General features: G+C 40.7%; 1 protein-coding gene and 1 non-coding gene across 12 annotated transcripts; one reads left to right on the top strand and one right to left on the bottom strand.

Moving 5' to 3' along the window:
* Window positions 1-25904: 25904 nt before the first annotated feature.
* Window positions 25905-253887, top strand: SCAF8 (SR-related CTD associated factor 8). Of its 11 annotated transcripts, XR_007724859.1 has the most exons (25): window positions 25935-26030; window positions 26377-26460; window positions 35121-35183; window positions 64016-64099; window positions 68280-68324; window positions 78088-78249; window positions 82814-82967; window positions 84820-84950; window positions 94347-94523; window positions 95902-95981; window positions 97728-97845; window positions 100453-100584; window positions 101063-101175; window positions 102396-102589; window positions 108111-108211; window positions 110897-111010; window positions 112633-112789; window positions 114717-114850; window positions 116704-116848; window positions 119611-119679; window positions 122534-122752; window positions 123541-125011; window positions 235002-235092; window positions 244552-244682; window positions 252210-253887. XR_007724859.1 is itself a non-coding variant. In XM_050786783.1 (23 exons), exons 1-22 carry the CDS (start codon window positions 25950-25952, stop codon window positions 124995-124997), a joined length of 4014 nt encoding a protein of 1337 aa, XP_050642740.1. In that variant the 5' UTR covers window positions 25935-25949; the 3' UTR covers window positions 124998-125011; window positions 199293-215193. The 11 variants fall into 11 exon arrangements, 6 of the variants coding, with proteins under 6 accessions (XP_050642742.1, XP_050642744.1, XP_050642740.1 ...); XR_007724857.1 differs by lacking the exon at window positions 244552-244682; XR_007724858.1 differs by lacking the exons at window positions 235002-235092; window positions 244552-244682; window positions 252210-253887 and adding exons at window positions 152118-152378; window positions 199293-215193.
* On the bottom strand, window positions 117638-117741 carry LOC126954008 (U6 spliceosomal RNA). The gene has a single exon (XR_007725472.1). It is a non-coding gene; the product is annotated as a U6 spliceosomal RNA (small nuclear RNA).
* Window positions 253888-254171: the final 284 nt, after the last annotated feature.

Here is a 254171-nt window from a genome sequence, read left to right as displayed (position 1 = left end):
TCCTCAGTTTAACAAGATCAAGACCCCCAGGATTCTTATACACATTAAAGTCTAAGAGGTACTACGGATTTTTTTCAACTTCACTTTCCAGTTCTATTGAAATCTTGTTGTGGCATTCATATTTTTAGTTTCTAGTAGCCCATTCTTGTACTGTTTCTTTTTCAGAAAATTTTATTTCTTCATGTACTGTATTTTTTTAGACTAATTAGTTTTATTTTAAGCTCGCTTCTGTTTCTTGAATTCTTCTTTTCCCCCTCTGGATTATTCTTGTGTGTTTGTATCTTGGTCTAGCTCTCTCATGTTCCTTCTTTTTTTCTTATACATCTGCTGGTCCTTGATAGTATCTTTATTTTAAAAAATTTATATGTCATTGTACATATGTTGGGGGCACGTGTGATATTTTGACACATGTATACAATGTGTAATGATCAAGTCAGGGTAATTAGGATATCCATCACCTCAAACATTTATCTTTGTGTTGGGAACATTACAATTCTTTTCTTCTAGCTATTTTGAAACATACAAGAAATTATTGTTAACTGTAATTTCTCTACTGTGCACCTTCATTTTTGAAAATAACAGACCTGATGGATGGGATGGGTTTCTCCTTCTACTACAGAAGCACACTTGCCCCCAGAGGAGCCTCTTTTCCTAAATGGGAAGTCTTTACATGTGGGAGGAACAGTAATCGGCATGGTGAGCATCATTGTTAGAAGCGAGGAGTCAAACCCAGTATTCACCTTGGAGAACATGTCTTCAAACTCTTTAATTTCTTTCAAAATTAGGCTTTTTTATTTGTGCTTTTTTGTGATGCAGTTAGGCAGGTAGGAAGGTTGGGAGGAGACTAGCACAACTATCCTGAATTCTCAGCCACTTTGCACTCCCGCTGCCTTTGATTTGTAAACTCGGCTGGTCTCCTGACCACGCTGCTACCCCATTGTATCACTGCGGTTTGAGCTCCATTTCAGCCATCAGCACACTTCTGTCCTACTTTGTCTTCTAGTTTGTTTGTTTCTTACCTGCTGGTGGTCTTCCCTCTGTGTATGTCTGTGTCCTAATCTCCTTTTCTTTTCTTTCCTTTTTTTTTTTTTTTTTTTTTTTTTTAAGAGAGAGAGTCTTGCTCTGCTTCCCAGGCTGGAATGCAATGGTGTGATCTTGGTTCACTGCAACCTCTACCTCCTGGGTTCAAGCGATTCTCCTACCTCAGCCTCCCGAGTAGTGGGGATTACAGGCACCCACCACCATGCCTCGCTAATTTTTGTATTTTTGGTAGAGACGGGGTTTCACCATGTTGGTCAGGGTGGTCTCAAACTCCTGGCCTCAGGTGATCCGTCCGCTTCAGCCTCCCAAAGTGCTAGGATTACAGGCGTGAGCCACTGAGCCTGGCCTCCTAATCTCCTTTTCTTAAAAGACATCAATGTGTTCAGTAGGGATCTACCCCAATTACCTCACTTAACCTTAATTACCTCTTTAGAGGCCCTTTCTCAAAATACAGTCCCAGTCTGAGGTCCCAGGGGTTAGGTATGAATTTGCAGGGGACACTATTCAGCTTATAAAACCAAGTTCATCCAACTCCCTACCTTCTCTGTGCCTCTCCCCACGTGACTGAATCGGATGAGAGAAAAGCACACAGCATGCTGACTGTTCTCACTTTGAATTCCCAGGCACTCATCTTGAATAGACCCTTAATACTGCCTACTTTAAATACCACAGTGCCCTAGCACATCCATTCTCGTATTCTCATTGAAATCAATGCATGGCTTTTCTTCTTAACACTCCCTGCCAGATCCTTGCTCGGCTTCCTGTGGCACTGAGAAAGTAGGGGACCATTTACACTGATTATCTTCATATCTCCCCATCGACCTGCATCTCTGCCATCCACTCTGCCTATTCTCCTGCTATGTGGATGAACTCTTTGTGCTCCTAGCAAAGGCCCACCCTTGAGGGCCTTTGTCCTTGCCATTCCTTCTTTGTGGACTTAAGGTTTTTGAGCTTTATGAAGGTGAAAAAGTGATACACAATCAGTTGCTCCTCAAGCTACAATAGTCTTATCTGGACATAACTCCATCTATGTCTACAGATATTTCTGGTGGTCGGCAAGTGGATTCCGAAGTTTCATATGAAAAAAAAATCAAGAAAATAATAGCCAGGAAATCTCTGAAATAGAAGAGCAATATGGTGGAACCAACCATACCATATAATAAAATATTTTAAAATCCTCAGTCGTGGCTGGGTGTAGTGGCTCATACCTGTAATCTCAGTACTTGGGAGGCCAAGGTGGGATGACTGCTGGAGCCCAGGAGTTTGAGATCAGCCTGGGCAACATGGTGAGACCCTGTCTCCACAAAAAATTATTTTAAATTAGCTGGGCATAGTGGTGGACACCTGTGGTCTCAGCCACTCGGGAGGCTGACTGAGGTGAAAAGATCTCTTGAGCCCAGAGGTTTGAGGCTGCAGTGAGCCATGCTCACACCACTGCACTCCAGCCCGGGCAACAGAGCAAGACCCTGTCTCAAAAAAAAAAAAAAAAAAAAAAAAACACCCAATCATTAAAATAGTATTATTATATGGGAATATTAGTAGACAAATCAGTGGAACAGAATAGAACAACATATGGGAATTTTGCATGTGAGAAAGTTATATCTCAAATCTTTGGGGGAAAAAATGTAAACTTTTCAATACATGATTCAGAGACAATTCAGTAGCCATCTGGAAAAAAAGTAGAGTCAATTCCAAGGCAATATGTACATTTACGACAATTCCAATGAAAATCCCAAAGGACAATTTCATTGGATTTGAGCTATCCAGTATGCTCCTAAATTCCAGATAGAAAATTAGATGAGTTAGAATTGCCAAGAAATTTCGAAAAATATACTAAGAAAGAAGAAACTAATACTATCAGATATTAAAACTTACTGTAAATCTATGGTAATCAAAAACTGTAGACTTAACATGTGAACAGGCAAATTTATCTACGTTCATGTTCATCCCTCCCTAGAACATAATGGGTTCCCTATACATGTTTGTTGAAGATAGAATATTATCTTCAATTCAATAAAGCATAATATTTATATTCTGACTTAGAACTTAATTGTTGAATATTTTACTGATGGAATTCAGATCCTTTTCACTTACATAAATAATACTTCATTGAGTAAATTTTAAGTAATACTTTTCTGAGTTAAAGATTATATCCTATTTTTAATATATAAATACACATACTATATATACATGCATACCTGAATGCACAGGTATCAACATGGATTAACCTGTAAGCATTTTGTTAATTATTTCAGTGATGTGATTAAAAACATTGCAAAACCAAACATAAATTGAATAGGCATACATACAGTATACATGTGTGAAAATATGTGTATGTGTGTAATAAGTCTGTAGAAAAAAGCAAGAGAATAATAAGTATGCATTTAATATTGTGATTCCTTGGGAGATACAAGGGAGGTGTTTGGGATGGAGGGTGATAGGATTTGGGAGGGACAGAAATGTTAACAAGGGTAGCAGAACAAATTAACAGAAGGCCTGAGACTGCTATCCTTAGAAAGCCTTGCTCTCAAGGTTGGATCTTGGCTGGTGCCTGGGAAATTAAATTTTGGGAGGATTTCCACCATTGCCTAATAAGAGTGACTCACTATGCCTGATGTACAGGCACTGTGGCTGATGCTGAATATCTGTCCTGAGAGTCTTAAATTTTTATGTACAAGGCAGTGGGTGCTATGTGACCAGCCCCATCTAAAAACCATGGACACTGAATTCCTAATGAGCTTCCCTGATAGGCAACATTTCACACGTGTTTTCAAAACTCGGTATTGGGGGAATTAGGTGCATTCCCTGTAACTCCGCTGGGTCAGGAATTTTGGAAGTGTGTGCCTGGATTCCTCCAAACTTTGCCCGTGTGCCTTTTCCCTTGCTGATTTTGCTCTGTATCCTTTCACTGTTATCAATCCGAGCTGTGAATACAGCCATGTGCTCAGTTGCTGAGTCCTGTGAGTCCTCCTAGTGAAGACTGTATTGAACCTAAGGGGTGGGTTTTAGGGATCCCCTTCAAGTGGGTTATATAGGTGTTCTTTCAAAAATGTTTGCTAGGCATGGTGGCTCACACCTGTAATCCCAGCCCTTTGGGAGGCCAAGGTGGGTGGATCACCTGAGGTCAGGAGTTTGAGATCAGCCTGGCCAACACAGTGAAACCCTGTCTCCACTAAAAATACAAAAATTAGCCGGGCATAGTGGTAGGCTCCTATAATCCCAGCTACTTGTGAGGCCAAGGCAGGAAAATCACTTGAACCCGGGAGGCAGAGGTTGCAGTAAGCCGAGATCACAGCACTGGACTCCAGCTTCAGTGACAGAATGAGACCCCATCTCAAAAAAAAAAAAAAAAAAAAAGGAAAGAAAAAAATTATACCTATTTTATATATCTGGTAAATTCTTTATTGTATGTATTTACCAGTTAACCAAAAGGAAGGCAAAAGGAAAAATGAATAGGAGGTATCCAAATAAAGACAGGACATAGTTGTGTAGAAATGTAGTCCAGTAGAATGTGGACATAGCAACGGCTGCTAAAGGCAGATCTGTTGCCTTCACCACCATCTGCACCACCAGCATCTGCACATCCCTACAATGGCTAAAACAGCAAGAGGGGAAAGAAAATAAGGACATGATCTGCATGATATGGTGGAATTCTCATTAAACACAGCAGGGGCTCTAACGGGAATGAAGAGTAAGATGAAGTCTAACCTACAAAGCAAACTAAAGAAGCTGTCCATCTTATCAGTGATCCGCTTTTATTTCTATTTTTTTAAGAGACAGGGTCTTGCTCTGTTGCCCAAGCTGGAATGCAGTGGCATGATCATAGCTCACTGCAGCATCTAACTCCTTGGCTCAAATAATCCTTCTGCTTCAGCCTCTTGAGTAGCTAGGATGACAGACGTGTGCCACCAGGTCTAGCTAATTTTTAAAAAATGTTTTGTAGAGACAGGGTCTCACTATGTGGCCCAGGCTGGTTGCAAACTCTTGGCCTGAAGTGATCCTCCCACCTCAGCCGCTCAATGTACTAGAATTACAGGTGTGAGCCACCAGGTCTGGCCCCGCTCTTGCTTTTACCTGGAATCTTGCAACATCAACATCTATACTTAAGATGAAATGAAAGTGAAGCAAATCAGGCCAGGCACGGTGGCTCATGCCTGTAATCCCAGCACTTTGGGAGGCCGAGGTGGGCAGATCACTTGAGATCAGGAGTTCAAGACCAGCCTGGCCAACATGATGAAACCCCCATCTCTACTAAAAATACAAAAATTAGCCAAGTGTGTTGGCATACACCTGTAATTCCAGCTACTTGGGAGGCACAGGCAGGAGCGTTGCTTGAACCTGGGAGGCAGAGGTTGCAGTGAGCCGAGATCAGACTACTGCACTCCAGCCTGGGTGACAGAGCGAGACTCCATCTAAAAAAGAAAAGAAAAGAAAAGAAAAGAAAAGAAAGAAAGTGAAGCAAATCAACAAACATGCCTTTCGCCAGGCTTTTAAGCTGATTTTAAGGCCACCATCTCCATTCTGGGAAGCCCCTTGAACTTTAGCTTGTGCTAAGGAGAAAGACCTGTCCCTAAAGGAGATTCAGAGGAAACTGGAGGCTGCAGAGGAAAGAAGGCAGTCTGAGGAGGTCCAGGTGCTGAAACCATTGCCAGAGAGGAGGGAACACAAGCAAGAAGTCTTTGAGAAGGCACTGGAAAACGATACTTTCATCAGGATGGTGGAGGAAAAGCTGATCGTGAAAGTGGAAAAAATTAAGGAAAATGAGGCGGCTAATCTAGCTGCTACTATGTCTGAAGGAAAAGGAAGCATGCCGCAGCGGTGCGCAGGAACAAGGACGTGCAGGTTCAACAGTCTGGCTGAAGTGGAGGAGGGTACGGCATGCTGCATCGTCAGTAAACCCCACTGCCTATATTATAATGAGTCACACAATATCGGTATGGGAAATGTATGACATAGTTTCAAACGGACTCATTAAAATTCAAAAAAATAATAATGCAGGGCCAGATGCAGTGGCTCACAACCTGTAATCCTAGCACTTTGTGAGGCCGAGGTAGGCGGGTCATTTGAGGTCAGGAGTTTGAGACCAGCCGGGGCAACATGGTGAAAACCCATATCTACTATAAATACAAAAATTAGCCAGTCATAGTGGTGCACACCTGTAATCCTAGCTACCCAGGAGGCTGAGGCACGAGAATCACTTGAACCCAGAAGGCAGAATATCAGTGAGCAGAGATCATGCCACTGCACTCCAACCTCAGCAACAGAGCAAGACTATCTTAAAGAAAAAAAAAAAAAGGCTGGGCGCTATGGCTCACACCTGTAATCCCAGCACTTTGGGAGGCTGAGGCGGGCGAATCACAAGGTTAAGAGATCGAGGCCATCCTGGCCAACATGTGAAACCCCGTCTCTTCTAAAAATACAAAAATTAGCTGGGCATGGTGGCACACACCTGTAGTCCCAGCTACTTGGGAGTCTGAGGCAGGAGAATCGCTTGAACTCGGGAAGTGGAGATTGCAGTGAGCCAAGATCGTGCCACTGCATTAAAGCCCAGGGGATAAGAGCAAAACTCTATCTCAAAAAAAAAAAAAAAAAACCAGAAAAACCACCAGCCATATACTTCTCCTGGATTGTGTGCAACCATTGTGCTTTGGCTTTAGAAAGGAAAGGACAGAAAGACTGATCTTAGATCAGTCTGGGTAGAAGCAAAGAGTTGAACCTTTAAAGTGCTGAACACAAATGAAATCTCAATGTTTCAAGCATCTGTGAAATCTCTTTATCAACTGGGCTTCATTCTCTTGTCTACATTCTTCTGATGGAATGAATTACTTATGGTGTCAGGTAGCTTATTTGTGGATTCCATGATTGATGATGTTCATTTTAAGTCCTTACCAATAGTACAAGTACATGATACGACTGAATATTTTCCCACTTGGAAACTGAGCTGGTGGTTGCATTAAATACACACACAAACAAGATAAAAAAACACTGCAGACTTTTACTCAGGCTGGTCTTTCTTCCCCAGTGTGAAGTAGTCCTGCCTTTTAACCCTTTTCCCGTTTAGAGAAAAAAGTGCAGCTCGCTGCCAGTCGTCATTTAATTTTACATAAACATGCTCTTTGAGGCTGGAGCAAATCTAACTGATGTTCAATGTAAAAATAAAATATAAAAACTGTTCTTGGAGTTATTTCTAAGCAGAACTAACATTAGAATTGTCTGAATCATCAAAATCATCTATTTCAGAAAAATTGGATTCACTAAATGAATCTTTGTCCAACAACTGTTGCAGAGATGTGAACCTCACTCGTAGGAATGCTATGTTTTCTAGGATTTGACATTTTCAGTGATGGCGAATTATTATGTTTTGTAAATGGAAATACTACTACTAAAAACAGAATGCTATAAATAGAATGATGGCTTTTGTTTCCAAAGGATGATGTGAAAAAAATAAAAATGAGACATTTCCTGGCAAAGTTATCTCAGGATAAATGTTGGAGCACCAAGCGCTGCCAGTGAGTATTCTCGGAGCATACAGGAAAAGTGTTTAAAAAAATTATCTGTGAGGGCCTAGCAGTTAAGGGGCTAGGCAGGACAAGTTACCCACTAAAAGTACCCAACTCCCAACTCCTGAAGGTAGCCCCCTGCGTATTGACTCTTTGTTAGTGCAATTTTCCTGTATGTTCTTGTGAGCAAGCTGTGATTAATAGAGAATTGAAGTTCTGTGAACAACAACCGCAAAAAGAAATAGTATAGCAATGTCTAGAGTCAAGCCAAAGAAAATCACATTAAAAGAACTGAAAATGAACAGGGGAATGAGAAGGAATGGTGAAACCAGAGAAGTACAGTAGTCCCCTGTTACTCACAGGGGATACTTTCCAAGACCCCCAGTGGATGCCTGAAACTTCAGATAGTACCTATATATGCTATGTTTTCTCCCTATACATACATACCTATGATAAATTATAATTTATAGGCCAGGTGCGGTGGCTCATGCCTGTAATCCCAACACTCTGGGAGGCCGAGGCGGGTGGATCCACCTGAGGTCTGTAGTTCGAGACCAGTCTGATCAACATAGAGAAACCCCATCTCTACTAAAAATACAAAAAACTAGCCAGGCATGGTGGTGCATGCCTGTAACCCCAGCTACTTGGGAGGCTGAAGCAGGAAAATTGCTCGAACCCAGGAGTTGAAGGTCATGGTGAGCAAGATTGTGCCATTGTGCTCCAGCTTGGGTAACAGGAGCAAAACTCTGTTTCAAAAAAAAAAATTATAAATTAGGCACAGTAAGAGATTAACAACAATAATAAAATAGAACAATTATAGCAATATGCCAGAATCACTACTCTTGTGCTTTGGGTCTATAATTAAGTCAAATAAGGGTTCCTTGGCCGGGTGTGGTGGCTTAACACCTATAATCTCAGCACTTTGGGAGGCTGAGGCAGGCAGATCACCTGAGGTGAGGAGTTTGAGACCAGCCTGACCAATATGGAGAAACCCTGTCTCTACTAAAAAAAAAAACCCAAAAAAACAAAAATTAGCCTGGCGTAGTGGTGCATGCCTGTAACCCCAGCTACTCGGGAGACTGAGGCAGGAGAATTGCTTGAACCCGGCAGGCAGAGGTGGTGGTGAGCCAAGATTGTGCCACTACACTCCTAGCCTGGGCAACAAGAGCGAAACTTCATCTCAAAAAAAAAAAAAACAAAATAAAACAAAACAAAATGAAACAAAAGGTTTCCTTGAACACAAGCACTGCAATACCTTGACAGTCAATCTGTTAACCGAGACAGCTACCTAAGTTAACTGACAGGCAGGTAGCGTATACAGTGTGGATAGCTGGACAAAGGGATGATTCACTGTGGTGGGGTTGGCAGAGCAGAGTTGGAGGGGCATGAAATTTCATTATACTACAACAGAGTAACGCGCAATTTAAAACTTGTTAATTATTTTGGTATTTTCCATTTAGTGTTTTCTGACTCCACTTGATGGCAGGTAAGAGAAACTGCAGATAAGGGGCAACTACTGTAGTCAGAAGTGGCAATGGTTGTGGTCTCCATGAGATGGTCTTTTAGGTTCCTAGTAGCCCCATCTCTACTAAAAATACAAATGTTAGCTGGGTATGGTGGTGCATGCCTGTAGTCCCAGCTACTCAGGAGGCTGAGACAGGAGAATCACTTGAACCTGGGAGGCAGAAGTTTCAGTGAGCCGAGATCGCGCCACTGCACTCTAGCCTAGGTGACAGAGTGAGACTCCATCTCAAAAAAAAAAAAAGAGGAAGCAAGACTTGAGCTGATATACATACTCTTGCTTTCTCCCCATATGATGTTCTCTGCCGTGTTCTGACACAGCAAGAAGGCCCTCATCAGATGCCAGTGCCATGTTCTTGGACTTCCCAGCCTCTAGAATCATGAGCCAAATAAACTTCTTTTCTTTATAAATTACCTAGCTTATGGTCTGTTGTAGCAACAGAAAATAGATTAAAACCGAGGGCAAATACAGGTATTCTGTCATGGCGGGAAGTATAACATCCTCTACTGTTTTGGTTGCTATTTCACATGATATTTTCCAAAATTAATTACATTTTCAAATATAACTTCCATATGTGGGCATATGGAAATGTAATTGTCTGAAATTCTTATTAATTCTATAATTTATCTGTAGGCATTTTGTAAGTTTTCTATACAGACATTTGTGTCAAAAATATTTTTTTCTTTTTGGCTTTGGAATTTTAATTTTTTTTCTTGCTGTATTGACTTGGGTTTCCACAAGAATGTAGAATAGAAGTGGTAATAGTGTATATTCTTTCTTATTCCTGCTTTTTAAAGGAATGTTTTAGTAGAGAAGGCACAGGGGAGCCTCATGTGCAGAGATCACATGGTGAGAGAGGAAACAAGAGAGCAAGTTGGGGCTGGGCATGGTGGCTCATGCCTGTAATCCCAGCACTTTGGGAGGCCAAGGCAGGTGGATCACCTGAGGTCAGGAGTTTGAGACCAGCCTGGCCAACATGGTAAAACCCTGTCTCTACTAAAAATACAAAAAAATTAGCCAGGCGTAGTGACAGGCGCCTGTAATCCCAGCTGCTGGGAAGGCTGAGGCAAGAGAATCACTTGAATCCAGGAGTTGGAGGTTGCAGTAAGCCAAGACTGTGACACTGTACTTCAGCCTGGGCCACAGAGTGAGACTCTGTCTCAATTAAAAAAAATAAATAAAAGAGCAAGGCGGGAGGTGCCAGGCTCTTTTTAACAACCGGCTCCTATGGGAACTAGTAGAGTGAGAACTCACTCACTTCCTCCCCTCCCCTTCAGGGAGGACATTAACCTATTCATGAAGGATGGGTCCCCATGACCGAACACCTCCCACTAGGCCCCACCTCCAACATTAGAGATCAAATTTCAACATGAGGTTTGGAAAGTCACGTATTCAAACTACAGCATTGTTGGCCAGATGCAGTGGCTCAAGTCTGTAATCTTACCATTTTGGGAGGCTGAGGTGGCAGATCACCTGAGGTCAGGCATTCAAGATCAGCCTGGCCAACATGGAAAAACCCTGTCTTTACTAAAAATACAAAAATTAGCCAGGTGTGGTGCCATGTGCCTGTAATCCTGGCTACTCGGGAGGCTGAGGCAGAAGAATCACTTGAACCCAGGAGGCAGAGATTGCAGTGAGCCAAGATCATGCCACTGCACTCCAGCCTGGGTGACAGAGCGAGACTCTGTCTCACAAACAAAACAAAACAAAAACCCTATAATATTGCTTTATGTGGTAAAAGATATGACTAAGTTAAGGGTTTTCAGAGGAAGAGTTTATCCTGGATTATTTGGGTGGGCCCTAAATATGGTCACACAAATTATTTTCTTTTCTTTTTTTTTTTTTTGAGATGGAGTCTCACTCTATTGCCCAGGCTGGAGTGCAGTGCCTGATCTCGGCTCACCAAAACCTCAGTTTCCTGGGTTCAAGCATTTCTTGTGCCTCAGCCTCCCGAGTAGCTGGAATTACAGGCATGCACCACCAAGCCCAGTTAATTTTTATATTTTTAGTAGAGGTAGGGTTTCACCATGTTGGCCAGGCTGGTCTCAAACTCCTGGCCTCAAGTGATGCACCTGCCTTGGCCTCCCAAAGTGCTGAAATTACAGATGTGAGCCCAGCCACAAATTCTTTTAAGAGACAGGCAGAGCAAGATTTTACACAGACAAATATAGAGGAGAAGGCCATGTGAAGACAGAGTTAGAGATTGGAGTGATGCAGCCACAAGTCAAGGAATGCTCCAGAAGCTGAGAAAGGCAAGGAACAGATTCTCCCATAGAGCTTCTGAAGGGAAGCTGACCCTGCCAACACCTTGATTTTGGACTTCTAGCCTTCAGAACTTTGAGAAAATAAATTCTGTCTAATTGCCAAATTTGTAGTAATTTTTAATAGCAGCCACTGACAACTAATATTTTGATTTAATAAATGATGCTTAATCACATCTGATATGATTTGGCTCTGTATCTCCACCCAAATATCACCTTAAATTGTAGTCCTGTAATCCCTGTGTGTCATGGGAGGGACACAGCAGGAGGTAATTTAATCACGGGAGTGGTTACTCTCATGCTGTTCTCTTCATAGTGACTGAGTTCTCCCAAGATCTGACAGTTTTATCAGGGGCTTTTTCCCTCTTTTGCTCAGCAATTCTCCTTCCTGCTGCCATGTGAAGAAGGACATGTTTGCTTCTCCTTCTGCAATGATTGTAAGTTTCCTGAGGCCTCCCCAAACGTGCAGAACTGTAAGTCAATTAAACCTTTTATAAATTACCCAGTCTTGGTGTGTCTTTTTTTTTTTTTTTTTTTTTTTGAGACGGAGTTTCGCTCATTGCCCAGGCTGGAGTGCAGTGGTGCGATCTCAGCTCACCGCAACCTCCGCCTTCCGGGTTCAAGCGATTCTCCTGCCTCAGCCTTCCCAAGTAGCTGGAATTACAGGCATGCGCCACCATGCCCGGCTAATTTTGTATTTTTAGTAGAGATGGGGTTTCTCCATGTTGGTCAGGCTGGTCTCGAACTCCCGATCTCAGGTGATCCGCCCACCTTGGCCTCCCAAAGTGCTGGGATTACAGGCATAAGCCGCCGCGCCCAGCCAAACAGGAAAGGTATATCTTTATTAGCAGTGTGAGAATGGACTGATACAACATCAGATGCATTTTTTGCATCTACTGACATAATATGATTTTTCTCTTTTAATTTCTTAATGTGAATTACATCAATGGATTTTTCTAATGTCAAAGCAATTCTACATTCCTACATTAAGTCCAACTGGCTCATGATCTATATGTGTATGTATGTATGTTTCATCTGTCTTTTATGCTGATTTTCATTCATGGTACATGGCTTCCTCATCAGCTTAATTATTTTTTACTACGTAATATGTAATACTCATTTTGGTAGGCAGAATAATGCCCTCCCTAAAGACGTCCACATCCTAATCTGCATGAATGGCAAAAGAGAATTTGCAGATGTAATTAAACTCAGGGTCCTGAGTTGCAGAGATTATCCTGGATTACCTGTGTGAACTCAGTGTAATCACATAAATAAGTCCTTATAAATGAAAGCGGGAGGCAGGAGATGTGAGAGAAAGAAGTGTGACTAGGGAAGTTATGGCAGAGAGACTTGATGTGAGAAGGACTTGAGCCATCCTGACTGGCTTTAAATATTCAGTAAGGGACCACTAGCCAAGGAAAGCAAGCGGCTCTTAGAAACTGGAAAAGGGCAAGGTAGTGGATTCTGCCCTAGAAGCTCCTGTCAGAAGAAAAGCAGCCCTGATGACATCTGGATTTTAGTCCAATAAGACAAGTATGGACTCATGACTTCAAGAGCTGTAAGATAATAGGCCAGGTGCAGCAGCTCACGCCTGTAATTCCAGTACTTTGGGAGGCCAAGGCAGGTGGATTGCCTTAGGTCAGAAGTTTGAGACCAGCCTGGCCAACGTGGTGAAACCCTGTCTCCACTAAAAATACAAAAAAAATTAGCTGGGCGTGGTGATGGGCACCTGTAATCCCAGCTAATCGGGAGGCTGAGGCAGGAGAATCACCTGCACCCGGGAAGCGGAGGTTGCAGTGAGCCAAGATCATGCCATTGCACTCCAGCCTGGGTGACAAGAGTGAAACTCTGTTTCAAAAAAAAAAAAGAGCTGTAAGATAATAAATGTGTGTTATTTTAAGTCACCAAGTTTATGGTAAGTTGTTACAGCAACAATGGGAAATTAATACACTCATTATCCTTGAGAATTTATTTGCAGGATTTCCTTATAGCCTTAGATGAAGGTGCAGTCCTGCAGAGAGGCCTTGTATTGACTTATCCTAGGTGTCTATGGGCACTATTCTGGGAACACTTTAAACTACATTTAGGGCTTAAGGTAATGTACTTTTTTTTTTTTTTTTTTGAGACAGGGTCTTGCTCTGCACCCAAGCTGAGTGCAGTGGTGCAATCTCAGCTCACTGCCACTTCCACCCGCTGGTCTCAAGCTATCCTTCCACCTCAGCCTGCCCAGCAGCTGGGACCACAGATGGGGGCCACCAGGCCCGGCTATTTTCTGTATTTTTTGTGGAGACGAGGTCCCCCTCTATTGCCCAGGCTAATCTTGAACTCTTGGGCTCAAGTGATTCTCCTGTTTGGCCTCCCAAAGTACTGGGATTACATACATGAGCCACCACACCTGGCTAGGTAATATGCTTTTGAGCTACACACCCACGCAGAGGCTAGGTTGTGTTACACTTCTCAGCACTGTCCCCTCTTTGCTCTCTTTAGACAAAGGAATTTTTCTCAGAGTCCCCTGGGGTAGAGAAAGGAATGAATTTACTTCTGTTTTGCCCTAATCCTGGGTTGTAGCCCTTTGAGGGCCCAGCTTGATGGGAGGAGACTCCCAGATTAGCCTTCCCAACATGCATGGTCCCTAGGCTTTGACTCCTGCCTCCTTTACCCCAGGAGACTATCAAACACAAAGTTCAAGTTTGTCTAAAATGGAAACTGCTCTCAAGGAAAAATCAGTTTCAGGGTTCTACTTGCCTGAGTTGTTACTTTTAGGATTTGTCCTGCTTTTAGTGATTTCAAAGCTTTTAAGACCTTTCTTCCTTCTTTCCTCCTTCCCTCCCTGTCTCTCTCTCTCTTTCTTCCGAGTTTCCCTCTTGTTACCCAGGCTGGAGTGCAGTGACGTGATCTCAGCTCACTGCAACCTCTGCCTCCTGGGTTTAAGCGATTCTCCTGCCTCAGCCTCCCAAGTAGCTGGGATTACAGGCGTGAGCCACTACTCCTGGCTAATTTTTATATTTTTAGCAGGGATGGGTTTCACCATGTTGGTCAGGCTGGTCATGAACTCCTGACCTCAGGTGATCCACCCACCTCATCCTCCCAAAGTACTGGTATTACAGGCATGAGCCACTGCATCTGGCCTTTTTTCTTTCTTTCTGTTTTTGTTTTAGAGATAGACTCTTGCTCTGTCACCCATGCTGGAGTGCAGTGATGTGATCAGTGCTCACGGTGCCTCAGACTCCTGGGCTTCAGTGATCCTCCTGCCTGGGACTCCCAGAGCACTGGGATTATATGTGTGAGCCACCCTGCCTGGCCAGATTTGTTTCTTTTAGCCCGCATTTGTTGGTTTTTTTTTTTCAGTAATGGGGCTGGTCTGAATAACCTAGTCCATCATATTCCAGAAAATCTATTGAAAATTTTATATTCTGAATCTGTCAGTTCCACCAGCTAAACTTTCTGGTCTGATTTTGCTGTCTTTTGCTTCTGTTGGTTTTTACTCATGATGCTTTGTTTTCTTGTTAAATGGTTAATTGTGATCTTATTTGCTTTCCTTCTTTTTTTCTTTTGAGACAGAGTCTTACTCTGTCGCCCAGACTGAAGTCCAGTGGCGTGATCCCAGCTCACTGCAACTTCTGTCTCCCAGGTTCAAGCGATTCTCTTGCCTCAGCCTCCCAAGTAGCTGGGATTACAGACGTGCATCACCATGCCCAGCTAATTTTTGTATTTTTAGTAGAGACGGGGTTTCGCCATGTTGGTCAGGCTGGTCTCGAACTCCTGACCTCAGATGATCTGCCCTCCTTGGCCTCCCAAAGCGCTGGGATTATAGGCGTGAGCTACTGCACCCCACCTAAAGGTGCTTTCCTCTAAAAGAATTTGCAGTTCCTCTGTCAATTGCCTAGAGGCACGTCAAACCAGTACCAACTTAGCATAATTTCTTTGCTTGAGGTTTTTCACTTCACCCAAGAATTATGAATTGGACCACAAACTTCCATGGGGTCTGACTTGTGGTTCAGAGGAATTTTTTCCCTCTCTCTTCATTAGTTCCAATGTTGAGAAAGGTACATTTCTTTGCTGCTCCCCACCCACACCTACAGACAAGCTTTGACCTCCAAAACTGACCGCCATAACTTGGTCATCTCATGTCCTGTATACTTGTCTTGGATGGCTATCAAAATCGAAGCTTGGTGACATCAGGGACTGGTAGATGTTCACAGTATTCTGCTGTTTCAGGTCTTCCTTATTTCTCTGGATTCCTGCTTCCACTTGCTTGGCCTTTGAGGATTCTTTTTCATTTCTATCAAATGAAAGATGAATTTAAAAAGAAAATTTGACCAGGTATGGTGGTGACGTCTGTAATCCCAGCACTTCCAGAGGTCAAGGGAAAGGATTGCTTGAGCCTAGGAGTCTGGGGCTGCAGTGAGGTATGATCATGCTACTACGTTCTAGCCTGTTTGAGAGTCAGACCATGTCTCTAACAAAAGAAAATTTGGCCAAGCGCAGTGGCTCATGCCTGTAATCTCAGCACTTTGGGAGGCCAAACAGGGAGAATTGCTTGAGCCCAGGAGTTCAGGACCAGCCTGAGCAACATAGTGAGACCTTGTCTCTACAAAAAATACTACTACTACTACTAATAAATTAGCCAGGTATAGTGGCACAAACCTGTAGTCCCAGCTACTCAGGAGGCCGAGGCAGGAGGATCACTTGATCCCAGGAGGTTAAGGCTGCGGTAAGCCATGATTGCACCACTGCACTCCAACGGGATGACAGGGCAAGACCCTGTCTCAAAGCAAAATAAAACTCAATGAGATGCCTTTTTTCATCCACTAGGATGGACATGAAAATGAAAAAAACAAAACAAAACAAAAGCCAAACAAACAAGAAAAAGTACAAAAAAAGGTAACTTTTAATTAGTATTGATAGTTATACAACACAAGTATTTAGGAACTCTGGTCTGCCATTCTTCCAGAAATCTGTCATTTTACGGTGTCAACTGTCCCTGCGAGTTAAGAGGGCCATGACTGTAGATCCTAAAGACTATGCGGGGTGTCCTGACCCTGCAGATAAGATTAGGTCCCATTTCACCATCATTTTGTGCTTCAAATCCTAATTCTTTCAAAGTCCACACTCAATTCTCTTTTATAACTCTTGGTGATTACTAATCCATTCTTATCCACAAATCTTTTAAAATAAATCAAAACAAAAATGGCAAGGTGGTAAGGTATATGTTTCTTTTTGACATGGAGTCTCGCTCTTGTTGCCCAGGCTGGAATGGAGTGCAATGGCACCATCTCGTCTCACTGCAACCTCCACCTCCTGGGTTCAAGTGATTCTCCTGCCTCAGCCTCCTGAGTACCTGGGATTACAGGCACCCGCCACCCTGCCCAGCTACTTTTTGAACGTTTAGTAGAGACAAGGTTTTACCATGTTGGCCAGGTTGGTCTCGAACTCCTGACCTCAGGTGATCTGCCCACCTCGGCCTCCCAAAGTGCTGGGTTATAGGTGTGAGCCACCACCCCGGCCGGTATATGCTTTTTTAAAAAACAGTGTCTCAGTTGTCGGCTGGGCTGGATTGCAGTGGCGTGATCACAGCTCACTGCAGCCTCAAACTCCTGGGCTCAAGTAATCCTCCTGCCTCAGCTTCCTGAGTAGCTAGGACTATAGGTGTGTGCCACCATGCTTGTCTAATTTCTGTATTTTTTGTAGAGACGGGGTTTCACTGTGTTGCCCAGGCTGGTCTCAAACTCTGGAACTCAAACAATTCTCTTGCCTCATCCTCCCCAAGTGCTGGGACTACAGGTGTGAGCACCATGTCGGCCCTGTCTGTGTTTTTTAACAGCTGCTTTTAAAAACTTTATGTAGCTCTGTAGTGTCTTCATATTAAAAGCAGAAAAAAAAAAAAAAAAAAAAAAACCGAATAATACAAAATCTTAACCCAGAGGTTCTCAAACTTTCTGGGTAACAGTGCCCTTAGTATCTCAGTTTTTGCCATGGCTGGTGTCAATACTTAATAGTTCTGTTATCAAATTATTAGGTCCAGACTTTTTTTTTTTTTTGAGATGGAGTCTCGCTCTGTTGCCCAGGCTGGAGTAAAGAGGCGCAACCCTGGCTCACTGCAACCTCCACCTACCAGGTTCAAGTGATTCTCCTGCCTCAGCCTCCCGAGTAGCTGGGATTACAGGCACGTGTCACCATGCCCGGCAAATTTTTGAATTTTTAGTAGAGATGGGGTTTCGTCATGTTGGCCAGCCTGGTGTTGAACTCCTGACCTCAGGTGATCCACCTGCCTTGGCCTTCCAACGTGTTGGGATTACAGGCATGAGCCACTGCACCTGGCCAGTCCAAACCATTTTTTTTTTTTTTTTTTTTTTGAGACAGAGTTTCACACTATTGCCCGGGCTGGAGTGCAAGGGCACGATCTCAGGTCACTGCAGCCTACGCCTCCTGGGTTCAAGCAATTCTCCTGCCTCAGACTCCTATATAGTTGGGATTCCAGGTGCCCGCCACCATACCTGGCTTATTTTTTGTATTTTTTAGTAGAGATGGGGTTTCACTATGTTGGCCAGGCTGGTGTCGAACTCCTGACCTTGTGATCTGGGCACCTCAGCCTCCCAAAGTGCTGGGATTATAGACATGAGCCACTGCGGCTGGTCCCAAACCATTTTTTTTCATGATGCCTGCCAAGATCCAAACAATTTAACAAGTTCTTATGTCCTAGCAACTTAGTAACCACTTGAAAAAAGTAATACACATAAATAGAATAAAATTTTTTTTTTGACACGGAGTCTTGCTCTGTCACCTGGGCTGGAGTGGAGTGGCGCCATCTCAGCTCACTGCAGCTTCCATCTCCTGGGTTCCAGCAATTCTTCTGCCTCAGCCTCTCCAGTAGCTGGGACTATAGGCACGCACCACCATGCCTGGCTAATTTTTGTGTGTGTGTGTTTTTTTTTTTTTTTTTTTTTTGTAGAGATGGGGTTTCACCATATTGGCCAGCCTGGTCTTGAACTCCTGACCTCGTGATCTGCCTGCCTCAGCCTCCCAAAGTGCTGGGATTACAGGCATTACACTACATCCGGCCTATTTTTTCATTTTTAAATAAGCACAATGACATAACAATGGAATGTGTATGCTTGTCCAGCACTTCACAACTCTCAAAGCCTTGAAATCAGATTGGACAAATTCCACTCTTTTCCGCACACATCAATTTTCACTCAATATTTCCCTTTTATCCCAACAAGTGTCAGAAACCCAACTGCACGAAGACAAGACCTCACTGAAGGGAATGTAGTACAATCTGATATTGAAATTGTGAATTCCCTTGAGTAGTTCCTGTGGTGACTGAAGCACTGGTACGTTTCCATGGACATCTTCTCTGCTCCTTCTATGGTTCATTCCTTTGAATTTGTTGCTGTGCCTCAGGACACACTGGAGCATAGTTTAGCAACCATGCTCTTAACCCTTTAGCCCTTTTAACTACTATTTTCTCTTTCTCTTCTCTACAACTTTTTAAAAAAATCTCCTCTCTACAACTCTTGAAAAAACTTTAAATCACTCTCATCCCAAAGCAATTTGATTCCCCTATTATTACGCTGATGCTGTTATCACTAAAGTCACCAATGAAGGCCCTTTACTAAATCTAATGCAAACTCCTAAACCTTCAACCGTAGCAACTATCATGGCTCACTGTAGCTTCAAATTCCTGGGCTCAAGCGATCCTCTTGCCTCAGCCTCCTGAGTAGCTACTACCACAGGTGTGTACCACCACGACCAGCTGATTTTAAATTTTTATATATAGATGGGAGTCTCACTATGTTACCAAGGCTGGTCTTGAACTCTTGGCCTCAAGTGACCCACTTGGACCTCCCAAAACAATGCAATTACAGGTGTTGAGCCACTGTGCATGCCCAGCCCCTAAATTTTTATACTAAGCATAATTTGTTACCTCACAAAAGCAGCATGAGACTTTAACGTATGCAAAATATCACCTTCTCACAAGCGACTTCTAGTAGCGTGATTTGGAAAGCCCGGGAAGAAATCGTGTTTGTAGAGTGGGTCAGGAACACATGTGTTAGAAGTAAGAAAAGATTCATTGGTGGGTGCAGTGGCTGAGGCCTGCAATCCTAGCACTTTGGGAGGCTGAGGTGGGCAGGTCACTTGAGCTCTAGAGTTCAAGACCAGCCTGGCCAACATGGCAAAATCCCGTCTCTACCAAAAAAAGAAAAATACAAAAAGTAGCTGGGCATGGTGGCACACGCCTGTGGTCCCTGCTACATGGGAGGCTGAGGTGGTAGGATCACTTGAACCCGGGAGGCGGAGGTTGTAGTGAGCTGAGATCATACCACCGCACTCCAGCCTGGGTGACAGTGAGACCCTGTCTCAAAAAAAAAAAAAAAAAAGATTCATCATAAAGAGAAAGTCAGGAATCTGCTAGTGTACTCCTTGGGGAACAAATGTTAAACCTAAATCAGTATTTAATATAAAATCACTATTTAAATTTAACATTAAATCAGTACTTAAACTATAAAGCCTATAAATTTAAATTTTCTTGATCTCTCTCTGACTACTACTACTAGTGATGTGTGCTGTTTTACCTCTGGCCATTTGAAGAACTACCTCTTTTTTTTTTTTTGAGTCAGAGTCTTGCTCCGTCACTCAGACTGGTGTGTAGTGGTGCAATCTCGGCTCACCGTAACCTCCACCTACCAGGCTCAAGTGATTCTCCTGTCTCAGCCTCCTGAGTAGCTGGGATTACAGGTGCATGCCACTACCACTCGGCTAATTTTGTATTTTTAGTAGAGATGGGGTTTCACCATGTTGGCCAGGCTGGTCTCAAACTCCTGACCTCAAATGATCCATCCACCTCGGCCTCCCAAAGTGCTGGGATTACAGGCGTGAGCCACCACACCCAGCAAGAACTCCCTCTTTTATCAGGCAACAAAAGACTTATCAAACCCCAAATTCCTACTTACTTTAAATGAAGTTGGTAAAAGTGAAATGTTTACTTTTAATATCTTATGCTTCTCTCAGGATGCCTGGTTTCACTATCAAGTTTGGTGACTTTGTGAATTATATGGTGCCCATTAAAAAAATGAGATAGAAAATTACTGAATTATTAGAAAGGGACAAAATATTTTTAAAAATCTCATAATCCCAGTATATTAATACAATTTTTATTTTTCATATAATTTTCAGGCCTTACATACATACTTTTAGAGCTAAATACATTGTTTTCTACGCCATTGTATTTAGTCTTATCATATACATTTCTCTTATATTTCTAGTCCTATTCTAACCATTTGTTTAAATTTGAAAAATTGTGATTAAATACACATAAAACTTATTTTTAACCGTTTTTAAGTGTACAGCCCTATGGCATTAAGTACATTCACACTGTCGTTCAACCATTACCACCAGCCACCTCCAGAAATTTTCATTTTCCCAACCTGAAGTTCTGTACTTATTAAATAACAACTCCTGGTTTCTCTCTCCCCCATTCCCTGGCAACTACCATTCTGCTTTCTGTCTCTCTGAGTTTGACTATTCTAGGTACCTGATATAAGTGGAATCATACAGTACTTGTTCTTTTATAACTGGCTTTTTTTCTCTTAGCACAATGTCTTCAAGGTTAAACTGTGTTATAGCATGTATCAGAATTTCCTTCTTTTTTTTTGAGAAGGAGTTTTGCTCTTGTTGCCCAGGCCAGAGTGCAATGGCATGATCTCGACTCGCTGCAACCTCCGCCTCCCAGGTTCAAGCGATTCTCCTGCCTCAGCCTCCTGAGTAGCTGGGATTACAGGAGCGCACCATCACGTCTGGCTAATTTTTGTATTTTTAGTAGAGATGGGGTTTCACCATGTTGGCTAGCCTGGTCTCGAACTCCTGACCTCAAGTGATCTGCCTGTCTTGGCCTCCCAAAGTGTTGGGATAACAGGCGTGAGCCACTGTGCTGGGCCTTGAATTTCCTTCATTTTTAAGGCTGAATATTCCATTGTACCACATTTTGTTTATCCATTCATCCATCAATGGACACTTGGGTTGCTGCCACCTTTTAACAACGGTGAGTAACACTGTTCTGAACATGCATGTCTAAGTCTCTGCTTTCAGTTCTTTTGGCTACATACACATACGTGAACTTGCTAGATCATACGGCAATTCTATGCTTAAGTTTTTGAGGAACGGCCAAATAGTTTCCCACAATCTTGTAAAAATCATTTTGTTGGTAGTATAATAATTCATTTGTCTCTATACCCGAATTTACTAAGCATTCTGGAATGTTTGCTTCCTAAGTTTTCTTTTTTCCAATTGGATGGGAATTAGTTTTAATTTAGACAATGCTCCAGGTTTTTGCCCCATTTTAAAAGTACCTCATAAACATATATTATTCCTTCTAACAGCTAATAATTCACAGGTTTTTTTTGTTTGTTTGTTTGTTTAGTGCTACCTCACAATTATCCCTTATCTAAAAAGTGCCCTATCCATGGGAGTGAGTACCCTCTAGCTAGACCTATGCCTTCCAATATGGTAGCCACTAGCCACATACTTAAACATGAGTCAATTAAAGTAAAATTAAATTGGAAATTACCTTCCTCAGCTGCCCTAGCCATATTTCAAGTGCACAATAGCCACACAAGGCTAGTGCTACTGAATTGGGCAGCACAGATTCAGAACATTTCCATGACCCCAGAAAGTTTCTTTTTTTTTTTTTTTTTTTTTTGAGACGGAGTCTCGCTCTGTCGCCCAGGCTGGAGTGCAGTGGCGCGATCTCGGCTCACTGCAAGCTCCGCCTCCCGGGTTCACGCCATTCTCCTGCCTCAGCCTCCAGAGTAGCTGGGACTACAGGCGCCCACAACCGCGCCCGGCTAATTTTTTGTATTTTTAGTAGAGACGGGGTTTCACCGTGGTCTCGATCTCCTGACCTTGTGATCCGCCCGCCTCGGCCTCCCAAAGTGCTGGGATTACAGGCTTGAGCCACCGCGCCCGGCTGAACATTTCCATGACCCCAGAAAGTTCTATGGTGACTACTGCTCTAGACTATTTTTGACTCGGACCTCTTGGCCATGGCTGAATTAATTTCTATAAGCTACTACCAAAAACTATTTAGTCCTTGGGGACAGTCTGATGATAACAACATTTACAGGAGAACACCAGAAACTTTAGATTATGAAATATCTCTTCCAATGATTGGAGTACTCCTGACCACGATTTCATATCAGTCTTTTCAGAACCAAATTAGTGGTCTTCAGTTTCTTGGTGATGGTCACCTAATCCAAGTGGGGTCAATGAAATTCCTTATTTCTTCCCTTGGGAATTTGGACCTGGCAAGGAAGAGGTCTTCATTCAGGTCCTCTAGTTGTCTAGAACTATAAAACCAAAAGTAATAGATTCCACTAGATAAAACGGAGAATTGGGTAAAGCAATAGAAAAATTAAACAGATAAGCAGAGATTACATTGCCTCTTAGGTTTTCTATTTTGGTTCAAGTCCCTCCCTTGGACTCAGCTACATATCTGACTTTTGAACCACATGAGAAAAACCTGTATTGTAATAATGAATTATTCTTTTATACTTAAACTAGCTCAAATTGGCTGGTTATACTGGCATTCAGAATCCTAACATACATACATACACACATACACAGACACACACACATCGGTATTGTTTTCACACTCTGTAAATATGTAGTTGTGTATAAATTTTGTATATAATCATTGCACTGGATCCCTGGGCTCCCCTCTAACCCTTATCTTGCTTTATCGCCTTCTCATATTAAGACTGTGTTTAGGCTGGGTGAGGTGGCTTACACCTGTAATCCCAGCACTTTGGGAGGCCGAGGAGGGTGAATCACCGGAGGTCAGGAGTTTCAGATCAGCCTGGCCAACATGGTGAAACCCTGTCTCTACTAAAAATACAAAAATTAGCCAGGCCTGATGTCAGTTGCCTGTAGTCCTAGCTACGCCGGAGGCTAAGGCAGGAGAATCGCTTGAACCCGGAAGACGGAGGTTACAGTGAGCCGAGATCGTGTAATTGCACTCCAGCCTGGGTGACAAGAGCAAAACTCTGTCTCAAAAAACCAAAACGACAACAAAAAACAAAACCAAAAAAAAAACGCTGGGCACGGCTGTAATCCCAGCACTTTGGGAGGCCAAAGCAGGGGGATCACAAGGTCAGGAGATCAAGACCATCCTGGCCAACATGGTGAAACCCTGTCTCTACTAAAAATACAAAAATTAGCTGGGTGTGGTGGCACAAGCCTGTAATCCCAGCTACTTGGGAGGCTGAGGCATGAGAATCGCTTGAACCCAGAAGGCGGAGGTTGCAGTGAGCCAAGATCGCGCCGCTGCACTCCAGCCTGGAGACAGAGAGAGACTCCGTCTCAAAAAAAAAAAAAAAAAAACCATTGTGTTTAGGTTGCTCTCTGGATCTTACCCCCCTGCTTCCCCTGATCAAACTATGCCCTCTGTTACCATCCTGAATGTGGAAGCTTTATTAAATCAAATTGTGAAGTATGTTAACCACTGATTTTATCCTTTAGCTTGTATTGCATTTTAATTTCTCAGGCCTAAGTAATTCCATCAACATTCATTTCATGTATGACCGAATAAATAATCCCTCGCAGGCCAAAGCAGCGCCTTTTTTTTTTCTTTCTTTTCTTTTTGTTTCTCTTTTTGAGACAGCTTCACTCTTGTTGCCCAGGCTGGAGTGCAGTCGCGCGATCTCGGCAGGCTGCAACCTCTGCCTCCCAGGTTCAAGCGAATCTCCTGCCTCAGCCTCCTGAGCTGAGACTACAGGCGCGTGCCACCACGCCTGGCTTTTTTTTTTTTTTTTTTGTATTTTTAGTACAGACGGGGTTTCACTGTTTTCCAGGCTGGTCTTGAACTCCTAACCTCGGGTGATCCACCCGCCTTGGCCTCCCAAAGTACTGGGATTACAGGCGAGAGCCACCACACCCGGCTTCAAAGCAGTGACTTTTGATAGTGAGAATCTGGCACGCACAGAACTGAGTGCAGTACTTTCTCAAGCCACAGAAAATGCTCCTTTAGGCGGAGTGATGAGGAGACCTCTTTCAGGAAGACTGAAGGAGGAGGAGTCAACTATGGAAAGGACAAAAGCAACAGCACCCTGTGGGAAGAGACACAATCGTCCTACCTAGGAAAACACTGCTTGTTGTCAAGTAACAGAAAGGCCAGTGTGGCAGGAGGAGAGCCAGGGAGCAAGGGAAGGAGGTGTGAGCTGCGGCAGGCTGGGCTGGGCCTTCAGGCCATGGTGAGAAGTTATGAGGATATCAGATGGGCAAAGGGACTTAAGTAAGGGAGTGACCTGATCTGATTTATCTAAGAAAAACATCCCTCGGCTACTGTCTAGAAATGTCAGGAAGACAAGCAAGGGACCAGTTAGGAGGCTACTGCAAGTGTCGGTAAAAGATCATGGCTAGGCCTGAAGATGGGAGGCGGTGGAGAAATCTGTGACAGAATTTGACATTTTGAAAGTAAAAATAAAAGCACTTAGTGAGTTATCCCTGTTAAATTCTCAGTAGCCAGCCCCTATACTAAAGCTGCCAATGAAGTAGAGTGAAGGCTCTGAAACCTCAAGAAGGGCCTTACTTTCTCAGTTTCACGGAGTTCTGGGCATAGCTCTTAGGAACTACCTGGATTCCTAAACTCTCCAAAAGTACGATTCTGCCCTCATGTTCCTCTCTCCGAGTGAATTTGGGAGTGATTGTTGAAAAATGACTTTCAACAAGAGGACAGCAGTGTTCAGGGTTCCACGATACATCCATGTCTTTTAACATCAATAAATATTTTTAAATTGGTACCTTATTTTGCGCTGCACGAGAGAGAAGGCTTTTGACTAGCAGCATCTCCTAGTCCATCTAAGAAATACTGTATTTACCGTTACTCCAAGTATCCTAGGGCAAAATTCCTTTAGAACAATTCATCTTCCGAAACAGACGGGTTCCCTTTTCACCTATTCAAGTGTTCTGCATTCTAGGGTCCCCTTCCCGCCTTGCAGACAAATGCACTCATTGTGCCACTCCAGTCCCTGGATCCTATGCAGCCAGCATTTCCTGCAAGGAGCGCCGCCTGCCCCAACCCGGATCCAACATTTTGGTTTCTAATGTTCCCTCCCTGTGCAATTAAAACGCTTGAGTTCAGTCACCAAATACGTGACCAGGAACTTTTTCTTGGCGGGGGCTGCGGATATTTAGGGCGACTGTCCAGTAAAGTTCTGAAAAGCAACGAAACCCTGCCGCTTGTGCAAAAGGACCAATCCACCGGGAAACAAGGGAAATGCGCACATTTCCTAAACTTGCCGCTTCTTGGGCACGTTTAGGTTCTTAGAGCCGCGCTTTGGAGCTGCCTCCTCCCGCGGTACAAACCCGCCGCGGTGTTGCCCGAGATGCCGCAGCGCTCGCTCCCGCGTCCGCTGGGCGCGGGGAGGGGGCGAGGCGCGGGCGGCCCAGGGGGGCAAGGCGAACGCAGCGGAGCCTAGCCGCGCCTCCGGGCGGCGACGCTCTGGCCCCAGCCCGCTCGATGGTTTCCGCGCGGCCGCCGGGGCTCGCACGGTCCAGTCGCCAGGGGGCGCGCTGGCCGGCGTCGCGGATCCCCGAGCTGCGCGGCCCGACTCGAGTCCGCCATATTGGATGCCGCAGCCGCTGCTGCCAGCGCTTCCTCCTCTGTCTTCGCCGAACGGGGCTGGTTCCTGCGGCCCGAGCGGCAGGGAGGTGAAACAGGAGCCCGTCGGAGGAAGGGGAAAAAGGGGGTGGAGAGTGTAGGGGACGGGGCTAGAGGGAGGGGGACCGAGACGGAGCGCGGCGGAGAAGAGAAGGCGCCGCGGCCCAGCCCCTCCCCCCCGTCCGCCGCCGACCCGCCCCGGCAGCGCCTCTGTTCCCTAGAACGGCGCTCCCCCCCGCCCTAGCGGCCATGCCGGGGCCGCGCTGCCGCTGAGGGAGCCCTTCCCCGCCAGCGCGTGCCCTTCCACTCCGCCCCGAGGTCGCAGCGGCCCGCTCTCCCGCCAGCGCCCCCTCCTCGCGGCCACGCAGCAGCCCGCGTCTCGCTCTCCCCACCCAGTGCAGTGGCCGCCGCCTCTTCCGCCGCCGGGCTCGGGGCCTCCGCAGCGACAACATGGAGGCCGTGAAGACCTTCAATAGCGAGGTTGGTATGGCAGCCCGGCTCCCCTGCTCCTGCCCGCACCGCCCCCACCCCGTGTCGAGGCCGGGGCCCGGAGGGTGGGCGCGGGCCTGCGGGTTTTTTAAGGGTGGGGTGAGCGGTGGCCTAGCAGTGCCCGTGGGGGAGGGGTGTTTCTCCTCTGGGTGCCCCTCCCCCGGGTCCGGGAGGAGGGTTGGGGGAGGGCCGCCCTGGGACGGAGGGAGGTTCTGGCGTCTCCGGCGCCCTATGGAATGGCTGCGGGCTTGGAGGGAAAGACCCGGTTGGGCCCTCCCCCGGAGACTCCCGACAGGTCCCTCGAGGTCAGTTCCTCCGAGGCCTGGCCCGCCCACCTCCTTCCTGGGCCTTTGAGGATTTAAGTGGACGCTGGACATCACTCTCCAGACCTTCCCGGGTCCTCATTGAGGCTGACACCGATTGGGGGCGGTGGGGGAAATGAACCTACGGGGTGTTGATCTGTGGTCACGTTACACGTAGTGTTTATAATTGAGACATTGTTGACTAGGTAACCTGCCAGCTAGGGACTTGAGCTAATTGGATGATTTGTAGACAGGCAAAGGTTATTCTGCGGTATCTTCTATTTTTACTCCCTCCTCTTCTAATCCATCACGACATAAAGACAAATGGTAGGGAGAGATCTGTGCATCGAGAGATGGAAGATTCTGGGGGAAACATTTCTCGCTGGCTCATTCACGTGTCAAACGAGATTTTAAAAAGCATATTCCAGTTTTCACAGTGTAGTTGAGTTTACTAGTCTGGAAGAAGACAGGTTTTGGTAAGATGTATTCAGTTTCTTTTTAAACTCTGACTTCAATATGCCTTAATGTAAACATTAAACATAGCAAGTACACATCTGCACAGTCAGCATTAGTACCCCTACCCGTAAGCCTTAGAAAGTGTAATTATGGCCGGGAACAGTGGCTCACGGCTGTAATCCCAGCACTTTGGGAGGCCGAGGCAGGCCAGTCACAAGGTCAGGAGTTCAAGACCAGCCTGGCTAACATGGTGAAACCCTGTCTCTACTAAAAACAAAAAATTAGCTGGGCGTAGTGGCGGGCGCCTGTAATCCCAGTTACTTAGGAGGCTGAGGCAGGAGAATCGCTTGAACCTGGGAGGCGGAGGTTGCAGTGAGCCCAGATCGGCGCCACTGCAATCCAGCCCGGTGACAGAGTGAGACTCTGTCTACAAAGCAAAAAAAAAAAAAAGAAAAGAAAAAATGTAATTATGCTGCTAACTAAATTAGCATAAATTTTACGAACTCTTGAAATGTTAATACTTTATTAAATACTATGATTGTTAAAGAGTATCTGTAATATTTACGTCTTAAAATACTAGGCTTTTTGTTGTGGCGGCCCATATAGGACAGTACTTTTAAATGTCGTTGCATAATTTTATGTTGTTTCAATTTCTTTAAAAAGAAAAACAGTATTTGGAAATCTTAGCAGAGAGGCTAAACGGTAGATAATATTTGGGCTATTTTAGAAAACGGTGATATATAACTTTTTTTAGAAAGCATTTTCTTTTTTAATACTACATTTTTTATTTTTAATATTGATAAATTAGAGCAATACACTTGGGAATCTTCTTTTTTTTTTTTTTTTGAGGTGGAGTCTCGCTCTTGTTACCCACGCTAGAGTGGCACCATCTCAGCTCACTGTAGCCTCCACCTCCCAGTTTCAAGCGATTCTCCTGCCTCAGCCTCCCGAGTAGCTGCGATTACAGGCGTGCATCACCACGCTCGACTAATTTTTGTATTTTTGGTAGAGACAGGGTTTCACCATATTGGCCAGGCTGTCCTCAAATTCCTGACCTCAAGTGATCGGCCCGCCTCGTCCTCCCCAAGTGCTGGGATTATGGGCGTGAGCCACCGTGCCTGGAGTTTCAGTTTTTTCATAGCTATCTTTCTTTTTTTGAGAAGGAGTCTCATTCTGTCACCCAGGCTGGAGTGCACTGGTGTGATCTTGGCTCACCGCAGCATTTGCCTCCCGGGCCCAAGGGGTCCTCCTCTCACCTCAGCCCCCCAAGTAGCTGAGATTACAGGCCAGAGCCACCACGCCCACCGATTTTATTTTTTATAGAGAGGAGGACTTGTTATGTTGCCCAGGATGGTCTTGAACTCCTGGGCCCAAGCGATCCTTTCACCTTGGCTTCCCAAAGTGCTGGGATGACAGATGTGAGCCACCACGCCTGGGGTGTTACTATTTTATTTTTTTGTTGCCATCATTGGATTTAATTCCTCCCGCCACCCCCCTCCCCCAAACACTTTGATGGGTGTCTGTCTTTGCGGGGGTTCCTAATAATGTGGTCCTCCCCTTCAAAGGGCCATCCAAGACATTTTTTTTTTTGAGACGGAGTTTTGCTCTTGTTGCCCAGGCTAGAGTGCAATGGTGAGATCTTGGCCCCTGAAGCCTCCACCTCCTGGGTTCAAGCGATTCTCCTGCTTCAGCCTCCGGAGTAGCTGGGATTACAGGCGCCCGCCGCCATGCCCAGCCAATTTTTTGTGTTTTTAGTAGAGATGAGGTTTCATCTTGTTGGCCAGGCCGGTCTTGAACTCCTGACCTCAGGTCATGTACCCGCCTCGGCCTCCCAAAGTGCTGGGATTACAGGCATGAGCCACAGTGCCCGGCCCATCCATGACGTTTTAAACAGTAGCTCCCAAATATTAGATGTGAACAAGTGTTTAGTGCACTGTGGTTGGTCACAGTAGGGAAGAAATGTTAATGCCAGTTTTTTGTTTTAATATTAATTAAGGATAAGAAGGCCTAACATTTACATGTTTAGATAGGTGTTTCACCTGTTTTCTCATTTTACAGGAACTTGAGGTTTGTGGTAGTCCCGTTTTAGTGTATGTAGCACTCTCCCCTTTCCCTTTATGGATTTCAAAGAACTTAAGTCTTGTAACTTCCTTATTTATTTATATGGTCTAGTTTCACCATGTTTCAAAGTGGGGTTAGCTTAAAAATAGCAGTACGGAGTCAGAGAGTTGAGGAAGGGAAATATATTTGAAGAAGATTCAGAAAAATACTTTTTTTTTTTTTGTTTAAACACAAACACAATACATAATACTGTTTTTTATTTTGAATGCAGTTTCTGTGAATGTTGTAATATTTGCTAATGTGTAGTAAACATTTTGTTATTGCAAATAAGCATATGCTGAGAAGTAGTTCAATAATGATTGTTTTCCATTAAATTATGTGTTACAAATTACAAAAATTAAAAAGGAATTCTAGTTAACAGGATTAGGAGAAAAGGATGTTTTCGATGCTTATAGTCAATTTGGCTTTTAAAGGTGTTTATCTTTGGGCTTAATCCACCACAACTTTCTCTGCTAAATTTAAAGGTATCTTTGAAACATTGAATTATTCCATTTGCTTTGTAAGGAATCAAAATTTAGCTCTTAAGAATAATCAGGAATGTTTGTCAATAAGATATTTTGATAGTTCACCTTAAAATATTTAAAATAGGCTGGGCTCCATGGGTCATGCCTGTAATCCCAGCACTTTGGGAGGCCAAGGCGGGCAGATGACTTGAGCTCAGGAGTTCCACACTAGCCTGGCCAGCATGGCGAAACCCCTATCTCTACAAAACAACAACAACACAAATTAGCTGGTCATGGTGGCACATGCCTGTAGTCCCAACTTGGGTGAAGGGGTGTAAAGGAGGGGGCAGGTGCTGAGGTGGGAGGATCTCATGAGCCAGGAACGTGGAGGCTGCACTGAGCTACACCACCACACTACACTCTGGCCCAGGCAACAGTGCAACCCTGAATCAAAAATACTGAGACAGGTACTTGCTGTCGGCAGGTCACCACGCCGGGCTAATTGTTTGTTTTGTTTTGTTTTGTTTTGTTTGTAGAGACAGGATTTCGCCATGTTGCCCCGGCTGGTCTTGAACTCCTGAGCTCAGGTGGTCTGCCCACCTCCCCTCCCAAAGTGCTGGGATTACAGGCCTAAGCCATGGTGCTTGCCCCAAATTAAATGTTTAAAATATGAAATACTTACCTTTTATGGCTTGCTAAGGCTCAGGTTTTTCCAGACTGAATTTTATCACCCCCATGTTTTAATTTTGTGGAGATCATTGGTTTGAAAACAGGAAGATGCCAGAGACTTTAGGAATATAGATTTTTGTGAGTTGTGGGTGTGTGTCTGTAGTCCTAGCTACTTGGAAGGCTGAGGTGGGAGGATCTGTTGAGCTCAGGAGTTCGAGGCTGCAGAGTGCAATTACTGCACCTGTGAATAGCCACTGCACTCTAGCCTGGGCAACAGTGTGAGACTTTGCTCCAAAAAAAAAAAAAAAGAAAAAGAAAACCCTGATAATATAGATTTTTAATCTGCAAACTGTGGATGAGTTTCAGCTATGAAAATCCCAGACTTTATGCAAGGCATGTATGAGTTGTTTTTGTCATGTCTACCCACCCTACCATAATTTCTCAAAGAAATTGACCTTTCACTTCTGTGTTAAAAATTAGTGTGTCAGAAGATCCTTTAATTGTGCAGGAATTATATGGTAAATTTCTTTTTTTTTTTTTTTTTTTTTTTTTGAGACGGAGTCTCACTCTGTCCCCCTTGCTGGAGTGCAGTGGCCGGATCTCAGCTCACTGCAAGCTCCGCCTCCCGGGTTCAGGCCATTCTCCTGCCTCAGCCTCCCGAGTAGCTGGGACTACAGGCGCCCGCCACCTCGCCCGGCTAGTTTTTTTGTATTTTTTTAGTAGAGACGGGGTTTCACTGTGTTAGACAGGATGGTCTCGATCTCTTGACCTTGTGATCCACCCGTCTCGGCCTCCCAAAGTGCTGGGATTACAGGCTTGAGCCACCGCGCCCGGCCAAGGTAAATTTCTCTTATCACAAGTTAAATGATATTTAGGCTCAAGAATTTATTTTTTTTAAGTGCCCCCTGTGCTAATTTTGTGGGAAAAAAATAATTTCTATTTAAACATCATCCCTGTGATGAAAGTTTAATCCCATGACCACTACTTTCAATTCTTTTTTTTTTTTTGAGACAGAGTCTTGCTCTGTCGCCCAGGCTGGAGCGCAGTGGCCAGATCTCGGCTCACTGCAAGCTCCGCCTCCCGGGTTTACGCCATTCTCCTGCCTCAGCCTCCCGAGTAGCTGGGACTACAGGCGCCCGCCACCTCGCCCGGCTAGTTTTTTGTATTTTTTAGTAGAGACGGGGTTTCACTGTGTTAGCCAGGATGGTCTCGATCTCCTGACCTCGTGATCTGCCCGTCTCGGCCTCCCAAAGTGCTGGGATTACAGGCTTGAGCCACCGCGCCCGGCCTACTTTCAATTCTGAAATGATGAAAGACTGAAGTTCAGGTTAGAATACAGGCTTTCCTCAGAGTCAGTGGGTGAGCAGTTAACCGTAAGAGAATTACCAGAGCAAGCTATTGCAGTTGCTGCTGCTCTAAGATGGTGGCACTTGTAATGATTTAGCATTTCTTCCTAGTGAAAAGGGTCGCAGATTGAACTGCCTAAATCTGTGGATTACTTTGGGACTGCATTGATTGCTGGAATGCAGCAGTTTTATGTGAGCTGCATTATCTATACTCAGTATTTAAGAATGATCACTGTTTGGAGGTCATTCTGGTAGGATCTTGTTCTATTTTTTTGTTTCCTTTTTTGTTTCTTTGAAAAGGGGTCGTGAGACAGTGGCAAGTGCACGACCCATTCTTTACTTTAGTTCGAGAGGGCATTTTAAAACATAGCAGATTGTTGTTGTTGTTTAAGACTGAGTCTCTCTTGCCCAGGCTAGAGAGTGCAAGGACAGGATCATAGCTTACTGTAACCTTGAACTCCTGGGCTCAAGTGATCTTCCTGCTTCAGCCTCCTAAGTAACCAGGACTACAGGCATGCGCCACTATGCACACCTAATTTTTAAATTTTTTGTAGGGATGGGTGGGGGGTGTCAATATGTTGTCCAGGCTGTTCTTGAACTCCCGGCCTTTAATGATCCTGCTGCGTTGACCTCCCAAAGTACTGGGATTACAGGGGTGGGCCACTGTCCTGGCCAGATTCTTTTAAATTTTAAGTACTTCAAACAAACAAACACAGTCCCTTTACCATTAATCACACCTCAAAAAAGTTAACAGTTAATGTTTAACATAATGAAATACCAGTCAGTGATCTTTTTTTTTTAGGTCCTTTGTATTGCTAGTGTATTACAATGTAGCCTTTCCCCCATGATCTATTTCTCTTGCTGCTCTGAATAGGCTAAGTGGGAAGATGTAGGACCAGATATGTAGGTTTGAGATATGTCAGAAGAGTAATTTCAGTTTAATTTCTGGATTTACCTTAGTTCATAAATTTAGAGGATTCTGTTACCTTTAATTGTCTTTAGGATACCTAAATTCTTAGTATTTTTTGTCTTTGGGATCCTTTCGGATAGATTAATCTTTAAACTATTCCAGGATGCAGGCTTTCCAGAATCAATTTAATATCCACTACATTTTTCTGTTCTATAAAGTGAACTTCCATCTCCGTTTTATTTTACTTCCAATTTTGTATTCAGTGTGGGTATTTTGTCTAACTACAGGACTTCTTGTAATTTCACCAACATCTGGTAGTAGACATGGGTTAGAAGAGAAAAGTAGAAAAGGTAGAGGGCATAATACAAACGTGAAATTTGTTTTTAGTTTGTATATTTTTCCTTTGTCGACAGTTCGGGATAGGGAATTTATGGGAAGCAGCTATAAAACACTGCGTTTGTCTTTTATTTTCATCTACCAGGGAATCTGTCTCTGCTTTTCCTTTCCTATTATCATTTTCTAGTGGGAGTTCTGGTTAATTCTGTCAGTCAGGCTGTATTTTTTTCTTTTTACCTTGTGAAAGTCCTTTAAAGATGTAGCATACTTAGTGTTATAAAGGAAGGAAATCTTTCACTAACCCCTTTCTGCTCATATGAGAACCCAAGATCTAAATATCTTGGGAACTATTGATATTTTGGGCTGGATAATTGTTTGCTTGGGGAGCAGTCTTATGCATTCCAGGATGTTTACAGCATCCCTGGCTTCTATGCATTGGATACCACTAGCACCCTCCACAATTACGACAGCCAAAAATGTTTCCAGACGTTGCTAAATGTTTCTTGCGGGGCATGGTTACCCTGGTTCAGAATGACTGATTTAGGTCTCCTGTTAAACTGTCTTAAAACACTGTGCTTTTTCTTCCAGTGATCATAGCAATTTTAAGTAATTTTAGTAGTCTTTACCACTAGACGATAAGCTCTATGAGGACAGTGACTGTATTTCCTTTGTTTCATGTCCTTGGTTCATAGCACGGTATCCTAATACACAGTATATATGTAAAGTAAAGATTTTTTTTTTTTGAGACTGGGCCTTGCTCTGTCATCCAGTTTCGAGAGCAGTGGTGCCATCAGGGCTCACTGCAACCTCTGCCTCTCTGCCTCAAGCATTTCTCCCACCTCAGCCTCCTGAGTAGCTGGGACCACAGGCATTCACCTCCATGCCTGGGTAATTTTTGTGTTTTGAATAGAGATGGGGTCTTGCCATGTTGCCCAGGCTGGTAGGCGGGTATAGAACTGGTCTCAAGAGATCCACCCACCTTGACCTCTCAAAGTGCTGGAATTACAGGTGTGTGCCACCGTGCCCGGCCGCTAAGTAAAGATTTCTTGAATGAATGGATGCAATCCTAGGTAGCTAAATGACCTTGGCTACGGTAGTTAACATTTCTGAACATCTGGTTATTACTTTGGGGAGGAGAATTGGGGAGGGGAGTAGTCCATTGAAGATTCCAGTTAGTTTAGATCCATTGTGAGTTTTATGTTGTCTAGTAATTATGTTATTTTCATGTCTGATTTTGCTCTGTTTTTCTGTTTGAAATGACATATAGAAGTTTGTTTCTTACATTAAAAATAGAATACAAGGATAATTGAAACTGATAACGGTTTTGAGAGACGGCATGATTTGAGAGTGTTAAATACACATCATTAAATATAAAAAAATTTTGGGCACGATGGAAATGCATGTTTCATGGAGTTCAGTTATTTCATTCTAGACTAGCATGGAGTTTGTTACAGTAATTTTGATTAACATTTAGGGGACTTTATAGCCCCAGTGTCCTAAAGAGTCATATTCTGTGATCATTTGCTTGCTGTTTTTTTGAGACGGAGTCTCGCTTCTTCGCCCAGGCTGGAGTGCAGAGGCGTAATCTCGGTTCACTGCAACCTCCGCCTCCTGGGTTCAAGCAATTCTCCTGCCTTAGCCTCCCCACTAGCTGGAATTACAGGCATGTGCCACCACACCCGGCTAATTTTTGTATTTTTAGTAGAGCCGGGGTTTCACCATGTTGACCAGGCTGATCTCGAACTCCTGACCTCAAGTGATCCACCCGCCTCGGCGAACCAAAGTGCTGGGATTACAGGTGTGAGCCACCGCGCCTGGCCCGTTTGCTTCTTTTTCAGAAGGGGTATAGGTGGCTTAGAATTAGTGATAATATTACTACTTGTATGTACAATTTCAGATACCTGTTTCTAAGGCCAGTTATGCTGTTTTGGACAACTTCTAACTCATATGGTGTGAAAGAATGTAATCAACCTTGACCTTGAACACTGGCTGAGCTCCTGAACTTTTAAGTGAGCTCATTTTGTCTGGTTTTGTTTTCTCAACATCTTTCTCTACTCCTCTCTCTCAGGATTGTGCCTCTACTCCTGCTTGTACAGACTGCTTTTCCAGCAGCATGGACACAAGAAGCATAGTAAGATGATGATAACCCACATAAGGCAGGCCCTTTGGAATATGTTAGGTTTCAATTGGTAGTGGAATAGTATATTTGATTATATGGTTAGTACTTGGGAAGCAGAATGAAGTTTGTCACTTAGAATAGATTGGTAGTCTTAAAAGAGAGCGTCTAGGGAATAAGTTGAATTGCTTCACAAAAAATAGGTTAATTGGAGAAAAAAGTTTTATGCTCAATAGTGAGCATAAGTCATGTGTAAACTTTTGTTGTGTTTACTTGTATTCTGCTCCATGTGATTTTACAAAAGAAATAGAACTATTTGAGTGAATTGCAGACCTCTTAATTTAGTAATGTACCTCTTAAAGAATTTCTTTGAACTATAAAATGACAGATTATTGACGTATATGCTATAGGAATAAACAAAGACTAAATCGAAATTTTGATTTTCTAATTATAGAGGCAGCAGATTGTGGTAGAGGTACTATTGGTTATGAGAAATAAATGCTGATGAGAACTGTTTTTATAGCTTGTGATTTCTTACCTAAATGGATTCTGTCTCATATTTGATGGTAAACATGATGCATTTGCTGCTTCTGATTTTGATTATATGCATTTGTTTCGTCTTTCTAATTTTGTTTTATAAGAGTTTCTGATACAGCCATCCTTTAAACTTAAGGAATGCTATGTAAATGTATTAAAATACCTACTATAGGTCAGGAAAAATCTCAGGAACTTTGACATTTATTTATTTAGTCAGAATGGGGACTAGGTTGCTCATGTTCTCTAAAGACAGTTTTGACTATTAAGTTGATGTATGCCAAATTTGTTTTTAAAATAATTCTGCAACTTAATGTAATTTATATTGATTGACTTGAAAGACCTAGGATTTCATTCTTTAATTTGTTTATGCATGTAACTAATATTTAATGAACATGTATTGTGGCCTAGGGATTTTTTTTCCATCTCCTGGGTTATAGTGGCAAACCAGACAAGCAGAAATCATGCCCTTTTGGAGCCTGTGTTGTTGTGATCCTTTTCCTTTTGTCTTGTTACCAGTTTGTGTATTGAACTTGCTGCAGAGCTGGAGAGGCTGTGCAGGCACTACTGACTCCAGCATTGCTTCTTTGCTAAGGACTATGTTGGTTGCAGCCTGATCTGTTCTTAGCATTTTCCTCTTAGAGTCCAGATTGCCTGTCCACTGCTCAGAATAGAGACTGAGCAGGTAGACTTAGTTAAATGATTTTTCAAACAATGGGAAAATATGACTAGTTACATTAAGTTTTATACAAAATTGTCTGTTATATATGTTTTAAAATCTCCATTTGATATTTTGGAATCTTAACTATTTCTTATACAGATTTAAGGATGTTTTGTCAGCGAGAATCATTAGTCTCCACATGCATATGATTTTAAAAAGCAACTATTGTTAAGTGGAGACCAAAGCCTTATGAATTTAGAAGAACAAACTAATAAGTATTTTCATTTTTAAAGCAAACGTTTAAGTATCTGAGAAAATTGATATCCCTTTTATAAATATTTTCTGAATTTGATGTGATTCCTCAGGGTTCATTTGAGTAGCTTATCAAAGAAAGAATACTTTGCCATGTACTTTAGTGTGTAGAACTTGGGAAATAATATAACGATTTCTATACAGTGATCACTGTCTCAGAGGTTGACCAAGTCCTAGTTAATGGCTTTCTTTGATGTAGCAATGTTTTTGATACCATAAAGTTTTATGGTCAAGAAAAAATAAGCATAAGTGTTTGAATTTGTTGAAATATTTTAAATATATGAGTAAAATCCTCTGGAGTAAAAAAAAAAAAAAATTTTAATCTTTTTTGCCCTTTGAGTTTTGAATAAGTAATTTTGTTTTTTACAAATCAAAACATGATGTAGCAAATGTCTAGTTTCTGTAACAACTGCTCACTATGATGACAAAAATCTGTCTTACATATTTATGAAGTACTTTTAATTTGCCAAACATTTGTTAGAAGTTACCACTTTGCTGGGCACAGTGGCTCATGCCTGTAATCCCAGCAGTTTGGGAGGCCAAGGTGGGTAGATTACGAGGTCAGGAGTTTGAGACCAGCCTGGCCAACATGTTGAAACCCCGTCTCTACTAAAAATGTAAAAATTAGCCAGGTGTGGTGGTGTGCACCTGTAATCCCAGCTAGTCAGGAGGCTGAGGCAGGAGAATTTCTTGAACCAGGGAGGGAGAGGTTGCAGTGAGCTGAGATCACGTCACTGCACTCCAGCCTGGGCGACAGAGCAAGACTCTGGCTGGGTGGGGGCTGGGGGAGGGAAGTAAACCACTTTTTCAAAACATCTCATGTACACAAGTATGTGTGCCTACTGTATACTTACAAAAATTAAAAAGAAAAAAAGGTAGATATTAGAAAAAAGTGATCCACTTTATAATATGCAGTGTTTTATACTCTGCGCTCTTTTATGCAGCCATTATCATGTTTCCGTGGATCTTTAGTTTAACTCTGTGATAATGGTTAGATAGGGGTTATCCCATTTTACAGATAAGGAAACTGAGGCCGAACAGTTGTGATTTTTCCAAGGAAATGCAATTCTGTAAGCATTAGAGCAGGGATTAGAAGGACCTAGTTCTCAATCCTTGGTGCTAGATGTAAAGGAGAACCATCATTCAATTTTTCATAGGTTTTTTTGGTTGGTGGTTTTGTTTTTACTGGTGTAATGTCCAAATACAAATTTATTTTCTCATTTTTAATTTTTATGACTTCACATTCATAGAAAAATAGTAAGAATGATGAAGAAGTTTTGTGTATACTTCATCCAGATTTCTCTACCTCCTGTAGCCATATTTGCTTTTTCTCTCTCTTCACATGCAAATGAAAATATTTCTTTTCTGAACATTTTGAGAGTAAATTCCAATTCATGGTACCCCTTACCTCTAAATAACTCTGTGTATATTTTAAAAACAAGCACATTTTATTTAACTGTAGTACAATGATCAAAATCAAGAAATTAACTTTGATACAGTACTGTTGTCTGTAGATCATATTCAGGTTTCAGTAATCATACCAGTAATGTCCTTACTGGAGTAAATTCTACATCACACCTTAACGTTCTCTTGTCTTAGTCTCCCTTAATGTGAATTGATTGGTTACTCCTCTTTTCTTGTATGACCTTTGAGATGATATTTGATAAAAATAGGCCAGTATTTTTAGAATTGCTTTAATATTGATTTGCTGCTGCTTCATGATTAGGTTTGGGTTCTATATTTTTGGCAGGAACACTCCAGGAGTAATATTGTATTCCTCTCAGTGTACGATATCAGGAATCATGTTATCCATGTATTCCATTAATAGGGATGTTGAGCTTTTGTTTATTATTATTTTTTAAAGAGACAGGGATCTTGCTCTCTTGGTCAGGTTTGAGTGCAGTGCTGTGATCATGGCTCACTGCAGCCTTGAACTTTTGGGCTTAAGCAGTCCTTTGACCTCAGCCTTCTGAGTAGCTGGGACTACAGGTGCACACCAACATGCCTGCCTAATTTTTTAGATTTTTAGTAGAGAGGAGGTCTGGCTATGTTGCTCAGGCTGGGGTGCTAATTTTTATCTGTAGGTTTCCCTACTGTATAGTTACTGTTTCCTTTGTAACTATTAATAGTATCTTCTGGGGAGATACTTAGATGCAAATATCTTGCTACTGGTCAAATTTTTACCATTTGTTTTAGCATCTTCTCTGTTCTTAAATGAATCAGAACTAATGGTGATTGCCCAGTGGTGGTTTTCTGAGTCTATCATTTTTGTATTTATTAGTTTGCATTCTCTACAAGCTTTCCTATTTATATATGTAGGTGTATATTATATTAGTATGAACTCATGTTTTTTTTTTTTTTTTTTACGACAGAGTCTCACTCTGTCACCTGGGCTAGAGTGCAGTGGCATGATCTCAGCTCAGTGCAGCCTCCACGTCCCAGGTTCAAGCGATTCTTGTGCCTCAGCCTCCTGACTAGCTGGGGCTACAGGCACACAACACCATGCCTGGCTAATTTTTGTATTTTTAGTAGAGTCCAGGTTTTGCCATGTTGACCAGACTGATCTTGAACTCCTGGCCTCAAGTGATCTGCCTCGGCCTCCCAAAGTGCTGGGATTACAGGCGTGAGCCACCGCACCCAGCTAAACTCATGCATTTTTTTATTATTAGTTGAGTTATCTTTATACTTTGATTGTCTCAGTTTTGACTAGGCAAGCTGGCTCCTTTGTCCTTTAGACAAGTACTCGTTATTTTTTGAGTTGTCTTATTCTCTAGTGTAATAAAATACTCCCGCCCCAGCCTGGGAATCAGCCATTTCTCTAGTTTCTTTTAGTTTATGTATATCTATCACTAGATAGAACTGTAAATTTTATATATATGTACATACATTCTTTCTCATCTGTTTTGTATCTGTTTATCTAAAAAGCCATGAATTCATCATCATATCTTCAATTCCAGTCAAATAACAGTAGGGTTCATTCTAGCTTTCCTTCTTTCCAAATCTGTAATTTCTCTCTTTGACAGCAAGAAACCTGGCTTTTGTTATCTACAATATATTTACTTATTATTTGTTCATTCCTGAAATACATAGAAAGTAGTTTCAGAATTGCTAAAGCCTATATCTGAAAACAAACCTATTAATTAGAGTTTAATATTTGTTTGTAATTCATTTTTTGTTTTTGCCTAAGGTTATGTAGTTAAAATACTATGTACAAACATTACTTGGTTAGTTTTTTCCCCCACTTAAAGTGGTTTTGCTATTAATTTGAAATACAGTTAGGTTCAAGTTTTTCTGTTTGTATTCCATTTTGACGTTTTTCCTCTTTTCATCCTTGTCCTTGTTTGCTATTTTTTTTAGTATGTGAAACATTAAAGATAAATTAACTTTAATCATTTACTTTTTCCTAGCTTCAATGTCATAACTTACGCTCTGATAAAAAACCAAAACAGCAAAGCATTTATTTAACGTTCTTAAGATAACATTCTGAATTTCAGGGGCTTAGATCTGGAGAAGGATTTAGGTAAGAGATCCAATAGTGCAGATTCTACTGATGGGTGGAAGAAAGTATATATTTAGAGAAAATTTATTCTTTTATGAGTGGAATCTCCAGTCCAGGGGGCAGCAAAATTTGTCTGTAGAGCATTAGTAAATATCTTAGGTGTTGTGGGCCTCTTTGTATATTCTTTGTCTTTTACAAAGCTTAAAATAGAGAACCGTCGGCTGAGTGTGGTGGTTTAGGCCTGTAATCCTACCACTTTGGGAGGCTGAGGCAGTCTGATCGCTTGAGCTTGAGCTTAGGAGTTCCAGACCAGCCTGGGCAATATTGTGAAACAGTATGTCTCTACAAAAAATATTAATACAAAAACATTAGCTAGGCATGGTAATCCATGTCTGTAGTCCTAGCTACTTGGGAGGATTACTTAATCCAGGGAGGTGGAGGTTGCAGTGAGTTGAGATTGTGCCAGTTTACTCCAGCGTGGGTGACAGAGCAAGACCCTGTCTCAAAACAAAAAAAAAAACCCATATATATATATATATATATATATATATATATATGCCATCCTTAGTTTGAGGGCCTACCAAAACAGGCCAAAGGCTGTACTTTGCTGGGCCCAGCAGTAAACTTAGAAACTTGAGAACTTGGTTAATAACATGCTACTTGTAAACGAGAATTATAATTGAGCATAACAGTATAGCTCATAAAGGCCTTATAGTGCTTATCTTAAATCAAAAACAGAGCAAAACCACTTGAAAAGCTGCCTGATGGAAATATTCAACACTTTTTTTTTGCATTGACCACGTGCAGATACTATTTTAGGCACTAGGATTCAACAGTGTACAAAACAGACCAAATGAAAAACCAAAACAAGCCTCTGCCTTCGTGGAGTTTACATTCATTTGTGTCTGTGTGTCTGTGTGTCTGTGTACGTGTACTAGAAATGTATGTTTCTTGTTTTTCCTCATTTAGTGCCATTTTATTTACTGAAAGTTGTTTACATTTTAATTGCAGAGAGGATTCTTGTTGCGAAAGTTGATTTAAAAAATTCAGCAAAGGGGGCAACATTTTAAAAGGTTAGCTCATTGCTTTCCATCCTTCCTTTTTTGTGAAGTGTAATATTTATTTGAAACTGATTCTTAGTCATTATGATTTCAACGTGTTACTGCGCTAACTCACTAAAGGAAGACAATAAAATAAAACTGCACTAATTGGCACAAACAACCCATACCTAATTTAGTGATAAGTACATGTGCATTATAGACCTTTTAAAAAATATTACATACATAAAAAGGCTTTAATTAACAAATAATAACGAGAATGATTACTATCCAACATTGAGAGCCGCTGTGGATATAGTTGCTTATGTTATTTTCTTAAAATAGGGACAAAGTTTACTAATAGGACTAGTATTTATTTACTAAATGTTAATAAAAGCTCAAGAACTGTTTACAGATTATCCATCTTGCCTCTGGCTGAATATCAGCACCTTTGAATAAAAATTGTCAAGATGAATTTTTACCATGTTACTTTTTTTTTTTTCTGAAATGATTTCTATGAGTGGTTTTTAAATTAGCCTTTGTAAGGATAATTAATATCTTTTTTTTTTTTTAACATCAAGAAATAAGGTTTCAATTTTTGTAGTAATTTTTGTTGAACAAGAAATTCCAAATTCTTATTCTCATTTTATGAGACAACTCAGAAGTTTTTAGAAGCCTGTCTCTGTTTTGATGGTAATTTCAAGAATGAAAGTTGTGAGCAACTTAGCCAAAGAGTAGTAAAATCCTAAAGGAGTTGGTTAGAGGCTGCAGCATCATTGTGCAAAATTCCCTAATCAGTACTTTGATTTATTTGCAAAAGCAAAGAATTAGATGTCTCAGTCCCCTTAGAGCTGTAACAGTTTATTAATTCCAAATAATCCTATGGGTGAAGGCCTATGAATAAAATCTCTTTTTTTTGAGACAGAGTTTAGCTCTGTTGCCCAGGCTGGAGTGCAATGGCTCCATCTTGGCTCACTGCAACCTCTGCCTCCTGGGTTCAAGCGATTCTCCTGCCTCAGCCTCCTGAGTAGCTGGGATTACAGGCATGTGCCACCGTGCCTGGCTAATTTTGTATTTTTAATAGAGATGAGGTTTCTTCTGGTTGATCAGGCTGGCCTCGAACTCCTGACCTCAGCAATCTGCCCGCCTCAGCCTCCCGAAGTGCTGGGATTACAGGCATGAGCCACTGCACCCAGCCTAAAAGCTCTTGTTTTAGTAGTCCTATAGAAGTGTTGATGTTTTCATTTTAATTACAAAACAGTTTTCAAATTGCTGTAATACAATAAGAGCCTACAAAGGTTTTAATAGTAGTAGCATCTGGTGGTTGGAAAGAGTGCATGGAAAGTTGCTGGTGGTTTGAGCTTTGTTACTTACTTGCCATCTGTCAGCCAATTCCCAAGGTAGTCCGCAACATTGTATACCTACACACCCTTTTCCTCAGAAAGCTCTTTCTGATGGGATGGGACTGGGAATATGATGAAAAGTAATGTGATGAGCATTGTGATATGAAGAGTAATGGTGTCACCTATGTATATGTTGTGTACGTTCTACTGTGTACACTGATGTATACAGTAGAAAGGGTGCAGGCATTGTGTGCAAAACATAGAAGCTCATATTCAAGGAAATTGCAACTTTGGGTAGGGCATAGGGTAGGGAGAAGTGATTGGAGAATTAAGCCTGGGTTTTCTGATAAAGGGCCTTTATATAGCATGCATAGGATCACCTTCTAAATCAAAAGGGAATTGAGAGTCTGACGGGCTTTAAATGAAAGCACAAGTTTTAAATTTGTTTTAGAAAAATTATTAGCATCTTTGTGGAGCAGGGAGGGGCAATGGCGGGATGAGTTTGGGATAGGAAGGTTAAATTAGTCTAGAGAAGATGAGGGGCTCAACTAAAGTAATACTAATAGGGAGAAGAAGAAGGGATGACTGCAGTAGAGTTTAGTAATAACAGGAAGATGGATATGAGGAAGATGGGTGTTGCCAAGGCTTTTGTTTAAGTGACTAGGTTGATTTAAGGGTATGATACCAGTCACTAAGATGGCCAAATCAGGGAGAGAAAGAAGATTGAGGAGAAAGATAATTTGGGGGGGATAGGGTAGATGGGAGATTTTTCTTTTTTTTAATATCCCACCAAGAATAAAAGAAAGTTCCTCACTATGGAAAGAAGCTTAAAATCACCTTTATCTCAACCACCCAAAGACTATTATGGTTACTGTTTTGTTAGGTACAGTAGTTTGTGCATCTTGAATATTTGTTGTCTGTGGAACATCAAGGTGGAGATACCTAGCTAGATATATGGGTTGGGCACCTGGAGAGAACAGGCTAGAAATGAAAATTGAGGGGACAGTATAGTTGTTCAGGGTGATAATATAGGAAAAGAAGAAAATCTAGCCTAGAGGAAAAATCTTGTAGAATCTTTTCATCCTCAGGTTTGTCCTCCCTGCCTCCCTTTCCCCCATCCCTATTATGGTTGGGTTTGTGAGTATAAGACATTTAAAAGCAACTCTGCGTGAAGTATGCTCAATTTTAAATTCTGCCTGTACAACCAGTTGTTCTTGTATGTAATTAAAACTTAAGTAGTAAATTGAATGGCCTGTGAATGAAATTAAGGATTCAAATTTTGTTTAATGAGATTTTATTAGAATTTCTTAACATTAAGGTCACTCGTATTGTGCAGCGTTTTATTTACTCTTAGTTACATAATTCTTTGCTTTACATCTCCTGTAAGCAATTGTGCACATGGAATTGTGCGTTTAAAGACTGTATCATTAGATATAGAACCTATGTTTATTTGGGAAATTCCAGCTAATACAATTTTGGTATTTTTTTGCAAAAAGCTTTATAAATGAATTATTCTTTTTCTTGTCCTCATTTTGGCCATTTCATTGTTAATAGTACTAAATTAAAAGGAGGTGAAACTTAGTTTTCATTTTGATGTTTACAAAAGACATGGGAATGAATTGAAATTAAAGGAAGGTGGACTGTGTGGATCCCAGGAAAATTAAAATGAAATCATTTTCATATATACACCAGTGTGTTTTTGTGTTTTATTTTCTCCCATGGAGAATTGTTTCTGTTTTCTTTGATTTTAGAATAGGGTGGCTAAAGGCCATCACAAACATGTTATGCATTTGTAGCTATAGGAATAGTTGGTTACGGTTCTATAATTGGGTTCCCTGTTAACTTTCTTGCTTAAACCTGATATCTAAAAACCACCATTTTTTTTTTTTTGGAGACGGAGTTTCGCTCTTGTTGCCCAGGCTGGAGTACAATGGCGTCATCTCCGCTCACTGCGACCTCCACCTCCCGAGTTCAAGCAATTCTCCTGCCTCAGACTCCCGAGTAGCTGGGATTTCACAGGCATTCGTCACTGTGGCTGGCTAATTTTGTATTTTTTTTTGTAGAGACAGGTTTCTCCATGTTGGTCAGGCTGGTCTCGAACTCCCGACCTCAGGTGATCCACCCACCTTGGCCTGCCAAAATGCTGAGATTACAGGCATGAGCCACTGCGTCCGGCCAAAACTACAAATTTTAGACCTGAAAGACATATCAGAAAGACTCTTTTTACAGATGAGGAATCAAGATTCAGAAATGATTAAACTTGTTCAGTCATACCTTTACTAGGTGCATATAGTTAGTGGCCTAATTAGAACACATTTATATCCTCTTTGTTTACTGCTGTTTTATTTTCACTGTGGATTTTTTGAGTGTGATCTTGGTAGTATTTATGTTTGGTGGAGGGAGGAGTGGGAATTGGTGATTCTTAATAGATTATTAATATTTCTTGTTAACTCTGGGACAGAATACTGTGCTGCTCCTCTCCTGCTCATAGAATAGGATTCCAGAGAAAATATGCTTTCCTTGGCAAGGAAGTATTTTACAGTAACACCCACTTGGCCAGCAGTTCTCCAGCAACTCACTCTGCAGAAAACTAAAAAGCCTTTGAGTCCAAAGCTCATGTATTTTGTACCTCCTTTTAAAGAGAGGAGTGTGGTTATTCTTTAAGTCTATATCTTTAATGTATCTGTAGTATATTTCTAATTTTCACATTTTAACAATGATGGCTACTTTGTGACAACTTCATTTAGATTTTTGCAAACTACTGTTTAGAAGGTTCCTAGTAGAGGCCTTTTAAAGCCTGAAGAGGCTTCAAAATTAATATGGTTGCTGTAAAGTAACATGTGACAGATGACAGTTGGTTGCCAGGAAGGAGATGGTGGTTTTATCATTTATAAAATGAGATTAGATAAGATGACCTTTAGGATCCCTTATGTACTAATCCTGATAAGCAAGTTTTCTAATTAATCTTTTCTTAGCCTCATTTAAAAATAGAAATAATGGTATATTTCCTGACTACCTGTCAGTTGGTTTGAATATTTAAAAATCTAATAATTTTATGAAGTCTTTGGAAAGCTAAACATCTTTTATTCTATTAGGGAATACTAGGAATTTTAATTTTTTTTTTTTTTTAAGAGGCTGCAACTGGGGAACATGTAGTGTCATTGTGGATATCTCAGTTGCCCTGGAAAGTATCTTCATATTATAACGTAATTTAATAGTGGGTAAAAGTTATAGAGACTATGAGTTGTAAAGAATGTGCTAGATTATGTTCAGCATATGTTTCAAGTTGGGGAAATAGTTGAACGAGACTTTTGAACAGCAGACAGTTACAAAATACAGACTGTAATGTGTTTTGCTTGTTTGTGTTTTTGAGATGGAGTCTCACTCTGTTGCCCAGGCTAGCATGCAGTGGCGCAATCGTGGCTTGCTGCATCCTCCACCTCCTAGGTTCAAGCGATTCTCCTGCCTCAGCATCCAGAGTAGCTGGGATTACAGGCACTTGCCACCGTGCCTGGCCAGTATTTTAGACTAATATTATTACTGGTCATCAGTTAAAAGAATTTCATTGTTTTATTAATAAACCCAGCAAGGCTTTGAAGAACATCAGTTTTAAGCAGTAAAAAGGAGTACAGTTTTTTTTTTTTTTTTTTTAAACCAGAAAGTATAAAGTGGGCCGGGCACGGTGGCTCACTCCTATAATCCTAGCACTTTGGGAGGCTGAAGTGGGCGGATCATTGAGGTCAGGAGTTCGAGACCAGGCTGGCCAACATGGTGAAATCCGGTCTCCACTAAAAATACAAAAATTAAGGCCTGGTGCGGTGGCTCATGCTTGTAATCCCAGCACTTTGGGAGGCCGAAGCATGTGAATCACCTGAGGTTGGGAGTTTGGGACCAGCCTGGCCAATACGGTAAAACCCCGTCTCTACTAAAAAATACACAAATTAGCCAAGTGTGGTGGCGCATGCCTGTAATCCCAGTTACTCGGGAGGCTGAGGCAGGAGAATTGCTTGAACCTGGGAAGCGGAGGTTGCAGTGAGCCAAGATCGTGCCATTGCACTCCAGCCTGGGCAACAGAGCAAAACTTCGTCTCAAAAATAAATTTAAAAAAATTAGCTGACTGGGCGCGGTGGCTCACGCCTGTAATCGCAGCACTTTGGGAGGCCGAGGCGGGCGGATTACAAGGTCAGGAGATTGAGACCACAGTGAAACCCCGTCTCTACTAAAAATACAAAAAATTAGCCGGGCGCGGTGGCGGGCGCCTGTAGTCCCAGCTACAGGAGGCTGAGGCAGGAGAATGGCGTGAACCCGGGAGGCGGAGCTTGCAGTGAGCCGAGATCGTGCCACTGCACTCCAACCTGGGGGACAGAGAGAGACTCCATCTCAAAAAAAAAAAAAAAAAAAAAAAAAAAAATTAGCTGGACATAGTGGCGGGCGCCTGTAATTCCAGCTACTCGGGAGGCTGGGGCAGGAGAATCACTTGAACCTGTGCGGCAGAGGTTGCAGTGAGCCAAGATTGCAACTCTGCTTCAAAAATAAATAAATAAATAAATGTATGAAGTGTCTATTTTGCATATATACGTGTATACAATGTACATACTTGTAATATTTATACATATTTATAAAGAAAGATGCATATAGACAACTCTGAAAGGTGGCCTACCAGCCATTTAACAGCGGTTATTTCTGAAGAAAGCAGTAGGTGGATAGGGTGCAGTGAATGAGACCTTTGAATAGTTTAATTTTTTTCACAGTGAGCATTTATTACCTTATTATTATTATTAATTCGAGTTGAACTCTCACTCTGTCACACAGGCTGGAGTGCAGTGGCATGATCATAGCTCACCGTAGCCTTGAGCTCCTGGGCTCAAGTGATCTTCCCCCCTCAGCCTTCCAAAGTGTTGGAATTATAGGTGTGAGCCACTGTGCCTGGTCTCCATATTGTTTTTGTAATATTTTCTCCAAACCCAAACAGTACGTGTCTTAGCCATTAGGAGAAAGGTGGAGTGAGTCTATTTTAATACTGCTTGAATTAAATCACTTAGAGAAAGGTAGCTTTCACGTTAAGAGTTTGAAGATCCTTAAGCCCTGTTGAGGTCTGCTTCAAATTCATGTTTAAATGCAGTTTATTTAGCTGTTATTTGATCAGAAGACTCAAAAACTTTATAATCTTTTGTTTTTAAAGTCTTCTTGGTTTTTAGGTTGGTGCTATTAAATGGTGTGTCACCACAGTCATCCATCATCTGATTCGGTGACGTTGCTAGCTAGTGGACTTTTTGTGTTGTTTTGGAAACTAGACTACATCTGAGTGCCTAGGTAGTTAGAAGAACTGGGTTTGAGACACAGTTCCATAACTTACAACCTCGTTGATTTTAGTTAAGTCACTTAACCTAATTTTATACATTTATAAAACGAGAATAGTAAATAATCTTATCAGGCCATTCTGAAAGCAAAAAGAGTTGGGATAGTGTTTAATAATTGACAGTGGACCTCACAGATGAAAAGTATATTACTGTCTTTATCATTTTTCTCATGCAGCTCTCTCTTTCAAATTTTTGTGTTGGCTAGTCTCATTTCTGAAATGGTTTTACCCTTAGGCCTTGTAGGCTTTTCTTCTACTTATTCTCCCTTTGTTATTTAGTTTTCAGCATTTATTCCTTATCTTTTCAACTATTCTCTTCAGAAATTACTTGTATTTTTAAATTTTCTCTTTTGGGATTCAGTTTCATATCTTCAAGGTATTTTGTTTACATGTGCATTTGAAATCATTGTTGTCACCTCATGTCTAAACTTGCCTTTCCTCCACAAATTTCTTACTTTTAGACTTTTGTTTTTATCATTAGTAAAATCATGTTCATAAATACTCAAGAGTTGAAAACTTGGAATTATTTTAAATGCCACTCTTTCATCCATATCTTTGTCAGTCATGAAATCTAATGAATTATTTTTTTTTAAATGTATATTTTGCATCCTTCTCATTGTTTTTATTCTCAGTGTTAACACTTTAGCTCTTATCCTCATCACTTCTCCTTTGGTTTGTTGCAGTCAGTTTTTAATTGGCTCCTAATTTACTATACTCTTTTTCTCTAGTTCCTATAGAACTAGATATTTTAGATTATTAGATTATTATTATTGTTGTTATTTTTTTGAGACAGAGTCTCGCTGTGTCGCCCAGACTGAAATGCAGTGATGTAATCTTGGCTCACTGCAACCTCCACCTCCTGGGTTCAAGCGATTCTCGTGCCTCAGCCTCCCGAGTAGCAGGGATTACAGATGTACACCTCCATGCCCGGCTAATTTTTTAATTTTTAGTAGAGATGGGTTTTTGTCATGTCCAGTCTGGTCTCGAACTCCTGACCTCAAGTGGTACTCCCGCCTTGGCCTCCCAAAGTGCTGAGATGCCTGGCCCAGATTATTAGATTAATTTTATTATTAATTTTAATAGTGATTTTGCTTGAATCACTTTGTATTTCTAAAAACCTTTCAGTTTCTCCTTGCCTTCAACTGTACAGGTTCCTGAGCTATGGATTTGAGACTTTATATAAGATTATTTTATAAGACTGTAAATAGGAATATGCTTATTATATACAGTGCTTATAAATGATGCTGCGAAACAGGAAGATTTACTGTATGCAAAGCTGTGCATTATATATTCCCACTTGTGTATCTTGTTGGTGTAGGAACTCAGTGATTTTGTAGTAGGAAAGCACAGAGTTCTGTTGAGATTCTAATACATTTCCATTAGGAAATAGCCACCTCTTAACTTTTTTGTAAATCACTGTAAAGAAAGATTTATTGATGAGTATGTTATAAATGTAAATAGTGTGGAAGCGGAATAATAGCTGTAACTGGAATGCTGTTTTCCCAGTCAGTCTATTTCACTTACATTTTCTTGTTAAACTTTGTGCTTGTGGTTTCTAACTGGATGTTTATTTCACTTATATATCCCTCCCCCGTTATTTTTATTTTGACATTAAATTATGTCATGAGATCTTGTGTTAATGAGGAAAATGTTTGAGGTCCTAAATACCACTTGTGTATACAGTATTATTTCTCTGTTAAATGCATATGGGAGTGTGAGGAGAGAATAACAAAGATGCTGTGTCACTAATAGTTAAGTTTAATACATGTATTTTGAATTAGTGTCTCTGCAGAATTACTTGTGATTACATTTTAGAGATCTTTGAAATCATTATTGAATTGTCAAAAATCTCGAAAGGCTGAGAACTCACTATATTATAATAATGACATGTATATCACTCTCCCCCTCTACCTCAGTAGATTGTTAGATAAATGGAGGTGAGGGTCTTCATGTTATTTTTTGTTTTCTAAAGGGCAGAATATAGTGCTGTTGTTCAGTAGTTAGATGAATGTTGGCTTGGCCTGTTAATCAGCTGAATTTGGTTTTGTATTCCCCAATTGTTGTTTTTAGTTGATTATACCTTGATAATAAAACTATTTGAGTAAGAACGTGGATGATTAACTCTCAAATTTATACGTTGTATACAAGGTTGATTATTTTATACTATAACAAATGATATTGGGGATTATTTCAGAGTGAAACATTCTGTTGCATTGAAATATGTTCTTTAGGCTGGATGCTGTGGCTCACGCCTGTAATCCCAGCATTTTGGGAAGCGGAGGAGGGCAGATCGCTTGAGCCTCAGGAGTTTAAGACCAGCCTGGGCAACATAGCGAAACCCATCTCTACAAGAAATACAAAAAAGCTGAACATGTTGGTGCATTCCTATTGTCCCAGCTACTCGGGAGGCTGTGGTGGATCGCTTGAGCCTGGAAGACGGAGGTTGCAGTGAGCTGAGGTTGCACCACAGCACTCCAGCCTGGGTGACAGAGTGAGGCCCTGTCTCAATAAATAAATAAGTTCTGTTTTTTTTTTTTTTTGAGACGGAGTCTCTGTCTGTTGCCCAGGCTGAAGTGCAGTGATGCAACCGCTGTCTTCTGGGTTCAAGCAGTCCTCCTGAGCAGCTAGGACTACAGTTGCACGCCACTACGCGCAGCTAATTTTTATTTTTACTAGAGATGGGGTTTTGCCATGTTTGCCAGTCTGGTCTCAAACTCCTGGCCTCAAGTGATCTGCTTGCCTTGGCCTCCCAAAGTGCTGGAATTTTAGGCATGAGCCACCGTGCCCGGCCAAGAAGTATATTTTTTATACCTATGAATATTGGCATAGGATTATAAGTACAGGATTGCAAAACTTGTCAAAAAGTTCTGAGGGAAAAATTAAGATAAATTTTTATCATCAGCCATGGCTTTGGCATTCTACTTTTTTGAGTAAAATTGATCTGCTCTGTTCAAGTGAACCTAAGTGTAAGAAAGCTGGATAAATTTCTTTTGCTAGCTCGTATTTGGTTGCCTGATTACCTTTGAAACTTTTTATTAAACTACTGTATCAAAGTCAAATCATCACATACTTGAATACCTAATATGTAACACATTGTGGAAGATACTTAAAAAAACTTTTATTGGCTGCTACTTATTGAGGTTTATCAGTTAAAGTCAAAGTTTTCCAAAATGGGTGGATTGATGGAAAGATAGGATGGATAGATGGAAAGATAGGTAGATCTGTGTATCTGCATATGTGTGCACACACAGACATACACATGTATATATGCCACTGGATGATTATAACTGCTTTAAAATGTTTGATAACTCCATCATCTGTGTCATCTTGGGATTGGCATTTGTTGATTGTTTTTTCCCTCCAGCAGTGGACAGATTCCCTGGTTTATGTGAAGTAATTTTCACTTTTTTTTTTTTTTTTTTTTGAGATGGAGTCTTACTCTGTCACCCAGGCTGGAGTACATGTAGTGGCATAGTCTTGGCTCACTGCAACCTCTGCCTTCCAGGCTCAAGTGATTCTCCCACCTCAGCCTCCTCAGTAGCTAGGACCACAGGTGTGTGCCACCACTCCCAGCTAAGTTTTCGTATTTTTGGTAAAGACAGGATTTCACCATGTTACCCAGGCTGGTCTTGTAATCGTGGTCTCAAGCAATCCGCCTGCCTTGGCCTCCCAAAGTGCCGTGCATACAGGTGTGAGCCACTGTGCCCTGCCAAGTTTCATTTATATGCTGGCGACATTTTTAATATTATGTTGTAAGATTTCATCAGAATCCTCTGAAGGATGTTGATTTTAGTTTATCAGGCAGTCAGTTTGGTTAACTTCAGGATGCGAGTTCTGTCTTGCCATTTTGTGGTGGTTCCAGTGTCAGTTCAGTTCTCAAAGCATTTCTTCTCTTCAGGTGTGCACAGCATACTTTCCACTCCAGTTAGTTTAGGAATTGGGCAGTGGTTTCTGTGGATTGTAGTTCAAAGAGCTGTGCTTCTTTGGGTCTGTTTCATGCAGGCATAATTCTAAGATGAGGCCAGAACGTAGTTCATACACAAAATTAGGGGATCCTCTTCTCTGTCTCTTTCTAGGATTCCCATCCGTTCTCCAGATGCCAGTGTTCTTTTTTCCCTGTTTCTCTGGCCAAAAAGTCATGTTTCTTTCCAAGCTCAGCCTTCAGAGTGAAGTAGTGAAAAAGAAAAATAGGAACTCTCACCCTTCTTTGGATAATAGAGACCTGTTTCCTCTTCCGTTAGCTACAGATGGATCTTCTCGAGATTTTAGGTGCTAGTGTGGTAACAGAGTCTGCCCTCAAACCCTTGGCAAGGCCAGAAGTAAAAAGGAAGAAGGGGAAACATTTTTGTTTCTTCCTTCCCTCCTCCTCCTCTACAGCATGGAGGAGTCGTTTTTCCTAGTGTTCTGGCTGAATGGGGTTTCTCCTAGGTTTTTCCCACTAGTGTTGGCTGCACTTTTCTGTGTTCTAGCACTGAGATTAAAGCTGGGAGATCATAGATCATACCAAACACTATGAAATTACCTCAGCTCCCACACACAGCCACCCACCCCGCCACCTTAGCTTTCACTGGTCATTTTTTAGGTTTGACTCTGGTTTCCAGTTTGCCTGCTGTTTTGCTTCCAGATTACTCAGGTAGTTGCTTTTTGTCTTGAGGTGGGCATTTTGAGTTGTCATCAGTGAGAAAGCAAGGCCTTGTAGTTTGGTTTACTCTGTCTTGGCTGGCACTGTAAAGCCTATATACCTTTTTTAGAGGATTTTTTAGTTCCCTCTATTCCAAGGGTTTAGAAAGGACATGCCCATTTGTGTGTTGAATTAAAGGACTTACTCAGATGAGTTTTTGGTTTTGGGGAGAGTTGATTACAATTTTTCTTTGTTTCAAAGTAGTTTTAAACTAACTTAGTTTCAAAAATAGATCTCTTCTTTTTTAACAGTATTCAAAACTGTAATGTTAATCCTAGACAGTTGCCATGCTTGAAAAATGGCATATCCTGCTTAATAATACAAATGTTAATTATTTATGTGAAAACAGTTGTAGCCCATAAAGATAATTTGAAAAGCATATGAGCATTTGGATTTGTCATCATAATCTTTTAAAAAGTATTTTTATTCATACTAATATGACATCTGGATATTAAAATCTCCAGATGTCATAATTTTTTTTTTTTTTTTTTTTTTTTTTTTTTGAGACAGAGTCTTCGCTCTGTTGCACAGGCTAGAGTGAAGTGGCGTGATCTTGGCTCACTGCAGGCTCCGTCTCCCAGGTTCACGCCATTCTCCTGCCTCAGCCTCCCGAGTAGCTGGAACTACAGACGCCCGCCACCACGCCTGGCTAATTTTTTTGAGTTTTTTAGTAGAGATGGGGTTTCACCATGTTAGCCAGAATGGTCTTGATCTCCTGAACTTGTGATCTGCTCTCCTCAGCCTCCCAGAATGTTGAGATTACAGGCGCGAGCCACCACGCCTGGCCATCATAATAAATTTATAAGCACTTCAGAAAATCAGATTCTGGGCTGGGCATAGTGGCTCACGCCTGTAATCCCAGTACTTTGGGAGGCTGATGTGGGCAGATCACTTCAAGTCAGGAGTTCAACCTGGCCAACATGGCGAAAAACCAGTCTTTACCAAAAATTTAAAAAACTAGCCATATGTGTTGGTGCATGCCTGTAATCCCAGCTACTTGGGAGGCTGAGGTGAGAAAATCACTTTAACCCGGCTGGTGGAGACTGCAGTGAGCCAAGATGGTGCCACCACACTCCAACCTGGGCAACAGAGCAAGACTCTGTCTCTAAATAAATAAAATAAAATTCTGGCTCATTTTCTTTTCTTTTCTTTTTTTTATTAATTAGCTAGAGGATTTCTTTTTTCTCCTTTACAAAGATTAGATAGATTTAATCTTGCTAGACAGATGTTTGCGTATTTCAGGCTTACAATTTTAGGAAAATAAACATCACTTCCCTTTGTAATGTCTTATACTTTTTTTTTTTTTTAAAGTTCTGGATTTGAAATTCTGAGAAATACATACGGTATCTCACACTCTTCACCACATTATCTTTATTGTATACTTAACTACACTCTGCTGTGTCTATTAGTTTATTAGAATATTGTCTATCTCTAAAAGCAGACTAAGTTTCATGACAGAGGCCTAGTGCTCATGAACGTATTTTGAATGAGTAATGAATTGTGGGATTATAGATGGTTTACATGTTTTCTTCATTTTTTTTGTATTTTCCAATTTTTTCATATTAAAATATTTTATACCACAAAAAAGTTCTAAGAATTTATTTATTAAAAATTTTTTTAGAGACCGTCTTGCTCTGTCACCCAGGCTGGAGTGCAGTGGCGTGATAAAGCCTCACTGCATCCTTGGACTCTTGGGCTCTAATGATCCTCCTGCCTTAGCCTCCCAGGTAGCTGGGACTACAGGCATGCACCCACATGTCCCATTGATTTTTTTTTTTTTAATATTTATAGAGACAGAGTCTTACTGTGCTGTGCAGGCTGGTCTTGAACTCCTGGCCTCAAGCGATCCTCTCACCTTTGCCTCCCAGAGTGGTTTTGGAATTTATAGGTGTGAGCCATTGTGCTTGGCTCTAAGCATTTTTCTTAAAAGATTATTTCTTACATTTGATAGTGGGTTATTAGTTGTAACATTTCAGATTTTATGTGCTTTGTTTGCAGTTATGTGTGTTCTGTTTTTTCCAAAGATGCTTTTGAAACACTTTGTTGGGAGGCTGAGGGAGGCAGATCACCTGAGGTTGGGAGTTTGAGACCGCCTGGGCAACATGGTGAAACCCCATCTCTACTAAAAATACAAAAATTTGCTGGGCATGGTGGTGGGCACCCGTAATCCCAGCTGCTCGGGAGGCTGAGGCAGGAGAATTGCTTGAACCCTGGAGGTGGAGGTTACAGGTTACAGGGAGTTGAGATTGCGCCAGTGCACTCCATACTCCAGCCTGGGCAATAGAGAAAAACTGCTTCTACAAACAAACAAACAACCACTTTGGAAGTTTTCAGACTGGCCCTTTTTTTAGAATAAAAGGGAGGAGCTTTGCCTTTATCAAAAACCTGATCTGGGAGGATTCCCTCAGTATGTCTGTAACATCTCCTTTTGGCCTTTGCTCTTTATCTTTAAAAATTCTGATCACTCAGGAATATTGCTATATCAAAAGTTAACCAAAGCTTATATTTAAAGTTTTATATTCAATATTTTTTATAAATAAATTTGAAAACCTTAGGAAGAAAAAGTTTGGAAAGGAGTTTTTATTTTAAGGGACTATAAAAGTCACTATTTGTCATATTGTTTTAGAACATGCTTTTGTTAATATGGAATTTGCTGCTGTTATTTCTACAGTTTCCATTCTTTGGTCCCATTTTATCAGCGAAATCAGTTTATTAGTGAAACAAATCTGTTATTTACTTTTTACTCCTATATGCAAAATACTGAATTTTTATTTTCACTTGTAAACTTAGGAAAAACCCGAGAAATATTGTTTTAAAATTTAATTTCTACTATGAATTATTAATAAAAAGTTTCACAAAAATATGAAAACTTTCAAGTTTATACACATATTAGAAAATTTTTAAAAAGCATTCACATATTTTTTCTACTGTATTAGTTTTCTATTGCTGTGTAACAAATTGTCGCAAACTTAGCTTGTGGCTAGAAACAGCATATATTTGTTTCATAATTTCCACAGGTTAGGATCTAGGCATTGATTAGCCAGGTCTTTTGCTAATGATCTCACTTGGATGATGGACGTGTTATCCAGGGCTGGGCTCCCATTTGAAACTTCGGGCCTTCTTCCAAATTCATTCAGGCTTTTGGCTAAATTGAAGTCCTTATGGTTGTAGGACTGAGGTCTCTTTTTTTGTTTTACTGGTTGTGGGCTAGGGGTTACTCTCAGTTTCTAGGGGCTACCCTCATGTCCTAGTAGCCATTGGTCCCATCTGTGGTCTACTACAATAGTTACCATAGGAGTGACTGTCCGGTCGTGTTCATAGGTCCCACCCACACTGAAGGATGGTCATTATATAGAGGGGATTATATAGGGCGTGTACAGGGTAGAAGTCTTGGGGGCCATCTTAGAATTCTGCCTACCAAAGTTATTCTAACAAAACCAATTATCATTTTGTAGTATTTCCTTTTAAGATTTTTTGTGAGCTACATTTTTATTTATAATACAAATATTTCACCTTGAGGCTTTGGAAGTTACGTTACTGTCACTTACAAATATAGCCATATTATTTCTGATTATAAAATAAGGGATTTTATTTGACAGTTTATCTGTAGTGTAGTTTTAATTCTTAACATTTTAGTTCTGGTGGTTACCTTCATATCACAAAATAATAATTTTATAATGCTGTTTCTGGGGTGGTCAGTTTTAGACATTATTTATTGATTTTGTGCAGCAGCAGATGATGTACTAGTTCGCTTGTGTCATTCCTGCCCTCTAATACCTTGATTTGGAGTGGTGAGACTTTGGAATTCTCCATGACAAAGTATTTTCCTCCTTGGTTATATTTTCTTATGTGTATTATAGCTTATGGTTTCCTTCTTATGTCATCATTTACCAATCTTTTTATCACATTTCCATTTTCTGGAAGTTTGTGACATCTCTGCTGATTGTTCTCCCCTCCTCATTCTGCTTTTCATTGTGAATTTTTATACCTTTTTCTTTCTTGAGTTCTTTATTATCCTCCCAATAAGAGGAAGAAAAGGGAAATATCTGGTTCACATGCTGTCTTGAATTCAAAGTATCAAGATTGTCTTGGCTGCAGAAACTTTTATGAAGTTTCTGATTTCTTTGGAGATTTGGGGGATTCTCATCAGTACTCTCAAGGGCTTAAAGGACCATTGTTAAGAAAGATGGACTGGATTGATTACATTTAGTTATTTTAGGTTCACTCTTAAGGTTAATTCCTTTGACCATAGAACCAGCAACTTTGTACATGAGCAAATTGTTGATGGTTCTCTGGGATATAACTGATAATAAGCTGTTAGTTGGGCCCTTTAAGGTCATGGTAGAATTCATTTAATATTGCTAAAATTGGGAAAGGCACAAAAATTTTTGAAGTGAAGACATTTACTTAAAATAACAAGCATGAAGGTACAGCATTTTGTTAAATTTTGGGTTTTGGGTAATGAGTTTCATTTAATGCATAGAGGAGGGGAGGACATAGATATATTCTCCGGGGGTGTGAGATTGCAGTGTTTATCAGAAAAGGAAAAAAAAAAAAAAAAACAAAAAAAAAAACCACATCTGTAGGATGGAGAATGCTCCCCGAATCCAGGGGTTGGCCTGGTTTTGTAAGTTCTGTTGGAACACACTGTGCTGATTCATATATAAATTGTTTATGGCTGTTTTCCTGTTACAAAGGGCCGAGCCGAGGAATTGTAATAGAGACAGTATGACCTGCAGAGGCTAAAGTGGTTACTATCTGGCCCTTTGCAGAAAAAGTTTGCTGATGCTGGACCTAATTGATGAGTGCTTTTAAGATCTTGATTAGAGATAAGTTTTGTGATGGAGTAGCTGTCTCAGTTTAGGTAAAAGATTCCTCAAACCTTGAGGAATTAGAAGTTGATTTGACTTATATAAGTCTTCAGATTAAAAATACGCATTTACTGTGGTGCCTACAAGTGGTAGTATAGAAACTTAAAATTTTACAAGTTTAAGGAACGTTCTTTAATGTACATGTTGGGAGTTGAAACATAAATAATGAATTAGACTGAAAACCAAAGCTCTTCTTTAGTGTGTTTTCTTTTCCTTTTTTTTTGAGACAGAGCCTCGCTCTGTTGTTTAGTATATTTTCATTGAAATGATAAGTCTTGAGTGGCCAAAGGAAGGGACAGGTGAAGACTGGTAAGTTATTTCAATCCCTGAGGTCAGATGAGCATAGAGAATTTGCACAAGTAGAGGGTTTGGTCATTTGACATTAGATAATATTAGAACATGGCATAGGTGGGGAATAAACTTGTCGTTTAGGAAGCAGAGTTCAGAGAGAGTAATAGCACAGCAGGCACCAGTGGCCCTAGAAAAGGTATAATTTGATGGAACAAACTAACAGGGATCAGCAGCCACTTAAGACTTTGAAAAACATGGGAGCAGGGAGCCAGATCCCAAGAAGTAGACTGGTAAGATGGAAACCTATAGAGAACACTGGGTAGCTGGAGAGCACAAGCCTACAGAGCATGTAGCCATGGTCTTCTCACCCAAGCATAGAGGTGGAATCAGCAGGCAAAGGAAAAGAAAGGTCCCAGAATCAGCTTTCATTCTTTTTCAGCATTTTTCAGTGTAAAACCATGATTTTCTATCCTGGATCAGATTTTGAGAATATGAAGAGAATAACATTCCCAATTCTTGGAGGCAGGTTAACATTATCTGATTAGAATGAGAATTGGAATGAAGCTTTGTAGTTCCTAATAGCAGTGTGTTATAGCAATATTAATAAATTATCAGTTGGATAATGAAGGTTTATTATTGAATGCTTGCTGTGTACCAGGCAGTCATGTCTTGTAGATGTAAGGAAGTTAAATTAAATATAGTCTCTTTATGTACATTATTTAAGGACATTTATGAAAAGCTTCTAATGGGCCAGCATCATCATCATATTCTTTTTCTAAAGTACTGATTGTTACAGTGTCATTCATAAAATTCTCAACAAATGGTCTTTGATGGAGGTCCTTGGAAGGCAGCTGTGCTTACCACTATACCACCAGCACTGTCAGATGGAGGTCTTTTTGAGGATTAAATTTGTTGCTTGGGATTGAGCAGTAGTGAACTGTATAGAACACCTAAATTTTGGACATATTTACTTGGAAACTATGTGATGGCAGAGTGCTTCTGAAGTCATGTTGCTGGATTCACATTAGTTCAGTAAATGTTGAGTAAACTTATACTCCAACCGATTTATAAAGAACCGTGAAACAACTTAGTTAACAAAATTAAACACAATAGAAAACAGTTTATTTTTGTATCCAACGGAACTAGTTAAATACAGCAGAGAAATAGATGTCAGTAGACATTTGAAATGTGTGTTCAGATGGTAGAATAAACATATCGGCAAGATCCCTAGAAGCCAAGGAAAGAAGCAGGAAACTTGTTAAATCACACATCTTTGATAAAAAGTAAGCACCAAGCTAACTGAATCACTCTCTAATTTCTGAATTTAAGTAGGTTAATTATTTAATAGGATCAGTAAAAGACACTGTTCTATTAGAAATTTTTACCAACCTTTAAAGTTGAGAACTTAATATTAAATTTTAGTAAAGGCATTCAGTGAAGAATTAGATGAAATGATGTTTTCTGATGATCAGATTTAACAAATTAGATTTTAGAGACTCTGGAGAAATAGTTAGTTGGAAGCGTATGTACAGTTGACCCTTGAACAATGGGAGGTTTAGGGGCACCAACCCCCTGTGTAGCTGAAAATCATGTAACTTTTGACTCTTCCCCAAGTAATAATAGCATACTGTTGACCAGAAACCTCACCAATAACATAAAGAGTTAACACATATTTTTATATGTTATATATGTTATATACTGTATTCTTAAAGTAAGAGAAAAGAAAATGTTACTAAGAAAATTATCAGGAAGAGGAAGTATGTTTACTATTCATTAAGTAGAAGTAGATCATCATAAAAATCTTTACGCTTGTTGTCTTCATGTTGAGGAAGGGAAAGAGGAGTGATTGGTCTTGCTGTCTCACGGGTGGCAGAGGCAGAAGATGTGGAGGAGATGGAAGGGTAGGCAGGAGAGGCAGATACACTCAGTGTAACTTTACAGAAATCATAATTTCTGTCCAACTTTTTTGCTTTTTCATTTCTCTAAAAATGTTTCTAAGCATGGCACCAATTCTTCTTCCACTGTTGGCTTTAATTTTAGTGCCTGTGTCATAGGGTTTGTGTTCTAAAAATAAATCAAAAGCAGTCTTGAATAATTGTAACCCTTCTGCCAGATTGTCTAAAGTAGATTTGTTTTCTGGCACTGCTTCTTCTGCTTCTTCCTGACCGTCTGGCACTGGTTTGGAAGCACTCTTCTTCATCAAGTTGTCTTCTGTTAATTCCTCTGATGTGGTGTCCATTAGCTCTTGAATTTCTCCAAGATTCGTATCCTGAAACCCTTCACCTCCCTCCAGCGCCCCCCCTTTTTTTTTTTTGCTATATCCACAATTTTATGATTCCTTCATTGGTTCTGTTATAAATCCTATGAAGTCACGTGCAACATCTGGACACAGTTTTGCCCAGCAGGAATTTATTGTTTTGTGCTTCACGGCTTTCACAGCTTTTTTTGTGGTGGTGGTGGCATTTTCAGTGGTGTAATACTTCCAGACTTCTATGATGGTCTGTTGGGGTTCTGTTCCACAGCATTGATGATCCCTTTTGTAGACTACAGTGTATAATGAGCCTTTGGTCCTTATGACCCCCTCATCTAGAGGCTGAATTAGAGACGTCTCGTTTGGGGACACGTAGACTACTTTGACGCCTTCATGGAGTTCTGGGTGGCCAGGGGCATTGTCCAGTATGAGAAGAATTTTAAAAGGCAGTCCCTTACTGGCAGGGTACTTCCTGACTTCAGGGACAAAGCATTGATGGAACCAGTCCAGAAAAAGTGTTCTTCTTGCCCAGGCCTTCCTTCTGTATAACCAAAAGACTGGTAGCCAGCCAATGTCTTCTATCTTTTCCTATCAAGGCTCAGGTTAGCAGCTTTATAGAAAGGGCAGTCCTGATTATAAGCCTGACTGCATTTGCACAAAATAGTAGAGTTAGCCTATACTTTCCTGCTTTAAATCCTGGTGTTTGCCTTTCTTCCTTACCAATAATTGTTCTTTGTGTGTGTGTGTGTGTTTTTTTTTTCCAGAATAAATTACTTTCATCTGCAAAAACCTGTTCAGGAAGATACTCATTCTCCTCAATGATATTCTTAAATTCTTAATGATATCTGGGAAATCATGTGTTGCCTCTTGTTTGGCAGAAGCTGCTTCTTCTGTTATCTCTCTTTTTTTTTTTTTTTTTTTTTTTGAGATGGGAGTCTCACTGTGTCACCCAGGCTGGAGTGCGGTGGCACAGATATAGCTCACTGCAACCTCTGCCTCCTGGGCTCAACTGATCCTCACACCTCAGCCGATAGTTGGGACTATAGGCGCAGGCCACCACACCTGTCTAATTTTTTTTGGTATGTTTTAGAGAAACGGGGTCTTGCCATGTTGCCCAGGCTGGTCCTGAACTCCTGGAATTAAGTGAGCTGCCGGCCTTGGCCTCCCAAAGTGCTGGGATTATAGGCATGAGCCACCATGCTTGACCTTCTGGTATCTTGACATTTTTAAAGCCATACCTCTTTCTAAAATGATCAGACGATGCTTTGCTGGCATTAAATTCTCCAGCTTTAGATCTGTCACCTCCCTTTTGCTTTAAGGTATCATATAATGACTTAGCTTTTCTTTAATCATATTAGAGTCTGTAGGTATGCCTTTCTTATAACAATTTACCCACACAGAGGCTGCATTTTCAATACAAAATAAAAAGGTATTTCACAAAATGTTCGAGGTTTTTGGCCTTTTGGGATAGCTGCAGTGACGCTTCACGAATTTCCTTTTCTTTTTTGACAATGGTCCTCATATGCCAGATTCATTTATCTTGAAAAGGTGGGCAACTGCAGCTGAAGACCTCAACCTACTGTACATATCAAGCAAGTCAGCGCTTTTCTTTTAATGTCATAACTTTGCTTCTTGAGAACGCCTTCAGCATCACTAGTGCCACTTCCCATGGGTCTGTGCTGGTATTCAAGGTTTATGTTATTGCACGAAACACAATGAAAAATCTTCAAGAACTGCAAGATACAATTTTTTACTATGATAGCAACTTATTAGAGAGATGAACTGCTCATGCAGAAATGGTTAACATCACATGGCATTTTAAGTGGATACTCACACTTGAGCTCACTGCAATAGCAACAGAAGGTGGCTGTGAAATTATTATACTAGAGGTTTTTGCGGTTATGATTAATATTACATCTTTAACATTGTTTATGTTTCTCTCTCCTGTGAATGATGCTATGTATGTTATGGTAGTAAATGTTAAACTAAAATAAACTAGTATCTGCATATATTTTATGCATTCATGACATGCCTTTTTTGTTTTTTCAATATTGCTAGGCTACACAGTTCCTCTGCATGTATTTTTAAATTGTCAAAAATCTCTCAAAAATTTTCTAATGTTTATTGGAAAAATCCACATATAAGTAAGCCAGGCGCAGTGGCTCACGCCTGTAATCCCAGCACTTTGGGAAACCAAGGCAGGCGGATCACTTGAGCCCAGGAGTTTGAGACCAGCCTAGCCAACATGGCCAAAGTTTAGTTTCCAAACTTCTAATTAATATCTTACAGTATTATACTTAAAAATCAGCATCTATGCATACAATAGAAGTTTTAATCAGTATTCATTTAAGCTTAGTTGTCTGTTGCCTAATTTCCTCACTCTGAGTAGGATTCTTTCCCTTTGCTTATATGAGAAATTTCAAAACAAAGATTTGGAGGTAGCCCAGGCACTGTGGCTCATGCTTGTAACCTCACCACTTTGAGAGGCCGAAGTAGGCAGATTGCTTGAGCCCAGGAGTTCAAGACCAGCCCAGACGACATGGTGAAACCCCACGTCTACAAAACATACAAAAATTAGCCCGTGTGGTGGCACGCACTTATAGTCCCAGCTACTTGGGAGGCTGAGGTGGGAGTATAGTTTGAACCCAGGAGGTAGAGGCTGCAGTGAGCCGTGATCATGCCCTTGAACTCCAGCCTGGGTGGCACAGTGAGACCCTGTCTCAATCAATCAATCAATCAATTGGCAGATGGGGTGTGATTATTGTTAAACATTAGAGCCCTTTTTTTGTTTTTTCTTTTTGAGATGGAGTCTCTCTCTGGAGGCTCCCAGGCTGAAGTGCGGTGGCGCAATCTTTGCTCACTACAGCCTCCGCCTCTTGGGTTCAAGCAGTTTTCTCCTGCCTCAGCCTCCCGAGTAGCTGGAATTACAGGTGCCTGCCACCACGTCAAGCTAAGTTTTGTATTTTTAGTAGCGACAGAGTTTCACCATGTTGTCCAGGCTGGTCTTGAACTCCTGATCTCAGGTGATCTACCTGCCTAGGCCTCCCAAAGTGCTGGAATTACAGGCATGAGCCACCTTGCCCAGCCGGAGCCCTTGATTTTTAAAAAGTTTTATTGAGGTGCATACCATAAAATCAGTCAACTTAAAGTATACAATTCAGTGATTCTGTGCAACCATCGTCACATTCCATTTTAAACCATTTTTATCATCCCAACAAGAAACACTCATCAGCAGTGATTCCTCATTTATCTCCAACTCTTTCAGCCCTAGACAACCACCAATAGATTTGCCCTTTCTGGATATTACGTATAAATGGAATTATATACATGTTGCCTTTTTCACCTGGCTTCTTCAGTTTAGCATAATGTTTTCAAGGTTTATTCAGGTTGTAACATGTATCAGTACTTTTTTTTTCTTTTTATGGCTCATATTTCTTTGAATAGATACATTTGTTTACTCATTAACTGACAGATACTTGGATGTCTGCTTTTTAATGAATTTTAAATGAATTTTATATGAATAAGGCTACAATGACCACATGTGTACAGGTTTTTTTTTTCTTTCTTTCTCAACCCTCAGATGGTAAAAAGTATCATGTACAAGTTCTTTGTGAATACATGTTCTCAGTTCTCTTGGGTACATACCTAGAAGTGGAATTGGCTGGGTTATATGTTGACTGTGTTTAATCTTTTGAGGAACTATCAAGCTGTTTTCCAAAGCTGCTGCAACATTTTATATTCCCACCAGTATTGTATGAGGGTTCCAGTTTCTCCACATCCTTGCTTACACTTGTTACTGTCTTTTTGATTATAAGCAAGTAAGTGTGAAGTGGTAGCTCATTATAGTTTTGATTTGCATTTGCCTGATGGGTAATGATGTTGAGCTTGATTTGTAAAAGAAAAGCAGTAAGTTGGTTTCATTGAGAATATAAAAATGAACATGTTTGGTAGTTTCATGTAATTGCTTGGAGAGTTTTGCTGTATGTAAATTTGTTCTTTTTTCATCAGCTGTATTCCCTGAATGACTATAAACCACCCATTTCGAAAGCAAAAATGACCCAAATTACTAAGGCCGCCATCAAAGCTATTAAGGTGAGTAATAAATTTGACTCTTCTATTTTCAAAAGAAAAAACTATATTAATAGTTTGATGGGGGATAATTTTTATGGATTGTATGTTCTCTTTCACTTTACAGAGTTAACACGTGTTAATTGTGGAAAAACACAGAAAATCTGTCACCTGTAGACTTTCCCACCTAGAGATAAACATTTAATGTTTATTATTACGCTTTTTAAGAGACAGTGTCTTATTCTGTCACCCAGGCTGGACTGCAGTGCCACGATCATAGCTCACTGTGGCCTTGACCTCCTGGACTGAAGTGATCCTGTTGCCTCAGCCTCCCGAACATTTAACATTTCGATAAATGTTCTTCCTTAAGCATTCTTCCATAAATTTTTTGAAGCAGTCATTTTTCCTCACCTTTCTTAGACAGATAATATTTTGCATATATCCACATTATGGAGAATGTGTTTAACAGTGTCTTTTGCCACACTGACTTGACAGAACCTTGAAATTTGAGTGGTAAAAGGTTTCTATATATTGATATATTCATTTTTTCTTGTTGATTCTATTAATATTATAGATTTGAAGTTAGGCCATTAAGGAAAACAATTGTGACTCTTTGTATCAGGGATTTGAACTGTGGGAAATGGCCATAGACATTTAACCTTTGCTCTCATAAAGTAGGTTTTGAACCTATGTTAACTCATGAATACTTCTGAAAATCTTAGGAAAAGGTTGGATCCTCTCTAGAGAAATACACGTATGCACACAATTTTATAGGAACTTTTTGGCAGAAGGGTCTTTTCAAGCTCAGCCATAGATTTTTCCCCAAGAAGTTCTTGTGCCCGGGGCTGAGATTCCCTGAATTAGTAGGCCTCTTAAAATTGAGAATAAATGAGTACTTATTTCTAATTAAGTAGATACTAACCTATGAATATTCAGTGGTATGTTTTCCTGCCCTGAATTAAAATATTAACTGTAACCAAAAGCACCAACTATTTAAATTATCTTTTAAATAACAACAATGTGTTAGATTTAACAAATTTCCATTTACTAGTAATTACTAGTGGGAGAAAATTCAGATCATTAGTTGATTTTGCGGTTTTCTAGTGGCTAAAGCTTAGTTTTCAGACTTGTTAGTATCTTACATCTATAGTTAAAATCCATGTACTTACGTGACAGGAAATGAGAGAGAATGACAGTAGCTATAAGCACGTTGAAGCCAGAAAATCTTTCAAAGACATGATTTTTTAGAGTATTTGATAGGCTTACTATGGATTAATGTTATTGTCTTATACTTTATTCTACATTGTCTGATTTTTATGGTCATGATCATTTGAAACTATGCAAACGTGTATTTTTTTCTGTGACAATTAGTAATTGATGCACTTTTCATAGCTTGTTGAGCAGAGTACTTTCTTAATAGAGTTAATGAGGCATAGGTGCAAACAGTGTTTTCTATTTTCAGATGTCAGACGGGTCTGAGAGAAATTAAGTAATTTGCAGTAGTAGGAGTAACTATAGCTAGAATTTTAATCCAGAATTCTGTCAGTCAAGAGTCTAACTCTGGACACAGTGGCACACATTGTTAGTCCTAGCTACTGGGTAGGCTGAGGCAGGATGATCGCTTGAACCCAGGAATTTGAGGCCAGCCTGGGCAACATAGTGAGATCTTGGCTCTTAGTTTTTTTTTTTTTTTTAAAGAAGTAATGTTTTTTAAAGAGTCTAATCTTTATTATTATGATATATTTTACTGTTTTGACTTATTGTTTTTAATGTTTTGAATTTTGAAAAAATTTAAACGTAAGTTGCAAATTACTATGGTGAGCAGGACATATTCTTCCCTTTGATTTGCTGATTGTTAACATTTTGCTACACGTGGAAGTTAGTTTCAAACTTCATTCGTAATAACAATCCTTGATACATACTTGACTTTGAAACTCCTGAGAATAAAGACATTTTGCTAGGGAACCATAATACACCAATCACATGCAAAAAATTTCACTTTGATATAATTATCTAATATACAGTTCATCGTTACATTTTAATGTTGTTGCATTGTTGACTAGTAGCTGTTCCCATCAACCTTGCTCTTTCAGAATCCAGTCAAGATCACACATTATACTTATTTGTCCTGTCACCCAGCCGTTTTTTTTGTGACTTGACATTTTTGAAGAGTCTAGACCAGCTGTTTTTCACTACTTTCTTTAAATTGCATTTTGTGTGTGTGTGTATATATATATAGAAAACACTGCATTTTATTAATCAGATTTAAATGATACTGTGTTTCATATTGAAGTAAGTCATTGTTTTTTATATAGAAATGATTAATGAGTGATGGTTAACATTGCACTGTCTACAAAACCTCCCAGAAAACCTACTGTGGAAGAAGGCCTATGAGAATTAATAAACTTTCAGTTAAGATTTAGGAAGCAATTTTCTAATTGTGTATAGTAACTAGAAGCAAAGAACACTGTCAAGATGTCTTCCGGAAGAATTGTTCCTTCAATGTGTAGTTATTTAATATTTTGCATATTGATTTTTAAATGTTCAGGGGCCTGTAAAGAGCCTAATAACTTTAAGTAGTTGTTTTAGCTTTTTTACTTAAGTAACTTAAACCATTGAGTAAACTTACTTGATTGTAAGTAACTTTAGCCAAACTTAAACTTGTAGGTTTTGATTTGGTGAATATGAGTTCATGATGTTTTCCTTTATTTTTGTTATAAATACTGGATTTAGTGCTGAGGTTTAGTTGAATGTTCATATTTCTTCAGTCTAAGGGAATGTCCTTAAAATCCATAATTCATGAGAAGAAAAGTATAAAGACGGCCGGGCACAGCGGCTCACTCCTGTACTCCCAGCACTTTGGGAGGCCGAGGTGGGCGGATCACTTGAGGTCAAGAGTTGGAGACCAGCCTGGCCAACATGGCGAAACCTCATCTCTACTAAAAATACAAAAATTAGGCATAGTGGCTTGCTTCTGTAGTCCCAGCTACTTGGGAGGCTGAGGTGGTAGAATTGCTTGAACCCACGAGGTGGGGGTTGCAGTGAGCCGAGATTGTGCCACTGCACACCAGCAGGACAGAGTGAGACTATGTCTCCAAAACAAACAAAAAAAAGTATAAAGAGAAGCACAATTCAGATTCTTTAAACAGAAATAATACGCCAATATGGTATTGTTATTGTGGCATTAAAATTTATTAGGCACAAATTTTTTTTTTTTTTTTTTTTTTTGAGACGGAGTCTCGCTCTGTCGCCCAGGCTGGAGTGCAGTGGCCGGATCTCAGCTCACTGCAAGCTCTGCCTCCCAGATTTATGCCATTCTCCTGCCTCAGCCTCCTGAGTAGCTGGGACTACAGGCGCCCGCCACCTCGCCCGGCTAGTTTTTTGTATTTTTTAGTAGAGACGGGGTTTCACCGTGTTAGTCAGGATGGTCTTGATCTCCTAACCTCGTGATGCGCCCGTCTCGGCCTCCCAAAGTGCTGGGACTACAGGCTTGAGCCACCGCGCCCGGCCTACGCACAATTCTTTATGCTAATTTTATAATTTATTTCAAGTTTATTCATAGTGCTATATTTTATGAAACTTAAATCTTCTAAGTTTTCTTAAAAGTGATAGTGGCCCATTACTAATTTTTAATCTACATGTTCACTTCTGCTGATTCATTTTGTCTGATGCATTAGGATATTATACATTTCTATGTTTTATTTTGTATTCTTGTAGTTCATTTTCCAGGAGAAGCAGGAGATAAATGAAGTTGAAAACAACTACCTTACATACATTTATTAATGTTACTTGTAGTTATTTGATTTTTTGAATTTCCCTTGATTTAACTGATAATATTATATGAAATCTGTACTTTTCCTTTCGTGAATGTAAGAACATACACGCACCAGTATTTATGGCAAGTATTTTGCTGTCAACACAACTGTTTGTTAAAGTGTACTTTCAGAAGGTCTTCAATAGCATTATTTCATATCTATGGTAAGGTAATGCACTTTGGACATACTGATCATACATCTACTTCAGAGAAGCCTTTTACTAATTATATAGCACAGCTAGTTGCATATAAAGGTGAGTGACAAGAATGTCTCAGAATTCTTGGTTAATTGTTTTGATAGACCTTTGGAACATGTAAAACCTGTGGTTAGGAAATTTCAGTCTCCTCAAACTGATTTTAAAACCATACTTCATTTTTTTCCTCTTTTAGTTCTATAAACATGTGGTACAGAGTGTTGAGAAGTTTATTCAGAAAGTAAGTATATAATTTTCCATACATGTGCTATAATTATAGATTAATGCCTGTACTCTTCTCCTTTAGATCAAATACCCAAGTTTAAGTTGTTTTGATGGACTGTTAAAAAGTGATTCCAGTTATTTTATTTGCTAATTAAGAAATAAAATGAAAGTGCCTTTCATATAATTTTACTTAGGTTTGTATTCTGCCTATGTTCATGTGCCTAAATGTAAGCAGAGCCAGTTTGAGAATCAGTGTCATGTGGCATTAAGGATTCAGCAAGGTTGCAGTTTGTTTATGTTCTTCACCTGGGAGAAAGTGCGGGACTTGAAGTGAGATTTCAGTCATTCAACTGGCTAGGTAACTTTGAATAAGTCAGTTAGCCGTTATGTGATTCAGTTCCTTTTTCTTTTTTAAAATTCTTGTTTTCTCAATATTTAAAATATGGTATTGATAGGCTGTGCACAATGGCCCGCACCTGTAATCCCAGCACTTTGGGAGGCCAAGGTGGGTGGATCACTTGAGGCCAGGAGTTCAAGACCAGCCTGACCAAGATGACAAAACCCTGTCTTTACTAAAAGTACAAAAATTAGCTGACATGGTGGTGCATGCCTGTAATCCCAGCTACTTGGGGAGGCTGAGGCACAAGAATTGCTTGAACCCAGGAGGCAGAGGTTGTAGTGAGCTGGGATCACACCACTACACTCCAGCCTGGGGAACAGAGTGAGACCCTGTCTCAAAAAATGTGTTTGTGTATGTAGTATCGATAAAACATATTTGGGGATTAAGTGGTTTAGGTAACTTGAAGCTAAGATAAAGGGTTGAATAACAAGTATGCTGTTTGTTTCACTTAAAGTTGAAAAATGTTAGTGATTGGAACATTTTATTTGGTCTTACGCTTTTAAAAGCATTTCTCAGAGATTGTTGTTCTGATAAAAGATCTTTCTTTAAAAGTTTTAATGTCTGGTTTGTTTTTGGTTTTGTTTTGTTGTTGATTTTGTTTTGTTTGTTTTGTTTTGTTTTTTGGACGGAGTCTCACTCTGTCATCCAGGCTGAAGTGCAGTAGCATGATCTCGGCTCACTGCAACCTCTGTCTTCCGAGTTCGAGCTATTCTCTTGCCTCAGCCTCCCCTGTAGCTGGGATTACAGACATGCGCCACCATGCCCAGCTAATTTTTTTTGTATTTTTGATAGAGATGGGGTTTCACCATGTTGGCCAGGCTGGTCTTGAACTCCTGACCTCAAATGATCCATCCCTCTTGGCCTCTCAGAAGTGCTGGGATTACAGGCGTGAACCACAGTGCCCAGCCGAAAAGTTTTAATGTCTTACACTGTGCCTCATAAACTTTATAAGTAGGAATTTACCTAGGAATCTTGTTAAAAATGCCTGAGATTCTGCATTTGTAGCAGCTCCTAGATGATGTTTCTTCACAAGCCACAATTTGAGTTGTAAAGGTTTAAAAGGTAAAAGTGAATTTATGGATAAATGCTTGTTGACTGATTTCATTTGGGGTAGGGTACTTTGAATAAAACGTGTTAGAATCTTAGGAAGACCTGGAATGAGCAAAGTTATTCCATCGTGAGATAATTACAGTCATTCTGAAGAAGCCAGTCAGTCTATGGGGAAAAACTTAAATGCTTTGCTACTACCCTGTTTAAATCAGAGATCCAGCAACAGATTTGTGTAATGGTTAAAATAAGGTGTGTGTGTGTGTGTATATATATAAAAAAATATATATATATAAATATTTAAACTTTTACTTCTGAACTAATTATAGATTCACATGTCATTAAATCATAAGGAATAAATCATGTAGAGATCCCATGTGCCCCTCGCTCAGTTTCCCACTGTGGTGACGTTCTGTAGAATTGTAAAATACTGCAATCAGGACATGATACAGTCACCTATTGACACTAACCTTACTCAGATTTTAATTGTCTTACCTGCACTCATTTGTATATGTATGCATTTAATCATATATATAGATTCATACAAACATCACCATAGTCAAGATACAGAACAGTTTCTTCACCACTAGGATGCCTTGTGTTTCCCTTTTATATACTCTATAGTCACACTGGACTCACCTCCTCCTCCCCCCCATCCCTAATCCCTAAGGCCTGGCAGTCATTAACCTCTTCTCTTTCTCTATTTTGCATTTCAAAATGTTATATAAATGGAATCATACAAAATGTAACCTTTTGAGATTGCCTGGTTTTGCCCACGTAATTCTTTTGAAATCTATTGTTGCATGTATCAAATAGTTCCTTCCTTTTTTATTTAAAAATTTTACTTTAAGTTCTGGTATACAAGTGCAAAACATGTAGGTTTGTTACATAGGTATGCCTGTGCCATGGTGGTTTGCTGTACCTATTAACTCATCATCTAGGTTTTAATCCCCACATACATTAGCTGTTTGTCCTAATGCTGTCCCCCCACCTCGCCCCCCACCCCCAGGTGGCCCTGGTGTGCTTTGTTCCCCTCCCTGTGTCCACGCGTTCTCATGGTTCAACTCCCACTTACGAGTGAGAACATGGGATCTTTGGTTTTCTGTTCTGTGTTAGTTGGCTGAGGATGATGGCTTCCAGCTTCATCCATGTCCCTGCGAAGTACATGATCTCATTCCTTTTTATGTCTGCATAGTATTCCATGGTGTATATGTACCACATTTTCTTTATCCAGTCTATCATTGATGGGCATTTGGGTTGATTCCATGTCTTTGCTACTGTGGATAGTGCTGTGGTAAACATACGTGTGCATGCGTCTTCATGGTAGAATAATTTCTATTCCTTTGGGTATATACCAAGTAATGGGATTGCTGGGTCAAATGGTATTTCTGGTTCTAGATTCTTGAGGAATTGCCACACTGTCTTCCACAATGGTTGAACTAATTTGCATTCCCACCAAGAGTATAGAAGTGTTCTGTTTCTCCACAGCCTCACCAGCATTGGTTGTTCCTTGACTTTTAAGTAATCACCATTCTGACTGGCATGAGACTATATCTCATTGTGGTTTTGCCCCCGAAACTCCTTAAACTGATAAGCAACCTCAGCAGAGTCTCAGGATGCAAAAATCACAAGTATTCCTATACATCAACAATATGCACCAAGCAGAGAGTCAAATTATGAATGAACTCCCATTCACAGTTGCTACAAAGAGAATAAAATACCTAGGAATATAGCTAACAAGGAGTGTGAAGGACCTCTTCAAGGAGATCTACAAACCACTGCCCAAGGAAATCAGAGAGGACACAAATGGAAAAACATTCTGTCCTCATGGATGGGAAGAATCAATACCGTGAACATGACCATACTGCCCAAAGTAATTTATAGATTAAATGCTATTCCCACAAACTACCATTGACATTTTTCACAGAATTAGAAAAAACTACTTTATGGAATAGGAAAAGGGCCTATATAGTCAAGACAATCCTAAGCAAAAAGAACAAAGCTGGAGGCATCATGCTACCTGAGTTCAAACTAGACTACAAGGCTACAGTAACCAGAAAAGACATATAGTTCCTTCCTTTTTATTTCTGAGTAGTATTTCAGGGTGTGAATTTACCACAGTTTAATCATTCACTTATTGGGGTTCATCTGGATTGTTTCTAGTTTTTGGTTATTATGAATAAAGCTGCTAGGAACACTTGTATACCCAGAGTTTTTTTGTGTGTGAGTGTAAGTTTCATTTCTTTGGGATAGTAAGTACATGTCTCCATTTTATAAGAAACTAACAAACTGTTTTCCAAGATGGCCGTACCATTTTATATTCTCTTCATATAGCATAAATTGTATAAAGGAGAAGTGTGGCTGCAGTTTGGTCATATATTATCCATGAACCCATGTTTTAGTCATGAAAGATTTATGCAGTAATAGATGACGGTAAATGAAAAATTAACAGTAAATATGATTTCCTTTAGGCCAAGAAAACTACTCTAAAGAATACTCTGGCCTCTGGCCTTGTCCTAATTGATTTTGCCAAAAATCAGTTCATATGCTGATTGTGTCTTAGCTTTATAAGACAGAAACACCTGGGCACTCTGGCTCATGCCTGCAATCTAGCAGTTTGGGAGAGGCCAAGGCTGGTGGATTGCTTGAGCTCAGGCGTTTGAGACCAGCCTGGGCAAACACGGCAAAACCCTGTCCCAGCCTAAAAACTACAAAAAGTAATTGGGCAAAGTGGCAAGTGCCCGTGTTCCTAGCTGCTTATGTGGGTGGGGTGGAAGGATTGCTTGAGGCTTGAGTTCAGGAGGAGGTTGAGGCTGTAGTGAACCATCATTGTGCCACTGCACTCTAGCCTGGGCAACAAAGCAAAAGCTTGTCCAAAAAAAAAAAAAAAAAAAAAAAAAAACAAGAAACAAAAAAAACAAAACGAGGACGACAGCAGCAGCAAAGGCTGGAGTTACAAACAGATAAGGAAACTTTAGAAGACACGTTTTAGAACTTCTGTTTTCATGCTGTGTTCTCTAGAGGGACAGAACTAATAGGATATGTGTATATATACACACGTATACAGGGTACGTATAGATATAACTAATAGGATATATGTGTGCGTGTATGTATATATGCGTATACACACAGGGAAGTTTAAGTATTAAGTATTAACTTACACGATCACAAGGTCCCACAGCAGGCTGTCTGTAAGCTTGAGGAGCAAGGACAGTCTGAATCTCAAAACTGAAGAACTTGGAGTCCAGTGTTCGAGGGCAGGAAGCGTCCAGCACGAGAGAAAGATGTAGGCTCGGAGGCTAGGCCATTCTCTCCTTTTCATATTTTTCTGCCTGCTCTATACTTGATGGCAGCTGATTAGATGGTGCCCATCCAGATTAAAGGTGGGTTTGCCTTCCCCAGCTCACTGGGAACATTTAACTCAAATGTTATTCTCCTTTGGCAGCACCCTCACAGACACACCCAGGATCAATACTTTGTATCCTTCAGTCCAGTCAAGTTGACACTCAGTGTTAACCATCATAGATCCCTATATTTGCATTATAAATAACTAACTTACCTTAGTTGTCTTGAATCCTAAAGGCAATAAATTTTTTTTTGAGCCAGAGCCCTCATGATTTGGTGACTTTTCTACCATCCATAGCTAACCATTCTGTTCTCATTTGCTAGTTTGAAATGTGAAAATGAAATCCTCAGCTCTGTTCCAAAAATATGTAGAGTTTACCCAACTCTTTTTGTCTGTATGAAATCCCCTGCCTTTTTTGCGTGAATACGACAAACAAATCTGTCCACTAGATTCAGAATAAGTTTGAATATTATCATTCAGAACTATTTATTCTGAAAAAATCTAGATGCTTTGTTATAGTGAAATACATTCTATGGTACTGTGGCTACTCTTAGATACGGTGAAGTCGAAAATAAATTTCATCTTTCTGGCTCTGAAAATGGTCTGTAGATGAGTTACTGTTGCCTTAATCTGTAAGTTTTTGGCTATCATTACCTTCTTCACATTTCCTGTGCTGCATACTTAGTAAGAGCAAGAAATGTGGCTTATTTGTGGTGATTTTCAGGTTACATTTACTTTGTAAATAATAAATGAAAAGATGGTGCTAAACTGTCTAAAGATTATCATCATGAAAGTTTTTTGTTTTCTAGAAACTTGATCTGGTAACTTTATGTACATGGTTGTTATGGTGGTTGATATTTTGCAGTGGATATGTATTTTTCAGTGAAGCCAAACATTTATGCTTCTGGTCTTTGATATTTTTCCAGAGGAAGGATTGAGTCCACATTGAAAGATGGCTGAGCTAGGCGTGGTGGCTCACGCCTATAATCCCAGCACTTTGGGAGGTCAAGGTGGGCAGATCACCTGAGAGGCCAGGAGTTTGAGACCAACCTGGCCAAAATGGTGAAATCCCGTCTCTACTAATACAAAAAGTTGGCAGGCGTGGTAGTACACGCCTGTAATCCTATCTTCTCAGGAGGCTGAGGCAGGAGAATTGCTTGAACCCACGAAGCAGAGGTTGCAGTGAGCTGAGATCGTGCCACTGCACTCCAGCCTGGGTGACAGAGTGAGACTCCGTCTCAAAAAAATAAAAGAAAAAGAAAGATGGCTGTTATATTTACTTACCTCTGGTGTCTTGAGATATATATATATCTTTTTTCATGTAGGGTGCAGTATTCTGTAACTGGACTTTTATCATAAGTGTACCTTTACCCTTGGAGGTAGGATACAAAAAGATTTTTGTACATGGGCACAAACAGTTTGAAAGGAGTATATTTCCAGATTCTCACTTTTTCATATGTACTTTTATTAAAGCTCCTTTTCCCTAGGATATTTTAGATCAACGTAAGTTCCACACTTCTTAAATTTACGTTTCAAATATATCTTAAGCTTATCATTCTTAGTCATTATGATTAGAGAAACTTTTGCTTCTTGCTTTATTTAAGAAACCAGGGATGTTTATATAATTACAGTCACTCGTCCGTATCTGTGGGTTCCAACTCATGGGCTCAGCCTATTGGGATCAAAATTTGGGGAAAAAATAGTCCACGAAATTCCAGAAAGCAAAGCTTGAATTTCCTGTACGCTGAGTACAATGTGAATGAAGCGATGTGTAGGCGTTGTATTAGGTATTCAAAGTAATCTAGAGTTGATTTAAAAGTATATGGGATGATGTCCGTAGGTTATATGCAAATACTGCCCATTTTATATAAGGGACTTGAGCATCCTTGGATTTTGATATCTGCAGGGGTCTTGGAACCAGTCCCCCAAGGCTACTGAGGGACAACTGTATTTCTTTTTATTGTGAAATTTCTATGTACATCTGTAGAAAAGTACAGAAAACAATATATACAGCCAAATTTTTATAAAGAGAAGACCTATGTAACTCTCACTTATTTCAAGAAGTAGAACTTTGAAGCCCACAAGCCCCAAGTACGTCTTCCTAATCATGTCTTGCACACCCCCTACCCAGGTAACCACAGTTTGACTTTTGTGTCACATCCTTGCTTGACATTATAGTTTTACTTTGTATAAAATGAATTCTTAAAGTGGTTTAATGTATTTTAAATTCTTAAATGTAATCCTATGGTATGTATTCTTTTTATACAGTTCTCCTAGTCAACATCATGTGTCTAGGATTCATCCTTGTGTGTAGCAGTATTTATTACTATCTGTTGCTGTATATTTTCCATTATGTGAATAGACAGCAGCTTGCCCACATCTCCTGTTGACACTGTGTGTGTTTTCTAGTTTTTGCAATTCTGTACAGTATTGCTGTGAACAGTGTAATATTTACATATGTAGGATTATAAGTATCCTGATACAGCTTGCATTTCTGTAGGAGTGGAATTGCTGGTTACAGGGTATGCATTTCTTCACCGTGGCTAGATAATACTAAATTAGTTTTACTATGATTGTGCTAATTTACATTCCTCCTCATGGTGCATGGGTTTGTGTTGCTTCCCATTTTTGTCAGCACTTGGTATTGTTAGATTTAAATTTTTCTAATCTATCGAGCCATCTTTCTTACATGCCACACCATTAGTATTATTCAGTGCTTTGCAGGTATAGCCACATGCTTCTGTTTCTACCACTCTAGCTTTGTTGTCTTTAAATTAATATCACCTTTTAGTACCTGCAGGCGGGAGCACAAATTCTAAAAATAGGATAATTATTTAAGGTGTATTTGTATATTGCAAAGTGTATGGTCCAACTTACTTAGAAGGTTCTTTGACAAATAACCATAACAGATGTTAACCTGCAGATGATAACTTGGATGACAAAATGAAAAATCATGGAAATATACTTAAGGGTGCATTCTCCCTATTCGTTCTTATCTTTCTCCCCCTAAAAAGGCTATTTCTCTATAAAACAAGAAATTGGAAATTACTAGAATATAGTTGAAAAATGGTGTATCTATAAAAACTTAATATGATATGCTTTAGAAAGTTATTTACAGTAAAAATACCTTATGCCATTGTGTAACTGCCCAGTGGGTTCACCTTACCTGCTGCCTAGACAGAGCCAATTTATCAAGACAGGAGAATTGCAGTGGAGAAAGAGCAATTCACGCAAAGCCGGCTGTGCAGGAGACTGGAGTTTTATTGTTATTCAAATCAGTCTCCAAGAGCATTCGGGGATGGGGGATTGGAGTTTTTAAAGATAATTTGGTGGGTAGGGGCTCAGGAAGTGGGGAGTGCTGTTGGTCAGGTTGCAGATGGAATCATAGGGAGGTCGAAGTGAGGTTTTCTTACTGTCTTCTCTTCCTGGGTGGGATCGCAGAACTGGTTGAGCCAGATTACCAGTCTGGGTAATGTCAGCTGATCCATCCAGTGAAAGGTCTGCAAAATGTCTCAAGCACTGATCTTAGGTTTTATGATAGTGATGTTATACTCAGGAGCAATTTGGGGAGGTTCAGACGCTGCGTGACCCTAAACTGTAATTTCTAATCTTGTAGCTAATTTGTTAGTCTTACAAAGGCAGACTGTAACCCAGGCAAGAAGAGGGTCTTTTTGGGAAAAGACTATTATTAAATATTAATTTTGTTTCTGAATCAAACCATAAACTAAATCCCCTCCCAATGTTATTTCGGCCCAGGCCCAGGAATGACAAGGACAGCTTAAAAGTTAGAAGCAAGATGGAGTTGGTTAGGTCTGCTCGCTTTCACTGTCGTAACTTCCAGAGTTAAAATTTTTGCAAAGGCGGTTTCAATTAGAGAGTCTTAGGAATTCTTGTTTTGAGTCTAATGGTATTTAAAGAGGAAAATTTTAAAATATTGCAGATTTCTTTGTCTTGATTCTTCTCTCAGGTTTCTAGTTGATGACTTAGCCAGGTTTTCCAAGTATTAAAATTATTTAAAATATTAAATCATACTAAATAGTTTTTTTGCCATTTTATGTAGCAAAAATGCCTAATCTACCAATGAAGGAAATTCTGTCCCACAAAATGTTAACGTCTGTGTATCTAAAGATACTGCGCAGAAAGCTTGCAAGTAAAAGGATTCTTCATTGTGCTTGCCTAACTACATAGGCTAAAAAAGCTTATGTTCAGAAAGTAGGGGAGGCAGGGCACGGTGGCTCGTGCCTGTATTCCTAGCACTTTGGGAGATCTAGTCAGGAGGATTGCTTGAGCCCAGGGGTTTGAGACTAGCCTGGACAACATGGTGAAACCAAGTCTCTTCCAAAAAAACATACAGGAATTAGCACTGTGCACCTGTTGTCCCAGCTATTTGGAAGGCTGAGATGGAAGTTCATTTGAGCCTGGGAGGTCGGTGTTGCAGTGAGCCATGATGGCACCACTGCATTCCAGGCTGGATGACACATGATAGATCCCCAGAATTATAGATGTCATGTTTGGGAAATAAATGGAAACTTTGGCCTCTGTATTTACAATTTTATAATTTGCCATTTGGCATTGTTCTTTTCATTTGTATAGGAACCCTTTTGTTGTGTGTTCCAGATGAAGTCTGAGGCATGTTGGCAGTGTGTTTGCTAGAGCCCTTCTTTCCTGAATTTGCTTCTTTCTTCCATGTAGCTTTTCACAATGATTAAACAAATTTTAAAAATTATAATGGTACCTTATTTATCATTTTATGTCATTGAATCTATGTAGTACTATTTTAGAACTTCTGAATGTATAGAGTAGTCAGAGTAGATTCTTTAAAATGCCATTCCAGAAACTGACGATACTGGAGTAGTCAATGTGTGAATATTCATTACCTCAGCATAGGCAGTGTCTTTGTATTTACACAGGATTTATGATGATTTTTGTCTATCAAGAATTTTACCTTTTCGTTTCCTTCCCTTTTCATTGTTCTTTTTTCATCAGTGTAAACCAGAATACAAAGTACCTGGACTTTATGTTATTGACTCCATTGTGCGACAATCCAGACATCAGTTTGGTCAAGAAAAGGATGTGTTTGCACCCAGATTTAGTAATAACATCATTAGCACTTTCCAGAATTTATATCGTTGCCCTGGGGATGACAAGGTATGCTGCTGATTTTTTTGTTTGTTTGTTTTAAAGTAGATAACAGTACCCTCTTGGTCTTAATTAGTCTTCATATTATCTTAGTACAGTCATGTGCCACATAATGATGTTTCAGTGACAGACCGCATATACAGTGGTGGTCTCCTAAGATGATAATACTGTATTTTTATTTTACCATTTCTCATTTATGTACACAAATACCATTGTGTTAAAAATACCTGCAGTATGCAGTACAGTGACATGCTGTACATGTTTGTAGTCTAGGAGCAATAGAATGTGACGTATAGTCTAGGTGTGTAGTAGGCTGTACCGTCTAGGTTTGTGTAAGTACACATCACACAATGATGAAATCTGCTAATGATACCATTTCTCAGAACATATCCTTGTCATTAAGTGGCACAGGACTGTATATATCTTTATGTTCTCATTTGCTCTTAGTTATTTCAGATGTGAATATTTAATTATTACAGTGTCCATGTTCCATTTTGTTCTTTGAATTTCTTAGAGAGTACAGAAAGATGTAGCAGATTTGCTACTTTTTAATTTATTGAAGCAATTGGTGTTAAATAAAATGGCTAAAATAAGCTTTTGCAATTACATGAAACTTATTCACACGCAGACAGTTCGGAATTATTTGACATGAGTTGATACTTAACTGCATATTAAAATTCTTCTATTATGGTAGAATTTTGTTAATCACACTACTAAGTCTGGTATGTGTAAGATCTAAATGTGTAAATATTCTATAAATAGCAAGTAAAAAGAAAGCTTTGGATCATGAGCAGGCATGAAAAGGAGTTGCTTATCCTTTTACTTGCTCTGAGAGGTTAGCTTATTTATTTTGGATGTTGATTTGGAAATTGAGGTGTGCTTTTTCTGACAGGGTTGATTGCATTGTTGATTAAGTATGGAAAGATGAGAATAGATGAAGATTGATGTTTGTTTTATGGAAGAACCACAGAACTTCAAAGCTCACCACAAATGGTTCACCTTTATATTGAGTATAACAAGATTAAGTAGTTATTTTTCATAACTATTATATAGTCTTGAATCAGAAAAAAATCTTGTTATAATGGATAGCTATGGAGATAAATTTATTTTTTTTTTTGAGACGGAGTCTTGCTCTTATCACCCAGGCTGGAGTGCAATGGCATGATCTTGGCTCACTGCAACCTCTGCCTCCTGGGTTCAAGTGATTCTCCTGCCTCAGCCTCCTGAGTAACTGGAATTACAGGCGCCTGCCACCACACTCTGCTAGTTGTCTTTTGTATTTTTAGTAGAGATGGGGTTTCGCCATGTTGGCCAGGCTGGTGTCAAACTCCTGACCTTGTGATCCGCCCACCGTGACCTCCCAAAACGTTGGTATTACAGGTGTGAGCCACCGCGCCCAGCTGGAGATAAATTTATTATGCTATATTCTTTGTGAACTATTCTTGGATATACTCCTCGAGACAGAAAGTTTTCGATTTTTCTTTTTAATTACCTTAGTACTTTAATAATTCTGTGCAGACAAAAGAATGCTTCTACTTTTTAAAATTTTATTTGTTTTGAGACGGAGTCTCACTCTGTCACCCAGGCTGGAGTGCAGTTGCGTGATCTCGGCTCACTGCAAGCTCCATCTCCCGGGTTCACGCCGTTCTCCTGCCTCAGCCTCCTGAGTAGCTGGGACTATAAGCGTCCGCCACCACGCCCAGCTAATTTTTTGTATTTTTAGTGGAGATGGGGTTTCACCTTGTTAGCCAGGATGGTCTCGATCTCCTGACCTCGTGATCCATCCACCTTGGCCTCTGAAAGTGCTGGGATTGTAGGCGTGAGCCACCGCGCCTGACCTAGAATGCTTCCAATTTTAAGTGACCTGTCATAATTGATTTTTAAAATAGGTACCTTAGACTCCTACTTGAAGTAATGTACTAATCTGAAATTTTATACATATATTTTTTTAGAAGTCACTTTACTTTGATTTAGAAATTTCACTAGTTTGGACTTGGATTTCAGTCAGCTCTGATGATTAAATCTTTCTTGAATGTGTAGATTTCATAATATAATATCTCATACTAGGGCTTATGGAACAGGGCTTTCTTTTAACCATAGGGGGAGAGTATAGATTAACATTGCAATCTCAGTCATAAATGAGGGACATTGTATGTAGATATATAGAATGATAGTGGTTAGGTGCTGGCCAATTTTAAAGTATATGATGGGTGGCTTGGAAACTGAAAGATTTTTATATAAAGCAGAAGAATATAAGGCATTTTCCAAGTGCTCATGTTTTAGAGTGGAGAAATAGTCAAATCAGAAAGTGTGAAGCAGTCTCTGTAATTTTCTTATGCCTCATTTGAAATACACACATTCACACATTAATATAGTTTGGACATAGTTTTAAAATATGTCACCGTAGTATTATGAGGGATTTAAAGATGAACGAGATCTTTATTCTGAAAATTGCTGTTTTACTTTGTAAAACATATACATTTAACAGAATGTTTTTTTTTTGTACTTGATTTTAGCCTCTGTCATTTTTTTTTTTTCCTAATGGAATAAGTGGCATCACAATAGTAGTAACTAGGTCTTAGTACTTGTTTGCAGAATAGTTATGTGCTAAACAGTTGTGAATCAGAGTGTTTGGTGATTGGTGATAGTATCAATAAAATAGTTACTACATAATAGTACATAATTGTGAATCAGATTGTTTGGTGATAGTATCAAAATAGTTATTACATAATAACTGTTATGCTTTTATTAGTGATAATATGAATTCAGGATATTGTTACTCTTGACGTGTGTGCTCTGAGTGAAATGTTTATTTTCAGAAGCAAGGTATAGATGGAACTGCTGATCCTTCTTATAAAATACTGTAGAACATCTTGAGACATTATTTTTCACTGGGCATATTTTTCTGCCTGTAAGTTTGAAACTTTCAGGATATGTAAAACTTTAATACAACCAAGGGAGACATATAAGTAGGAATTTTTCTAGTTACCAAGTTTTCTCTAAATACTGCTAATTATGTTACTAGATTTCAGAATTAACCAAGAAATAGAAGTCACTAATAACTAGTCTTTTCAAGTTTATGATATGCAGAGTATAACAAGAGACAGGCAGTAGGTAAATAGAATTTCCCAACGAAATAGATTTTCATATGAAATGACTGAGATTAGGGTATAAGTAATTAAATAGAAGTACATTATAGTATTGCTATAAGAAGAGCTGTAACTAACAAAGCGTATATCTCCCTCCCAAGGTGCTCAAAATTTGAGAGTGGCTAGACATTTAAAATACTAGCCAGCTTAAACAGTCTAATACAGTTTGGAGATTGAGAAAAGGGACCTGAGAATCCTTCTGGTATACTGTCTTATTTTATAAATGAGGATACTAAGGTTTTTTTTGTTTTTTTTTTTTAATGTTGGTTGAGACCAAGATCAGCAGCAACGTTATATAGATCATAAATATTTCATGAATTTTATAGCAGCTGCATAAATATTATATGACTGACTGGAACCTTACAAAAAATACGAAGAACTCTGACTATTTGAGTAATCCAGAAAGAGGTTGACACTAAAACAAAAATGTGATTTATTTGGTGGTAAAATGATTAGAGTGTGGGTTGGGATGGGCATTGTTGAGACTCTTTATGAGGAATATAAAATAGGATGCAGTGCTGTGGTTCAGGGGCATATCAAGAAGAGAAAATGAGATGGTTCAAGATGTCAAAGTCTGCTTGCCAGAGTAGCAAGCACGTTTTTTATGTTTGGTTTTTTTTTAATTTACAAAATGGTAAAGGACTCAAATTTTAGGAATGAAATAATGTAGAACATTATTCATACGGAGCATGATTCATCATTCTGAGGGCCAGATTAAGTAATGCCAGTATGACACTGACGTTCTGCAAGGGGAAAGGGAACAGGAAAGAATAAATAAAAGAGGGAATGAAGAGAGAAGAAATGGTTAAGCTTCATATTCTGTCTGTACAGAAGTTTGTCCATCTCTGGTTCAAAGTGTCAGTAGGGAATTAGCATTCATGGCAGGATGCTCAAAAAAGGAAGTAATTTGATTAAATTCTTCCATGAGGAAATGCCCTCTCCTCAAGTAGTTTGTAAAATGAAACTTTTTGAAAGTCACATTAGATAAGGAGTTTGTACTACAAGTTACCTGTTTGTTCAAAAGTTAGACATTGTGTAAGACAAAGTTAAAATCAACTATAAATATAACGTTAGTACTGAGATGAATCCTGGCTCACCCTCAGAATACTTAAGACAGGTCTTCAGCCAGTGTTACCATCCATATCATTAGAAGTGACATAAGAGAGGAAGCCTAGATGTCATCTCTGCCTTCAACTAAATGGAACTTTCATTTAATTTGCATGTCTATCAGCATTAACATGTTTTTAAGCACCTTAAGGTAGCAAATGCAAAATGATAGAAACATAGAATTTTAGGGCTAGAAAGTACCATTGAGGTATTGTTAATTTCTCCTTTCCATCCAGGGCCCAGATAGCCTCTATGAAATGACTGTACTAAGGTTTTGAGAGCAAAAAACAAAATGTCATGTTTCTTTTTTTCTCTAGAGTAAAATAGTGAGAGTACTAAACTTATGGCAGAAGAATAATGTATTTAAGAGTGAGATTATTCAGCCTCTTTTGGATATGGCAGCTGGGATTCCACCTCCTGTTGTCACACCTGTTTTGGCCAGCACTACCACTGCTATGAGCAATACTCCAGGTATGTTGCTTTATTATAGATTTGTTGTCTAAATATTCTACTCATACTTTTTGGATGACTGTTCATGTAAAAAATAATTCGACAGTGCAGGAAAATTTGTCCAGCATTAGATAATTGAAAGAAAATATTTGTAGAGAAAAATAAAATTAGATATTATATTTGTATGTAATTATTTCTAAAATGTAGAAAACTAATTTTCTTTTAATTCACAGAAACATAAATACAATGAACCTTAGAAATTTGGTGTGTCAGTTAGGTTTTTCCTGATTTAGGTTGTCTGTAACTTCTTATACTTGGATTTGTATCAACTTGGTATTTATAGGATACTAGAGGGATTTAATATTTTTTAAAGAAACCCTGAAATAATTATTTAACAAAACCAAAATTTCAAAATCATGTTCTCTTGAGGCATTTAAATGACTATGATAAAAGTTTTTATCATAGTTCCAGCCCTGCGCAGTGACTAACACCTGTAATCCTAGCACTTTGGGAGGCCGAGGCAGGCAGATCGCCTCAGGTCAGGAGTTGGAGACTAGCCTGGCCAATATGGTGAAACTCTGTCTATATTAAAAATAAAAAAAATTAGCTGGGTGTGGTAGCAGGCGCCTCTAATCCAAACTACTGGGGAGGCTGAGGCAGGAGAATCACTTGAACCCAGGAGGTGGAGGTTGCAGCGAGGCGAGATCGCGCCGTTGTACTCCAGCCTGGGCAACAAGAGTGAAACTCTGACTCAAAAAAAAAAAAAATTTTTTTTTTTAAAATCATAGTTAATTAAATTGGTTAGCATTTCGTATATATTTTGTGTGTGTGTGTGTGTGTGTGAACAAAAATTGATGTATTGTTTATTGAGACCTTGTGCTGTCACCCAGGCTGGTGTGCAGTAGTGTGATCATAGCTCACTGCAGCTTCAACCTCCTGGGCTCTAGTGATCCTCCCATCTCAGCCTCCTAAGTAGGTAGGACTACAGGCATGCACTACCATGCCTGGCTAATTTTTTGTTGTTGTTGTTGGAGATGGAGTTTTGGTGTGTTGCCCAGGCTGGTCTCGAGCTGCAGGGCTCAAGCGGTCCTCTTGCCTTGGGCTCTGAAAGCATTGGGATTACAGGCGTGAACCACCGTACCTGGCCCAAACATGGTTTTATGTTATGTATACTTATCATAAAAATTTTTTATTGAAGATTGTATTTTGAGTATTTCCTCATGTTACTGAATTTTTGTCTCTAAAGTAAGATTTTTAATGGCTGTTAAGTATTGTAGGCTTTTTAAAAGTACAGTAGTCTCCTCACATCCAGTTTTGCTTTCCATGATTTCAATTACTTGCAGTCAACCACAGTCTGAAAATAGGTGAGTATAATACAATAAGATACTTTGACAGATAGAGAAAAAGAGGGAGAGACCATATTCACATAAGTTTTTTCACAGTATAGTTTATTAGTTATTGTTGTTGCTAATCTATTATTGTTGCTTACTGTACCTAATTTATAAGTTAACCTTTATCATAGGTATATGTGAACATACAGAAAAAAACATAGCATATATAGGGTTTGGTGCTAGCTCTGGTTTCAGGGATCCACTGGAGTTCCTGGAACACTATCTCCCAAGCGTAAGTGTGGACACTGTAGTAACTGAGTTAATTGAGGAGGACAAATTTGGACAGATCCTTTCGGGATCTCTGTGTGTGTTTAACCTACCTAATTCTGTAAAGGATTTTAAGTGATTTTTCAAAGTGGACACAATAAAATAAAAACTTAATATGTGTGCATGTATTTTATAAAAGTAATAAATTCTGCTTTTTCAAGTCTTAGTTTTTTACTTATTTATTTATTTGGGGAGTGTGATGTTCTTTTTTAAAGGAACTCCTGTGACACCTGTTACTCCGGCCAATGTGGTCCAAGGCTTACCTGATCCGTGGGTATCTCAGATAACAAATACAGATACACTCGCGGCTGTGGCTCAGATCTTGCAAAGTCCTCAAGGCCAGCAGGTGAGCAGTTTTTCTGTTATGTCAAGAATGATTTAGAATTTAGTATTTTCCTGATGTATTACTTTGTAACATACCACCTAGAGAATATGTGTTTTTTTTAGTTTTATAAAAATGGGACCATTATGTATACTTTGTTACTTAAGTCATTTAATAGTGCATCATGAATGCTTTCATGTCATTAAAAATTACTTTATAAAAAATGTATTCTGTACCAAAATATGGAATTAGCACATAGTTTTGCCAAATATTATTAGATGCTATCACACTCCAGTAACAAGACAGGAGTCGTATCTTAGAGAAGACCTCCTATCTTAAGGGGGACAGATGGTAAAAAAAAAAATATGACAAAATTATCGTAGGTAGTGATTAGTGACATTAAGAAAAGGTAAATCTATAGTGACTCAATTTGGGGGAAGGGGTCAGGAGTAGAGAGGGTAGCCAACAGGAGGTGTATTTGAGGAAGTGACATTTGAATCAAGACTTCAAATGGACTAGTCACGGCGGGACAGGAGGATAGGAAATAGGATTGCAAGTATAGAGGTCCTCAGATGGGAAGCAATGTGGTGTATTGTAGGAATAGAAGAAGACTTCTGTGGCTAGAACTTCTGGAATAGAGGGGAATCACACAACGTGTACGAATTGATTCGAGGAATGAGAAAGATTGCTGTCTTTATAATAATCAAGTTTTTCTATTGTATCTATACATATACTTTTATTGTTTAAATCTTTTATCTCTCGTAAGCTTTGTAGCTCTTTTAATGTAGATTCTTCACATTTCTTAGATTTATTTCTATGAATATAGTTGAATAGATTGGATTTTTATAGTCAATACCAGTTTCTCTTAGTTTTCAGCTGATTTTCTTTCATTTTCCAGTTATATTATTTGTAACTAATGATAATTCTGTGTCCTCAGTTTAAGTACTTATATATAGTTTTCTTAATGTATTGCACTAAGTTCTGGAAGAGATCATAGTAGAAATAATGATAGTATACTCATTGTTACTTTTTTCAGACTCAAATAGAAATACCCCGTTTTTGTCCCACTATGATGTTGGTTTTGTTTCGAGATATGTGTTCTCTATGAGGGACATATTCTGCTTTTTCTACATGATAGTGTTTTATGGGACTTTGATTTAAAATTTTATTAGTGGATCTAATAGTATGGTTTTTCGATTACTAGACTTTATTATAATGATTCAGCATTGCAGTCCTGTGTACACACACACACACACACACAGACACATTTTTTCTCTCTCTCTTTCTCTTTCTCACTTTCAAATTCACACTATCCTTTGAGGTAGTACATTTAGATATTCTGTAATTTTTGTTTTGCTTTGAAGTGTTAACTATTTCACAACTAGTTTCTATTTGCAACAATTTTGCAGCTCTACTGAGATGGGTCCCTAGTTTTTATCACCTTATTCTATTTTTAAATCAGGATTATTACTTGCTTTCTGAGATCAATTTAGAAATGGTTACCTTTTTCTGTCTTGTGTGCAGTACAACCTGATTACTTCCTGCCTCTGGAAGGTTTGGATGAACTTAATCAAAAAGCCTCTAGGGGCTAGGCCCGGTAGCTCACACTCATAATCCCAGTACTTTGGGAGGCCCATGTGGGTGGATCACTTGAGGCCAGGAGTTCAAGACTAACCGGGCCAACATGGTGAAACCTCTCTCTCCTAAAAATACAAAAATTAGCTGGGCATGTTGGCACATGCCTGTAATCCCAGCTACTTAGGAGGCTGAGGCAGGAGAATCACTTGAACCTGAGAAGTGGAGGTTGCAGAGAGCCAAGATCATACCACTGCACTCTAGCCTGGGTGACAGAGTGAGACTCAAAAAAAAAAAAAAATCTCCAACAAGACAAAACCGAACCCACAAATCCCTCTAGGGTTTGGTGTGTTCTGGGAGATTAATTTTTGATAACATTTTTCAGTTCTTTTTGGGTTATTTGTATTCACTTACCCTACCTTTCCTGAATAAACGTTATTATAAATATTACGATTAGAAACCATCTATTTTGTTTTTCGTAGTTGTACGTAATTTTTTTAAAAACTAACTTTGGCATGCACATCTCACTTTGTGTTGTATTTTTGCTCATTTTAGATTTAGGTTTATTGAAGTTTATGCTTACTTTTTATTTTTCTGTTACTACCCTGGTTCTTCATTTTTGGACTGTTGATGTACTCTTCTAAATAGCTTTTGATCCCTTTTTGATCCGTCATTTCAATTCTTTGCAAGATTAATCTTTATCAATGATGGTTTTTGTGGGTTTTTTTTGTTTTTTTTTTTCTCCTTTTGAGACGAAGTCTCGCTCTGTCGCCCAGACTGTAATACAGTGGCGCGATCTCGACTTACTGCAACCTCTGCCTCCCAGGTTCAAGTGATTCTCCTGCCTCAGCCTCCCGAGTAGCTGGGACTACAGGCGCCCGCCACCACGCTCGGCTAATTTTTGTATTTTTAGTAGAGATGGGTTTCACCGTGTTAGCCAGGATGGTATCAATCTCCTGACCTTGTAATCTGCCCGCTTCTGCCTCCCAAAGTGCTGGGATTACAGTCGTGAGTCACCATGCCCAGCCTGTCAGTGATCTTGTATGTCTTAAACTTATGCTCAGGAACATGCAATAATTACGTTATCATACATAGAAGAAAATCCAACTTTGTGGTATTTAGAGTTATTCTCAATGTAACCTGTTATTTTTTTCTAACACTTTTCATTATTTAGATTACAAAGTTTCATAGATTTCTCTAAATTAATGCAAGTATTCTCTTGGCTTGTGTTGCACTCCCTTTTACTTTATCATCTACTTCTCCAATTTTCATACGTCTCATCCTTCCTTCACTATTCAAATCAAACTACAATTTTTTAGAGTTTGTTTGGTCTCTGAAGTCCAGTGATACTGTATCACTTCATTGGTTGTTTTTCATTCCCTCAACCTTCAGCAAACATTCACTGTGACCTGCAGTGTTTGAGGCACTGTACCTTGTTCCGGAGTATACAAGATAAAAAACATTCTCTGGCCTCTGGAAGCCTAAAGTTTAATAATCAAGGCAAATTGGAATACATAAATGTAATTAAATTTAAAATTAATAAGAATCGTGGGAGAAGTTTAGAAAAGAAGGGCTTTGGAAATTCAGAACTAGAGATAATACTTTGACTTGAACAGTTGGTTCAGGAAAGTTCTGTTGTACAGATGACAATTGAATTTGTTTTTTAAAGGGTGAGTAAGAACTGGATACTGAGGATGAGCTACATAAACAGAGACAATTGAGAGTAAACAATGAATTATCAGTCTTTCAAACAAAACCTGCTCCACCTACATCTTCATCTCAGTTAATGGAAATGCGATTTTTCCATTTGCTCGTACCCGAAAGCTTAAGAGTCATCCTTGATTCCTTTCTTCCCTTTGTTCTTCAGATCCAATCTGTTAAGAAATCCTCTGCCTTCAGAATATATTCTGAATCACTAACTCACCACCTCTATCACTAGTTCCTAGAATCAAGCCACCATCATTTCTTACCTAGTTCATTGCAGAAACCTCTTAATGGGGCTTCCACCGTTACCCCACAACAGTCTGTTCTCAATACTGCCGGTAGCATGACCCTTTTCATACCTGAGAGTTCATGCAACTCCTCTGCTCAGAATCCTCCAGTGGCTCCCTGTCTCACTCAGAGTAAAAGCCCAAATTGTTTTGTTTGTTTGTTTTTGAGACAGGATTTTGCTTTGTCACTCAGACTGGAGTGCAGTGGTGCAGTTGTATTTCACTGCATCTTTGAACTCCTGGGCTGAAGCGATCCTCCCACCTCAGCCTCCCAGGTAGCTGGGACTACACCTGTAGCCACCAAGCCTGGTCAATTTTTTATTTTTATTTTATTATTTTTTGAGACGGAGTCTTACCCTGTCATCCAGGCTGGAGTGCAATGGCGCTGTCTTGGCTCACTGTAACCTCCGCCTCCCAGAGTGATTCTCCTTCCTCAACCTCCCAAGTAACTGAGATCACAGGCATCCACCACCACACCCAGCTAATTTTTGTATGTTTAGTAGGTATGGGGTTTCACTGTGTTGGCCAGGCTGGTGTCAAACTCCTGACCTCAGGTGATCCGTCCACCTCAGCCTCCCAAAGTGCTGGAATTACAGGCATGAGCCACTGTGCCCAGTCAATTTTTTATTTTTATATAGAGACAGGATGTGACTATGTTGCCCAGGCTGATCTCGGACTCCTGGCCTCAAGCAGTCCTCTCACCTGTGCCTCCCATGTCAATGGGATTACAAGCAGGAGCCATCGCGCCTGCACTAAAAGCACAAATTTCAGCAATCACTTCATTGGTGCTTGTATGTTCTCAGTTTGATCTGTTGTTACCTTCCCGACATTTTCTGTCCCCCAGTTCATAGACTTCTCTAACTAATAGTAAGACTTGCTTATGTTGCCCATCCCTACCCTGGTTTTATATTATCCTTTGCTTCGCTTTCTCACCTCTTTCTCCTGTGACCTGTTCTATCCTTTTTGTTATTTCTTATATCAGCTACCTGTAATCCTGCCCCAAGATCTCTGCATTTGATGTCTTTGATACTGAAAACCCACTTTCCTCATCTATTCATATGCTTTCATCTCTTGTAAGTCTTTGTTTAAATGTCACTTTAATAAGGCCTTCAGTGACTGCTATTTATTTAGAGACAGGTTCTTGCTCTGGCACCCAGGCTGGAGTGTAATGGAGCAATCTCAGCTCATTGCAACTTCTGCCTCCCGGGTTCAAGCAGTTCTTTTGCCTCAGCCTCCTGAGTAGCTGGGATTACAGGCACCTGCTACCACACCCAGCTAATTTCTGTATTTTTAGTAGAGATGAGGTTTCACATTGTTGGCCAGGCTGGTCTTGAACTCCTGACCTCAAGTGATCCACCCACCTCAGCCTCCCAAAGTGCTGGGATTATAGACGTGAGCCACCCTGCCCGGCGGTGACTGCTATTTAAAACTGTAAACTCTACCTCTCATTCTTTACACTCCTGTTCACTCTCGCCTCTGCTTGCTTCTTTCCTTAGCACTTACTACCCTCTGTTATGTTATATAATTACTTGGTTTTTTTTCTACCTCTTCCCACTGGAATGTATGCTAAACTAGGGCAAGAATTTTTTGTGGTGGTTGACTGCTGCCTCTTCAATGTCTAGGTTGTAGATGGTGTTCAATATGTTTTTTGTGGAATGAATGAAAGATGTACAGAAGCATTACAGTGTTGGATATACAAAGGATATTGTGGAGTTGAGTTTTGTTTGAAAGAAAAGAAAGTCTGTGTAAGCTATTAATGGCAGACTTAAGTGTGACTTGGGTTGTGAAAACTATACATGGTGGGGTCAAAAATAAAGGATTCATTTGCTAAGCAATGGGGAATCACCAGGGACTTTTTGTGTTGAAGTCACATGATCTTAACAGTACCTCACATGGATTAGAGAGAGAAGAAGTCTAGAGACAGAATATCTTTCTTTTGGTAGTAGTGGTTTTGTAAAGGAGGGTAATGATTATGAAAAATAGTAAGGTTGTATACTTTCTGAAAATACAATCTCAAAAACGTGGGGCCATTCTAGACTTAAAAATATTTTAGAAAACCAGTATGAACTCTTAGGCTGAATCTATTTTCTACATTTTTGAGACAATTGGGAAACTGAATATTAACTGGGTATTAGATGAAATTATAGAATTAGTAATTTTATTTTGTGGTAATATTTTGGAAACTGTTCATAAAGCAAGTGTTCTTATTTTAAAATATGCCTATTAAAATAAATATTTTTGAAAGGAGAAGCAGCTTTGAAAGGAATAGTATAGAGTCAGTAAGACAGTAATTGATAGACTGCAAAGTCAGAGAAAGAAAATTGGGTACTGCAGTGGTTTTTTACCTGGGTAACCAAAAGAATAACAGTGCCATTGGGAAAAATAGAGATGTCAAAAGGAGCAGTTAAAAAGTGTAAAGGGGAAATATGGTGTTTCTGTCATTTTAGTAGTTTTAGATGCAGAAAAGGCCTTTGACAAAATTCAACAGCGCTTCATGCTAAAAACTCTCAATAAATTCGGTATTGTTGGAACGTGTCTCAAAATAATAAGAGCTATTTATGACAAACCCACAGCCAATATCATACTGAATGGGCAAAAACTGGAAGCATTCCCTTTGAAAACTGGCACAAGGCAGGGATGCCCTCTCTCACCACTCCTATTCAACATAGTGTTGGAAGTTCTGGCCAGGGCAATCAGGCAAGAGAAAGAAATAAAGGGTATTCAGTTAGGAAAAGAAGTAGTCAAATTGTCCCCGTTTGCAAATGACATGATTGTATATTTAGAAAACCCCATCGTCTCAGCCCAAAATCTCCTTAAGCTGATAAGCAACTTCAGCAAAGTCTCAGGATACAAAATCAATGTGCAAAAATCCACAAGCGTTCTTATACAGCAGTAACAGACAAACAGAGAGCCAAATCATGAATGAACTCCCATTCACAATAGCTTCAAAGAGAATAAAATACCTAGGAATCCAGCTTACAAGAGATGTAAAGGACTTCTTCAAGGAGAACTACAAACCACTGCTCAGTGAAATAAAAGAGGACACAAACAAATGGAAGAACATACCATGCTCATGGAGAGGAAGAATCAGTATCGTGAAAATGGCCATACTGCCCAAGGTAATTTATAGATTCAGTGCCATCCAAAAACTGCTTTAAAGTTCATATGGAACTAAAAAAGATCCCTCATTGCCAAGGACTATCCTAAGCCAAAAGAACAAAGCTGGAGGCATCACGCTACCTGACTTCAAACTGTACTATAAGGCTACAGTAACCAAAACAGCATGGTACTGGTACCAAAACAGAGATGTGGACCAATGGAACAGAACAGAGCCCGCAGAAATAATACCACACATCTACAGCCATCTGATCTTTGACAAACCTGACAAAAACAAGAAATGTGGAAAGGATTCCCTATTTAATAAATGGTGCTGGAAAAATTGGCTAGCCATAAGTAGAAGCTGAAACTGGATCCCTTCCTTACTCCTTATAGGAAAATTAATTCAAGATGGATTAGAGACTTAAATGTTAGACCTAAAACCATAAAAACCCTAGAAGAAAACCTAGGTAATACCATTCAGGACATAGACATGGGTAAGGACTTCATGTCTAAAACACCAAAAGCAATGGCAGCAAAAGCCAAAATTGACAAATGGGATCTAATTAAACTAAAGAGCTTCTGCACAGCAAAAGAAACTACCATCAGAGTGGACAGGCCACCTACAGAATGGGAGAAAATTTTTGCAATCTACTCATCTGACAAAGGGCTAATATCCAGAACCTACAAAGAACTCAAACAAATTCACAAGAAAAAAGCAAACAACCCCATCAAAAAGTGGGCAAAGGATATGAACAGACACTTCTCAAAAGATGACATTCATACAGTCAACAGACACATGAAAAAAATGCTCATCAGTGGCCATCAGAGAAATGCAAATCAAACCCCAGTGAGTTACCGTCTCACACCAGTTAGAATGGCAATCATTAAAAAATCAGGAAACAACAGGAGCTGGAGAGGATGTGGAGAAATAGGAACACTTTTACACTGTTGGTGGGACTGTAAACTAATTCAACCATTGTGGAAAACAGTGTGGCGATTCCTCAAAGATCTAGAACTAGAAATACCATTTGACCCAGCCATCCCATTACTGTGTATATACCCAAAGGATTATAAATCATGCTGCGATAAAGACACATGCACACACATATGTTTATTGTGGCACTATTCACAATAGCAAAGACTTGGAATCAACCCAAATGTCCATCAGTGACAGACTGGATTAAGAAAATGTGGCACATATACACCATGGAATACTATGCAGCCATAAAAAAGGATGAGTTCGTGTCCTTTGTAGGGACGTGGATGCAGTTGGAAACCATTCTCAGCAAACTATCACAAGAACAGAAAACCAAACACGGCATGTTCTCACTCATAGGTGGGAATTGAACAATGAGATCACTTGGATACAGGAAGGGGAGCATCACACACCGGGGCCTATTGTGGGGAGCGGGGAGGGGGGAGGGATAACATTAGAAGATATACCTAATGTAAATGACGAGTTAATGGGTGCAGCACACCAACATACCACATGTATACATATGTAACAAACCTGCACATTGTGCACATGTACCCTAGAACTTATAGTATATATATATATATATTTTTTTTTTAAAAGAAGTTTCTTTGTAATTCTCTCCACCCTTGAGAATGCACTTGGTGAATACATGTTTCACCCCCTGCCCCCAATACATGGCTCTTAACTTCACCGCCTATCCCAAAATCTATAAGAACCAATGATAATCCCACCACCTTTTGCTGACTCCTTTTTCCGACTCAGCCCGCCTGCCCCCAGGTGAAATAAACAACCATGTTGCTCGCACAAAGCCTGTTTGGTGATCTCTTCACATGGATGTGTGAAACAGTCCTCAAGGAATAATCTCACCCTAGTAAGCTACAGAGAAACCCTACACACACACCCCAAACAGTGCAGAAAGTGCGATAAATCTTACAATACAAATAAAAAAAAAAGAAAAGAAAATGTTTAGTTGATAGTGAAGTGACTAGTTTGTTTCCTAATGTTACTAAGTAGGCATGAAAGTACTTCCGTGTCATCTTACATAGTTTTTGTGTCTTCTCCTCCTAGAAGTTGAACTTGAAGAGTACAGTTGTCTTGGTTATCAGTAGCTTTGCTGTCTTTATTTTTCTCTTTTAAACTAATGATTTTTGGATTTAACTCAGGCTTATAACCAGATTGATTATCATTTATTTCTGGGATGTATATAGGATTTTCTTACTTAGGGAATCTCTTAATGATCTTACTGTTGTGTCTGTTTTTTAACAGGGTTGGGTACATAGTGGGAACAAGAGTTGCCTTCAACTCTAGGTGACGCTTTATTATTAATAACTAGTTGCCAGACTCTACTCTGAGAAACAGATTTCTTAATGACTCTCCAGCTTTCAGGAAATACGTGCTCAGATGGTAATTCTGAATAATAGCAAAAGCTGCTGCTATTTTCAGTACTCATCCTTTTACTGAGTTTAAAGAGTTGATTGAACAAGGTTGAGAAGTTTAGTGAAAAATGTGTCAGCTTGTGATGAGTTCTTTATCTGGTTGTCACAGATCCCTTTATTTTGTTTAAAATTCCCTGACTTTCCAGAAGTAAGACAAACTTATTAAGAACTGTGTTATATAAGGTACACAAAAAAACTTCAAAAAAATTAACTTATTAATAGTATGTATTTTTTTCAAAGAGTGTGTGGAATGACTAATTTTACTGACTAAAAACTTTTAGGTGGTCACTCTTACAGAAAAAACCCAGCACCTGTTTTGTAATATACTTTTTTTTCTCTCTAGCTTCAACAATTAATACAAACCTTACAGATACAACAACAGAAGCCCCAGCCTTCCATTCTGCAGGCCCTAGATGCTGGTCTTGTTGTTCAGTTGCAAGCTCTTACGGCACAACTTACAGCTGCAGCTGCGGCTGCCAACACTCTTACTCCCTTAGAACAGGGAGTCTCCTTTAACAAGGTAGAAATTAAAATATCAGATCAAGTCTATATGAATTATTAAATATATACTAGCATATGAATTTTAATTCTATAAGTAAATTTTATTATAGACTTTTAATATCCCCTGTACACTGTGTAAGACAGTCTGAATTTCACAAAAGGTTCAAACTTCTGAAAAAATTAAGTAATTAAAAAAATTTTTCTTAGGCCAGGCACAGTGGCTCACACCTGTAATCCCAGCCCTTTGGGAGGGCAAGGCAGGCGGATCATTTAAGGCCAGGAGTTTGAGACCAGCCTGGCAAACATGGTGAAACCCAAATTAGCCAGGTGGTGCATGCCTATAATCCCAGCTATTGGGGAGGCTGAGGCAGGAGAATTGCTTGAACCTGGGAGGTAGAGGTTGCAGTGAGCCGAGATTGAGCCAGTATGCTCCAGCTTGGGTGACAGAGCAAGACTCTTGCCTTAAAAAAAATAAAAAAAAATTGTTTTTTTTTTTTTTTTTTCTTGAAACATTTAAAATATTTTCATTTGACTAAAAATAACTAGTCAGTAAAATCTGGTATTCACCATTGAGGCAAGTGATTATTTTCTGAACTTGTTTGATTTCTTTCATGGATGCCACATTTTACTATAATGCTCTGTGTTCTGTAATTTGGACCTGCAAAAATTAAAATTCTGTAATCAATATGTAAAATGTTTAAAGGAAAACTTCTCTACAGTTAGTCGCTAGACTATAACTATAATAAATAGATGCCTAAATGTAAAAGATAGTGTTTCTAAAACTTAAAATCTTTCATGTATAATTTAGTGTGTGATATTCTTAGTATGCTTATTAATTATGGGAGTATCATACTGCTTGGAAGTGGTGTTCATATTTTTAAAATTGGTACTTTTATTTTTATAGGAAAGTAAATACTGATTTATTGGATTATTACTTAGACGTTTATGGCCAGCAGCTTCCAAGTCTAATTTAGTCTAACACTAAATAGCTAGACTACATAAAAAGCCTTTAAATTGAGCATTCAGAAGAATAACAGCATTCTAAGATGAGAACCATACTAGGAATAGATCCATTGATTATGGCCCTAGATGTTTCATCAAGCTTATTACTGTGGGAAAACCACCTAATTGTGTTAATCCTTAGTCTTCTGTAAAATTTGAGTATTAGTGTTTATCCTGCCTCTATCATAATTTGTTTTGTTACATAAGATAATGCATATCAAAATGCTTTAAAGAAAATATCTCAAAACAGTTTATAATAGTATAGAGTGATACAAAACTTGTATTTACATATTAAATGATAGAGATAATGGAATGCCATTGACATTTAAAATAGCATTTATAACATATTTGTGTGAAGCACTTTTTAATACGCCCGTTTCTCCTTCTTTCCCCAGAAGTTGATGGATAGGTTTGATTTTGGGGAAGATTCTGAGCATAGTGAAGAACCCAAAAAAGAAATTCCAACTTCACAACTGTAAGAATTTTTTTCTTTATAGCCATAGGTTTTATATTGGGTGGGATGTTGCCATCTGAATTACTAAGTGTACTTAGTAAGTTGGGGGTTATTATCTCAAGCTGTTGAACCTCTAACATTATACAATGGGGGTAGAGATATGTCTTGTTGTCTCTTTGTATTATTTTGAGTCTTTTCTCAGATCTTTGCAAATAGACTGTATCAAAGTTCCCTATAAGAACATTGATACACATTGGTAAATCTGGTTGTAGTATTTTCTGTATTAGGCTTTAAGTTATTTAACTTAATTGTAAGAGTGGTTGGAATACTAGGAATGAAGCTTGCTTCTAGTGCCAAAGGCGACTTCTAGAAAGCATATGAAATTGTGGGAACACATCAGCCTAATCAGAATTAAGGATTGGAGTTATAAAGATTTTTTTTTTTTTTTGGTAAAGAAATGTGTTGTATGTTTTTATTAAATCAGTTACTTTTTTTCCCTAAACAATTCTGCAGTGCCCAAAGTTCTGTGAGGGTATGTGAATGGACTAGTAGCGGGGAGATGTTGGAGGGGGCAGTGGTAGAAGTTGGGAGAATGGAGGAAGGATGAATGGTGAAAGTCTGTGGGTCTGTTGTTTTAAACAGAAGTTCTTAGTTGTATATATTGGGGTAATATACAAAAACATACAATTTTAAAATATGTTAAATACAAATGTATCATTTTAGTAAAATGATTCCCCTTGACAAAATTTAAAAACTAGATCTTAGATTATGAATTGCAAAGTTGGAAGCAGCATTTGAAATCATGTTGATCAGTGTCCTAAACAATGTAAGAATCTCCTTTAACAGTCCTGGTGGTACAGTTTATTATCCACTATTTTAATGCTTTCTGTGATGAGAAGTTAACTAATTGTTATTGTGTATTCTTTTGTCGAACTGAATCCTGTTTCCTTTATTTTCTGTTAATACACACTGACCCACGTTTTGCTCTCTGAAGCAAGGAAACAAATTTACTCCGCTATCTTTAGAGATGTAGCTTTTCATTATTTGAAGATAGGTATCATTCTTCCCCTTAGGTTTATTTGCTCCAGATGAAGTACACTTTTTTCCAACTGTTTCAAGACTTCTCACCATCCTGTTTGGCTCTTTTGGGATGCCCTCTTTATTGTTAATGTCTTACCTTGTGGCACCCAGAATCCCAGGTGTATACCAGGTGTGAATTTCCGAGAATATAGTTAAACTATTATTTTTTCTTATTTAAACAGTGTCTACCTCTGTTAACATACCTAATAATGTATATGGTTTTCTAAAGGAAGAATATTTTATAAATTTTATGGTCAATTACAATGGTAGATTTCACACATACTGATTGATAGACTATTTTTCTATCTCATAGTAAGAGAAGGAGTTAAAGTAACAATGTTTAAATATTTAAACTTTATGTAAATATTTTATTGAGGTTTTCTTAATATGCTCTAATGAAAAAGCAGTAATTTACATGTATTTAATAGCATGAGATGGTAATATCAGATCTTCAGCAGAGCATCTCTGACACATTATCCATCTATTGATATACAATTGAAGAATGTATTTTTCTTTTAATGTATTAATGTTCTCAAGTATTGTACTTTTAGTATTAAAATTGCAAAAGAAAAATGCAGTAGAATATGTTTTATTGAATTGACTTTTTTGTTTTCTTTGAATACTCTGTTATTTTCATAGTATCTTGAGTGGGTTTCAAAATATGTTTCTACCTGTTTTTCCTTTTAGTTCTCACGTTTCAGAATCTGTGAACAATTCCATTTTTCATCAGATAGCAGAACAACTACAACAGCAAAACCTAGAACATCTCAGACAGCAGCTCTTGGAGCAGCAACAGCCTCAAAAGGTTTATAACCCCATCTTGTGGTCTTTAGAGTTATTACTATTTATATTCTATAAATTGGCATTTTTGTTGGTTGGCTTTTTTTTTTTTAATTGGTCTTAATAGAGTATTTTCTCAGCTATTTAGCTTTTACCAGCTACTTTATTTCTTTCTAAAGTTTGTTATGGTGATATTTTTTCAACTATTGTTAGTAAGATCTATTTTTTTCAGGACCTTTATGGTTTTTTCTATAATCAAATTATGTTCTGGTAACTTATGAATCTACATTGTAGAAGTTAATTTCAGTATACTGGAAGTAGAGAATAGGATGGAGGGGTTTCAGAATTACCACTTAAAACTTAACGTGTTTTTCTCTCTGTTCCCTATCAAGCAAGTTGATGGTTATGTTCTTGGTGACAATGATGATGGCCATGTAGATTATTTTTAATTTTTAAAACGTAATTGCTGTTAGCATGTAGCAGGAGCTTTATTAGGTATGTGGTAGGCTTGGATACGTTTAACCCTCAGGAGATGGGCATTATGACTCCCATTTTATTCCAGAGGAAGTTGATTGTATTCCAGAGGAAGTTGAAGCTGGTTGAGATTAAACATCTCATGCAGCAGTTTACAGCTAATGTTATATATTATCTGACTTAAAACGTGCTGTTATTTTATGCATAGCTAAGAATTTTAAGACATCAATAACTAAATGTAACATCCTTTTGAGTTGTAAGGATCCTTTAAGTTTATCTTACAAATTTGATAATCATTGACAAAATGTTGTACTTTAGAATTGATAAAATATGTTAAGTTGTAGAGCCAGTATTAAATTTATTACAAATCCTTTTTCTGCTGTACGTGAGAAATAGTTACGCATGTAAACTGTTCAGAATAAAAGTATTAGGAAACCCCCTCTCCCTCCCCAGCATACTTCTTCCTAATATTAAAAAAGTTTTGGCATTAATGAGTTTAACAAAAATATCACAAAATTTTTTTAAGTGTATGTCACTTGTTAGGCAAGTGTTACATACAAAGATGAACAGAAATGAGGTTGTGGCATCAGGTAACCTCTTCTCTAATGGAGCACATACATCTGTGTGAACACCTGGCAGAATTCTTTATTTTTGTCATAGGGGGACAAGTGAAGGATTCTGGGAGCATGGAGGAGGGAACAGTTATTTTAGATGGAGAAGATAGCAAACTTGAGACATTGGGGTCTGAACTTGACCTTTTAATGCAAACAGTAATATAAAATGGATGTTAATGATATTTGCTGCGTTGGGACTCATGCCTCGAATTATGAGAATGGAATTTCATACCTTTTTTTGAGGAAACAATTCTGGTATAAGTGGCCAGAGTAGGGGCAGTATTTTATGTCAAGCAAATATATCTGCCTGAGAACCCAGAAGTTGAAGATAGAACACAATTAAGAACATTTAGCTGTTGTTTAAAGAAAAAGCAAAGTTGTAACTCAAAACAAACAGGTCATCAGTGATATAATAATACAAAAATCACAGAACTGTTAAGAGAGGCAGGGGATAGTCGTGATGGAAGAATTTATCCAAACAACAGATTTGTTGAGCTATAAATGTAACAGTTTTTGAATTGCTTTAGTCATAGTTTTATTTTAGAAGGTTTAGCAGAAGCACTGAAATCATGGTAGTACTTTTTTTTTTTTTTTTAATGGTATCTCTGTTAGTAGAATCAAGTATCTTGATTAGCTTGTAATTAACACCGTGTTATTGAGGTAAAAATAAACTTGAGAGAGAGCAAGTCTGTCTTAAGAATCTCACCTACCGAAAGAGAACTCTGGGCTTAATTACTTTATATGTTGTTCCAAAATTTCACAGCTTGCAGTAATAAGATGCCTTTGAAAGGAATAGAAGTTCTGAAAAACCTCATTGTTCAAAAATGAATCTAATGAAGAAAAGAGAGTGGTAACAAGAAAACTATAACTGTTTTCTTAAGGTAGATAGTATAAAACCTATGACAGATTTAGAATGCAGATCTCGGCTCACTGCTACCTCCGCCTCCCAGGTTCAAGCAGTTCTCTGCCTCAGCCTTCCGAGTAGCTGGCATTACAGGCACCCACCACCATGCCCTGCTAATTTTTCTGTACTTTTAGTGGAGACGGGTTTCACCATCTTGGCTAGGCTGGTCTTGAACTCCTGACCTCGTGATCCACCCACCTCAGCCTCCCAAAGTACTGGGATTACTGGTGTGAGCCACCGTGCCCAGCCTGTTTTTTCTTTATAGCATTTTTTATTAATGCCAATTATCAGTGAAAATCTAGATTCATTTAACTGACTGCCATTATATATTTTTCATGCTATAATTTCTTTATTAGTCCTCTGTAGTTTATATTTTCACAATTAAAAATTTATTTGATTTTACCATTTTAATATTTTAGTCCCTTCCTTTTATGGAGCTCTTCCCTGCTTTTACATAAACTTGAGTTTATACAACTGTTTAATTTTGGATTGATTACTTTATAAATGATTTAACATGGAATTTCTTGTATGTATGGCGCGTCTTTTTAAACATGTAATTGTGATATTTGCTGTGTTTACATTTTCTTTCATAACAAAAAGTATCTCCCAATCTTTGTGTGTTTGTGTATGTTCTCAATAGGCCACTCCTCAGGATAGTCAGGAAGGAACATTTGGGTCAGAGCATTCAGCGTCACCATCACAAGGGAGTAGTCAGCAGCATTTTCTTGAACCTGAAGTCAATTTGGATGATTCCATAGATATTCAGCAGCAGGTAAAAGTAAATGCTTTTCTGGGTCATAAATTTCTAAAAGTAGCTAAAGAAATCATATAAAATATTTTATACTAGCAGTGCCCTGAATATATTTTTCCCATGCTTAAGCTCCACTTTGTAATTGTTTCACTTATTAGTCCAAGCTTGTCTAAGGCCTAAGCGTGGCCACTAGGCCAAGCACGTGGCCCAGAACTGCTTCGAATGCAGCCAAACACAAATTAAACTTTCTTAAAACATGCGAGATTTTGTTTGTTTGTTTGTTTTTTAAAGCTCGTGAGCTGTCATTAGTGTTAGTATATTTTACATGTGGCCAGAGACATTTCTTCTTCTAATGGGGCCCAGGGAAACCAAAAGATTGGACACCCCTGTATTAGGCATTAATGCTTCTATTGTGAATATTTTTAAAAACAGAATTGTCAGTGTATAACTCTGTCTCAACCAGCCTTTCTGTTTGTTTGCTGTTCTTTTGACTTTCAAGGATATGGATATAGATGAAGGGCAAGATGGAGTGGAAGAGGAGGTCTTTGAACAAGAAGCTAAGAAAGTAGCAGTTCGCTCAAGATCAAGAACACATTCACGATCTCGTTCAAGGTTCTACAATGATATTTAATAATAGCTCTGTATGAACTTTAAAATGTTGGTTTTATTTCTTTGCATCAGGATGAAAGGAAATGTTTTCCTTGGGATGACGTATTTTTTCACAGTCTCTCAGAAAAAAAGTTATTCCAAAGACAAGATAATCTTTGTTCTGTTTTAATTGGTATATCTGGCCATTTATTTCAGTAATTTACATAAGATTGGCAGCCATATCATGAGACTGGGATTTTGAGCTATATTTTATTTTAGTTAATATTATGATGACACCCAACTGAGAATATTGTTGCCCCTGAACAACAGTTAAATCAGGCCATATTTCCTGGATTCCATTTCATCTCACAATGATACCCAAAATGGTTATAAAAATAAAACTACAAAATTTATTTTTATAAACATTATAATACCAAACCATTATAAAACATAGTTTTCTTCATGAGTTTAACTTAAAGGCATCAGTCTTTAACGTTTTTGTATCCTATTTTTTTGCATCTGAATGCCCCTGAAAATCTGAACAGTAAATGCTGGGAGAGGGGCAGTACGTTTGATGAGTTTTTCACTCATTTCTTGTTCTTGTCACAAAGTTCTTTATATTTATCTACTGCAAATGAGAGCCTGTCAGTTCAACTTTCTCTAGACCCACCTCGTATCACTAAATTATTTTCCTGAAGCAGTAACAATCTTAATGATGAAGATATCTTTGTCATTAGCAGCATCTTACTAAGCATTTTGAAGAGAGCTCAATGGCATGTGGTTGACAGGCAAAAAAGAAAGTGTTTCAGTGTCACCTTCTACAAGCACCATAAAATTTTATAGGTTGGAAACTACTAAGCAGAATTATGTAGTGGCCTAATGCTCTGTCACTTAAATGGTCTTTCAGTTTTCTTTGGTCTTTCATTTGTGTTCTGTTTGAAAAATTGAGTTGCAGTACACTAAGAGAAAGTAAGGCCCTTTCTAAAATCTTTTTTCTTCTTCATTGTGAATAGTCACCCATAGTCAGAATCACTGCCAACTAATATGGATCTAAGCAGTACACGGATTTAAGTAAAATGCATTTTTGAGACTTGATTGTACTTCAGAATATTTTAAGATATTGTCACTAAATATAAGACAACTTTTTTGTTGTTGTTTGTTGGGTTTTTTTCCCTCACTTAGAAGTGAGAGATTTGATAGAAAGAAAACATTGTCATTAGAAGTAAAATAAAAATTTTTTGTAGATCACCAAGAAAACGAAGGTCTAGGTCACGGTCTGGCTCTAGAAAGCGTAAACACAGAAAGCGATCACGCTCCCGCTCAAGAGAAAGAAAGAGGAAATCATCACGGTCGTATTCAAGTGAAAGGAGAGCCAGAGAAAGGGAAAAAGAAAGACAGAAAAAGGGATTACCTCCAATTAGATCTAAAACACTGAGTGGTAAGTAACATATGTCTACAACGCTTTGGTTTCAATTAATACTTTAAAAATAGTTATCTGCTACAAAGTCTCTCAGCCAAATTTTATTTTCAGATTAAGAAGTTTAAAAGTGGTTTGGTAAATGAGTAATTTTGTCTCTGGCTTTTGTAACATGGTAGAGAAGAGAAGAAAAAGGAAGAACAGATTGCATTCAAATACCAAGGTCATTGAGGGTTGATTGTTTTTCAAATGCAAGTTAGAAAATACATAACTAATGATACAAAAAGCAGACTAGGCTGGTATCTGTAGCATGGACACAGTGGCTTCTGTCTATAGTATTCTAACCAATTATGGCCACCAGGTCTGTAGGAGTAATTATTAAAGGAAGCATATACTTAGCTATATCTAATTTTTAAAGTAATTATAACATTATAGGTTAGCAGTACAGGATAATTCCTACTGTACAAACTTGGCACGGTTACGTGTTAGTCATTTACGTATGGTTAGAACAGATTTGGTAGTGGTGGGGTTTGGTTTTGGATTAGGCATGGGGAGGTTTCACTTGGTAGGAATGTTAAGCACAGCAAAATAAGTTTTAATTAGTGCCAAATTCTGCCTAGGGTGTTCTTGGTGGGTTATGACTTTTAAGATGAACTAAGAGTTTACATACAGGCAAAGTAGTACATAAAATCAAGCAAATTGTCATTCTTTCCGAAGAGCTAAACATCGTTTGTGTTATCTAATTTCTGAAGACTTCCATGTAAATTCCCTCTGATAGGGAGTTAGAAAAATAATTGGTATAATTTATGCTACTAGAGCATCTTGGAAACCCAGACCTGTAATAAAAGGCAATAGCTATCTTCTTACTAAGTTTTGGCAGTTTTATAGGCCTTGGCTATCTTGCCTGAATTTTATCTGGTTGTGAGAGCTAGTGTCAACCTGATAATGATTATTCTTGCTCTAGAAGTTTGTTTATCCCTTAGGGTGAGGGTATATATCCAAACATTTTAGTGCTGGCTGATAAAAGAAATAATATCAAAGGTCTGACCATAAAAATCTCTACTGTGCTTTCTCGTATGATTACCATTAAGACGTTCAGAATCATCTATTTATTTGCCAATATTAGCGTAAGGATTTTATGTGGAGTCTCTCTCATTTAGTTTCTCACTTAATTTGTCATGTTCTTGATGTCACTGTTTATTACATAGTTTTGTTTTTTTTTTTAAACCATTTATTTAACTTTCTATTTTATTTTCCTTTAAGTTCTGGGATACATGTGCTGAACGTGCAGGTTTGTTACATAGGTACACAGGTGCCATGGTGGTTTGCTGCACCCATCAACCCGTTATCTAAGTTTTTTCTTTTTTTATAAATTATACTTTAAGTTCTAGGGTACTTGTGTACAACATGCAGGTTTGTTACATAGGTATACATGTACCATGTTGGTTTGCTGCACCCATCAACCTGTCATCTACATTAGGCATTTCTCCTAATGCTATCCCTCCCCTAGCCCCCACCCCCCAACAGACCCCAGTGTGTGATGTTCCCCACCCTGTGTCCAAGTGTTCTCATTGTTCAGTTCCCACCTATGAGTGAGAACATGCAGTGTTTGGTTTTCTGTCCTTTTGATAGTTTGCTAAGAATGATGGTTTCCAGCTTCATCCATGTCGCTGCGAAGGACATGAACTCATCCTTTTTTATGGCTGCATAGTATTCCATAGTGTATATGTGCCACATTTTCTTAATCCAGTCTATCATTGGTGGACATTTGGGTTAGTTCAAGTCTTTGCTGTTGTGAATAGTGCTTCAATAAACATACGTATGCTGTTTACATAGTTTTTAACTGTGGAATTTATTCTTTATTTCTGCTTTATTTTCATGGGTACAACAAACAGCAAGAAAGAAAATAAAAAGCACATGAATAAAAAGCGCATAACCAAATTCAGGCATGCCTCGTTTTATTGCAGTTCACTCCATTGTGCTTCGAAGAGACTGCTTTTTTTTTTTTTTTTTTTTAAATAGATTGAAGGATTGTGACCACCCTGTGTTGAGTACATCTACTGGCACTATTTTTCCAATAGCAGGTGCCCACTTTGTCTCTATGTCAGCATTAGTTTTTTTTGTTTGTTTGTTTGAAGTGATAAAGTATTTTAAAATTAGGGTATATACATTGTTTTTTTAAGATAAAATGCTATTGAACACTTAATAGGTTATAGTGTAGTATAAACATAACTTTTATATGTACTGGGAAGAACAATTTATGTGACTCACCTTATTGCGATATCTGCTTTTATTGTGGTGGTCCAGAACCAAAGTTGCAGTAGCTCCAAGGTATGCCTGAACAGTGAAAAATAATCTGATTGTTTAACTCATAACTCTCCTTATTCAAAAGCAGTATCAGTTTGCTGTGGTTTGTATTCTTTCTTAACACATTTTAAAGATATGGTAGTGTTTTATACTATTTTTTGATCCTTAGCATGGATTTTAGAATGCATGGTTTTTTTTCTTGAATAGTCTAGGGGATATAAAGCACCAATGAATAACAACATTCCAGGAATCAAGTGTCCCTTCTGCATGGGATAGCAAGAATCATTAGTGCTTTCTGGGGAAAAATATGGAGTTCCCTATGGGAAAAATGTGTAGAGAGATAATATTGAAAGAGATAGGAAATATGGAACAGAGTTCAGGGAGATTAAGGCAGCTGGAATATGCAGAAACAGTAATAAAGAGAAAAAAGGGAATGCCAGGTGCAGCAGCTCACACCTATAATCCAAGCTACTTTGGGAGGCACAGGCCAGCAGATTGCTTGAGGCCAGGAGATTAAGACCAGCCTGAGCAACAGAGTGAGATCCCATCTCTACCCAAAAAAAAAAAAAAAAAATTAGTTGGGCAAGGTGGTTCACACCTGTAGTCCCAGCTACTCAAGCAAGAGGTGGGAGGATCACTTGTGCCTAGGAGGTCGAGAAGCTACAGTGGGATATGATTGTGTCACTGCACTCCAGCCTGAGGAACAGAGCAAGACCCTGTCTCAAAACAAAACAAAACAAACAAAAAAGCTAAAAGAATCCTTAAGGCTGAGTACAGTGGCTCAAACCTACAATCACAGCACTTTGGAAGGCCAAGGCAGGAGGATTGCTTGAGGCCAGGAATTTGAGACCAGCCTGGGAAATAGCAAGACCATGTCTGTACTAAAAATAAAAACTTAGCCAAGCATGGTGATGTGTGCCTATAGTTTCAGCTTCTGTGGAGGCTGAGACAGGGAGGATGCCGTAAAGCCAGGAGTTGGAGGCTGCAGTGAGCTATAATTGGGACATTGCACTCCAACCTCAGCCTGGGTGACACAGCAAGACCTTGTCTCCAAAAATAAAGGGGCGGGGGAATTTATTCCATGATAGAGCTCCAGACTTCTGTTAAGGGTTTGTGGTAGATTGAATAATGGCCCCCTAAAAGGTATCTACATTTAAATCATTGGGACTTTTAAATATGTTGCATTGTATGGTAAAAGGGACTTTTCAGACCCTTTTAAATTAGGTATCATGAGGTGGGGAGATGAACCTGGATTATCCAGAAGACCCAGTTTAATTACACAGGTATATAAGGGGGAAGCCAAGTACGTTGAAGAGAAAAGGTGATGTGATAATGAAAGGAGAGAGAATTTGGGAAATGTTGTGGAGGTGGTTTTGAAGACAGAGGATGGGACCATGAGCCAAGGAAGGCAGGCAACTTGTAGAACGTAGCAAAGGTAAGGAAACAGATTCTCCCCTAGAGCCCCGCAGAGGGAATGCAGCCCATTGTAGATATTCAGAACTATAAGATAATATATTTGTTTTATTCTAAGTTCATGTTATTTTGTTATAGCAGCAATAAAAAACTGTTACAAAGCTAGACATGGTGGCTTGCCTCTAATTCCAGCACTTTGAAATCACTTGAGACCAAGAGTTTGAGACCAGCCTGGTCAACATGGTGAAATTGTATCTCTGCTAAAGATACAACAAAAATTAGCTGAGTATGATGACGCATACCTGTAGTCCCAGTTACTCGGGAGGCTGAGGATGGAGGATCACTTGAGCCCGGGAGGTGGAGGTTGCAGAGAGCCGAGATCACATCACTGCACTCCAGTCTGGGCAACAGAGTGAGACCCTGTCTCAGGAAAAAAAAAAAAAAAAAACTAAAAACTTGATGCAGAGCTCCTTGAGACTTTAGTGGAAGATTAAATTGAATATACATAGGATAAGACTTACAGGAGGTAAACAGCTTGCAGGGAAAGAACAATGACCAGGGACCCTGTGTTCACTAAGTGATTCCTAAAGCTTACAGAGGTCTAGAAGATGTTAGAGTTCTGACTAGCCACAGTGGAGAGACCTGGTTGAAAAGTGTAGGGCACTGAGTGTAGTGATCTTGCTAAGGGACTAAATTAGCCATAGGGTAAAACCTGCCTTAAACCTGTCTTATTATAGATAAAAGGTAGCCAGAAATGTGGACATTGACATAAATCCAAATACAATGTATGAAAATTCTGCAAAGGTATCAGCTATAAATATTTTTTAAATAAATGTCTTCTGTAAAAGGAGGCGTTCATGGAGGCATGAACAGTACAGCTGAAAGTAGGCAAGATGTCTCATGTTTAATATTTGTTAAGGGGATGTGGCTTTCAACAGTTAAGTATCTTTAAGTCTTTCAAGGGGTTAAGGGATGGTTCTGATTTGGCCATTTTTCCTTTGTATCTTTACACAAAGGATTGTTTCCTTAAGGATAAGATGCTGTTTTCAGATTTATCTCTTGATAAGAGAGACACATTCACTTAGTCCTTCCAGCACAGAAAGACACTTAAAAGGTTCACAGGCGGGCGCAGTGGCTCACGCCTGTAATCCCAGCACTTTGGGAGGCCAAGGCCGGCGGATCATGAGGTCAGGAGATCGAGACCATCCTGGCTAACATGGTGAAACCCTGTCTTTACTAAAAATACAAAAAATCAGCCGGGCGTGGTGGCAGGCGCCTATAGTCCCAGCTACTCGGGAGGCCAAGGCAGGAGAATAGTGTGAACATGGGAGCCAGAGCTGGCAGTGAGCCAAGATCGAACCACTGCACTCCAGCCTGGGTGACAGAGTGAGACTCTGAGACTCCATCTCAAAAAAAGAAAAGGAAAGGTTCACAAATGGGATTACGGTGAGAAGTAGTTTTGAAACTTTGTTACACATTAGAATCACCTAGGGAATTTTACAACTCTCAGTTCCCCGTCTTTGATACTGCATGACACTCATCCTTTTAGAGTGGGACCCTGGCATCCACAGATGATTCAAGTGTGCAGGCAAGCTTGAAAACAGGTGACATGCAAGTGGTTGAGTTGGCAGAGATGTGAATTAATACTTGTGATTTTAGTTGATTTTAAACATAACAGATGCAAGTGTTCATTGACAATTATTTAAAAATATATTCTCTTAAATTTAATTATTATGTTTATTACTGCTTTTTCCTCAGCTACTTTTGAAAGAAGTAACTGTGTCTATATGATTTAGGTCATTTGTCTCTTATGTCTTGACAGTATGTAGTACTACTCTCTGGGTTGGGCAAGTGGACAAGAAGGCAACACAGCAAGACTTAACCAACCTGTTTGAAGAGTTTGGACAAATTGAATCCATTAATGCAAGTATTAGTTCTTAATAATTTAAGGTTTAAAAAAAGGAGGTTTTTATTAATACAAAGAGTCACTTCTGTTCGTAATTAGCCCAGTAATGTCTGCCTTAAATAATACACATATTTAAAAGGATTGCTTTACTTTGATAATGTCTGGTTACTTTGATAATGTCTGTGTTTATTTTGGTGCTGTTTCTCTCCTTAATTATTTTTATTTTTTAGTGGAATTCTAACAAAATATTCTTGAGTTTTATAACAGTGTAGCATGCTTGGTTCCTAACATCATCAAATGTTTGAGTTAGCAGGAACCCTATGTGTGGTCTAGTTTAATTCCTTTTTTTAAAAAATGAGTCTAAGGAAATGGAGAGTTCCACAGAATTGTTGTCACTTGCACATGATTACATAAGCAGTCGTGGAGACACAGCTGGGCTTGGGATCCCAGTTTCTTTTGCGTTTTTCTTCTCACTGTCTTGTGCTCTTTTACTCTCTTTTTTATCAAACAGAGCAAATGTCAGGTAAGAAAATTAGTATGGCCAGCGAATTGCTAGTAAGTTGAGCATAACTCTTTCACTCTGGATTCTTGCACTAGTTTTGCACCACTCAGTCTCCTCCTTTGAGTCTGTTTTATTCTTCATGAGGCCTGATGCTTTTCCCTGAAGGTCAGACATCTTGGTTTGCTATTTTAATTGTTCTTTTATTTAAAAATTATGTGCTCTCTGTCTTCCTTCCTCCTGCTGTGTGATGAAATGTTTTGTAGTCATTTGTTTGGGGAGACATTTATCCATCCATTCATCTATCCATACTGGTAAGCAGGAAGTATGAGGAGACCGAATTCATCAGGCTTCTGATTTCATTCCCTGTGGTTACAGTTTTATGTCTGTGGGATCTTTTTATCATTATTTATCAGAAAATTGCCCAGTTTTCCTTTCTAGTCTTATTTCCCAGTCTTCCTTAAATGGCCAAACTTGACTTTTCTGTAATAGTAACAGAATTCTTTATTTGAGTTGAGTTGAACCATTTTGCATCTTTCTTTTGACTGTGTATGATCTCTTTGGAGCCTCGTTAAGAAGCTGGTTAAGTAATTCAAATATGATTATTTTCTAATGAAGAAACTACGTGATTTGCTTAAGTTACACAGGTGATAAAAAGGTGATTGGTTAAGGATTTCAACTTGGGTACTTCAGATTTCTGTCTATATACCACAAGAGTGCTGTCGACTTCTCTTATTCTTTTGTCTTTTTAGATTTTACCTGTAAAAACATCACTATCTTTCAGAGTCTGTAATCATAGACTTTCTCTGAAGTTTCTTTCTGGTTTACCCCTACCCTTAAACTACTGATTCTCAGTTCTAGCTGCATATCAGTAATATGTCTTGACATTTGAAAAATTAGGGATGCCCATGCTCAATGTCTTCAACTTTTTAGCAAAGTGCACAGCTGCATACATAGGTGATTCTGACACACAGCAGGAATCATTGCTCTGAACACACCTTGTGTCCAAGTAACATTTTGTATTTTCCTGTTTGTTGATCATGTTTGTAGTCTTTATTGTATCGTGGTCGCTTGAGCATCTGTTTGCCTTATCCCTCTCCTCTATTGTATTACTTTTTGAGAGCATAGTACTTATAAATAATAAGCACTAAGTTATTTTGTGAAATGAAGATTCATAATCCACTCATTTAATTTTGGGGATGTCAAAGACAAAAAAGTCCATTCAGTTTGGCATTTAGTAGGTCACTGGTGAGCTTGAAGAGAGTGGAGTATTTTCCAGTGGGTTGGTGAGGAATTAGAGTTAGATTGCAATAGATAAAGAAGAATGTCAAGGTTTAGATAGACTTCTCTTTTAAGAAGTTTGATATTAATATTAAAGGGACAGTAGCTTGAAGTGTTAGCAAGGCCGAGGAAAAGGTTTCTGTGTAAGCTTTAATAACAGATAACGGCTTATTTTAGGTATTGAGTGAAAATAAAATGATAGAATGCCTTTTGAGTTTCTCAGAAAGAAATGCTGTGCATAGTTTTCTGAGTTAATATATTAAGGATAATTTTATGGTCTGGTAGTTGTAGAATAGTTAAATGCTTTATAAATCAGTCTCAAATCTTAATACTGAGGCTATTTTCTTCTTGTCAAAACCTTTGCCAGAAGCACTTGAACAAAATAAAGTTTTATAAGACTGAAAATTTTTATCAATTCTTTCAGATTATGGATTTTATATTAAGGATAAGATAATTCCCCAAAAGAAAAATCCTCTTTGCATTACTCAGTATAACATTTGGAAAAATTGAAGTAATATTGGGAATAAATTGTTGCCTTCAAATATTTTGACCATATACTACTACTTTCTTTTTATCTGGTGGTATTATATATATGAAGTTATACATTTTGTTTTGTTTTGTTTTTAATAGTTCTTTTTCTGTATTCAAAAAATATTGCCATATGATATTTAAGATTTCATGTATCATGGCTTATGATACCTAATTGAGTTTTGAATTTTGGGATTTTAAAAGTTGAGTTATTAATTGTACATGAATTGTACCTACTAATAAACAGCTGGAGGAAGAAAGGGGAAAATAAGTCAGTAATCTATCAAAATTGAAGTATTAGTAAGTAGTCAATGTTTTGTGTCATTTAAACCATAAAATACCGGAATGAATTTGTCTTCTTACACCATTTCTTAAAAAAATTTTTTTTTATTAGATGATTCCTCCCAGGGGCTGTGCTTATGTCTGCATGGTTCATCGACAAGATGCATTTCGAGCTCTTCAGAAACTCAGTTCTGGATCGTATAAAATTGGGTCCAAGGTCATTAAGGTGAGATTTGGTGGAGTGGAACTTGGGGTTGGGGGAGCAGTATTTTTAATGTCTGTTATGTTAAAGTCTGAGTTTTTCACAAAAGGGTCACAAGCTCTTTTATTGGATTATTAGAATGTCTCTGTATTAAATTCTTTTTAAATGTTATGGACAAACCTCATCAGAAACTTATTGTTTCAGTTCATTGAGTTACAGAATTAGATGTAGGTAAGAATAATTCCAATAACGAGAACTTCAATTACTTCCTTGAAATTACACTTGCACAGCTTTCTGAGTCAACTGGGGCACCATTCTATGAGCCGAATGTGTTCATTTTATAGTATTGTCTTTCATTCACTTTTCCTCCCAATATTCCTTAACTATACCTTCTAATTATATTATTGGTTTCTTTTCTTGACATGTTTTTGAAAATATAAACCAGGCCCTTCTGAAGAGATTATCAGAATATTTTTATTTTCTTCCTAGTCTTTATACTGAGAATGTTTTGAGTATCTTTCCATTACTTTCTATGATTAACTCAAAATTTGCTTTCTGTTATTTGAAGTTTATCTCATCAGTTTCTGCAACTGAATTAAAAACTTTAGAATAACTACTTTCATTAAAGTCAATATATGCTCATCTGTTTTCATTCATGGCTAAGTTTCTTGTGTAAACTAAAGTGTCCCTAGTCTCCTCTGGAATAAAAGATTTTTTCTAAAATAACGGGCCAGGTGTGGCAGCTCACACCTGCAGTCCCAGCACTTTGGGAGGCTGAGGTGGGAGGATCACTTGAGCCCAGGAGTCTAAGAACAGCCTGGGCAACATGAGACCTCATCTCTACAAAACAACGTAAAAATTAGCTGAGTGTGATGGTATGCATCTATGGTCCCAGCTGCTTGGGAGGCTGAGGTGGGAGGATCTTTTGAGCCCAGGAAGTTAAGGCTGTAGTCATGGTCATGCCACTACACTCCAGCCTGGGTGACAGAATGAGACCCTGTCTCAAAAAGTGAAGAAAAATGCTGTTCTAATCACCCCTGATGTAGTTTGACATTTTTATGGTGAAAAGTGGATTTGGATTTTCTTTGGAAGTGCATTGCACTATTAGAGTTACAATAAGAAGTAGGAATCCTTTATTGTAAATACTATGTCTAATGTAAGTTTCATTTTAAAAAACAAAACTGGTGAGGCGCAGTGGCTCACACCTGCCCAGCACTTTTGGAGGCCGAGGTGGGCGGGTCACTTGAACTCAGGAGTTTTTGACAGCCTAAGCAACATGATGAAACCCCTAACTCTACTAAAAAATAAAAAAATTAGTTGGGCATGGTGTTGCCTGCCTACAGTCCCAGCTACTGCAGGGCTAAGGCAGGAATATCGCTTGAGCCCTCAAGGTCGAAGCAGTGAACCATGATTGTGCTACTGCACTCCAGCCCGGGCGACTGAGTGAAACCCTGTCTCAGACAAAGAAAAACAACTGGAAAAAAATTTTTTTGGCTACAATTAGTTTTCCAGCTCTGCTTTTCCAGCTATTTTCTAAAACCAATTTTATTGTGTTTACATTGTTTAAATAAAATTTCGAACTTTTAACCTTGTTTTTATAGTATGTGTATATAAGCTTTCTTTTTTCCTCTTCCCATTTACAATAGATCGCTTGGGCTTTAAACAAAGGTGTAAAAACAGAATACAAACAATTCTGGGATGTGGATCTTGGAGTTACATATATACCATGGGAAAAAGTTAAAGTGGATGACTTGGAAGGTTTTGCAGAAGGAGGCATGATTGATCAGGAGACTGTAAATACTGGTAAGAATTTTAAGGTCTTTTTATTGTTAAAAAAAGTATGGTTAGAAGGTTGTAGCCGAAATGAATTTGGGGTGATAGCATTAACTGTGTATCCTGGATTCATCTCCCAAAAAAGAGAAAAGATACATTCCTGTGCCCTAGTGTACATGCTTAATGGGACCTATTTCATAGATGTCAAAGTATAGATTAGAAAGTGTGGAAGTCTATATAAATGTAGCATTTTTAAATGTATGAGTTTTTTTTTTTTCCGTTTTTATACTTGAGAGTTGTGTGTAGGAGGGATTTTTAAAACTAAATATTTGTGATTGCTTCAGTTTAAGTGGGAACTTGGGAAGTTTCTTTGAAACACTTTGCAGATTATTTTGAGTAGTATCCATGTTGAAAATAGCAGGAATAGAATCTTAGTTTAGGGAGGTTCAGATTCATACAATGTTAAATACTTTCTGGGATGCCTTTTACAATACCAAATGATCATCCAGCCTGCTTTTTTTTTTTTTTCCCCCAAAAATTGTCTTTTTATTTTAAAAGATTTCAGTTAAAAATTGACAAAATGATTTGCAGTTATAACCAATAGGAAATCTAAACATTTGAAAAAGAACTGGAATGTATATACACACCTTTTTTCTTCACACCTTAGCTCGTTTATCAGAATTAGCTAATTTTCCGAATATTTGTTTCTCAGACCAATGCAAAATTTTGAACCATTTTTGTTTCTATTAAACTCTTCCTGTCAGGCCTACTCTTCACCCCACCCGCGCCAATGGCTGCTTATTCCAGTATCTTCACTTAGTAAATATTTTACTTTGTACTGTGTATCAGGCCTAATTTTAGGAACTGGAATTATAGCAGTGAGATAAATAGACAAAAATTCTTCCTCTTGTAGAGTGTAGCGCAGAGGTCAGCAACCTACTATCCATGGTCCAAATCCTGTTGGTAGCCTGTTCTGTAAAGTTTTATTGAAACACAGCCATGCTCACTTGTTTACCTATTTTATATTACTTTTTTTTTTTTTTTGCAATAACAGTTCAACACTTGCAGCAGAGAACACATGGCCCATAAAGCCTCAAATGCTATAAAGTTTACTAGCGCATGTTTCACACATTATCTGTGAAGAAAACAGATAAACAAAATAGATAAATAATATAGTACTTTAGTGTCAGTAAGTTCAAAGAAAAAAAATCAGGGAAGGGAGATGGGCAATGTGGGCGTGGAGGTGTTGCAGTTTTTATGTGCTTGTAGAAGATCTAATGGAGAATGAGATATTTGAAAGTGTAAGGCATGCAGCCATCTGGGGAAAGAGCATTCTATACGGAGGGAACAGCAAGTGCCATGTTTGTATTCAAAAATAAGGAGACCAGTATAGCTTGTGCAGAGTGAGTGAGGAAGGAGTAGTAGGAGATCAAGGCAGATAGGTACAGAGGGGCAAAGTCATATAAATCTTACTTACCTTACTTGATCTTTACTTTGAATGAGATGGAGAAGCATGAGAGAGGAACCATTAGAGCTTCTTTGTTCTCTTTTTGCATAGCTGTGTTTTCAGAAGGATTTCATTGTATTGGATTAATACTCTTCTAGTTGGTCTTCCTTTGTTGTATTTTGTGATTAAAAAATTGAATATGGTTAGTTCCTCTTATATCAGCCAGCCATTGAGATATACGTGTCTATTATATCCCTTCTAAGTGTTTTCTTTAGATGAAATATTTTAGTGTCTTTCCTTTGTGTCTCAAGTGTCATGGTTTTTTGAACTCCATAGTATCCTAATCAGATTATTCTGGGCAGAAGTCTAGAGTGGCACCTACAGTTTTGGGTATATCTTAAAGATGTGCCAAGGTAGATGAAGAATTTAGATGTGAAATAAATGAATACAAAGAAGAAAATGAAAAGTTGCACCTATCCAAAGGAAATCAATTTCAAATATTTTGTTTAGAGTGGGAAACTGTGAAAAGCTCAGAACCTGTTAAAGAGACGGTCCAGACAACTCAGAGCCCAACTCCAGTTGAAAAGGAGACAGTGGTCACAACCCAGGCAGAGGTTTTCCCTCCTCCTGTTGCTATGTTGCAGGTTAGTGTTGAAGTGGGTCTGTTTTTTTTTTTTTTCCTTAATGTGTTCTTTTACATTTCTGTTTTTAATCATGTATTTACTTTATCAAACCGGAATGAAAATCTCCATATCAGAATAAATGGTTGTCAGTAGTTTTAGGGAAAAGAATATTTCTTTTAAATCTCTTGGAAAAAAAAAAAAAAGTCTGCTAATGCTGTGGTATCATTGTGCTAAACACATTAAAATAAAGATAAATATGGAAATATTGTTTCTGAGAACTCACAGGATTTTTTTAGATTCATGTTTTTCTGAGGAGTCAAATTGATAGAACAGTAAGTTATTTTAATGAGTTTAATCAAATACTTTTTGAAAAATTATTTTTAGAAATGATGTCATTCGTATTTAAATATGTTTATTGAACAAATATTTATTGAGTACTGGCTCTGTGACACTCTTCTAGGTATCAGTGAAAAACCCCCACAAATCTCTGCCCTTTTGGAGCTTTTATTCTCAATAGTGGTGACAGAAAATGTAAAATAAATATGATTATGAGATCCTATGGAAGGAAAAAGGTAGCATAAGGCTGATCTATTTTAAATAGAATGGTGAGGATAGACCTAATTGAGAATGAGAAATTTGAGCAATGACTTAAAAGCACTAAGGGAATTAACCATGTGGATATCTGATGAAGAACATTCTGTTCAGAGGCAACAACCAGTGCAAAGGTCCCACACCAGGAATATGTTGGTGTGGTCCAGGAGTGTTAAGTGGGCTAGAATAAAGCCAGTGAAAGGCAAGTTAGTTGAAGATAAATCTTTCTAAGGACTTTGGCTTTCACTTGGAATGAGATGAGGATGGTGGGTCTTTACATGTGACAAAAAGAGAGAGAGATGAGGAGCCATTGGAGGATTCTGAGCAGAGGAGTGACTTGATCTGGCTTACAGTTTTAAAGAATTGCACCGGTTACTACTTTGAGACTAGGCTGTAGTGAGCTTTGAGTAGGGAGACCAGTTAAAAGACAGTTGTAGCAATCCAGATGAGAGCTGGTGATGGCTCAGAATAGACTTCTGGAGTGTCTGTTGCACTGGAGGTAATGAGAAAATAGTGGAGGTAATGAGAAATGGTCAGATACTAGGTGTATTTTGAAGGTGTTGTAACTAACAGGACTTTTCCTAGTGTGATTGGATTTGGGATTATTATGAGCAAAAGCAGAGGCAAGGTTTTTAGTCCAAGAAATTGGAAAGATAGCGTTACCATTAACTGAGACTGGGAAAGACTGAGAAGAGTTCTTTTGGGAAGGATGACTGGAAAATCAGTTGTTTCATACGTGTTAGGTAGAAGTATCTTTTTGTCAGCACACTTGGGATGTTGAACAGACACTTGATGTAACGTGAAATTTAGAACAGAGCTAAAGCTGTGGTGCAGATGAATACTTGCGACTTGTACCTAGAGTGAGTAAAAGGTACTTATGCTAGGATTAGAAAATAAATTTATGAGAAATTTAAGCCATTCTAAAGCTGTTATTGACATGCTTCCTAATGGTGGTTAGGTTGCATAGCATAGGTGTTACTGAGTGGGAGATGGCAATTTAAAATGGAGCATAATACTCAGTTTCGAACTAGGTGACCATTAGTTTACATCACTTGAATGAAAGATCAAATTCATAATCTCCAAGTAAAAACTATCTGTTGAATAACATGGCCTTGTTTTTACCCTAAGTCGGTTCACTTGCAAGTATACAAAAAGGGGGCATAAAACCCTTTTTAATAGTGTTTGTTACCATCCTGAAAGAGAAATAGAATAATTTGCCTTTAGTTGTTCCAAGATGCAGGTGAATAAACTGATGACTGAACTTTTTTGTCTGTCCACAAAAGATTCCAGTGGCGCCAGCCGTGCCTACAGTTAGTTTAGTCCCACCAGCATTTCCTGTGTCGATGCCGGTTCCTCCTCCTGGATTTAGTCCGATTCCTCCACCTCCTTTTTTACGAGCAAGTTTTAACCCTTCACAACCACCACCTGGTAAGGAATTTTTGTTTTAATATTTGAACTCTATTTAGATTATCCTTTAAGTTGTTGTTCTTTCAGATTTAAATACCATAGAGCAGTGGTTCTGAGACCTTAGCATGCATAGGCTTGTTACAGCGCAGATTGCTGGACCCAGCCTCCACTGTTTTTGCTTTACTCGGTTTGTGGTAGGGGCCAGAGAGTTTTCTTTTCTAACTTGTTCTCAGAATGCAGATTGGTGGGAAAAGAAGCACTGGCACAGAAAAATAGAATTTCTTTAGAATAATTGAAAACCATGGCCAGGCATGGTGGCTCACATCTGTAATCCCAGCACTTAGGGAGGCCAAAGTGGACAGATCACTTGAGGTCAGGAGTTTGAGACCAGCCTCACCAACATGGTGAAATCCCATCTGTACTAAAAATACAAAAATTAGCCAGGCGTGGTGGCTCAGGTCTGTAATTTCAGCTACTCGGGAGTCTGAGGCAGGAGAATGGTTTGAACCTGGTAGGCAGAGGTTGCAGTGAGCCAAGATCACACCACTGCGCTCCAGCCTGGGTAACAGCAATACTTTGTCTCAAAAAGAAAAAAAGGCAAAAAAAAAAAAAAAGAATTACTACTCTTAATGTAAAATTTCTGTTGCAGTTTTTATATGAAGTTCTCTAATAATTATCAGCATTTCATCAGAAAATTTGCGTTGTCCCTCCTAAGAATCAGTAGGCTCCATTTAGACATTAGAAATTATATTTAAAAGGCTAATTGAATTTGTAATACTTCATTTTGACCTAATAAATTATTTTTATTCTTTAAATATGGAAGACTTCACAAATTTGTGTGTTATCCTTGCACAAGAGCCATGCTAATCTCTGTATCATCCCAATTTTAGGGTGTGTGCTGCCAAAGCAAGTACTGACCTAATAAATTACTGATAAACCAAAAAAAAGTTTCTTGAATTAGATTTTCCAGGTATAGATTACTTAAACACAACTAAATATATAGTTTAAGATAGAGGTTTTAGGCTGGGCATGGTAGCTCACACCTGTAATCCCAGCACCATGGGAGGTTGAGGTGAGAGGATTGCTTGGGTGCGGGAGTGCAAGACCAGCCCAGGCAAAGTGACACCCTGTCTGTACAAAAAATAAGAAAGTAGCCAGGCGAGGTGGTACACACCTATAGTCCCAGTTACTCAGGAGGCTTGAGCCCAGGAGGTGGAGGCCACAATGAACTGTGTTCGCACCACTACACTGCAGCCTGGGTGACAGAGTGAGACCCTGTCTCAAAAAAAAAAAAAGAAAGCTTTTATTATTAGACCATGGGAGATTAGGTTAGAAGAATGATGGAGAGATACTTGTGAACTCCTGGAAGCAAGAGATCCTCCCAAAGTGCTGGGATTACATGTATGAGCCACCGTGCCCAGCCTAAAAGCTCCACCTTAAACAATGTAAGCAGTTATATGTATTTACTTTATGAGATACCCGTTTAAGTTACAGTTTTTACCTAGAAACTCTAATTCACGAATTTTGTTATCAAGTTTATTGGGTCAAAACAATATATATATTGTTTTTCCAAATTAAAATGTATTTGAATTCATTAATTATTTGCATATTATAAGAGAAGAAATACAGTATGTTGACTTCTGTAACTTAAGTTCTTAGATGTTGGGTAGAGTTTTTAGCAAGACTAAAAAATAAATTTGTTGTCTGAGAATGGTTGTAATTTATAGGTCATGTAATTGTAAATGTTTTAAATTACAGTTTAACGTGTAATAGGAAATTGATACAGATTTTAATAACTTTATTTTAAATATTGAAAAGTTTAATTTTCTCTATTTGTGATTTCAAAATTAAATATTTCAGAAATTTTTAAGTTATTATTTCAAAAATCATAACCATATAGGCTTTATAAAGTCGTTCCTTATTAATTTGTTGAAAAATCATGTATTTTTATTCTTTTCTTACTTTTAGCCACTTTTTTAAATGTACAAAAGGTATATCTTATTAAAAACATTAAATATGTGTATCATATAATTTACCACAAAACTTAGTTACAATCAGGATTGTGAGAAGAGGAACAAACCTTGAATATCAAAGTAGATTTTATAGTTTAAAATTATTTTAGTCATTATTTTCTAGTTGAATGTAATGGTAGCTTTGTATTTCAAAAAGTGCAAAGAAGCAGATTTACAGTGTGATATTTAAAATGATTAAAAAGCTGAGCGCCATGGCGTTTGCCTCTGGTCCCAGCTACTCGGGAGGCTGAAGTAGCAGGATGGTTTAAGCCAGGAGTTTGAGACCAGCCTGGGAAACATAGACTCGGTATCTAAAATTAATAATGTAATTGAAATCATTAAAAAGTCAATATTAAATAGAAGATTTGCTTCAATGCTTAAAACATAATATGTGTTATCCAAAGAAACAGAAACATTTTGATCTAGTGAGTAAACACGCGTATCAAATAAATAAAATGGCATATATAAACAGTTTACCTGGCTCCTATTAATCTTTGATTTTACAGCACCATAGAGCATGCTACAGGACTTGAATGGGTAAATAAATAGAATGTTCTCATAAATCAGGATCTCTTTGCTTTACCTAGCTTATTAGGGATCAAATAAGGCAGCATATATAAAAGCCATTTTTAAAATAGAAAAAAAATATATAAATATGAGGTTGTAGTCCATTTTAAGAATATGAAGTTTCGTTTGTAGCTATTTGAATCTTTGATTTAAAGTAAGTAATTTTTCTTGTGCTATTTTTTGGGTTCTTTTTTTTCCATGTAGGTTTCATGCCGCCTCCAGTTCCCCCACCTGTTGTGCCACCCCCTGCAATTCCACCAGTAGTACCAACATGTAAGTTTTCTACTTTTAGAGTTTTCTTTACTCATGGTAGTGTTAGTTTCAGTGTGTCAGTTCTCATTCTTGTGAATTACTGTTAATATTTTTATTATGAAAGCTTTAAGACAAATGCATGTTAGATAATTTCTGAAATATTAATGGTAAATGATAGTTCTTATTTAAATTTGCTTGATTGTCTTAAATTGTCTTATGATTGGTTTTATTTTAGTCAAAATTCAGAGAAGGTCCTCTCATCCTATTTGTGTTTTTTGTTTTGCTATGTGTATTAAATGTCTTAATGTTAGTCCAGTCCTGCCCCAGTCCTCCCTTTTTTTTCTCCTTCGGTTTCTTTAGTGTTTATGGGTTAATGGATTTTTTTACTTCTAGTCAGTTGCTTTTTTTTTTTTTTTTTTGAAGTGCAAATTGTTTCATCTTTGGATGGTGGGAGACCTGTGTTGCCTCCCTGTCACATTAGTTTTGAGAGCTACTTAGCTTTTTGGCCCAGTATATCCCAGACAAATCTTGTGTTTTCCTCCCTCCAATCTGAGAGTCGGCCATTTTTCCTATTGGGGTACGTACGGTATCTAGAGAATTCACTCTGGGTACTAGATTCTCATTTTGCTCTTGGGTTTTCATTGAGTCTAGGAACTTTTAGTGGACAGAACTAGAAAATGTGCATTTTGAACAGAAGAAAATGAATAAGCACTATTAACAAATTAGCTACTTTGATTTTTATATTTGCCTGTGTTCTCATATACTGAAAACAGTAACATGATTGCTTTTCATTATTGTACAATACAGACATACACATAGTAGTTTGAAAGTAGTGTTACTGCCAACAAGGCTGCTGGATGAAACTAAGATTTTTCCCCCACTTTTTTTTATCCCAAAGGTGTATAACATAACTAGGGGTACATGTGCATGTATCTATAAATATTTGTTTGTTACGTGAGTAACCTATATAACAAACCTGTACATGTACCCCTGAACCTAAAAGTTTAATAAAAAAATGTATCATCAAATTACTGTTTATCAGGGTTAACTGAAATAAATCTTTTCATTTGTAGTTGTGGTGCCAGTTTCATATGTGATTTTTTTTTTTTTTTTTTTTTTTTTTTTTTTTTTTTTACATTTTTATGGGATATACACTCTAGCCTACTTGGTTTTGATATCTGTATTTTCTTTACTAGAGTAGACATTTCAAAAGTAATGCAACACAACAGTAAATACAGACATTTATTCATTTCCTTTTTCCTGTCATTGGACGTTACAGAAATGCTTAATATACCCTTTTAATAATTTTTTCATTCTAGTCTACTCTTTTTGTACATTAATTCTCCAAGCTTCTAAAAAACCTTTAGTAATTTAGGGAAGACTACCTCAAAAATTAGACTTGAAGAGTGTATGTGATATATAAAGATTTTAACTTTTGATTATCTAATTCATTTTCCTTGTATTCTTAAATTTTGTCTCCCTTTCAGTGTTTACATAGCTTTAAAATTTGGCCGGGCATGGTGGCTCACGCCTGTAATCTCAGTACCTTGGGAGGCCAAGGTGGGTCAGAATTGTTTTAAGAAAACCTAGAAGTAGGAATTAGTGGCCGGGCGTGGTGGCTCAAGCCTGTAATCCCAGCACTTTGGGAGGCCTAGGCAGGTAGATCACCTGAGCTCAGGAGTTCAAGACCAACCTGGCCATCATGGTGAAACCCTGTCTCCACTAAAAATACAAAAATTAGCCGGGTGTGGTGGCTCATGCCTGTAATCCCAGCTACTCGGGAGGCTGAGGCAGGAGAATCACTTGCTGAGATCACGCTACTGCACTCTAACCTGGCCAACCCAGCGAGACTCCATCTCAAAAAAAAAGATAGGTTTAAAAGTGTTTCTTTTTGTTATTGTTGGTTCATTAGGAAGAATTGTTTATTCTTTCTGAAAATTAGACAAAGTGTTGAGAAGTCATTTCTGAATTCACTATTCACAGAGGGTAACGAGAGCCCACCTCCCAATTTTTTCCTAGTTCACTAATTTTGGAAAATATGCAGTCAATTAATGGAAAAAGAGAAATAGTTGTGTGCCAGATGCTATCCCAGTTGCCTTTGCTGTCTCATTTAATTCTCTTAATTCTCATACATGACCACAGATGGTTTTATTTTTGTAGCTCTTGTATGATAACAGTTTTTCCCGGGTAATCTAGAGTTACATATGAAGATAAAACATTTCCTAAGTTCTACAAGTATGATTTTACAGTGTTCTAAGTGACATAAATTGTACTAAAAATTTTGTGTAATTATTTTATATTCCTCTGGTTGTGGTTTTTAATATGTGTGACAAATGCCCTTAGGGATATCTCTACCCATTCTTTAAGATGGAAAGTTTATAGCTTCATATTTGTAGTCCACCTTATGTGTTCTCATCTGATGAGTTTCTACCTTCATTTGATAAAAGGTAATGTTAAATGAATGTTAGGACCTTAGTACATTGTAATTGCAGGGGGATTGGGCAGATTTTCATACTCATACATTTCAGTCTGCACTAGTCAGTTCTGTATGTTTAGACATTCACTTATCTGGCATTCCTAGAAAATTATTAATTTTTTTGTTACTAGAATTTACTTTTTTTTGAGTGCTGGTCTTAACATTTTTGGTGAAATATTTCTGAAAATTGTTAGTTTTCCCTATTTTTGGATAAAGCTTTCTAAATGTAATTTAGCCTCTTCATGATGACTCATTTTGTCATTTGAGCATTGGTTATTATATATAGTGTGCTTAGTAATACAGAGATGCCATTATAAATTAAATACTCAAACTGCCAGAAAACTTAGCACATGAATTGACTCATTAAATCTGAAATATGTTTTTCTCCTCTTTAAACAGCTTTAGTGCAGCCGTCATTATCCATGACCCCGGAAACTGTGAAAGATGTTGGGTTTGGTAGCCTTGTTATACCGGGTGGCTCTGTTGCCAGCAATCTTGCTACTTCCGCTCTGCCAACTGGAAATGTTTTTAATGCTCCAACTAAACAGGCAGAGCCTGAAGAAAAAGTACCTCATCTGATAGACCACCAGATTTCTTCTGGTGAAAACACCAGATCAGGTAAATAATAATAAAATTTAAAAAAAATTAAGTCTAAGCTAGGTTGCCCCTCTGTATTTGTTGTTTAATTCTGGGGTAGCATGCATTTGTAACCACTTCAATCTACAAATGCTGAAATATTGCACTTTTTAAAAAAGAGATCACTATGTGCTAAAATTTCTATTTGAAAAAAGTGGCCTTCTGTTCAGGATAATCTGGATTTCAGTTCCATTAAGACCCTCACACCACCACCCCTTTTTTTTGTCTTATTGGAACTACTTCAATGTGTTGTCAAAATAATATTACACAAAATCTGTATACTTACCGGAAGATAAAAATGAACAAGTATTGGGTGTAAATAACTTCTACCAGGAACTTACTTCTAATAGGTATTATCCAGCTAGCTCTAGAAGATAAATATGGTGTTTGAAAGCAGTAAGTCCTTTTTCTGTAGTCTCACTGTTGGTACATTAAGAATTATGGTTTAGAGGCACTTGACCTTGATGCCTGTTTGAGTCTCTTCCAAATGTGCTTTCCTTTCTTTTCTTTCCTGTCCTAAAGCCTTTTAAATCTCCACTTGTGTTCTTAAAAAAAAAAAAAAAAAAAAAAAAAAAAAGAATTATGGTTTAGAAAGGTTTTTATTAAAGGTGGAAAATCAGTATAATACCTGACATTTTTGTTTAACTTAAAAAGATTTCATGTAGTAGCTAATGTACCTTGATTACTGGGGGATACAAGTAGCTGATTAAGCTAAAATTATTGGAAACTTTTGACTGTTATTTTGAGTTTTCTCTTTTCTTTTTTTTTAGTGATTCCAAATGATATTTCAAGTAATGCTGCAATTTTAGGAGGACAGCCACCAAATGTGACAAGCAATTCTGGAATTCTGGGAGTCCAAAGACCAAATGTATCAAGTAATTCTGAAATTCTTGGGGTCCGGCCATCTAATGTTTCCAGTAGTTCTGGGATTATTGGAGCCCAACCACCAAATATTCTAAATAACTCTGGAATATTGGGAATACAGCCACCCAGTGTGTCAAGTGGTTCTGGACTTTTGGGAGTGCTACCCCCAAATATACCTAACAATTCTGGACTTGTAGGAGTACAGCCACCAAATGTTCCAAATACTTCTGGACTTCTGGGAACACAGCCACCAGCTGGACCTCAAAACTTACCCCCTTTAAGTATCCCTAATCAAAGGATGCCCACAATGCCAATGTTAGACATTCGTCCAGGACTAATACCACAGGCACCTGGGCCAAGATTCCCTTTAATACAGCCTGGAATTCCACCCCAGCGGGGAATCCCACCCCCATCGGTACTTGATTCAGCTCTTCATCCACCACCCCGTGGACCTTTTCCTCCAGGAGATATTTTTAGTCAGCCAGAAAGACCTTTTTTAGCTCCTGGAAGACAAAGCATAGACAATGTTGCTAACCCAGAAAAAAGGATACCACTTGGGAATGATAACATTCAACAGGAAGGAGATAGAGATTACCGGTTTCCTCCTATAGAAACCAGGGAAAGCATTAGTAGACCTCCCCCTGTGGATGTTAGAGATGTGGTTGGGCGGCCTATAGATCCAAGAGAAGGTCCTGGACGGCCTCCACTAGATGGTAGGGATCATTTTGGAAGACCTCCTGTAGATATAAGAGAGAATCTTGTGAGGCCAGGTATAGATCATCTTGGTCGAAGAGACCACTTTGGCTTTAATCCTGAGAAGCCCTGGGGGCATAGAGGAGATTTTGATGAGAGAGAGCATCGGGTTCTACCGGTCTATGGTGGTCCAAAAGGCTTACATGAAGAAAGAGGTAGATTTCGGTCTGGAAACTATCGATTTGATCCTAGAAGTGGTCCTTGGAACCGAGGATTTGGACAAGAAGTTCACAGAGATTTTGATGACCGCAGAAGACCCTGGGAGAGGCAAAGGGACAGGGATGACAGAGATTTTGATTTCTGCAGAGAAATGAACGGAAATCGTCTTGGACGAGACAGAATTCAAAACACTTGGGTTCCCCCTCCTCATGCTCGGGTTTTTGATTATTTTGAAGGGGCCACTTCTCAACGAAAAGGTGATAATGTGCCTCAGGTTAATGGTGAAAATACAGAGAGACATGCTCAGCCACCACCTATACCAGTACAGAATGATCCTGAACTTTATGAAAAACTGACATCTTCAAATGAAATAAACAAGGAGAAGAGTGACACAGTTGCTGATATAGAAAGTGAACCAGTGGTAGAAAGCACAGAAACTGAGGGGACATAATCATCACTCAGTAGGTAAAAGATACCTTTTGTAAAGTTGTCATCTCTCTGTAATAGATAATGGCTGACTGGACCATAGTTGTTCACTTTTGTCTGCCAGAATTAAGTTAATCTGATGTTCATGTTCACCTTTCTCTTAAAATAATTGTACAACTGACTTGTATAGACATTGTTCTTAATATGAACATGGTAGGTAAACTTTTTTTTTTATTTTTCTGATAAAATATAAATGTTGGCCCCAGATTCTTTTAACGTCAAGGAAATGAATAACAGCTTGTCAGAGACTTCCTATGGAAGAAAGAATTTTTTAGATAACTATCATTAGGTTGGATATGGTAATAGATATATTTCAGAATAGCAAGTCGTGGTATATCTTATCCATATCTTTAGGCTGCTGCAGAATTTTAAGGTTATAGATAAAGCTGTGATATTTTATGCAAAGACTGGCTCTAGGTATTTGAGGAGCACAATACAGAGATTTTAAAAAGTGATTTTGTAAAATCTACACTATGGTCTCTGTTTCTCCAAAGTAAGTGTTTGTGATTTGTTCCTCATACTGCAGTGAGTAAAAAAGACACAAGAAAACAACAACGTAAATATTAAAGTACGTTTCAATGTTGGGTGAATTTTGTTTTTAGATGCCAATAAAACTTATTTGTTTGATAACAGTGTTCTAGGAATTGTATTTTTTTAACCTATAAATTCTTAAAACCTTGAATTATTACTAGCATGTGCTTATATTTTGCAAAAGCTTTCTATCGTAACAACAATGAAGAACTATGTGGTGGAAAAAGCATGTACTTTGATATAAAAATCATGCAGCCTCCTCAGTATGTGTATGATACCTGTGTATGTTTATTGTGGAAGTCGTGTAGCTTTTTTCTGTTTCTCTGTATGTCCGTCTTCATGCACATACAGAGAAAATAGAAAGTTGAAAAAGTTTGGATAATAAAATATTCTTTAAAATCTGGTAGAAAATTGGAGAATGTGGGTAATTAACATGGGTTATAGTTAAAGCTCTTAGTCTTGATGAAGGTAAAATAAGAGATACTATAAAGAGATACATTGGTAGTTTGGCAGTTCTATTTTTAATACAGATAAGCAGGAAGCCAGTTTTAGCATGGAGCCAAATTTCACATAAATGCTTGCATTGCTTTGTTTCACACTATATTTGCTATTCTGCATAGGTAGTACTGACACTAAAGTACTCACTGGTCGCGTGCCTGGAGTTAATTTCTTAATTACACAAAATGTGTAGTGGCGCTGGTGGACTTAAAGACATTAGTATGTATACCAGGAACAAAATACCCATTATATGTTTTGTAGGACTCTGGATAACACTGTAGCCTCCAAGGTAAACTGAGTAGGAAAAAATTGGGGGTTGGCTTCCTGTTTGTTTTTGCTTTTAATTTTTATTTGCTGTTTGTTCTCGTTTAGGTTTTACTTACATACACAGATATAACACCATTGGTGTTTTTTAGTTTCTAATGGAAGGCTTTTATTTGGTTCTATGAATAGTCATTTTGTTTCCAGTGCCTTCCCAGCAATTCATCATTTGCTCTGTTTATCCAAAATTTCTAAGCAAAGATAGCTCCAAGAAATGATAGAATACACCAGACATTTAAAATTGGATTGGTCTTGCCTAGCTCTGATGACCTAGAGAGCTATAAAAACTTTAAGGTTCCTGGCCAAAAATAAAAGACGACTTACAAGTTCTGAACAGAGATAGTACAGTATTTAGTTATTTAGAAAAGTAAAGAGTAAAAATATTTAAATGGTATTTATTTCCAAGGTAATTCAGTTCAATCAACAATTTGAGTTGGTTTCAGCTCTTTTTTCCTTAGGGTAATGAGGAAAAACTTTTACATGGATGCAAAGTTTTAATGTTCAGGAAATATTGGCTTTGCCCTTAAGGAAATTGTATTGGCTGAGATTTCTCTCAAACTAGTTTAGTTGTGTTTACCATTATTAAAATTAAGTGACAGTCACTTGGATTAAGTAGCAATAAAAAGCATAAGACTTTCTAGTGATTTTTGATGCCAAGCTTTTTATCACTGTTGGGCCTTCATGTGTGTACTTAAAAAAAAAAGTGCAAGCATTGCACTGGTTTAAAGATTCTAGTGGTGAAAGTTACCTAACCAGTTATCCTTACCGTATCTAGAAACCAGTCTTGGAAATGTGTGATGACACTCTTTTAAAATAGTTGAAAGAAGTTATCATGTGCTTGTTCTTATGTCCTTGTTTTTTGTTGTATAGAATTTAAGTGAAAGGAGATTATCTTCATTCAGAATTTTCAAAACTCATAATTGCATTTGCCATTTTTTAAATGATGGGGAGAAAAGTTAATTATCTTACTTTGATACATTTGGCATAGGACCTATCACATTTTTTATGCTTTTGGTCACAATTCTGTCACTAGAATACTAGCAATTAGAAATGTGCAAGGAGTAACCTAACCACTTTAATACATTGGTTTGAAGTGTTGCAAGCAGTGATAACTAGACACCAAATCACGTAGTGTTTTAATTTGTGACATGTTAGTGATATGCCTTTCTGCAGTATTAGCAAACAGAACCCCTGATTTTTCCATTTTTGTCTGTATTTAAACATTTCATTAAACATTAACTTGTGTTCTTAGCATAAATGCATACACTGATAGAAACTTACTTTGCATCATATTATAGGTAGAATGTTCCTTTATTTTAATTTTACTTCAATAAAGGGTAGACAAATAATTTGAAAGTATCGGAAGATGAAAATACTAGAAGTGTGAAATTATTTAAAACTCTGGAAGTAACTCCATATAATATTTAATTGATAAAAATGCATTCATTATTTAAGCTATTGCATTCTTACCAGAGCAGTTCCTTTTGTCCTGAGAGTTTAGTTGCTTCATTAAATTTATTTGCCATTTTTCATTCATGAAATATTATAGTTTAAGGAGCCACACATTTAGGGTTGTTTGGGGGTTAGGGGATGTTTTGTAAATTTAAAAAGGAGAAGTCATTTTTTTAATTTGAAAAAGTACTTTTTAAATAAACACTGTATTTCGTGGGATATAAGGTGCCATTGATTGTAAGAAACACCATTCAGAAGTAGACAGTGTTTCTAATATGACATGCTAGTGATTATAGATACATTCCTAATTCAGAGATAAATGTGAAGTTTCTTAGTATCAAATAAATACAGTATTATTGAAATGGACTTTCAGTTTAGTGAGAGTATATGAACATTACTGTTACTCAGTTAATTTGAATAAATTTTCTACCAGTCTAAACTTTTTTTTTTTTTTTTTTGAGATGGAGTCTCGCTCTGTCACCCAGGCTGGAGCGCAGTGCTGTGATCTCCGCTTACTGTAAGCTCTGCCTCCCGGGTTCTGGCCATTCTCCTGCCTCAGCCTTCCAAGTAGCTGGGACTACAGGCACCTGCCACCATGCCCCGGCTAATTTTTTTTGTATTTTTAGTAGAGATGGAGTTCACCATGTTGGTCAGGATGGTCTCGATCTCCTGACCTCGTGATCCACCCGCCTCGGTCTCCCAAAGTGCTGGGATTACAGGTGTGAGCTACCGCACCCAGCCCAGTCTAAACTTCGATACACACACACACACACACACACACACACACACACACACCCCTCACCCCAAGTGATTTAGAGAATATTTTGTTTTTCCTCACTATTATATCTTATATATATATATATAAAAGATATCTATTAAGCTTTCTGTTCTTTATATATATATATATAAGCTATCTAACATAAATATATATCCAACATAATATATATTTGTTAGATGGGCACAACCTGTAATGAACAAGAAGATTCTAATATTAAAACTTCGTTAAACCTTATGTGCCTTCATCATCATTACTTTATTGGGTGCTATATTAATAAAATACTTGGCTTTTAACTTACAAAGAAAACTTTAACATATTTCTCTTTAAAAATATCTTACTTACATAATATATAGAAAGGCAAGTATCTTTATATTCATTTTTAAGTTAGGCAAAATAAAGGTCTAAATTATTTGAAGTGGTCATACTATGGTGTGGCACAGAATTATAAATCTTTAATATTGTTCATGCTGTCGTTTTATATATGATATCTTTTAAACTGACAAATTGTAGACACTGAAAATTTGTTACATCTGAAGAAAAATATTAGTATAATTTTTAATGGAAGGTTTAAAAAAGAGAGATGTCTTCATATCCAGCGAAACTTTCTAAAACTAGAACATTTTAAAATTAAGAACCCAGATTGTTTTCTTTTGGTGGAAAGGCGTACTTTAAATACGGGCACATAAATATTGAAAGCAATTTGAGATGTCCTCTCTCTGTGGTCCTCAGGCAGGAAATATATAACAGAATCACCTGTGGAGCTCTCTGAAAATATTTTGGTGGGGGGATGGGGAGTAGAGGATGATCACCACAGACTTACTAATTCAGGATCTCCTGAGGGTGATAAATATATATATATAAAATAAATGCATACACGCACCTTCCTGTGTATATATGGTTTTTTAAATCCCCACATTCCACCATTTTAGATATATTAAAATATATACGTCTTTATTATACTGTGCACTTGAGATTCTTAACATTTTTTAAAATCCAGATATTTTAGTTACATGAAAGTATGTTTAGTGTTTCAACAAAGCATACAGTTAACTGGCAGTTGGTGTTGGAGGATGAATCAAAAGTAGAGAAGTCAGTTATCACAGCTTAAATTTAAGCATTAATCTAAAGATGAGTTATAGCAAGAAAGGGATGGAAGGAAGCATATGAGATGGTTTTGTAGGGAAGTATTTTTTTGTTATGCAAGTGAAACTTTTTAATGGAATACCTCAAGGAAAATTTACTTGATACATGTAATTAAATGTTTTGATTATAGAAAGAATCTCTTTGGAACAATACTTTAAGTGTTCAGGGTCTAGAAGTAATGTTATTAGTAAGACTACTTAGATGTGCATGTCAAAACTAATGCAAATCAGTGATTTATTTGGGCATGAGCTTTGCTTAGGCATTTTTCATCCCCTCCACTTAAGTTCCTCCTTTTTCATCAGGCTCTTTTGCTCCCATATATACACTTAGAATGACTCGGGCTTCTTCTTGTCAAGTTTATTCACAATACAGAACAAATATTCTAATTAATTTGTAAAATATATATTGTATATCAAGGGATGGAATTGTGCTAATGGGCTAATTTCATATTGTATGGAAGACGTTAGACGCTTCAGTTATTGAGAGTGTTTTTGCATGGAGCTCAATAGATAGTTCAAGTATATTGTATTTGAACAGCAGTGGTGGAAATACAGCACCTGGTCGTCCTGTGTTGTTTGTTCCCTACCCTCTCCCGCCACTTCCATCCCCACCCCTGTGGGCAGCTATCATTGTTTTGTTTTATTTTTCTGCCTTTCTCAGAATTAGTCTCCAAATCCTTCTCATAGAGCACTCCAGGCTCCTTTTTGACCCCATCATTCCAGGCAAGGACTATCAATTGGATTTGTTGTTTGCATTGAAAGTCATTTGCTGCCCCTTCACTCAGTGATTATTTCTGACATCATTTCTAGCATTTAATTAACTCAAGTCTATGAAATAAGCTTTCTGTTCTGTAAATGACCAGCTGAGGAAGAAAACTAAGAGGAATGGAAAGACTTAACATTATTGGAACACTTTTTAAAATAGCACAAATTTTATTGCCCTTGGGTTTTTAAAACTGCCTTTAACAACAGCTAGATGTCTGGCTTTGGACAAGTTACTGAGCCTCTAAACATGATTTCTTATTAGCTAATTCATTATTAAAGATAATATTAGCTAATACTAAATGCACACATGCTATGTGACAGGAACTGAAATAATTGTATTACCTGCACAATATGATCCTTATGACAATCCTGTAAGGTAGTTATTACTTCACTGTTTTTCTGAAAAGAAACCCAAGTCACAGATTTAAGTTACTTTGCAGACTCACAGTTTTTAAGTATTGTAGTGAAGATTTAAACACTGTGTACCAGATTCAAAAATTAGTGTGTACCATCTGATAAAGTGCCTGACGTGATAGAGACTCGCCAGATATTAGGCAGTGTATATGCAGAAAAACATAACCCAACCAGCTGTATGTTTACAGCCACAATTAACCACCAAATTGTTTTCATTGTTACAAACATAGATGGGGCTATCTCCTTTTCCTATAGCTAATTGCTTAAGTTTGATTTCTTAGATCTCCCTTCTTTCTTTTTCATTTTTCTTTTTCTGTTTCTTTTTTGTTTTCTTTCTTGAGATGGGATCTCGCTCTGTCATCCAGGCTGGAGTGCAGTGGTGCAATCATCGCTCACTGCAGCCTTGAACTCTTCTGCAGCCTTGAACTCTTCCCAGGCTCAAGTGATCCCTTCTGCCTCTGCCTCTGCCTCTGCCTCCGCCTCCCAACATGCTGGGATTATAGGCATGAGCCCCTATAGGCACCTGGTCCCTATTTTCATGATAGTTTTTTTTTTTTTCCCCTTAAAGTTATACCATGGCATAATATTTTTAAATTTCTTAATAACTGGCTATTTTGGAGGCAGGCATTTATGTTAAGATTTCTTTTTGAATACACTTTTTTCCTGCAAATTAAATAAAATTTAACACTCATATCTTTTAAAATGCTTGGTAAAGCAGAGCCAGTGATTGCTTACAAATCTATATTTTAGGATTTGGTTTTGGCAGCTTCTTTCCAAAATTTAACATTTATACACTGCATGTATAACTGAAACTTAGTACCATTTTCTTGTGCATAAAACTCCTACTTTAGGAATATTCCATGGCTTGAATTAAACAAAATGTGTCATTTTTACACATAGTAAGCATTTAGTGTTAGTGTTTATTCACCACTTACATTCATATGAAGAGTTTAGAAACTAGTCTTTGTCTTTGGTGGCAGTGGATAATTTACAGTTCTTTTACCTTATTAGAATATATAACCTGATTTTGTTTTATTTTTTTTTTTCAAGTCTTCTATTCAAGTCACTAAACTTTATCTTCATACAAGGTTTAATCCACAGCATGTCATGATGCTGGCCTTTGATAACTTTTTTCAAGAGTCCTTGGACAGATGACTCTTGACCATTGTGGCCATATTCTTACCTAATCCCCACATTGGAGAATGTGTTTACCAAGTTTATGAGTTATATTTCCACTAATCTTCGTAAAAGTAATTATCTTGCTTATTACATGAAATAAATGTTCTTGCACATGAACAAGCATTTTTTAATAACGAGTCTTTATTACTGAACTAAGTTTATACGTTAGCAAGGGTTTCAGTAAAATTTATTGAATATTTTAATTACAGCCCTCTGTTTTCATACATTTTGGCTAGCGAAATAGTCTGTTACCATAGGTTTAATGCACTCTCTACAAGGAGAGAGGGTTTTGAGGGTGGAGAGACTTGAACCTGTAATGTGGCAAGCATTCTATAAAATATATTTCAGAAATACCCTATTTGGTAGGCTTTGTTATCTTTTCTTTACAAGTAAAGAGGCGAATTCAAAAGATGCCTATGGTTGGTTACACAGCTTTTGATTTGCATAGGTATTTGAACCCAGGTTTTGCTGACTTCAGTGCTTTACCGTAAAAGATGCTTTTTTAGAATGGTAGATTTTAAGAGATGGTGTGTGTAATTAGTTTCCTGGGCCTCCTCCAACAACATAGAAAAAACTGGGTAACTTAACACAACATTTATTCTCTCACAATTCCAGAGGCCAGAAGTCCAAAATCAAGGTGCCAGCAGGGTGATGCTCTATGAAGGCTCTAGAGGAGAATCCTTCCTTCCTTCTTCCAGACTTGGGGCATTTCTCAGCAATCCTTGGTGTTCTTGGCTTGTAGATGCATCACTCCAGTATCTGCCTCCATCACCCTGCAGCTGCCTTTCCTCGTATGTTTTTGCTTCATCTTACCTTTGTGCATGTCTGTGTTCGAGTGTTCCTTTGCTTATGAGGACATCAGTTATATTCGTTTAGGAGCCTACCCTATTCCAATGTGGTCTCATCTTAATTACATCTACCATGACCTTATTTCCAAATAAGGTTACATTTTCAGACATGGTAGTTAAGATTTTAACAGATATTTTGGGGGTGAGAGGACACAATTCAGTTGATAACAGCCTGTGACAAAATTGGGTAAATTGACAAACATCTTAAACACACAACACAGTGGAAGAGGCAGGCACACTGTAGAGTGATGAAATGCATCTTTCTAGAAATTCCATTTTAAAATTATTTTGTGTTACGAAATTTAAATACCTAATACATATATTACCATTAAACAGGATAGTCAGCACTACCTAATTTTTTAGCTGAATTTGTAATGTCCATACGTCTATGTTTCTTTAGTAATACTTGAACTAAAGGAATTTGCAAAGAAAACCCAATAATATTAGTATTACATAAAAAAACTAGTTACTGTGGATTTTTCTTCCATCCAGAAATAATACTGACTTTTAAAGGTGGAGTTTTTAGACTTCAGTAAACATAGCTACCCTGAAAATGTGCAGTAAGTTGTATCTTTTCACTTCTGTATGTTAGTTGCTTTGAAAGAATGGGCAATGTTAGCAGTTTGTTTTGTCTGCTTATTAAAATTTTCTCCCTAGTGTGATGTGGCTATCATTTTGCCATTTCAGTGTCATATTAGAAATGGTTGTTTTATTTACCAAATAAATTAACCAATTTGTTCAATATTTTATATATTAGAAGGTTAATACTTTTTTACATTTTCTCACAGTTTATCTAGCAAAATTCATTTGATTAAGTAAAAAACAGCTTTGGGTCTGACTGAAATCCAACTTATGTAAGTATATAGGTCCTTACTAAGTAGGTGCCTTTTAACAAGGACCCCATAAGGTTTTTTTTTTTTTTTTTTTTTTTTTTTTTTTTTTTTTTGAGATGGTCTCGCTCCGTCACCCAGGCTGGAGTGCAGTGGTGCGATCTTGGTTCACTGCAGCCTCCGCCTCCTGGGTTCAAGCAATTCTGCCTCAGCCTCCCAAGTAGCGGGGACTACAGGCACGCGCCACCATGCCCTGCTAATTTTTGTATTTTTAGTAGAGACGAAGTTTCACCATATGGCCAGGCTGGTCTCGACCTCCTGACTTTGTGATCCGCCCACCTCAGCCCCTCAAAGTGCTGGGATTATAGGTGTGAGCCACCGCGTCCGGCCTCCTATAACTTATATAGAAATCTGAATGGAGGATTCTGTTTTTTGTTTTGTTTTGTTTTGTTTTTGAAGAGCACCAAAGCAATTAAAACACTGCTTGGCACATGGTACTATGTAGGTATTCACTGTTGCTTTGTCAATAATGGCTATTGGAGACTGGGACATCTAAGTGTTGTAGATTAATTGCAACCAGTTAAGGAATTAGGTATGCAAATTTGAGTATACAACCCAAAGTTTGGGGAAAAATGGAGTTGTATAGTTCTATCTCCAAAGCCTCAACTTTTTGAGCTCTATTTGTGTTTCTGGTCCTTAGTACCAACCTTTCAACACAGCTGTCTAATTCACTAGGCTATTGACCTGCTTCCTGTCATCTCAGGTGGTGGGTCTATCACGGAGAGATGACTGTGATGTAATTTCAGGAAAAATGATTAGAAAGTTTTCCTTCCTTTTGTTAATTGTCTAAATATGTTGAGATAGTAATAATTTACTGGTTAAGAAGTGTAGCTGATTTTCTTACTCAATTAAGTAGGAAAGTTTTAAGAGTAGATTTTTTCCGTGGGACTTGAAAGAGGCCGATTCTTTTGAAATGGAAAAAAGAGTTAGTTTCCCATGAAAATATTCATGATAAAGAAGTTATCACTGAAATAAATTAACCATTTCCTTAAATTGTGTCTGACTCAGTCCCTTGTATGAAACACCATATTTAGACAGTTTTTAAAGGTTGTTATACTTCTCCATATGATACAGAGAATGTGCAAAGCATGTTTAGAGCCATTTTATCCCAAAGTCTGTCAAAATTTGAGACCTTAAAAGAGGTATCTATTTGGGGAGAGAAATGAACTTATTTAACTAACACTGATAGCAAAATCTGTGCAGTTATGAAATGTAGGGATTCTAGATATGTATATTCTAATACTGGAATCTAGTCATTCGTAATAGACGGTTTAGGAAAACACTAGGGATCTTGGCCCCAGTAGGAACCACAGAGCCCCAACGATGATACTTATCTGTACTTTTAAATGTAAAGCAGTCATTTAATTTCTTGTCAGAGCTTAAAAACATAACAGGTGGACTTTTTCGGGGATAATATTGTTGCCCTCACATTTCACTTAATAGTAAGGGTGTGTGTGTTAATGGATGAAGGAGAAATTCTGATGTAGGGGAGGGTTCATTATAAGTTATGGAAATAAAGACACTAGGTTTTTTGTCCCAACCAACCTCTTTAGCTATGTTAGTATTCTAGTTATCCAATGACTGTAAACAAGAGTATGACCTTAGTATTTTTCTAAGCCAGCAAGCATCAGATGGAAGTGATTTTAAGAGGATATGTAGGAATCGTATTGCCATATCTTGCATAGTCATGATATCTACATTCATATAATTGAATGAGGCTAACACTTTGTAGTTAGTCATTAAGTCCTTTCCGGTATTTTGTAGGTATTTTTGTTTTTGCTTTTCCAGAGGAATACTTTGCCACTTTTCCCTTTGTTCTAAGCAGTTACGATTGCTCTTCATTCCTTTTTGTGGCTTCAAGTGGCTGGTGACCTGGTGGAAAAAGAAAGTAATTATGGAACACTGCCTTTTGTCTAGTTGTTTGTAAAATACCTACCTAGGCACACTGAACAAGAGCATCTATTACAGCTGGGAATGGGTGAGCAGGGTTTTTTGTTTGTTTTTTTTTTTGAGATGGAGTCTCACACTGTTGCCCAGGCTGGAGTGCAGTGGCATGATCTTGGCTCACTGCAACCTCCGCTTCCCAGGTTCAAGAGATTCTCATGCCTCAGCCTCTTGAGTAGCTGGGATTACAAGCATGCACTACCACGCCCAGCTAATTTTTGTATTTTTTGTAGAGACAGAGTTTCAGCATGTTGGCCAGGCTCGTCTCGAACTCCAGACCTCAAGCGATCTGCCTACCTTGGTGTCCCAAAGTGCTGGGATTACAGGTGTGAACCACCATGCCTGGCCTGAGCCAGGTTAATTTTTCATGATAAGGACTTTTAATTGCTCAACGAGTAATCTGACTTTACTTTTGTTTCTCCCTTGGCTATTTACATTTTTAGCTTAACATTTCAAATTAGTTTCTAATATTCTAATACAGCTCATAGTTGGAAATACATGTGTCTGTAGACACATACACATATATGCATGCGTGCATATGCGTGTTCTGTACCTTATCCTTAACCTTCAAGGAAGCCGTGTAGATTTTCTTTTGATCTTTTTTTTATTACGGTGCCTTGAGTATTCTCTCAGGAATTAGACAACTTAAAACCAGTATCATCTTTCTCTACGTAAGTCTCACATCTGTTTACCAAATTCTCAGCATTTAGGTTGTTTTTTTTTTTAACTTATATATGCATGCATTTTATTCTGAATGTATGCCCGTGTCATAAGTTTTGTTACATCAGTTTCTTCTGGGATGTCTTTTTTTTCTGTGCAGCCACGGAACAATTGTGGTTTAGGAATAATTTCTTTCCTGCGAGGATCATCTCCATGTAGCTGAGGGATCTTACATACAAATTAATCTGACCGTGAGCTCTGAAAGGACAGTGGCTGGCACATCTTGGGTGTTTCATTCACCTGGGTGTGCTCAGTGACTGGAGAATTTACATCTAAACCCTTGAGTTCAGCGTTATTCCCTGTGTATTTAAACATGTGCAGGAAGAATTAACATTTTTTGGGGGCCACCAGCCCTGTGTCTAGCCCATTGTTTGGCCTGGGCACGCCTACCAACTCCACCCTGTAATGTCAAAATGGTACACATTGTTTCTGTAAAGTGACATCTTTCAGATAACTTGGTAATCTTTTTGTATATGCCTGCCTTTAATGGCCTGGGCGTTTTCACGAGTGTTCTTGAGTGAACATAACAACTTGAACCTCTTGATTTGCATGGTTTTGTGTCATTTTCCGGGTCAAAAGACTATCAAACCATTTTTACTTCAGTCCACTTACAGGGAGAGCAAGAACTAGATCGTTGAAGCCTGATACATTTTCTCATCAGGAACAACTCAGTCTTCATTAGTATAATGACATCTGGGCGGGGTGGTGGCTCACGCCTGTAATCCCAGGACTTAGGGAGGCTGAAGTGGGCAGATCACTTGAGCTTACGAGTTTGAGACCAGCCTAGACAACATGATGAAACCCCGTCTCTACAAAAAATACAAAAATTAGCCAGTCGTGGTGTGCACCTGTAATCTCAACTACTCGGGAGGCTGAGGTGGGAGGATCACTTAAGCGCAGGAGGTTGAGGTTGCAGTGAGCCATGTTTGTGCACTGTAGCCTAGGCAACAGAGGGAGACCCTGTCTCAATAAATAAAATATAGAATAATGATATCTGTAAATTCTCCAGTAACCAGAGATTAGTACTAAATGTATACTCAATGTAGAGGAGAGTAAGCAAGAGAACCACCTATAATTTTCAAAGCAGTATACTAATGAGAGCTGGCTAAAAAATACACTAGCCTTCAGTCATTTTTGAGTCATTGATTCATATTCTGATTGATTATAGCCTAACAGTGCTCTTTCAAATTAGTACCCAGTGCTCTTAGTTGCTTGGGTACTGTGGTTCATTTTGGGGATTTGCTTTATCTACTTTGTTTGGACCAGCTGCCAAAAGTTCATTGAGACTGTACAAGGCTTCCGAGAGAGAGCAGATGTACCCATGGCTGAGTGAAAAAGCAGTGGACAGGCATGTGTCCGCTATTGGCCTTTGACCTTTTTGAGTCAATGTTTCAAGCAAGGAGAAACCTTTCTTCTATTGTGCTTTTTTGTGACTTTTTAAAGCTATTTTATGGACTTACTATTGGATATGATGGTTTGTTAACCACTATTCTCAACTCCTTTGTATCATGCTGATGAATGCAAAGTGAAGTACTTTTTTTCAATGAGTCAGTGCGCATGTTCAGGATTGATTCATGGGAATAAAAATAACGTTCCGCTAGTTGTATATTAAGAGTACATATAGGGCATGTTAAACAGAAGGTTTCTTGGGATGATTTTTTTAAAAACCCAAAATCTTAAAAATCAAGTATTTATCTGGTTGGGGAATTAAGCCCAGGAAAGAAAGTATCCTAGAGAGGATACTCCTACCCATACAGCCTGATGCACACCCTTGGGCCCTCTTTAATATTACAACTTACTGAGTAAATGAGAATGCATAGCACTCTCAATGCCTTCGTGCCACCCTAATGATTGCTCTACCCTTCTGCTTTCAAAAGACAGTACAATCTGTAATTTACCTCTGTAACAGGACTATTAAGACCCTAACACCTTTGCTTCTGGCTTTCCCAAATCCTTCTGCTCTTAGTTTTCATCTGTAATTAAGAATCTTTCAAGCCCCAAAAGACGGACTCACATACTTCCTTTCCCACAACTTGAACAACAGAAAAAACCCTGAGCCTGGGGAAAGTTAACATTGTAATGTCCATCAGTATTGGAACTTACCTTCTTGTGCTACCACACTCTGGTTTTTGTCTAGATCCTTGAAAATAAAACGTAAAAGGTGCACCAACATTTCTTTCCCTCTCCCAAGAGACAGATACGCTCTATCTTACAGCTGTGGCATATCCATTAATCTATCCCAGAACTCTACTGCTTAGCCAATGTTTTTCACATTTCTCCAGGCAGCCACTGTAAGTCACAGTTTTAGCATTAGATCTGAAACCTATTCTTCATTGCTGATCATGGAGCAATTTACCACATCAAATTGTATGCCTTTATTAACAGTCGTTAATGTTAGTTTGCAGTGTCCTTTTAGTTTGTACTGTACAATTTAGTACTTAGGATGATTTGTGAATTGTTACATGTTACTGCCCCTTGATTCACACCACATACCAATACCATTCTTTGTCTTCACTTGCCTTGAGATGCAAAAGTCACATCTTGCACAACTTAATCATTCACATGTTTATGTTCCTGAGTTAGTATTTTTAAAGGAATATAGAAAACATTTATTAGCTCTAAATTTTATAGATGTCATAATGCCCTAATGATATTTTAGCCTTTTCACCTCTGTATAGGGAAAGGAATCCTTAATGGAGATGTTAAATGGAATAACTGCAACTTTTGCCAATTGTTTTAGTTTTGACCTTGTCAAAATTGTTTTAAATCATTGTTAAAAACATACTAATACATGGCCTTTAAACCCAGTTAATTTTTTTCAGATGTTAAAACTTTATTTTTTAAAAAATGTTAAAGGGGCAATTTATTTTTATTGAACTGCTTTGAAAGAAGAAATTTTATAAGGGAACAGAATTGAAGTCAGAAAAGGACTCATATATTTGTGTTATTTTCAAAAGAAAACAAAACTAGTGAGAACCCAGTACAAAGATTGTTTTAGAAAAGCACAAGCATTGTTTACTACCTTAATATATCCAGATTTTTTTTGAAATCAAGTTTTCGTGTTTATGAAATAATGGGCCCAGAGATGAATATCTAATGTGTTCCAAATGTATTAGACTAAAATATCCTGTGAACATGGAAATCAATGCATATGGCCTTTCTGACTTTTTAAAAAATTAGATCCATATTGTTAAGAAATGTTAAAAACAGCCTGGACACTGCGGCTCACGCCTGTAATCCTAACACTTTTGAGAGGCCAAGGCAGGCAGATCAGTTGAGGCCAGGAGTTCAAGACCAGGTTAGGCAACATAGTGAGACCCTGTCTACTAAAAGCAACTTTAAAATTAGCCAGGAGTGGTAGTGTGCACCTATAGTACCAGCTGTTTGGGAGGCTGAGGTGGGAGGATTGCTTGAGCACAGGAGTTCAAGGCTGCAGTGACCTGTGATGGCACCACTGGGTTCCAACCTGGGTGACAGAGCAAGACTCTGTCTCAAAACAATGAAATAAAACATAAAAACAGTCTCATAAATATTTTCACTTTGGAACTTGACCCAGTCAGTGAGTTCAAACCTAGTATTTTTAATTAATTGAAGTGTCTAGTGTAATAAAATCTGATTTGCTTAATGTTGGCTCTGAAGTAATTTGACTTAATAACTTGTAACAATAGATACAGAGTTGTTTTTCTGTCTGTAGCTTAAGATGTGAGCTGGGTATTGAAAGCCTTAGATTTGCTAACTATAATTGAATTATTTGTGTCTAGACTGCTCTTTGGCATGTTTCCAAATCATTTTTATTTCCTTTGGGAGAATAGAGACATAACAGCTGTAGAGATGACCATGATTGCTGTGTGAACATGATTGCCTTCAGTAAATGTGTTTGCCTACTTGGATATAGGCCTGCATATTATTTTTGGAGTCAGATTTTGGGTAAAGCTCATGGGCTTTTTCTAAATGCTCCCTATCTTAGACCATCAAATGAGGCATCAAGTGTGCAGGTCAGGTTGCAGTTAGAGATACATTTGAATGATATCACCCACATTGGTCTTTGGAATATGGAATCTTTTTTTTTTTTTTTTTGTCCTTTCATTAGTACATGTAGCAGATCTGAAAGAGAATTCAGCTTGAATTTTCTCTGTTTGGAAGATAATTGGTCATGTATCCAAAGCACTTCTCTTTTCATACTCAAGTTAACTTCAAATGGTTGTAGAGCCTCCAGGGTTTTTATTTAGCCATAGTGAAACTGATTATGACCAAAGTTGGCTTCTGTCTAATAGAAAACGTTATATTTTTGAAAATGTGCAGATTTTGAGGTTTATCACAGGTGAGAATCTGTCATATCTGAGATTGTTGTTTCAGCATATTTTAGAGTGATACTCATGTTGAGATGCATTAGCTCTCTTAAGGAAAATATTGCTAAGTGCAGATTCAGTTCTGTGAGCTGCACATAAAGGTGCTTCAGTCACTTTGTGATTGTAGGAAAAAGAACTTTCTAGGGCACGGTTTTATAGTTTTGTATCTTGGGAGGTTTTTGGTTTGTTATTGTTGTTTTTAATGATTCTGCTATCACCCAGTCTGTAGGGCAGTGGTACAATCATAGCTCGCTTCAGCCTTGAACTCCTGGGCTCAGTTGATCCTCCCACCTCAGCCTCCCAAGTAGCTGGGATTACAGTTGGGGGCCACTGTGCCGGCTGGGGGATATTTAAAGACATAAGTTTCTCTGCAGATCACTTTCCTTGTTAACAATGCTGACAAACACTAGGAGTTACTATCTTACATCTGGTCTCTTCACTTTTATGAGTGCCATGGAACTCATAAGTTGTATTGTGAGCAAGTGTATTTTCAACCTTCTCAGGAAACTTAAGATTGTTAAAACAGATTTTTAAGAAAAAGACTGTATTTTGAAGATAAGGTTGAAGGGAGATTCAGTTAGTTAGAACATCTTTGGATCTGTTGTTTCTTACAGTGTGCAGTAATTAAGCTTTCAGGACACAAGGTACAAATACTAGTTTTTCTGTATACCGAGCACAGATAATAATACAGACTCATCTCCAGCAGTATAGGAAAGTTCATGTGACAATTTTTCAAAGATGATGCCTAATTTTAAACACCAGATTATTTTTGTGTCTTAAAAATCAAAGTGTTGATTGTAATGGATAGGGTTTGGGGTAAATAAAATATAGAAGCCATCCTATTGAAGACTTTACAAAATTATGATGAAATAGTATGCTCTGGTTAAAAAAGATACATTCAATTTCTAACCTTAAAACTCTTGTTTGGGCAAACAAAAAGGTGGGTCCTCTAAGGGTCAGAACACTTTTCAGGATGACCCTATTTCTTAAGTTGTTGGAAATAATATTTTGATAAGGTCCTTCAGTTCCTTCTTCATGCCTCAGGTTCCTTTTGTGTACTGTTTTCTGGAGAGCCCATAAAGGGACGAGGCATACACTTGCCTTTTAAGTCTAGGAGGAGTAAAAGTATTTCTGATACCCAGTTTTGCCTTCCCATAGGTGAATTTCACCAAGTTATTCCAAAACTTTTCTACTCACCACAACACATGCCACCTTTACCACCTTACTTCCCTCCCAGCAGAGAAACTTGCCTCTTTTCCTTATGTAACTAGTAGATGGGACTATAGTAATTTGTTTTAGTAACCTCTCAGCTCATTTAAATAATCTGGTCTCTGCCTCAAGACCAGTGGTTCTCAGCTAGAGTTTATTTTGCTTTTTCTCCAGCCGGGGGACAGTTAGCAGTTTTTGGAGACACTTTTTGGTTATCACAACTTGGTGTGGGGTGCTGCTGGCATCCAGTGAATATTAGATTAGGGTGCTGCTAAATATTCTATAGTGCATAGGGCAGCACCACCCCGTAACAAAGAACTGTCTCCACATGTCCGGAGTGCCCAGGCCGGGAAACCTTGCTCTAGTTTTAGACATATCATGCTGTAGGTTCTAAGCAACTTTTTCATTATTCTGGTTCACTCAGAACACTGCTTCATCAAATATCTTCTCTTTCCGGTACTTTTTTTATTTTTTATTTTTTGAGATGGAGTTTCACTCTTGTTGCCCAGGCTGGAATGCAATGGTGCTATCTCAACTCACTGCAACCTCTGCCTCCCGGGTTCAAGTGATTTTCCTGCCTCAGCCTCCCAAGTAGCTGGGGTTACAGGCATGCACCACCACACCAGGCTAATTTTCTATTTTTGGTAGAGACAGGGTTTCTCCATGTTGGTCAGGTTGATCTTGAACTCCCGACCTCAGGTGATCTGCCTGCCTCAGCCGATCTGCCTGCCTCAGCCTTCCAAAGTGCTAGGATTACAGGCATGAGCCACTGCATCCAGCCTTCCTGTATTTTTTTTAACCTCTCCCTCTTCACTGACACCAAGTGTTCCTATTAACGTGCTCACATCTCTCACTTATAAAAAAGAATAAAACCTCTCTCTTTTCTAGTTACTGGTCTGTTTGTTCTTTTGTAGAATGATCTTTGGAAAGAGTGTTTTCATTTATTTCAGTTTCTTCATCTCTTTTTCCTTAGTGCACTATCGTTTGCTTTTTACCCCACCAATCCATTGAAATTTCTTTCCAAAGTCACCAGTGATCTATTGACCAAATTTAGCAGCCATTTTCACTGCTTGTCTTACTTGATAGCACCACAACATTTAATGTTAGTGACTACTTTCTTGAAACTACTCCCTTGACTTTACAAACCACTCTCCTGTGCCCATCATCGGTGTTTCTTCTCTGAATTTTACAACTTCCCATGTGGTTCCATCTATTCACATGTGTTCTTGCCCACATGAGCTCCCTTAGGACCAACATACCAGTGAGTACACCTTTGATACCCAGGTCTGCCTAACTTTCTACCTAGATACCCTATAAGCATCTTAAGCTTAATCTCTATATTTTCTCTTCCAAATTCCCACCAAAAATGTTTTCTCTTTTCCCAGTGGTTGACATTCCCATTCTTTCCATTTCCCAAGTTAGAGACTAGGAAACTATTCTCTTTTGCTCTCGTAACATCCCTTAGTAACAAAGTGGTTAGGATTTTTACTTACTAAATATAACTGAAATTTGCATTTCCATGGCCTTGATTCAGTCCTTTTTTTTTTTTGAGACGGAATTTCACTCTTGTTGTCCGGGCTAGAGTGCAGTGACACGATCTCGGCTCACTGCAACCTTCACCTTCCCAGTTTCAAACGATTCTCCTGCCTCAGCCTCCCAAGTAGCTGAGATTACAGGAGCCTGCCACCACGCCTGGCTAATTTTTGTATTTTTAGTAGAGACGGGTTTCACCATGTTGGCCAGCCTGGTCTCGAACTCCTGACCTCATGATCCACCCACCTCGGGCTCCCAAATTGTTGGATTACAGGTGTGAGCCACCGCGCCGGCCTTGATTCAGTCCTTCATTGATGGTTGCAGTGGCTTCAAAACTATCTTCCAGGCTCAGTACTGACAAAGACATCTGCAGTGCTTACCAGAGTATTTTTTTCCAGAATTTTCCTAGGTAAAAAGAGAGCGTAGCATCTGGAGCTACATTACCGGAGTTTGAATTGAGGGCGAATCATTTTTGTTTTGGGTGCTTCAAAATTCCCAGTGGTAATGAACACATTAGTACCAATTTTATAAGGTTGATGTAGGGTTAAGCGACTGAGTACATGTAAAGCACTTGGAACAGTTCTGGGTACATAATGTTAGCTGCTATTACTTTATACAATCATTAATGTTGTAATACACATCTGAACACACATACCTACTAAAAGTTATTCATTTCTGTGATAACCTACCAAATAAAACTTAAACTGCTTATTCTGACTTGCTGGACTCATCATAACCTAACTGTTTCCAGTTTCTTCTCTGGTCTCTGCTGTAAATACCATGTGTTTCAGCAATTTGATACTCTTAGAAGTTCCTCCAGAGTGCTTTTACTGCTTGACTGTTTTTCTCCCTGAAATGCTGTCCCCATCTCCACCGTGTAGACTCCTACTTAGTTGACCTGTTTGCTTTTTCTGTTTTAACCAAATGAGCTCTTTGAGGACAAAGATCTTATTCATGCTTATAATGTCTGACTCATAGTACACATTTAGTAAAAATTTGTTGAAAGCATAAACGAACATTTTAAAAATGAGAAGAGACTTGGCACAGTACAATTCCAGCACTTTGGGAGGCTGAGGTAGGAGGATTGCTTGAGCCCAGGAGATCGAGACCAGCCTGAGCAACAAAGTAAGACTCCATCTCTACAAAAAAACCTAAAAATATTAGCCAGGTATGGTGGTGTGCGCCTGTCGTTGCAGCTACTTGGGAGGCTGAGGTAAGCAGATCACTTGAGCCCAGAAGGTCAAGGCTTCAGTGAGCTCTGTTCACGCCGCTGCACTCCAGCCTGGGTGACAAAATGAGACCCTGTCTTTTTTTTTTTTTTTTTTTTTTTTTGAGACAGTCTCGCTCTGTTGCGCAAGCTGGAGTGCAGTGGCACGATCTCACCTCACTGCAGTCTCTGCCTCAGTACCAAGTAGCTGGGATCACAGGCACCTGCCGCCACTGGGTTTCACCATGTTAGCCAGGCTGGTCTTGAATTCCTGACCTCAGGTAATGCACCTGCCTTGGCCTCCTGAAGTGTGGGGATTACAGGCGTAAGCCACTGCACCCAGCCAAGACCTTGTCTTCAAAACAAAACCTAGAAGAATCAAACCACTGAGATCTGGAAAAATTAGTTATTTGTTACACAAAGCCTTGCACCAACAACTTCAGCATCACTTGGAAGCTTGTGATGCTCAGAATCTTAGGCTTCATCCCAGTCACCGAATCAGGATCTGCATTTTTAAAAGATCCTCAAGTGATTCATAGGTGTGATAAAATTTAGTTGTAGTTCATTTATCGTTTCCCCAACAAACATGGGTTTTCGTATATTTGAAGTCTTATTTTTGATGTTACTACAGATTAAAAGAATTTTGTAAATCAGCTTAGTGACAAGAAAAGTAAAACATTTAAAAATAGCAGTTAAACTGAATAATGTTTTTTTTTCCTCCTAGACAACAGTTAGCAGAAGCCATATGTACAGTTGTTTCTGAAGGCGAGATCATTTTTTAACTAGAGCTGTTCCATGGTGTATTTAAGTTTTATTTGATACCATCTCTGATAATATTAGAGCCTTGAGAGCATGTCTCATATGAATATTTTTGTTTTGCCTATAGGTTGAATTTCATGAAATGTTGAGGTGGAAGTCTGTGGATTAGGACTGAGGGAATACCTTCTTAGACTTCTTTGGTTCTTCTGATTTTTTGACAGGCTTCCCTAAGTTTGTCCTAGGCCTCATTCTACTTTAGTAGATACTGGCAAGGTGCCCATTAGGAGAGAATAGAATTTAGTAAAATGTGAAAGGTCTTTAAAAAGTGTCATTGGTAAATAAGATGAAAAGATTGGAAATCATCGAAACTTTATTATTTAAAAGTTAATGTAAACACTGTGTTCAGCCCAAGCACCTTAAGAGGTATGTCTTCCATTCTTACACATCAACATACAGAGGTGAATGTTGTTATATGGCACAGCTTTTGTGTAGTACATGTTTCAGTCACAGTATTAAAGTTTCTATTAAAATATTTCTAAAAATATGGGAAATGTGATATTTTAAATTAATGGGCCTGAAAAAAATAGCTTACAGTTAAATGTTTTTATCAGATTATGAGAGTTCCAAGTTTCTAGATTATTTGGAATAGTTTACAAAATAGTTTAAACAGATTTTCAACTCGTTTCAAAACTCAAATGTAGACGCCTGAAGGGTGAGAGAGAAAGAGAGTATGTTACCACATGTTTATCATTGGAATGTAGAAACAAATTCATACTCAATTCAGCAAATACTTATTGAAGAACATATTTCAGATGCCTTGATTGATGAAAGTTGGTGACAGTAGGTAATTGAGAAAGATATTATGGTATTGACAGAGCACAGTCCCTGCCTTTAAGGAGTTTACGTTTTAAAAGGGGAGAGACAGCCAGTAAACTCTATTTCAATATAAATTGTGTGAATTGATGTAACAGATGGGTTTGTAAGATACAGCTAGAACATAGAGAAAGGACACTAGTTGCTAGATTTTCATTAGAAGATGCCTTTTTGTTTCAGCAAATTAACTTCCTAAGTCTCAATATCCTCATCTATAAAAATGGAAATAAAAAGTACCTAGAAGACTCATTTTGAGGGTCAAATGTAAATACATGTGCAGTGCTTAGTACAATACATAAAACAGACTGCATAATAAATGTTGACTGCTACTAATACTTACTGGCAATTACTTAGGGAATCTTTCCTTCTGTCTTTGTGATTTCTGCTTCCTTTTCTCTCTTCCTTCCTTCCTTTTTTTTTTTTTTTTTAAATATTCGTAGCCCTAGTCCATGGATTTAAAGGAAACATTGCTAAAATCGTGGAGGTCAAATTTAGGTTTCTTTGGACATTTCTTTTCTCCTGTTGTCCCCTCCCTGCGCACCCAACATGAATAACCCTAGTCTCCTCTTTAACTTTTGAAAGTTTCCAGAACAGTAATGGTAGGGTCCTTTTACAGCATGATGTCACGTGTTATTCAAGTCTTGTACTGTCCAATATGGTAGCCTTCAGTCACATATTGCTATTTAAATTTATAAAAAATTAAAAATTCAGTTCCTCAGTCACACCAGTCACCCTTCAATGCTCAACAGTCACATTAGCTAGTGGCTACCAAATTGAGCAGCACAAATACAGAACATTTCCAGGAAGTCCTATTTTATAGTGTTACTCTAGAAGAGCAATTGCTGATAACATAGGCTGTTTACCTTAATTAAAATTATATGATTCAGAATTCTCTGTCCCAAACTATATTTTAAAATTTTTTTTTAAATTCTCACTTCTGGTTAGTTTCCATTAAGGAGTTACCATGCTTGGCAATGCTGATTCTTATTTTTATAAATATAAACTCTACGTTGGTATTTTAATTTGTGTTTTAAGACTTATTAAAATGTCTTGGGGTGTTTTTTTTCAAATATAATTCAGTGAAGTTTTCAGACTCTTTTAAGCCACATCTTTAAAATGCTATTTCTCATTAAAGATAACGTAACATAATGTTGCGATAAATATGTATTCTGCTTTACAATAAATATATAGACTGCTTTAATCCCTTCTTCTTCAGTCTTTTATGTATTATATTTGCCTTTTCTGAGCAACTCGGCTTGTTTTTTCCAAATACAGATAGTATTCAGTTAGGGTGCTTCATATACCAGCTGCCATTTACATCTATGTTATTACCTATGACAGACACATACACATGTTGACAGACAATTTTAAGTAAGTCAGTCCATCCTTAAGATTACCAGAAGACCAGAAAGATTATCTACTAACTGCTGCTGGGCAGATTTTACACTGAGTTTGAAGTGTTCAGTTATATGTAACATTCTGGATCAGTTCGTCAAGAATTCGTCCATAATTCTTCCTGGAAGTGTCCTCATGTGTAGCTGTCAGGATCTTTCCAGAGAGACTTTTAAAAAAATTCTGCAGCCCTAAAAATGATGTTTGCTACTTTCTGATTTGTTGCAATATAAACATATTATTTACAGACAATATAAGGAAATACTGAGTTCATTTTCATACTGTGAACTACGTTATTGCCATATTGACCTGTTCGGTTCACTGTATACTTTATAAAGCCGTATTCTCAACAATGTATCACGATATCAATGATCGTTAGTAATTAGTCTTTTATTCTGAAAGATTGGGCACCAGATCAGAGTTGAAGAGAAAGTGAATAAACCTTTAATGTTTTAACAATATCTTGGAGTTTGAAAACACCATAGAGATCACTTACTGTATTTTTTAGAAAATAAAAAATTTAAAAGAGATTGTGACTTATAGTCATGGGCCTAGGTAGCAGTGTTCTTTTTTATATATACTGTATTCCATATAAGTTTGCATATAATCAAATGTTTACAATTTACACATCTCTATAGAAATGCAATGAATAAACTTGAATTCAGAGAGACTCAAGGAGGGCAAGTGACTTCATGTCTCATTGTCTCAGTTTTTTTTGTTAATGTAAAATGGGCCAATTATTGTATTGAGCTTAAGTGTTTGTTTTGAAGACCTAAAGAGTAATGCATGGTGCTAACACATGCCACGGCATGGTTGAATCTTGATGATACTTTGCTAAGTAAAAGAAGCCAGATACAGGCTGGATGCGGTGGCTCATGCCTGTAATCCCAGCACTTTGGGAGGCCAAAGTGGGTGGATCACCTGAGGTCAGGAGTCAGTGACCAGCCTGACCAACATGGTGAAACCCCGTCTCTACTAAAACTACAAAAAAATTAGCTGGCCGTGGTGGTGTGCACCTGTAATCCCGGCTACTCGGGAGGCTGAAACAGGAGAATCACTTGAACCCAGGAGGCAGAGGTCACAGTGAGCCGAGATCATGCTATTGCACTGCAGCCTGGGTGACAAGAGCGAAACTCCATCACACACACACACAAAAAAGCCAGACACAAAAGATCACATATTATGATTTATTTATATGAAATGTCCAGAGAAGCCAAATCAGTAGAGACAGAAAATAGATAAGTGGTTACCAGTGGCTTAGGGGTGAGGGGGTGGGAAAGAATGGACAGTGACTGCCGATGGTTACAGTTTCCTTTTAGCATGAAGATGTTCTGAAATTGGTGGTAGTTACACATCTTTGTCAATATACTTAGAACTACTGAGTTGTACACTTGAAAAAGGTGAAATTTATGTGAATTGATACCTCACTAAGAAAAAAAGGAGTAATGCATGTAAAGTACTTAGCAGGTACCTATTACATAATAAGCTTTTTTTTTTTTTGAGACGGAGTCTCGCTCTGTCACCCAGGCTGGAGTGTGGTGGCGTGATCTCAGCTCACTGCAGCCTCTGCCTCCCAGGTTCAAGTGATCCTCCCGCCTCAGCCTCCCAAGTAGCTGGCACTACAGGCATGTGCCACCATACCCAGCTAGTTTTTGCATTTTTAGTAGAGACGGGCTTTAACCATGTTGGCCAGGCTTTCTCAATAAGCTGTCTTTATAAAGATTTTTGGCTACTGTTATTAGGAACCATTTGTGAATTTTAAGAAAATAATGCAGAAAAACTAGGAAGTATAGGCTGGGCGGGGTGGCTCACCCAGTCCCGCACTTTGGGATCCCAGCACTTTGGGAGGCCTAGGCGGGTGGATCACCTAACGTCAGGAGTTCAAGACCAGCCTGACCAACATGATGAAACCCCATCTCTACTAAAAATACAAAAATTAGCTGGGTGTGGTGGCGGGTGCCTTATAATCCCAGCTACTTGGGAGTGTGAGGGAGAAGAATTGCTGGAACCCAGGAGGTGGAGGTTGTGGTGACTGGAGATCGCGCCATTTCACCACAGCCTGGGAATGAAGAGTAAGACTCCGTCTCAAAAAAAAAAAAAAAAAAAGAAAAACTAGGAAGTATAATATTAAGTATTGTATTGTATTTTATTTTACTACCTGAAATGCAAATGATTTAACCACTAAAGGCATATTTTAATTACTTTTTCAGCAGTAGAATGTAAAAAAGATACTAACACTAGTTTCCAAATTCAGGTATTAATCATAGCGAGTTTTTTGCAATAAAGAATCCCATGTTTTAGTTAGTATTACAGTACTATTTAAATATTTTTCTTAATATATAAGCCATTAAAATGGCAAATTTCATGTTGTATACATTTTACCATGATTTTTTAAAATAATAAATACTAAGTCTCATAAGAGCTTTTAATCCTTGAGAAGCCTTTTTTCTATGTGTATAGTCCTGTCCTTTTTATTATTTCAGAAAAAGGTAATCATAGTGATAGAAATCTTTAACGATGGCAGTTTATATGTATCTTTAGTTTGTGGCTTTTAAAATGAAAATTATTACAGCTGACATCTAATATATGTATCTACTAGGTACTGAATAGGGCACCCACAGGAAGTAAATTCCATACCTTAAATTAATCTCATGTTGTTAATGTGATAAAATAGAAGACTCAGCATTGTTGGTCTGGGGGAAACTGGTGTTTTAGCTTCTCTTCTCGGCTGTCATAGTGGTGCCAGTAACTTACAGAGTAGAAAACGCTCTGGTTAACGCTCAGAATCTGTAATGAAGTAGCAGAAAAAAGATAGTTTTTGTTTTAAGGGCTTACATAAGATAGTTGAGGACAAAGAATGCACTAAGGATAGCCCCAGTGCCTCCGAATGGCTCTTGATGTATGATGGTTGCTCAGATATTTGTTTAATAAATCAATTTACAGGTATTCATTGGGATGCAATTTGATGATAATTAAATGCATAAATTGTGATAGCTATTTATCAAGCCAATTTTATATGCTAGCATTTTGTTTGAGTGAGAGATTGGGTGGGGATGGAGATACCAGGAAATTCTGTAAGTGTTACCGCCTTCAAGGAACTTGGAAAGGTGGTGGGCGATGGGGAAGATACTAAAGAATGGTGTAAAAAACCCAAGGTTGAATATAGCCAAGAGCTTCAGTACTTGGTGAAGGTGCAAAATGCTCCATATGAAGAGAAAAGAATGTAGTGGTGGGATTAGATTTATGGTGGGAGTGGGATTTGGGGTAGGCCTCAAAGGACTATCTTAAAGGCTGAGAAAGGGTGAAAGGTATTTGCATGTAGGGATACTGATCAGTTATGAGACCAACTAGAGCAAAGGTGTAAAGCCTAAGAGTCAACCCCTCGAAAGTTAATGAAATGTGAGCTCCGTCTGACTGGAGCTGGGAAGTCCACTTTAGGAGAAGGTGACAGACTTATGGTTGGATTGGTTAAGTGAGATGGCGTTATACAGAATCTTCATCATCAGAAGCGGAGTAGTTCATAGTTCACATAGACTCCAGAGGAGGAGTCAGGGGACTTAGTATAGGTTCTCTAACTGAAAAATGAATTGATGTTTAAGGAGAGATTAATTTGGTAGTTTTGTGTATGGTATGAAAATGGGGTTGGAGAGACTAATTAATGGGTTTGCTCCAGAGTGCCCTTGTGTGGGGTATACACTTTTTTTTTTTTTTTTTTTTTTTTTTTTTTTTTTTTTGAGGCACAGTTCTGTGGCGCAATCCCAGCTCACTGCAACCTCCGCCTCCCAGGGTCAAGCGATTCTGCCTCAGCCTTCCGAGTAGCTGGGACTACAGGCGCCTGCCACCACACTCCACTAATTTTTTGCAGTTTTAGTAGAGATGGGGTTTCTCCATGTTGGCCAGGCTGGTCTCAAACTCCTGACCTCGAGTGATCCGCCCGCCTTGGCCTCCCAAAGTGCTGGGATTACAGGTGTAAGCCTCTGCACCCGGCCTAGTGTACACTTTTATATGACACATAAGGCTAGGTCTAGGCAGAATTATAAGTAGATTATTGCCTTTTGCCTTTTTTCCCCCCACTATTTTCCCTGTGTCTCTCTTCATTGTCCCCATGGACCCTAATATTACAATAGATTGTCTAGCTATCATAATAGATTCTAGACAATCAGCTGTTATTCAGTGAGTTTGTGATTTGGGGGATAATCTCTTTTTTAAAAAACACAAATTCTCACTTTAATAAGTGACTTTTGTAAACCAAGAGCTTTCCTTGTCAAATTTTCATTATAGGTTAATGATGAAATGGCAGGTAATTCACACTTTTGGACAGAGCACACCGCCCCCGTGGAATCACCCTACAGAAGAGGCCAGCTATAAAGGATGTCTCACACCTTTAAGATCAGTGTTTCTCAATGTGTGGACCATGGATACCTGTATTAGAATACACAAAGGATTTGTTTAAAATTCAGGCTGAGCCCCTCCCAAGACCTAATAGAGCTAAAAGCTTTGGGAGTAGGTGGAGGAAACCTGCATCTTTACCCAGCAATCCAGGTAATTTATATGCATACTACATTTTGAGACCCACTGATGAAAGAATTCTAATTTTCTATAGAGTTACTCTAGCAAGGAACCTTCTCATTTCTTATATATTAGGTTATTTCTACATGGGACATTTCCCAGTAGACCATATTATTTATGGTATCTTACTAGGTGGAAGCCAAAAGAACATTAAATAATCTGCTGGTGTTTGGGGGTTAGTTTTGCACTATTTCTTACAGTGCAAGCAATTCTTGTTACCTCGTAAAACGGTTCCCCCTTTGAAGGGTTGAATACTATTCACATAGCAGCCCAGCCTGTGGTATATGTGTTTAATCTGTCAAATCTCATTCCATTTTTCTTCTGTAAGAATGCTAATGATACCAATTTCTAGAATCGAATGATTTCTACTCTGCCTGTTGAACTGCAAATTTGAAATCCCCTATAATAATTAGAGCCCTCCTTAGAGTATATTGTAATGACCATTGAACCTGTATCTAAAAATTCTAGTAACTTAACTATCTAGTCTTAAAAACAAAAAATTAAAACAGGAACTCCAAAACAATCTCAGAAGTTAGAGTAGGTGAAGTTAGCCTATTTTAGATGTGTGAAGGGATGGCAGTGGGGGAGAAAGATGGATTACTAAGTATCATTTATTTCTTACTGGGTAAAAATTCAAACAGGAGACCTTATAGCTGCCTTTTTATTACACTTGGCTTCCTTTTAAGTTTATTGGCCTTTGGTTGGTGCATATGTGAATAAATTTAGACTATTATTTTATTTGACTGACAAACACTTAAAAATGAGTGTTCATATTCATTTTAGGTGGAGTTAGAAATGGAACCTGAACTATAATATATAATATAGCATGCCGCTTTCCTTTCTGATTTTATGGTAACATTGAAACTAAAATGTTTCTTTCTTATGTGTCCATCCTGACTGCCATCCTTAAACTAGAGCCTCTTGTCTGCTATCTGAAAAGAGCAACAGCAGGAAGGAAGCAATTGATTTATATACATTTGAATTAGTCTGTAAAGCCCAAGGTCTGTATTTGTTCAAGAAGAGACAGAAGCAGCAGTAATGCTCTGTGCGTCAGGTGGATTAGATGCAAATGTGCAAGCTATCATCTTTCTAAGAGAAGCATTTTAACAAGGCAGTTTTGTTCCTAGCTCTTCTTTTTTTTCTATATATCTGTTGTGTTGATTTTTAATTTGGATTATTTTCCACTGGCTTTAAAAATGTAAGTCTTTCTCAAAAGAGAAAGCATTTTGTAGCATCATAATGTACATTGATTATACATCAAACTATATATAGTGTAGTTAGCTTGATGTAGACTATGTAGCTTTGTAGTTTGCAACTTAGTTGTATATTTAAATGAGAAACAAGTGACTAACTGGATCCCATCAAGGTGGGTGTTAGGTACAGCCTCAGCCATAAAAGACTTAATCAGGCCGGGTGTGGTGGCTCATGCCTATAATCCCAGCACTTTGGGAGGCTGAGGCAGGTGGATCACCTGAGGTCGGGAGTTCGAGACCAGCCTGACCAACATGGAGAAACCCCATCTCTACTAAAAATACAAAATTTGCCAGGCGTGGTGGTGCATGCCTGTAATCCCAGCTGAGGCAGGAGAATCACTTGAACCAGGAGGCGAGGTTGCAGTGATCCCAGATCACGCCATTGCACTCCAGCCTGGGCAACAAGAGCGAAACTCCCTCTAAAAAAAAAAAAAAAAAAAAAAAAGACCTAATCAATACGTTTCCAAGGAGAAAGTGGGATTTTGAAATTCCTACTAGCTGCCAAAAGACAAAATGTTCCTGACACAGCTTTACTACCAAGTGAAAAGATTAAAAAATTCATTAGCTATAGCAAAAATCAGTTTTCAGTTTTTCCGGTTACCAGTTTTCTAGAAATCATTTGATTTTCAAATCTGCTGTTAGATTGCATTGTGCTTTTAAATAGAGCATCTGGAGACTCTGCTATAAAACTCAGAAATGAAGATGTCTTCATTAAATTTGGTCATAGTAGCATGAAATCTTTTAGCTGAATATAAAACATTTCAACACCTTTAAAGGATAAATGCTCATACCTTCAGGACTGTCAACTACTTTTATTAGTTATGTGGTACTAGATGCATCTCCCTTGGAGCATACTCTTGTTAATTTAAAGTTCCTTGTAGCTTTAATTTTAAAGGACTTATTTGGAATGTTATTAACATTCCTCTCATTTTGTAATCCCCAACAGAATTTTACCATTGCCAGATAATTTAACTAGTGCAGGAATTTGACTTTGTTATAGACTCATGAGGGGCAAATTCTTTACTGATGATTTCATGGTTAGCTTTGCCAGAAGATTAGGAATATTACTATTTTAGTTTCCCAAGATGATAAGTCTTTGAAAATGGACAAGAGAATTGACTCAGTAAAGGTTACAGCCACAAAAACAGCAGAATTGTGAAATTGTTCTCATTGCTGATAAAATGGAGTCTTTAAATGCATAGTTGCATACATGTATGAATGTGTACGCACGCGTGCGCGTGCACACACACACACACACTTTGGGAATGTAATCTGTAAAATATGTTGCCAGTCTCAGATGATACTGTAAAATAAGTGAAGTTTTCATTGTCCCGGCTTTCTTTTCTGCTTGTTTTTATTGATTTTGAAATTAGCCTACCCCAATATCTTCCAGGGAATTTTTAAAAAGTTATCCTTCTCTCTTTCTTGAGGTTCCTCATATACTTTCTATCACACGCACATTTTCACGAGAGCAAAGTCTACCCTTAACTGAAATGAATGACTGCTGAATGATCAGGAACTCCAAGTCCACATGGAATTCTTGCTCTTCGGTCCCAGACTCTCCCTCCTGTGTCCCCCTCAGGCAGGTGAGCATTCTGTAGTTTGTAGCGACAGCTCTTCCTGGTTTGGGTTTTCTTCCTGTCATTGCCTTATTCCAGTTAATCATTACCTAGACTAGTTGCTAAGCTGAAAATTCATATTGTGGAATTTCATATTGGATAACATAGTTGCTTTTCTTGTTTTTTGAACAATGCTTTCAAAAAATAAAGGAAAAAATGAATATCTTAATTACAGCATTTTGGAGCCTTAACGTTTGATCAGTATTTAAAAGCAGTGTTACATGTTTGAATTGTGGTGGTTCTTGAAACTTTTTTACTGCCTTCTTTGTCCTCATGGAGAATGTTGTCCTAAGCACAGAACTTGTCATTCGAGTATCTTCAGGATTTGTACAAATTGTTTATCCTGTGACATCAATTCTTTGTGCTAACTAGTTTCTGCCTTTGACAAGGCTTTTGAAATTTGTGCAACAAAAGCTTCCACGGGTGAAGGACAATGTAGTTTTGTTCACTGCTGATTCTTGGAGTGGTTAACATTTGGGGTGATACTTTGATTAAAGCACACAAGAAAATATGTGAGGATAACTGTGGAAATAGAAAATATGAACATTTTAACATTCTCACACTGAGTGACTTTCATGTAAAGGTTTATTTCCTTCCAGGAATGCTGTCACTTTACTCAATTCAGTGATTTCTTATTTTTTCAAATTAATATTAGTTTGCTTTGACAAATGAGTTTATCAGATTGCTTCATCTGACCAAAATTTTTAAAAGTTCGGTACTCTGTCCTATTTTTTTGTCATGAACATCTCTCACGCTGATCTCATAATACCTGTTTCTTTCTACCATCCACAGCACAGTCATTTTTCCTTTTTTTCTTGTCATTCAAAATGGTGTTTATTTCATATTTTTGTCTGTTTTGTTTTAAAAATAATACATGTTTATCATAACTCATTCATCCCGTAACAAAGGAGATGAAGTAAAAAATTCATAATTAGCCAGCCAGCCTAATTCTTCTTCTGCAGAGGCAACCACTGTTAGTTCCTCATGTGTTCTTCTAGATGCTTCCCGAGCATATAAGCTGCACATCATTTGTAATGCCTGTATAATATTCTGCTATATGCTTAACCATAATTTAGTTAACCAGTTTTCTCCTGAGGAACACGTTTCCTGTTTTTCTGTTGTGCCCAGTATCTGCAGTTTCCCATGGTGCTCCAGTCCTCTACTGAGGAGGATTTCAGCTGTTTCCTGTTCTCCTCCCTATTCTACCCAGTCTTGACAGAGTTTGGAAGGATGTTTTTCTTTTCTTAGACATGTTATTTTAGAGCACTCAGGGATATAGTAGTTACATGGAATTTCTTGATGTAATGTTTTGTTTTGTTTTGAGATAAGAGTTTCACTCTTGTCACCCAGGCTGGATTGCAGTGGCGTAATCTCAGCTCACTGCAACCTCTGCCTCCTGGGTTCAAGCGATTCTCCTGCCTCAGCTTCCCAGGTAGCTGGGATCACAGGTGCCCACCACCACACCTGGCTAATTTTATATTTTTAGTAGAGAGGGGGTTTCGCCATGTTGGCCAGGCTGGTCTCGACCTCCTGACCTCAAGTGATCCACTCACCTCGGCCTCCCAAAGTGCTGGGATTACAGGTGTGAGCTAGCATGGCCGGCTGTGATTTAATGTTAATAATTTTAAAACCCATGAATGTTTTCAGGGAATTAGAGTTAACTTTTAGAAAATTGCTTTCGTAGTGTCCCGTGTCATCCTTATGTGAGTAAAGCATTATCCTGTAGGCTGGGAATAGAGAGTACAAAACAGAGGCCAGGCCCTGATGGATTCACCATGGGGCTTCACTCTTTCTCTTCACCTTTCACTACTGAAAGCTGTTAGTGTGTGTCTATTCACTATGTGATCCTAGGGCATATTTTACTGATAGGATTATTTGAGTAGGAGTTGTGTGGTGGCAATTGTGAGTTGTTTTTTTTCAGTGGTGGGGGTGGTTTTGAGGCAGCGTCTGGAGTGCAGTGGCATGATCTCAGCTCACGGCAGCTTTGACTGCCTGAGCTCAAGCAATTCTCTTGCCTCAGCCTCCCGAGTAGCTGGGACCACAGAAAGGAACCACCATGCCCAGCTAATTTTAAAAATTATTTGTAGAGCGGAGGTCTTGCTGTATTGCCCGGGCTGGTCTCAAACTCCTGGCCCAAGTGATCCTCCCACCTTGGCCTCCCAAACTGCTGAGGTTACAGGTATAAGCCACTGCGCCTGGCCCAGTAATTGCTTTAACAGTGGTTAATATGGATATTCCTTGAGCCAGAAGCATAATTTTCCCCATCTGATGCCCAAAATGTGAAAGGAGAGAAGACATTGACAGGTCTGCAGAAGCAGGGCCCCGCAAGGTGGCTACAGATACTGTTATGTGGGGCAGGGGTAGGGGAGGTGGTAGGGAGTTGTATGAAAAGTTTAGATCATTTTTTAGTAAAAACTATCTATTAAGGGTTAATTATTTAAAATATGTCCTTATAGACTGGGCACAGTGGCTTATGCCTGTGATTCCAGCACTTTGGGAGGCCAAGGTGGGCAGATCACGTGAGGTCAGGAGTTCGAGAGCAGCCTGGCCAACGTGGCGAAACCCTGTCTCTACTGAAAATACAAAAATTAGTCGGGCATGATGGCGCACACCAGTAATCCCAGGAGGCTGAGGTACTAGGATCGCTTGAACCTGGGAGGCGGAGGTTGCAGTCAGCCGAGATCATGCCACTGCACTCCTGCCTGGGTGCCAGAGCAAGACTCCATCTCAAAATAAAATAATAAAATAAAATATGTTCTTATAGCTACTTGTATAGCAATCATATTTTCCCTAAGTGCTGGTTCCTCAGGAGCAAGGACAATGCCGTGTCACCCTGGTATCCCCAGCAGTGCCTCCCGTGTAGTACAGCAAATAGGGCTGATTAATTAATAGAAATAGTGAAAGAGAAATGTGCCATACAGATATGCAAATCCTAGTTATCAAAGTTAAATAAAAATGTCTTCCTTTTTCCTAATTCATTACTCTTATCTAAGCAATGAATAATTTCTTGGAAAGGAACTCTGTTGTATGTATTCTGGGCAAAAACTGTCTTAACTCACTAATTCGCAACTATTTTTATTATACTTTGTTAAAGAAAAAACAAAATGGGCAAGATGAAGGAAGCTGTATTCTCCCGCTGTTGGAATGAAATTTGGTTTGAGTGTTCCTCACTGAAAAGTATCATTTTAAATTCTTTTCTACTTCATTTTCTGCAGTGGAAAGTTACAGAAATAGAGTTTGAAGGAAATGATTTCAGCCTGAAGTAATTAAAAATACTGCTTTGGGTTCTTAAAAACTCATTTTCCTTTGAACTCATGTACAGTATTTTGTTATGCATGACAAATAATGACATATATGGAGGCTGTCTTTGACGTCAGCATCTCACTTGGCATTGTTTCACATGTAGGTTGAACTCGCCTATTGAAAGTTTCTATAAATGCAATAAACCTACCTACAGTTTATTTCTGGTAGCCTTTGGGATTTAAGAGAGAAAACCAATGCTTTAACTGTTTTAAAATCAAGGAAGCAAAATATCCATGAGAAAGTAAGCCACTTAGCATTCGACAATGGAAAGTTTCAAAGCATTTTGTAAATTTTAAATATACTCTATAATTCTTCTATAATTGGTACCTTTGGTACTTTTTGGGTAAATTGGAGTTATTCCAAAATAGTTATATTTTATAGCAGTTTTGACACCATGACACTTAGCAGCAGGATTTTAAAATTAAAGTACTGTTTAGTTCTTTTCGTTCTGTGATATGTGTATGGACAACTTTAATTGAAATGTCTAATTCTGGTAGCGGAGGAGATCTCATTAATTCAAAATTATAAAAGGTTTCAAAAAATAAGTATTTTTAAAATTATATAATTTCTTTTTGGTGTCATTTTAAAAGAATAAATATTCTTAGTTGTGCCTTCGAAAATCACTTATGGAGAAAATTGCACTTCAGGATTCTATACTTGTACCAGTAGAGGTCACTGTGCACCTATAAAAGGAAACCCAGTGCTTGCTTCTAGGGATGAGCTAGTTATCCTAGAATGTTATAACTAATAACATCATTGATCTTTCTGGGAACTTAACCAAATTCCCACCCCACTCCCGCCTCACCTCTTAACAAAATCACTTGCCTGTCATCATCTGAGAGTCCCTGTTATTGTCTGTTCCCATAATGGGAGTGTATTCTGATGAGGTTGAGTAGAACCCTGGCACGCTGTCCCGTAGTATACTTAGGTGAATCAGCCAAAGCGCCAGAAACTATGATTTCACAGAAACAACCATTCAAACTCTCAGTTTCAGAGTTTGAGAGAACTTTAACATTCATTAGATTCAGCATCTGAGGTGGGGCTGAAGACTTTTTCATCTATTCTGAACATTTAATTTGCAAATCCAAAATCATTTCAAAGGTATTCTTTTCAGTACTGTCATCTATTTAAGAATGAGACTTTACTTATTAAAACTGTTTAGACCTTTACACTATTACAGTGTCCATGCTACATAGTGTTTGATTCTCTGAGTGTACCAACAAAATATTCATAGAATATTGTTTTATATGATTATTGCCACAGAGGTTTCTGATAACAGAAGAGTGAGAACTGAACTAAATGTTGGTTTGTTATAAAACTGCAATGGTGTCCTTACCAGATAGTCAAAGCAAATGTGTAAATCTCCAGTCAGCCTTGTGCAGTGACCCAAGTTACTGTGAAGGTGGCTGTAAAAGGTGATAAAGGAATGTCATGAATGAAGCAAGCAGTGGGGAATTGTAGAACAATGTAATTGGGCCTCAGTTTACAGAAGGAGAATACAATGTAGGTGCTTTCATGGGTCCCTTCAGCTCTAACACTCTAATCGTTAGTGCAGAGGGCACATTGCAGTGGTTAGCAATGTGGGTCCTGGAGAGAGTGCCTGGATTTGAATTATGACTCTGCCACTTACTGGTCATGAGATTATCTTACAGTTAGCCTTTCTGCACCTGTTTCCACATCTGTAAAATGGGCTTGATACTAGTACCTGCCTCATAGCATTGTGGTATGCAGTCATTGAGTTATATAGGTAAAGTACTTAGAATAGTACATAGAATGTAGTAAATACTCAATCTGCTATAATTACATACCCATTTTTTTTCCTAAGTAGAACTCATGCTGGGATATGGTAGCTGAATTCTTAGACTTCACTCTATTGGCTGCTCTCTGAGGATCAAAACAGAGTTTATTCTGTGTGTTCACTAACTCTCAATGAATAACATCTATGTCAAGAAACCAGATGTGTATAGAATCTTTAATAATTTAAATTTTCTCTGCTTTTTTTTCTTTAAAGCTCTTCCTTTGCTCATTCTTGTACAATGAGTTTTTTTTTTTTTTTTTTTAAATCTGGAATTTTTTCTGTGGAGTACATAATCACATTTTTAGTTGCTGTTTTTAGTAACTTGTATTGATGCTTTTTTTGCGATTAAATGTCCTAGTTTCAGTGAAAGTTACAAAATACAGTTTTTTCTTCAATGTTTCTCTATAGCATTCCAATTTTTATAGTATTTTTTCACATTAGAAATCTGTTATGTCATTTATAAGGCATTTGTGCATTTGTCTTCAACAGACGCAATTAAAAATTTTAAAGCAGTAATTTATTTGTATTTGGACTCTCTATTAACTTTATTAACTTTCTTTCTTTTTTTTTTTTTGGTGGGGGTGCTAGGGGGACAGAGTCTTGCTCTGTCACCCAAGCTGGAGTGCAGTGTGCTCTCTCGGCTCACTGCAACCTCCGCCTCCCAGGTTCAAGCGATTATTGTGCCTCAGCCTCCTGAGTACCTGGGACTACAGGTGTGTGCCACTATGCCTGGCTAATTTTTTGTATTTTTTTTAGTAGAGACGGGGTTTCACCACGTTGCCCAGGCTGGTCTCGAACTCTTGAGCTCAGACAATCTACCCGCCTCTGCCTCCCAAAGTGCTAGGATTACAGGCGTGAGCCACCACGCCCGGCTTAACTTTCAAATTCTATGTAATCAAAGTTTATTACCCACATACCAATCCAGAGTGAGGGAAACCAATATGTGGCACAGAAATATATAGACACATTTTTATAGGTATAAATTTGGTCTTGAAAGGTGAGACTGGTAATAGTTAAAATTTTTATGTTCACTATACCCTTTTAAACCCCGTATCCCTAAGCAACTATCTACATAGTCACTGCCTCTATGTAGGTGGGATAAACCAACTGTAGTGAGACATTTTGGTTCCATCTTGCTATCATCTATTATAGGTAGGTGAACTGGCAGAGGAATTACCCAAACGTGATGTCTCATAAACATCTGGCCTTTCTTTAGGGATGGTAGGGGTTCCCTAGACTAGATGGAAGGCCATGAACTACACCACCTTTCTGATTAACTTAGCCATATATTTCTTAGGCGAAGGGTGTTAATAATAAGGTTGACCATGATATTCCTTGAAATTATATGCCATATTACCATAATACCCAAAACTCCATGCTCATATTTTTTTATTTTTTTAAAGATGGAGTCTTACTCTGTTGCCCAGCTGGAGTGCAGTGGCGCAATCAGTGGCGCAATCAGTGGCGCAATCCCGGCTCACTGCAACCTCTGCCTCCTGGATTCAAATAATTCTGTCTCAGCTTCCTGAGTAGCTGGGATTCAGGCATGTGCCACCATGCCCGGCTGATTTTTGTATTTTTAGTAGAGATGGGGTTTTACCGTGTTGGCCAGGCTGGTCTCAAACTCCTGACCTCAGGTGATCCACCTGCCTCGGCCTCCCAAAGTGCTTGAATTACAGGCGTGAGCCACCATACCTGGCCTGTGCTCAGATTTTTAAATGAGTTTCATGTGTGAGTACTCCCTCTCACCCCCCCACCCCAAAACACACACACACAAAGGTGAAACAGCCTGGAATAGAGCATTCCATAGTACGATATGATACCAGCTATTTCTTAAACATGATTGTATTTTAACTTCTATAAATCAGCTATCAAAGACGAAGTAGGCCTCTTTTTTATATGTTTCCTGCAGCTGTGTTAGGGTCTGTTATGTGTAGTGAGTCTAGAGTGCTGAATTATGTCCAATAATCCAGGTGGTCTAATGGCTAGGAGAGAGGGAACTTCTCCTGGAATATACGGCATCACCACCTATTTTATAAGTCTAAGTTACAGGTTGGTTTTTTTACAAGATAAAAAAAAATCGGCCGGGCAGGTGACTCATGCCTGTAATCCCAACACTTTGGGAAGCTGAGGTGGGTGGATTGCCTGAGCTCAGGAGTTTGAAACCAGCCTGGACAACACGGTGAAACCCCGTCTCTACTAAAAATACAAAACATTAGCCAACTGTGGTGGCACGCGCCTATAATCCCAGCTACTCCGGAGGCTGAGGCAGGAGAATCGCTTGAACCTGGGAAGCGGAGGTTGCAGTAAGCCAAGATCGTGCCACTGTATTCCAGCCTGGGCTACAGAGTGAGACTCCATCCCCCCAAAAAAAGGAATACTTTTCACTGCTTTCCAGGTATTTTATAAGTTTAATAAATAAGACTATTGGAGAGAAAACATCAGTTTCTGAACTTATTTTAGTTACCAGAGTGACATTGTATTAAGACATATTTTGCAAATAATTTGTTTATGGAGGCTCAGGAAATAGAATACTATTTAGGTCACTTTTCAGTAACTTTTTCCACTATGATAACCTCTTGTAACTTTTGGAATATTAAGGGTTTTTTGTTGTTGTTGTTGTTGTTGTTTTAGACAGGGTGTCTTTCTCTGTCACCCAGGAGGAAGTGCAGTGGCACGATCTTGGCTCACTGCAACCTCCGCCTCCTGGGTTCAAGTGATTCTCCTGCCTCTGCCTCCCAAGTAGCTGGGATTACAGGCATGCACCACCACACCTGACTAATTTTTGTATTTTTGGTAGAGTCAGGGTTTTACCATGTTGGCCAGGCTGGTCTCGGACTCCTGACCTCAAGTGATCCACCTGCTTCGTCCTCCCAAAGTGGTGGGATTACAGGTTTCAGCCACTATGCCTGGCTGGAATATTTTTACTCAATATTTTCCTTCTTTAAAATGCTTAAATAATACAGTAATTTTATTGCATATTAATAGAAGTATTTGAGGGCAAAAATTAATTTCTTAAATTTATGCTTGTGGATGACTTGCATTTCTTCTGGGTATATGGAAGCTCTAAGCTTGGAAAATACTCTGTATAATTTTAAAATTCTAAACTTTTAACCTGATTAAGACTTACATGAATGTATCATGCCTACATTGAATGCATTCATTCATTTATTCAGCAAACACATAAGCACCAGGCACACACTAAAAGAAAGCAAGATCTCTGCCCTTGAGGAATCCACAGTGCAGTCAGGAAGGTAATTACTGGACAGAGTGATTGGCACCATGGCAGAGATGTGAGCAGCGTGCTGTGGAAATGCATCCATGAACTATGGAAAGGGGTGGATTGGGGAAGGCGATTAGAGAAATTGGCACTTGACCGGTGTCCTGCAGCTTGCTGGAAGTGAAGTGCATTTGCAGGGGTTACTCGAAGGCATGAAAGAGTATGGAGTGAATGCAGAGCAGGGAGTGGCTCTGCTTGGTCCCTCTGGTTGTGAGGGGCCCTCACTGCCCAGCTAAGAGCTTGTAGTTTCTCTTGTAGGCAATAGGAGTCTGTCAGCAGCAGGTGCCCTGGTTCAGATTATGGATACATTCTTACCTCCTTAACTAGTAGAGTCATGTGAAAAAGGCTGAGAAAGCCAGAACTTGTCTTTCATTTCCCCCTCTATTTTGGGTCCCAGCATACCCCTTTCTGCTATTTGGAACATCATTTCCTTAACCACTAGAACCTTTCTTACCTCCCAGCCTTGATCAGAAAGGATCATATGCAAGGTCAAAGGGAGAAAGAATGATTTTACCTCACCTTTGTTATTTTAGATGAACATCCCCTTCCTTCTGCCCAGACCTGTTCCACATGTAAAATTTTAGCTACAGCATTTTAATTTAGGGCATTTGGATGCTGTATGGGTAAAGAGCATATCTTTGGAGCCTAACTTCTGTCTCTACCTGGTCTTACAACATCAGGCAAATTACCCAGTTGCCCTGTGCCTCAGTTTTACATCTGTTTCAGAAAGTTTATAACATCGCGGAATAGTGTAGTGATATTTAGAATAGAACTGGCACATGGTAAGCATTTTAATACATGGTAACTATTATTTTTTTTCATGATCTAGATTCTAGAGAAAAATTAAGACTACAGACTTTAGAAGTATCAGACCCTTCTTGTTAATATTCGTTCTTAAGATTTAAGTATTCTAGAAGATATATGGAAATGGAATTGGGGAGGGCAGCTTTAGATTTAAAGTCTCCCTTTCTTTTTAGCAGTGCCTGAATTTCAGAAAAGCATACATTTCACAATATATATGTATTGCTAATGGGCTGGATATGGGATAAAACTGATGAAAGCCATGCCTTTGCCGTCTTGTATTATTTATTCAAAACCAGACAGCAGCTGGGCGCAGTAGCTCATGCATGTTATTCCAGCATTTTGGGAGGCTGAGGCAGGAGGATTGCTTGAAGCCAGGAGTCCAAGACCAACGTGGGTAACATAGCAAGACCCCATTTTTTAAAAATACATATAAAAATTAGCTGGGCGCGGTGGCGCATACCTGTAGTTCCAGCTACTCAGTTGGCTGAGATGGGAGGATCTCTGGAACTCAGGAGTTTGAGGCTGCAGTGAGCTATGATTGCCCCACTGCACTCCAGCCCAGTGACAGAGCAAGATTCCATCTCTAAGAAAAATAAACAAAATGACTGGTCCAAAACCAGGTAGAAACATGGTTCTAATTTTCTGTCCAGGCGCTGTGACTCACACCTGTAATCCCAGCACTTTGGGAGGCTGAGGCGGGCAGATCACCTGAGACCAGGAGTTTGGGACCAACCTGGCCAACATAACGAAACCCTGTCTCTACTAAAAATACAGAAATTAGCGGGGCATAGTGGCACACGCCTGTGATCCCAGCTTCTTGGGAAGCTGAGGCACAAGAATCACTTGGACCTGGGAGTTGGAGGTTGCAGTGAGCTGAGGTCGCACCACTGCATTCCAGCATGGGTGACAAAGTGAGACTCTGTCTCAAAAAAAGAAAGAAAGAAAAAACCAGATAGCATTGTTGGGCATAAACATGTAGAAAAGTAAGGAGGGAAAAAAAGTAGCCATTCAAGAAATAACCCAGTAGCAAGGACTGGGTAAACATACCTGTGTAGGGATATTATTTGAGGGTGTTATTACTCAAGAGTTCATGTGCTCTTTTTACTGTGCTGAAAGAGGCAGAGGTAGAGACAAGTTTCTGTGGAGGAAAAGGAGGGTGCCTTGTGCAGAGAGAAGCCAAGATTGCCCTCGAAGAAGTGACTCGTGCTAGGGAGGGAGGTGACTTGGAGGTAAATGAGCTGAAGCAGCTCCCCGCAGCCCTGGACACCCTTGAGCGTGATGCTGAGTGCGGCCGTGGACACCCTTGAGCGTGATGCTGAGTGCGGCCGTGGACACCCTTGAGCGTGATGCTGAGTGCGGCCGTGGACACCCTTGAGCGTGATGCTGAGTGCAACTGTGTGCTGCAGGTGATGTGCAACATGGTTGTAGTGAGAGGCTCCAAGCTCCGTGGAACCTTCACATTCTTTTAGTATAGTAGAATTTGTCTTGCAAGAGGAAGGGCAAATAATAGCAGGCTGTGAGGCTGAGTCTGGAGGCACAAACTCTGTCGGAGATTCTTGAACGAATTGGCCTTGGGATTTAGCAACTTTGTGGGTCATAGATCAAAGAAAATTAAAGCCAGAAGGCAGTTGAAAGATTTTCCAGCCCATGAATAAGAACTCAGTATGTCAAATTGGGGAGAAGAGGAGGGAATTTGCAAAGCACGTTTAACGTGCTTTGTTTCATAATACAAAATAAATATTTTTAAAATCCTCGTGGTTGAGGGAAGATATGTGGAATCTGATAATGTGGCAAATGATTGTAGGGGACTTAGGTTAGCAACAGTTTTGAAATGATGACAGCTCGCCTTCCTGCATGGTTTCATCATCTATAAAGCAGGAGTGAAGATAGCAGCTGTTTACAGTAAGCGTCAAATGACACGATAGGGCAAAAATTCCTTGGAAATTTGGGGAAACTTAATACAGCTTTTGCAAATGAATGGTGCTGTTTGTTTTGTTGCTAGAAATCACATTCTCAGTGTCGGGGAGTTGAAGATAAAACAGGATTCCCTCGGGTTCTTTATAAGTGAATGAGCGGGAGAAAAGGGGCATTAGAGATTGGATAGAAAAGGGGCATTAGAGATTGGGTTGCCAGGTTTCACAAATGGAAATACAGGACACCCAGTTACTTTTGAATTTCAGATAAATAATGAATAATTTAAAAAATATAAATATGTCTGAAATTTCATCTTAACCGGGCATCCTGTATTTTATCTTGCATCCCTAATTAGAAACCTAAAATCACAGCAGAGCCAGGACACGGACTGATGGCTCGATGGCCTAGAATGCGTATGGATTTCACCTGTGCCCTGGGCCTCGCTGGACTTTTCTAGATATCTACAAGTGGCGGCTTGCTCTCTTTCTCCTCATCCCAGTATTGTGGAGTGTGGCTATGAAAGGTTTGAAGGCGTTACTGATCATGTGGTGGTGTCAGTGATACTGTATAATAATTGTAGTAATTTCTACGCATTCAGTACTTGCTATAGTGGATGCTTTACATAAATTAATTTATCCTTATAACAGCCACATGAGAATAGGCCCTATTTCACTTCACAAATGAGGAAACGAAGTTTAGCCCAAGTTATACAGCTAATTTGGGCTAAAGGTGGGTTCTAACTGAGGAGTGTGATGGCAACTCCCGTGTTCTTAGCATCCATTCTACATGATTTGAATTAAGACAGTTTGTAGCTGACCCTGTGATGGAAATTTACTGAGGGCTTGTGTCCTTTTTCTTCACAATCTGTGATGTGAATTTCTCTTCATAACCACAGACTCTGTGTTCAGATCCCAGGCTCTGCCATTTGTCTTTTCAGATTTTGAGTTATTTCACTTTGTTTGCCTAAAATAATACTTCATCTTGCTAATGAAGTCTGTAGATTTCAGCATGAGATGAATTCTTAATAACCTGGAAAAGTGTATAGGGACCTACAAAATCCTCTGTGGGTCTGGATCCAGCATTTATCTATTGACTATACACAGATTTTGTAATGAGTTATATCAAATTAAAGAATGGAAATCCTTGTTGAAAAATATTTTATCAACCAAATTATGTTTAAAGCTATTTTTATGTTCTTTCAGCTTGCTGACATGTAACCAACTTCTCCATCTGATTTCACTTCTGCCATATTCTCAAAGATTTTAAAAAAGGGGACAGTTGGTTGACTGTAAAACACAGAATCTATTTGTATTCAAGATCATCGATTTAAGTTTGACAAACTAAAAGAATGTAATATTCTACTCATTTGTATGGCCAATGTCTACCCAGTAAGTTCTTTTAGTCTGGAACATTTTTAGTTTTCCTAGTGATTATAGCTTAGATTTCAGCTGGATTGAATTTCTAGAGAGATTTTTAGTATAACTAAAACTCATATTAAAACTCATGTGTACCTTGACCAGCTTTCACCATGTAGGCCCACTTCTCCCCAAATAATTGTGTCTCTTGGACCAAGTTCAAAGCTCCTTAAAGCTCCTGTGTGCTCTGTGTCCTACAAGGCTTTGTCTTTGTCATCTTGATCATTTTTAAATCTATACTTGTCAGCTGCATGTGACATTTGGGAAATTGCTTTCAAAATCTGGCATTTGGGGTTTAGTAGCCAATTTAAATATATGAGAAAACCATATCTTTAAAAAATTTTTCAGTTGAAAGCATTTGCATTCAGTATCTTTTAAACAAGGAATAAAGTGAATGAGCAAGGACAAAAGGATCCAGTTTTGTTCAGTATCTTTTGATAACATTTTGGTTAAGGGGCATGAGAAATATTCTAATGCAGTTCAATATAATTCTCCAGTATAAACTCAAAATATAAAAGTGACAGCTGTAAATTTGAATTAGCTAAATTGTGAAATCTAGGAAATTAAAGATACATGTTTGGTACCATTTTTGCAGAACCCATTTATATGTAGGTTCTTAAGTAGAATTATATTAAGTAATAGGTATTTGGTCAGAGGTATTTGCTGTTACTTTGCTAGATAATTTTTATTCATGGATTATTGTAGAGTCCTTTATCAATTTGGGAACCTATGAAGCCAGTGTTGCCAGTTTGGCTGTGTATATCCATGAGCTAATTTTTAGATATTACTGGTAGCAACTTGATATCCCCAGTGCTTAGCAAAATGTGTGACCATGTCTAGCTCTCAGTGAATATTGTTGAATTGAAATTAAATGGCCTGGTTGGAGTGTTCATATTCCTTATAATTTAACAGATAAATAAAAAGTTATTTCTTTTCACCTTACATGTCCTCCTTAAGGAATGTAGGAATAGAAAATTTGAGATTCTGAAATATTTCAGTGGGGCCAGGCACAGTGTCTCATGTTTGTAATCTCAGCCCTTTAGGAGGCCTAGGTAAGAAGATAGGTTGAGACCAGGAGTTTTGAGAGCAGCGTGGGCAACATAGTGAGATCCTGTTTCTCTGAAATGACATAATAAAACTTTACATCCATCTCAATATTAGAGAGATATTTTGGCACAGTCATCTTCTTCCAATGTATTTTTCCAGTAGGGGAAATCCCACTTTATAATTGAAATCAGTGAGAAAAAAATAAAATGAAATTTGAGGTATAATGAATTTTACTAGAATATATTCCCTTACAGTAAGAGTTATGTCTACAGAGCAAAGTGTCTCAAAGAACAGACCCACTGAATATAAACAGCAAAGCATTTTGGAAAATGTGTTTATACTCAGTAGTTTGTTTAATAACTATTTATTGAGTATCTGTTATTACCATTTAAAACTTCAGCTTTTAGGTTCATGGGGTGCATGCTCAGGTTTGTTACATGGGTATAGACGTTTTTTACAGTAACAGTGTTGAGTCCGGTTGTCCTGGCTTTTTATCTTCCTGTTAATTTGACTTCCATGAGGGTACTGTACAGGGACATTTTTGGCTCAAAGATTCTGGCTCGGGAATCTTGCCTGATTACTGAGAAAAGTTTAAAGTTATATGGAAAAAATCTTGTAATTCTCCAACCCACATTTTCTGCTTCCAATGAAGGTAAATTGTTTATCTTTAAGCAATCTTGTAGTGGTGCCTTTGGAATCTGCCAGCCTACCTCCCATTAGCATTTGTGCCTCTGATGGTATAACCTGAAATAGAACAGGGTCACTGCTGTGTCTTTGTCACGTTGAACTTTTACTCAAAATTATTTACTCAAAATTATTTTTATTATTTTAGGCCCAAGATATGTAGGTGAAATTCACTTTGGTCAAGCAGAGATTCTTTATCACATTACTTAAAATTAGCATGACTGAATGTCCCAGGTCACCTCACGCTAGCATGCCTGTCACTCTAGCATGCCTCCTACTCTTCCCTGCACAATACATTGTGTGGTCATCACACTTTTAACTAGTGAAACCAGATGAATACAATACAGTAATCACAAGTCATACAACAACACATGAGATTTGAACCATTTAGAAAGGAGATAGGAGTTGTCAGAATTTGGCAGACATGTGTCCCTATATACACAGGTATGGCGTGGGTATCAACCAACTCTAAAGTGGAAGTCAGATGTAGCAACTTTCTCGTTTCTTTGAGGAGGATTGCTAGGTAGCTGATGCCCCAGAATGGCTCTTAACCTTGAGTTAGACATCTATTTCAACAAACATTTGTTGGGTGCCTTTAGGTCCCTGGTGCCATGGGGAGCAGTAGATACAATAGTGGACAGGGGAGATGTGGCCCTGCCCTCATGGAGTTGATCGGCCTTGTCCAAACTACATAAACAGGTCACTGTAAAACTGTAATTTTACTTTTAAACTAAAGGCATAGGCTGCACGTGTACAGTGTGCAAACTAGAATTCTCTCCAACCTCATATCCTTAACACACCTCTTTATTGGACCATTAAATTCAGTGTGGTGCTTCTGTGTGAGGAAGCAGCTTGGGAGTTGTGATCCACTGAGTCAGTTATGCATTTTGAAGGGCTGATGCCTACTCTGCTAGTATCGTAGCCTTCAAAGAGACCATCAGAATGTTCATTGTGATGAGCACTTGAGAACAAAACAAACTGATGGTTTGGTTCCAAAACCATTCAAACAGTCAGGTACTTATTTAAAGTTACTAGCCCAGGACCTTCCTTTATTCCTAAACACGGCTGGTAAAAACCAGAAAGTGAGTACCAGAGACTCCTGCACAGCCAAGTCGTTGTGACAAGATCGGTTTTGGAGGAGCAAATGGAGGATTAAAAGAGACAGGCCTTTTGGGGAAGCCAGGCTTTCATGGCCTGGGGTGAGGAGGTGTGTGAGCAGCCAGGTCCAGGGGCTGGTTAGGGTGTGTCAGACCTTCTGGGTGTTAGTGGGATGTGTGTGAGAATGGGCAAGAGCTCCCAGGTATTGACAGGCGGATAAATGGACAGGGTCAGCCGGGCCGGCTTCCTCCTGGTTGGCATGATTGCAGACAGATTTCTTCCAAAGCCCACGTGTAAAGTCCAGTGCAATGTATGCACTCGAGAATGAACTCAGCTTTATCTCTCACACACTGTTTTAGGAATCTTAGTCATTTTTTAAAATTTCTATTTATTTTTTGGGGGAACAGAGTCTCACTTTGTCATCCAGGCTGGAGTGCAGTGGCGCGATCTCAGCTCACTGCAACCTCCACCTTTCAGGTTCAAGTGATTCTCCTGCCTCAGCCTCCTGAGTAGCTGGGATTACAGGCATGCACCACCATGCCCAGCTAATTTTTGTATTTTTAGTAGAGATGGGGTTTCGCTATACTGGCCAGGCTGGTCTCGAACTCCTGACCTCAGGTGAGCCACCCGCCTCGGCTTCCTAAAGTGCTGTGATTACAGGGTGAGCCACCATGCCCTGCCTATTTATTATTTATTATTATTATTATTATTATTATTATTGAGACAGAGTCTCATTCTGTTGCCAGGCTGGAGTGCAGTGGTGCAATCTCAGCTCACTGCAACCTCCGCCTCCTGGGTTCAAGCAATTCTCCTGCCTCAGCCTCCCGATATTTATTATTTTTAATGGAGACAAGGTCTCACTGTGTTGCCCAGGCTGGTCTCGATTTCCTGGGCGCGGGTGATCCTCCCACCTCGGCCTCCCAAAGTGATGGGATTACAGGCTGAGCCACTACAGCCAGCCCATTTGATTTTCTAGTTCACAGTAATCACAGAGATGAGGCTGACAGTGTGTCCTGTAGAGCAAGAAACTCCACTGTCTAGTCCAGCGACCACACCAGCATCTAGTGCAGAGCTGACAGCAGCAAGCAGTAACAGCTTTACATTGTGAAGTAAGACCAAAAACTCTTAACAAATAAAGACCAAGGACAGGCCAAGGCCTGGTATCTTACTATGTCCAGATTTGCCACTGCAGACTGTTAGATTTGCATTGCAGTTGTAATTGAAGTTCTGAAAAATTATCTTATGTGGAATATCTTATTACTCAACATTGCCAAAAACTGAAATTTAATGCTTATTGGTGACAAATTATCTAATTTCCAAGTTAGTTTTTATGTGTAAACACAACCAGAAATTCACTTTGAATGCTGAAGCCTGACTTTTTTTTCTGGTTCATTTTCAAGGAACCAACTTATCTTTTTTATGTTTTAGGAATATGAGAGATATGGCTATGGCCCTGACTTTTTTGTTGCAAACATATTAAGTTGGTGCAAAGGTAATGGCAGCTTTAGCCATTTAAAAGTAATGACAAAAACCACAATTACTTTTGCACCAACTTAATAGAACATTGAGTACCATTTTTTTTTCCTTTCGACACCAAATGGCTTTCTGAATGTGCACTACTTATCTTTTCATTTAAAAACACTTTAGAGTTTTTCCAGTGTAATTAAGAAAGCTTATTTTTGTTGAATAAAAACAGTAGCAAGTCTCTTTTAATTGAAATAAGTGCAAAGATTCTTTCATGTAAAAGAGGCAGTATGGGCTGGGCATGGTGGCTCATGCCTGTAACCCCAGCACTTTTGGAGGCCAAGGTTGGTGGATCACTTGAGGTCAGGAGTTCAAGACTAGCCTGGCCAACATGGTGAAACCCTGTCTCTACTAAAAATACAAAAATTAGCCGGGCGCGGTGGCATGCGCCTGTGGTCCCAGCTACTTGGGAGGCTGAGGCACGAGAATCATTTGAACCCAGGAAGTGGAGGTTGAGGTGAACCGAGATTGCATCACTGCATACCAGCCCGCACTGAACAGAGTGAGACTGTATCTCAAATAAAAAAAGAAAGAGGCAGGCCAGGAACGGTGGCTCACACCTGTAATCCCAGCACTTTGGGACGCCAAGGTGGCCGGATAACCTAAGGTCAGGAGTTCAAGACCAGTCTGGTCAACATGGTGAAACCCCATCTCTACTCAGAATACAAAAAAATTAGCTGGGCATGGTGGCACGTGCCTGTAGTCCCAGCTAAATGGGAGACTGAGGCAGGAGAATCGCTTGAACCCCGGAGGCGGAGGTTGCAGTGAGCCGAGATTGTGCCACTGCACTCCAGCTTGGGCGACAGAGTGAGACTCCGTCTCAAAAAAAAAAAAAAAAAAAAAAAAAGATAGAGGCAAGTTGATCTGATTAAAATCCACTTTCTGCCACACAACAGCATGAGACTTCAGGGGAGTTACTTACTTAGATTGTCTAAACTTAAACTCCCTGTTGTAAAACAGGAATGCTAATACCAGTGCATCCCTCATAGGGCTGTTTGGGGATTGCATAAAGTAATTCACGTCAGTTCCCAGCATAGCACCTGCTATGTAGTAGTAATGACTGTCATTATTGTATTTGTTTGGAAGGACCAGGTATGCTCTAGGCTTAGTCATCTCTTTAAAGATTGTCTTATGAGCCTCTCTGCGCTCCCTGACCCTGCACTCCTGCCAGTCCACAGCTGTTGCCAATCCACAAGCTGGTCTGGACTTGAGGTGGGAAAGGAGGAGGATCACTGTGCTGCCCGAGGACATAGGGATCTGGGCCTATAGGGAAATGCCACAGAGTATTCAGGAGAGAAGAATGGGTTATAGGGAAAATGTACACTCAACAGTAGCTATTAAAGGAAAAGGGCTTGGATTTTACTTTGAATAATGACATACACCATAGCAAGCTTTAATTTTCCTTAAAAGATCACAGCTGGCCAGGCACCTTGCCTTATGCCTGTAACCCCAGCACTTTGGGAGACTGAGGTGGGAGGATCACTCGAGCCCAGGAGTTTGAAGCTGCAGTGAGCTGTGATCACACCACTGCACTCCAGCCTGGGTCACAGAGCAAGACCCTGTCTCAAAAATATAAAAATAATAAAAGATCACTGCTGACCTCCAGTAGCCCTGTATAGAAGCAACCTGTTTTCCTACAGTAGGTCTCACACGACTCTAGACCACAATTATTTGGGTGGATATTTCATTTTTCATTTTATATCAGCCTTATAGTGTGTATGTATATAGTGTTGATATTCCTATCTGAGGAACAAACTGAAAGCATCTTCTGTATGTTAGACTTGAAGGTTCTGCAAGAATCTGAATGAGGAATGCGTGTGGCTATGTTCTGACTTATTTCTAAAGTCCAGATATCTGTGCGCTGCTAAGCAGGCTGCTTGTGGTCACCAGCACCCTTCCGTGCAGCTGCCGTGGTGTTCCTTTCACAGCAAAAACACTTGGCAGCAAGCAGGTTATAAAAGCTACTTTTGGGGAAAGTCCGGAACATTCCCGATATTCCGCAAGGAAATCCTGTTTGTAATTACCACTCTTTATTATACTAAGCTGAAAATATTCATCACATGTAATCATAAGTGCTCAATTAGGTTGAATATTTGTATACAGTAAAACTTAGGCACAGACATTTGTGTTAAGTAAGGGAGCACTTAATAATTGTACTCCTGTCTTTACAAGGAAAACCACTTGATGGCGCAAGGAAAATGCTGGAAGAATTGTGTATGTGTGTGTTTGGAGTGGGAAATTTTGTCTTTCTTTTTTTTTTTGTTTGAGGATATTGCATGTCTTTGTAGAATGCAGAAACCAGAGCTCAGTGGGGCTGGGAGCAAGACTCAGCTGGGGATACTAATGAGTGTGATTAAGCAAAGGGCAGGTAGCAGTAAGTGGGGCCAAGAGAGAAGACTTGGCTCAGCCACTGCTAGTGCACCCTCAGGGGAAGGTAGGGATCCAGTGGGGTGAGGACTGACCAAGGTGTAGATGTGTGGATTGAGTGTGAACACACAGTAAGTAAAGCCTTGAGAGTGAGGGCTTGAAGAATGACTGGGACACAGGTTATGGGTTCGTTTAATGTTGATGGCAGTATTACCTTTATAATCTTCTAGAGGGAAAGAGCCACTCGAGGAGGAGGGAGGTAAGGTAATGAAGCGACTGTGGGATTCTCAGTACTCTGTCTGCTTTCTCAATAATAGCATTTCAGGCCGGGCGTGGTGGCTCACACCTGTAATCCCAACACTTTGGGAGGCCAAGGCGGGAGGATCACCAGCCTGACCAACATGGAGAAACCCCGTCTCTACTAAAAATACAAAAATTAGCTGGGCCTCTTGGCACATGCGTATAATCCCAGCTACTTGGGAGGCTGAGGCAGGAGAATTGTTTGAACCCGGGAGGCGGAGGTTGCGGTGAGCTGAGATCGCTCCATTGTACTCCAGTCAGGGGAATAAGAGCGAAACTCTGTCTCAAAAAAAAAAAAAAGGCATTTTAGCCCTGATATCTCTAGTTTGGAGCAAAGCGGTAGTGTATAATTTTGAATGAATCGTTACTTAACAGTTAAAAATGAGGAAGTGGAAGTAGCATTCGTCTATACAGATGTCACAGCTGGGTTTCAAAGGAAGCTGGAATTGGAAAATTGGGGATCAGATCTTGGCTGTGCCATATTGCCTTAGACTGTTGTCACCCCTGAATCAGTTTCTCATACTCAAGGCAGCCTGGCTTGCAAAAATGGGAAGATGAAGGGAGACCTTGTTCTGGAGACAATTCTAGCATATGCTCTATAAATGTTTGATCAATAGTATCACCTGTGACGAGACCACTCTCACACGGTTTTGAATTATAGCCAGTGTATCAGCACTAAACTCTGCTTTTTATAATCCGTGTAAAAGGGCAGAACATCTTTGGCAGCAGAATGCAAGAATACTTCCACTGTGGCAACCTGACATAGTTCTAGAGTATTCTAAATATTAAGGACTTGGTAAGAAACCATTCATTCATTCAGCAAATAGGTCTTGGGTACCCACTATATACTTAAAGTATTTCGGTAGATGAGGCCAGGCACAGTGGCTTATGCCTGTAATCCCAGCACTTTGGAAGGCCGGGGAGGGTGGATCACTTGGGGCCAGGGGCTTGAGACCAGCCTGGCCAACATGGTGAAACCCTGTATCTATTAAAAACAGGAAAAATGAGCCAGGCATGGTGGCGAACACTTGTAATCCCATCTACTTGGGAGACTGAGGCAGGAGGATGGCTTGAACCTGGGAGGTGGAGGTTGCAGTGACCTGAGATCGTGCCACTGCACTCCAACCTGGGCCACAGAGTGAGACTCCGTCTCAAAAAATAAAGTATTTCCGTAGAGATTCTAGTTCTACTCAAGTGACAAAAATATACAGATAAAAGTAAAATTCACCTAATGCTCTTTCTGTACTGGCATGGATGGTATTAGACAACAATTTTAACATCAACAAAACTGGCAAAAATGATTCGTTTTTTGAACCGCCTATATTTGGCTTCACACAGTAGCAGTTTAGCACTCAGAGCCGGGAACATCTGTCCATTGACTCTCCCAGAGACCAAATGATCACTGACCTACTACTGTTCCTTCACCCAGTCCTCCCTAAAGCCACTGTGCTGTCATATAGTGGCCTGTTTGGGGACCTGCCTAGATCAGCATGTAAAAAGATACTTCATTTCCCGTGTTTTCTTCCCATGAGGTTAATGCCCACTTCATGCTCCTCATTTCCTCTTTTTCACTGCTTGTTCTGACGATAATTCTAGTAATAGCCTTTTGTACATACACATAATCTCTTTAACTCTCTGCATCTTCTTTCTCACCCAAGGATAGCCTTTTGCATATATACGTATTCTCTTCAATTATCTGCCTCTTCTTTCTTTCTCACCAAAGGAAGGCAAAGAACATCCTGCCCAGCCTTCTAGGCATTCCTTCAATAATTTTTGGGTGCCTGTGCATGACACTACCCTAGTTTTATAGTCAGTAAGGTTTGGATATGGCATTAGTTCTACATTCATAAAGCTTGTACTCTCACAGACGTGACAATTTATAAACTAAAAATGGTAAGATGAAGTAGAAAATGTGTCAGGCTATAAGAGACTTTTTCTACCCCTTTTTTCATTTTCAAATTAAAAATGCATTCATGTAGAATTTCAGATGTTCTACATTATTATTTCATATAATGTAGGAAAAGGAAATGTTGAAACTAAAAAATGAGCCCATGTTGGTCATCAGTTGGGCTGTAGGCTTTGTTCATTTATTTGTTAATTCAGCAAATCATTGAGTGGCCAGGCATTGTATTGGATGCTTGAGAAGTTAAGGAAAAGACTTTGCCCTCCTCCAGTTAGAAGCTCGGGTGCAGTGATCGAGGAGGTGGGAAGGCATGGAAACCGCATGTTGTGTGTTATACTGTCTGTTACTCCCTGGGCCCCGTCTGGTGGCCAAGAGGGATCCAGCTAAAAAGCTTCATCAGGAAGGTTAGTCTTAAGGCTTTTGAAGACGGTGGGGGATGTGATTTTACAAAAAGATGGCTGTGAGGGGTGGGGAAGCAGCCCAGAAAACTAAATGGACCTCTTTGAGAGGGTGAATGTTTCTGAAGTCTTTGATTCAAACTTCGCGAAAGGCAAAAGACAAGGGACATCCCATAATTTTGAGAAAGGGAATGATGTAAATATAATGCGATGGTAGTTTTACATCTTTTAAATGACTTTCTCTTTTAGGCTGGGAAAGAGTAAATGGAGGTCACCCACCTACTTATGAGCCCCAGTTCATCTTTTTTAGAAAGTCAGATAACACTTTTCAAGACATACTGCTTATTAATCCTAGACATGAGAGACTTATGAAAGGCAAAAAATATGATGATGCTTCACTTAACTAAATCCCAGAAAAACTTGGCTCCCCTTCTAAAAATCTTGAAATACAATGTTTTCTGGAACATTAATTAGAAGACAGCTTGCTATCACCAAATTGTTAGTCTGCATTAGAAACTCAAAACTGCTAACAGATGCACCCAACAGATTTTCAAATACGAAATTATTTCAGCCAGCTGCCAAATCATCGATCTATATAACTTTTTTAAAATATGAAATATACATATGAATCTACATAACAGTTCAATTGACAAATTTGTAGTGTATACCATGAACACTTGATTTCCAAACTGAGACTTGCCTGGACTTAGAACTAAGCTACTTAAATTAACTCACTAGTCTAAAAACAATGTAGATTAAGTTTTTCAGAGTAGTTTTAGGTTCTAGTCCTAATTCTCTCCTTTAACTAACTAACTTTGGACAGGTCTCTTAGCATGCCTGAGAATTTTCCATATTCCTTTAAAACCATGTTTCCAGTTTGTACATATGAGATTTATACAATGCACATATAATCAGTGTATGTTGTTAGAATATATATATATATATATTTTTTTTTTCCTTAAGACAGAGTCTTGCTCTGTCGCCCAGGCTGGAGTACAGTGGCGCGATCTTGGCTCACTGCAAGCTCCGCCTCCCGGGTTCACGCCATTCTCCTGCCTCAGCCTCCCGAGTAGCTGGGACTACAGGCGCCTACCACCTTGCCCGGCTAATTTTTCATATTTTTAGTAGAGACAGGGTTTCACCGTGATAGCCAGGATGGTCTCGATCTCCTGACCTCGTGATCCGCCCATCTCGGCCTCCCAAAGTGCTGGGATTACAGGCGTGAGCCACCGCGCCCGGTATTGTTAGAATATATTTAGAAAAACTCCCCATGTGTTCAAATTAATTAGGTAATGAATTTACAAAAGCACATGGGCCCAGGTCCACTGTGTGCCCACATATATTAGTCATACTTGCTGCCATGAAGGAGTTGAATAGCAGAGGACTGGTAAACAGAACATCCCCCCTGTTCGCTTGAGGAGCTAGACTCCAGTCATGGACATATCTGTCTGTCAACTCTAAGTCCCATCTACTTGGGGGTTTGTTTAAAATGGGTGCATACAAGAGAGTTGTCAGCCCAGGCTCCCTGGACCTGTGGCCGTGTGGTATGAGACGGAGACCTAAGTTTAGCCAGGCCTGTCCACACACCCACCCAATCCACCCAACTAGATGCCTCTTTAAAAAATAAGCAAGTATGTCTCTCTCCCATTTTTATTATAAAATTCCACTTGTGAAGCTTCTCAATTTGGCAAAACTTCCCTTTTGTAATTATTTAAACTTTCGTTAAATGTTAAGAGTCTTTCTCTGTCCCTTTATGTAGATAAAATTGGGTCTCAGAATATTCCTATTTATTTTTATCATTATGATCCTATTTTTTAAATCATACGAATAATGCATACTGTAGAAAATAGTGTAAGATAGAGGTAAGTATGGAAAAAATAAATCACATGATTCTAAATCCGAGCATTTTTTTATTCTTAAAAATATAGGAGAATTCTGTTTGCCATATAATACAACACTGCAAAAAGAAAATTGTTTTAAAGAGACAGTGTAGGGTAGAGGAGGCGTCATGCGTTCTGGAGTCCCCAGAACTGGGCTTTCAGCCTGATTTTGCCACTTGCACGATAGGTTGCTTTGAGCCACAGGCCTACACTCTTCAAAAATGGGGATAATGATGCCCATCTGTCCAGGGTGCTGATGGGAATCCATTGCAGAGGCAGAGTGTAAAGCAAATGGGTGGGTGTTATCATTATTAAGTATATGGCTGTGCATAATACATGTCATTGATCACATATACCTAAAGTGCTGCTCTTACTAGAACATTTTTTGGAAGACAGATTTCAAAGGGTTCTGAGATGAATTAATGGATAGAGTTTTGAAGAGGAAAGCTGTTTTAGTTTGCTTACTGTGCTTTTAATGGAATACCTAAAACAGCTATTTATAAATAAATTTCTTTTCTACAGTTATGGAGGCTGAGAAGTCCAAGATCAAGGGGCTGCATCTGGTGAGGGCCTTCATGCTGATGGGGCCTCTGCACAGTCCTGAGGTGGTCCAGGGCATCACAAGGCAAGGAGGCTGAGTGTGCTAGCGCAGGTCTCTCTTCCTCCTTTTGTAAAACTACTAGTCCCATTCCCATGATTACCTATTAATCCAGTCATCCATGAATGGATTAGCCCATTCATGAGGGCAGAGCCTTCATGACCAAATCACCTCTTAAAGGCCCAGCCTCTCAGTGGTACCACATTGGGGATTGAGTTTCAGCATGGGTTTCAGATGAGTGGACATTCCAGTCATTGAAAAGCTGACACAAGAGGGATGATAAACTCACAGTATAATCTTGCTAATATGTGTAAGGTGACATATAATCCTAATGAAAAAGAAAGGAGGTTCTTGTGCCCACAGTCTGCTCTCTGATGGGCCAAATCTGAAAGGACCAGCACAGGAGAGGCAGACTCCTACCTAATTCAAGATGAATGTGGAAGAGAGGTACAGAACTGTAAAGGCAAATCAGGAGGCTGGAAGTTGGTTTGAGGATGAGGCTCATGTAAAAACAAGTGCCTGTGGCATTTTGTTAATAAAAAAGCCAGCACTCCATATCAGAAGGATTTAAAGCCTAAAATAGGTGGGAAGATGAGGAGATTGTCCCTAGTTGTTCTCAAAGTTTCTGTTGCCTTGAAAATGACTTCCCTGGGAACCAGGGCATCCAGGTTGGCCTCATACTTGCTGCCAACCAGGAACTGTGGCAAGCAGGAGAGGATTCTGATGCTTGGAAGTGGGCGAATGTTTTGATTTTCAAGCAAAGAAAAAGCTAGCTTCCTAGAATTACAGGCCAGTGAACTTGTCATCATTCCCAGCAGAGTGCTGAAAAGAATTAATTAAATGATTTTTCAGCTGTTAAAAAGGGATTCTCTGCCCCAGCGGAACTGGCAGAGGTTCACTAATAATAGTTCCTGCCAAAAAAATGATTGCAGCTTTGAAAAAGAGGGTTACTTCAATGATGAATGAGAAAGTGTTGTAGATGCTGTATCAGGATTTTGGTAAGGTATTTGAGAAAGGCACTACATTTCTTTGTAAAAAGGCAGGAGAAACAGGGCTTGGACGGCAGTGCAGCCCCACTGGCTCATACCTGCCATGCTACTCAAACTGCCAGTTAATGGACCCATGTCAACCTGGGGTGGAGGGCTGCAAGGGTGGACCTCAGACCCCAATCTCATAATGAAGTAGAGAATGAGGTGAGACACCCCCTTATCTGGCCGTGGCTTAAGAGTTGTAAAGCAGAGATCAGAAGCCACAGCCTTGCTCAGAGGGAGGGAAAAAAGCCCAGCTGGATTGAAAAAAAAGGAGCATGGAGACAAAATGGGGGGTGGGGAGCAAGGGACGCTGAGGACAGCTGAGAACCAGGGGCTGCAGGTCTGCCCTGGGAAGGCAGGCAGGTGGGTTTCAAAGGCAAGGCGCCATCGCCTGTGCAGGTTTGTCATTCTCCGTGCACTCTTGAGATTGTCACAGATCCATTTAAAAGGGCTGAAAGGAGACAGAGAGAGATTTGTAACCTCAGACCTGCCCTCTCAACTTATTTATTACCAGTGTGAATGAAGACATGGATATAAGACATGTTCATTAAACCTACAGGTGATGTGAAGGCAGAAGAGGGAGCTAAAACGTTGGATGACTTCTGTACTTGGGTCCAAAACACTCACTTGTTCTGAGTGTGTGATAAAATGCTATTTCATCCGGACCCATGAGGAAGAGGTAGAGGCTGGAGAGTCAGTGCAGATTAACATGGCTACAAAAGCCTAAGGAAGGCTTGGACCTCTGTAGCAGAAGAATGTGGTTCAAGCTGAGATGGGTGACACGCCTTACCTTAACAATATTACTCTGTCCCACACAAATCAGACCACATCTGAAATTTTGAAATCAGCTCCAGTTTCTATACACTGAAGGACAAATCTGGAGTATGTCCATTGGAGAATGCTGTAGGTACTTTGAGATTTCATTCATATATATGTGTGTGTGTGTGTGTGTGTGTGTGTGTATATGTACATATATATACACACACACACACACAATTTGGATTAATGTTTTCACCCTGGAGAGCATTTGAGGGATTTTAAGGCCACTGGCTTGAAATGAGCGAGGTGCACCTGAGGGATTGGATGTATCTTTGGTAACACCAGAGGTCATAGGTTTGAGCTTCTTAGCCTTTGGCACTGTCTGAAAAGAAAATGGAGACGTCGGGCTGGGCGTAGTGGCTTACTCCTGTAATTCCAGCACTTTGGGAGGCCAAGGCAGGCGGATCACTTGAGCTCAGGAGTTCAAGACCAGCCTGGCCAACATGGTGAAACCCTGTCTGTACTAAAAATATAAAAATTAGCCGGATGTGGTGGCTCATGCCTGTAGTCCCAGATACTCAGGAGGCTGAGGCAGGAGAATCACTTGAACCTGGGAGGCGGAGGTTGCAGTGAACTGAGATGGCACCGCTGTATTCCAGCCTGGGGCAACAGAGTGAGTCTCTCTCCCCCCAAAAAAAAAATAGAAAGAAAAAGAAAATGGAGGCCTTGGGAGAGAGACCCTGACCCTGGAGAGACTCCCTGGACAAAGGTCACCTTCGGGGAAGTTAGAGAGACAACTCAGGAATCTGAAGAGACATCAGTCTGAAGATGTCTAGGCCCCTTTGGACCTGAGGTTATGTGGTCCTCATTCTATCATTTATATGTTCGTGTAGTGTGGGTACTCAAATCATCACATGCTCCCTCCGCGTTGGTGGTGTAAAAGCTGTGCTATTTGAGATTGTCTCCTTGTTAGGAGTATGATTCGAACTGGAAAGTTTGGGTTATCTTGTATGGCAAAGGTATCCATTTCAACCTAGTTTCTTCCATGAGACCCATTCTAATCCTTCAGGGAGGAACTCGATTGAAATGAGAGGCCCTGGGAAGAGAGGCAGCACAAGGAGACCACAAGGAGACCGTAGGCCTAATTTGCATGCCCACACTCCTGGGTGCCAGAGAGCAGAGCACGGTTTTTTGTTTGTTGGTTTTGAGACAAAGTCTTGCCCTGTCACCAAGCTGGAGTGCAGTGGCTCGATCTCGGCTCACTGCAACTTCCTCCTCCCGGGCTCAAGCGATTCCCCTGCCTTAACCTCCTGAGTAGCTGGGACTACAGGCGCTCACCACCATGCTCGGCTAATTTTTTAGTATTTTAGTAGAGACGGGGTTTCACCATGTTGAGAATGGTCTTGATCTCCTGACATTGTGATCTGCCTGCCTCAGCCTCCCAAAGTACTGGGATTACGGGCGTGAGCCACCACACCCGGCCCAGAGCACATTTTTATAGGTTAAAGTGAGCTGTATTTTTTCCTTAAAGCTTTTAATTTTTTTTTCTTTTCAGATAAGGTGATAAGGATAGACATTTTAATATTTTTTAAGTTTTTAAGGATTTGTTTATTGTTGTAAATATTGATTGTTTGTGACAGAGTCTTGCTCTGTTACCCAGGCTGGAGTACAGTGGCTTGATCTTGGCTCACAGCAACCTGTGCCCCCCGGGTACAAACAGTTCTCGTGCCTCAGCCTCCCGAGTAGCTGGGACTACAGGCATCCACCTCCATGCCCGGCTATTTTATTTTTATTTTTATTTTTTTATTTTTGGTAGAGACTGGGTTTCACCATGTTGGCCAGGCTGGTCTGGAGCTCCTGGCCTCGAGTGATCCACCCACCTCAGCCTCCCAGAGTGCTGGGATTACAGGCATGAGCCGCTGTGCCCAGCCAATTATTGTAAATATCAAAGTCCTCCCTTAGAACTTTGGTACAAGCCAGAGGTACAGTGTCATTAGCTGTAACTGATAAATGATAGCAGCCTTGCTGGTTCTGGTCAGTGCTGCTGTGACCAGAACCTAAGGTCAGGTATTTGTCCGTGTCCTTTTGAACAGGAGAAGGGATTCAAGAGCCGTGGGAACTTTGTTTCTGACATATTCTCAGGAATAGACAGGGATCCGCTGATTACTCTGATGGGGACATGTTGGACTAGTCATTGTACGCACATTCCTTCCCACCCAAAATAGGAATGCTTATAGGAAATCAGGGAATATTTTTCCAGGTCACAGGTTTACCTTCTTAACGCAATTTGAAAGCAATGTTAACTACTGACTTTCCAAAACTACACTCTAGAAGGCCAGGCTCTCTTTCCTAAATGGAGGCGCCCATCTCCATTGCTTAGGATGCTCATTTTATGTGTTACAGCATTGGCCTGAAGGCCCTTGGTTTTCGATACTAGATGGCTCCAGAGTGTTTCACTTTGCACAGGTCAGCCACCGCTTCTCCTTCTTCCTCTTCTTCTCCTCCCTTCTCTCTCCTCTCCTCTCACTTTTTCACATTCCTCAAGCGCTTGCACATTTTCTGTCTGTCTTAGAGAAAGCCCTAAAGAGCATCCTGTCTCAAATCAGGCCCATCCCACGCCCCCATCCCTTCTTTTCCCCTGATCAGTTTTTTCTTACAGCGTGGTTCTGCTCACTTGGTGTCCCTCTGTCTGTCCACCCGTGTGTCCACTCCAGAGGTCAGAGGTGGGGCTTTATTCACCTTTTGTTTCCAGCTTCTAGGACAGTCCCAGGCAAGTGTATTGTAAGCTCACGATTATTGCCTGCTGGAAAAAAGGAGAGAACATGCAAAGGGTGTATTTTTACAGTCAGGGGTAAATAGGAAAGGATAAACATCTGAAAACCATCTTCAGTTCTGGAGCGCCCCCATCTTGCTGTAGAAATGAACACAACATATTATGCTAGTTCGGTGTCCTTAAGCTATCCGGCCCCTTGACTCCCTAGTAGGGTGCTAGATAATATGCAGGATGCCCAGTTAAGTTTAAATTGCAGATACGCAACAGGCAATTTTTAGTATAAGTATGTCCCATGCAATATTTGGAATACATGTATGCTGAAAATTACTTCTCATATTTTTAATTTGCTACATTTGGCAACCGTACCCCCTAGTTTCCTGGTATACGTTGGCCATATGCAAGGACCTTTCAACGTTCTCTACAGTTTTCCTAAAAGAAATCTGAGCTCTAATGTCAGCCTTGCCCCTGGTAATACAGTACTGCTGATTAGAGCCAAGGTTCATTCAGAACTTTTTTTGGACTGAAATATATATCATGAAATTCATATCATGAACTCTTTAGGGGAGAGTTGCATTTGTATATACAACTCTCCCCTAAACCCCAACTCTTTTTCTCCCTCCCAAGAAAACATTAAATAGAAATAAGAATGACTATTACAGGAATAACCTTGAGCCCTTCTGATTTATTATTTGAAACAAATCATTTGCAGGTTCAGACTTTATCATTGCAACCAAGCTTAGCAAATGACTCGAGACACCCCTCTCAGATGGTCTGGCATTACCCTGCAGATGCATGTGGAAGTTGAGGGAGGGTGGCTTAGATTTTAGTGCTAGAAAATGAGGATTGTGGATTTTATTTTATGTAAGAGATGTGTTGTTTTCTTTGCAAGAGAAAACATATCTTGGACCCAAAGAAGACTTTTCTAAAGAGATAGAGATGACTCAGTAAAAGCCCGCCTCATTACGAGAAAAACAACCCAAAACATGTATATTATTAAGAGTGGCTTAACAGTCTCATTTTTACATGTAACAAAGTGAAAGCAAAATTTAACTCCACTGAGAGAGCCATTTAAGTGGTTATAGTGACCAGATGAGAACATGTCCTGGATTTAAAAAAAAAAAAAAGTTGTAGTGAAAAAAAAAATAGTTGTAGTGAAAATCTTTTTGAAAGTGCAAAATGAGAAATGAGTCTATCTTTTCAGAGTTAGTATTCACCACCACGTTTTTATTGTTCCTTTGCTATAAAAATTGCCTAGGCAGTTTAAGAAATACCAGAGACATTAGAGGCCTGAGTCACAGAATAAACCAAAAATAAATCCACTGAGATAATCTTTAAATGATTACTTTGAAATGTAATTGACGATTTGATATAAATTTTTTAAAGACAAATGCTAACATAGTGCCCCATCTAAATTATACCTCGAGTTTAATTTCCTTTTTTTAAATAAGAAATAAATGAATAGGCATAACATTTATATGAATCCCTTGGTTCCACTCAAGACCTATTGCCAGCAGTTTTGAGACTCCTGAAGCATGGTTACACATGATGTTAAGAATAATGCAGACGAGGCTGGGTGCAGTGGCTCATGCCTGTAATCCCAGCACTTTGGGAGGCTGAGGCGGGTGGATCACCTAAGGCCAGGAGTTTGAGACCAGCCTGGCCAACATGGTGAAACCCCATCTCTACAGAAAAATACAAAAATTAGCCACATGTGGTGGTGCGTGCCTGTAATCCCAGCTACTAGGAAAGCTGAGGCAGGAGAATTGCTTAAACCTGGGAGGTGGAGGCTATAATGAGCCAAGATCATGCCACTGTGCCCTGGCCTCGGTGACAGAGTGAGACACTGTCTCAAAAAATAAGTAACTCCGGGCATGGTGGCTCATGCCTATAATCCCAGCACTTTGGGAGGCCAAGGTAGGTGGATCACCCGAGGTCAGGAGTTCGAGACCAGTCTGGCCAACATAGTGAAACCCTATCTCTACTAAAAATACAAAAATTAGTTGGGTGGGGTGGGCTCCTGTAGTCCCAGCTACTTGGGAGGCTGAGGTGGAAGAATCCCTTGAACCCGGGAGGTGGAGGTTGCAGTGAGCCGAGGCTGCTCCACTGCACTCCCGACTGGGTGACAGAGTGAGACTCTGCCTCAATAAATAAATAGATAAATAATGCAGATGAAATTGTGGCACACGAATGCCCACTTCCTGTCCCCTGGGCCTTCCTCATTTTATTCTGTGACTCCTAGCAGTGGGCTTCCTCTTTCCTGTCTCATTGCTTTGTGTACCCTTGTTGCCCTGCATTGTGTCTGCCGAAGTCCAGCTCCTGCTATGTCCACCTTCTCCAAAACGATACCTACTGAGCATCCTGGGAGGTGTTCCAGAGCGTGAGCTACAGAAGGGGAGAAAATTCTAGCTTATCATAATTCTGAAGAGAAAGACAGCCAACAGTTTTGACAAAGGTTTTGGCCATCAGGCCCTTCCAAGATGATTTCCCCACGTGAGCTTTGCTGACAGCTCAAACCCAACTGTGGGTCATGGATGCAAAGAAGCCCTTTGCTGGGCTGAGTTCATCTTATGCCCTTGCAGACGGTTCCTCCCATTTGACTTGCAGTGAGAAGACCACAAACAGCTACAGCCGCAATAGCATGGAGCCCCTTGTTGAGGGATAAGCAGTTCTCTGTTAAGGAAACATCACAAAAAAGAAAATGGCCATAATTTTCTGGTTGTGTAATACTTTCTTATAAACAGTTTGCAGTCAGGACTGTGCTGAAGTTGTCCTGGGACCTGTTGGAATATTTTGTTAGTCCTCCTGTCTCCCAGCCAAGCCACTTAAGGGAAGAACACTTAACCCTGTAATTTTTTTTTTTTTCCCTTGAGATGGAGTCTCACTTTGTTGCCCAGTCTGGAGTGCAATGGCACGATCTCAGCTCACTGCAACCTCCACCTCCCGGATTCAAGCGATTCTCCTGCCTCAGCCTCCAGAGTAGCTGCACTACCATGCCCAGCTAATTTTTTTGTAGTTTTAGTAGAGACGGGGTTTCGTCAGGTTGGCCAGGCTGGTCTTGAACTCCTGACCTCGGGTGATCTGCCCACCTCAGCCTCCCAAAGTGCTGGGATTACAAGCATGAGCCACCATGCCTGGCCAAACCCTGTCCTTCCTTGCAATCCAATGTCACCCAGTTTTGCAGCCCCTTGTGGTAGATGGAGTGCCAGGTAAAGAGTTGGCCTTTCCACTGGCACACAAAGGAGTCCGTTTACTATACAGTTTGTTTAGCACTTACATACAAATAATAACTGTACTTATTACTTAAGATTTTTTTGTGGCCCATTTCTCATTGTATATATGATGAAGGGAGAGAAAGAAAGAGAAAAAAAGATTATTTAGAGCCAACTTGTGTTTCTGACATTTTTACCTGATACTGAATGGAGGCGGTCATCAATCCTGACTTACTGTGTGTAAAGTGGATTGAGCTCTCCTACAATACACATGACAATTTCATGCCCAGGGAAACATTTCAGTCTCCCAGAATGTGGTGCCTGATGTTGACAAGGATCTGGCTCCAAAAAGCAACAAGCAGTCCTGAAGGGCACCCTTCAATCAAGAAAATGTCCCATAGTTCACAAGAAGAGAGTGTCATCTTAGGGGATCTCTGGGATTTCTTATGTGGAACCAGGAGTATGTTGCATCTGTAGTGGTCCCTGATTTGAACAGATTCATTGGTAGTGTTTAAAATCATTTCAGAACTAGCCTTTCCAAACAATTATACGTTATATATTAGATGAGTGGCTTTCAACCCGTATCACAGAGGCTGTGACACAGGAATATATAGGGCCCCCTAAGGAACTGGGTCAATTCAGCTTCCATCCAAGCTGCTGGACACTCATGTTTTACATGTTGGACTCAGCTTGAAAAATAGGAAACTAATTGCAAACTAATGCCTGAGCACCTTGGCATTCCTGGCGCTAACATTTAGGATTTCAGCTATTACAAACCAACACATAATGTAATACTATAATTTTACTAAGGCACAAATGTGAACAGCATTGACTACAAGGCAGGTGGGTGGCCATGTGTCACTCAGGTGGGTAAATCAGCCTCATTGATTGCTGCCATCCATACCCCACGCAGCCTTTTTTCTTTTCTTTTTTTTTTTTTGAGATGAAGATTTGCTCTGTCACCGGGTTGGAGTGCAGTGGCACGATCTCAACTTATTGAAACCTCTGCCTCCTGGGCTCAAGCGACTCTCCTGCCTGAGCCTCCCGAGTAGCTGGGCTTACAGGTGCCACTACCACGCCGGACTCACTTGTATTTTTAGTAGAGACGGGGTTTCACCATGTTGGCCAAGCTGGTCTCAAACTCCTGACCTCAAGTGATCTGCCCACCTCGGCCTCCCAAAGTGCTGGGATTACAGGTCTGAGCCACTGTGCCTGGCCACCACAGCCTTTTTTACTCATCATTGCATACCTATTTTAAGAGGGGGGATTACATACTATGATGGGATTTGTAATTTGGGGATTTGCTAATATCTGAGCTGTATCCCTCACAAATGTCAAGGTCTTCTGTGAAGAGGTACAGGCCTGGACAGTGATGGAGTGCACGTGCCTTGCCGGGGGTGTTGTGTGTGAGGTGTGTTTGCAGATGTTGCATGCTGTTCATCTCTGAGCATGTGAGGGAATTCTCTGTGGGTTGCTGATTCAGCATACCTCAGCTCTCAAACACTGCAAAGGAAAGGAAGAGATTTTCTTTTCTTTCTTTTTTTTAAAGACAGATTTTTGCTCTTATTGCCCAGGCTGGAGTGCAATGGTACAGTCTTGGCTCACTGCAACCTCCACCTCCTGGGTTCAAGCGATTCTCCTTCCTCAGCCTTCCGAGTAGCTGGAATTACAGGCACCTGCCACCACGCCCAGCTAATTTTTTTGTATTTTTAGTCGAGACTGGAATTCACCATGTTGACCGGGCTGGTCTCTAACTCCTGACCTCAGGCGATCTGCCCACCTCGTCCTCCCAAAGTGTTGGGATGACAGGCATGAGCCACTGCTCCCAGGCCTCGATTTTCTTGCCCCAAATCCTGGCCAAGGCTTCTGAGGAATATGATTATGGAGTCACCCATTTTTTAAAAAAAATCATGTCTTGTTCTGTTCTTTCCTTTTGGATCTGCCCAAGAAAACTGTTCATGAATCTGCTGTGTTTGTAGAAAAAGAGTATCTATTAGTGGTTCATTAATTTGGGTCATGTTTTTAGTTCTCAGTGAGCTTGTTAAAATAAGACACTGTTCCTTTTTTTTTTTTTTTTTCCAGAATTAGTTTCACTCTTGTTCCCCAGGCTGGAGTGCAATGGATGGCATGATCTCAGCTCACTGCAGCCTCCGCCTCCCTCTGTTGAGGTGATTCTCCTGCCTCAGCCTCCTGAGTAGCTGCAATTACAGGCATGCGCCACCACACCCGGCTAATTTTGTGTTTTTAGTAGAAATGGGGTTTTGATGTTTGGTCAGGCTGGTCTTGAACTCCTGACCTCAGGTGATCCACCCGCCTTTGCCTCCCAAAGTGCTGGGATTACAGGCGTGAGCCACCGCGCCCGACCGACACTGTGCCTTTCTAAAAACTGTAATTCCACTAAAGAAAAAAGAGAGAGAGACATGCAGTTCAAGTATAGTCTTAGGTTAGAGATAGTAGGAACCTTAGCTGAGTTGTCCTTGCTCTGTGGTTTCAAGTGTAAAAATAACCCTAATTATTGTATTTGCTACATTGTGCCCACTTTACAGACATGAAGCTCTAGTTTCTATAAGTATATGCATACAAGCAAAGATCTAGTGAAGGCATAGCTGAGTCCTCCCATCAAGGGCAGCTGGGCATGGTCCCTGCAAGAACTTTTTTGGCCGTTCGTCCCTTCCTAACCTTGCACCACCCAGGGCTGTGGGTAGGTAATCCTGTCCTAGGTATTCCAGGGGTCGCTTGTCCCTTGGGCTGCATTTTCTGGCATCCCAGAAGAGTGAGTGACTTATCATTTCCTTGACTAAGTCATGTCAATTCTCTGCCACTAATTCAGTTTGCAAATGAGTTTCTTCAGCTATTTAAAAAAAAAAAAAAAGCATCTGCTCAAATGGGTGGCCATATAGTCTCTCCAATTCAGTTGTGGAGACAGCTGAGGACACCAGATTGATTTTGTTTCGGCAAACTGGATATATGAAAATCGAAGATTTTTTTAAATAGGTGATTGCTCACTTTTTGAAGTTTCTTTGCCTACAAAAAGATTAACAATAGGACTTCTGGCCGGGCGCGGTGGCTCAAGCCTGTAATCCCAGCACTTTGGGAGGCCGAGACGGGCGGATCATGAGGTCAGGAGATCAAAACCATCCTGGCTAACACGATGAAACCCCGTCTCTACTGAAAAATACAAAAAACTAGCTGGGTGAGGTGGCGGGCGCCTGTAGTCCCAGCTACTTGGGAGGCTGAGGCAGGAGAATGGCGTAAACCTGGGAGGCGGAGCTTGCAGTGAGCTGAGATCTGGCCACTGCACTCCAGCCTGGGCGACAGAGCGAGACTCCATCTCACAAAAAAAAAAAAAAAAATAGTATTCCTTCGAACATTTACTTCTTCCAGCACACTAAAAATAAGCTTTAATTAATGCCTTGAGTTTTTAGAGCATACTTGATGCATAAATGTGGCATGCCTGTAAGAAATATTGAAAGTTTTTTTAAGTTAACATTTAAAATTATTAAAAAGTTTCATCTGATGGGTTCAATTCTACTAAACAACAATCTTGATAGTTTTCACTCTAGTCTTCAAGGGGGAAGAATACATCCTATTAAATGATAGTTTGAGGCTGGGTGTGGTGGCTCATGCCACCACTTTCACTCATTCTTAGCACTTTGGGAGGCCAAGGCAGGAGGATCAGCTGAGGTCAGGAGTTCGAGACCAGCCTAGTCAACATGGTGAAACACTGTCTCTACTAAAATACAAAAATTAGCTGGGCGTGGTGATTATGTGCCTGTAGACCCAGCTACTCGGGAGGCTGAGGCAGGAGAATCGCTTGAACCTGGGAGGCGGAGGTTGTAGTGAGCCGAGATCGTGCCACTGCATTCCAGCCTGGGTGACAGAATGAGACTGTATCTCAAATTAAATTAAATTTAATTTAAAAAATAGTTTGAACATGCCAGATTTTAAAGTGAGAGCAGCACATCATGTGACCTGCCATACATTAATCTTACAGTATTATTCTTGGAAACTTAAAGTGACACATTTTCACCTTTAAGCTAGAAGAAGAAGGATCTGAAGCCAGCTCTCATGTAAAATGCATCAGCTCTCAGCATCAGCCTGCAGTCTGAAGGCCTCTAAGCAGTCGAGGTGATTGTACTGCCCATGGAATCAGTGTCATGAAGCTGCCTTATACAAATGGCCTAAAATGATTATGTGCTGAGCAGGTAGACTTTCCTCTTCCAGGATAGCTATTTAGTATCATTCCATTTCATTGAATGTTGAATGGCCGTTAAGCCCCAGGTCCGGGAGTCTAAATCTTACCAAGATGAATTCAGACATTGGCCCTGGCTGTGGGGAGTCTGCATTCTTACTTTCCTAGCCTATCAATCTGGCAGTCTGCTGTCAGGTGACAGAGTGGTTGGTGCCTTGAACAACCTGTGTTTGTCCTCTTTCTCTTGCAGCTTCTTGTCCCATCTCCCAACCCCCGCCGTAAAGGCCAGTGTGTCAGGGTGTCAAAGTGCAGAAGTGTCAGGCCATAAGTAGTCAAAAACAATCAGGTGTGGTTCTCTGTGAGCTGTTAGCAGAAATTCCTTGAATTTTTTTCTTGTACCTCGACAGGAGCATGAGCATTGACTTTCTTTTTGAACACAGGTGTCTTAATTCCTAGTTATTTGTGGTGATTCTCTGATCCAAGTAGGAATGGCCCAGAGATGGAGGGAGAGTGTTGGGAGGTGGAGGGGGAAAGAGGCGGCCCATTTAATTTCTGGGGCTGGGGAGCAGGGTGGAGAAAGGGCATATCCTGATTCCCTAGTGTCTAGGGAGATGGAGAGTGTGTGGTCAGCACGCTCACTGCCACCGGACCTATGAGAAGGTGGTGGCCTCTTTCATCACCTTTTAAATCAATAACAGAGGAGCTCTCAGTCAAGGAAAGGAGGGGGAAGATGAGGATGTGAACAGGGCTCTCCCCAGAGACATGACCAAGGGAGGTTGGTGAGTGGGCAGCCTTACCTACTGGGAAGGCCTTGCAGAGGAGGCAGCCTTAGGTAGAGGGGTGTGGCTGACTGAGCCCCCTCAAGTTGAACAGAAAAGGCAGAGCATCCCAGCTGGAGGAAATGGGAAAGCCTGGCCTTGCTCCTATAACTGCAGGTGTCAATGGACATCTCTGCCGTCCCCTTGGTCCCCAGGGTTGCCTGAGAATGCAGCTGGCAGAAGGAAGAACGGGTACCCTTCCAGCCTCTCAGTCAGTCCCCACAGTTAGCCTCAGGGGCGGTGTGAATCTCCATTTGACAACTAAGGAAAGTCAGAGTAGCTAAGGAACTTGCCCAAGGAGTGCACGCCTAATAAAGAACAAAACCAAAGATGCAAACCCAGTGCATCTGATTCAGATCCCCAGTGCATGCTTCTCCCCTGTGTGCTCACCTGCCTCCCCATACATGGGCCTGCTGGAGGGGTTCTGCCATGCCCTGAGACCCTGTGCTCTGGGACCTCGTGCCTCCCTCTCAGCAGCTCACAACACCGGACTCCCAACACCTATAGAAACTTGCTGCCATAAGTGTCTAAAAACAAAAACAGAAAACACTTATGGAAATGGCTCAATCCATCATGGTCCCAAAGTTCACATAATATTTGGATTATTCGCGCCAAATGATGTAATTTTTCAGGATATAATATCTGAGATATTTGAATAAAATGAACAAGGGGCATTGTAGGACCAAGAGTCAGAGCATCAGTTGGATTCTCAATCATATGTTCCTGGGCAAGTGTAGAACCTCTGAGCTTGTTTTCTGGTATTAAAATGAGAGCCTTGTGCCTGGCAATTCCTAATTCCTGATTTAGTGCTCATAGGATCCCTCTTTCCATGGTGGTAGACTTAAGTTGCTTCTTTGGGGACTCTCAAGGATCGTGCAAGTGATGCACGTGTGGATAGGACGCAGGAAACACGATCTAAGTTAACAGAGGAGCCCTGGGTATCCCCCATCACAGGAATAAACTTCCCTAATAGGAAATGATTGCCTTGATGTTATTGTAATTATTCTTAACACTGGATACTTGAAAAGACATGACTTCATATTGTTCTAATCTAATGGGACATAGCTCCACACATTTTAAGTAGATTTTTAACTACAGAACAATAAAACATTTAGCAAATTATGTTCAAACGTGTCTGCACACACTGATACTTTCAGCTCGGTGCCAGCCGTTCTGCTCCCATATGGGCTGACCAAACGGATCAGCTGGATGAGGCAGCTTGGGTTCTGGCATCCATGAGCAACTCTGGCACCCTCCCTTCCACATGGCAGGGCAGGCTGGCTGAGGCTTGGAGCTGAACGTGGTTGGGAGAGGCCCTCATTCAAACCGAGTTTCCTTGGTACTGCTCCATCTTGTTTTTAGCCCACTGGTTATTAATCCAGTGTCATTAGTGCTGGGAGAAATTCTGTCTCCTGGCTTCTTAATGACATGCCTTCATTTTTTGTGGAGCACAAAGGAAGAGGAGGACGTCAGGATGCCAGTTGCCAGCTTTGCTGATTACTGGTAGCTCTCATAAGAGCTTCACTGGGGGAAAATGAAGATTAATTTTAAAAAGATCAGAGCCTGTCTATAGATGATATCTCCATATTGTCCTCCTAGCCTTCTCTTTCTCAGCTGTAATTTATAGATGATTCTTCAGGCTGTACGCAGTTTACAGCCTGCTAATAGGTCATTTGGAAATCAGATAAGAGGGGCAGATGATAACTAGATCACAGGAGCCTCTACATTGTAACTGAAGTTGGCTGGGCTCAGTGGCTCACACCTGTAATCCCAGCACTTTGGGAGGCCGAGGCCAGCGGATCACCTGAGGTCAGGAGTTCCACACCTGCCTGGCCAACATGGTGAAACCCCATCTCTACTAACAATACAAAAATTACCCAGGCATGGTGGCAAGCACTTGTAATTGCAGCTACTTGGGAGGCTGAGGCAGGAGAATCGCTTGAACCTGGGAGGCAGAGGTTGTAGTGAGCCGAGATTGTGCCACTGCACTCCAGCCTGGGTGACAGAGACTCTGTCTCAAAAAAAAAATTAGCTGTGTGTGGTGGTACACTATAATAGCCCCAGCTACTCCAGAGGCTGAGGTGGGAGGATCACTTGAGCCCAGGAGTTCCAGGGTGCAGTGAGCTGTGATTGCACCACTCCGCTGCTTCCTGAGTGACAGAGCAAGACCCTGACTCTAAAAAATAAAAACTGAAGGTAACTCAATGTCTCTTCATGCAGTTGGCCCCTTGTGGTTGTTTCTCTGAGGAGCCACTCTGCCAGGTCCTTTCCCTCTGTCCCTCTTCTGTGACCTCATGAACTTGACCTGGAAGCCTGGCCACTGTCCCTTAGTTGGATTTCTGTAGGTGAGAGGGGATGTCACTGTTTTGGAAGCAGTTGGGCCTCCCTGCAATTCTGAGCACTGCTGGGCCCTCATCAAGACAGTCTCAACTGGGCATGTGGCTCACGCCTGTAATCCCAGCACTCTGGGGGGCTGAGGCAGGTGGATCACCTGAGGTCAGGAGTTCAAGACCAGCCTGGCCAACATGCTGAAACCTCATCTCTTCTAAAAATACAAAAAAGCCGGGCGTGGTGGTGCACATCTGTAATCCCAGCTACTTGGGAGGATGAGGCACAAGAATCACTTGAACCCAGGAGGTGGAGGTTGCAGTGAGCTGAGATCACACCGCTGCACTCCTCCCTGGGTGACAGAGTGAGACTCCATCTCAGAAAAAAACAGTCTCATGGGCTGCAGTGTAGGGTGACTGCCCAGATGTCTGGTTGTTGAGCTATGTAGGGGAAGCAGCCTTTGAAAGAAAAGGCATATAATTTTGGGGTCAGGCGTACTTAGCTTGAAATCCAGTCTCTGCCACTTTCTAGGTGTGTCATCTTGGCTAAGTTATTTAACCCCTTTGAACCTCAGGTTTTTCATTTGCAGTGTAAGTTTAATGAATACATCTAGGTTGGTGCAAAAGTAATCACGGTTTTGCCATTACTCCCCCGCCTTTTTTTTTTTTTTGAGACAGAGTCTTGCTCTATCACCCAGGCTGGAGCGCAGTGGCGCCATTTTGGCTCACTGCAACCTCTGCCTCCTGGGTTCAAGCGATTCTTCTGCCTCAGCCTCCCGAGTAGCTGGGATTACAGGCATGCACCACCACGCCCGGCTAATTTTTGTATTTTTAGTAGAGGCGGGGTTTCACCATGTTGGCCAGGCTGGTCTCAAACTCCTGACTTCATGATCTGTCCACTTCAGCCTCCCAAAGTGCTGAGATTACAGGCGTAAGCCACAGTGCCCAGCCGCCATTACTTTAAATGGCAAAAACCGCAATTACATTTGCACCAACCTAATACTTTTCAGGTCTGTTTGGCTGGATTAAACAAGCGATGTAAGTTACCTGACACCAGTGGACTCCCAGCCAGTGACATCTGTTTGAGCAGCACCTTCATTTCCATTTGCCTTCATTGTCATCCATTTTATGAAAGAATCACAGTACTATGCATTTAGAAACCAAGGACAGTTATAGCAAATCCATCGTTTATGGCAATTTGTGCTGCAGAAAACTGGTTATAAAATTTTTCATTTTCCTTCAGGTATTCTACCTCGACACTACCACTTCTCAAATTTATTTCAAAGACGTTTTATCCTTTGCACCATATTCCCTTTGAAAAGTAGGGATTTGGACCTCCTACTGTTTATTTACTATGAAATTAGAGCTAGTATTATGGGAGCTCAGTGCACACTGATAACTGCTTACAAAAGGTGATCCCTGACTCTGTGAGAATGCACTTCTTCACAAGAACTATAGCTGTGTATGGAGTTTGAAGTAAGCCCACCTGTTTGTCATGTCCCCTCAGCATGGATCTCTGATCCAGATACTTCACAGATCTCTGGAGTAGCTGAGTGAGTGTGTGTGAGAGACTAGGCTTTATTTATTTATTTATTTGTAGAGATAGGCTCCCTCTGTGTTGCCAGGTTGGTCTTGAACTCCTGGCCTCAAGCAGTCCTTCTGTTTCGGCTTCCCAAAGTGCTGGGATTATAGGCATGAGCCACTTGAGTAGGCTTTGAATGCAGCAGCTCATGCTGGGTTTGACCCCTCAAAATGGAGCTGCATAGCATATATAGTGTGTGTCTGCTTAGTGGCTCAGCATACGCCAAAACACCATGCACAATGGAGAAAGCAGGAACTGGGGATCGAAAGCTAATAGGCTCAGAATTCTAGCTCTGCTATTTGCCATGAGACACTGGGCAAAGCACATCTCTGACCCTCAGTTTCTTTCTTTGTGGAGAGAGTTATATCTATTTTGCAAGTCCTGATTATGCAGAGACATTGATCACATATCACGCAAGATCCAGTCGTCATGTTCTGTTATATCCATTTTGCAAGAATTCTTTATAAAGCCCTTAATATATGAGTGCCGATAGTAGTAATAACACTATGCAGAAGAGATGAAGAACATAGGAAATAATAAATTCATCAGTATTCAGTGTTGGGAGCAAGAGACAGTGTGTGTGTTCTGTTTTGTTATGTTTTGTTTTTTAAAAAAAACAAACAGCACTGGCCTTGGGCAGGTCATCTGAGCTCACTCATCTCAGCTGCCTCCCCACGCGGAAGCTGGCTCCCTTGTTGTAAGGACCAGAGCACAAACATGAGAAGCCTTTGCAAACTAAAGCACTCTCCAAGAGACACTGTCAAGCCATCATTTCCATGCCTCTGTACTGTTGCTTGCATTTCTACTTTTCAATACCCACCATCTTCAGCGAGGAATCATTTCACCTGTACTTGTAGCAATGCCATCAGGCACTTATGATATATACTAAATCATCCCAGAGGCCCGGCATGGTGGCTCACACCTGTAATCCCAGCACTTTGGGTGGCCGAGACAGGCAGATCACTTGAGGTCAGGAGTTCAAGACTAGCCTGGCCAACATGGTGAAACCCCGTCTCTACTAAAAATACAAAAAATAGCCAGGCATGGTGGTGCGTGCCTATAATCCCAGCTACTCAGGAGGCTGAGGCGGAAAAATCACTTGAACCCAGGGGACAGAAGTTGCAGTGAGCCGAGATCGCACCACTGCACTCCAGCCTGGGCGTCAGAGTGAGATCCTGTCTCAAAAACAACAACAACAGCAATAAAATCATCCCAGAAAGCCATGGTCATAAAAATACTTGCCAGAATCCCATAATAAATTTTACTTACATTTTAAGTTCATTTGTTGAAACAGAAACATTTATTTCTCTTACTTGGCAACAAAGAAACACACATTTAGTCTGTGTTAGTATATGTGCCTGTGTTTACAGATCATTTTACAGGTCCATAATTTGAGTGAATTTGTATCATTTTCTTTTTGTTCACCATTGTGATCTCTGTGCCTTTACTACATGAATACCAATTTGCTGTGGACAACTGCCCGATCTGGTTACAACCTGGCAAATCTTATCCAGATTTAAGAAAATGACTCTGTAACTTTAGTCTTGTTGCTATTGACAGTCAAATGACTGAGTTTATCTTCATTGCCTTTTTCTTTCCTAGGTAGCTTTTAAGTCAGCTTGTTTAAGTCAGCTTTTAAGTTTGAAGAATAAACTCATTCACAAAACACTTAGAATAATCCAAAGTAATAGATGATATTTTGGCACCAGTTTTGTGTGGATCGTTCACACATTTCCCTCTATGCCAAAAGCACGGTAGAAAGATGAAAAATATTTCAGCCACCTCTCTTGTCACACATGACAACAGGATGCCTTAAAATATATGATGCTGGGTGCAATGGCTTACATCTGTAATCCCAGAAGTTTGGAAGGCCAAGGTGGGTGGATCACCTGAGGTCAGGAGTTCGAGATCAGCCTGGCCAAAATGGTGAAACCCCGTTTCTATTAAAAATACAAAACAATTAGATGGGCATGGTGGCGCGTGCCTGTAGTCCCGGCTACTCACGGGGCTGAGGCAAGAGAATCGCTTCAACCCAGAAGGCGGAGGTTGCAGTGAGCCGAGATTGTGCCCCTGCACTCCAGCCTGGGTGACAGAGCAAGGCTCCATCTCAAAAAAAAAAAGCATTCATTTTAGGGTGAGACTTAACTATGTTTAGGTCCCATCTCTGCTACCAGACATGTGTCTTGGTAGTTACTTGGCGTAGCTACTTTAACGAGTCCAACTAGTTGAATTATATAACAAGATAGTAGGCTCCTACAGAACGCTTCCATGTCGTTATGCTTATGAATGTATTTTTCAACTTTTATATGATTATTTCTTAATTTAAGAAAGCCAGCAGGGACCAAAAAAAGACACTTCTTTGACCTTAAGACGGCAAAAGATGTGAAAACATGGAGATGTGTATTTTCAGAATTTTGTAGCCATCACACATTTAAGATTTTAATGGACTTCAAGATGCTAATAGATATTTTAAAATTTCTCTGGAAATTCACTTGGTTTTCAGCTCCAAGCTGAACAAGGACCACGGGCAGCCAGGTGTAGGTATTTTGTAAGCCGCAGCTTGAGATGGTCGTACCTGGTGATGCTCTGTAAGGAGCTAAGAAGGCAGGACCACACGATCCTATTAAAAGGTAGCACTGGATGGCCTTCTTTTTAGACATGCTCCACTGAAGCCTTTTAGTCTACATGGGAAGGAACCAAGGCCCAACAAGTTTAGGTGACTGTGTTAGTTATTGGCAGATTCATGTGTGGAGCCTGGGTCAGCTGACTTCCAGGACAGGGCTGTCTCCTGAACCATTCCGGCATTTGGAGAGCAATGAACACTGCATGACATGGTTCTTCCTGCTCTGTTGGAAGAAGGCATGGCATTTTAGAGCACAGAAATTCATCAAACATTGAAACATTTGCTGTTGTATTGACACCATCTTTTCTTTAGGAATGATCTTGGAAAAAACTAGGAAAAGTTATTCCATGGACCAGTGATGACCAGTTATTGTTCCTTTTGTCAACAGGCAAGATGATGATGAATGAAGTCCTGGCAGCTTCCTGTGTCCCAGGCCTTGTAGAAATAAATGAGACAGACGTGCTTCAAAGTTCTAATGTGCATCACATCGGATCTTGTTTAAGGAAGCGTTAAAAGGAACCCACCGTTACCTATTGAGAAGGCTCTGTGCTCTCAGGCATTGTTTCTGATTGAATCCAGAGGTTGCAAGCATGCCTCCCTGTATTACCTGTTGGAGCAGGTTTAATTTTATAAATTTTAAACACAAACTCTATGAGTTTCTAGTTCATAATTGTTCTTTTTGGGGATCCACTCAGATGAACAGTATTGCATCTGTAAGAGATACCCACTTCCACAGGACCAGATTTCATTGCAATATCAGTGGCAACAGACTCCATCTGTAGCATCATCCAGTACCAGTGACGGGAAGGACAGATGGCAAGGAAACCCTTCGGGGGGGAGAAAAAAACGTCATATTGTGTTGGACCTACAGATTACTAGAACCATAGCTTTAGTAAACCAAGGCTTTTTTTCTTGAACACAATCTCTGTAGACTGTGTAGTTCTGGATTGGTGGCTTTAATCCGTTATCATTAGGTATCTCCTTGAACTTTTTCAAACACTGAAAATCTTAAGCTTTCATTAAAAAAAAAAGTAAATGCAGCTTTCAGAAAATCCAGGATTCAGTACAGTCTTCCGAGTGTTTGACTTCAGCCTCCCTGTCCTGTAATTACCAACAGCAGGTACCCGGGTGGTAGACAAGAAGCCTTGCGGGATAGATAAGGAAATGAGGAGGAACAAACATATCACATGGTATCATAAACATACTTTATAAGTACATTTCTTATTAGCTTCTTCTTCGGGCAGAGATTATAAAAGTTTGCTGCAAGTATCCAGACCAGGATTTGTGTTTTGGAAATTATCAGTGTTCACAATACCTGCAGGGAAGAAAAAAATACAAAAACTCAAATATGAATACTGTTTACACCCAAAAGAACATTTTTATCATTCTTTTCTTTGTTTTTGGCTCTGTCAAAAATTAAAGTGCTTGGAATGCTGTAGTCTGTGATCTCTTGAAATTTAATCAATGAGAACCTAGCATTTTCACAGTATGCTGTCACTTTGGACATTCATAATAAAAATTGAAACTAATTTTGGTTGTTAGTCATTTATTTTGCTGTGTAGCTTAGTGCATCTTTTGTGGTCTGTCTGTGCCTAGTAACTGAGCAGTCTGTGTGTATAGAGATGTAGAGATACATTCATAGTTGAAGCCTTTCACTGTTGTTTTCTATATTTGAACAACCACTCTTTTTATTTATTGAAAGGCCAAGAGATTTTTGAATGCCAAGGCCTTTTTGAATATGCATTCTATAACACGGATTAAAATTAATTCCTGAGGATTATATCTAAGCTTTCTTGAGTTTCTCCTTACAGCAGATTTTCTATTAAATTGATTATAATTGTATTTTCTATGACAAGTAGTAAGTAGAAAACTAGAGAAGGCTATAGGTAATATAGTGGCAATTACAGGCTTTTCAATAGGATCTTTATTTGTTTGATTCTCTGCCTGGTAGTGTTGGAATATTGTTTTATGTATTCCATCATACTGCAGTAAGAAATAAAACAGCTCCAAAGAAACACAGACATGTGAGCCTATGTAGAAACTTAGATCTTGCTTGGCACCTGTACCAAATTTGATATGGCAATGAGAAAAGATCCCTTTCCTTCTATTCTTTTGTAACTAAACCTGCAATTGGCAAACATCCATCTAGCTCCCACTTCCCACCCCGTCAAGCCCCCACCTCCCACAAAGGAACAGTATGGATTTGTGACTAACTTCACCATTCTTGTGCACATATGAGCAAATGATTTGGGAAATTAAATGGGGAAAAAAAATAGAAGTTTCTGAGGTTCTTTTCGGTGGATAGGGTGAGAGGAGAAATAGAATAGCAAATGAAGTTAAAAGAGGATCATTCCTTCAGCACTGGGTGCATATGCAGTCAGCACTTAGCTGGAGGTGCTTTTCCAATGACCAGGTGCACACGAAGGCCCATCTGTTGGAAGAGTAATCTTTTTAAAATCCCAAGGCAGCATAATAGGGGCAGAGGTTGATGCTTTTGTTCCCTGGATGAATTCCCTTTTCAGAAGCTCCTGCTCCCCTCGACCTGAGCATCTGGACAGGCTCTCTGTGTGAATCGGCATGAATATTGAACAGTCCCCACTCCATCCCTGCTTCAGTCCATGGCAAAGGAAAGCTTTCAAAAGTCACCGTCCTCCAGGGACTCGAAGCATTTCGAGCTGGTTTTTAAAACAGTATTAAGTGACTTTGACAAACTGAAGCTATTTGGTATTTGCACAATTAGAAAGAATCCCCCATGGGGGTTGTTTGGCTTTGTGAGTAAATGCTGGCCTCTCACTTGAATTCCAATACAGAGATCTCATTCAAATGAGATGGGTGGTCTTAGGCAATTTCTTTGTGGTTAATAAATTCCTCATGGGGGGGGAAAACTATTTCAGAATGGCCTCCGCAAAGGAATTACACATAGATGATTACTTTTATCCAGAGTAATTTGTGTTTTAAATGATTTTAAAGTATAAGCAGTTAAGAAAGTCATGAAATTTGATGCTTTAGAAGAATGCCTCCTTTCATTCATTATTAATGATTTCCCCAAATCCACTATTTCTGCATCTATGTATGAAAATTGAAGAACATTCCAGACTATGGTGGTGGCATCAAATCCAATCATTTTTATAACTGGGCTTTCCTTTGGAGGACTCTTTAAAGGTTACAGAGAGAGGCAGCTTGGCGCAGTGTGTAGACTGGCACAGTGTGTAGACTGGCTCATAGTTACTGTTTTATAGATGTTTTCTGTACCTTTTAGTATCTGTGAAAAATATTATATTTACTCCTTTTATTTCTTCTGAGGCACACATCTCTTTCAAAAACTTTTTTAAATATCATAGAAATATATTCTATCTGTGAGCTATAAGGAAATAAAATGATGCTCATTTTCATCCATTCTTAATTATTTCAAAACTAAATCATTTCTCAATCCTATAAGATATAAATCAATTGCCTATTATTGTAGATGACTTAGGAAAGAAGATTGTAAACTAGAAAAAATATACTTGCATTTTTAGTCCAAACTTTTAAAACTACAAGTTCAAGTACTGTATTCAGATATATTTTCTAAAAAGATATCATTCATAAAATTAATGCAAATTTTAAAATCCACTAAAGGATCCATAGTGCTAGAAATAAATGTGGCTTTCAGATGGCCGTGACTCTCAGCTTGCACAACTGGGAAAAAGCCTGAATATGCCTCTTGTTAATTTTGTCCGCTTGATCATGGGATGGGAAGAATATTACTGAGTGGAAGCAATTGCTATTGCAAAGATGTTTTGCAAAGCTTTATGAAGACTGTGGCAAATGTTATCTTGTATCTCAAGGGACCTTGTGTGGAGAGTTGCACTGATATTTAGAAGTTCCCACACACGGTGTCACACAGGCCAAGAGCCACAGCAGTCAGAAATGCAAGGGGGACCTCCCTGCTTCTTACAGCATCATTCCCACCCTTTCATTACAACAGAAAAGGAAAAAGCTAACGAGGAAAAGGAAGTAACTTTTGCCAGAAATGTCCATGCAATTGCGGGCTTTCTTTCCCCTGTGTAATGTGAGTGCAGAAATGTCCATGCGCTAGAGGGTTTTCTTTTTTTTTTTTTTTTTTCTTTAAATGGAGTCTCACTCTGTGGCCCAGGCTGGAGTGCAATGGCGTGATCTCGGTTCACTGCAACCTCCACCTCCCAGGTTCAAGCAATTCTCCTGCCTCAGCCTCCCAAGTAGCTGGGATTACAGGCACCTGCCACCATGCCTGGCTAATTTTTGTATTTTTAGTAGAGATGGAGTTTCACCATGTTGGCCAGGCTGGTCTTGAACTCCTGACCACAGGTGGTCCACCCGCCTCGGCCTCCCAAAGTGCTGGGATTACAGACATGAACCACCACACTCAGCCCAAGGGCTTTCTTTATCCTGTGTGATGTGAGTGCACTCACAAGTACACATAGCATGGGACTGGAGGCCATAAGCAGAGTGACTAGAATCCTCTTAGGCCACAAAAAAGCAAAACTCTCAAAGGTGAGGCCTGGCTGGGGACTGCCAGGAGAGCGCAGGGACCAAGAGGCCAGCTCTGGGTTCTGCAACACGAGCTGGGCTCCAGTGCCCCAGAAAGTGATTCCCAGGTTCTCACCTCATGTACGGCAGGTGTGGCCACAACCGAAGCCCCACCTCCTTCACACTGACTCCAGGTCCTGTGCTTGTTTTTTTTTATTAGAATCTTGCAAATTTGTCTCCAAATACCAATATTCCTTCATTCATCCAACACGTATGTATCTAGTGCTTACTGAATACACAGTGCGGTGCTTGAGATCAGAGATGGAACAGTGCATTAAAATTATGCTTGAGCACGTCAGTAGAACGTGCATGTTCAATGGGAATACGGGTGTGTACTGCAGCTTAAGCACAAGATGAATGCAAAGGAAGCTCACAGAGGCAGATGCAAATCAGTAGTTTTCCTAAAAATGACTTGTTCTTTATTAGCTCAACTTGCCACTATCATAAAAAAGAAAATAGTTCTTACTGTTTAGTCTTTTGCTGTTTCCTAGCCAGTAACACATTTATAGTTTTATTTGGATTGGAGAACCAAGAGATTATATTGACATATACTAGTGAACGCCTCTTTTCTAAACCCTGAAACTCTAGCAAGGATACAGGTCCCACCATCCATGAATGCTGCCGTTGAATTCAACATGAGAAGTGACCCGTTTCATCTGTAAAGGGGGTGGGGGAACTCAAAATACTTTCAAACACAAGGACTTTGGCTTTACAACGTTTGGAAAATTACAGACAGAACACAAGAAACTATTTATATCAAACCAAAAGAATTCAGAGTTTCTCAAGAGATCTCTTATTAAAAAAAAAAAATGTGTATTTCATGGAATAAGGATAGACTATGGCAAGAGAATGGGATAGAAAGAAAGTTATTCTTTTCTGAACTTGGTTTGGTTTTGCTGGGGCCATCTTAGCAGTACACAGAAACAATGTTAGTTTTCCCAGATCCCCGTCACAATGAACAGTTGCATAGAAGTAGGGTTGATTGAATGTTTTCAGTCTAGTTGTATCTGACTTAGAAAGATGTTATCATTAAATACAAAAGGAGAAACTAAAGCCAATAGATAATCGGAGAATTGTGGATTTAATTCAGCATTAGCTGCTATCTTTTTCTCAGGCAGAAGGATACATCAGATCTAAGTACAGGAATTTAACTAAATGGAATGTCAGATTTATGGTTTCCTTTGGAAATCCAGACATCTCTGTCCAGATGTGAAGACTGTAGAGAATACATGTTGTTTAAAGCAGATTATTAACTTGAATAAGTACAAGCATGACCACCCCCAAATCATTTGCTAATCATTGTTTCTTTGACTTCAGTCAAGACACAAGCAATAACGTTCCTTCCATTCAACTAAAATCCTACTTAATTCCAAGTAAACGTAATAATTCCTCAGTATGCTCAATCAGACCATCAAAACCTTCGAGCTGAGGATCCCCAAGATATTACAGCAACAGACTATTTTCTAGCATAGTTGGGGCTTAAGGTTTTTCCAATGGATCTCCAGTTTTTCAGGAATTTGAATACATTTTTTAAATGCACTAACGTAAATGCTCTACTGGATATAATCCTAACAGTCTTTGCTGTTGCAAAGGCCACCAGGACCTTAAGGTGCTCCGGGTCTAGGTTAATGCCCATAGGGTTCACCATGCTGGACTGGGGGCCGCAGCAGCACCAGGCACAGAGCTCAGTTCATAAAGCACCAGCTTCTAACATAAATTGACATTAACGACAGTCACTCTCCTCCCAAGGACAGAGCAAAAAGGAAACCCACTTAAGAGAACAGATGCAGTTAGTGTATTTTAGCTCATCCCTTAAACAGTCACTAAACACCGGCATCCCATTGGATTTGTCTGTGCTTACATCAAGGAAGTTTCTTCTCTTACCAAATTCCTTCCATCACCCGTAAAGAAAGCACATTCCTTCACTCAGGTGCGTCTCCTCAGCTCCTCTTAGCTCAGTCTTCAGTTTGCTGCTTCTTTATTCCTTGCCCTTGGTTTCCACTTGGATTATTTGGTAAATGTGTGTTGCTGAAGATGCTTGCCATTGCTTCCAGGGTTGGTCCCAAACGTGTCTGCATATTAGAATCACCTGGGAAGCTTCAACAATCCTGAATCCTATGTCCCTTCCGCAAAGATTATGACTGCTAGAGTGTGCCCTGGGCATTGGGAGTTTTAGAGGCTCTCCTGGTGGATTCTAATATGCAAACAAGTTTGGGAATCCCTGGGCTACAGGGAAGAAAGGAAAGGTTTCGAAGTGCTGGGCCTCCTGTGGGTTGTGTGATTTGGAGCAAGTCATCTAACCCTGCCCAGCCTTGGTTTCTCTGTGTGATAAAGACAGTTGTGCCGGCAGTTTTCCCATCTGCATAATGAAAACCATGTTTACATGAGGTGGTTAGTAATACTACATGTAATGGGTTTGGCACAGGCTGGGCACTCGGGAAATGATAGCCATCATGCATCCCTAAGGTAAAATAAAGGCAAGGAAACACTGCGAATGATTAAGTGAGGTCAGTTTAATGGAAACGAAAACAAGTAGGTGACAGCCAGGCTCTCTGTCACATGGGATGTGGTTTCTTTCCCTGAGACAATTGAATTGTTCATCTATTTCTAGCTTGTTGGAAAGAATGTTACCACCTTATACTCAGAGATAAGGCTATTGTGTTCATCTGTTTTTCCAGGGTGGGGTGGGTCTGCCCAGGGCTTTGTGAACAGGATCTGCCTGGTAGATAAATCTGAGGGGTATTGGGAAGTGGACTCTTTGGCAAGGACTGATTGATTTCATGAGTTTGGTGGGTACATGGCTGATCACACGTCACTGGGGTGAATGTGACTCCTATACTCAGACTTGGGGAAAGATAGAAAGTCTATCTCATTTTGTTCTTGGTGAGTGGTCTCTTATGGTGGCACAATAAGGGGAGATTGGTGGTGTGTTAGAATCAGAGAGAGAGAGAATGTCAGAGCTGAAAGAAACTTAGATCATCACCGGAGCCCCAGGAGTTCTTAACAGTGAACGCTCTGAGATTATAGGAAACACCTTCAACATATTTAACATTTTCTTTGATGAGGGCCATGGCTTCTTGTCTGATTCAATAAGAGCTTGCTAGCCCTCCAATACCAAAGAATCGAGTTTATGAATAAGGAAACAGTCAAAGGAACTGTTTAAAGCCACGTGGGCAGTTAGAAGCAAAACAGGACTAGAACTCAGGTGACCACAGTTTTCCCCAACCTCTACTCCCCCAGTTTTATAGCAAGTCTTAAGGATTAACTGTGGCAAGGGACTGTTTAAGCCACAGGTTCAACTAGTTCACTGGATAATCACAGCCCCAAGCAGACGGTGCTGGCATGCTACCAAATGAGGTTTCCATTTTTCTTTAGCTAAGGACATTGTGTCTCCTGAAGGTACTCGGAAGAAGGTAGAACTTCTGTTGCTGTTTGGAAATTCTCATTATTTTAACCTACAGTGAAACATCAGTCAGGATTTTGGGGGCTAACAGGAATCTGGACAGACATAAAGGAATTTAAACCACAAGTGCAGTCCGGGTGCGTTGGCTCATGCTTGTAATCCCAGCACTTTGGGAGGCCGAGGCAGGCAGATCACCTGAGGTTGGGAGTTCGAGACCAGCCTGACCAACATGGAGAAACCCTGTCTCTACTGAAAATACAAAATTAGCCGGGCGTGGGTGGCATATACCTGTAGTCCCAGCTACTCGGGAGGCTGAGGCAGGAGGATCGCTTGAATCCCAGAGGCGGAGGTTGCGGTGAGCGGAGATTGCATCGTTGCACTCCAGCCTGGGCAACAAGAGCAAAACTCCGTCTCAAAAAAACAAAACAAAACAAAACAAAAAAACACTTCAACAACAACAAAAAAACCCATAAGTGCAAAGTAGGCAAAGGCCTAAAAAATAACAAAGATAGTTTGTATGTCCTGTTTCTTTCTTTACTGTAATTTTCATGTAGGCTCAAGAGGTATGTAAAGTTTTGGCAGAATAAAGGAACTTTACAACCATCCGCAGGAGTCTATTTAACCCTGAGCTCTACAACATTTTTGGGATCCGTGGTGTTTTAATTGTGTTCATTTAAAATGTATCCATTTTTTTTAATAGATCACATCTAATTTGTGCCAGACACTGTCTAGCACCAGAAATACAGCAATGTACAAAACAAAGCCTCTGCTTTCATAGGGGTTTTTATCTTGTGGGAAGAGAAGGACAGTGACATTCATGTAATATTTTGGTTGAACGTGAGTGCCATAAAGAACAGAGCCGGGCAGGGAGGATGAAATGGACAGCAGTGGGGGTGCCATGGCTAATATTTCATATGTGATGGTGAGGGAAGACCTCACTGGGGAGGTCTGTTTGCATAGAGTTCAGAAGGATAAAGGAAGGAAGCCATGGTTGATCACTGAAAAAATGAAAGGGCGTATGAGTTCATTCGGCTGTTTGGCACGACTGGGTCAGTTTCAGTGGTTTATGGTATACTGGTTTTCTTCCTCATTGGCCCAAGAACATTTGTGGGTTTTGTTTTGGTTTTGTTTTTGTTTTTTGAGACAGAGTTTCACTCTTGTTGGCCAGGCTGGAGTGCAATTGCACGATCTCAGCTCACTGCAACCTCCGCCTCCCATGTTCAAGCGATTCTCCTGCCTCAGCCTCCTGAGTAGTTGGAATTACAGGCACCCACCACCACGCCCCCACCACCATGCCTGGCTAATTTTTTTGTATTTTTAGTAGAGATGGGGTTTCACCACGTTGGTCAGGCTGGTCTCGAACTCCTGACCTCAGGTGATCCGCCCCCCTCGACCTCCCAAAGTGCTGCAATTACATGCGTGAGCCACCGCGCCTGGCCCCAGGAACATTTTAAAGACCACTTAGAGTTCAGCTTTGTTGCAAGGAGGCTGTGCTGAGTTGGTGGGAGCAGCACTATTGTGAGTTCCATGCATTGCTGGGAGAGCTGGTACTATGTGGGTGTCTGTAAGCAGGAACAGGACTGGCTTTGGAGTCACCACATGAAACTGTGTCTCACATCCACCTCTCCCATCACGAGCTCTGTGACCATGGCATGTTATTTTATTTTATTTTTTTCAGATGGAGTCTGGCTCTGTCGCCCAGGCCAGAGTGCAGTGGCACCATCTCGGCTCACTGCAACCCCCGCCTCCTAGGTTCAAATGATTCTGTGCCTCAGAGTCCCAAGTAGCTGGGACTACAGGCACCCACCACCATGCCCAGCTAATTTTTGTATTTTTAGTTGAGATGGGGTCTCACCATGTTGCCCAGGCTGGTCTCGAAGTCCTGAGTTCAGATGATCTGCCCGCCTCAGCCTCCCTAGATGGTGAGATTACAGGCGTGAACCACCGTGCCCGGCTGGCATGTTATTTTAATTCTTTACACATCTCTAAAATGAAGAGAATGATAATGCCTCCCTCACAGCGTTGTTGGGAGAATTATATCAGATGGATACGTTTGAAGTCTCAGCTCATGGCCTGTGACAAAATGCATCTTCAGTAAATGTCAATAGTCAGTGCAGCGGCAGCTGGAACAGTGCAGTGAGGGTGTGACCCAAAGGTGTGTCCGGCTCTTGGGTTTTGTTCAGAACTCACTCACCTCCTGCAGTCCATCTGTGGCCACTGGAGAGTCCACGACTGTGATACTCGTAGGGACAAAAGATGAGTTTGATCTTTGTGTTCCGTGCAGTGCTCTTTACATGTGGTAAGGGATAGAGAAGCATTTGATGGAGAAGTGAATTATTGACTAAAATTCATCTGGGAAAGAGACAAAGTAGAGAAAGTTTTCCAATAAAGGAAAATGTCTTATTAAAGTCTCAGGAAATGAATTGCTTTTTATTTAATATTTCCTTAAAGTTGTTTTTGTTTGTTTTTTTTTTTTTTTTGAGACAGAGTTTCGCTCTTGTCACCCAGGCTAGAGTGTGGTGTCGTGATCTCAGCTCACTGCAACCTCTGCTTCCTGGGTTCAAGCGATTCTTGTGCCTTAGTCTCTTGAGTAGCTGGGACTACCAGTGGGGGCCACAACGCCTGGCTAATTTTGAATTTGAATTTTTTTAGTAGAGATGGGGTTTCACCATGTTGGCCAGGCTGGTCTCAAACTCCTGACCTCAAGTGATCCACCTGCCTTGGCCTTCCAAAATGCTGGGATTACAGGTGTGAGCCACTGTGCCTGGCCTCCCTAATGTTTTTTAATGATTGTTTCAAATTCCATTTTTACAATAATGAGAGTCGTATTAAAAAGAAGGAAGGGCCGGGCACGGTGGCTCATGCCTGTAATCCTAGCACTTTGGGAGGCCGAGGTGAGCGGATCACTTGAGCCCAGGAGTTCAAAACCAGCCTGGGCAATATGTCAAAACTCCGTCAGTATAAAAAAATGCAAAAATTAGTCAGGCGTGGTGGTAGACGCCTGTAGTTCTAGCTACTTAGGAGGCTGAAGTCGGGGGATACTGAGCCTAGGAGGTCGAGGCTGTAGTGAGCCATGATTGTGCCACTACACTCCAGCCTGGGTGACAGAGTAAAACCCTGTCTCAAATTAAAAAGTTGAAAAACAAGAAAATAAAAATGAAGTAAAAAAAATTTTAAAGTAAGGATCAGTAACAGCCCTTTTATTATAGTAGTTTTGAATTTCAGAGGTAAAATGTGCCTGGTATAGGCACATATATAGTGGTCCCTAATATATGTCTATATTTGAGACAGGGTCTCACTCTGTTGCACGGACCTGAGTGCAGTGGTGCAATCACAACTCACTGTAGCCTTCACCTCCTGGGCTCAAGCAACCCTCTTGCCTCAGTCTCCCGAGTCAGGGGGATTGCTTGAAGCCGGGAGTTTGAGACCAACTTGGGTGAAAAGAGAGACCTCATTTCTACAAAAAATACAAAATCATTAGCTGGGCCTTATGTTTAACCAAAATACACCTTGTGGCAGAATCACAGAGGCGAGTGACAAACTGCCTCCTCCTAAATGACAACCAGGGTTAATTAAGTTACTGAGGCTTGGTTTTAATAATTTCCACTTACAAGGAATTTTTGAAAAAAAATTTTTAATTTTTCTTTTTTTTTTGAGACAGGGTCTCACTCTGTTGCCCAGGCTGGAGTGCAGTGGCACAAACACAGCTCACTGTAGCCTCGACCTCCTGGCCTCGAGCAGTCCTCCCACCTCAGCCTCCCAAGCAACAGGGACTATAGGTGTGCACCACCATGGCCCGCTAATTTTTTTACTTTTTGTAGAGACAGAGTCTCCCTTTGTCGCCCAGATTGGCCTTGAACTATTGGGCCCAAGCCATCCTCCTGCCTCAGCCTCCCAAAGTGCTGGAATTACAGGCGTGAACCACATTCAAGGAACTTTCAGATGCTGAGATGGAAAGTGGTGTGGGAGCTCCAAGTACCTTGTTATGATTTTTAAAAGCCCCAGAGGAGATTGGCCTTGAGGGGACAGAAACTTCCTAGCATTACAAGGACCTCTGGCTTGAAGCACGGTGGGGAGGGGACCCTGATTTCCCAGACAGGAGGCCCAGCGTGCCTGTCGAGGACAGCCTGCAGGGAACCTGAGGGACTGTAAGCCACTGCCTGACTGTCTCAGGATCATGCCAGTGAAAAGGTGTCATTCAAGCCAGATCCATTTCAGGCATTCGTTACCAGGACTGTGACAAGTCTTGGACTGATGGTGAGGGAACGAATGCCCATTTTAGACGCAGCCATTGGCATGTTTGCACGAAGCGTGGCGCAAAGGCAGCGTTCTGCACTTTCTTGCTGTTTCTGCATGGACTTCCGTTTCTCAGCATGGCTGTCAGGAGGCACCTGGCAGCAGTTTGCATCTAGGGAGCTCTTCTTACCCTCAAGAAGCCCTGGTTTTTCCTTTCCTTTCACAGGACAAAGCCTCCTTGTATATTAGGGACCCAGAGAGGACACGGATTTCGAATCCTTAGAGGATGCTGAAAAGCTTGCCTTGAGTCTATATATATATATCTTTTTTTTTTTTTTTTTACTGATTTACATGTCACATTTTCCTCTTGTATCTACTCATTCTAGTGCAGAGAAATATTTGGAAAGTGGAAAGTGGGACGAGAGAAGGGGAAATAGAGGGCCCAGGGCCACACACCTGGGAGTAATCAGATCCGCTGTGTCCGCAGCTCCTCCTTCGCATCAGCTGTGCTGCCCGCGCTTGCTTCCTGACGACTTTAGGTTTGGGATTTCCACCATCTTTAGAGAATCCACATGTTTGTGTGGGAAAGATGGTGCAGTGACCGCGTCAGATCTGAAGAAAGATGCATGCTAATTTAATGGGATTCAATTCAATTTTTATTTTTATGGAAGTCATCTGCTCACAACGTCACTCACCCAAAACCCAGGACCAGCCCTCCTCTCTGTCCTTATCAACAGTCTGGGTATGGCAAGCATGACTTACTCATGAAATTCACAGAGTCCCTGGCTCAGGGAGCTGGCCGATCCCTCAGAAGACCTTAATAAAAATGCAAATGGCCTTGACTCATTTTTAAAATGTGCCCACAAAAACAGAATGGAAGTTCTTGGGTTAAGTGCCAGATGATTGGTCCCTGAAACAATTCCTCATCCCCTCCCCACTAGGGAAGAGAATGGGGAAAGTAACTGGCGAGTGGGGGATGTGGGCCACTTTGGGGTAACTGACCTCACCAGAGACCAGCCTTCTACAAAAGTGGGCTCAGGATGGAGGGCACCAGGACTGGGGCTTTTTCTGTGAGAGAAGGCACTGTGTCTCACCCCACCCTCCTCACACAAACTCAGCTAGTGGCACAAACACACAAAAGAATAGCTCTTATTCCTTTTAGATATTAATAGCATTTTAGATATGTTTCCTCACTTACTCCTTAAAACAGGTCTGCGAGGGTTCTCTCTCATAGGCTGGTGGGATTTAGAAATGGAGGGTAACTTGTCCTGTGTCTCGGCTAGTGGAAGCTGGGGGGACTGGAGCTGAGCCCCATGTCTGTGCACCTACGGACCTTCCAGCCTGGGATCACCCAGACACAACCTGAGGGAAGGACAGGTCAACAGCTGGAGGTGTGAGCACCCGAGGCTCAGAGCCAGAATAGGCCAGGAGCTGGGTGAAGGGGGAAGGCCTTCACATGCTGGAGGAAGTTCCCAGCCAAAACTTCCTCTTCTGAGAGGCCAGATATCTGGGCAGTCCGGAAGAGGAAATGACGAATGAGTTGTTGATAAAAAATGGTCAAACCCAGGGAATCTCAGATGCCCTTTCTCATTCTTGGGCTGCATCGAGTAGACAAAAAGGTAGCCCAGGAATTCCACCTCGGGCTCCAGGTGCTGCAGTTCTCAGGGAGGTGTTGGGGAACTGGGGACCAGACCAAAGGTCTCTGTAGGATGTCTGATCTCTCCTCTGGTAGGAAGGCCGTTGGTGGGAGTGTTTCCACTAAAAGCAAGAGAGCTGAAGAGTTGATGAGGTGGAGTGGGAAGAGGGGGCAGAACAAAATCTGAGTACCAGGTGGGTCATTTATTCAACCTTCAACAAATATTGATGAGGCACTGGAATATAGCTCATGAACAAGCACAGACTGTTACTCATGGGACATATGTTTTAATGCATGAGCAACATGCATGTCTTGTATATTCTAATAGGAAAAGTGACCAAGAAATGGATAAAATGGGGCCAGGCACAGTGGCTTATGCCTATAATCTCAGCATTTTGGGAGGCCATGGCAGGTAGATTGCTTGAGTCCAGGACTTCAAGACTAGCATGAGCAACATAGCAAAACCTTGTCTCTATGAAAATTTGTTTTAAAAAATTAGCTGAGTGTGGTGGTACATGCCTGTAATACCAGCTACTCAGGAGGCTGAGGCAGGAGGATCATCAGAGCCTAGGAAGTGGACATTGCAGTGAACCTAGATTGTACCACTGCACTCCAGCCTGGGCCACAGAGCAAGACCCTGTCTCAAAAACAAACACAAAAACAAAAACAAGAATGATTGACTGGGCACAGTGGCTCACGCCTATAATCCCAGCACTTTGGGAGGCCAAGGCAGGTGGATCACCTGAGATCAGGAGGTCGAGACCAGCCTGGCCAACATGGTGAAACCCTGTCTCTACAAAAATACAAAAAATTCACTCGGCGTAGTGGCAGGTGCCTGTAACCCCAGGTACTCCGGGGGCTGAGGCAGGAGAATCACTCGAACCTGGGAGGTGGAGGTTGCAGTGAGCCAAGATTGTGCCATTGTACTCCTGCCTGGATGACAAGAGTGAAACTCTGTCTCAAAAAAAACAAAAGAATGATAAAATAATTTCAAGTTTTAATAAGTGCAATGATGAAAACAAACAAGAGGCTGAAGGCCTGAGGAATTTTAAGAGAGAGAATGATGTCTTTAGCCTCAATAGGACTTCCTGGAGGGCCAGGTATAGAGGTTGCGAGGAGGGAAGAGTCAAAGATGACTCCCCAGTTTCCTACGGGCTGGGCATGGCGCCGTTTTCTGAGACAAGGAAGCACTCATCAAAGCAAAGGAGCCCTGTGGTGGTCATCTGGGGGGTCTTGAAGAGCCAGGGGGATGAGCGCATGGTATCCTTTGGATGCACTGGTCAGGGGCGATGTAGGGAAACACAGAGATGGAAGCTCTGCCAAGAATTAATCCAGTGAGGTTTGTTAGATAAAGCCCTCAGCACAGTGCTAGGAACATGGTGATGACTCAATACATGGTAGCTGCTTTTCTGTTAGGAACGGGCCAGACTCCTGATAAGAGCCAGGATGGAATAGACAGAATAGGAAAGGACAGGGTGAGGCATGCCAGGCAACCTGGGTCTCTCTGATAAGTGCTGTGTGTCCTCTGAGGATCACCAAGGGAAAACTAGAAAGCGGGTCAGGATGGAGTGGGGTTTCCCTCCCTGCGCACCTGCAATGGGGCCTAGGCATCCCTCGGCGCAGGGAGGCACATGTGTTCTCCAGGCTGGAGGCACAGGCTGGAAGCTTCTGGATCTGACTCTCGCCTGCAGCTGCTCCAGCAGCATTTGAGCACAGTAGGGGGCTGGGTCTTGCTGTCCTCAACATTAGCAAGCCAGGGAGCAGTTCCCTCACACTGTTAAGCTCCTTCCCATGGAGGAGATTTTCTCCAGAAGATTCCTTCCGCAGGGGCGTCTGCGGTTTCCCTTCCTGTTTGATCCCCGTTCCCCCTCCCTTTGCTCAGCTCCCCCGACCTCTCAGACACAGGACAGTGACAACACAACACACAATGTGACCTGCCGAGGCCAAAAGGTTTTCTGTCATTCCAATTATTCCTGTATCAGAATACACATGCAATTAAAAACTTTTCCTTTTTAAAACTTATAAGTTGAAAGAGGACCTTGGTCTAAAATCTTTGCTCTCAAAATAGATTTCTACTGACTGGAGTCGGACCCAGATGAGCTCTATAGAGTCAGACACTTTATCATGGGGAAGAGCACTAATATTAGAAATCTGAGGCTGGGCGCAGTGGCTCACGCCTGTACCCAGCACTTTGAGAGGCCGAGGCAGATGAATCATCTGAGGTCAGGAGTTCGAGACCAGCCTGGCCAACATGGTGAAACCCCGCCTCTACTAAAAATACAAAAATTAGCCGGGGGTAGTGGCGTATACCTGTAATCCCAGCTACTCAGGAGGCTGAGGCAGGAGAATTGCTTGAACCCAGGAGGTGGAGGTTGCAGTGAGCTGAGATCATGCTATTGCACTCCAGCCTAGGCAACATAGTGGGACTCTGTCTCAAAAAAAAAAAAAAAAAAAGAAAGAAAGAAAGGAAGGAAGGAAAAGAAAAGAAAAAGAACTCTGCAGTGCCAGTTTTCTGATCAGAAAAGGGATAATTATATTTACCTACTTCATAGGATGTCAGCTGTAATTATTGAAAGTTAATTTTTTAAAAATAGAACTTGGTATTTCCTGCCAGTGCTTTTGAACTTCAGACTATCTCTTCTCTTTCTCTCACACACACACACAGACACACACAGACACACAGACACACACACACACACACACACACACACACTTCCTTTCCTCAGGAGACCACAGACAGCATTTCCACAAGCCTCACGAGCAATCCTAATGAAAACGCCTCAAGGTGGCTGTGATACAAAAGCCAAGGAGGCTTTGAGTAACACATTCCTAATTTTAAAAGCTTCTGGCTTATCACCTTCCCTTTTAAGTTTCCTATCCAGGGCGGATCAAGATCTGAAAAGATGTCGTGGTGAGACCGCTGGGAAATGCTATGCATAGCTTCTGTTTTCACCTCTGGGATCTTCCCAGGCCTTCCCAGGTCCTAAGAGGAAGGTGGGATGATGCAGTCTCCTGCTGTAGTTCGGCCTCAGCAGGAGAGAGAAGTCCAGCTGGTCACCAGCACACTGCTCCTCTCTACCCTGTAAGCCCGCTGTGCCTCCAAGTCGGCTCACCTTTAAAGCCGGCTGAGCCACTCTCAGTAGAGGGATTGGTAGCCTGTTCTGTAGCAAGGACATGGGGGGAGTCTGGATTCCCCACATGGGACAACATCTGGTACTCTCTGGAACCTTCTACATGTCCCCCAAGCATCCCTGCTACCTAGGTGAAGACTTCCGGGTCAGAAGTGTTACCCAGCACAGAGCTTGCTTCTCGCCCGGAAGCCAATGCGATGGTACCAGATGATAAGAAAAGATAAAACTGTATTGTGAACTGACTGGCCAGGGGACAGCAAACAGTGCTCAAGTCTGTTCCCCGATCGGGGGTGGCGCGAGCCTTTGTGGACTTTCTAACCAGTCCCAGGTGATGCCATGGCAGCGGGTCTGCCAGGCTTGTGGTGGGAAGTCAGGGGGTTAAAGCTTTTCCCTTTGCCCATGCCCGGGCAATTCTGGTTCTGCATCACTGTAACACGGTTAATGTTACACCTGGAATGGTTAATCAGTTGAACTGCGTTCGGGTTACAGAAGCACTTGGAGTGGTCAATAGGTAAGCCTCAAAGAGGTTTCACAAAACCACACATCTAAGATGGGGGGCTTGCTGATGTTTTCGAGCAGCAGTTCTGACTTTTTCCCCACCCAGGTACTTTTTCTTTTCCTCTTCTCTTCTCTTTCTTTTTCTTTTCCTGAGCTTATGGCAGCTAGGACCACAGGTGCGTGCCACCATGCCTGGCTAAATTTTAAAATTTTAAAATTTTTTGTAGATACAGGGTCTCCCTATGTTGCCCAGCTACTCTCGAACTCCTGGCCTCAAGTGATCCTCCCACCTTGACTTCTCAAAGTGTTGGGATTACGGGCGTGAGTCACTGGGCGTGAGCCACTGCACCCGGCCCTCACCCAGTTACTCTTACTGGCAAAGGAGAAAAATAAATCCCCTGTCCTCCGGGCCAGGGGCAGAGCAGAGATTTGCCAAAAGCATGAAATAGCTTGTTTTATCACAAACTCCTGTGTGGCCATAAAACTATGTGTGAACTTTACCCTTTATTCCTGCATATAGATTTGTTTTCATATACAAGTCATGATTTGTACTCTATCAAACTACTTAACTCTCCCACTGCACCTCCTAGGAATTTTTAAATAAAATTGAGGCTATGGGAGGATGCTTGGGGTTTGTCCTACAGCTACATGTGACCTGATGTTCCCCAGCTCACACTTGGGGAAGAAGCATCAGTGGTGGCCCTGAGCTGTCCCTGGGCCTGCCCTGCCCAATTGCACAGGGTGCTGGGCAAAGTTATTTCTGCCATGCCCTGCTGGGACTTCCAGACAACTCCTGACTGCACGGTGGTGTTTGAGCTTCCAAGACTCTCTCTGGTCTTGTCATCATCTCCATCCTCCCATGTGGGTGCTTCCTTTTGGGTGTTTTCCTAACAGCACCATTGCATCTGTTGGAAAATGAGGTCGTCACCTCTCTGCCTCTTGTTCCTTCGCGTTTCTCCAATATTGTTCAAGTCTTGCAGACTTTCCTGCCAGTTTCCCAGCTTTGTTTGCCATTTCAGTGTTCTGGCCAGAGGTGGAGACCTAAGCCCAACAAGTAAACAAACAAAAACAAATAGATGACTCAGAGCTGACCAAAGAGGTTTGCAACAGCATTACCTCGGGGACAGCATTACCTCGGGGGCTGCAGGTTCAAAGGAGTAAGCATGACTTCTGTTCTGCTGCGAGGCTGGTAGTTAGGGGAAGTTTGGAACAAGATCACCAATCTCAACAGAATGTGGTCCTTCCACATTTCCAGCAACAAGTCAGAGAGGCAGCCTCACCATAGCTTAGGGCAGAGAGTGGCCGTGGGAACTGTGCCGGTAGCTTTGGTTGAACCATGAAAATCGGGCAAGTGACTTAATCAGCTCATCCTCTGAACTGACTGTGCTCGTTCAAGTATCATATGCACAACACCTTAAATCTGCTGTTGTTTTAAGTGAGCAGACAATGCCCTGAATGATGGTTTAAAAAAAATCAGAAAAAAATGTATTTTTTTTTCTAAACTAAAGTTGAAAGAGTATAATAATCAGGGACACAAAAAGCAGATTTAGTGATTTTTTTTTTTTTTTTTTGGGTGGTGTCCTGCTCATTAGAGTCCTTTTTTTTTTCAAGACAGAGTCTTGCTCTGTTGCCCAGGCTGGAATGCAGTGGCGCAATCTTGGCTCACTGCAACCTCCGCCTCCCAGGTTCTAGCGATTCTCCTGCCTCAGCCTCCCGAGTAGCTGGGATTACAGGTGCGCGACCCCATGCCCAGCTACTTTTTGTGTTCTTTTTTTTTTTTTTTTTTTTTTTGAGACGGAGTCTTGCTCTGTCGCCCAGGCTGGAGTGCAATGGCCGGATCTCAGCTCACTGCAAGCTCCGCCTCCTGGGTTTACGTCATTCTCCTGCCTCAGCCTCCTGAGTAGCTGGGACTACAGGCGCCCGCCACCTCGCCCAGCTAGTTTTTTTGTATTTTTTAGTAGAGACGGGGTTTCACTGTGTTAGCCAGGATGGTCTCGATCTCCTGACCTCGTGATCCGCCCGTCTCGGCCTCCCAAAGTGCTGGGATTACAGGCTTGAGCCACCGCGCCCGGCCTTTTTGTGTTCTTGATAGAAAAGGGTTCACCATGTTGGCCAGGCTGATCTCTTGATCTGCCGGCTTGGCCTCCCAAAGAGCTGGAATTACAAGCGTGAGCCACCGTCCCTGGCCCCATTAGAGTCTTATAATCATGGATAGTATCAGTAGCATCGGCACCCACAAAGGCTCCCTCTGCACTGGATCCTGTGCTCAAGGCTCTATGTGCATTTTATTACTTAATTATCTTCACAACCCTCTGAAGTAGATTCTCTTATCACCCTAATTTTGCACATGGCTTAAACTTAAAGGGATTAAAAAACTTCCCCAAGGCTGGGGAAGTTGGGGCTTCTACCTGTAATCCCGGCACTTTGGGAGGCTTAGGCAGGTGAATCACTGGAGCCCAGGAGTTCAAGACCAGTCTGGGCAATGTGGCAGAAACCTCCATCTCCATACCAAAAAATTGCAAAATTAGCCTGGTGTAGTGGTATATGCCTGTGGTCCCAGCTACTTGGGAGGCTGAGGTGGGAGGATCACTTGAGCCCAGGGGGCAAGGCTGCAGTGGGCTGTGATTGTGCCACGGCACTCTCAAACAAACAAAAACCTTCCCCAAGTTCACGCAAACTGCGAAGTGTCAGAATCAGTCTCTAAGCTCTGGTGCCTCTGATCAGGAGTCTTTCTCTTGACCACTGTGTGACACATCCACACCCACCAGCTGTGTCTCTGGAGAAAGCTTACCTTTCCGTGTTCAAGATAAGGAACAATATCTAAAACGAACAGAAGCACCGGAATGCTGGAGTCATATTGTCTTTCTGATTGTTAGTGTATTTGTAGCTTTGTATTACTTTGTATTTAAGGAAGACATTTAGTGAGGTACTGTGTTTTGTTTTTTGTTTTTGCTTTTGCTTTTATTCTGCTAGAGATTATCTTGACTTTCAGGAGTTAGAACTCGCTTCTAATAAGAAGATATTTACATCCGTAATTTAGCCAGTGTATCTCCTGTATTGACTGATTTTATTACCCCCTGATGCTGGAACCGTGAGTTCAGACAAAGCAGATTTCAACATTTGTATAAAGGCTCCCTCAAGAGGGCGCTCCTTGCAAGCCGTAGACTTGTTTAGTTCTCTTCAGGCCTGACACTTGATTTTGGAGAGTATTTTCAGAGAATGCATTGCAATCCTGCATGAGTACGGAGGAAATTCATGGAAGAACCATGAGGAAACATAACAGAAGTGCCAAAATCTGAGTGTTTAGGATGCAAGTTGTGAAGGTCCAGGGAGTTCGATTTTTATAAAGATTACTTAAAGAAAAACCTCTAAATTCTTTTCCTGTGTAGAATCATAGAAGGGCTAGAAGAATTGCTTTTCCCTATTTTTAAGGACTTGGTAGGAGTGACGGTGGGAGAATTCTCAGCTCTTCTAGATAACCAATTACATCATTTAATACATTGATTTGATATCCTGAGTCAGATGGTATTAGGATATTTGTTTTTGTCCTTTTAAAAATCATATTAGGGTCAGGTGAGGTGGCTCATGCTTGTAATCTCAGCACTTTGAGAGGCCGAGGTGAGTGGATCACCTGAAGTCAGGAGTTCAAGACCAGCTTGATCAACATGGTGAAACCCCATGTCTACTAATAATACAAAAATTAGCCGGGTGTGGTGGTACACACCTGTAATCCCAGCTACTTGGGAGGCTGAAGGTAGGAGAATTGCTTGAACCTGGGATGCGGAGGTTGCAGTGAGCTGAGATCACGCCATTGCACTCCAGCCTGGGTGACAAGAGCAAAGCTCCATCTCCAATAAATAAATAAATATCATATTAACTCTTCTAAAAAAATGCAGAGGCACAGCTAAAAGGCAATAGAGAAATAAGAATGGAATTCTAAATAATGTTTAATTAATCCAGAAGAAGGTAAGAAAGGAGCAGAAGAATTTAAAAAACATACGGGACAAACTAAAAATAAATTTGAGCAGCAGACTTAAATGCAATCACATCAGTAGTTAACATTAAATATAAATTGACCAAATGGTCCAATTTAAAGATATAAATTGTTAGCTGCAGAAATAAAAGCCCAACTATATGCTGCCTTTAAATATAAATACAGATAAGTTGAAAGAAAAAAGATGGACTATGTCACAGAAACAGTATGCTTTAGAGAGCTGGAATGGCCATATTAATATATAATAAAATAGACTTCAGGATGATATTACCAGAGGTAAAAGGGACAATTCTCCAGGAACATGTAAGTCATAAAACTGTATATGTCCAGCAATAGAGCTTAAAATACCTGAAGAAATATTGACAGGCCAGGCACCATGGTTCACATCTATAATCCCGACACTTTGAGAAGCGAAGGTAGGAGGATCGCTTAAGGCTAGGAGTTTAAGATCAGCCTGGACAACATAGTGAGACCCTGTTGCTACAAAAAACTGAAAACTAGCTGGATGTGGCAACACGCTCCGGTAGTCCCAGCTATTCAGAAGGCTGGGGCAGGAGGATCTCTTGAGCCCAGAGGTTGAGATTGTAGTGAGCTATGACTGTGCCACTGCACTCCAGCCTGGGCAACAGAATGAGAGCCTGTCTCAAAAAAACAAAAAAAAAAAAGGAAAGAAAACAAAAGATTGACAGAATTTACAGGAGTAATAGACAAATCCACCATCACAGTGGCGATTTTAACATCCCTCTGTTAGTAATTGATGGAACAACTAGACAAAAGCACATTTATTCATCTAAATTGGCCATCCACAGCAGGGGCTGAGCTGCAGTCAGCCAATGGGTGTTCCGCTCACGATGGTTTCTATTTAGTGTTCCTGGCTAATGAAGCAGCAGCTGTCTTAGCATCCTTTGTTACCCAGAGGACGTCTTGAGATTGATTACAGTTGTTCCAAGGGTGAACCTGAGTCTTTACCTTGGCAGGCAAGTTATGGAGGATTTCCTCTTTACTCCAACACTTGACACCAACCCTGTTGTCTAGACAGGATGAGTTTCTAGTGAACAGAGTAAATTGCTTCCACCCAAATAAGGCACCTATCTCCAAGGAGCACTTTGTAACTACCGTTTGCTACAACCCCAGGCTGCCAGGGAAGCAGGTTCCTCTGAGAGTCCTCAGTTTGATTACACTGATGGGCCCTTGAGCGCAGAGATTAGAGTTTTACCTATATAGTTAAGTGACACTTAAAGTCCAAGAGCTATTATCTTCCAGCCATCCACTTCAGGACCAGATTAAGTTCGGCTAGGAGCTACTTAATAGGATTATGGAAACACAAGGACCAGCCTCATCCTCCTAGCTCCAGGCAGATTCCCCTCACCCCACCACTTATCAGTTCTCAGGCTAACCATCTCCTGAGAAGCAAATTTTTCAATTTCCTGCACTGATAGGATTTAACAGTTTTCCAGGGCTAAGAAAATGGGGGATTCGAACATTGTGAACACTCTGTCCGGGTAACACAGAGGCCTTGTTTAGGTGAAAGCATCTTGTGTTTCTGTGTCAGTTAAGCCATGCGTGGTGATGGAGGCAGCACCGTCTAGACTGGTCTCAGAGCAATTCCTCTTTTTTTTTTTTTTGAGACAGGGTCTCGCTCTGTTACCCAGGCTGAAGTACAGTGGGATGATCTTGACTCACTGCAACCTCCGCCTCCTGGTTACAAGCCATTCTCCTGCCTTAGCCTCCCAAGTAGCTAGGATCACAGACATGTGCTGCCACACCAGGCTAATTTTTTTTCCCCTTTAATTTTGGTATTTTTAGTAGGGTTGGGGTTTCACCATGTTGACCAGGCTGGTTTCAAACTCCTGACCTCAAGTGATCCGCCTGCCTCAACCTCCCAAAGTGCTGGGATTACAGGCATGAGCCACCATACCTGACCCAGGTACCCAACTTTAAAGAAGAAATTTTGGTCACAATATCCATCTCCTTTTTAAGGGATGAATTGTTTAGGTTCATTTGGTGGTTTTCTAATCTTAACATTCTGTGGCTTAACATTCAGCACTGAGAACTGAGGATTTGAATTCTGATTTGAGAACTTGATCTGATGAATGAAATGAGGGCATTTCTTTCTCCACCTCCCTTTCCTGGAGGTGCTAGGTACCTTTGCCTTCACTCTATCCTCAGATCAGCTTAGCGGGGCTCCTGCCTCTAGTGAGAAACTAATACCCTCTGCCAAAGCTCCTATATGCATATTTTTAAGCTCCAGATGAACGTTCCTTTTTAAAGAACTTTTACAACAGATTTGTTGTAAGACATTAAGCTAGAAAGAAGTATTATCCTACACTGCTCTTATACTCCCGTGTTTCGGGTTGGTGGCCTGCTTTTTCTTTTGAGGACATGTCTCATTGATGTAATTCTAAAACAATTTTAAACCCACAGATTAAGAACATATGTTTCTTCATGGCACATGTTGAGAAAGACTTCAACTCATTCTGCAGTCGTTACTGAAGAATGTCTTTAAAGCAAAATTGCAACTGGTCAGCTCCGTTATCTACAAATTATATCAAGTCTTGACCCAGAGAGTCAGACCAAAGGCTTATCTGACCTTGTGTTCTTCCTCTGACAAAGGCCCCAGTTTTTTCAATTGTTGTGTGGGAAAGGTGGGTGTGGTGGGGAGGGTGATGAGACGGAAAGATGTTTTCCCTCCCTTGTGTCAGTCACAGAATGTCAGGAATGTTCCTCAAAGGTAGATCTGTCAGCATGACCTTTGCTAACTCCTTCTTGAATTTATTTATATTTTATCTGCTACCTCTTGGGACATAAGTTTCACATTTTTATTATCCGCAGTAGTACAGTACTTCCTCTTTTTGCCCTAAAATCATTTCTTTCAAGCTTCAAGGAGCATCCTGGGTCTCAGTATTTGGAAGTGATGATTGCATCTGTATTTTCTCCATTTGGTTCAGCTTGATCCCAGAGGCTCTGATGGTATCTGCTCAGCCTTTGTTAAGACAGAGCAGGCTAATTTTGGTTTAGAAAATGGAAATTTTTCAAAGGAAACTTCCTCCACTAGACAAATAGTTTTTGAACTGAGGTTTTGATTAGGGTACAGTGGTCCTCATTGTTGAAATGCAGGAACACTTCTTGGTGACCGCTGACAAAGGGTTAAACATCACAGACAGCGTTAGTACAAGTTAAAAACAGAACCTATCCAAAGCATATAACATACACTCCAAAATAAGCCAGGCTCGCTCCTCGTTAATGGGATCATTGCAGACATGCCAAATTCTACAACTAGTCAATTGTATACATATGGTAAAACTTTTCATACCATTCAACATTTGCTGCAATACGATTTTAATTACATACAGATTGGGTAGCTGGAAGAAAGCACTGGAATTAAATAGAAGAAAGTTCAACACAAGCCCTTTTATAAGCGGCCCTGGTTTAGGTTAGGGATGTATGCAAATGACTGCCAGGGACAGGAAGAGGAATGTGTGGTTTGGAGGACTCTGGGGATGGGACATGACTCATCTTCAACCTGGGAACACAGTTGTTTATCTGGAAGGGGCGAGTTTACCGAAACGGTGATTATATTCCTTTTGAAGTTGAAACTTATGCTGATGCTTGCACCTTGTTACTTACATTCTTCCTTCCCAAGTATAGGGTAGTCTCTGCAGACAAAGTTGCTCTCTGGGCAAAAATTGCATTCAGTTGGAAAAGCGGTGGGGGTTGGATATGGGAGAATGGTACTTCTGAAACTCCCCCTGCCGCCCTTTATTAGGCTGTGTTTCTTGTTTCTTTGAAGTTGATTTTACATAATGATTTCAAAAGTGGTGCTGTTTATTTTACGCAGGAAAAGAGTCAGGAAGCACATTTTGTTTCGGATTTTGCCTTTTGCAGAGGGGGAAACCACCACTCTGGAATGTGCTTTCCTCACACTTTCATGGCATATCTTTGGTTTTTCTCATAACTTACTGGAATGGCTTTTACTGACTAAATATCTTTTTGGTGAGCTGCCCTGCATCTCAGCTTTCTCTTTTGTGAAATGAAGATAACATCCCCCAGCGCTGATTTCATGAGGTTTTTGCCTGAAGAAGTTTGAAGACTTCAAGACACAAAACCTGACAGAACTGCAGAGCCTGAGAGCATCTCCCAGGGAAAAGATGGAGTTAGTGTAAGAAGGATGTGGAACAAGCCCCGCTTTCTAGAGCTGGTCCTGTCATCACAGCAGGCCATCTCCGGGATGGGGATGTGTGTGCTGGGAAGCTTAGTGTAGGGACCAGCAGGGGCTCCAGGAAGAAGGGGACTGGGCCTCCTGGGAGCCCCAGTCACAGAGTGGGTGAGCCAGTGGATCCCAGGTGTGGGGGAAGACAACAGACCCACCCCAACATCATCTTTGGCCAGGGCGAGCATCAGCAGTTTCCACCTGCTCTGCAGCCTCTTGGCTCACCTGGATGTGGCCACAGCAGTGACAAGCGTCTATATCCATGCTCATCCACCTCTCTTGGTGAACATTCACATACAGAAATGAATCTGCAGACATACACACTCTAGTCTACTTCTCTGTTGTTTCGGCTTTCGCTAAGTCATTTTTTCTTGAGAAAGTCACCAGTTTTAGCCTAGAGGGAGTTGTGGACTTATGATCTATTTACTTAAATCATTGAGTTATTTATTTACATTTCTCCCTAATAAATATCTATAGGTTGGAATATCTTACTTTGAGGGAGATGGTGGGACTAACTAGCTAAAATGTAACCTCTAGTTACGAATTTCTTGAGGGCAGCTTCCACATCTTACCCTCTTGCTGGTAACTCTAAAGTTAATTTCACTTTGTTGAAATGGATTTTTTAAATGGATTGTTTAATGTGTTCAGATATATACAAAAATGACATCTACCAGTCATACAAGTCAGTTTGTCCCTGTTTCAAAAGAAAGGAAGGATGGAAGGATAAAACGAAGAGAAGGAGGAAAGTCATTTGTACTTCATTTCAAATAGGAATTCCTCATTTCTTCTTTGGTATTTACACCAGTGGCCTTAACATATTGATCCCAAGCAAAATTAAATAATTCTAGAAACCACTTTTACAGAGCCCCAATACTCAGTTACCAAGCCCTAAAGAAGCAAGAGATACTGGATTTAGCTGCAGGGGATCTTTTGCTGTGCAAGGCACCCCAAAGAAGTCATGTTATACATAGAGTGCCACCGTCCTGTGCCCACTTTGCCATCTACCACCTCCTCTGTTGAGACCACAGTTTTCTGGGGTCTTGGCTAAACTCAGCCACACAGAGACCATCTTCCCCCACACTGGGAAAGAGGACAGGTGCAGGGGGCTGAGATGGGGCTTCATCAGCATGCAAAGGCTGGCTGCTTTATATGCGGTGTGGCTCGGGCCTGTTGCTCCAGGGTCTGACTTCCCTCTTGCTGACCTTTACCGCTTTGCCATTGGGTTCTTAACCCACTCATGTGCCAAGAGAACGCCAGACAGTAACATAGGGAAGGGCATTCTAAGCACTAGAGAGGAAGTAAACATGTGCGGGTGTCTAAGAACATGGTACAGTTTTGGATAACAAAAAGTTTACCATTGTTGGAATACAAGAAAAAGGGGTGAGTGGCAATTTACTGGCTATAAGGCTGGTATGCCAGATTGAGGCCAATTTGCACTCACCATGGTAAATTTTCATGACATATTTATGTGTCTGTATCTCCCGTTTGTTTGCACCCTGATATCTAGGAATGGGTCTTACTGACTTTTTCCAGTAATTCCTCCGTTCCATTGTGTTTTTACAAGGGCCCAATAGATTTTTCTTGAATGGATACCTGAGTGGATACCGATTAGTGCTGGAAGTCAAGTTAGCTCAGACTGACGAGCTGAGTGGACTATAAACGGGTCGTCTACCATGGTGATTTGTTTGGACTTTATCTCCTAGGCAATATATATTCATTAAAGTTTCTAAAACAGAGGAGGGACCTAAACTTATCCGTGTTTTAGGAAGTAATTCTGGCTATAATGGGACAGATTGTTTTGCTAGAGACTAGAAGTTGTAACAACAGTTAAGAAACTAATATAATGGCTCAAAGGAGATATGAGAAGGCCCAAGAGAATAGAGACTTCAGAGAGACATTTATAAGGCAGAATTTGGCCGGGCGCGGTGGCTCAGGCCTGTCAGCCCAGCACTTTGGGAGGCTGAGGCAGGCAGATCACTTGAGGTCAGGAGTTCGAGACCAGCCTGGCCATCATGGCGAAACCCCATCTCTACTAAAAATACAAAAATTAGCCAGGCGTGGTGGCACGCACGTGTAGTCCCAGCCACTCAGGAGGTTGAAGCACGAGAATCGCTTGAACCCAGGAAGTGGAGGTTGCAGTGAGCTGAGATGGGGCCACTGCACTCCAGCCTGGTCAAGCAAGTGAGACTCTGTCTCAAAAATAAAACAAAATAAAATAAAATAAAAGTAAAATGTTTAAGGCAGTATTAGAATCCGGCCCCAATTTTTGGTGAAATCAAAGATCATTGTTGGCCAGGTGTGGCGGCTCATGCTTGTAATCCCAACATTTTGGGAGGTCAAGGTGGGAGGATTGCTTGAAGCCAAGGAGTTTGAGACCACTCTGGGCAACATGGCGAAACCCTGTCTCTAGAAAAAATACCAAAAAAAAATAAAAAAGTCAGCTGGGTGTGGCGATGTGTACTTGTAGTTCTAGCTACTCGGGAGGTTGAGATAGGAGGATCATCTGAGCCCAAGAAGTTGAGGCTTCAGTGAGCCATGATCATGCCACTGTCCTCCAACCTGGGCGACAGTGAGACCTGTCTCAAAAGAAAAAAAAAAGGTCACTGATGCCTCAAGTGAAACTAAGTATGATTTTCAAGTATATTTATATTCAAAGAGGAAAAGGAAAAGAGATCCTAGCAATTGGACACTAAACATAACTGACTGACGTTCATTTAGAATAATGACACTTAGTAAATAAGCATTGGGTGACCAATAAGATTTACACGGACACACAAAAGAACTGATCTTTACAGGAAACAGAATATGCATGTTGCTTTTATAATATACATGCTTTATAAATACATGAGTGAAAAGTATATACTGGTATAATAAGTATTATCAGGGCTGCTGCATGTGGTCTCACAGGTTGTGCACTGCACAACTCTAGGGGACAGCACTAATAATAACAATAGGTCACCCGCACCCTATATGTCCGTTTTATCCTTCAGCTTAACAAGTTCATGGACTGCTGCTTTGAGTAATAAGTAAAGATGTTTAGGATGGGAATTTGATAGCCTTGCGAGGATTAATCATCTGATAGAAACCTTCTATGGTCAGGTCATTAGTGTTAGGTGTGTGTTGAGTAGGAGTAAAGGACGTCTTTAAAAAATGAGAGAAGTTTTTCTCCTTCTAAAAGACTTAAAAAAAAAAAAAAGGTGGAGTCTTACTCTGTCTTCCACACTAGAGTGCAGTGGTATGATCTTGGCTCACTGTAACCTCCATCTCCCGGGTTCTAGCAATTCTTCTGCCTCAGCCTCCCAAGTAGCTGGGATTATAGGAGCCCACCACCACTCCTGGCTAATTTTTGTATTTTTAGTAGAGACGGGTTTTTACCATGTTGGCCAGGCTGGTCTTGAACTCCTGACCTCAGGTGATCCGCCCGCCTTGGCCTCCCAAAGTGCTGGGATTACAGGCTTGAGCCACCGTGCCTGGCCATAAAGGACGAACTCTCGCTCTGTTGCCCAGGTTGTAGTAAAGTGATGCGCTCCTAGCTGACAGCAACCTCTGACTTCCAGGTTCAAGCAATTCTAGTGTCTCAACCTCCTGAATACATGGGACTACAGGCATGCGCCATGACTAATTTTTTAGTAGAAATGGAGTTTCGCCATGTTGACCAGGCTGGTCTTGAACTCCTGACCTCAGGTGATCTGCCTGCCTTGGCCTCAAAGTGCTGGGATTACAGGCATGAGCCACTGTACCTGGTGTCTTCTACCCTCTTCTGATAACAGTGGCCGAATCAAGCGTTTTTGTTGGTGGTGATGTTTTAAGGCTTCCTAGTATGTAGTGTGCCCCATGCCACGATGCTTGGTGTTTCTGTGTCTTGTTCAAAGTGAGTAATGCAGAATGACATGTGGACTCGGCCATTAGAAGGAATGGATTCACAGAAGTGGATGAAGAAAATAGGATCCCTGATATTCTTTCACAACAATCATATGTTGCTTCAAAATTTTTGTGGATTTTGCTCACATGCTTCAGGGGGAACAACTCCAAAATGTGACAGCCCAGAATTTAGGTTTGGCTGGCTCTTGGCTGTGGCCCACTGTGACTGGGGTTTCCGAACCATCACAGCAGTTCTCAGCGGCCCGAGACTCAGCCTGGAGGATGCAGAAGGCTCTGGATGTTACTCTGCTGAGAGCTAACGGAAAGGAATGAAGCCTTGTTGATTTCGGAGCAGCCCAGACGAACTGCATTGTAGACAATCTCCAGATACTCAGCCCCTTGGGATCCAGTTGCCAAACTGTGGTCTGGAATGGGGCCTGGGCACAGTGCAGGTAGTGTACAAAGATCTGTTTTTCTCCGCACACATTCGTCTAGTGGAAACATGTCAGGTTGCCTCCTCCAAGGCTGTGCATTTATTTTGAAGAATGTTAGAGAGGAAATATATTGCGTACCATCTTCCTCCCTCTTTGGGAGTGTTTATTGTGATTGGAAATCATTCTAGTCCACATGGCTGTAGTGTTCCCCCACTCTTTGTGCTCCTATGTTAAACGGCCCTCTGTGCAAATAAACAGAAAAGGGCAACGTTTTAAATTCATCTACAGAAGGAGTGAAGTTAGACTCTGGAGAGCTGGGATCGCATAACCCTGGCTTGTGTGCTCTGTGGCGTGCTTTCTTTTCTTGCCTCTGGAGTGAAGCCAGAAGGTACAGTAGGGGCCTTCGCCGGTGCTGGCCGGGAGCCCAGACTCAGGTATTCTGCAGTGAATGGCACTGCTGGCTCTGCTTTGCCATTTGGTAGAATTTACCTGGGGTTTATCTTGACTAATCCTGCTGGAAAAGGACATTTTGAGTTGCTCTGAACGTCATTAAAACCTAAATGTAAGAACCAAAGCTGAAAAACTTGTGCATTTTGGATATGAAACTTTTTATTTTTGTTTATTTATATATTTATTTTTGAGACAGAGTTTCGCTCTTGTTGCCCAGGCTGGAGTGCAATGGAGCGATCTCGGCTCACCGCAACCTCTGCCTCCTGAGTTCAAGCGATTCTGAGGCCTCAGCCTCCTGAGTAGCTGTGATTAGAGGTATGCGCCACCACGTCCGGCTAATTTTGTATTTTTAGTAGAGACCGGATTTCTCCATGTTGGTCAGGCTGGTCTCAAACTCCCGACCTCAGGTGATCCGGCCTGCCTTGGCCTCCCGAAGTGCTGGGATTACAGGTGTGAGCCACCGCACAGGGCCTATTTTATTTATTTATTTATTTATTTATTTATTTATTTATTTATTTATGTGTTTATTTATTTGAGATGGAGTCTGGCTGTCTCTCCCAGGCTGGAGTGCAGTGGCACGATCTCAGCTCAGTACAACCTCCGCATCCCGGGTTCAAGCGATTCTCCTGCCTCAGACTCCTGAGTAGCTGGGATTATAGGTGCCTGCCACCATGCCTAATTTTTGTAGAGATGGGGTTTCACTGTGTTGGCTAGGCTGGTCTCGACCTCCTGGCCTCAGGTGATACACCCGCCTCGGCCTCCCAAAGTGCTAGGGTTACAGGCGTGAGCCACCACGCCCGGCCCAGCTTCTGACTTTGTAAGAAAAAGCAAACCAACAACCCAAACTGTGAACGAGATTAGAAGAAAAAGCAGGGGCTCTAGTGGCCAGGGTATCTGATTTTCTGCTCTGGTTCTGCTACTGTGTGCCCCTGGGCATTTCATTAGCTTCTCTGCTCCTCTTATTTCATCCATCAGATGAAGACAATAGGACTACTTAGTAACCAGAGTCCACTTACCCTTCTGTTATGAAGAACAATTGTGATTAAACTCTCTGCCTTATCATGAATGTTAATCCTTGAACGTGTTAGTTAAACCTGAGCCCTTGGTTTGGAATTTAGATGTGTGCAAAACCACATAATCAGGAAACATTGAATACAATTTCATTTACTTTTTATTTTAATTTTTTATTTTTTTGTAAAAATAATAGAGATGGAGTCTTGCTGTGTTGCCCAGGTTGGTCTCAAACTCCTGGACTCAAGCAATCCTCTGACCTCGGCCTCCCAAAATGCTAGGGTTACAGGTGTGTTACTTTTAGTATTTTACTTGAAAATAATTTATTAGCATTGATAATAATGAAAATGGTGAATACTTACAGGATACCTTTTGGTTCATGAGCAGTTTCACATGAACTATTATATTTGTTTCTAAATAAAATAAAAGATCATGCCCTGGCCAGGTGCCGTGGCTCACACATGTAACCCTAACACTTCGGGAGGCCAAGGTAGGTGGATCGCCTGAGCCCAGGAGTTTCAGGCCAGCCCGGGAAACATGGCAAAACCCCGTCTCTACAAAAAATTACACAAAATAGCCAGGCATGGTGGCACATGCCTTGTAGTCCCAACTACTCTGGAGGCTGAGGTAGGAGGATCACTGGAACCCAGGAGATAGAGGCTGCAGTGAGCCATTATTGAACTACTCCACTCCATTCTTGCTCTGTTGCCCAGGCTGGAGTGCAGTGGCATGATCTCGGCTCACTGAAACCTCTGCCTCCTAGGTTCAAGCAATTCCCCTGCCTCAGCCTCCTGAGTAGCTGGGGCTACAGGCACACACCACCATGCCCGGCTAATTTTTTGTATTTTAGTAGAGACGGGGTTTCACCATGTTGGTCAGGATGATCTCCATCTCCTGACCTTGTGATCTGCCCTCCTCGGCCTCCCAAAGTGCTGGGATTACAGGTGTGAGCCACCGCGCCCGGCCTAATTATTCTGTCTATTTCAACATACACTTGTGTTCTCTCCTTAGCCATAACCTACAGTGAAGGAGAACTTGTTAAAGTCCCTGATATTTGTACTGTCTGACACATATGATGGGTGAAGAAACATAAAACATAAATATCTGGTTGTTACTTTTCTATATGTTTCTGGGGTTGATTATTTTGTATAGTATCCAGTTCTTGTCATCATCATAATCCTGTATGGGGAAAATATGGATGAAATCGTAGATAAGATAATTTATCTTGATGTCGTCTCATATTACTGCTTGTTAACAGATAAATATTCAATAACCAAGACACCAAAATATGACTGCCCCTGAGCTGCCTCTCATGGCCACGTCATTGCATACTGCACGTCAGAGAGCCTTACAGTATGAATGAGTGCCACAGGTTACTCTGTGGGTGGACCTTTTTTCTCTTGCCTCATATCCGTACTCAGAAACCTGAGATAATATGTCCACGTGACAGTCTAGTGGATTGCCCTGAATCTTCAACTTACCAACATGGTACCCAGAAGATGTCTGAAGGAAGTTTTATTAAAGTAACAGAAAATTTAATAACTATATCCTGATAAGGGAGATCACAGTAAACTGCCATCCCAAAGGAGCCTCCGTTCTGGGGATTAAGATAGTATGAAGGTGCTGGGTGCGGTGGCTCATGCCTGTAATCCCAGCGTTTTGGGAGGCCGCGGCGGGTGGACCACAAGGTCAGGAGTTCAAGACCAGCCTGGCCAAGATGGTGAAACCCCGTCTCTACTAAAAAACTACAAAAATTAGCCAGGTGCGGTGGCAGATGCCTGTAATCCCAGCTACTCAGGAGGCTGAGGTAGGAGAATTGCTTGAGTCTGGGAAGTGGAGGTTGCAGTGAGCCGAGATCATGCCACTCCAGCCTGGGCAACAGAGAGAGACTCTGTCTCAAAAAAAAAAAAAAAAGTTTTAAGGGTCCTGAGTCTGACTCCTTAACCTCCTGGCCTTCTGGACTCTGATGCTCTCCTGTACTCTTTTGGCAGTGGGATGGTAGGAAGTTCCGTCCAGAGCTAACCAGTGTTTGTAGACTTCCATCAGCTCCCACAGTTCTAGCAATTAGGGCTAGAATTGGGGGTCCATCTTCTTGAGTCTGGGGCTCTCATGCAAATACAGAACTGATGTCATGGCCTGACAGGTGCCCATCCCCTGTCCCAGGCTATAAGAGAAAGGAGCCCTGACTCTGTTTTCCTCTCTCATCCCTAGAACTGCCTAACACTCCTTCTCCAGCTCTTCCTATCTCTGGGCATTCGATTTGGGCATCTCACCTTTAAAAGACTTCTCTTGGTGACAAACCAAAATTGTACCAGTTCACTCCAGGCACAGTGGCTCACGCCTGTAATCTGAGCACTTTGGGAGGCCAAGGCGGGCACATCACTTGAGGTCAGGAGTTAGTCCCTAGGCAGACACTTGCTCCTCTTGGCCCTCACCATTTTGTATGAGCCTCTAATAAAGCACTGGTCACTTTATTCTATAACTCAAGAGCTTTCACACTTTTTTCCACCATGGCCTAGAAAAGGAAATATAGTTTACATCGCAAACCAGTACACACAGAGGTTTATGTGATTGATAGAGATACATAGACATATGCCCTTGTGAGTTTCCTTACCTTTACTATATACACACTATTTTCTAGTCTATGCTATTCTGTTCTGCTTTGTTTGTTCATTTATATATTTTTAATGCTAATCAGGCCGGGCGCGGTGGCTCACGCCTGTAATCCCAGCACTTTGGGAGGCCAAGGTGGGCGAATCACTTGAGGTCAGGAGTTTGAGACCAGCCTGGCCAACATGGTGAAACCCCATTTCTACTAAACACACAAAAATTAGCCGGGCGTGGTGTGGCCTGGCCAACAGAGCAGACTCTGTCTCAAACAACAACAACAACAACAAATACATACGTACATATATATATATTTTTAATGATAATCAAGACCCACTAAATGAATCTCATGACCTTTTAATACGTTAAAAGCTGCACTTTGAACAACGTAGTTCTAGTTCTGATTCAAGATCTAGAAGAATTTGCTCAAAAAAAAAAAAGAAAAAAAGAAAAGAAAACTGAGTTTGGATTAAAATGCCTGAATCTGCTTCTCTCCTCCCTGTTAGATTGTGAGCTCACTGAGGACAGACCGTTTGTCTGTTTCTCCTTTATATACTCAGCACCTACCTTGGTGCTTGGCATGTAGGAGATGTGCAGATAAATATTAACTGAACCAAAGAACTCGGCCTCTCTGGGTCTTCGTGCCCCCATTTGTAAAATGGAGAAGTGCCCATGTGCATTCGGGGGGCAGTTGTGAGAAGAATGAGATCATTCACCTGTAGCAGCAGGCACAGAGCCCAGCGTTAATAGCTGCTCAATGAACCTGCATTTCTTTCTGGATTTCTACACCTAGCTCTTTCTTGGATTGACCACTTGACTCCCCTGCATTTTTTTTAAGTGTAATGAGAGGTTGAACTCTATTAGCCTCAGTTCCCAACCCGCTTAGGCATGCTAAGGTTTTCCAAGATGCTATGGATCCTGGAGGCAAATTGCCCTTCAGGGACAGCAATTTCTTCCTGAAACTCAGCACATACAGGTCAGGCATTGTCTGAAAATGTGAGCGGTCACGGGGCAGAGTCCTTTTTGTGACCCCCTGGTGGGACTCGTTTCTACATGAAAAAGTGTGACTTGAGCTGATTATTAGCATTTTGTTGCAAAAATGTAAATTACTTCCACATCTAGAAAGATTACAAAGTAAGTTTAGGCCAGGCGCAGAGGCTCACGCCTGTAATCTGAGCACTTTGGGAAGCCAAGGCGGGCACATCACTTGAGGTCAGGAGTTTGAGACCAGCCTAGCCAACATGGTGAAACCCCATCTCTACTAAAAATCCAAAAAAAAAATTAGCTGGGTGTGGTGATGGGCACCTGTAATTCAAGCTACTCGGGAGGCTGAGGCAGGAGAATCGCTTGAACCCAGGAGGCAGAGGTTGCAGTGAGCTGAGACTGCGCCATTGCACTCCAGCCTGGGCAATAAGGTGAGACTCCGTCTCAAAAAAATAAAAATAAAAAATAATAAAAAGTGTAAATCCAGCATGAAATTTGGAATATTTTCTGAATCAAAAGCCTTCATAAGAGCCGTTATTTCAAAATTGTGACCCTAAGTTAAGTCTGATGTAGCAGACAGAGCCCTGGTTGATGAACTTCTGACTTGGTCATTAACTGGCTGCTAGATTGCGGGTGGGACAGCCTCCCTGGATCTCATTTCTTCATCTTTGAGGAGGAGTATCCCATTCATCTCCAAAGTTCTATGACCCCAGATTTGAACCTTGGAGTCCTTTGTTTTCCATTCACTGGAATGTATTAACAAATGAGGAGATAGTATTTCAATGAACACATCTCAGTTGCAGAGTCTAATCAAATGCAATGCCTACAACATTTTCTCTATAATCATTTCTTGCTACTCTCATATAGAAAGATTAGATGATGCTTGAGCCAGCCTTAGAGCCAGTGGAGAGTCAGGTTAGCTGTTACTTGTGTACATAAAATCTCAAAAAACAAGGTTTCGCGTGAAGTATCATGATAGTTTGCTCTGAATTGCACCTCGTCTTATCCATGCAATGGGAACTTTTCATTTAATGTTGCAGATTGATCCCTCACCTGTGGGTAATTTAATGAGCCTATTTGTTGTTTTCTTCTAGGACAGAATGACTCGGAAGATAATGGAGCTTTGAAGCTTCTAGCAGAATATGAAGTCTTTCGTCTTCAGCTATCTGGGTTAAGTTTAAGCAGGTCAGTGGTGAGTTCCATTTGTACCCGTGTCTTTGGAAGTTCCTAATGGGCAGGCTGTCCTGAGGTTAGCAGGGAGATGGGGAACGTCTCACCTGCGTTGGGCTCCTCTAGCTACCTTGGCCTTAAAGCCGAGGTTTTCTCAGATGCGAGAAGTGAGATGCTTGGTGTGGTGAGGTTCACAGTGCAGTTTTCCAGCACCAGCTTCATGACGTGGAAGCTGCTCATCTGCTCCTTCTCGGTGTTGCCCCCGCAGAGATTCTGTGGAAAAGAAAATTAGATAATAAGTGGTTTAACTTGAAAGGCTAAGCTCCCTCAAAAAAATTTCAAAAGGGACTCCCTTCCCTCTGTTGTTTTCAAAATGAATGTTCACAGCTTCTGTACAATGCAGGGGCTCTCACATCATTGCTTGTGGACTCTGCACAATGTACAATGCAGGGGCTCTCACATCATTGCTTGTATAGAGAGAAAATAAGTTCACTATAAGAAACTGCCTTCTAGGCTGGGCGTGATGGCTCATGCTTGTAATCCCAGCACTTTGGGAGGCCGAGGCGGGTGGATCACCTGAGGTCACGGTTTTCAAGACCAGTCTGTTCACCATGGCAAAATCCCGTCTTTACTAAAAATACAAAATTAGCTGGGTGTGGTGGTGGGCACCTGTAATTCCAGCTACTCGGGAGGCTGAGGCAGGAGAATTGCTTGACCCCGGGAGAAGGAGGTTGCAGTGAACCGAGATAGCGCCACTGCACTCCAGCGTGGGTGACAAAGTGAGACTCCATCTCAAAATAAAAAATAAAAAAATAAAGAAACCGCCTTCTAACTTACTTATTGCCCATTGCTCATCTTTGCCCATTGCTCATCTTTGCCCATTGCGTTGACCTTGTTTGAGGTCTCCTTTCCCTTCTCCAGTTTCACCATCTTCCACCTAAAATAAAACTCATGTCCAACCATGTCACTCCCTGGGAATCCTCTGAATGGGCCTCCGTCTCCCTCAGGGAAAAAATCTGGTGTCCTAGCCCAGGCTCCAACCCCACAGTCCCCTCAGCCGCGTTGCTTGACGCCCCTTCGTCATCCTTGGACTCATCCTCTGTTGGGCCCCTCTATGTCTTTGCTCTTGCTGTCCTTTCTGTCTGGCACAACCACCAGCCCCTCCATCCCCGGTCTACCACGCAGCACCCAGCTCATGTGTCAGCCCCTCCAGGCAGCCTTTCTGGGACTCATTGCCCCGGGCTGCACACCTCCCTGTACCCAGAGTGCCTGAACACACCTGGTCCCCACACTCACCATGGCGACATGACATTTTTGCTTTCTCCTCCCTTTCACTGCACTGGGCACCCTTCTAGGTCAGGGACTTCCTCATCCTTGGGGCAAGGTTCAAACCCTGACTCTACGACTTACTGACCGTCAGCTCTTGGACTCTATCTCTTCCTAGCTTGCTTTCCTCATCTATAAAATGGAGGTAAGGAAAATACCTCTAATGTTGGGTTCCATGCCTGTTGAGTGATGTGTATGGAGCTCTAGGGCCAGTGCGAGGAAAAGGCTATGTAACTATTGTCTCATTAGTGCTCATCATACTGAAGATTAAGTTGAATGCAACTGTGCATTTTTTCCTTGAAGATCAGAGCCATGCAAATTGCAACACTGATTGTTCTCATGGACATCTTCTCGAACTTTTAGACAGTTTTGCTGAAGGAAGTTGAATGCAACTGTACTATTTTGTGACATCTTAAGGGTTTCTACGCTTATTTTTTTTAATTTAAAATATTTTAAATTTAAATGCGTACGTAGTAGGTGTAGATGTTTACAAGGCACATGAGATATTTTGGTAGAGGCATACAATAATGATCACATCAGGGTAAATGGAGTACCACCTCAAGCATTCATCATTTCGTGGTACGAATATTCCAATTGTACTCCTCAGTTATTCTAAAATGTACAAGCTGTTGCTGACTGTAATCTCCCTATTGTGCTATCAAATACTAGATCTTATTCATTGTATCTAACTCTATTTTTGTACCCATTAACCATCCCCAAATCCTTCCACCTTCCCCTTCGCCACTCCCAGCCTCTGGTAAGCAACATTCTACTCTCTTTTTGTTTTTATTTCTTTTTCTTTCTTTTTTCTTTTTTTTGATTGGAGAGTTTCATCCATTTACATTGAATATTGTTGATAAATAGGGACTTAGTACTACCATTTTGTCATTTGTTTCTGGTTGTGTTGGGATCTTCTCTTCCTTCCTTCCTTCCTTCCTGTCTTGCTCTGTCTCCCAGGCTGGAGTGCAGTGGTGCAATCTCGGCTCACTGCAACCTCCAGTGCCTAGGCTCAAGCAATTCTTGTGTGTCAGCCTCCTGAGTAGCTGGCGTGTGCCACCACACGTGGCTAATTTTTTGTATTTTTAGTAGAGACAGGGTTTCACCATGTTAGCTAGCCTGGTCTTGAACTCCTGGCCTTAAGTTGATCTGCCTACCTCAGCCACCCAAACCTGTCTCTTATTTATTTATTTATTTTCTTGAAAGTGTTTTTCTCTGGAAGCATATTTTAATTTCTTGCTTTGCATACCTATTGTAGGATTTTTGATTTGAGGTTACCAAGGGGATTGCAGATAACATAACACATTATTTTAGACTCATGACAACTTAACTCTGATTGCAAAAACAAGCAAGTAAAGAGAAGAGTAATAAAAACTCTACACTTTTTCTCCCCAACTTTTAAATTTTTTGTTGTTTTTTTTTTTTTTTTTTTTTTTTTTTTTTGGAGACTGAGTCTTGCTCTATGACCCGGGCTGGAGTGCAGTGGCATGATCTGGGCTTGCTGCAACCTCCCCCTTCTGGGTTCAAGCAATTCTTGTGCCTCAGCCTCCCAAGTAGCTGGGATTACGGGTTCATGCCACCACACCCCACTAATTTTCGTATTTTATTAGCAGAGATAGGGTTTCACCATGTTGGCCAGGTTGGTCTCAAACTCCTGACCTCAAGTGATCTGCCCGCCTTGGCCTCCCAAAGTGCTGGGATAACAGGCATGAGCCATCATGCCCAGCCAACTTTTTGTTGTTTCTATTTATATCTTATTGTACTGTCTGTGTCTTAAAAAGTTGTTGTAGTTGTTATTTTTGATAGGTTCATCTTTTAGTCTTCCTTTTCAAGATATGAAAAATTTACATATCACAGCTATAATCGTGTTATTATATTCTGTATTTGTCTGTGTACTTACTGTTACCAGTGAGTTTTGTAACTTCAGATGATTTCTTATTGCTTGTTAACACCCCCTTTAGATTGAAGAACTCACCTTAGCATTTTTTGCAGGACAGATCTGGCATTGACAAAATCTGTCTGCTTTTGTTTGGCAAAGTCTTTATTTCTCCTTCATGTTTGAAAGATATTTTTGGCCGGGCACAGTGGCTCACACCTGTAATCCCAACACTTTGGGAGGCCGAGACAGGTGGGTCATTTGAGGTCAGGCGTTCAAGACCAGCCTGGCCAACATGGTGAACCCTGTCTCTACTAAAAATACAAAAATTAGCCGGGTAGTAGAGGCACAAGCCTGTAATCACAGCTACTCGGGAAGCTGAGGCAGGAGAATCACTTGAGCCTGGGAGGTGTAGGTTGCAGTGAGCTGAGATCGTGCCACTGCACTCCAGTCTTTACAATAGAGTGAGACCCTGTCTCAAAAAAAAAATAATAATAATAATAGAAAAATTTAAAAAAAATATTTTCACTGGATATAATATTCTAGGATAAAAGTTTTCTCCTTCAGTACTTTAAATATGTCATGCCACTCTCTCCTGGCTCATAAGGTTTCCACTAAGAAATCTGCTGCCAGACGTGTCAGAGCTCCCTTATAGTTCTTTTTTGTTTGTTTGTTTTGTTTGTTTGTTTTTGCTGTTTTTAGGATCTTTGCTTTATCTTTGACCTTTAGGAGTTTGATTATTAAGTGTCTTCGGGTAGTCTTTTTTGGGTTAAATCTGCTTGGTGTTCTATAATCTTGCACTTGAATATTGATATCTTTCTCCGGGTTTGGAAAGTTCTCTGTTATTATCTCTTTGAATAAACTTTCTTTTTCTCTTTCTTTTTTCTTTTTTTTTTTTTTTTTGGGACAGAGTTTCACTCTTGTTGCCCAGTCTGGAGTGCAATGGTGCAATCTCGGCTCACCACGACCTCTGCCTCCTGGGTTCAAGTGATTCTCCTGCCTCAGCCTCCCGAGTAGCTGGGATTACAGGTGTGCGCCACCACACCTGGCTAATTTTGTATTTTTAGTAGAGATGGGGTTTCTCTACGTTGGTCAGGCTGTTCTTGAACTTCTGACCTCAGGTGATCCTGCCGCCTCAGCCTCCCAAAGTGCTGGGATTACAGGCGTGAGCCACCGCACCCGGCCCCACTTTCCTTTTTTTTTTTTTTAATTTTTTTTTTTTTTTTTTAGATGGAGTCTCGCTCTGTCACTTGGGCACTCAGGCTGGAGTGCAATGGCACGATCTTGGCTCACTGCAACCTCCGCCACCCGGGTTCAAGAGATTCTTCCACCTCAGCCTCCTGAGTACCTGGGATTACAGCACACGCCATCATGCCTGGCTAATTTTTGTAGAGATGAGATTTCACCGTGTTGGTCAGGCTGGTCTTGAACTCCTGACCTCAGATGATCTACCTACCTCGTCCTCCCAAAGTCTTGGGATTACAGGCGTGAGCCACCACACCCTGCTAAGTAAACTTTCTATCAGTCTCTCTATTTCCTCTACCTCCTCTTTAAGGCCAATAACTCTTTGATTTGCCTATTTGAGGCTATTTTCTAACCCCTGTAGGTGTGCTTCATTATTGTTTATTCTTTTTTCTTTTGACTCCTCTGTGTATTTTCAAATAGCCTGTTTTGAAGCTCACTAATTCTTTCTTCTGTTTGATCAGTTCTGCTGTCCAGAGACTGATGCATTCTTCAGTTTATCAATTGAATTTTCTAGGTCCAGAATTCCTGCTTGATTCTTTGTAATTATTTCAATCTTTTTGTTAAACTTATCTGACAGGATTCCGAATTCCTTCTCTGTGTTATCTTGGATTTTGCTGTTTCCTCAAAACAGCTATTTTGAATTCTCTGTCTAAAAGGTCATATATCGCTATCATTCTGGAATTAGTCACTGGTGTCTTATTTAGTTTATTTGGTGAGGTCATGTTTTTCTGGATGGTCTTGATACTTGTGGATGTTTGTTGATGTCTAGATATTAAAGATTTAGGTATTTATTCTAATCTTCACAATTTGGACTTCATTGTACCCGTCTTTCTTGAGAAGGCTTTCCGAATATTCAAAGGGAATTGAGGGTTGTGATCTAAGTCTTTGGTCATTGCAGTCATATGTGCAGTACAAAGCAACCCAAGCCCAGTGACAGTATAACTTTTGCAGACCTGTTGCCTTGGTGATCTTGGATAAGATCCAAGAGAATTCCCTGGATTACCAGGCAGAGTCTCTTGTACCCTTCTCTTACTTTCCACCAAACAAATGGAATCACTCTGTCCATGCTGAGCTGTCTAGATTTGGGGGAGGGGTGACACAAACACTTCCATGGCCATCACTGCTGAGAGTGTGCTGGGTCACACCTGAAGCCAGCACAGTACTGGTTCTCACCCAAGGCCTGTGGCGACCTGATATTTATTCAAGGCCCAAGAGCTTTTTAGATGGCCGGTGGTGAATTCTTCTTGGACTGTCTTTTGCTTCAGGGCAGTGGGTTCCCTTCTGGCCCAGGGGGGGTCTAGAAATGTCACCCAGGAGCTATGGCCTCGAATGGGGGCTTCAGGACTTTAGTGCTTTATTTTACTGTGGCTAAGCTGGTATCCAAGTTGCAAGATAGAGTCCTCTTTACTCTTTCCTCTCCCCTTGGAACTGTGAGCTGTGCTGCCTGGGGTTGGGGGACAGGCCTTGAGCACCTCAGCTAGTGTTTCACCGGGTTGCATGCACACTAAGCCTGCTGGCTCCAACGTCGGCCCAGTACCAGGACTTGCCCATGAATTGCAGTCCTTGTGGCCTAAACTGTCTTTCAAGTTTATTTAGTACCCTGGAGCACTTGAGCCTGCAGTGGCAGGGCTTGCTGGAACTCCGGTTCTGACTACCGAGACGAACACTTCTCCAGCTAGGACTGGTCTAAATGCTCCCTCCATGGGCACCAGCCTAATTCTGCCCTTTGTTTCTTTCCACTGTATCAGGGCAGCACTGAGTTGCAATGCAAAGCTCCATAATCACTTCCCTCTCCCTCTTCCAAGGACACAGATTCTCTGCATCATGCTGAGCTCCTAGGGGAAAGGGAAAGGATCATGTAAGCAATTCAAGGCTGTCTTTCCCACCCTCTTCAGTGCCTCTTCCTTTATATGATGTTAAAACCAGGTACTGTGACTACTCACCTTATTTTTTGGTTCTTATGAAGGTGCTGTCTTCTGTGGATAATTGTTCAATTTGGTGTTCTTGGGGGGTGGGATTGGAGGGGACAGGGAGGGATGACAGCTAGAGGGTTCTATTTGGCCATCTTGCTCTCTTTATAGTTATTCTTCATTAAATAGAATCACCAGGGCAGGAGGGTGTCACTACTGCTTTGATTCCAGATGCCTCTAAGCTTGTAGGCCATTTGAAGACTTCCAAAGCTATAGAACAGGTTCCTTCAGGGAGTCCCCTTCCTACTCCTCTGTAATATCCATGCCACCTGAAGATAGCGGTGGGAGAGGATTCCCTCAGCTTCCTCCAGAGTGTGAAGGAGGTGCTGAGGATAGAGCTTCTGAGCCTGAATCTCTTCCAACTCAGGAGATGTCAGAGTCTGTGTTCCATGACTGGCTCCCCAGCAGTCTCCACAGATATGCTTAAATTTGGGTAGACTCAGTCATGCTGCCCAAAGCTGCATTCACTCATAGGGAGAATGAGGGACTCACAGTACTGCTGCCATGTCCCTTTGAGGTGGCCTCTGTGTGCACCTGCTGGTCCTGCAGCCCAGTCTGCTCTCTGTACACAATCGCCATGAGCAGCACGTGGGCCAAGAAATGCTCAGTGCTCAGGCCTGGCATCCAGACTTCTTTCACACGCTCATAAGGCAGCCAGCGTGTTTCCCCAGGTACCCCAGGGGCTTTGGGCACAGAGGACCACATGTCCAGAAGTCTAGGCCATTCAGATGTGTGCCATGTGGACCTCCCTCTGGAGAAAAGAGCTGGGTGCACATCTCAGGGTGTGCAATGGGCATGAGTGTGTTTGGCGAGCATGCTCAGGATGAAGATCACCCCCTCCTTTATCCCACTGCTTCCTGTAGCTTCCAAACCACCTCCTCAGAAGTGTCACCTCCAGCCACTGCTTCCTGTAGCTTGCAAACCGCCTCCTCAGAAGTGTCACCTCCAGCCACTGCTTCCTGCTCTTTCACATTTTCTTTCTTCTTCATCTGTGCTCTGTGGTTTGGCATCTGCCCCAACTGCTCTGCTGCAGTCTTGTCTACCATCCATGAATGAATGACTTCCTTTAAAAACACCGCCTTGTCTTTCCTTGGTCCTTCTTCTCCTTTTCCTTCCTTCCAAAGTTGTCACTGTGGACATCCTGCTGCCTCCTCCTCCACCCCCCATCAGGAAACTGTTCCCTCAGGCTCACCTGACCTAGCCCTTCCCAGTTTCCTTAGCACCTGGGCAGGTCCTTCTGGGTGACTCATCCCACCCTAGCAAGCAGATTTTGGAGACATACCTAAGAGCTCTCCCCTATTCTTCTGGTGAAGCGTTTTGTCTTTTCAGAGAAGTCACTGCAAGCAAGGGTGACTTGCTGACTTCAATCTTCAGCCCTGACTCCTCTTCTGAATTATAGTTACTGCCTGGACATTGTGCCCTGGGGGATCGATTCACACTGAACATGAACCACAATGAACTCATTTCCCCCACCTTCTGCCCTGCCCCAAATCCTCGCCCTAGTCTCTGTGAGGAGGGCACCTCTTTCAGCCATCCAACCTCTAGAGCCAACTTTGACACTTCCATATGCTTCTTCCCCTGGAAAGGGACACCAAGTTCTGCTTTTCTTTGAAAATCCTTTAGATTTGCCTCTAGTCTCTGTCCTTGTGACCTCTGGCAATAGCTTCTGCTCTGGGCTCCCACTCCAGTGCCTCATTTCTGGACTTCAACACAATTTGTTTGTTGTTGTTGTTGTTGTTTTTGTTTGTTTTTTTTTTGGTTTTTTTTGTTGTTGTTGTTTTGTTTGTTTGTTTTTGAGACGGAGTCTTGCTCTGTCGCCCAAGCTGGAGTGCAGTGGCGCGATCCTGGCTCACTGCAAGCTCCGCCTCCTGGGTTCACGCCATTCTCCTGCCCCAGCCTCCCGAGTTGGGACTACAGGCATCCGCCACTGCGCCCGGCTCATTTTTTGTATTTTTAGTAGAGACGGGGTTTCACCGTGGTCTCGATCTCCTGACCTTGTGATCCGCCCGCCTCGGCCTCCCAAAGTGCCACAATTTGTTTTATTTTATTTTTGAGACGAAGTCTCACTCTGTCACCCAGGCTGGAGTGCAGTGGTGTGATCTCGACTCACTGCAACCTCCACCTCCTGGGTTTAAGTGATTCTCCCGCCTCAGCCTCCCGAGGAGCTGCGACTATAGCCTTGCGCCACCACGCCCGGCTAATTTTTGTATCTTTTAATAGAGATGGGTTTCACCATATTGGCCAGGCTGGTCTCAAACTCCTGACCTCGTGATCCACCCATTTCAGCCTCCCAAAGTGCGGAGATTACAGGCATGTGCCACCGCGCCCAGCCCACAATTAGTTTTCATATCACCCTCTGCTCAAAAACCTTAAGTGGCTCCTTCTGACCCAGGATGGGTCAAGTCCAGGTTCTAAAGCCCTATGTAACCTGGCTCCAACCTACCCATGTCCAACCATATTTCCCACACCCTCCCCAGATATTCCTGGAACACCTCTTCTCTTCAAGGCACTGGCCCAGGTTCTAGGGGAATCAAGGAGGAGGAAGTCTGGTCTTCTCCTTCAAGACCTTTTCAGTGAGATGGAAGCTGGAGGTGGGGCATGTAGCTACGCACAGGAACTCTAATGACAATGTAAGTGGCATTGTCACAGGCAGGTCATGTGACACGGGAGCACAGAGAAGAGGACCATTAGTTCAGACATACCGTATGTGTGGCTTGATGTGACATCCTATCAACGTGAAACATAACTGTTTCTTAAGCCATTTTGCTCACAACACATCCAATGAATTCTTGTGAGAATGTACCAAATTATTCAAAACAAATTTTTTAATAAAAAAACACAACAACAACAACGATTTCCCTCAAAACAGTTTTTTTTTTTTTTTTTTTTGAGATGGAGTCTCGCTGTTTCCCAGGCTGGAGTGCAGTGGTGTGATCTCAGCTCACTGCAATCTCTGCCTCCCAGGTTCAAGCTATTCTCTTGCCTCAGTCACCTGAGTAGCTGGGATTACAGGCACCCGCCACCACGCCTGGCTAATTTTTGTATTTTTAATACGGACAGGGTTTCACCATGCTGGCCAGACTGGTCTCAAACTCCTGGACTCAGGTGATCCACCCACCTCGGCCTCCCAAAGTGTTGGGATTACAGGCGTTAGCCACCGTACCCAGCCTCGAAACAGTTTGATTTTTGAGGTAAGTTGAAAAGGGTGCCTCCTTTTCATCAATTTGGAGGGGGGGTAACAATTTGCGTGTATTTCTATTTTTGAAAAAGCTCTTTTCAAACATCCTGTTAGACCGGGCACTATGACTCATGCCTGTAATCACAACACTTTGGGAGGCCATCGCAGGAGGACTGCTTGAGCTCAGGAGTTCAAGACCAGCCTGGGCAACAAAGCAAGACCTTGTCTCTGCTAAAAATAAGAAAAATTAGCTGGGCGTGACAGTGCGTGCCTGTGGTCCCAGCTACTTGGAGGCTGAGGGTGAGAGGATCACTTGAGCCCAGGAGATCGAGGTTGGAGTGAGCTATGATAGCGCCCCTGCACTCCGGCGGTGGGCAACAGAGCAAGATTCTGTCTTAAAAAAACAAACAAAAAAACCCCACGAAAACACTTCTTGTTAGGATAGATGTGGTGGCTCCCGCCTGTGATCACAGCACTTTGGGAGGCCAAGGTTAGAGGATCGTGTGAAGTCAAGAGTTTGAGACCATTCTGGACAACACAGCAAAACCCCAAACTATACCCAAAACAACCCCGAAACCAAAACTTCTTGCTATTGGTAAAAGTACTGAATTTTTCTATGAACATCAAAGTTAAATACCTGACTGATATGAAAATGGTCTTGTCAAATGCATGAAAAAGGACTGGTTGTCTTCTGGTGAGATGAGAGTCATAGTTTTGGAGTATTTCTGTGACGTTCTCTCATTTCAAGAGCGCCACTCAGCTGCTTCCTGTACAAACCTCCACAGAGAAATTCCAGGTGAGACCTCTGTGAACTGAGGCTTCCATGTGAATCTCTCCCTTCAGGAAAACTCCACTTCTGTGCAGTGTTCCAGCCTGTGCCTGTGGTCTTGCATTCTTGAGACTTTGTTGTGGATAAGAAGAAAAATTCTGTGGCCCTGGAACTGTTTCTGGATGGTTCCTCCATCTATTACTTTCTCATTATATTAGTGTCTGCCTCGGGATCCAAGATAAACCATTTTCCCATGCCTGGTGAGAGACTATAGTACAAACCCTTGATGTTTTATTGCCATGTTATTAGAACCAGCCTCCTAATTTGCACTGTAAAATTTGAGAGAGTAAACGTATGGGTATGTGTCTTCATGTGTGCCAAACTCACACTGTGGGCACGCATGCAGTACACACACACATTCCTTTTGTTACCACTTTGAACTCTGAATGAGATTTTGTGAGTGTGCACCTGGGGTAGATCCCTTAGTATTAGGTATAAACCCCAGAGCAGCCAGCCCTGGCTTTCTCCCTCACCTGAGCACCTGAGCCCAGGGAGAATAAGTAGGTAAGTTCCAGCCCCTTCCTGCCCTGAGGCGTGCAAACTCGCCTGCAACCCCTACTCCATAGCCACACATGCACTCACAGACTTAAGGGTTTGCAGAGCACATTGAGGCTCTCCTCAAAGCACATTGAGGATCCACATGGAGAGATCAAGGATGGGAGGAGTGCTGGGAGCAGTGGCTCATGCCTGTTATCCCAGCACGTTGGGAGGTAGAGGTGGGAGGATCACTTGAGCCCAGGAATTAAAGACCAGCCTAGGCAGCATGGCAAAACCCGTCTATACAAAAAATACAAAAATTAGCTGGGTGTGGTAGTGCATGCCTGTAGTCCTAGCTGCTTGGGAGGTTGAGATGGGAGGATCACTTGAGCCTGGGGAGGTTGAGGCAGCAGTGAGCCATGGTTACACCACTGCACTCCAGCCTGGGTGGGTGACAGAACAAGAACTGGTCTCAAAAAACAAAAAAAAGGATGGGAAAGAGCTGCCTTGAGTAATTCCCAGAGGACATTCTCTCCTTCGTTTTTTTGTTTTGTTTTGTTTTTTGTTTTTGTTTTTGTTTTTTTTGAAATGTAGTTTTGCTCTTGTCACCCAGACTGGAGTGCAATGGCTCACTGCAAGCTCCGCCTCCCGGGTTCAAACGATTCTCCTGCCTCAGCCTCCCGAGTAGCTGGGATTACGGGCATGCGCCACCATGCCCAGCTAATTTTGTATTTTTAGTGGAGATGGGGTTTCTCCATGTTGGTCAGGCTGATTTCAAACTCCTGACCTCAGGTGATCCACCTGCCTCAGCCTCCCAAAGTGCTGGGATTACAGGCGTGAGCGGCCATGCTGGCCTCTCTCCTTCATCTTTGCACTTTACTCTCCCTCTTCTCCCTCTGGCGAGACATATTTCTGTGAAGCCCTCTTTCTTATGGCACCTTTCTTCTTTTGTTATTGTTGAGACAGGGTCTTGCTCTGTCACCCAAGCTGGAGTGCAGTCGCTCATTGCAGCCTCAGCTTCCCAAGTGGCTGAGACTACAGGCATGAGCCACCATGCCTGGCTATTTTTTTATTTTTTTTTAGAGATGGGGTCTCGCTATGTTGCCCAGGCTGGTCTTGAACTCCTGGGCTGAAGTGATCCTCCTGCCTCTGCCTTAGGATTACAGGCATGAACCACCACGCCCAGCTCTCCTATATTTCCTTGTCATCACCTTTTCTCCCTGACAGAGCTCCAGCCTCAGGTGTCCCTTTGGTGGGTGCTCCTGTTTTTCCAGGGGTCCATGTTGTGATTATGCTGAGCCAACCACACTATGTCCCTCTCCTCATAACCCAAGGCACAGGCAAGTCTGTTGGACCATCTGGCAGGAGAGAGCCAAGGTCTGGACAAGCAGCCTGGACCCCATCATTCCTTTTTTTTTTTTTTTTTTTTTTTTGATACAGGGTCTCACTCTGTCGCCCAGGCTGGAGTGCAGTGTCGCAATCTTGTCTCACTGCAACCTCCCCCTCCTGGATACAAGTGATTCTCCTGCCTCAGCCTCCCGAGTAGCTGGGACTATAGGTGCCCGCTACCATGCCTGGCTAATTTTTGTATTTTTAGTAGAGATGGGGTTTTGCCATGTCGGCCAGTCTGGTCTCAAACTCCTGACCTCAGGTGATCCACCAGCCCCGGCCTCGCAAAGTACTGGGATTACAGACCTGAGCCATGACACTCGGCCCCATCATTACTTTATTCTTACCAGCTGCACTCACTGGTACTAGAAGTTCATGATTTACCTGAGTCAATAATGATACTATAACATCAGATTCCATTGATCAAAAGAGGATCTCGTCAGTCTAGCACTCAGTGGAAAAAAAAATTGCAGAAAATCTGGAGGCTTGCCAGTGGAATAAGATTTTTAAAGGATGTGCAAAAAATCTGGGAAAAGAGGCGTGAATGACCAGGGATGGATATGAGAGGAGATTTAGGACAGCGGTAGCCTAACATATGCCTGTGCTTGCAGAGATGCAGAAGAGGGTAAATGAGAATTTTAAAGCTGATTTAGACAGAGTTAAAGGGGAATGGGTGGTAATGAGACCTCTGCTAGAGGTATCACACGTGCCTGGGCAGCTGCGGAGGAAGACTCATGAAGGGAGTTTAAGGAGCAAAGCACCAGGACCTTTCCAACCCTGAGAGGCTGTGAGTCTATGAGGCCCATAGGTGTCCAAGGATGTGAACTATTAAGATAGTTCTAGAAATGGAAAGAACAGCTACTGAATAATTATCAGTAATTATTGCTTTTCACCTAAAATATGTAATGCAGCTTCCAAAATTACTGACTTTTGGCAGAGCACAGTGGTTCGCACCTGTAATCCCAGCACTTTAGGAGGCTGAGATGGGCAGGTCTCTTGAGCTCAGGAGTTTGAGACCAGCCTGGGCATCATAGTGGGAACTTGTCTCTACAAAGAATACAAAAATTAGCCAAACATGGTGGCACGTACCTGTAGTCCCAGCTGCTTGGAAAGCTGAGGCAGGAGGATCTTATAATTCCAAGACGCAGAAACTACAGCGAGCCGTGATCATGCCACTGCATTCCAATCTAGGCGACAGAGCGAGACCCTATCTGAAAAAAAAAAGAAACGACAAAAAACACCCAACCAAACAATTCCTGATTTTATCCCTAGGATATAGGTTATTCTCTGGGAGAAACTGGTTAGTTCAATTCACTCTATCGTTAGCAGATGATAATATTCTGCACTTAAATCACTCCTTTCATCTGTAGCTCTCAAAGAATTTTATAAGCAGTAATTAATTCTCACATGTGGCTTTGAACCTATTTTCACACTTGTCAAATGGATAGGAAACAATTTCGTACCTGGGAAAAGCCAAAATACTGCAGTGGTGTCTCCCAGGTTTCCAGAGACCCATCGGAAGAGTCAAAAACCTCTGTCACCTCTGCAGACATCTCACCTCAGAGGGACCAGATGTCCAACCGCTTGTGGATGACAGTCTGATACTGACGTCAAATAATTAACACTTCTTCCTACCACTTATTTCTAGTCAGATCTTCTGACATTAAAGTATCAAATAGGATGTGATATTTGGGAAAAGTTTTCAGACCTCTAATCATGTATGGATTTGAGAATTAAATATCCCTTCTGCCTTTATAAAATTATAGCTCTTCTTATTTTTTTTTTAATTTTTTTTTTAGATTAAGTCTCACCCTGTCGCCCAGGCTGGAGTACAGTGGCTTGATCTCGGCTCACTGCAACCTCCGCCTCCTGGGTTCGAGCAATTCTCCTGCCTCAGCCTCCCTAGTAGGTAGGATTACAGGTGCATGCCACCACACCCGGCTAATTTTTTATATTTTTGGTAGAGACGGGGTTTCATCATGTTGGCCAGGCTGGTCTTGAACTCCTGACCTCGTGATCCACCTGCCTCGGCCTCCCAAAATGCTGGGATTATGGGCGTAAGCCACTGTGCCCGGCCCGAGCTCTCTTATATTCTCTACTACACACAAACTCACAGACCAAACCTGAGCCGCCTGGAGGGTTCTGGGACAGGACGGGGCACTTTATGGCCTCACCATTTCCCACACCGCGTCCCACTGCCCTAGCCACAGCTACCACTTACCACTGTTAAAATAGTAATGAGGAAATCCTCTGGGGTCCCAGATGAAGGAAAAAGCTTCACATTATACCCTCCCACCCCTACAGTTCTGATTTTGACACTGACATTTTAATAGTTGAAAACTAAACACGACCTGGTGCCTTCATTTCTTCTCCACTCGTTCCCTTCTTAACCCCCTGCAGTCCAGCCTCCACACTGTCCCCTCTTCTGAAGCCATTTATGAAAAGTCTTCAGTGACTTTGTCATGGAATTCCAAGAGGCATTTCTCGGGGTCATTCCATCTGAGCTCCTTCATCCTGCTGCCCACCCTGTCCCCTTGAAGGTCTCTTTTCCCTCGACGTCTGGGACGCTGAATTTCCCATTTTTCTTTCACCTCTCTGACACTTTCCCTTCTGGTTTGGAGGACTTTCCACAGGGGCCATCGGTCCTGGGGGTCTCCGACCTGTCTTGTGGGATCAACTCCCGCCATCCTTATCTCTGACAGGGGTAGAGATATCCCTCCTGATTTCCCAGATGAAGCGCGGGAGAGATGGGGTTCATCCCACGCTTCCTTCCATTTTCTGCACCCCCGAGCTCGTGGAGTTTCTTTTTCCTCTTGTAGCTGTCACCCCTTCACTGGCCAGCATTGTTAGTTCAGGCCCCTACAAGCAGAGTATTTTCCCCCAAACTCTTCTGTTCATGCGCATTAACTAAATATGTTTGCATGTGCTCCCCCAGGTTTTAAAGTGTGTTTATTTGAGACATATTCCACTCTCCCAATTTTTGATTGTTTATACATTATATACTCTTTTTTTTTGAGACGGAATCTAGTTCTATTGCCCAGGCTGGAGTGCAGTGGCATGATCTCAGCTCACTGCAACCTCTGCCTCCTGGGTTCAAGCAATTCTCCAGCCTCAGCCTCCTGAGTAGCTGGGACTACAAGCACACACCACCACGCCCAGGTAATTTTTTTATTTGTTCGTTTGTATTTTTAGTAGAGATGGGGTTTCACCATGTTGGCCAGGCTGGTCTCAAACTCCAGACCTCAAGTGATCTGCCCACCTCGGCCCCACAGCGTGCTGGGATGACAGGCATGAGCCACCGTGCCCAGTCTCATATACTCTTTCTGTTAAACTAATGTGTTCATTTATTAGGTTGCTCCAAGAGTAATTGCCGTTTTTACCAATAAAGGAATGGCGAAAACAGCAATCACTTTTACATCCACCTAATAAATATGTAAAATAAAAACTCAAAAAGTTGAGATTTTTAAAAGTAAAACCAAATCAAAATTTTTTTTTTTTTTTTTTTTTTTTTGAGAAGGAGCCTCTCTCTGCTGTCCAGGCTAGAGTACAGTGGCGCAATCTTGGCTCACTGCAACCTCCGCCTCCCAGACTCAAGTGATTCTCCTGCCTCAGCCTCCCGAGTAGCTGGGACCACAGACACATGCCACCATACCTGGCTAATTTTTGTATTTTTAGTAGAGACAGGGTCTTACCATGTTAGCCAGGCTGGTCTCGAACTCCTGACCTCAAGTGGTCTGCCTACCTCGGCCTCCCAAAGTGCTGGGATTAGAGGCACGAGCCACCGCACCTGGCCCAAATCAAAATTCTGATATCTTCTTCCCATATCCCAGTGGGTGACCTTGAGCAGAGCTGGGAGGACACACCCATCAGTGAGCCCAGGGACCCAGAGGTCAGCAGCATCCTGAAGGCTTTGTCCACTGCCAGGCTGGCGCTCCTCCTTCCTACAGAGCGCAGCCTCTGTGCTCATCCCTATAAAACACTGGCTTCTTTTCCTTCCTTCTTCTGAGACCTCTGATCTCTGGGCTTTCCAGTAGAGAACAGGCAGTCCCAGCTGACCTTCAGGGAACTCCACATCCCATCACGACTTCTGTTCCAGCCTTTGCTCCCTTCAACACCCCACCTGTCCTCTCCAGGTCCTGGGCCTCTGCCTGGCTCAAGGTAAGCCTAGCTCACCTCTGCCCCGCCTTCCCTGTTCACGCCATCACGTTGTTCTCTCCTTCCTCACAGCTCTGTCCAATCTTTTGGCACCTGGCCACCCACTGTTACTTGACACTCTCACTCAAGCCATCTGCTCGCCTGACTGGATTCCGATCTCCAAGAGCACACAGTCCAGGTTCCTTCTGCATAGACTTTGAACCTGTCCTCTGTCCCTGCCATGCTCCTCAGTCCCCCTCTCAGGACGGCACCATCATGAGAGCGGCCTGAGCCCTCTTGGTGGCTGTGTTTGAACGGAGACAGCTGTGGGGGCCACAGAAGCTCTGACACAGTCCGATGTGCTGATCACACATGTACACGTGGACTTTACACGTTTGTGGCAGCTTAACACTGCTAAATTCTTAAACCTACTCAAGCTCAGCTTCTTGCAAATACAATTTCCCAGAAGTTGGTAATATAGTCTCCTAAAGATTTAACAGAAGAAAAGTTGGCTACTTATTGAAAAGTATGCTTTTGACTGCCAACTCGGATTATTTTAAATTAATGTTAATGCATGCAAGATTTGCTCAAAGCATCCATCTCTTTAGTGCCCGATGGGGCTCAGGGCATGTGTGTAAATCATTCAGATGACAATTTCCTGGATTGAGTGCTTGGCATTTACCTACCACGAATCAATGCGCTTATTCACAGATGGCAGCATGGGGACACTGAGGATGACTGGAGATGTTGGACACTTGGGAGCAGAGTGACTCTGAAACAGTCAAGAGACAGGAAGCCTGGAGCTTCTTCCAGATCTTCTTGAATTCTCCTTTAAAACTCACTAGCAAATGCTGACCTGGGAATTTGAAAACAGCACACTAAAATGAAGATATCAACTCACTTCCTGGACTTTAAACTTTATGCCTCTGTGGCTGGAATGCAGCCATCCAGTTCTTCAAGGTGCTTCCACGGGGACCATACCGTTACTGGGGTGAATAACCTTCAAGACCCCTTAGTGGGAACACACTCTTGTTTGTGAAACGAATGGTTACAGATTGCAAATGAATTTCTTGGTATACTTTAGGAGGGTATTGTCCAAGAAATTGAGCTGTTTAATTTTTTTTCTTTTTTTTTTTTTGAGACGGAGTTTGGCTCTTTTCGCCCAGGCTGGAGTGCAATGGCACCATCTCGGCTCACTGCAACCTCTGCCTCCCAGGTTCAAGTGATTCTCCTGCCTCAGCCTCCTGAGTAGCTGGGATTACAGGTGTTAGCCACCACACCTGACTAAGTTTTATATTTTTAGTAGAGATGGGGTTTCACCGTGTTTGTCAGTCTGGTCTTGAACTCCTGACCTCAGGTGATCTGCCTCCCTTGGTCTCCCAAAGTGCTGGGATTGCAGGCATGAGCCACTGTGTGTGGCCTGAGTTGTTTAATATTTAAACTACATGTTTTTCTTGTGGTAAACTTGGCAGACTTGGTGAATGTTATAATTGTGTTCAGAGTCCAAAAGTCATTCCATAGCATATATTTCAGGTATAATGATGGCTCAGTGTCCTGAACCAAGATTATCTTGGTGGCTGAGGGTAATACCTGATACTGTGGGTAGCAGGTCACACTCTCTGCAGGTTCCCATTGGGTCGGGTGATGCTTTTCAGATTAACGGTTAAGTGCAACTATCTTAGTGAGGGTTCATTGTTGAAGTTTCTCTTTGTTTCTTTATGCTTTTTAAAGTAACTTACCTGAATCTCTTACATTGATTGCAAAGGGCCAAGTTTGAGACAGTGACAGACTTAAGAGAAGGCCAAAGCTATCTACAAAAAGCTTTGCTAGCTAAATATGTCTTTGAGATTGTCGATCCTGTTATTCTTACAAGAGGCCCACAGAAAAAGGAAGAAAGAAGGAAAGAAAAGAAAGAAAGGAGGGATGGAGGGTAGAAGGAGACAGGGAGGAAGAAAGAAAGAGGGCCGGGCGTGGTGGCTCACGCCTGTAGTCCCAGCACTTTGGGAGGCCAAGGTGGGCAGATCACGAGGTCAGGGGTTTGAGACCAACCTGGTCAACATGGTGAAACCCCGTCTCTACTAAAAATACAAAACTTAGCCAGGCGTGGTGGCACACGCCTGTAATCCCAGTTACTTGGGGGGCTGAGGCAGGAGAATCACTTGAACCTGGGAGGCAGAAGTTGCAGCGAGTCAAGATGAAGCCATTGCACTCCAGCTTGGGTGACAGAGCAAGACTCTGACTCAAAACAAAACAAAACAAAACAAACAAAAAACCACACAAAATGAAAGAAAGAAAGAAAGAAAGAAAGAAAGAAAGAAAGAAAGAAAGAAAGAAAGAAAGAAAGAAAGAAAGAAAGAAAGAAAGAAAGAAAAGAAAGAAAAAGAAAGAAGGAAAGAAAGAAAGAGAAGGAAGGAAGGAAGGAAGGAAGGAAGGAAGGAAGGAGGGAGGGAGGGAGGGAGGGAGGGAGGGAGGGAGGGAGGGAGAAAGGGGAGAAAGGGGAGAAAGGAAGGGAAGAAAAGTCAATCTCCCAGAAAATCCCATCTGGTTTTCTAGCGGCTTCTCTAAGCAAGGCTTAGCTCAGCACAAGCTTCCCTTCCAGCCCCACCTCCCACTGTGGCCATTGGCAGGGGCTGTTGGGACCACCACAGAGGGCACATAGGGAAGGGGGTGCAA

The sequence above is a fragment of the Macaca thibetana genome, chromosome 4, assembly GCF_024542745.1.
Source record: "Macaca thibetana thibetana isolate TM-01 chromosome 4, ASM2454274v1, whole genome shotgun sequence".
In the NCBI taxonomy this organism is placed as follows: domain Eukaryota; kingdom Metazoa; phylum Chordata; class Mammalia; order Primates; family Cercopithecidae; genus Macaca; species Macaca thibetana.
This window is presented reverse-complemented; position numbering and strand designations above follow the sequence as displayed.

Excerpts from the sequence above, each read along its gene's own strand:
- SCAF8 (XM_050786788.1), top strand. The coding sequence starts at position 25,950 with ATGCCGCAGCCGCTGCTGCCAGCGCTTCCTCCTCTGTCTTCGCCGAAC. Across the intron at positions 26,078-26,324 it reads GGAAAAAGGGGGTGGAGAGT|CGCCCCCTCCTCGCGGCCAC; the intron begins GTAGGGGACGGG and ends CTCTCCCGCCAG. Across the intron at positions 114,851-116,703 it reads CTCCTGTTGCTATGTTGCAG|ATTCCAGTGGCGCCAGCCGT; the intron begins GTTAGTGTTGAA and ends TGTCCACAAAAG.